Source organism: Cryptomeria japonica, chromosome 4 (assembly GCF_030272615.1).
Source record: "Cryptomeria japonica chromosome 4, Sugi_1.0, whole genome shotgun sequence".
Lineage (NCBI taxonomy): Eukaryota > Viridiplantae > Streptophyta > Pinopsida > Cupressales > Cupressaceae > Cryptomeria > Cryptomeria japonica.
Window position 1 is genome coordinate 393046234 of NC_081408.1, and position 288358 is coordinate 393334591.

Genomic DNA, 288358 nt, shown 5'->3' on the forward strand with positions numbered 1-288358 from the left:
TTGAAATCTCCTAGAAATAGCTCTTACGTGTCATAGGAATCCGTCATAATCGTTTCAGCCATGATCTCCTTACACACAATTCAAGATGTCGACACATCAAGTGGAGTGACACATCAACATGCCAACTAGACATGTACACTCACACTTAATTACATTATTTGCAAGAAATACATTTTACAAAACAAATAATAAGAATAGGAATTATCCAAGGTTGAGACACCTTATTCCTAACAGTATTTCCATTCATGTGTCACTTGGTCCTCCACCAATCCCCAGGTGCTCATAAATCCCACATTTCTTGTTGTCCTAACTCACCTACTCCCAGTGGTGAGCCTAGGGCTTCATTGTTTCTCCTCCTCAAGGACCTTAAAAACCATAAATCCTATCCTAAAGCTATGTATAGACCCTAAACTATCATTCTTAATTATTTCAACAAGTGCCATCAAAGAATGCTTAGGTTAGAGCCATTTTCTTTCTCTTAAACCCTAATTGCAAGAGTTTTGCACCTAGTTGCAAAGAATGGAAGAAATCTTTGCAACCTAGGACAATCAAACTTGAAAATAAAACTTAATGAAGAAAAATACAATGGACACTCATGCACTACAATTATTTTACCACATCTAGTCCATACTGGACCATACAAGCAATGAAAACAAGTAAAAATCTGTCAAAAACCGGTGAAAACAAGTTTGCTTCACAATCCAAAAACTTGCTCTTGCATTTCCAATCCTCCAACCTGTACAATGAAGTGAATTTTGGATTTTATGCTCTTGTTTCATTTGGTTCAACCAAATTTTCAACGCCTTCAACCAAAAAATGCAACTTTTGCAAGAAATTGCAAAATGTTGCTTAGCAACCTTAGACATCTTTTGACTCCAGGATGCACCTTTGCATTCTAATGCATTTTAAGACTCTTGAAGGTCTTCATACACCCTAGAAGATGTAAACACAATACAATTGACCCATAATACATGAATACATTCATCTGGAGTACTTCACTTGTGAACTACCGAAGCATCTCACTTCTCAGGTTGTCAGCATCCTGAACACAATTGACTCAAACCAAAACTTGGACAACTCAACCATGGCTCTACTGAGTCCTAAATGGTTGGTCCATTATTAAATCACAAATATAACTCACAAACTTGAGAGGAAACAAAAATTTCATACTTGCAGTGTTACGTGCCCATCACCATACTCCCTTGGGACAAAGAACTCAAGTCCATTGAGTTAAAAGGTCTGCAATCTCCACTCCATGCTGAAGTATATTTGCCTGTAACATCCACATGGCATTTGAATCAGGTAACCCTTCCCACTTGACAAGATATTTCTTGTAGACTCCTTTCCTTGTCTTCTTTACTATCTTGGTATCCAAGATACTCTCCAACTTAACCGGTTGACTAGGTGGCAAATCCTTTATCCAATATTCATGAATCGGTGATGGCATGTCCATCTGATTTGTTGGTGACTCTCCCTTGTATGGATAGAGATCACATACATTGAAAATAGGAGATATTCCCAAGGTAGGAGGAAGTTCAAATTCATATGCATTCTGCCCATACTTGTGCACCACCTTGAGAGGTCAAATTTTATTCATCATGAGCTTGATAGGCTGCCCTTTTGGAAGTCTCTCCTTCCTAATGTATGCTAACACTAAGTCTCCCACTTTAAATTGTACATTTATCCTTTTTTTATCAGCTTGAACCTTATACTGCTCATATTTTTGTTGTAAGGATTGTCTTACCTTATCATGCACTTCTTTAATACCTTCTCCAAAGTTCTCCCCTTGTGCACTCTTAGGTGCCATTGAACTGAGATCTCTAAGCTCCAAGATGCCCCTAGGATGGAATCCATACACTATCTCAAAAGGACTTTTACCTGTGTTGCGGTTTACTGAGTCATTATATGCATATTCTACATGTCCAAGTACTAGATCCGAAGTCTACCCATGACCGGTTGACTACTTATGTCTGACTATCTGATTGAGGATGATAGGAAGATGAAAAAGATAACTTGGTGCCCAACTACCTCCAAAGTGTCCTCCAAAAGTGGCTCAAAAACTTCACATCTCTATCACTAAAAATGTTGATTAGAAGACCATGAATATTGACTATCTCCTTGAAGAAGAGGCCTTCTATATAGGTGGCATCATTGGTGCTCTTGCAAGGTATGAAATGTGCCATTTTGCTGAACCTATCTACCACCACATACACACTATCAAATCCTCTTGGGGTCCTAGGAAAGCCTAACAAAATCCATGCTCAAACATTCCCAAGGCCTCTGAGGTATGACCAAGGGTTGATATACACCTACATTACTTGATGTTCCTTTTTCTCTTTGGCAAATGGTACATTGCTCTACAAACCTTCTCACTTCTGATTGTAACTTGGGCCAATAATAAAACCTACCAACCTGTTCCAAAGTCTTATCAATTCCAAAATGACCTCCTAGACCTCCTTGATGCTTCTCTTGGATAATATTTTGCCTCATAGAACATTGAGGTATGCAAAGAATATGACCTTTGAATAGCAAACCCTCATGTATTCTGAATAAGAGACATGTGAGGTGTTAGAAAAATCAGAACAACGTTATATATCTCCGCAAAATCTTTATCATCCTTGTAGAGGTCTTTTAACTCACTCAAACCCAAACTTTGCAATTGTATCTCTTGCATAGTCATGACTCTCCTACTTAGTGCATCAGCTACCTTGTTGGCTATCCCTTTTTTGGGTTTTATAGTGAATGTATAGCATTATAAGTACTCAACCCACTTTAGGTGTCTTTTCTTCAACTTCTCTTGCCCATTGAGGAAACTAAGGGCATGGTTGTCAATGAAGACTACAAATTGTTTGGGCAGCAAGTAATGACGCCAATTTTTCAATGCTTGAACCATTGCATACAACTCCAAGTCACATGTGGAGTACCTTTGCTTAGCTTCATTTAACTTTTTTGAGAAGAAAGCTATAGGATGACCCTCTTGACTTAAAAATGCCCCTATTGCCCTTTGGCTTGCATCACATTATATTGTAAACAACTGATTGAAATCAAGAAATCTAAGGGTTGGTAGCTCTTCTATCTTGGTTTTCAACATTTCAAACCCCTTATTGGCTTCCTCTATCCACTTAAAGTGACACTTAATCCCTCCTTATTGAGAATAGGAGCACAAACATGGGTAAAGTTTCTCACAAACTTCCTATAAAAAGATGCCATTCCATGAAAGCTTCTAACTTCACTTATGCCCCTAGGGATAGGCCAATTAAGTATTGCTTCTACATTACTTGGATCCATCTGTAAACATCCATGAGAAATAACAAAACCAAGGTATACAAGCTCTGTTTTCAAAAACTCACATTTTTCAAGGTTAATCTTAAGTTGAGCCTCCTTTAACTTTTTCAAGACCATCTCCATATGGTTGAGGTGTTCCTCATTGGACTTGCTGAAGATCAAAATGTCATCAAGATACACAATAACAAATCTACCAATAAACTCAACTAAGACTTCATTCATGAGCCTTTGGAAGGTACTAGGTGCATTGGTGAGGCTAAATGGCATCACCAACCACTCATATAGGCCTGCATTGGTTCTAAAGGTTGTCTTCCATTCATCTCCATGTCTGATTCAGATATGATGATAACTAGACTTCAAGTCCACCTTTGTGAAATAGCTTGCACCTCCTAGATTGTCCAATAGGTCCTCAATCCTTGGCATGGGAAACTGATACCTTATAGTAATCTTATTGATTGCTCTGGAGTCTGTGTACATTCTCCATTTGCCTCCCTTTTTAGGCAATAACATAGTATGAACAAAACATGGACTCAAACTCTTCTTGATAAACCCTTTGTCGAAGAGTTCTTGCACTTGTTTGGCGATCTCTTCATTTTGACTACGTGTCATTTTATAGGCAACTTTGTTTGACAAATTGGCCCCTGGTATTAAGTCTATTTGATGATTCACATCTCTCATTGTAGACAAAGAATTAGGCATGTCATCCCCTATCACTTATGCATATTGTTTGCATAGACCTTGCACCTTATGAGGCACTTCACTCATTGGATCTGCCTTAGCTTCATCTCTAGGCCTCAACACTATAGCACGGCCTTGATGACCTTCTTGCTTCAACACTTTCAGAAACTCTTTACCTCTCATCAGCATCATACTTGAGCCTATTTGTTTTTCTTCCTTTGGATCAGGTAGTGGATCCATTTGGTACTTCTTCCCATTCTTGGTGATAAGATAGGTGTTCTTTTCTCCATCATGAGTAACTCTCACATCATATTGCCATAGACATCCCAACAACAAATGACAAGTGTCCATAGGCAATATGTCACATAATAATCTATCCTTATACTCACCAATTTCAAAATCCACCCATGCTTGTTCATCAACCAAGACATGTTGACCCTGGTTGAGCCATGATACCTTGGAAGGAGTGAGATGAGGTAATATTTTCAGTTTGAGTTTGTCCATTATTTCAACTAAGACAATATTCTAAGTGGAACCTGAATCTACAATCACCTTACAAATCTTCCCATGTGACCTACAAGTGGTCCTAAACAAACTTTTCCTCTGTGGTGGCTCTTGAGCTTGGGGTATCTTGAGCATTGTTCTCCTCATCATCAAGTTTTCTCCATCTGTCACTGGCCCTGACTTGCTAATTGAAGAAGTTACACTCTGAGTGTCCTCCTCTTGAAACAATTGAGTTCTTCTTTCCCCCATGTATGAACTTTTGGAGCTTGAGGCTTTTCCTGGGCACTTACTCATGGTATGCCCAACTTGATTGCAATGATAACACCTACTAGTGAAGACTGTGTTTCCTCTTCCTGAGTTTCCAAACCTACCCCTAAAATTGCTCCTTCCTCTATAGGATCCTCTAAATTCTCCTCTCTAAGAGTCCCCACTACCTTCTTGGCCTTGTTGCTCTTCATTTCTTGGTGATTTCTGCCCTCTACTAAAGCTTTCTCTACCTCTGAAATTCTTACCTCCCCTATGTTTCTGATTTTGTTCACTCCTCCTTTTGATCTTCTCTTCTACCCTTAGGGCCAACTGAAAACACTTATGGACAGTGTCTAGTGTGAGGATACTTATCTCATCTTGTATATTATGTCTAAGGCCATTCATGTACCCGGCCAACTTCTCCACTTCATTCTCATGCTTCCTAGCCCTCAAACTGAGTTTGTGAAATTCCTCAGTGTATGCATTGACATCTAACTCCCTTTGTTTCAGATTTATCAATCTCTTATGGATTTGAACTTCATAGTCCCCTAGAAGGAATTGTGCCTTAAGTCCAATCTTCATACGCTCCCATGAAGTTATCTTCTTCTTGCCTTCTTGTATCCTTTCTTCTTGCATCATATTCCACCAAACTAATGTTGATCCTCTCAATCTTGATTTGGCCACATTTACTCTTTTCTCTTATGTTACCTCTTTGTAATCAAAGTGATTATTGAGAGCCTCAATCCAATCTAGCAACTTTTCTCCATTGAGGTTTCCTCCATAGGTGGGTAATCCATCCAAGTTGTCTTTGGAAATGGATTTGACTGCATCCAAGAATAGTTTTTGGTCTTGAGGCATGGCTACTGCTGATGGTTCCTCTCCATCTTCCACTTCTTCATTAGTCTCATCGCCCCATTCTGTCTTAACCTTCCCCTTATCCTTCTTAACCTCTCTGGTTCCTCTACTTCCTTCTGCATCCTGCAATCCTTCTATCATCTTTGCCACCAACTTTTGGATGGCTTATGGAGTCATTACCTTTGGAGGCATTGAACTTGCTTATGATTCTTCACAATCAGACATACACCAAATGTTTCAAAGAATGGCTCTGATACCACTCTGATGCAAAGAGTCTTGGAGCTTGATTCAATACACCTTCTTGAGTGACTTGTCCTACTCAACCCTTCAACTACTCAAGTCCATCCAATGGCACTTAGTAGGGGTTATGCTAATGAGACCTCCCAGGTCTGAACCTCTTTGGCTTGCCTCCTAGGTATAGCCAATGGTTTTTTTGGACAATCAACTCCACCTCTTAAGGTTGCCACCTCAATCACACACACCACTCCAAGGCTCCAGCCACTCGTGCAAGGATCTCAACACACAACCACTTCCAATGGGCTCCCAATGCATCTACCAGGTGTCTTTGAATTATTTTGAGGCTTTAGGATCACCAAAACCATCACTTTGGCTTCCTAACCTTTCTAGGTCTCTACCGGGCTCAAAATAGGCCTAATTGCATTAGCCCTCCCTTGGCGGTTTTAGGGTCTTAGTTTGTAAAATTACCAAACAAGGATGGAAATAAAGCATGGATTCGAGTACCCTTTTGGAAGTTATAGACAATACTGAAAAAGTGCATCTATTTTATCCGTACAAGTGGGGTTTCCAATGTTGCACTATTTTGGAGGGTTTAGACCTCACCAGGTGACTTGGCAAGATGGGTCTGAAACTCTTCACCAGTCAAAACTCATGCTCCAAAAAATGCAGGATTCTTCAAGGGACCTCAAAGGGATTTCCATTCATGTGTCACTTGGTCCTGCACCAATCCCCAGGTGCTCATAAATCACACTTTTCTTGTTGTCCTAACTCACCTACTCCTAGCGGTGAGCCTAGGGCTTCATTGTTTCTCCTCCTCAAGGACCTAGAAAACCATAAATCATATCCTAAATCTATGTATAGACCCTAACCTATTATTCTTAATGATTTCAATAGGTTCCATCAAATAATTCTTAGGTTAGAGCCATTTTCTTGCTCTTAAACCCTACTTGCAAGGGTTTTGCACCTAGTTGCAAGGGTTTTGCACCTAGTTGCAAAGAATGGAAGAAATCTCTGCAGCCTAGGACAATCAAACCTGAAAATCAAACTTAATGAAGAAAAATACAATGGACACTTATGCACTTCAATGAGTTTACCCCATCTAGTCTGTACTAGACCGTACAAGCAATGAAAACAAGTGAAAAACTGTCAAAAACCGGTAAAAACAAGTTTGCTTCACAATCCCAAAACTTTCTCTTGCATTTCCAATCATCCAACCCATAGAATGAAGTGAATTTTTTCTTTTATGCTCTTGTTTTAGTTGGTTCAAACAACTTTTCAATGCCTTCAGCCAAAAAATGCAACTTTTGCAAGAAATTGCAAAATGTTGCTCAGCAACTTTTTACATCTTTTGACTCCAGGATGCAACTTTGCATTCTAATGCATTTTAAGACTCCTGAAGGTCCTCATACACCCTACAAAACCTAAAAACAACACAATTGACCCCTAATACATGAATACATTCATCTGGATTACTTCACCTGTGAACTACCTAAGCATCTCACTTCTCAGGCTGTCAGCATCCTGAACACAATTGACTCAAACCAAAACTTGGACAACTCAACCATGGCTCTATTGAGTCCTAAATGGTTGGTCCATTATTACACCACAAATATAACTCACAAACTTGAAAGGAAACAAAAATTTCATACCTGGAGTGTTAGGTGCCCTGCACCAGATAGGATCCTCCTTCTAGTCGAAGGACTAAAAACTTGCCCTATCGTAAGTTGTTTAGGTTTCCACACCCTATTTACTCCATTCCTGAAGTTCACATTTTTATTGAAACCCTTGTTACTGGGAGGAACACCAAGATTTAGTCAGCCATTATTGAAAGATTATGACCCGGTATTCTGCTTATTTTTCCCCAACCAACCATTCCATTTGCGATCCTTACTGAAGGGGTTACCCACACCAGTCCATTTGAAATTTCCTAGAGGGATCACATTCGCCCCCGTAGTGATCTTTCCCTTAGGCAGAGCAAAATTCCTTCTGCTTGATCTCTACAACACTAGCCTCGCATGCCCTTGTTTGCCATTGTTCCCTGCTACCGTGCTCATTGTAGTGGCTTTATTTATTCATTATTATAGTAACAATAACTAGGATTGATGCAATTATTATTTATATATCCTTCATTTTTTTAATTTTAACAATATTTTCATTTGCATTTGATATTGACATAACTTTGACATTTTGTTTAAGGCATAAATTTAATTGTTCCTTATATATTGCATAGACTAACCTATGACAATCTAAGATCTGTAATTTGTTATCGAGTTCCTTACTCTCAAACATGCATTTTATTGAAATTCGTGTAGTTCAAACCAAGAACTTTCTTCCAAGTTCTCATCGTTGTCTTTTAGTAGAGAGGTGTTCATAATGTGTAGTTTGATTTTAATAGTCATTTTGTATCAAGGGTTTTAGCCGATTTTGTGATCAATTGAAGAGATTTATCCATCTTCAATTGAAGTGATTTATTCATCTTCATCTCAAAACAATTTTTTGTTTTTGTTAAAGTTTAAAAGTTTCATAGGATGCTTTATTTCTAGATTTTGAGGTTTTGGTTTTGGTTCATACAAAATTTTAGTCTATAGTGAAAACTCGAGCAAGGGACCATAGTTAGCTAGTGATTAGTATTTAGTTTTTTGACAAATCAAATTGTAGATATTTTTTTATTGAAAAAATTAATAATCTTCATTAAAGTATAGATGTGAAATTTTTAACAAAACATAATTAAAAAAATATTTTTTTACATTATTATTGGCTAACAAATTTCACCTGTGTTTTATAATAGATAAACATTACGTATTTGTAAACCATTTCTTCTATATTAAAAAATAATACAAAATATTCTTATTATTTGTAAAATCATTTTTATTTTTTTATTTTTATAATCATAATATAATATAAATTACAATATAATAAGATATATATCGACGTATTTCATATAGATTATCCTTAAGATACATATGCTAATATATAAACAAATAATATAATCTAAATAAATATTATAGTATCACTAAACCCAAAAAATAAAATGAAAAAATTGAAGGCCTTCAAGTTAAGTGTCAAACATAACACCTAACACCTAACCCATGTCCCATGCTACTGCTTAAGTCTATTTTCTAGCAGTGAAAGGGTCCCCTGTAATTTTTTAATTATGGAAAAAAAAAGGATAACTTAGAATCTTTTCCTACTTTTGTGGAGCACTCTACCTTCCCTCCCCCCACCTCTCTCTCTCTCTCTCTCTCTCTCTCTCTCTCTCTCTCTCTCTCTCTCTCTCTCTCTCTCTCTCTCTCTCTCTCTCTCTCTCTCTCTCTCTCTCTCTCCCCCCTACTCTCCCTCTCCCTTCCTCCATACCCCTTCTTCTCTCCCTCCCTCCCCCCTCTTCTCTCCTTCTCTCCCTCCCTCTACCTCTCTCCCTCTCTCTACCTTCCCTCCCCCCTCTCTCTCTCTCTCTCTCCCTCTCTCTCCCTCTCCCTCCTTCCCTCTCTCTCTCTTCCTCTCCCTCCTCCCCTCCTTTATCTCTCCATCTCCCTCCTTCCCTCTCTCTCTCTGTCTTCCTCTCCCTCCCTCCCCCCTCTCCTCTACCTCCCCCCCTCCTTCTTCTCTCCCTCTCTCCCTCCTTCCCTTCCACCCCCCCTCCACTCTCCCTCCCCCCCTAATCTCCCCCCTCTCCCTCTCTCTCTCTCTCCCTTCCTCCCTTTTCATTCACATTTTTTCTACTACCAACAGCACATACGAGGTACTGAACCTATTAGTTCACTGCCCTACCATAACTTTTTCAAGGCGTAGGAGTGCATACGCAGTACTTATTACTTGTAAGTGCATACGGGGTACTAAGCCCATTATTTACTACCCTGCGATAACATTTTTTAGGCTTAAGAGTGCGTACGCGCTACGTATTAGTAAAGAATGGGGGAAAAATACCGTTGGGCTTGCCAACATTTTATGGACTAACAGCGCGTACGTGGTTATTAATGTAGCACGTACGTGGTACATAGACACATTTTTATTTTCCCAACAGCCTCAACGGCCTCAAAAGAAGTTTTTGAGGTCGTTGAAGGCCCCACTGGAACTGTGTCTGCACTTCTATCAGTGTTTTATACATAGAAGTAAGTGAATTTTTTGTTTTTGCATGATTTCAAATAATTGAATTGTTGTTCTTATTAGTTTTGTCAATAGTATTGTGATTGTTTAATAGTTGGATTCCAAAAAATAGTGATAAGATGCATATTTAAGGTTATTTGTTTGTTTATGAACTTTTGTTTACATACATATGTAATATGATTCTATTTAGGACAACCAATAACAACCATGGGAAAGAACAAGCGAGGAACAATGGAACAATGAGAGGTTGAAAAGGAAAGACAAAGGCAACGTATGAATAAATTATGTTACATAAGAACAATGGGAGAAGAAGGTATGTCATCCTCAACATCTCAATTTGATTTACCAAACGAACATAATCTAATGCAATTGAAGAAGAGACATTTGATTTATCGTATGAACCTAATGCAATTGAAGAAGATACTGCATTGAATAATCAATTAAATGATGAACATACCAAGATGCGTACATTTGGAGAGCACACATTAAATTGGTACAAAACTAGTTTCTTTCAGAAAATACAAGACAATCACATATGGAGTTAAAGATGGAAAATATTTGAAGAGATGTGAGCTAGTGAAAAATGATATATGTGTAGCTGAATTTATGAAAATGTTTCAAGAGAAACTAGTTTATGAGTACATAATGCATACACATAGAGCTCGATGGTTAGATGAGTAATTCAAGTTATGTAAGGACACATTTCCTCTTGGCACCATTGTCTCTATCGTTGATTTCGCTGAAAATTATACACTACAACCTCAAAATGAAGTGCAATACAAGGATGCTTTAAAGTTTTTTATGATAGTTTAAGGGAAAGGAACATACGATACACCCAACACTTAATATGGTCAGATAATTGCACCGCATAATTCAAGAATGCAAGGATGTTTTATTGGTTGAAAAGGATGCATATGACAAGCGGTGTACAACATTTTTGGAATTTCACTGAGGTTGGACATGGTAAGGGAGAGTATGATGGTGCAGGAGCATGTGTGAAAAGAGCCCTAGCTAGAGAAGAATTGAAGTACAAAGGTGGTGCTGAGTTGATAGATGCAAAAACAATTGTGTGATGGTGTAAGTCTATGATGGGTCTAGGTAATCCAGGTACGTCAATGGTTCATAGATATTTTTGGTTGATCACTGAATCTAACTTTGAAAACTATCTAGATTGTTGTACAGTTGTAGGATCCAGTGACATGCACTCATTTATGAGTTCAAATTCAAGTTCACTGGTAATTTATACGAGACAGATGGTATGTTTTTGCTCTTCATGCATGTATTGTTTGTGGGAAGAATGTGAATCACAAGAGTGGGTTGACAAATGGTCTTGTAGACCGTTGGTTCCCATTGATTCATATCAAATTCCCAAAGCACTACAATTGAGCCAGATGGAGACATCAGTGGATTTTGACCATGTATCTGACCTAGTGGATTCAGGTGATTTTTTGAGTTAATTTTTTTGCAAGTATTATTTTTGGTTCATTTTGTTGTACATCATACTTTATTTTTGGTATTAATTAACACTTTATAAAATGCAAGTCATGTGTATGCAGTTGTTGTAGAAGAGAACAATAAAGAACGAACAGATTACTATTTGTGTCGTTGTGTTGAGCCAAAAAGAAAATTGACAACCACAATCATTGACGGAGAGGGTATTGAGTACCCAATAGGGTCTGTCGTCGTGACAGGAACATGGCTTCGGAGATACCCTATCAAGAATTATGATGTTTGGTTGTTCGAGGACTTTGAAACACACAGACATATTCTTCATTTCTCTAACCTTGTTGTTGCAACAAATATTCATTTTATGAAGTATCGTGGTAGACCTCATAACAAGATTTTATGGAAAGTTCGTGAATCTGACCACGAGGCAATACTTGACATAATATGAGTTAGAGTCGATCCTGAAGGCTCACTTGATTGATTCTATGGTTCAAAGTAGAATTATTTTGAAAATTTTGTATAAATCGTCGATGAATTGTTCTATATTTGTTTTTTGTATATATAAATGCCCATGAGCTGATTTTTACATGTTTAGGGGCATAATTTTGTATATTTAAATGGCAATGAGTTTATTTGTACATATGTACATGCCAAATTTTGTATATTAAAATGGCGATGAACTAAATCGCACATATTGTAATGTCAAATTTTGTATAAAATCCCATGAGATGACTTGTAAGACATTTTTTTGTATAATCCAATAGCCAAGAGCTGATTTGACCATATTTAGAGGCAAATTTTTGAATAATATGTGACAATGTTTTGTGACTATTTTGTGTGTCAATGGTTTGTGACTATGTTTTGAGTATATGTGATGTGTCCCTGGTCAATCATGAGCATTCTTGATTCTTGTATAATCATGGAGAATTATTTGAGTCATTATCGGGTCATAGGGGTCATAGATTGAGACTAGATATAATTTAAGCAAAAATTGTCATTGTTGTCAAAAAAATTGTCAAAAAAGTTGTCAAGTAACTTCTACATTGTGTTGGTAGGGTATGACTCTCGATGTTTCGGTGCTTTGGCATGCATGACAAGGGTAGGCCTAGTGTAAAACTGCCCACTGGGACGTGCTCGTGACGTCGGTTTTTGCGCATGACGAACCGAATCAATTCTAGCCAATCCTGCAACTTTGCATTGCATGCAACTGACGATTTTTGCAACAGGCAAAAAAATGCTACCAATTGAAAATGGCTCCAAGTCGTCAAAAATAAAGATAGGCCATTGTAGAGGAGCCTCACGCAACCCCACAGGTTCAAACGGATAGGATTTGAAAAAACAGTCCGTCAAATTTTCACAATTTTTTGGACTCAGGGCACTTGAGAGATCGCCTCGGTACGATATGACTCTCGATGTTCTAGCACTTTGGGATGCATGAGAGGAGAATGCATAGCATAAACCTACCCACTTGGATGCGCTCATTACGTCGGATTGTGCACATGATAAACCGAATCAATTCTAGCCAATCCTAAAACTTTGCATTGCATGCAACTAACAGTTTTTGCAGCAGGCAAAAAAATGCTACCAATTGAAAATGACTCTGAGTCATCAAAAATTGAGATAGGCCATTGTAGAGGAGCCTCGTGCAACCCCATAGGTTCAAACGGATCGACCATATGTGTCTTAGATTAGAAGAAATAGTCCGTCAAATTTTGACATTCTTTTGGACTCATGGCACTTGAGAGATCGCCCTGGTACGGTATAACTCTCGATGTTCTGACGCTTTGGGATGTATGATAGGGGCATTCCTAGCATAAAGCTGCCCACCCAATGTGTTCGTGACATCGTTTTGTGCACATGATGAACTGAATCAATTCTAGCCAATCTTGCAACTTTGCATTGCATGCAACTGACGATTTTTACAGCAGGCAAAAAAATACTACCAATTGAAAATGGCTCTAAGTCTTAAAAAAATGAGATATGCCATTGTAGAGGAGCCTCACGCAACCCCACAGATTCAAATGGATTGACCATATGTGTCTTGGATTGGAAGAAACAATCCGTCAAATTTTGACAATTTTTTGGACTCATGGCACTTGAGAGATTGCCCCGGTACGGTATGACTCTCGACGTTCTGGTGCTTTGCGATGCATGACAGGGGAGCGTAAACCTTCCCACCTAGATGCACTCATGATGTTGGTTTGTACACATGACAAACCGAATCAATTCTAGCCAATCTTGCAACTTTGCATTGCATACAACTGACGGTTTTTTTAGTAGGCGAAAAAATGCTACCAATTGAAAATGGCTCCAAGTCGTCAAAAATAGAGATAGGCCATTGTAGAGGAGCCTCACACGACCCCACGGGTTCAAATGGATTGACCATATGTGTCCTGGATTTGAAGAAACGGTCCATCAAATTTTGATAATTTTTTGGACTTAGGGCACTTGAGAGATCGCACGGGTACGGTATGACTCTCGACGTTCCAGCGCTTTGGGATGCACAAAAAGGGCATGCCTAGCATAAACCTTCCCACCTAGATGCACTCGCGATGTTGGTTTATGCACACAACGATTCGAATCAATTATAGCCAATCCTGCAACTTTGCATTGCATGCAACTGACGGTTTTTGCAGCAGGTGAAAAATGCTACCAATTGAAAATGGCTCCGAGTCGTCAAAAACCGAGATAGGCCACTGTAGAGGAGCCTCACACGACCCCGTGGGTTCAAACAGATCGACCATATGTGTCCTAAATTTGAAGAAACAGTTCGTCAAATTTTAACAATTTTTTGGACTCAGGGCACTTGAGAGATCGCACCGGTATGGTATGACTCTCAACGTTTCGGCACTTTGGGATGCATGATAGGGGCATGCCTAGCATAAACCTTCCCACCTGGACGTGCTCGCGATGTCAGTTTGTGCACACGATGAACAAAATTTGACCATTGCGAGCATGAGGGTGCTCTCGCACCAAACACATATTGTTGTTTATCTTCATATTGTCAATATTTGTTGTTTATATTCATATTGGTGATTACATATGCAAATATTCATTTAAATTTATAAAAGTGCAGCCACCAAATACAGCAAATACACAATAATGAACTGAATACAAGGAGTTTTGTAGGTTTAATTCAACATTTTAGAAATTCCACGTACGCACCACATGTTGTTGTAGGATGCATATTGAATTTTCCATGCATGCACCATGAGTTGTTGTAGGATGCATATTGAATTTTCCATGCACTGTGATATTTTTCGTCATATCTGTTCTACTTTGCACACTAATGATGTTTTGCAGGAATGCAATATACAAGCACCTCCTAAGTCGGTAAGAGAATTTATTTCAAGTGTGCTATGTAATAGACATGATGGTTGCATTTATTATAAGATGTCTTGTTTGGAAGGTTCTTGTGCTATATGTGGTGGTTTGCAACATTTACCAAGATGCGTACATTTGGAGAGCACACATGAAATTGGTACGAAACTAGTTTCTTTTAGAAAATACAAGACAGTCACATATGGAGTTAAAGATGGAAAAGATTTGAAGAGATGTGAGCTAGTGAAAAATGATATATGTGTAGCTGAATTTATGAAAATGTTTCAAGAGAAACTAGTTTATGAGTACATAATGCATACACATAGAGCTCGATGGTTAGATGAGCAATTAAAGTTATGTAAGGACACATTTCCTTTTGGCACCATTGTCACTATCATTGATTTCGCTGAAAATTATACACTACAACCTCAAAATGAAGTGCAATCTATGTATTATCACTCTACACAAGTTTCTATTTTTGTACACATAGCATTCATGCATGCAGATGATAGCACAAAGGAGGATAGAAAGGTTGTAAGAGAGTATCACTTCTACATAAGTGATGATTGTACTCATTCATCGGAGTTTGTACAAGGATGCTTTAAAATTTTCTATGATAGTTTAAGGGAAAGGAACATATAACGATACAACCGACACTTAATATGGTCAGATAATTGTACCACACAATTCAACAATGCAAAGATGTTTTATTGGTTGACAAGGATGCATATGACAAGCGGTGTACAACATTTTTGAAATCTCACTAAGGCTAGACATGGTAAGGGAGAGCACGATGGTGCAGGAGCATGTGTGAAAAGAGCCCTAGCTAGAGAAGAATTGATGTACGAAGGTGGTGTTGAGTTGATAGATGCAGAAACAATTGTGCGATGGTGTAAGTCTACGATGGGTCTAGGTAATCTAGGTACGTCAATGGTTCGTAGATATTTTTGGTTAATCACTAAATCTAACATTGAAAACTATCTGGATTGTTGTACAGTTGTAGGATCAAGTGACATGCATTTATTTGAGTTCAAATTCAAGTTCACTGGTAATTTATACAAGACAGATGGTATGTTTTTGCTCTTCATGCATGTATTGTTTGTGGGAAGAATGTGAATCACAAGAGTGGGTTGACAAATGGTCTTGTAGACCATTGGTTCCCATTGATTCATATCAAATTCCCAAAGCACTACAATTGAGCCAGATGGAGACATCAGTGGATTTTGACCATGTATCCAACCTAGTGGATTTGGGTGATTTTTTGAGTTAATTTTTTTGTAAGTATTCTTTTTGGTTCATTTTGTTGTACATCATACTTTATTTTTGGTATTAATTAACACTTTATAAAATGCAGGTCATGTGTATGCAGTTGTTGCATAAGAGAACAATGAAGAAGGAACAAATTATTATTTGTGTCGTTGTGATGAGCCAAAAAGAAAATTGACAACCACAATCATTGATGAAGAGGGTATTGAGTACCCAATAGGGTCTGTTGTCGTGACAAGAACATGGCTTCAGAGATACCCTATCAAGAATTATGATGTTTGGTTGTTCGAGGACTTTGAAACACACAGACATATTCTTCATTTCTCTAACCTTATTGTTGCAACAAATATTCATTTGATGAAGTATCGTGGTAGACCTCATAACAAGATTTTATGGAAAGTTCGTGAATCTGACCATGAGGCAATACTTGATACAATACAAGTTAGAGTCAATCCTAAAGGCTCACTTGATTGATTCTACAGTTCAGAGTAGAATGATTTTGAGAATTTTGTATAAATCGTCGATGAATTGTTCTATATTTGTTTTTTATATATATAAATGCCCATGAGCTAATTTTTACATGTTTAGGAGCATAATTTTGTATATCTAAATGGCAATGATCTGATTTGTACATATGTACATGCCAAATTTTGTATATTAAAATGGCGATGAACTGAATCGCACATATTGTAATGTCAAATTTTGTATAAAAGCCCATGAGATGCTTTGTATATTAAAATGGCGATGAGCTAAATCGCACATATTGTAATACCAAATTTTGTATAAAAGCCCATGCAATGATTTGTAAGACATTTTTTTGTATAATTAAATAGCCAAGAGCTGATTCGACCATATTTAGTGGCAAAATTTTGAATAATATGTGACAATGTTTTGTGACTATGTTTTGAGTATATGTGATGTGTCCCTAGTCAATCATGAGCATTCTTAATTCTTGTATAATCATGGAGAATTATTTGAGTCATTATCAGGTCATAGGGGTCATACATTGAGACTAGAGACAATTTGAGCAAAAATTATCATTGTTGTCAAAAAAATTATCAAAAAAGTTGTCAAGCAACTTCTACATATCATCGGTATGGTATGACTCTCAATGTTCCGGTTCTTTGGGATGCATGAGAGGGGCATGCCTAGCATAAAAATTTCCACCCAAGTGTGCTCATGACGTTGGTTTGTGCACACGACGAACCGGATCAATTCTAGCCAATCTTGCAACTTTGCAATGCATGCAACTGACGGTTTTTGCAACAAGTGAGAAAATGCTACCAATTGAAAATGGCTTTGAGTCATCAAAAACTGAGATAGGCCATTGTAGAGGAGTCTCACGCAACCCCACGGGTTCAAACGGATCGACCATATGTGTCCTAGATTTGAAGAAACAGCCCGTCAAATTTTGATAATTTTTTGGACTCATGGCACTTGAGAGATCACCCCGGTACGATATGACTCTTGATGTTTCGACGCTTTGGGATGCACAAGAGGGCCATGCCTAGCATAAAACTACCCACCCAAATTTGTTTGTGACATTGGTTTGTGCACATGACGAACCGAATCAATTCTAGCCAATCTTGCAACTTTGCATTGCATGCAACTGACAGTTTTTGCAGCAGGCGAAAAAATGCTACCAATTGAAAATGGATCCGAGTCGTCAAAAACTGAGATAGGACATTGTAGAGGATTCTCATGCGACCCCACGGGTTCAAACAGATCAACCATATGTGTCCTGGATTTGAAGAAATAGTCCGTCAAATTTTGACAATTTTTTGGACTCATGGCACTTGAGAGATCACCCTGGTACGGTAAGAATCTCCATGTTTTGGCACTTTGGGATGCATAAGAGGGGTATGCATAGCATAAAAATTCCCACCCAAACGTGCTCGTGATGTCATTTTGTGCACACAACGAATCGAATCAATTCTATCCAATCTTACAACTTTGCATTGCATGCAACTGACGGTTTTTGCAGCAAGCGAAAAAAATGCTACCAATTGAAAATGGATCCGAGTCATCAAAAACTAAGATAGGCCATTGTATAGGAGCCTCATGTGACCCCACAGGTTCAAACAAATTGACCATATGTGTCCTGGATTTGAAGAAACAGTCCATCAAATTTTGACAATTTTTTGGACTCAGGGCACTTGAGAGATCGTACCGGTATGGTATGACTCTCGACATTTCGACGCTTTGGGATGCATGATAGCGGCATGCCTAGCATAAACCTTCCCACCCAGACATGCTCGCAATGTCGGTTTGTGCACACGATGAACCGAATCAATTCTAGCCAATCTTGCAACTTTGCATTGCATGTAACTAACAGTTTTTGCAACAGGCGAAAAAATGCTACCAATTGAATATGGATCTGAGTCGTCAAAAATTGAGATAGGCCATTGTAAAATATTCTCACGCGACCCCACAAGTTCAAACGGATTGACCATATGTGTCCTGGATTTGAAGAAACAGTCCGTCAAATTTTGACAATTTTTTGGACTCATGGCACTTGAGAGATCGCCTCGGTACGGTAAGACTCTCCATGTTTTGGCACTTTGGGATGCATGAGAGGGGCATCCCTAGCATAAAAATTCCCACCCAGACACGCTCATGACATCGGTTTATGCACACAACGAACCGAATCAATTCTATCCAATCTTGCAACTTTGCATTGCATGCAACTGATGGTTTTTGCAACAGGCAAAAAAATGCTACCAGTTGAAAATGGATCCGGGTCATCAAAAACTGAGATAGGCCATTGTATAGGAGTCTCATGTGACCCCACAGGTTCAAACGGATTGACCATATGTGTCCTGGATTTTAAGAAACAATCCGTCAAATTTTGACAATTTTTTGGACTTAAGGCACTTGAGAGATCGCACCGGTATGGTATGACTCTCGATGTTCAAGCGCTTTGGGATGCACGAAAGTGGCATGCCTAGCGTAAACCTTCCCACCCAGATGCGCTCGCAACGTCGGTTTGTGCACACGACGAACCGAATCAATTCTAGCCAATCTTGCAACTTTGCATTGCATGCAACTTACGGTTTTTGCAGCAGGCGAAAAAATGCTACCAATTGAAAATGGCTTTGAGTCGTAAAAAACTAAGATAGGCCATTATAGAGGAGCCTCACACGACCCCACAGGTTTAAATGAATCGACCATATGTATCCTAGATTTTTAGAAACAGTCTGTCAAATTTTGATAATTTTTTGGACTCAGGGCACTTGAGAGATCGCCCCGGTATGGTATGACTCTCGACATTTCAACGCTTTGGGATGCATGAGAGGGGCATGCCTAGCATAAAACTACCCACCTAGATGCGCTCGTGATGTTGGTTTGTGTACACGATGAACCAAATCAATTCTAGTCAATCTTGCAACTTTGCATTGCATGCAACTGACGATTTTTGCAGTAGGCAAAAAAATGCTACCAATTGAAAATGGCTCCGAGTCGTCAAAAACTGAGATAGGCCATTATAGAGGAGCCTCACATGACCCCACGGGTTCAAACGGATTGAACATATGTGTCCTGGATATGAAGAAACAATCCATCAAATTTTGACAATTTTTTGGACTCAGGGCACTTGAGAGATCGCACCAGTATGGTATGACTCTCAACGTTCTGGCGCTTTGGGATGCATGACAGGGGCATGCCTAGCGTAAACCTTCCCACTTGGACGTGCTTGCGATGTTGGTTTGTGCACACGATGAACAAAATTTGACCATTGCGAGCGTGAGGGTACTCTCGCACCAAACACATATTGCTGTTTATATTCATATTATTGATTTTTGTTGTTTATATTCATATTGTTTACATATGCAAATATTCATTTAAATTTATAAAAGGGAAGCCACCAAATACAATGACTACACAATAATGAACTGAATACAAGGAGTTTTGTAGGGTTAATTAAACATTTTAGAAATTTTATCAAATCATATTCCACGATCGCAATGTTTTATATTATACATTTTTTTTGTTTATATTCATATTATTCTGATTGATTAAAAAACAGGTTTTAAGGACCCAAAACCTTTACATCATAGGAAGATAAAGAGCAGCAAAAGGATTAAAAGTCCACATACATAATTACTGGCCAGAAGACCAGCGAACAGAAAGAACAGCAAAGCAACAAAACAACAAAACACAGCAAAGAAACTAGGGAAATGCTACTCAGCAATTTTCTTTAGCAGGTCCTCTGCCTTTATCACCAACTCATCATAGGTAGCCCCTACAGCTTTCAGCTCTTCCAGGTCCTTGTTCATTTTCTTTTCCTTCCTCTTGCTTCTGGTGTGGGTTCTGGGACCCTGAGCTTCCCCTGTACCTTCAACATCCAGGTCAATTCCCTGGATTTCCTTGTCATCATCAAGCTTACTAATGAGGGTATGAGTATTGTTGGCCGAGACTTTCAGGATACTAAGGCTCTACTCCGTGATATTCTTAAGGCACTCCTCAACTTTTCCCACTTTAGTGATAGTATCCGAGAGTGTTTTTTCACTAGTTTCCGCAAGGCTTTTTCTGTCCAGCATCTCCTTTTCAATCTTCTCAAACCTGGGGTTGAAAGCATCTCTGATGTCTTCCGCTTTAACAATAGTGTTTTTCAGATCCTCAATGTAGTCAGCCATTGTATTCCCCTCCCCTATATTAATGGTCTCCAGAATCAGGACTTTGTTGCATAGTTTTTTATACTCATCCACAGCTTTCTTGTAACCATTAATGACCCATTCCATAGTTTTCGTAAAACCATGCAAGCCCTCGGGAGGGGGGCCTTTGGGGGGAGTCACTTTTCCAGGGGTTACCTATTCATCTTTAGGGATATGGAGGGCGGAGATAGTGTCAGCAGCCCTAAGAGTCTCTTCCATTGCCTCCTTTTCCAGGTTGTGCTCGGCTTCCAGGGTCCTAGCTTGCTTGTCTGCTTCTGGTTCCTTTCCAGTCTCCTCTTTTTTCTTATGCTTTTTCTAGGTCTGGGCTTGGTTTTTGATTTTCTTCTTTGGCAACCCTTTAGGGTTCTTCTTCTCCTCAGAATAATCTGAATCCTCTTCTTTCGAAGAGATGTTGATCAAGGGTTTGGGTTTTTTTCCCTTGGAAGATGAGGGTCTAGTTTTCCTCTTCTTACTACTCTCATACTCTGAATCATCAAAGCTATCCTCAGTATTAGACAAGGAATTGTTGTTGGATTCTTCCTCCTCCGAAAAAGCAGAATCAAACATCTCTTCCTCAGATTCCACAGAGGGTTGCATCCGGTTAATTTGACTGGCCTTTAAATGGTCATAAATTAAGACCATTAGGCCTTGGTGCATTGTTGTATCGCCCAAAGGATTCTCTTTGTAGGCTTTAAGGGAAGCATTCATAGAGCAAAGCAAGAAATAAGGAAAATTCACCTTATCATTATGCCTAAAATGGTTTAACAGAACAAAATGATACCCATAGACTTTCGTAAACCTACCATCTAGAGTTATATACTGCATTAAAACAAAAAGAATTTCCCGCCAGGGTTTGGCAAAAGCCTTGGGCGGGTAGTAGGTTTTGCTCAACTTTACCAGTCATTTTTTCTCTTTCTCAATAATCGGGTACCTTTCAATGGCTTCCCTACTGACCTTCCTGTCTCTGTAAAAGTTGCAGCCTTCCCTATTGAGACCCGTAGCTTTAGCAATTAAATCTTCATCAATTTCCACCATCTAGTCACCCATTTTTAACATGCCCTTCTTCCAGTTTTTGCAAAAAAAGCTAGTTACCATTCCATCATGGCCGTGGAGTCTCTCTATGAAGTTTGAGAGACCGCCCTTCTGCAAAATACCCCACACCTCTTCCTTCTGTTTCCACTCTTTGCAACTACTTCGCTCATAACATCTCCTATTTCCACCCATGATGTCGCTTTTCACAACCAAATTTTGAAACTTGTAGAGCTGGTTAAACAAAGAGCCTTTCGGAGCTAAAACAATTACCCAGCAAGCGTGGGAGTCGATGGCATTGATGTTATAATGAGTAATTTTCTCATTATAGAAGTAACTCGAAGTGCTCACATCAGTACTTTTCATTATTACCCTGTCAATCAAGAGTCTTTGGGGTACTCCTATATCGCTCATCACTTATGATTTATCTGACATCTTCGGGGAGTCCGCTCTCACCCATCCACGTGGTAATTATCTCACTTTTAACCACCACATTGGCAGCCCAATCAGCAGAACAGTAGGCCTCTCGATAGATATGGGAGATATGGCATTTTTTAAAGGTTCTAATAATATCAATAGTCGAAGTGATTATGTTGTGAATCGACCATGAAGGTTTTGAGGTCCCATTGAGGCACTTTATTATATTATTTGAGTCCCCTTCTATCTATAAATAGGGGCAATTCCATTTTTTAGCTAGGATTATGCCTTGAAGAGTTGCCATAGCTTCAGCTTTATGGTTTGTTTAGGTTCCAATAGGGACAACAGTCATCACTTTGCAAATTCCTCTATGATCTCTAAGAATAGCTCCACAACCTGAAGGACCTGGGTTACCTTTGGCTGCACCATCAAAATTGATTTTGAGCCAGCCTTGGGGAGGGGATTGCCATTTAGCTTCAAGCCTTTTATTGTAGTTGAGATTAGGACCATCGGTGATCTTCATATTCCAAGCCCTTAGGATATTTGACTCCAGGGAGTTATTTGAGTAACAAGGACCCTCCATGATTCCCATATTTTCCTGAATTGCCCTTTGAATTTTCTGGAATACAATATCTTGATTTAGGGAAACATCCCTGAAGATTCGGTTGTTTCTTTCTTTCCAAAGACCCCACAAGATCTGAGGAAGAGAGAGTTGCCACATACATCTCAAAAAAGAGTTATTCCATTGAATATTCCAGGAGGAGAACAAATCTCTGATGTTACTCGGAAACACCCAAGCTAAACTAAAGCTCTTGAGGAAATTTTCCCAAACTGAGGCTGAGAAGGAACAGTGGAGGGCAAGGTGGTCCATAGACTCTTCCTCTTGAAAGCACAATACACACCTGTTAGGAAGGGCAAAACCTCTGCCTTTTAGGTTGTCAACTGTAAGGATCTTATTTTGGAGGATAGTCCAGAAGAAAAAATTGATTTTGGGGGTGAGACCTTTTATCCAAGCTTTAGACCAGAAAGGATATGTTGGAGGGGGGGGGGGGGAGGACACAATACAGAGGAGACACAGTTAAAGTACCTTTGGGATCATGTTTCCAAATCAGGGAGTCCTCTTCATTATTCAACCATGTAGCAGACAGAAGGGTCTTAAGTTTAGAAAGGCTAGGATGGATACTATCAATGTTCTGCCAATTGTTCCCATCCTAGTATTCTGCCACTAAGGAGCCAAAAGAGCCAATACAGGAAGGGGAATGGGAGGCCCTTCAAGGAAGTCCATTAGGGATTTATCAAAAAGCTAAGGATCCTCCCAGAATCTGACTTTTCTGCCATTTCCAAGTTTCCATATCACTCCTTTAGCAATCACATCTTTACATTTAGAAACATGGTTCCAAATATGAGATCCATTTATACTGAGATCCGAATTAAGAAAAGAAGAGAGAGAAGAAGACAGAAGAGAGTACTTCTCCAAATTTTGCACAATTCAGAATCAGAATGAAACCATCTCCAAGCTTGTTTGGACAAGAGAGCTTCATTTAAAGTATGAATCCTCCTGAGACCCAGACCACCTTTGCTTTTCGGCCTACAGACCTAGTCCCAGGCCACCAAGGACATTCTTTGCTTTTCCTCAACCCTAGACCATAGGAATCTTCTTTGAATTTTCTCAATTGCTTTAGCATACTTGACTAGAATTATGAAGAGACTAAGAGAATAAATAGGAATACTTTGAAGAGTAGCCTTAAGGAGTTGGAGCTTACCAGTTTGACTTAAGAGGGCCCCTTTCCAACCGGCAAGTTTCTTATGAAATTTGTCAACTAGAGAACTCCAGAAGGAGTCAAGAGGGGCAATCCCCATGGGGAGTCCAAGGTAGGTAGCAGGAAGGTCGGCAATCTTACACTCCATAATTCTGTTGATCCTCTGTTGTCTTCTCTCTAGAGTGTTAATGAAAAAGACTTCACTTTTAGCCCAGTTGATAAGCTGCCCCGTAGCAGAGGCAAATTTACACAGGGTACTCTTCAATACTTTAGCTTCTGAGATACTTGATTCCCCCATAATAATAGTATCATCAACAAATTGCCGGTGGGAATAGATAAGGTCAGCAGAAGAAGGTTGGAGGCCCTTAAAGGATCCTTGCTGCACCAAATTTTCCATGGTCCAACCAAAGCATTCTACCAAAATTATGAAAAGGATGGGGGAGATAGGATCTCCTTGCCAAAGACCTCTCGAGGCTTTGAAGAAAGTAGAAGGAGAACCATTGACAAGAACAGCAAAAGACGCAGAGGTAGTTAGTTGGGAAAAAAGATCCACAACTCTAGAGGAAAACCCAAAAGAAGTGAGAACTTTCTGAAGAAGAGACCAGTCAACCCTGTCATAGGCTTTGGAGAGGTCAAGCTTAAGGATGAGACCCTGCTTCTTAGCTCTAACAAGAGAGTGAATGTTTTCATGAACTGTAATAATGGAGTCAAGAATTTGTCTTCGAGGAACGAACCCATTTTGCTGGTGTTTAATTAAGGCAGGAAGGATAGACAAAACTCTAGTAGTAAGGACCTTAGAAATAATCTTGTAAAAGGAGTTGCAGAGGCTAATAGGTCTGAATTTATCCAAAGAGTCAGCTCCTTGAGTCTTGGGGATAAGAGCAATAAAAGTACCATTAATTTCTTTCAAAAGTTTTCTAGCCCCAAAGAATTCCTTAACCCCATTGGCAACATCAGTACCAATAATATCCCAAAAATCTTGAAAAAAGAACATTGGGAATCCATCAGGTCCAAGTGCTTTGTTACCATCAAAGGAGAAAACAACATCTTTAATTTCTAAGATAGTGGGAATGGAAGAGAGGGAGGCATTATTATTAGCATCAATGAGACAAGGAATGTTCTGAAGAAAAGAGGATTGGGCTTCAACATCCAGACTGTGATCCCTCTTTAGGAGGTCTGAGAAATACCTCTTAGCTTCATTCCTTATTTCATCCTCCTTGACCAGCTCCCCACTTTCCACAACTAGCTTGTTCATTCTATTGACTGCTTTATGCTTGATAGTCAACATATGGAAGAATCTTGTATTCATGTCCCCTTCCTTAAGCCAGATGCATCTCGATCTCTACTTCCAGAACATTTCCTCTTTGGCAATAATGTCATGGTATTTTTTAAGGATCTCGTTTTCATCAGCAATAGACACAGTACTGAAACCATCCTTCTGGATCTGGTCCTGTATTTATTTAAGGTTTTCCTAAATTTTACTCTTAGCCTCAAATATATTCCCAAAACTGGTTTTATTCCAAAGTCGAATGTTGTCCTTCACACTTTTGAGCTTCTTAACAACTTTGAACATAGTCGTTCCCTCAACTTGGATACTCCACCATTTCTAAATATTTCTTTTGATGTCGGGGTGAAGGGTCCACATTTTTTCAAATCTAAAGGGAAATTTTCTCCTTCTATTGATCAAGTCAGCATTGAAGGTGATAGGAAAATGATCGGATCCAACCCGAATGTGGGCAGACAGAGAACAGAAGTACTGACTATACCAGTCATCAGAAATGAGAGTTCTGTCAAGATGCACTTGGATAAGGTCATTACCAGTTCCTCTGTTGGTCTAAGTGTAATTGCAACCCTGTATCTCCAAGTCATTAAGAGCTTGGGAGTTAATAAAATCCATGAGGGCCATCCTACTTTCCAACTAAGGAGGACTGCCTCCAAATTTTTCCTCCTCTTTCAAAGGCGTGTTAAAGTCTCCTATAACCATCCAACTAAGATTTTTGAAGTTGTCCCTAGCCTAGATGATCTTTTTCCAAAAAGAGTTTCTAGCCTTTAAGGTATTAGGAGCATAAATGTTAGTGAGAACCCATTAAGAACCATCTTTTAGGTGCTCAAATTTGATACAAGAAAAGTTATTTTCCTGGATAATGACCTGACCTTTAACAATGTTAAGATTCCAGATGGTAGCAATGCCTCCAAAAGCACCCTCAGAACTGCCTCCACTAACATTACCATTTTTTAAGAACTTCAAAGATTCAACTTTTTCTCTACTCATTTTGGTTTCTTGAATAAGAAAAATGTCTGGATTACTATCTCTTATCATATTCCTAATAATATCATGTTTATGGGGATTTTTGAGTCCCCTTATGTTCCAAGAAATAATCTTCATAGCTACTTACCAATTCCCAACTCCTTGAGAGTTTTTTTAGTTCCATCTGCTATGTTCTTGCTGGCCTCCTTGTCTCTAACTTTGTGGTTAGAAGGTTGTCCTGGGGAAGAGGAAATGTACCCCACATCAACTTGAGCTATTCTGTTGGATTTCCTTATTAGAGAAGTCGAGGGAGTTGCTGCTTTCTTGTTCCTGTATTTTGGTTGCTTCCATTCCGTTTCTATCACAGGAGCCGCTTCCGGGTTGATGAGGATTTTGGAAATTTCTTCTTCATTACCCCATTTAGGAGTTCTGGAATCAGTTGAAACATTGTTCACAGTTCTTGAGCTTTGATCCGAATCCGAAAGATTCATACCCAAAATTGCACATTTTTGGGCTTCTTGGATTTCAAAACTTGGCATGGCTAGAGAAGAGTCAGTCCTTTCAACTTGGGGATCAGGGATCTCTCCTTCCTCAGGTTGGTAATCTCTAGCTTCCATTGCCTTGCTTTCATAAGTGTCATCAATCACTTCAACTATCTCATTTGGAGGATCATTCTGATCTTTCATTTCCTTTTTTTGAGTTGTTCTTATGGGGCTGGCTTTGGTTGATTCATTTCTCTCTACTTCCTGTATTATGGGCCTGAAGTTTGAGTCTTCCTTCTATTCCCCCAAAGGAAAAAAATGATTGGAATTTTCTTCCTTATTTTCTGGGTTTTTAACTTGCCACACCCGTTTCTCTAGCAACTTTTGACTTTCAATCTGAGGTTTAAGCTGCTTGGGTTCCACCTTTTGCTTGTTTGGGCAGGATTTTGCCCAATGACCTACTTTTTTACATTGGAAGCATGCGAAGGGAATAGTTTCATATTCGATATGTTGTTTCCAGGTTCCCAGCTTTGAAACTAGGTCTATCTATTCTGGCATATCTGCCTCAGGGGCTACTCCTACACAGAACCTTGCATGAGTTAGTATTCTTTTGAAGCAGTGACTGGGTCTATAAAGAGCAGCTCGCCAAAAGAACTTGCTATTCCAGAGAAGATACTTTCTGCCCAGTATTCAAGAGGCAATTCTGGAAGCTTTATCCAAACTGGAACTTGGGCTAGGAGAGAATCATTCATGTTTAAATTCGGATGCCATTTTCTAAGGACCAGAGCTGTCTTTCCTACCATCCAGGGACTCCCGCACAAAATCTTAACCTTGTCTTCTTCACATGAAAAGGAAAAAGATAGAAGACCTTTGGGTAATGCCGAAATTTCAACATTTCCTTTAAGAGCTCATTTTCGTTTGACAAAGGCCCTGACAACTTCAATGTTAGGGTGTGAACCCATGAATTTCCCTACCAAGGAGTTCAACATACTATTGATATTATGGTCCAGAACCTGGTCAGGGATAGAGATAGCAAACTTACCACCAAAAGGGTCAGAAACATTCTTAACAGGAGGAAGGGAGGATTTACCAGTTGGTCTAGTTCCAAAAAGGGAAGACCATTTCTTTTTTTCCCTCCTACTATCCACGGAGTCATCTCGTGGGATGGGCCCCCCATTGGACCCTTCCCCCAGATGCCCAGATGAACCCATTGTCTCCTCAAGCAGAGTACCATCAGACTGTGAATCAGCAACAGCACCTGGGAAGTCTGGGGGCTTGTCCTTATCGCCAATAGGACCAGCGCCATTGATTTGGTCGATCCCACCATTGGAACCAGGGTTCCCGCCTTGCTGTGAATTTGAAATTTGAGCTCCCACTCCCGCTCCCGCTTCCACCATAGTTTTCTCAGAAATGCATAAATGTTAAAGTTAGATTGTGTTCTATTATATTCATATTGTTGATTACATAGGAAAATGATCAATTAAATTTATAAAAGGACAACCACAAAATACAACGAATACAAAATAATGAACTCAGTACACATTTATTGGATTGAATATCGACATTTATATATATATATAAAAGGCATGTCTGCCAGGTCAATACAAGTATTACAAAAATGTGGCATATTCCATGTCCAAATCGATATACAATAAAAATGTAGAATATATCTACATGTATTGGTCATTCTATGACAAAAAATAACACTATATGATCCTAAACTTGTGGTGGATCATCAAAATAAAGCCTCTTCGATGCAGTTTGCGACTGTTTAGATGGTTGCAAAACCACAATTCAAAAGCCAAGTTAGAAATCTTTTGTAGAAAATAATTCATAATTAACAACATAACTATGCATTTAACTATAATTCATTTGCAATTGAAATGTAGATTACCTCATCGGTTGACCTAGGAGCTAATGTCTTCGCTCTCCTCTCCTTGTCACTCTTAGGAGTTTTCTTGAAGACATACTTAAATGGATCCACGTTATGGACATACTACGAAGGGGTCTATAGTAGATTAAATGTACAATTAATACAATGTACGAAGTTACTAACATAAATATATCAAAAACACTTAAAAGCTATAATATAGATAATAGTGGCGTACCTGTGCCTGAGATGCTTCTCCAGTGGACTAAGGATGGCTCACCATCGATAAAGAAACTGTCGCTATTACCTATACAAAAATTGTTCAAAGATTAAATACAATTAATATAATGATAAGTAGTGTAGGTTAAAAACAATTAATTTTACATATCAAACAAAAGTGTACTGGATCCTGAGATGTTTCTCCAGTGCACGGAGGAGGGTTCGCCATTGATGAAATAGGTATGGATATTTCCTGTATGAAAAAAATATAAGATTATAATATATCACAAGTTCACATGTACGCGTGCATATAATCATGAAATCAAGAAAATAAAGTAGAGATACATACCTCCACCCTCTCTTGATCCACGAACGAATCAGGTGCATTCAACAAATCCACATAGCTCAATGGCCGCTGTACATATAAAATAGACAAAAAACAATAATCAATCTACAAACCCCAACTAATACTTGATTTCAACATTTTCAAACAATTGTACAACTAAAAATGTGTTCAATTACCTTCTTCCCACGTTTTGGCATCTTCGAGGAATTCTTTTTCTTAGGACGAGCCCTAGACACAGAGGGGTTACCCTAAAAAAACAAAATTAACATGAGATATTAGTACAGATAATAAATTAAACATAATTTTAAAAATCTAAAATGAAATGACTTGCATATTCCATCAAAACAATACATAAAAAGGGTTGTACAAAATATGATACCGTATAGCCTTGTAGGCCAAAATCGATCGCTGAGAGCGTGATGTCATCAATTTGAGACATTTGGTCCCTTGTCAACACCTACAAACCAAAAATTGGACCAAACATTAAAGATAGTTAGTATATCTTGTATATTTTTGAGTTCAAAGTGTACTATTCTATTTTAACATGTTACAAAATTTATACCTCAGGCATCGAAGTTGCAGCTGTAGTAACTGGGGGAGGAGTATGGGATACTGTTGCTACATCCTGAAATGCATATTATTTGTCTCAATTTAAATCGATGTATAAATGAAAATTCATTTATGTAATTACAAATTTAAAGTGACTAATAAATAAAATGCTATGAATTCTAATCAACACACCTGTGTCTGTCACTCATGGGCAAACACCATGTCCATAAACTCATCTGTCAGTGTGAAATCCTCAGTCGTGCGGGTCTGACATCTACTCCCGCAAATCGTGCACAGATACGATGTGGATCCATCTGCACCGGTTGCATCATCTATCCCCGAGCATATCTCCGAGCAACTGACACACATATGCTGGATGGGCTCTCTGTCGCCACTTGGGAGCAACTAATGGCTCATCATCCAATACAATAGGGTGTGCTAATGACGTCCCATGTTGGATGATGGCACTAGTCAATGTTGTGGCCATCTGAAGAGTCTGTAGCTCCATTCACTCTTTCATCTCTATTGGGACAGCCTGATGCACCTTGGGTTTGGGTGCTAGGGGGCGGCGACTCTCCGCGGGTAATCGCCTATGGGCTCCAGGTCTATCTTGGGTAGAGCAACCACCTCTACCATGGAACTCTCTCATGTCAAAATAGTTTGGACGCACATTGACCAAAAACTCACAATATACTTTTCTCAAAAAATATAATCGCACCTCATAATTATTACAAGGTGGATCATCAAAGACCATCCACCACCTCTGCCAAAAAAGATTCTTCATCTGCACATTGGTATGGGAAACCTCTTTTCATTAAGAGGTAATGACTGACCAGTTTTGGGATCAACGAAAAGGGCACATATTTGTTGTTTACTAATATTTTTGTTTTTTACTCCCTCGTATGATAGCCCATCGACATAGAATTGACGACACCTATCCCTAAAGCTTCCCCATTTGGTAATTTGTGTGGAAAAAACTATGGCGGCACTAGCTAATGTTTCTAGGCTAGTGGCGAGGGATTGATGATGCTCAAGTTCGGATGTTTTCAATTTAACAATCAGTCTATTGATTTTAGACGTATTTTGTCCTAACTAATTAATTAATTGCTCCTGTGTTTCAGGTGTGCGGTCAAAAGGAGGAATTGGGGGTGTATCTTGTGGGTTTTCAAGAGGTGTAGTTGGTTGTTCTTGCTGTGGATTAGAAGAATCTGGTTTTTGAAACAAAAAATGAAAAAACCTAATCAAAATTAATGAAATTAAATTCAAAATGTAAAACAAATTGAACAAATGGGAAAGAAAGACAAAAATAAACAAAAACTAACCTTGATCCATAGTGTCTACAGGAGAAATCTAGCACCCCATTCGCGGCTTAGGAGAGAAAATGAAGAAAAAACAAACTAAAAATGCGTTATTCACGAGAAAATAAGACCCAGTTTTTTTTAAAAAGATTTTTTTGACAGGCATCGCGTATGTGATTCTTTTGGGATTATTAGCGCGTACGTGCTCATTTTCCTATAAGTAGCACATACATGCTCATTTTCCTAGAGGTAGCGTGTACACACTACTTTCCCTAAAAGCAGCGTGTATGCACTACCTTCTCTAGGCTCGGGAACAACAAACCTAAGCGCGTACGCGGTCATTTCAAATTTTAGAACCGCGTACATGCTTCTTGTTTTTCCATGTTTTTTTTGGGTGATGTCCACTTTTTTTACCACCATCTTTGTGCACATACCCCAGTTTTTTTAAGCTATCTATCCAAACAAATCAAATCAATCTAGCAATCATTGAGTTCAATCAAAACTCTGTTATGCTCTTACATCAGAAACTAAATCGGTTTCTTAGAGATAATCTATCAAAATAAATCAAATCGATCTATCAAACAACATCAATCAATCAATCAAGTATATATTCATCATAATTGCACATCAGACACACTTAAATCTAATCAAAAAAGTGATTTTTGGCTATGAAATCTATCAAAAATATTCATCTAGAGCATATGCACTAATCTTTTTAACAAAAGTGCTATCTTATTGAACGCAGACGCTAACCAAAGCATATGCACTAACTGTTTTAACAAAAGTGCTATCCTATTGAACATATGCGTGAAACAAAGCAAATGCGCTAACTTTAGCTGTAAAAGCGCAAACGCATGATGCAGAAGTGCTAACCTACGCAAATGCACTAACATTCCTAACACATGTGCTACCAAAATGAGCACATGCGCTAACATGAGCAAATGCGCTAAACCTAGATGCATATGCGCTAAACCTAAATGCAAAAGCGCTAACCAAATACCGAAAATCGCAAAAAAAATCAAAAAACGCGTCAAAAACATGAAAAATTGAACGACAAGTTGAAAACAAAGCTTGGGATAAGATACATACCGGAAGCCCATACTCAGGAGGTCGTTGATATTGTTGAATGCACTCAAATCGATGGTTCTCCAAAGGAATCACCATTTCACCACCTCACCAAGACAATTTTCTTCACAAGATGACAAGGATAAAATGAAATTAAAATTAACCTTGGTTAATTTTATATTTACTATTTGAAAGAGTAATTAATGCTTTTCAATGGGGCAATTTTTTTACAAATGAATTTAATTGACGGAACTTTTCAATTATCATGAGATTAATCATTCAAACCAAAGTTTTCAACAATTTCACGATCAATCTCCCAAGGGGGCAAACAATCAGGATTTTTATCTCTATCAGGTGCGCTATCGAGACTTGATTTAATCTTTGAAACAATGTTGTCTCAACATCATTTCAAAAAGGGGCAAAATATATACACATAAAAATGGCTATGAGCGATTAAATAAATATTTTATATTTATTTAATATTTATTCTTCTATTAAATAGTTAATTTGAAAAGATTAATTTATTTAATTCATTTCGTGTCTTTCTATTAATTAATTTAATTGAAATATTTTATTAATTAAATCATCTATTTTATTCCTCTAATTAATTAAATATCTAATATTTAATTATCCTTCTAATCAATTAATTAAATATCTAATATTTAATTATCTCCTTCAATCAATTAAATATCTAATATTTAATGGTTATTCTCCTATCCTATAGTCTCAAATATTAAATAATTTCTTAAATTATTTAATCTCTCTTATCCAACTCACCTTCCATCTCCACTTCATCTTCCCTTTGCCAACTCATCCATCATGTGGCTAAGGAAATTAATATTTATTAAATATTAATTCATCATTTATCTTCAACCTCCAAATTTAATGAAATATTGTGTACGTACACATATTTCATAACCTTCTTCTAAATTCTCTCCAACATCCCTACATCTTAGGAAGGACTTGAGTCCACTTGTCCTCTCATGTCTAAATTTTCTCCAACCATCCCTAGATTCCCTCAATCAGCAACCCAGTCAAGGTGAGATGAGTGACACGTGTCTTCTCCTTCCCCCTTTCTCTCAACCTTCACCTTTGCTCACAACCATCCAAATCTGTAGATCTTATCATGACCGTTGATCCAGGCCACATCATCTTATCCTCTCAAAGTCTATAAAATCAAGAGTTTTACTTGAGAGAGAGTTATACTTCAAGTGAATTTGCAAGTTAATCATTTGTGAAACTTATGCATCCGTGAGTTTTAATCTTGAAGCAATTAGCATTTTAGCATAATCATTTTAGCATAGACATTTAGCATTGCATATCATAGCATTTGTGAACTATCAGTTATCAGTCCATTCTTCATATGTCATCTTGGAAGCTATCAGTGCTTGTCTAAGAGCACACCATTTGCAACCAGGAATAGTGGAGTTAGGACACAATGAGACATAAACCATGAAGGTAAAAATAGCATTTTTATTTTATATGTATTTAACGTAGTTTCATTGGTTGATTTTGGATTTCCTGTAGCATTTCCATTTATATTTTGTGAAACTAACTTGTTGTAGGTAGCATTCTGAGGATGAAATTCAAGTCTACACAATTAGTATTATTATTAATATAGTGGAAAGTTTATGGGGATTTTGATTAAAATAATTATTGAACTAATTATAAGTCCTAGACATATAATCAATTGTTAGTTACTTAGGTGGCACATTTTTTCATCAAGTTAGGCTTATAGTTGATCTTTATTAATATATCTCACTATTTACTTCAATATATATTAATTCTCATACATTTGTGATTCTCTCTCCTTTATGGTATCCTCATTTGCACTTACTTCCATTTATTTGTCCTTGACCTTTAGATTACCTCTCTATTGCCATAATACATTTATATGATATTTGAGATCAATAATGCAACACATAGGAATAAACATAAAAGTCATTCAAATTCTATTTCTAACATTTGCCTTTTCCTAATAGTCATTATGAGTCAAGTTTGCACATATATTTGTAACATGTTATGTCTCGGTATTTAAAGACATTCAATGTGCCATGAATTTATATGTGAAATAGACATGAAGAGAAAAATGTGAATACACTCAAATTTGTAAAAGGCAAATATTACATTTGTCACTCTAAAGGGGTAGAGGAACGAAAAATAATAATAATAAAGTTGAGAACGAGTTCACGTGACATGGGGTTCACTTGACATGACAAGAGGGAAATATGGTGATCCCCAATAATCTTTACTCAAATAAGGACAATAAGGAGATGGTGCTAGCATGAGCATCTTGATAGGTGGCATGAGCATCCATCTAAGTTGTGGTGATTTAAGCTTGTTGCAATATTCAAACTGTGGGTGAGTGTCACAATTCTGTGAATTAAAAAAAAACATAAAATCATCCTAAGAAGTTAAAATGAAGAAAAAAATTCCATCAATTGCCATTGCTAAGGTGGGTAGTATAATTAGGTAGGTCCTTGTGCATCCATCCAAACAATCACATTGTAAAGAGGAGACCTTGTGCTCTTTCTCCACATTATGATTGTCTCCCTTTGATTTGTAATTTCAATATCTTACAAGCCTTTCTCTACTTATCTACCAAGTGCTTTATCTTGCTCACATGCTACTTGCAATCATACCCTCACACCCTCCAAAATCTCCATAGGATCATGCTCCACCTGATTAAATATTCAATCTCCATAGGATCATGCTCCACCCACTTAAACATTCTTAGGCAACAAAAATGTCAAATGCATATTTAGCAACTCCATAGACAATCTATATCATTATAAACTTCATCATGAAAGCAAAAAAAAAAGATAATTTTGAGAAAACAATATTCAACAATCTCATAATATAACCAAAGAAGAAAAAAACACAATTCTATAATCACAATACATGATCTTATAATTTAACCAAAGAAGGAAAAAAATGCAATTATGTAATCACAATTCACAAACAAAAACCAATCACAACAACAACAAAGAAATCAACCTCAATTTTTTTTTGACATGAATAAAAATTAAAGTAATTAGTCAATACACAAATTGAAAGTCAATCACAAAAGAATATTAACAGATAAAAAAACCCACCAAGCTTCAGCATAGATCTTTCTGAATTCTATCCAATGAAAAGCCACCACTTATAATTTTCATATCGTTAAACCTCCTATAAGTACAAGTGCTAGTAATAAACCAATGAAAGAAACCAAAAGACACAATTTCAACACATTTCCAAAAGATGAATAGGGGAGAGGAGCCAGAACATGTGCACCCTAACATCGGGGGTCCACGTGGGACTCGGAGACCAACTTTGACTATTGGCCATGTGGACGTTGAGTTGGATACCCCAAATCAAAATCTTACGCGCTGACTTGGCATAATGCAACATGTGTTATACCCATTCATCAAAGTGGCTGACATTATGCCATTTCGGTCCATCAAACGGAACGTGTTTGGGCCCACACCGTTAACCAATTAATATTTTCGTCAGTTTCGAACGGGGTTGTCGCATGGCAATCTCGTACATGCCCACCCAATCCACCAACTCCTTCGTCTAAAGTTACCACCGCCACCTTCAAAGTTTCCTTTCCGTGGCATTAACTACGCATCACCTCACCTTTCATACACCTGGCTCATCTCACGTTTCAACCACAACAACATTCAATTCGACTACCTCCTTGAATTTTGAGCGAGCTGAAGTTGGTATGTTTGTCGCACTCTCTCCAGTCCTCGTTGTGGTTCGCTCCACATCCTTCTTGCGATGGCAATGAACATAATCAAAATACAATCAGAACATGCGCACCTTCATGCAGGTACATGGAAGACTTTCTCACCGCATTGTCTATTTTTTTGGTTTGTTTGGGGTTCCGTTTTTTGGTTTTTTGCTTTCTACTTTTATTTTTTTGGCATCTACAGGTATGGCAGGTGACAAGGACAGGATGCCATCAACATGGGACTGGAATTCGTCATCCCCATTCGACCCAGGTGAGGTTTTGTCCTCACTAAGGCCTACCAATTCCATTTTGCTTGTTTTTTTAATTTTCCTTTCCTCTTTTACTATTTTTTGGCATCATTTTTATGTCCTCCATTCTTTTATTTGTGTGTCCAGTGACGTTTGTGCAAGTCTTTGTGTTTTTTAACATGAAATAATGTGTTCATGAATACAAATACATGTAAAAATGGAATCATAATCCTCTATTCAAGCTCTACTGTAATTTTAATGGTGACTTCTCAATACAAATGGTTTTCATTTTGTGCATCAATATTTGTGTTGGTGGCTTGTTTTTTATTTCGAGCATCACATTGCTAAAAAATGGTTATAAATTTTGATTTTGAGCAGCACAATTAATGGGTTTTAAATTTCATCGTTAATGTTTGAGGGTTTGAATGGTTTCAATAATTGATTGGTTTGAATGGTTTCAATAATTGATTAGTTTGAATGGTTTCAATGTCTGAATGGTTTGAAGGGTTGAATGGTTGAGGGTTTCAGATTCACTATGCATATGGTTTGTTTTTATTATCAATGTGTATGGGTTTCATATTTTGGTTTCTTTCTTTACATGTCGACCATCACATTGCTTTAATGGTTTAAGGGTATTCAATTTTACATGCATTGTTTGAGGGTTTACAGGATTCATTGGTTTCAAACCCTTTCAATGTAATTGGTTGAGGGTTTCTTTTTCACTATGCGTATATTTTTTTACACTATTGATCTTTAATGGTTTCCACATCCACAATATATCTTTGCACATATTGTTTAAATTTGATTGTTCATTTAGGGTTTTTCTGTTCTCATCCTTGCATTTAAACATAAAACCACTACTAATTTTGGGGTTTCAAATTCAATGTATTCTTGTTCCCATACTACCTTCGGGGTTTCAAATTCAATGTATTTTATAAATGTATAATGGTTCACAACATTTTCCTCATATTTTGGTTTCTTGGTTTCCATTTCGACCATCACATTGCTTTAATGGTTTAAGGGTATTCAATTTCACCTGCATTTTTTGAGGGTTTAAAGGGTTCAATGGTTTCAAACCCTTTCAATGTAACTGGTTGAGGGTTTCTTTTTCACTCTTCCTATAGTTTTTTTACACCGTTCATGTTTAATGGTTTCCACATCCACAATATATCTACACCCATCGTTTAAAGTGGACTGTTCATTAAGGGTTTTCTTGTTCCCATCCTTGCATTTAAACATAAAACCCACCATGTAGAAGGCTTTCGAGGTTTCTATGTCGACTTGAATTTCATCCTCAGAATGCTACCTGCAACAAGTTAGTTTCACAAAATACCAATGGAAATGCTACAAGAAATCCAAACTCAACCAATGAAACTACATGAAATACATATGAAATAAAAATACTAATATTACCTCCATGGTTTATGTCTCATTGTGTCCTAACTCCACTATTCTTGGTTGTAGATGGTGTGCTCTCAGACAATGCACTGGTAGCTTCCAAGATGGCATGTTAAGAATGGACTGATAACTGGTAGTTAACTGATACTATGATATGAAATACTACATGATTATGCTAAAATGATTATGCTATATGATAATTGCTATTTGCTTCAAGATTAAAACTCACAGATGCATAAGTTTTACAAATGATTTACTTGAAAATGCACTTGAAGTCTATTGAAGTATAACTCTCTCTCAACTGAAGCTCTTGATTTTATAGACTTTGAGAGGATGAGATGATGTGGCTTAGATCAACGGTCATGATCAGATCTATAGATTTGGATGGTTGTGAGCAAAGGTGAAGGTTGAGAGAAAGGGGGAAGGAGAAGACAAGTGTCACTCATCTCACCTTGACTGGGTTGCTGACTGAGGGAATCTAGGGATGGTTGGAGAAGATTTAGGCATGATAGGACAAGTGAACTCAAGTCCTTCCTAAGATGTAGGGGGTGTTGGAGAGAAGATAGGAGATGGTTATGAAATATGTGTACGTACACAATATTCATTAAGTTTGGAGGTTGAAGATAAATGATGAATTAATATTTAAAAAATATTAATTTCCTTAGCCACATGTTTGATGAGTTGGCAAAGGGAAGATGAATTGGAGATGGAAGGTGGTAGGAAAAGGGATTTAAATAATTTAGAGATTATTTAATATTTGAGACTATAGGATAGGAGAATAACTATTAAATATTAGATATTTAATTGTTTGGAGAAGATAATTAAACAATAGATATTTAATTAACTTGGTTAAGATAATTAAATATTAGATATTTAATTAACTTGGTTAGAGGAATAATTAAATATTAGATATTTAATTAATTAGAAGAATATGATAAATGAATTAATTAATAAAATATTAATTAATAGAAAGACATGAAAATGAATTAAATAAATTAATCTTTTCAAATTAACTATTTAATAGAAGAATAAATATTAAATAAATATATAATATTTATTTAATCACTCATAGCCAATTTTATGTGTATACATTTTTCCCCTCTTTGAAATGATGTTGAGACAACATTGTTTCAAAGATTAAATCAAGTCTCGATAATGCGCCTGATAAAGATGAAAATCCTGATTGTGTGCCCCCTCAGGAGATTGATCGTAAAATTGTTGAAAACTTTGATTTGAACGATTAATCTCATGATAATTGATAAAAAATTTGTCAATTAAATTAATTTGTAAAAAACAAATTAAATTGCCCCATTGAGTAGCATTAATTACTCTTCAAATAGTAAATTTAAAATTAACCAAGGCTAATTTTAACTTCATTGTTATCCTTGTCAGCTTTGTGAAGAAAATATTCTTGGTGAGGTGGCGAAATGGTGATTCCTGTGGAGAACCATCATTTTGAGCGTGTTCGACGATATCAGATACCTCCCGAGTATGGGTATTCGGTATGTATCTTATCCCGAGCTTTGTTTTCAACTTGTCATGCAACTTTTCATGTTTTAGGCATGTTTTTGTGAATTTTAAAAAAAATTCACGATTTTCAGTATTAGGGTTAGCGCATATGCATAGATTAGCGCTTATGATCATTTTGTTAGCGCATATGTTAAGTATGATAGCGCATATGCTTAGGATAGCACTTCTGCTTTGTTTGTTTGCGCTTTTGCAGCTAAAGTTAGCGTTTTTTCTTTGTTTTGTGCATATGTTCGTAGGGTTAGTGCATTTGATCAAAAAGATAGCACATATGCTTTTGTTTAGCGCTTTTTCTCAATAGGATAGCGCAAATGTTGTAGTTTAGCGCTTTTGCTCAAAATTAATGTTTTTGATAAGTGAAAAAGCTAAAAATTACTTTGATGATTATATTTAACGTGTTTGATGTGCATGTATGATGAATAGGGACTTGATTGATCGATTGATGTTGTTGGATAGATCGATTTGATTTGTTTTGATAGAGTAGCTCTAAGAAACCAATTTAGTGTCTGATGTAAGAGCTTAGCAAAGTTTTGATTGAACTCAGTGATTGATAGAAAACCATGATTGATAGGTTTTAAAATGATTTGATAGCTTTAAGTTGCTTGAATTTGATTTGATAGATTGATAGCGTAAGTTGGCTTGAGTTTGATTTGATAGATTGATAGCATAAGTTGGCTTGAGTTTGATTTGATAGATTGATAGTTGATGATTGATTGAATTCTCTTGATAAATAGGAGAAACTTGATGTTCTCCAGTGTCGGGAGAAATTACCGGTAGTACGTCATTTAGTGTCAGAGCTAACACACACTGAGGTTAGACATATAGATGCATGTGATTTACGCCATCTATTGTATATGCCTGAGATTACGCATAATAGAGGATTGTTGACAGTGTTAGCTGAGAGATGTCACAACGAGCATAACACTTTCCACTTGCCCACTGGTGAGATTAGTGTGACGCTCGAGGATGTGTATAGGATTCTGCACATCCCAGTGAGTGGCGAGTTAGTGCAGTATGATTTTCAGGATCGTGTTGGGACAGAGGCTTGCAGAGCCATGTTTGTTGATGATAGCATCGCTAGAGGAGAGATCCGATGGGAGGATATGGTGATGTATTATGAGACTCTCCCTCTGATTCTTGCTAGTTTGATTGGAGGATTTATTTGTCCTAATAGGCGATCATGAGGTTTTGCTATTAGATGGGGTGAGATTCTCTTGAGTATGATGCAGCATCATACTCGATATGCTTGGGGTGTTTGTATGTTGGCACATTTATATCATGATCTTCATCAGGTGGTGTATGATGAGAGTGTTATTTTGTCTACATGATGCGCTTTATTGCAGATCTGGTACTGGGAGCATATTTCTATTACTCGGCCTATCCATCACAGAGTTCATGGAGAGAGGCAGCCATATGTGTATTTTTATGCAGGTATCCTTACTCAGCATAAGCTGGGTAAGATGGAGTATTGGCGTTGGGTGCTTGATTCATTGGATAGCATTACTTGGAGACCATATGTTGATTGTGAGCCATGGATGGATGATGCACGAACATTACCATTTATCATGCAGAGTAGATATCTCATTGGGCAGACTCCTTACATTGTTGAGCGACAGTTGATTAGTCGCATTCTTAGACAGTTTGGCATCATCCAACCTATGCCTACTAGTGTGATGATATATGCTCGGCAATACAGAGATAAACAAGATTGGGGACCTTCCTTGTCATTTAAGATTGCTCGCGCAGAGTTTCTTGCTCTCCGAGAGTGGCTTATGATATGAGATTACACATTCTTGATCCTGAGGTTACTGCAGATAATGCTCCGTACATACTAGCTCATCCATTTCCTCGTATTACTAATCTAGCTAATCCTCCTCCTTTCTCAGGAGATGAGGATGATGATTCAGATGATCTAGGTGTTAGGAGACGTAGATGGAGACGAGAGCTCAGAGCTGCTCAGGAGGCTGGGGGACGTGGAGATGAGGGTGGGGATGGAGGTGGTGGTGGTGGTGGTAGGAGACCTAGACGGAGGGGAGGTCGATTGAGAGTCTGTGGAGGACCGTTTGGACCGGTTGGCAGGATTGGGAGATCACGTCCTATGGGTGGGAGGGATGTTGGATAGATTGGGAGGGAGCATGGCAGGGCAGGTATGAGATCACCAAGAGGGTTGCCATTGACAGGAGGAGGCAAGGTGACTGGACTAGATGGGAGTTGCGGGAGAGGCATTGATTTTGGACAGATTTAGCCAGACCCTAGGGTTATTGCAGCTCATTGTGGAGATGATGAGGATCCAAAGGATCATGTTCCCCTTATTAGATGATGGATTACAAGAGCTACTCGGATGGAGATTCCAGCAGTTAGACAGAGTGGTGGTGGGGAGGGGATTGGGGTTCATGCACCATAGTAGGATTTTCCATTGCAGGACGCACCAGTGCATGATATGCCAGAGCAGGATGCACCAGAGCATGAAATGCCAGAGCAGGAGACCATTGATAATCTTAGAGCACAGATTGATTAGCTTCGAGCACAACTGCAAACTCTTATGGCTGAGAGGGATAGAGTTGTTAGGAGACAGTAGGATACTCAGGGCCTTCTTGATCATATTCAGCGGGTTGGATCAAGTACTCTCTCAGCTGAAACTATTAGAGCATTAGTTCGGGTTGAGAAGGAGACTTCCCACTAGTGACGACGATATGCGGAGGCAGTTGCAGAGAGCTAGAGAGTAGGTAGTTATCATACCACCGTGTTGATGGATACTAGCAATGGTGGGGTCATGGGACCTCCTCAGAGGAGTGGTGATCATGGGAGACAGGCATCTAGAGGATCTTCTTGCCCATAGCCACAGAGACAGACAGAGTCAAGTGGTAGTGGTACAGGACAGTCGTGACTTGATTTGGAGGCACTTGTATTGTTTATTTGATATCATTGTATACTTTGACTTTTATTGATTTTATGATGATCTATATGCAGACATGGATTCTATATGATGACAATCTTTATTATGCATGTTACTCTATTTGATGATGATGCTTTATATGATGATTATATGGATGCATCATTAGATGGATGATGATATTTATGCATGTTACTCTTTTTGATGATGATGCAATGATAAATGCTTTTGTTGATTTTTTTATTTTGATGATCTTGGATGCAAATGAAAATGATTACTAACTTAAATGATATGTAAATTATGCAAATACAATGATCTATATGGAAATGCAAATGAATGATTGCTTTAATGCTTATGATGATGCAAATGATCTATATGAAATTTTTTTTAATTTTATATGTAATGTTTATGAATCTAAGTGCAAAGATGAAACTAAATGATCGTTAATGGAATGATAATGGAATGATAATGGAATGATAATGAAAATAATAATGATGATACACTATATGATGAATGAAATACCCTTAATTGAATGCAAATTAATGCAATGATTTATATATACAACTAAATGAAAATGGATGATGATTAAAATGATTCTTAAAATGAATGCACCTACAATGATTAAATGTGAATTGCTTTTGTTTGTCCAAGTATACTCAATCTTTATTTATGACCGTTGATCTATTAATGAAATGAAATGCTTATAATGTAACTGACAATGAATGCTTATAATGCAGACGAATAATGAGCTAATGAAATGATCTAACTAAAAATGATACTTCCATTCTTCATATGCGATCTTTGTAACAGTGCTTTGATTTCATCATTGAGCTTTAAAATGTTGTAAGAAAATACAAGCGACTTGACATAATGATTCAAGATGACCTGAGTATTCCTTACATGGATTTTGATATAGCAAGTTAATACAAGCAACTTGATATAATAGATCAAGTTGACCTGAGTATTGCTTGCAGAACAGACAAGGAATATCTTCTTTCATGCATGACTTGGAACGTCCTCCTTGATCTTTTGTCGATCATATCCTGAGACAAGTTCATACCGTAGTAAGAGATAAACCACAGACAACAATCAAAGAAAATAATCATGCCCCATCATAGTTTCTCTAGTCATGGACATCCTTGAGTCGCATAGAGTACATAATTAGAAATAAAATCAAGATATAAACAATGAATCTTGCATGTCATTCACATGTTCTTATGGTCATTAACTGATATAATCATCTTGATGAATGATCTTTGATAATCCTTTATTACTTGTTGATTGATTCTTCATTTTCCTGAGTTTCACGATTCAGTTATTGATTAAACACCTTGATTGATTTGTTGCTCGTTATCTATTTCAAAATCCTAGGTGTTTTTGGTTTTTCTAAGTTTTTCGAATGTTTTGGGATTTTCAAAGATTCAAAAGATCACCTTAGCAAAAGGAATTAGGATTTTGCCCCTAGTGGAAACAAACATTAAAATGGATGTATGAATTGATCAAGAGCCAAACCATTGCGGGATAGAAATGCTGATATGATTGATTTTGATAAAATCTAAGACGGTGAGTACAACAAGTATGTCAAAGATTGATAATTGTTGGTAAGCTGTATATTTCTTGCTAAATGGTTTAGAGCAAATGGATGTGAAAGATGGAATGGATAAGCTAAGATATATGGAAGCGATAGATGCGATAGGATGGAGTAGATAGGTGCGCAAAGCGATCTCATAGATGGAGGAACTTACTTCTTAGATAGCACATGTTTACCAAGTTTTCACTATCTAAATTTATTGCATTTTTCCATATTTTGATTTTTAAGACTTTATATGCTTTTTCTTGATTTTTTCAGGACTTTATATGCTTTTTCTTGATTTTTTTTTCAGGACTTTATATCTCAAGCATAGAATTTCTTGAGATGGATAGAATTGATAGGTTCATCAAACCAATCACCTTCAGGGGTAGATAACTTGTATGCTCCTAATCCATATGTTGCTACTATGACAATAGGTCCTAACCAATTTGGTTCAAATTTTCCTTCTTTTCTCGATCTTGCTAATTTCTTGGATTCTCCCTTAGAACTATATCTCCAATCTGAAAAATGTGTGGCTTGACTCTATGGTTATAGCCTCTTGTCATTCTTTGTTGATATACTTTCAAATGATTTGTTGAATTTTGGTGACATTCCTGAATCAATTCTAGTTCCTAGAGTCGAGAGACTCGTTGTTCTTCTTCTGGTATAAGACCTTGCAAGGATACTCATAGAGAAGGTATATCTACTTCTATAGGTAATATGGCTTCTGATCCATAGATGAAACAATATGGAGTTTCCCCTGTTGGAGTGCGGATGCTAGTTCGGTATGCCCAAAGAGCGGGATTTAGCTGAATGTGCCAGTCTTTTCTAGCTTTATTGACTGTTTTCTTCAAGATTTTCAAGATAGTTTTGTTTGATACCTCAGCTTGACCATTTCCCTATGGATAATATGGAGTAGAAAACCTATGTTGGATATGAAATTATTCACATAGCTCCTTCACATCTTGGTTTTTGAATGGTCTTCCATTATCAGTAATAATGGTCATAGGAACTCCATAGCGACAGATTATATAATTCAAAATAAATGATGATATTTGTTTTCCTGTCACTGTTGTTAAAGGCACTGCTTCAATCCATTTAGTAAAATATTCAGTAGCTATCAAAATAAACTTATGTCCATTAGAAGATGAGGGATTTATCTTTCCTACCAAATCAAGGCCCCATTGTGAAAATGGACATGATCCTATCATAGGATATAACTCTTGTGCTGGCGCATGAATGAGATTCCCATGGATCTGACATTGTTTGCATTTTCTAGCATATGTGAATGAATCTCTCTCCATGGTAGGCCAAAAGTAACCCATACGAAGAAGTTTCTTAGCCAATGTTAAACCACTTGAGTGTGTGCCACAAATACCTGCATGAACTTCGTTAAGAACTTTTTTAGATTCTTCTTGTTCAAGGCATCTTAATAAAGTACCATCTAGACCATGCCTATATAGGATATCAGAAATTATAGTATACCGAGAGGACTAGCGAATAAAATTCCTTCTCTGATTGCGAGATAAGTCAAGAGGAAGGATATGTTCTTTTAAATACTGATAAGTTTGATCGTATGAGGATTGACCGGTTCCTGATATATGACAAATTCGGTAGGTATGTTGGGATTGAATGGTAGGGGTTAAGATATCTTCCATGAGAAATTTGTAATGTTGTTGATTCTCCTTACTTTGGAACAGAGATGTTATTGTAACCATTGCATCTATTGCTTTATTCTCATTTCTTCGAATCTGGGTGAATGATATTTCTTTAAAGTGTCCTTTAAACTCCTCCACTAGTTGTTTGTATGGCATAAGCTTATCATCCTTTGTTTGATATTCATCATTTACTTGGTTGATGATGAGTTGTGAATCACCATAGACATGTAGTATTCTCATTTCTTCGAATCTGGGTGAATGATATTTCTTTAAAGTGTCCTTTAAACTCCTCCACTAGTTGTTTGTATGGCATAAGCTTATCATCCTTTATTTGATATTCATCATTTACTTGGTTGATGATGAGTTGTGAATCACCATAGACATGTAGTTCTTTGACATTCCATTCAATAGCCATTTTAAGCCCAATAGCCAATGCTTCATACTCTGCAGTATTATTAGTGCATGGAAACCGTAGTCTATATGATTTGGGAATTGTGTGTCCTTAAGGTGTGATAAAAAATATGCATGCGCTTGATCCATATTGTGTATAAGAACCATCAAAGTACAATTCCCAAAAATTTGTACTTATTGTCAAGATATCTGCATCAAGAAATTTGATGTGCAAAGGCATGTTATTTTGTAAAGGTGCATCAGCCAATTGATCAGCGATAACTTGTCCCTTGATAGCTTTCCGGTCAACATACTCTATATCAAATTCACTCAGTATCATAACCCATTTGGCTAGTCTCCCTATCAATATTGACTTGCTCAACAAATATTTGAGAGGATCTATCTTTGCTATTAGTTTTACAGAATGAATCAACATATAATGTCGTAGCTTCTGAGTTGCAAATACAACTGCTAGACATGTCTTTTCTATTGAGGAATAATTTAATTCATAGCCAACAAGCGTTCTACTGATATAATAAATTGCTCTTTCTTTTCCTTCATCATCATTTTGGGCTAGGAGGGCTCCTAATGATACATTTATTGTTGAGATATAGAGCAACAATGGTTTCCCTTTGGTTGGTGATATCAGTACTAGAGGACTCATAAGATATTCTTTTATTTGCAAAAAATCTTCTTCACATTTTGGATCCCATTTGAATGGAATATTTTTATGTAGAAGATGGGTAAATGGAAGACATCTATCTGCTAACTGAGAAACAAATCTCCTGATTGATTGCAATCTTCCTTGTAAAGATCGCAATTGACTTATGTTCCTAGGTGACTCCATCTCCATGATAGCTTTGACTTTTTAAGGATCTACTTCAATTCCATGAGTTGATATAATGTAGCCAAGGAGTTTTCCAGAGCTTACCCCAAATGCACATTTCTTTGGATTTAATCTCAATTGATATCTTTCTAACTTGTCAAAAATCTTGCTTAAAATGTTCTTGTCTTGTATGAGATTATGCAAGTATGTCATCAACATAATCTTCCATAAATTTATACATCATATCATGGAAAATTGTTGTCATAGCCCTTGTCATAGCCCTTTGATAAGTCGCTCCTGCATTCTTAAGCCCTAATGGCATAACATTCCAACAATATGTTCCCCATGCACAGGTGAAAGTTGTCTTTTCTTGATCTTCAGGTGCAATTCTTATTTGATTATATCCTGATAAGCCATCCATTAATGAAAACATCTCATGCCCTGCTGATAAGTCCACTATGATATCAATGTTTGGTAGCGGGAAATCATCATGGACATGCTTTATTCAGATCTCTGAAATCTATACAGACCCGTATGCTTTTATCTGGTTTTGATACTGGTACAATACTTGAAACCCATTCTCGATAAGCATGACTGGTAAAGGTAGAAATATTATTCATATTGTTCATCATATTGTTATTGTTTTGAAACCCACTTCTAATAGTTTTTTCAGCTCAGTTTTTTACAAGAAGAGCAATGTGCGGATGCATCTTTCTTAGCTTCTTCTTAACTGGTTTTACTTTTAAATCAACATCAAGATGATGCATGATAAGATCTGGATTAAGTCCTGGCATATCTACATAGGACCAAGCAAAATTTATTTGTCTTTGCTTAAAGAATTCCATGTATTCATTCCTCTCTTTTTTCTGATAAGGCAACATAATGAAGTATTTTAGGATCCTTTGATGTACCAATATTTGTTGCTTCTGTTGGTTCTATCAGGATAGCAGATCTCTCCTAAAAATATGCAGGAAGAATGTCAAAATTTCCATCTTCTGGCACCTCAAAGAGGTTTTCACAATCAGATACGTCCTTTGTTTTCTCTTTTGATTGATCTAGTGTTGCCATGAAATGGTTTTCAAGAATAGGTCTCTTTCCTTGTTTTATTTCGCTTTTGCGACTAGAAAGTTTGGTATTCTCCTGAATATGAGAAACATCACTTGATTCTGCAATGTAAGATATCTTAGGTGGGATGGGTTCAACAGCGTTAAGGTACACAGCTAAGTCATGATCATTGGAAAAGACATTCAGTTCAGGGTTGTCTAAATTATCCCAATCAATTAGTTCAGATGAAGAAGGGGTAAACCATAATCACTGTCACCATTAGGTGTTTCAACATTCATGACATATTGATCATAACTTGGCATAGAATAGGTACTATCATAGATTAAATGTTTTCGAGAATTGTCTTTCTCAAGCGTCTCTGAATTAGTTCTAACAAAATCAATATTAGCATTTTGTAGTTCACACTCAAGTGGTTCTTCAACTAACGTTTGTCCTTTAAATGATTGGATTATATCAACACACATGTCTTTAATACTGTAAATTCCTTCTTGATTGACCTCATTTGCATTTTGGAGTTGACATACTTGTGTACATGATAAAGAGGATTCTTTTGCTAGATTTTGTTTCCTTTCAAACTCAACTTCTTCTGGACTAATAGTCAATCCAACTTGACTATCTCTTAATTCTTCTATGGTTATGCCATATCTGAATACATCTTGTTCCTCTTTTGATGAAAATCTTGTATTTTCATATGCTTGATCTATCCTTGTTTGTACTTCTTGTGGCATTACTTCTTTGTCTTTGGCATTCCCTTTCCTTTTTGCATATGCCTCTTTTCTCTGAATTCTGAGTTTTTCTTGTCTTGTTTCTAACTCCATCTTTTGTTTTACAATAGACAAGTCTTCTTTTGTTATAGCTTCTTGGTCTTCATTGTGTTCCTTACTTGATGTAGTAGATAAGACATCTAGACCCCATTCATACTCATTTGAATCTATCTCTAAATCATGATCTAGGACTACTCCACTATACCATACAGGAATGTTGTCTCGCGCAAAAAGTTCCCTGATTTTTGTCATCTCTATTTTTACTACTTCTGGAATATCTTGTTCAGATTTTGCATTTTTTTGTATTTATAGAACTTGTTGACAAGATTTTTCTTTACCCTTGATGGTAATCTCCTTGTCTTTCTTTTCATGTTCTTCTTGCTCCTTTTGTTTATTTGTTACTATTTATGTCGCTTGATGTAGCTTTTCTTGCCAATTTTCTTCTTTAGAAACTGATTTCTTTTTCCACTTTTGTTGTGGATGATTATGTTGTTTTTGATTGGATTTTAGATATCCAAGCCCAGATGTATCTTCTTTGGATTGCGAGTGTGGACAAATAGGTTCTGAAATACCTTGATGTCGCTTACCAATTGGTCCTTTTCCTTCATATCCCATTTTTTGCATGATTTCATAACTTTTGCCATATTGTTTTATGGGAATATTGACTTCTGCTGCTATTGCTATAGTTTTATCTTCATCCTTGTACAACCAACCAAGAATGTCTTTCTCTTCATTTTCTTCTTCAAGAGTTCCAACACTAACAAATGTCCATTTAAATATATGTTTTGATTTTTCAGATGTCTTTGATTGAATATCTGTAGACTTTCCATATGACTTAGGGGAAAGTGGAAAATTATGCAAACAATATTTTCCCATTCCTTCATCATTTAATTTGAGCTTTTCCTCAAAAGTTTCCCATAACTTTGCTTGAATTTCTTTGGTAGGATATACTGATTCTCTATTATGTGGAACTCTTGTATCTTGTGTTGGCTTCAAATTATTGCAATATTGACTAGGATCTGCAATTATAGTGATCTCTTGTCCTTCATAAGGAAATTTTACACATTGATGATATGTAGAAGTAACTTCTTGCATCTTGTGAATCCATGGTCGTCCTAGAAGAATGTTGTCAGAGAGGTTCAAATCTAAAACCTGACACAATGTATCCCTTTCCACAGGTCCTATTTTTATTGGTAGCACAATAGTTCCTTTAGAAGAACATTTTGCTTCATCATAAGCCTTTGATGGTTATTTTCTTTTTCGGTTCCACTGCATTTTCTGAATATTCCAAAGCTTTTATCAAACTTAATGCACAAATGTTTAAGTCGGCTCCTCCATCTATGAGTACACGTTTGACACAAGTTTTATTAATGGAGACTTCAACATGTAAGGGAGCACTGTGAGGATGTTGTAAGGATGCGTCATCATTTTCAGAAAATGATAAGCAATGAGGAGCTATAAGGTGTCCTACCATGTTTTGGAACTAATCTATATCCAAATCTTTTGAAACTGTTGTTTCCACTAAAGCTTTCTCCAAAATTTCCTTATGCATAGGTGAAACTTTGAGAAGTTCCAGAATTGATATTTGAGCGGGTATTCTTTGTAATTGCTCTACTAAATTGTATTGTTGTGAAGTGGATGTTGCATCTTTTGCTATACCTGGAAAGGTAACCTTTGCTTTAATTCTAGTAATAACTTTGATTGGCTCTGAAGATGGATTATCTTTAACAATGATCATATTTACCACATCATCATATATATAAGTGTAATTCACTTTGGCTTTCCTTTTGTCATCTTTTAATTGTGATGGTTCACCTTTGTCATAATTTGGAAGTGGAGTTTTGAAAGCTAGGTGTGATTCGTTGTCTTATGGCTATCCACTGTGATGGTTCCATTATTGATTAGATCTTGGATAAGGTGTTTCAATATTTGACAATCATTTGTTAGGTGTCCTTTATTCCGATGGTAATTGCAAAAATGATTGTCATTCCACCAATTTGGCTTGACTGGTGGTTCATAACTTCTTGCTTCTAGTAAAACAATCAATTTGTTGGCAAGCAGAGTTTTTAGAGCTGATTCCAAAGGTTCTCCAATGTTTGTGAATTTCCTCCGAGGATTGGAGAAAAAGGACTTGGCTTTATTGTTTTCTAGATTATTATTGCTTGGGATTTGACTTGATAGATTAAAAATTGGTTGTTGTTGTTTTGTAGTACTATTATCGTCATTTCCTTCATTGCTGACATTCCTATTCTTTGACCAGAACTTGGGTTTGTCATTGTTATTGTTGTTGTTGTTGGAATTGTTGTTGTATGAATTATTGTAAAGTTTTAGTTCTCCTTTCTTTACCATTCTGTTCTCTATTTTCAGACCATTTTCGATCATTTTGGCAAAAGAGGGAGGACATTGCATTCTTAGTCGATAACTCATTTCACTGATAAGATTATCAATGAATATGTTCATTTTTTCTTGATTAGGTACATCTCAGGGATACCTATTAAACATGAATTTCCATCATTGTAAGAAGATCATAAAAGATTCACCATTCTTTTGTTTAACATTGCAGAGATCCAGCATCGTTATCTCATTCCTTATATTATAGGAGTATTGTGAAATAAACCTATTCACAAGTTCTTCAAAAGATTTGATTCCAGATGGTAATCTTGAAAACCACTCCATTGATTGTCCTAGGAAAAAGACGCATAAGGTAAGTTTCATCATGAGAAAATTCCATGCTCATAGTACAAAACTCCCTAATGTGATCCTGAGGATCAGATTTTCCATCATATTTGTCATATTTAGGAATCGCGTAATGTTGCGGAAATGGTATCATATTCAAATTCTTATCGAAAGGATATGGGCATATATCTTCTAATGAATACTTCTTGGAGCTTGTTCTATTTTGCATGTCTTGTATCTGTTGTTGTAAAGTTTGCATTTGTTGAGTAAGGTTTGATAATGGATTATCCACATAGTTTCTCCTTGTTTCTTCGTGAGTTCTTTTATCACTACATTCTTTTCTTGTGTCATCCCTTTCTTTCCTTGTTTCTTCATGACTTTCTTTGTTCATATCTTTGTTATTTGGATCATCTGTGTTTTGGCTATTACTTGCCTCTACATCTTGTTACAAGCTTTCTATGTTAAATTCTTGTGGAAGTTTAGCTCCAAATTTTGCCAACATCAAGAGCTATTTCTCTTTTTGTTTTGCCAACAATTTTTCCATTAGCCTATCAAATTTTAAATCTTGCTCGAGGTCTCTAATGGTGCTATTGACTGCTTCTTCGTCAACAGCGGTAAACCCAAAAGTTTGGAATACATGATTATCTTCTTCCTCCATTTGTTGTTATTTTCTAAGTTATTCGTATTGGGCTCTAGTCCAAACTGGTATATGATTATTTCAAAGTTGTTGAAATTTCCAATGGACAAAGTCAATAGGTGATTATTGGTTTAAGAAGATATGCTTTGTTGATTTTACCGCTATTATTTGTTCGTTATGATAAAGAGTCTCTTTGTTGAAAAGCACGTCTTTGCAAAATTTCATCATCAAAATCTGTACCGCAGCCACATAAGTAGTGACGAAAATGGTGTAGGAATGTCCTATGTTTTAATAAGATTTTGCGATTGATATACAAGAATCTTATTCTTTTCTGAGTAGCTTTATAATTGGGTTTTCTTTTCTTAATGTGATACTTAAAAGTCATATAAGCATTTGACAATTTACAAGTTTATTTGATTCCAATGTTGGTGCAATTCTGATTTTGATATAACCTAGGTTCAAAATAGGAAAGATATATCCAAGATTATGAACCTAGTATAGATTGATCAAGCTTCGTGATAGAGGATTTGATTATCCTGATGAGAGACTTGATAATGATGTTGATTTTTTTGCACTTAAGATGTTTGAATCAATAGCTTGTTGAATGTTGATGTTTATAGAAACCTCTTGGGAATAACCTGTTGGATTAGTGACCTAGTTGTTGAGCTAGTTTGAAAATACGTGATGGTTTAGAGACAAACCTACTTCAAGAAGTATTTCGATACTGACGTTTTGACACTTTGGTTTTGATCTGGTGTTTCAAGTGTTGGAAAGCTTTCGTATTACCCTTTTGATCAAACTTTTTCAGCAATTTGTTGGATTTTTGCTCACTCATAGATGATAATTTTCTTCTATTTTTTTGACCATTTGGAACATGTAACAAACATAGAAGACACAATGTTTAATAAAAAAAATGCACAAGCAAGTACAAATCTTATGGCAGGCTGAGACAATAGTTGTTGAATCTCACATGGGGTTTCCCCCGAGGCTACGCTATTCAAAGTGGATATTTAGATGCTTGACCCCACTAGCTCCACCTTCGACACTCACTTCTCCGGGGTAGCCAAGCACCAGTTTCCATGAAAACTCCCCATGGCAAACTTTATATCTCTACTAGGAACCATATGTGTGTGAGCCACTTCAGAGGTCTGACCTCCTGCGCCAACAACTAGAAGGATTTTGGCAACTAGTACAAGTGGCTTTTAGTAAAGGCTTCCGGTCATGTGGCCATACATGCGGCACTTTCAGCTCTATAAATACAGAAGGTTCCCAGCCTATCGAGGTTACGCTCCATAGGGTTTATGGGGAAACATAGTGTCGATATGAACTTATCAGCACATGTTGTTTGAGAATTTCGTCACAAACACGATTTATTTATAGTGGATTGGAAGGACTCGGTATTAGCCTATTTCCACTTTACGTCATTCCCCTCTCATTGGCCCCCTCAAGACAGCTTGGGAAGGCAGACCCTCTGAAGGATTTAATTGCTTTGAAAGTAAAAAAAAAAAGAGTGGGTTTGGCTTTTTGGTCACCCAATTAAGGGGAGAGCATATACCTACCACTTTCGAGACACGGAATATAAGTGTTCTTTTTAACCTTTTCAACGCAAAAGTTGGCTAAGTCCTATTTGGGGAAGTTGCTCCAACAAGCATGGTGTTTATTTTAGCCTTTTTAGAAGTCTATGTGCAACTATTTTAGAGAAGTTACTAAAAATGCAATTTGCATGCTATCAATTTATCCTCTTAGTTAGACTAAATGAACAAGACATGATATATTACTTCCCAAAATAAGGCCTTTAATTAACTAGATGAGGAAATGTATAAAATTTGCCTTAAACACCATCCTGCACATGCATGTTAGTAGTTTGAAAATATCTAATTTCTTGGACACTCGGGCCTGCAAGAAAATTTTGTTAGTTGGAAACAAAAGCACTATTCTAACACATGCACTATCTTTCTCCTCAAAAGCGCTAACTTGTAGAGCAAAAGCGCTAACCTAGACTACAAAAGCGCTGCTCTACGGATACAAAATGTGATTTCTTTAATAAATGCGCTAATCTAGAGGATAAAAGTGCTAACCTAGAAGACAAAAGCGCTAACCAACGATGCTAATGCGCAGATTTTCAGACAAAAGCACTAACCTGCAACAAGTTAGTTTCACAAAATACCAATGGAAATGCTACAGGAAATCCAAACTCAACCAATGAAACTACATGAAATACACATGAAATAAAAATACTAATATTACCTTCATGGCTTATGTCTCATTATGTCCTAACTCCGTTGTTCCTGGTTGCAGATGGTATGCTCTCAAACAATGCATTGATAGCTTCCAAGATGACATATGAAGAATGAACTGATAATTGGTAGTTAACTAATACTATGATATGAAATACTACATGATTATGCTATATGATAATTGTTATTTGCTTCAAGATTAAAACTCACGAATGCATAAGTTGTATAAATGATTTACTTGAAAATGCACTTGAGTCTATTGAAGTATAGACTTTGAGAGGATGAGATGATGTGGCTTAGATCAACGGTCATGATCAGATCTGCAGATTTGGATGGTTGTGAGCAAAGGTGAAGGTTGAGAGAAAGGGGGAAGGAGAAGACAAGTGTCACTCATCTCACCTTGACTGGGTTGCTGACTAAGGGAATCTAGGGATGGTTGGAGAAGATTTAGGCATGATAGAACAAGTGGACTCAAGTCATTCCTAAGATGTAGGGGGTGTTGGAGAGAATATAGGAGATGGTTATGAAATATGTGTAAGTACACAATATTCATTAAGTTTGGAGGTTGAACATAAATGATGAATTAATATTTAAGAAATATTAATTTCCTTAGCCACATGTTTGATGAGTTGGCAAAGGGAAGATGAAGTGGAGATGGAAGGTGAGTAGGAAAAGGGATTTAAATAATTTAGAGATTATTTAATATTTGAGACTATAGGATAGGAGAATAACTATTAAATATTAGATATTTAATTGTTTGGAGAAGATAATTAAATATTAGATATTTAATTAACTTGGTTAAGATAATTAAATATTAGATATTTAATTAACTTGATTAGAGGAATAATTAAATATTAGATATTTAATTAATTAGAAGAATATGATAAATTAATTAATTAATAAAATATTAATTAATAGAAAGACACGAAAATGAATTAAATAAATTAATCTTTTCAAATTAACTATTTAATAGAAGAATAAACATTATTTAATCACTCATAGCCAATTTTATGTGTATACAGTTTCAAATGCACAGTATTTTGTAAATGTATAATGGTTCACAATTTCACCCTCATATTCATACATTCTTCGTTTCCATTTAGAGCATCACATTGCAATTGTAAATGTATAATGGTTTTCAATTTCACATGCATTGTTTGAGGGTTTAAAGGGTTCAATGGTTTCAAACCCTTTCAATGTAGCTTGTTTAGATTAATTGTATGTACTTATTTGTTTCTTTACTAAATAGTTTCCATGTTCCTTTATGTATTGTTAAGTCAATGAATGACCAATTTCCTTTAATGCCTTGAAAAATGGTATATATAATACTTGGTTTCATTGTTGAACTTGTTTCTTTCTTAGCTTTATAAATAGTGCCATGTTTCTTTAATACTTGAGAACTTCCATAGTTGTCATATTTCTTTATAAATAGTTGTCATGTTCCTTTATAAATAGTTCCCATGTTTCGTAGTACTTGTGAACTTCCATACTTAAATAATTGTCATGTTTCTTTGTAAATAGTTGCTAGCTTTTTTATATAAATAGTTACCATGTTCCTTTAAATAGTTGTCATGTATTGTGAAGGGTCTAATTCATATTTATTTCTCATTGTTGAACTTCTTTCTAAATAGAGTTATAAATAGTTGCCCACAAATGTCAAATGGATAATCTTCAAACGAAAGTAAATTGTTAAATTGAATACATTAACTATGAAATAGGAACCCTTAAACCCTTTAACATTATCAATGACATTGAAACCCTTTAACACATTTCAGTATGCCATAACAAGTATTGGTTTAAGGGTATACAGTGCACCGTTTCTTGTAGTGGAATTAACTACGGACCCTTTCTCTTTAACTATCACTCATCCATATATATATAAATTCATACATACATATTGTTACATTTATATGTATGTAGTCATATACATACATATATATGTATGTATGTATGTATGTATGTATGTATATGTATACATATATGTATGTATAAATTTGTGTCCATGTATTTATATGTATTTATATATATACATGTATGTATGTATGTATGTATGTGTATATGAATGAGATTGGGTCCCTTAAACTATGAAACTAAAACCCTTCAACCCAAGTTTGACATATCATGCATATATGTGTGGACACATATATGCATATATGTATGTACATGTATATGCATATATGTGCAGTGTCATAAATTGTACACCCTTGCTAGGGTGGTACAATTTCACACTTAGATAGCACCCGCCTTAGTGTGTTTTGCATCTTACATTTCTCATTCCCCTTCAAGAATTTAATTAATTAATTTAATTAAATCTAAGGTCATGTCTCATCACTTTACACATTATAAAGTTGGGCCCTTTACCCTAAGTGTGCCCCTTTTCATTTTATTCCTCAATGAATCATTTTAATCATAAACCCTAATTATGTCTTATTTCAACCGTTTAGGCCTAGTTTTGCCTATCAAAACACCTCAAAATTGGTTGTAACTTTGGGATGCACTCTAATATCATCATATCTAACAACCCTGAAAATTCGATGAAAAGTTGGTTGGACCGTGGCAGGAATGCACATGGTCCACAACTTTTTTCTCGAAATTTCAGGAGCACAATCCTATGATATGATAATGCTTAACCCCAAAATATCAACGGGAAATTCAAATCCTAGGTCGGCCTAAACATGAAATTAAGATCTAGGGTATCATACTTAAGAGCTCTCTTTCTTCATTTGAAGGGGTCTTCTGCTATGGATCTAAGAACAGGGTTTTGGAGTATTAGAGCCTTCTTTGCAGCGAAAGAGTAGATCTTTGGAGTCTTCAACAAAATTCAACATTCATCCATAAAAAATTCATCAAGCATCATTTTATCAATTGGGGGCTTTTGAAGATGTAGAAAAACAATAGGAGATCACCGACTAACGATTGGCTTGTACCCCCACCCTTGGGGTTGGGTATGGTTTCATGTTGTGTTTCAAATCTTTGTATAAGCTTCATTTTGATTCATATTCATGCTTTATATCACTTTGAATTATGGATTTAGAGAGTTTACTTTGTCAATTATAAGCAATTAAGGTTTACCCTTTAGGGTTGCTCTAGGTTGTTTACTTTCATTCTTAGGATCTTGCATATACACAAGGTTCTTGCACACATATTTTTAGTACATTATCAACTATTTGTGGAGGTGGAAATCACCAACACGGGGGTTTGATAACGGGATAACCCTATATAGCCACCCCAAACCTTCCCTTTTCAAATTGCAGGTACAGAAATAGGAATCTAGAAGCAGGTACAGGTCTGGAACATGCATCTACATCACCCAAAAACTTCAGAAGTGCAGAAATCTGTCAAGGATGGGGGCGTGGCACCCTGGTCGTACCCAGAATAGGGGTGTGGGACCCTAGTCCTACCCAGGATAGGGGCATGGCACCCATGTCCTGCCCTCTGTCAACAGGACTTGGCAGAACAACAACTCACAAATCTCAGAATCCTTCCTCTCAGTTGCAGCTCCAGAATTCCAGAATCAGGATAGTGGCATGGCACCCTGGTCCCAAACATTTCTACTCAAATTTTAGACATGGGTGCACCTCTAATTTTTCCTTCTAATCTGTACTTTTCAGTAGTGTATTAGGTGTTCTTTGATCTGCATTCTCAGATTAGGATTTGTTTGCTTACTTGTTTTCTAGATTAGATTGCATTTTGCATCATTCCTCTCTCTCATTTACAACAAAGGAATAGAAAACCTAAGAGATAATCCATGACTCTCTCTTTCTCATAAGAAGTAGTCGACATGCGTCACCTCCCTAGGCTCTTTTGTATTCCATGAGTGTGTATGAGAGTGGGATTAGGGTTTCCATACTTAATCTCACTTTTTCCCCTACACAATATGTATGTACAATTATGTATGTACATGTATATATGCACATGTCTATATGTACATGTATGTTTATACATAACTTACAATTGAAAACGAAACCGTTCACTATAAGTACATGTATATATATGTATGTATCTACATATATATACATATATATATATATACATACATATACATATATATATATATACATACATACATATACATACATACATACATACATATATATGTATATCTATGTATGTATGTATGTATGTATGTATGTATGTATACACATTTCTAGTGTACATGTGTATACACACATATATATACATATATGTATGTACATGTATACACATTTATGTGTACACGTGTATATATATATATATATATGTACATGTATTTCCATATATGTATGCACATGTATTTCGCTATGTGTATGTACATGTGTATAACTACATGTATGTATCTATATGTCTGAATGTATGTACATGTATGTGCATAGGGGGTAGGAGCCAGAACTTGCACACCCTAACTTTAGGGGACCACATGGTAGGCCAAGTGGACCGAGAGACCAATTTTTACCGCTAGCCATGTGGACTGTTGAGTTGGTTACCCCAAATCAAACTTTTGTATGTGTACATATATGAGGAGGGCAGAACTTGTAGAAATCAAATTACATTTAGAGGCAGGGGCCAAAAATTGAAAGGTCCACAAACTAATCTCTTAGAAAGTCCTTCTGTGCTATCCAATCCATTCACATGTAATGTGATGATTGGGCAATGATGTTAACAATTGGAACAAGAACCCACAAGTCTTGCACAAATTGAACAAGTACCCAGGCAAATTGAACAATAAAGTACAATCTGCACAATCAACCATGTGTTGCATGCACAATAGCTCCTTTGTCTTCTAATTGCAATTGTCAAAGTCCTAAACAATGAGGACACGTTGTCATTTGAAACCTTTGTACTTTTGAATTATGTTGCACTGAAACATTCAAATTGAACGATTTGTGCATCATAATTCACAAGCATTAAGGTCTTCAAATGGTTGTGTGTTCTTATTGTATTAGATCATTTACAAAAAATACTTGTAAGATGAAAACCATGTGTTTGAGGCAGTTGAATTGAATTCTACTATGGTTGAAACATGGGAGGAGCCAGGTGCATGAAAGGTGAGGTGGTGTATATTTAATGCCACTACAAGGAAACTTTGAAGGTGGCAAAAGGAATTTTGGACTCAGGAGTTGGTGGATTGGGTGGGCATGTACGGGAATGTGACGCGACAACCCTATTTGAAACTGATGGAAAAATTAAATGGTTAATGGTATGGGCCAAGCCATGTTCCAGTCAATGCACTGAAGTGGCATTATCTTGACTACTCCAATGAATGGGTATAGCACACGTGGCATTATGCCAAGTCAACATGCAAGATTTTAATTTGGGGTAGTCAAACCAATTGTGCAATCATCATAGCTGCAAAGCAATGAAAGCTTGAATCCTTCTAATTGATGAAAATTGAAGCATGTTGTTGTTGACATCTTTGCTCAAGTAGCCCATTACATGTTGTGAATTACAGCAACATATTAAACATATGAAATGCATATAATTGGAAACAAAAAAAAACCAAGCATTTGTTGACAAATTTCTCAATCATCCCATTACTTGTAAATCAGAAATCCATATTAAAAGATGGCAGAGTCCATGTCGAAACAATGTCTTAATTACATATATTTGTAGTTCTTATGTGTAACTATAAATCAGAAATCTAAAAAATAGTATGACACATGTCTTTTTAGAAGTCAATTGAAATAACGAGGCAAATAAGTTCTTGGCCCTGAAGGTGATGCCCTCGATGTTGCAATGGATACCATGTTCTCGTCACCTTTTGTTGCTTCACTAGAACTCAGTTCACTTGGCATTGGGTTGCAAAATCTAGGGATGACACCATATGCTAGCATTCTTGCAATACAATTTGATGGAGAAAAAAAGGTAGGGGATGGGGAAGTAGGTGAACAATTTAACCTGTTGGAAATTTCAGCAAGATTGTGTTCATCAGATCCTGCATTATGGGATGTCATTCAAGAAAAGGCATGGATAAAATGGATTCATTGTTTAACATCCTCCTTCTTTCCAAAATAGCCCTCTTCTACTCTATTTCCCTTTCCTCAAGCTTGTGTTCCATCCTTTCCTTCTCTCTGTTGTCTTTCATCCTTTTCCTTCTTCTCTAGTTCTTTCAGCCTCTCCTTTTCCTTACGCAAAATCGCCTTCTCCTTTGTCTCATGTGCCTTCTCTTCCTTTGCCAATAAACTTGTTACCTTGTTTGATTTTATCTGCTCCTTCTTTCTTTTGTCTCCAATGAATCTATCTTCTTTGTCTCCTACACCATGAAAGCTTCCATGTACTCATCAGAAGTCAACAACTACCCTTCCTAGCTCAAGCGGATGCCATTACCAGCCCCCCTGCCATGTTTCTTGTTCACAATGTGAACTAGCAGCTTTAAGAATCATGTGAATTATCCTGTTGAGAGTTAGGCATCTCACTTACTTGTGACAAAGGGATTTCGTCTTCCACATTACCAGCTTCTGATGTTTCTTATGTCAAACCTGCATCAGATCTGTTGTCAGATTGACCAGAATCTGCATAGTAGTGCACCACCTCCGGCATGACACTTGTTGGTGGTGAAGAGAAGGTGAATTTTGCTTGTTCTTCTTTCCCTTGCAAGTCAACACCTAGATCCATTGCCCCTTCCACCACCCATAATGGTGCAATTTTCTTAGATGGAAGGCCAACATTGTCATCCACATTGTCAATTGTAGCTGCATCAATATTGTCGATTGGCTATTCATTGTCCACTTGTGCATTTGAATTTGATTGACAGATAAGAGAAATATTTTTTGCAACCACTTCCGGTGATACATGAACACCCGAAAGGTTGAGCATGTTATGCACTGTAGATGCATCTTTTTTATCGTTAATCTCGAATTTTTTACTGGGATGCATGTCATCCATGAGGGCATCAGGATTGAGGGGCCATATATCGGTCCTTCTAAATCCAGCTACAATATTGGAAATAGTCAATGCCTTGGCCAAAGAATTGCTACCTATTTCAACTAGTTCTCCCTCCTGATTTCTACATTTGGGAACCTTACTATCCACATGACTCTTTCTGATTTGAAGTAGGTCTTGAATGGAGAGAACACACTCACATCGAGTGGTTACATCTTGCGAGAGGTGTGAGCCAACAATGTGAGCAAGTATATACCTAGCATCCTTGCCTCCTGGATGGTTGGCAATGCAACATGGCTGCCATGACTGTCAAATATCAGCAAGTGCATGTTGGTGGGTGATACACCACTCAAAATAGAGCGCTTGAAGTGGTGCAACCAATTAAAGGAATAATTCCTTGGTCATCCAGGCATGTTGTTATGCTTCCATGCAAGCACTTGGCTCGCAATTCGAGATACAATTTTGTAACTACCTCTTGCCTTTGAACAAATAGAAGCCTAGAATGCTTTTCCTAGAAGCGTTAATGCAACAAAGAATGATATTACATTCATGGCTCTTTAGAAGTATATAAGACACATTCTAGATTCCTTTCCTCGCAAGCACCCTCATAGCCCCATTTCTACCAGCCATCACACTAGTTTCGTCACAATTTCATATATGAGTAGGACCATATGGATTAACGGCATAGGCTTTTGACAAAATATCATAGAAAGCAGACACAATTGTTGGTCTCAGACTTAGTGCCCTGTCTTTGTCGAGGCCTTCAGCTATCCGCAAGCTGAGTTATGAATGTTTGGCCTTGAAACCAGACCACCATGACTTCCCAGGCATGCCATCTTTGAAAGGGGTTGGTCTACTCTCACAAATATGAGAGACAACTACCTTCAAGTTGATTATCTCGAGGCCATGGCCAACTACAACCATCTCTTGGCACCACTAAACAATCCCTTCTTCTTCTTCAGTGGTGAGGATTGTTGGTGGACCTTTCTTGGACGTGGTTGTGAGACCACCCAACCATTTCGACAGTGTTGTAGATGGGATGCCTCATTTCTTTGATGCACCCCGTATGGACATGTCATTGTCCTCAACATCGTGGAGTGCACCTTCCATGTCCGATGTCGGCCACAACTTCTGTTGCATTGTAACTTTTACTGAAGCTGAAGGTGGAGAACGATCATCCATCGTGGGGGGATAGGCTATTGATCAGGATCCTCTACTGTTGGGGGTATAGGGTCCAAATTATTCTCAACATGAGGTGGAACTTCTGCTTCTATAGGGAGCATGACCCCTCTTTTATGTGAACACACCCTCGTGCATGTACTCTTCTTTGTACCACGAGGATCCATCTTGTCTGCCTTCCACGTCTGCACACAACAACAAGAATATGTATGTTAGTTGTCCAAACATTTAAATTATGCAGATTAATAGAACCTATACACTATTATGATTGATATGTTTAAATTTAAATGTCACAAGACAATTGATAAATTGTTTGAAATTTGGTACTATGAGATGGAACCAACTAACTATGTGATGTTGTAGACCAATGCGTGTTGATCAATACTAATAGTGATTCGTGTTATGGAAGGGAGGTACATTTCCAGGTTGAATGACAACACACTGCAAGATGTCAGTGATGCTTGAATAGTAGGACTATGGCTCCCTTTTACGAAACGTAATATTTTGTTTAAAGTTAGGCCTAAACTGTTTATTTGTTTAGTATATTGGACACTTGTACAGTAGGGGTTTAAAACACTTACTGTTTTAAACCCCCAACACTTATTCTAGTAAGGATTCAAGGTTGAAACCTTTGAGATCCAGTAGATGTGGTGGTGAAGCTGGAATGGGTTCTTTCCAAATAATTACTTGATTGTATAGTCGGGAAGGGGTATTAGGCTTACAATTAGGTTGAATGTATAATTTGGTAAAAATCCACGATGGGATTTGTTCATTAACTACTATACGAAGAAACTGTTGCCATGACAGGTTTTTGGAGCATTTTCGAATTTCAGGATCATAGTATTCTAAGAAAAATCTATTGATATAATTGGTTTGTCATGATTGAAGCCTAAGCTTGATTTTTTTTTAATAGAAACAAGATCTTGTGGGAAGACAAGATCATCATAGGGGTATGGATAGACAAAGAGTTGGTGAACATGATGAGCATGCTTCACAATCCACTCTTGTTATGCTCGAATGCGTGGATATGGGATGTGAACAGGCCATTCTTTGGCTGGAATAGTTGAATCGGATGTGGGAAAAGATTCACAGATATATTTGAGGATTTCATAATCTACATCATTTGGAGGCAGGGTTGCAATAAGATCTTGACTTGTTAGTGTGTGATGGACCTTCAAATAGTTTTGCCTATCATTTTCATAATTTTTTACAATATGATAGTGTTGATTTGTGTTTAACATTTCCACGCTTTGCTATGTCCATGTGCGTTGTCTAGAATGTATCATTCTTACTTGTCCATAGTCATCTGCATCATGGTTTAGATAATATATATATATATATATATATATATATATATATATATATACATACATACATACATATATCATGTGACCCCAAAACATTAATTTACAGTACAGGAATGAGTGGTCATTTACAAACATGGACATGACAGTAAGCATGAGGGTGTTGATGAAAGGATAAAGAGGATTAAATTTTTTGAGTAATTCAAACATAAATGCACATGATCTATATATACATATATAATCATAAACAAAAAGAAATATACCATATGAAATTGTAAATTTACATACATGTGTATATACAGATATGCACATCTGTATGTACATACATGTACATGATTTTATATGCAATTATATTTCATCATTTTAAACTTATTCATTTCCATATATGTATATACAAAATAAAATGGCTTTTGGTTCACTATTTGTTTCACTGTGTGAATTGACCTGAAGGGTCTCATTGTAAACCACTTTAAGGGATTCAATTGAAGAGTTTCAATGTATATACATGTAGGTGTGTTTTGAGTCATGGTTTTTTGCACAATTTTCATGTCATTATTACAAATGCAGGTGTGTTTTGAATCATGTTTTTATACACAGTTTTCATGTCATTGTTACAAATGTAGGTGTGTTTTGAATCACAGTTTTAAGCACAATTTTTAATTGAAGAGTTTTAGTGTATATACATGTAGGTGTATATATAATACTTGGTTTCATTGCTAAATGTGTTCCTTTATTTAATACTTGTTTGGATTAGAAGACTGACTCGATGTTTGATTAAATGCTTCAAACTCCTTGGTGAATGCTTGAAGAATTAGTGTTAAAGGGATCATGAATTTTAGATTTAAAGTCACTATATAAGTTTATGTGAATCTATATGTACATATGTGTAAATAAGACATACATTTATGTAAATAAACATATATGTAAATATACATATATGTATAAATACATATAATACATATACATGTATGAATATATATACCCCAAATACATACATGTATATACAATTAAATGTAAAGAGAAGTATGTACTTATGTATGCACATACATATCTGTATATTGTATATTCATACATGTGAGTATATATATATATGTGTGTGTGTGTGTGTGTGTGTGTATTCATGCATGTGAATATATATATATATATATAGATATATATATGATGCATATAACATATATACACCCAATATTGATATGGGGTAGCCAACTCGGCGGTCTACCTGGCTGGCGATCAAATGTGGTAGCCACGTGGACCCCGAAGGTAGGGTGTGCATGTTTTGGCTCCTCTCCCCTACATGAAAGGAAAGTAGTGTGTTCACATGGGAATTAATTATGTGCATATGGGAATTGTAAAGGGACACACTATTAATTACTATTAATGACAAGATTGAGTGAGGGAATAATAATCCAATAAATGAAAATATTACAAAGTACTTTGTAGATTACAATGCATATGACATTTAATATGCCACGCGGTAGTGGGATGAGGTGGCATTTGGAAAAATGAAATGGGAAGTGTGCATTGAGTTGGAAGTGATATGGTATATTTTGGATGCCGCCATATGAGAAAAAGTAGTATATAATTGTGTCGATAGAGTTTAAAGGAGTGAAGAAGGCATTTCGTGGATAGTTTTGGAAAGGTTCTTCTTCTGTGTAGTGGACGGGTGGCTGTTGGGTAGTTGTAGAAAAAAATGGAAGCCACATTCACCCTTTACACAGGGAAGCAACAGCTGGCTTTTGTCAAAACATATCTAGGAAAAGGTTGAAATCCATATTCAAGTACAATGATGAGGAATTTGTGATTGCTTTGAAGATGTTTTTTGGGGATTGCTTCATGAAAACATGTCACAAGTATTGCATGAATGTGGATATCATTATCATGGTGGCTGCATGGGCATTGGAGATTGGGAAGAGCTTGGACAAGGTAAACTAGTTGATGAAGGCGTGCGCTGGGGAGGAATGGCTTAATGGCCTCAAGGGTTTGCTCCTCATGGAAATCCTAGGTATTGGTTTTGATCTTTAGAATGAGGCCAACAATGACAAAGTTACTAACATCTTCCCCTTTATTAAATGGAAAGTTGGGGAGGACCGACATGCAAGGAAGGCGAAAGTGACCTTGGGGTGGACATTGTTGGAGTTGTTTATGCTTGAGAAAGAGTTGAAGGGAGGTGCGGGTGTGGAGGGAGGTGTAGGTGAGGAGGGAGGTGCAAAGCATAACCCACCCCAGCCAAAAAATAGTATGTGAGACTCTTGGGTGAAGAAGAATTGAAGGTATTTTTAACGATTTTTTGGTAAGATTTGTAATAGTTTTTGTTTTAAAACTAAACGTAATAGTTCATACAAAAAAAAATATTGTCAATGGACAAAATGAGATAGTAAAGGATTGCCAAGTTGTTTCATTACACGATTAATACCACTGGCTTTTTTTTCAAGCTCCTCTGCTCGGTGTGCCTGTTCGGTCCTCTTTGATGCTTGTCTTGTCTTTCTCTTGTCGCAATGTGTGTTGTGTCTTTGTCAGTGACTTCAATGAGATGATATCTTGTGTCTTTTATAAAAATAGTTCGCGGTGTCCCCTTTCAATGTACTGTTTCGAATTTGAAATTTGAATGTCCAATGAATTTGCAGAGGCAATTCATTTAAGCTTGATTTGATTGATTTTGTATGGAATATGGTGGCCTTAAACGATTTTTGTTGTGGTTGCAGGTGGGAGTAGCTATGACATGACCATTAAGTGCGCGATGAAGAGACCACAAGTTGATTGTTCGAGCTAGATATATGGGACGAAGGGTTGGTGACTGTGTCAAGGTTGTCACGTTTCATGGTGCACACGTGGACATAAACGTTTGTTTAGGTGATATTTGATGGGTTTGTACGCAGGAAAATGTGGTGATCAAAACGAAAAAATTGAGATCAGATGACCTACATACCAATGAGACTCTTAGTGCAAATATAAACCAATTTAAACTATTTTAACACCCCAAGGGGTGTCCCATTGTTCTCTATCTCACAGGATCCCTAAAGTCAATGTTTTGCTCTCATATCATTGAGGAAATGACTTAGGAATGACAACTCCAAGAACGAGTGATATTGTGATCTATATGCATGAATGCATTCTAAGATCTATATGATATGTCAAAAGCTATGATGATTAAATTAAGATGAAGATAATGATATGATAATGAGATTAACAAATTATCCTAACATGATATACTAGCATGAATATTTTATGATATGAAATAAAATGCTTCTAAATGTTTATGATGATATTTTAACAAAGAGAGGCTAAAATGCTTAGTAAATTAGACTATAATGTAGATGCATGGAAACTTGGATATGGAGAATGAGGAATGAGAGCTCTATTTATAGGGAAAATAGGGCAATGGATGGTTAAGATTGAATAATATTAACAATGGTTGGGATTGAAAGTTACTAGATCCATGTTTACAATTTTCACCAATGAAATGGTGGCAATTGTCAACAAGAGGTGGCTTGAGAGGAGAAGAGGCATTAAATGCTTGAGAAAACATGAAGGTTACCTTAAGAGGTAAGGTTAAGGTTAGGTTAGAGTTATCCATTGGATAAAGCTTTTACCCAAGGGGTAAATTCTTGTTCAAGGGTTAATAAGGTAACCAAGGTTAAAGCCATGGGTGCTTGATAAGACCCTTGGGTTAGATGAGGGTTAAGTTAGAGAGAACGTCTCTAACCATGAGGGGAGGGTTGAGTTAACCATTAATGGTTTGGAAGACTTTGGGGATAAATTTGTAAGAGTCCTTCCAAATTTGGGGGAACTCAACAAGTTAGCTTGTTGAAGAAATATAGCCTTAAATGCATTTAGAAGACTTTCCTTCAAATTTGAGAAGTGACCTCCTCAAACTTAGGGAAAGGACATGTTTAGAGGGATTAAAGCTAATTAAGATAGTTTAGAAGAATCTAGAAGGCTCTAGAAGAGGTTTAGGAAACAAGTGGGAGATGTAGAGAAATGCAAGTGGGGGGATTTTTATAAATAAGTTAAATTTATTTATATGCAAGGGTCAATTTAATTAAAAGGAAGAAAGGGGAATTAATTAAATAAAGTGATTTATTTAATTAAAGGCTAGAAAAGGTTTAGGTGAATTTAATTAAATAAATTGATTAATTTATTTGATCAAATAAATGAAAATGAAGAAATTAATTAAATAATATTTAATTAATAGAGGGATAGGGTTAAAATAAATATTAAATATTTATTTAAGAAAGTGGTCAGATTTATACGTCTTCATTTTGTCCCTCTTTGAAGTGACATGTGTGCACATGTTGATTCAAAGAAAATTGTTGGATATGCTTGCCAAAATTTGATCGATATGATGTTTGATGAACGATATTGATGATTCCCCCTCGGGAGATGAATCAAGGGTCTGGGTAAAAAGTTGTCAATTTTATGATCATTTTGAATTGATTGCGATATGAGAATATTGACTACGTTGGATACACATTATTGATTCATCTCCCCCCAAAAAAGATGTTGATAAGGTTAATAATGAAAAAGTGGGAGTAAAATACATGCCCCACTTATTAACCCTTTGATTTACCCTATTAAAAGGTAAAAAGTGATTTTGAAAAATCATTTGTACACTTGTCTTCTTGTGATTGTGACATTTTGAGCTCTGACCACGATACTGATTCCATACTCCTCTCACCGTTTTGAGCGTGTCGGGTGATACCGGAGACCCACCACATATGGCCCACCAATAGGTGGCCAAAATCCCTTTTGTTTTTTATTAATTTCATTGATTTTTGTCACATTTTTCATTTTTTTGGGTCGAATTTTATCGTTTTAGCACGTAGGGTAGGTCTTTTAGCGCATATGAAATAGTCTTTTGTGTGTCCAAAACCCTAGGTATTTTTAGCGTCCAGCTGCCAAATGTTAGCACGGTCGGGGGGTAGGTTAGCACGTAGGGAACATTGTTTAGCGCAACCAATAGGTAAGTTAGTGCATAGTGTAGATTAGCGTGTTAGGTAAACAGTATAGTGTAATGGGGACCTGCGTTAGCACATGATAGCAGAATAACGCGTAGGGAGTGTTTGCTAGTGCATTCATGTGAAATATTAGCACGTAAGAGGTAGTTTAGCGCATTGGAGCCCTGTTTTAGCGCGTAGGACAAAAAAGTTGGAAAAATTTGTGTTTGAAAAATACGTCGTGAGTCAAATGGATTAGATAGCAGATGTAGATGTCAAAATGGGTTCGTCGGTTGTCTAATATGGATCGTGATCCGATGTGAGTCATGTTTTGTTATGATGTCTGGTTCTGATTTTGATATGTTGATGGATTGTGATATGATTATGTGGTCGATATGGGTCTTGTTTCGATATGAGTCGCTTTTCGATACGAGTTGTGATTTCATTATGAGTCTTGAGTCAATATGGGTCCTGATTTTGTTATGAGTCTTGATTCGTTATGGGTCTTGATTTCGTTATGAATCTTGATTCAATATGGGTCTTGATTTTGTTATGAGTCTTGATTGTGTTACATTGATATGATGTTGATATGGATTGCTTTGATATGGTACTTCGATTGATTTCGTTGATATGATGTGTTGGTTTGATATGGTTCTTAATGCCATGATATGGTTCACTGATTGACTGATGAGGCTTGATATGATGCACTGATATGGTTCACTCATTGATGTTGAGTTATTTTTGATAAATTTGATCGAATCGAGAACTAATGATGAATATGTGTTGATTTGTAGGCAGATCTTGGTGTGCTATAGTCTTGGGAGCGATTCCCAAAGTCATTGACACTTATCTCGTGCTTGTCATGGGCTGACAAAGATGTGATAGAGAGATGTAGCATAGCATATTTACTAGACATGCCCCGGTATACCATTAACCAAGGGTTATTGACAACATTGGCAGAGAGGTGGCACAGTGACACGAACACCTTTCATTTGGCGACCGATGAGATGATAGTTACACCAGAGGACTCTTATCGGATTTTGCGAATTCCTGTGGTTGGTGATTTTCTACCCCATGAGGAGACCGAGGAGGGTGGCACAGAGGCTCTTCGTTGTGTTTTCCAGGATGATCACATTAGTGGCTATGAGATCATATGGTAGGAGTTTTTGGATTTGGGTTACACTCCACTGTCGTCAGTACTAGAAATTTTTATTGGTGGTTTCCTTTGTCCCGACCATAGTTCGAAGGGATTGGTTGTTGGATGGGGATTGGTTCTAGAGGAGATGGTGATGCAGGGATGCAGGTTTGCATAGGGGTCTTGTATGTTAGCCCACCTATATAGCGAGCTCCACCAGGTAGTATATTTGGGATACACTAGTCTACCAATTGGGGTGACTTTATTATAGGTGTGGGCCTGGGAGCATATACCAATGTCAAGACCGCTTGCAAATAGAGATATGCCAGTTGGTCGTGCATATGCATAGGGTTATACAGGTGTAGTTGTCCAATGTAAGCTGGGCAAACTAGAGCACTGGCACAGGGCTTTAGGTGACATCGATACGGTCATCTGGAGATCGTATATGGATTGCAAGGTGTGGGCCGAGGATGGGCTAGAGATGCCCTATGTATATATGTCTAGGTACTTGATTGGATAGATGTCCTTTATTATCGAGAGATTCATGCACAACCGCATTCATCGACAGTATGGTAGAGAATAGGGGATGCCACATGGAGCCTGTTTGTATGCTCATCGGTGACAGGATGTGCCGGAGTAGGGGCCTACCCTAGATAGTGCAACAACCTTGGATGAGTACATGACCCTGGCAGGATAGATTTGGGATTATGGGGCTGGGGTAGTGGATGTTGGGATGACAGAGGAGTTCTCAGCTTACTTCATGGCACATGCAGTGGCTCGTATATCTAATCCGACAAAACTATTGCTAGCTTTTGATGATGAGGAGGAGGAGTGGTCATAGAGGCAAGGGGGTCCTAGGCAGAGAGAGGAGGATGAGGGAGAGGAGGGAGGAGATGGAGGTGGAGGGGGTAGTGGAGGTGGTGGCAAAGGTGGTCTTGTGCTTCGTGCGAGTGGGGGTGTGGGGATAGGTGCGGTGTTAGCTACTGTGGGAGGGATGGAGGGTGATATAAAGGGTGGTAGGCGACCCGCCCAGAGGAGGAGATCTGACATTCTACCTCCACCAGTGCCTCAGATAGGGACATATGTAGCTAGTACCATGACACATGTACCTGTTTAGATTAGGGTGTTGAGCCACCAACAGGATGCTCATATTAGGGCGCTATAGGTCTCGGTTCAGCAGCTGCAGGCATAGGTGCTAGCGCAATAGCGACAGATTGCACAGTTGCAAGTAGAGAGGGATACAGTAGTAGAGCGTCAGGGCCAAGAAAAGGCCCTTGCTGACATGTTAGATAGAGCCATTGCAGGCGCTTTACTCTGAGACACACTAAGGGAGATATAGTACTTGACCAAGGAGGTCAAGTATTATAAGAGTTTGTATGAGGATATGGTCCCTCAAGAGCATAGAACTCCTAGATACGTTGCAGTTGCATCCACTCAATCAGGATGTAGTCATTCAAGGACGGAGAGCAGAGGCATTACGGGGCCGACACAACGTGATCCATCTGGTGGAGATCTGAGAGTTGGGACATCTGCTACTAGACCTTCTGCCTCAGGAGTTAGTCACACCTTAGAGACCTGCTTTGTTTTATTGATCACCTTTGTTGTACTAATAGACATGATACTCATTGTACATTTTGACAGTTTTGCTAGATATATATGATATATGGTTGTGGGGGTGGGAAAAGCGAGATTGAGTGACTAGGACCTAATCCCACTTATGCCAACACATTGGGAATACGAAAGAGCCTAGGGAGATAGCTCACTTTGGCTACTTCTTATGAGAAAGAGAGAGCCAAGGATTATCTCTTAGGGTTTCTATTCCTCTTGTTGCAAATGATGAGAAAAGATAGGGTTTGAATGATCAACTAGACTAGGAGATAAAGAATGAAGCACGAATGAACTTGAAATTGAACAAACTTGCAGCTCTAAAACTGAGATACTGAAAGCATGAAAGGGGGAGGATTTTGGATGTGTACCTGATGTTGCAAACTGAGCCAAACTGATGAGGACCAGGGTGCCACGCCACTGTCCCTGATGATCTGACAGAAAGCTGCAACTAAGAGGATGCAATTCTGATGTTCCAAGCTTCCACCTTGCCAAATTTCACTTGAAATTGGGTGGACTAGGACGCAAGACCAGGGCGCCGAGAGAGGACCAGGGCACCTAGAGAGGACCAGGGCGCCCAAAAAGGACCAAGGTGCAGGACTAAGGCTCCCAGAGAGGTCCAGGGCACCACACCCCTGTCTTGGGCAGGACCAGGCTTACCACGCCCCTGTCCCAGTGATTTCTGCTCAAATTTGATCTTTGGGACTATGTCTGTGTACTTTGCCGAACCTAAAAATTGCAGTGACGATCGGATCTTGTACCTGTACCTGCAACTAAAAATAGGGTTTTGGGTTGCCATACAGGATTTTGCCTCAGCCAAACCCCTGTGTTGGTGATTTCCACCTCCACAAATAGTCGATAATGTCCTGAAAATGTGTGTGCTAGAACCTTGTGTGTATGCATCCTAAAGGAAAAGAAACTAGAGCTACCCTACGCATGGGAGTAAACCCTAAATGTAAATGTGAATGTAAATAACAATGCTTCAAAACCAAATATGCTAAGTGATCTAAAGCATGGATGTAAATATGCAAATTGACGTAAAGAAGCTCATACAAAGACATGAAAATAACATGAAATCATACCAATCCCCAAGGGAGAGATATTGCCACTAGATCTCCTATTATTCTTCAATATCTTCAAGGTTCCTAATTGATAATGAATGCTTGACAAATGTTTGATGAATATTGTTGAATTTTCTTTAAGACTCCACATAGGATTCTCTTTCACTACATAGAAGGTTCCTTGTGCTCCAAAAACCTGCTCTTAGATTCTCAAATCCGATAGATAGATAGTTCTTAGTTGCCTTCAAATGAAGAAAGAGAGCTCTTACGTATGAAACCCTAGATATTAATTTTGACTTAATTCCGCCTTTAGGCCGACCTAGGAATTGAATTTCCTGCCAATCTTTTTGGGTTAAGCATTATAATATCATAGAATTGTGCTCCCGAAATTTCAGGAAAAAAGTCAAGGACCATGTGCACTCCCGCCATGATCCGACCAAATTTTCACCAAATTTTTAGGGTTGTTAGATATGATGATATTAGAGTGAATCCCAAAGTTACAGCTGATTTCGAGGTGTTTTGATATGCGAAATCGGGCCTTAAAGGTCAAAATAGTGTTTAGGGTTTATGATTAAATGATTTATTGGAGGAATAAAATAAAAAGGAGCACACTTAGGGTAAAGGGCCCAATTTTACGATGTATGAAGTGATGAAATAGGACTTTAGATTTAATTAAATTAATTAATTAAATGCTTAAAAGGAAATTAGAAATGCAAGATGCAAGACATACTAAGGCGGGTGCTAACCTAAGTGTGAAATTGTACCACCCTAGCAAGGGTGTACAATTTACGACACTACAATGGCATTGAATTTCTTTGATCTACATGTGGTGTGTTATTGATGATGATTGATTTATGATGCACATTATTTGATATGATGATACTGTGAGGATGATTAGATGATTAGATAATAATGATGTTCTTGATCTCTTAATGTTGATAATTACATGATGATGTGAATGCATGGTTCGTGATGGATAGGTGTTTTTGATATGTATGGTGTTTACTTTGATATGAGATGTGATGTTATCTGAATGTTATGATGTGAGATGTATCTTGAAAATGAGATGTAGATGATAATGATAATGAAATGATATTAATGCAAGATTTAAAATGATATGCAACTTAATGCAAGTTTAAGATGATATGCAACCTACTGCAATTGTATGCAACTAATTTGATATAAATGAAACTAAATGATCACTTTAATTATGTCATTGTCATTCCTGTTAGTCACTTTTTTGTGCTCCTTTTGTCATAATTGAGCTTTTGATATGTTGAAAGTTAATACAAGCATCATGGTATAATTAAACCATGATGACCCGAGTATAACTTACATGATTTTTGATATTGCAAGACGACACAAGCATCGAGGTATAATTGAACCAAGACGACCTGAGTGTTGCTTGCATAAAACAGATAAGAGTTAACCATTTTTATGTGCAAAATGGAAAATATCCTCAATGATATGTTTCCAATTATGTCTTGAGACAAATTTACACCATACGAATGATCGCCTCACAGACAAAAAACCAAAGAAAATATCAAATTCCTTCGTTGCTTCTCTAGCTCAGTGCATCCTTGAGTAGCTCAGGAGATTTAATGATTCAAAAATCAAGATACAAATAGTTAAAACTTTATTCTAAATGTAAACAAATCATAATTTAGAATATATCATCCATCGCATGTGTGTTGCATTTGTAGTTGGATAATGATCCTGTTTTCTATTCTGATAAGCAGTTTTGACAATGGTTTCCTTAGTATGTTGCGATCCTTGTGTTGTTGTCTAAATGCTAAAGCGAGATGAATTTTGCCCCCAGTTATGGATACTTGTCGATGTGGAATATACATTGATCACCAAGCCATGGTGGGATATGATATGGATAACTTGTTTAGAGAATCAAGGACAATGACTACTCTAAGTATGTCTAGGATAATGTTGCGTGTATAAGTGTTATGTGATGGCTATGGGCTTTGGATCAAATGGGTTTAAAGATATAATACAAGTACCAATAAATGGAGGAGTCGTTCTCTCACAAATAGTGTCTGTTGCCAGGTTTTCACCACTTATTTTTATTGCACTTTTTTTTATTTATTTTTCATTTAAATAAAAAAAAAAAATTGTGTCACAAGGCGTTTGCCAGGTTTTCACCTCAGCGATGATTTTTGATACTTTTTTTTTATTTTTTTGCTTTTTTCCTTGATCCATGCATTGGACAACTCAAGTGTAGAATTTCTTCATATGGATGTTGTCGGTTGGTTCATCGAGCACGTCCCCTTTTGAAGTTGACAATTGATATGCTCTTGATCCATAGACTGATATGATGACAAATGGTCCCAACCAGTTGGGCTCAAACTTCCCTTTCTTCTCTTGGTCTTACTGATTTATGGGATTTTCTTTTAGGACTAGATCACCAATTTTGAAAGCCTTTGGGATGACTTTATGATTATAGCTTCTACACATTTGTTGCTGATATGCCTTGAGATGGTCATAGGCACAATGTTGTTTTTCATCAAGAAGTTCTAGTTCATGCAACCTGTTCACTCAATATTCCTCATCTGGTATGAGGCCCTTCAAAGATACTTGGAGAGATGGGATTTCTACCTCAAGAGGCAGAATTGCTTCTGACCCATACACCAATGAATATGGTGTAGCCTCTATGGGTGTGCGGATACTTGTTCTGTAGGCCCAAAGTGTCGGATTGAGTTGTACATGCCAATCCTTGCTAGCATAATTTACTCTTTTCTTGGGAATTTTTCAGGATTGTTTTGTTTGATGCTTCTACTTAGCCATTCCCTTGTGGGTAGTATGGTGTGGAAAAGCGATGTTGGATTTTGAATCGTTCACATAGCTCTTTCACATCTTGATTCTTGAAAGGACGTCCATTATCTGTTATGATGGAACTAGGAATGCCATATCTGCAAATGAGATAGTTGAGGATGAATGATGAGATCTGCTTTCCAGTCACGGTGGTCATTGGAACTGCTTCAATCCACTTGGTGAAGTACTCTGTGGTGGTGATAATGAACTTATGTCCGTTTGAAGAGGAAGGATGAATCTTTACCACTAGATCAAGTCCCCATTGACAAAAAGGCCAAGATATGGTGAATGGTTGTAGCTCTTTGTGCTGGTGCATGTATGAGGTTACTACGAATTTGGCATTTAGGACATTTCCTAGCAAATTGATAGGACTCTCTTTCCATTGTCGGCCAATAATATCCCATTCTCGGAAGTTTATTGGCGAGAGTAGGACTACTTGAATGTGTACCACAAATACCTTCATGAATCTCATGTAAGGCAGAGTCGGATTCGTTACGATCGAGGCATCGAAGAAGAGTACCATCTAGACCTCGGCCATAAAGTGTGTCAGCGGTTAAGGTATATAGCGGACTGCTTATCAGATGAAGCTTCATTTTTGGTTGTGAGATAGGTTAGGTGAGAGGGTATTGTGTTTGAGATAGTCATAGATCTTCCCGTATAGAGGGGAATCATAACCAGTTAGGGCACAAATGACTTGGGTTGCAGAATTGTCATAGGCTGGGGAAAATAATCGCTCCACCAGGAATTCATAACAATTCTATTTATCTGGAATTTGTAGAAGCGAGGCGACAATACCCATTGCTTATAGTGCCCAATCTCTCCACCAGGAATTCGTAACGATTCTATTTATCTTGGAATCTGCTCAAAGGTGATGTGCACAAAGTACTTTTTGAAGTCATCCACCATTCTCTTGCAAGGCATTAGCTTATCGTCTTTCATTTGATAGTCGTCATTGATTTGATTGATAACTAATTGAGAATCCCCATAGACTCTTAATTTTGTGATTCTCCATTTTATAGCTACTTTGATTCCTATTACCAGGGCTTCGTATATAGCAATGTTGTTGGTGCATGGAAACATTAGTCTGTAAGATCTCAAAATTGTGTGCCCTTCTGGAGTGATGAATAGGATGTCGGCACCCGATCCATTTTGTGTATAGGATCCATCAAAGTATAGGGTCCATTTCTTGGGTTTGATAGTGAGTACATCCATATCTGGAAATTCCACCTGTAGTGAGTGTTGGTCTAGTAGTGGTGCTTTTGCCAGTTGATCTGCAATTGCTTGTCCTTTGATAGACCGTCGTTCTGTGTATTGAATGTTGAACTCACTTAGGATCATGACCCATTTAGCTAATCTTCCTGTGAGAGCAGCCTTATTGAGTAGATACTTGAGAGGATCGATCTTTGCTACCAACTTGCTTGTGTGGGCTAACATATAGTGGTAGAACTATTGAGAAGCAAACACCACTGCTAAGAAAGCCTTTTCGATGAATGCATAATTAAGTTCATATCCATTCAAAGTCTTGCAAATGTAATAGATAGCCCCTTCTTTTCCTGCTGGATCTTCTAGTGCTAGAAGTTCCCCCAATGATACTTATGTTGTTGATATATAGAGGATGAGTGGCTTTCCTTCTATTGGTGGTACCAAAACTAGTGGATTCATCAGATATTGTTTGAGTTGGTGGAATGATTTTGCACATTTGTCTTCCCATCTGAAAGGTATATTCTTATGAAGCAGATGGTTGAATGGAAGACATTTATCTGTTAACTAAGCAATAAATCGTCTGATGGATTCTAGCCTACCTTACAGAGATCGTAGCTGGCTAATGTTTTTAGGAGGTGGCATATCCATTATAGCTTGAACCTTTGTTGGATCCACTTTGATGCCCTTTTCTGATACAATGTAGCCCAAAAGTTTGTCGGACGTGACCTCGAAGAAACACTTCTTAGGGTTTAATCTAACATGGAATTGTTCCAGTCGTTGAAAGATTTTATCTAGGATGTCCAAGTGTTCAGCTCTTGTGAATGATTTAGCTAGCAAATCATCTACACAATCCTCCATGAAAGTATGCATCATATAGTGGAAAATTGTTGTCATGGCTCTTTAATAAGTTGCACCAACATTTTTCAAGCCAAAAGGCATGATGTTCCAGCAATATGTTCCCCATGGATATGTGAATGCAGTCTTATCTTGATCCTCTAGAGTTATCTTAATTTGGTTGTAGCCCGAAAAACCGTCCACGAGTGATAGCATTTCGTGCCTTGCTGTTAGATCAACAATGGTGTCGATGCTTGGCAAATGAAAGTCATCTTTCGGGCAAGCTTTGTTGAGGTCTCCGAAGTCTGTAAAAATCCTTATGCTTTTATTTAGTTTAGAAACTGATACAATGTTTGAGATCCATTCGGCATAGTCTATAGGTCGGACGAATCTGACATCTAATAACTTCTTCAGTTCTGCTTTGACTAATAATGCCACATGTGGATTCATCTTCCTTAATTTTTGTTTGACAGGTTTAGCTCCAAGAGTGATGGACAAGTGATGCATGATAAGATTCGGATCTACTCCTGGCATGTCAACATAAGGCCAAGCAAAATTGATTTGCTTCTCCATGAAGAATTTAACAAAATTTGGTTTTTGTTTTTCTGTGAGTGATTCTGCTAGATGCATAGTTTTGGCTGTCTATTCAGTTTTGATATTTATTGATTGAGTTGGCTCAATCAAGATTGGTGATCTTTCCTGGTAATGTTCAGGAAGAGTGTCAAGTCTCCCATCTTTAGGTGCCTCAATTTTTTTTCACCTTCAGATACATCCTTTATTTTTATTTTTTTTGTTTTTGCGATCTAACACTGCCATTAAATGGTTTTCACTATTAGATCCATTTTTTATTTTGTTTTTGCGACTGAGAGACTTGGCACTCCCTTGATTATATATATTGTTATGTGGTTCACTGGTGGAGCATGTTTCCGGGTTGACTAAGCACAGGTATTGGACAATTGACTCATCGTTTGAGAATATTGGTATATCATGATGTTTGGGTTCTTCCCAGTCTATGAGGTCAATATATATGAGTAGTAAGGAGTCATTTGGTAATATTATGAAGCAAATGATTGAACATAAGCCCTACTTCTCAAAGGTTATTTGTCAAATTCATTGGTTTTTCCTTGGATATACAACCGCATATGACGTAAGAAAACGCGATGTGATTTAAAGAGTTGACGGTTGATATAGAGAAATTTACTCTTTTTGATAAGTGCCTTAGAACTAGGTTGTTTCTTCTTCAACTTAGTCTTTTGATGAAGATTTCTTCTTCTCAAAATATGGGGAGTGGTCATACACAAATGATCAATTTTGATTGTTGGCGTTGGATGGATACTTTGTTTTGGATACTCAAGTCTACTTGTCAAGTAAATGTTTAGTTTGATTCGCTCTTATGACAAAGTGTGCCAAATGATATGAGTCAAGTTTCACGATGTAAAAACTTAATTTGACAACTTGAGATCTTAAATAGGTATTTGTTTTGATAGGATTTGTTGGATGGTGGAACCTTTGATCACTGTTTTTGATACTCCTTAATCTTGTTGGATGAAATATGATTTTAAGATAGTTGAAGATTTGATATCCCTTTCTAAGGGTTCTTAGTTGGATTTGAAAATTTCTCTCACTTATGATCCTTCTTTGCAATTTTTCTTTTTTGTGTTGGATTTATCAAAGGACCTAAAAGGGTATCCAAAACTGCTGATGAAAATTTCACAAGTTGACTAGTTTGCTCTTTGTTTTTCGCCAATTTTGATCATGCGCTGGAACAGAGCCTTGATGCACTAAAGGATGACCTCAATGCACTACAAAATGATCTAGATGCGCTATGTTGCTTCTCAAATGCGCTATTTTCTACTATTTGATAACACAATTGTTGAATTGGTTATGCACTAATATATCCCTCTGAGGCGCTAATGTTTGGTGCAAATATGCTATAATATGATTTAGATGCTAGGCTGATGCTCCTATGCATTACAAAGATGTTGGCAAGCGCTATCTGAGTTTTAGCAATATTATACTTCTTATGCACTAATGTGAGTTGTGGAAGCACTAACTTTTGGTTGAAAAGTGCTATCTGATGGTTGATATGCGCTAGGATGTTGCTCCTACGTGCTAACTGTCCTGATAACTTTATTTTGATGATTTTGCTGAGATGTTGAGAAATGATTTTTGTGTTTTGACGGATGATTTTCTGAAAAATGACTTGAAAACACAGTAGACAAAGCAGTAACAATTTGCCTACGCTAATAAATAGTTTATGTTCTTTTGAGGATGTTTTCAAATCCCTGATGTTTTCACTGGCTTGGATTACAAAGAAGACATATCAAGCAGACTCTTTATTCAAAGGTTATTAACAATATCATAGCCCACTAGTCTCGATACTCCGTTAGCTCATACAACCTTGTCACCCTCTAGGGGGGCGCCCATTTTTTTGCCTTTGTCCAGAAATTAACCCAAAGTGAATTGCTTCACAATTGGGTAGTTATCTTGGGAGATATATGGTGAGTGATCTTAGGGGTAGATTCTTCCCCACCCTTGCACTATAATATTACCAATGTTTGGTAACTGACTCGACTCAAAGCTTCTACTTCCATGGTTTTTAATCAGGCTTTCATTCGATCTTCAGTGATAAACTTCATCAGGAGGCTTCCCAACCTTTAGAACAAAGGCTTTACGTATCTTAAAGATACTGGGGGAAGACTAATCGCTGAGCAAAACCATTGGAGGGGATTGTCAATAGCATTTACATTTGATTATAGTGGGTTGGAATACTTAGCGATAAAGTCATTTTCCACTTGGGTCGTACCCTTCACACTAGCCCTTTCGAGGCTTCGGGAAGGCAAACCCTCTAAAAGATGTAAGATACTTGAAGTAAAGAAAGCATCAAAGAGTGGGCTTGACTTTTTGATCACCCCGTTAAGGGGAGAGAATATGCCTACCACTTTTGAGACACATAGCACACACTTTCTTTATATCCCATATTGCAGTTGTTTTCTAAAATCTATTCAGAAGACATGTGTTTCTTTTTATCCTGATATAACAATGTGTAAAGATAGCCAAAATTTTAAAAAAGAGATCCTGGTCAACCAAAGTAAATTCGCCAAATGAATAACAACGGTTTTGTAATCTTGAAAGCTTAATGAAGTGAAGGTTCTTTTCAAATTCCCAAATGAAAAATGAGGTTCTTTTTAATCAACACTAAAGGAAAATGATGTTTAATTTTAACCTTTTGTAGAAATGGGAACATTTGTTTTGTTCTTTTTAGAGCCCAAAGAAAGATGATCCTATCTTGCATAAAATGAAAGATTTGATTTTCTTGTTCTTTTTAACCATGCCAGAAAGAAAGATGAAGTTTATAGGCACCAAAAGAAACCATGAAGTTCTTTTTAAGTATCCAAAAGGAAAAGTGAGATTCATTTTACTTTTGCAATAAAAGGAAAATTGAGTTCTTTTTACCAACTTATAAAAGAAAGTAAATAAAACTAATTAACTCCTCATTTTCCTGCACTTAAAAATGTTAGAACCTGCACACATTTAGTAAAAAATTAAATCCTGATGGTGGGCTTCACAAGCCTAAATTTTCTCTGTTACACATTTTCTCTCTGTCAGAGCTACACGCTAAACATTTGCATAGATGCGCTAAAGTATGGTGCAGAAGTGCTAAAAGAGAGCACCTATGCGCTATTTTGCTGCCTGAATGCGCTAAAACAATGCTCCTATGGGTTTGACAAGCAGAGAGGGGTATGTGCCAGAAAAGTAACAATATGCGCTAAATAATGGTCTCTACGCGCTAAAATGTGTCATGGATGCGCTAAAGTTTAGCACAGATGCGCTACATAAAGTCCCAGATGTGCTATTCTGGTATTTTGACATGATTGTTGTCTTCTATCTGCACACAAAATGATGTTATTTTTGGGGACGTGCCCCTTGGTGGGCACCAAAGATGTACGCAAGAAAATGTGGTGATCAAAATGAATAAATCAAGATCAGATAACCTACATACTAATGAGACTCTTAGTGCAAGTATAAACTAATTTAAACTAGTTTAACTTCTCAATGGGTGTCCCATTGTTTTCTATCTCACAGGATCCCTAAAGTCAATGTTTTGCTCTTAGATCATTGAGCAAATGACTTAGGAATGACAATTCCAAGAATGAGTGATATTGTGATCTATATGCATGAATGCATTCTAAGACCTATATGATATGTCAAAAGCTATGATGATTAAATTAAAATGAAGATAGTTATATGATAATGAGATTAACAAATTATCCTAACATTATATACTAGCATGAATATTTTATGATATGAAATGAAATGCTTCTAAATGTTTATGATGAAATTTTAACCAAGAGAGGCTAAAATGCTTAGTAAATTAGACTATGATGTAGATGCATGAAAACTTGGATATGGAGAATGAGGAATGAGAGCTCTATTTATAGGAAAAATAGGACAATGGATGGTTAAGATTGAATAATCTTAACAATGGTTATGATTGAAGGTTACTCAATCAATGTTTACAATTTTCACCAATGAAATGGTGACAATTGTCAACAAGAGGTGGCTTGAGAGGATATGCAAGAGACATTAAATACTTGAGAAGACATGAAGGTTACCTTAGGAGCTAAGGTTAAGGTTAGGTTAGAGTTATCCATTGGATAAAGCTTTTACCCAAGGGATAAACTCTCATGCAAGGGTTAATAGGATAACCAAGGTTAAAGCCATGGGTGCTTGAAGACCCTTGGGTTAGATGAGGGTTAAGTTAGAGAGAAAGTCTCTAACCATGAGGGGAGGGTTGAGTTAACCATTTATGGTTTGGAAGACTTTGGGGATAAATTTGTAAGAGTCTTTCCAAATTTGGGAAAACTAAACAAGTTAGCTTGTTGAAGAAATATAGCCTTAAATGCATTTAAAAGACTTTCTTTCAAATTTGAGAAGTGACCTCCTCAAACTTAGGGAAATGACATGTTTAGAGGGATTAAAGCTAGTTAAGATAGTTTAGAAGAATCTAGAAGGCTCTAAAAGAGATTTAGGAGGCAAGTGAGACATGTAGGAAAATGCAAGTGGGGGGATTATTTTAATTAAAATAAGTTAGCTTTATTTAAACTAAAATAGATGCAACTTGCATAAATACAAGTGGGGGGGATTTTTATAAATAAATTAGATTTATTTATATGCAAGGGTCAATTTAATTAAATGTAAATTTAATTAAAAGGAAGAAAGGGGAATTAATTAAATAAAATGATTTATTTAATTCAAGGCTAGAAAAGATTTAGGTTGAATAATTTATTTAATCAAATAGATGAAAATGAAAAAAAAATTAAATAATATTTAATTAATAGGGGGATAGAGTTAAAATAAATATTAAATATTTATTTAAGAAAGTGGTAAGATTTATGTCTACAGGATCAGTTTTGGGTCCACGTGTGCACAGGTGGCAATATGAAGTTGTTAGTTATGTTCATAATGTCGGTGTCAGAGTCTCTAAACTTGACTTATTTTCCTTGTTAATGCAACCTGACCAGACTTAACATGTTTTTTGTAGTTATACTTGTTTGATCGATCACATGTGACACACAATGAATATATATTTAAATATAATAGATACAATTTGTTACTAGTAATTAATTTTATTACATGTATATTTTCAAATTGAGATGCGCACAGGTTAAACGTCAACTATAGGACCCCACAACACACGAACTATATCACGTTCTGGACCCGCGCAACGTTCTGGGTCCTCTCCTAACCAATTAAACAATATGCAATTGCAGGGACATTCCTAACGGAGCTGCGACTCGTAAGAATTGAACATAAAGACGTGGCGGCAACACACCTGCAACTGTAAAGCAGCCATTCAATGCGGCCGTACAATTCTGTCCCAATTAAGAGGGAGTGTCGATTGTGGAACCAGTTGTTTGTTTGTATTGGGGTTTTATGACTTGAAAAATGGGTCGTCAGGCCAGGAGATACTTTGCTGACAGAGATTCAGATGCTTCCGTCTCAGAATCCGAACAAGAAGAGGAATTGGAATTCCAAGTGGAAGAAGAGGAGGAGCACGAAGACAATAGGGCTAAGGAGGAGAAGAAAACTCCCATTACAATCGTCCTCAAAAAAGTCTGCAAGGTATGACTGACCCACTCTATTGTGAATATTTTATCCTTCCCAAAGGAAATTCAATTTGGCTAAATTCCCGGGTAGCAATCTCTTTATTATTGAGTTCTGTTCAAGCTAATCTTTTCATAGCCCCGACTGACTTATTTCTTTTTCAGTATCATAATTTCTGGAAACCATTTTGAATGAAAGACTTGTTTAGTACCATCATAAAGAATATGAACTGCACTGCACTGATTTCAACCCCATTGTGAAACAAAATGCTGTTTCGATTATGTTTGAAATAACCTCTCGTTAATTGCACCACTAGTCGGTGCATTCCGTTAAAGAGTCCTCGTGTTTTATTTTATAAGCGGGGCTCATACTTTCTTGTGAATTATTTTTAGAATTTTCTAAACTTTTGAACTGTTATTTGTTCCATCTTTTTGGAGATGACAATGTAGTATTCAGTCATCGTATGATTTTGACACAGTTTGTTCTTGCTAATCCAAAGTCAGTGTTTTGGCCAAGCCTTTGCAAGCTATAGTTTTGACACTCTGCGAGCAAAGTCACTAGCCTAGCTAGCAACGCCTGCAACGCTGAGTTTTACCGGCTTTGTTGGCTTTGGTTTGATTGCTCTAAAATTTGCTTTCGTTGTAACTGATTACATGTTACTTGTATATACGAATACTTACTTGTTACCCAAGTGGTTGAGAAGATATGGCCTTTTAAGCCCGTGCTTGGAATTGAAAAAATCATTCGGGAGAAATTAATATAGAGATTTTCTCACTGTTGTTCAGGATTAAATTTTTTTTTACTCATGTTTGTGTTTTGGATACCAACAATTGGTTTCAGAGATGGGAGGCCTTGAAGGATGATGGGTACGTGCCTATTGTCATTTATTTTATCTGCATAATCATAAAAAGTTTTTACGATTACTATCAGCAAGAGTGGCTCTGTTTTCTGTGTTTGCCAGTGCATTCTGTCATCAAGCAGTCTGTGCTATTGTGGAGATGAAGTTGTCGTCTACAAATTTCTTTCCCATTCTATGTTGCTGAAGGTAAATTAAAGTTTCCTCAGGTTGTTGATGTTGTAGCATTGAAGGAAAATGTTTGTTGCTGCACCCAGATCTGTGCATAACAGCCACACAAGTTTGCATGTTCTCCCTACAACGTTTTTTGGAGATCTACACCCCCCTTGAATGCTTTCAGTGCATTGTGTTCTGCCCGCATGAAATTTTGCATATTGAGTCAAGTTTTAAGCTAAGATCTTGTCATTTGTAAGCCATACTTGAATCCTTGTTCCTATTGGTTGTCAATATTGTCATTGTTGCTTTTAGCTAATAACTATTCAGGGTCAATGAAAGGAATAGGCAGGGTGAAGATGGAAATTTTGGGTGATGAAGGAAAGGCAGATATGTTTCAAGGCGGGGGAATGTTCATTGGGGCTTTTGGAACATGTCTTAACAAAGGAATGACACTTTTTGATGTTTTCAAGTTACAAAAAGGTGCATAAGTGACAAGGAGGACTTATGGGAGAGAGAATGCCATTTTCAAGCATCAACACATTCGAAAAATGTGTTTTAAGTGTCTAGGAGTGCAACTTAAGCCACTTTAATGCAAAAGTGCATTAGCTTTTCAACGTCAATGAAATTTTTTTTTTTTTCACTCAAATGTCAAAACTCAACAACAAATTATTCGACCTTCTAAGGGCATGCCAAGAGAGAGGAAGTCACTTAAGTCAATGACAAAACATAATAAAAAGTGTAATACACTCTATGAGCGTGTCCAAACCACTTAAACCACATAATGTCGTGTTTGAAATGAAAAAGGTGATATGGACCCCTTGGGCACTCACTTTTTCACCTAAGTGCCTAAGTGACAAAAGTCAATCTCAAAACACAAGAAATGTGTCGTTTTAGGGCACAAGCATACACCTAGAGGGGTAAATGTCGAAACTCAATGACAAAACATAAAGAAATAATGTCTATGACCTCTCAAGTGCACACCGAATAAGCATAATATCAATTTTTGATCATAAGAAGTGTTATGCAAGTTATAAGGTGTTCCTAGAGTTGTTGAGTGCAAGTCAAAGTGAAAAATTTAAGAGAAAATTGTTTATTGGAGCTCAAAAAGTGTGCTTCAATCATTTAACCTACTTAAAAACATAAAAACTGTAACACCTAAACTTGAAAAGTGAACTTTTGCATGGAATGAGGCAAGTTTCACCTTCAAAACACAAAAGGATGTCATTGGGGCAAGTTTCTCAGCATCTCGTTGATTGTTAGTGGCAGACTCTCCAAGTTTCATTTCAATTGCCCAAGGATCAACACTTGTTGCCTTACTTCCAACATCAAGAGCAGCTATTGTGGGGAATCTTGTCATTTTCTTCACTCTTATTCAAGTCACTTCAAGATTGATGGTTTATTATGTATAAGGTCTTCATAATTGACAAGGTTGATCTAAAAATAGATCCAGTTTTGTACTTCATAGCATGTTGTTATATAGTGGCCAACTTCCTTGATGCTTGAGAAGGTTTGGGATGGTATGGGACATCTTGGAACATTCTTTGGTAGAAAATATCTTACCATTTCAGGTTTGATTTTGGTAATTGTGGGCCTCATAAACAAATTTTCGTTGTAGGGACAAAAAACTTACTTAGGTGGCATCAAAAGTGGAATTTTATTGTATATTTGAATTCCTCTTGAAAATCTATTAAATTTAGAAAAAGGCATCTCTTTTCCACTTTGTATGCAAAAGTTATGGCTTTTGAAAAGATGTATAGAAAAAACCACCTCTTTATTGAAATCAACGATTGTCTGTACATTAATAAAATGGCTGCTCAGATTAACTTGCTGGAAGAAGGGAAAGTGGCGATGAAAAAACTGCTGGGTATTATCCCGAATATCTTGTCTGCTGTCACTAAAAACCTTGAGGATATCTCGAAGGTCCTTGATAATTCCAATTCTCCCAAACCGGTGGTGGACCATGACATGGATGAAAATGCCATCGAGATTGGAAGTGGTGAAGCTAATTCGGGTGGAGTTGGAAAGAGAACCAGAGCGAGTGTTAAGAAAGCTGCTGCTGTGTCTGCTAAGGAGATCCCTAATCTTAGGGAAAATATCAAAGACCTGTATGGGATTAGCAATAACTTGGCTAATGCCCTGAAAAATATTAATTAGTTTCTTCTGTCGGGTCTGGCCAGATTTTGCTGGATTTTTGGGGCTTTTGCTGGTTTTCACTAGTTTTTTCGCTGGTTTTTCTTGGGTTTGTTCCTCCTGGTTGCTTAATGCTTTTATCTTGTAAGGTTCTTTTGTAAAGGGTTTCGGGGTCCCTTCAAAACTTGTTTTTACCTTAATCAAAAATGATTGTCTGTACGTAGAAGAACATCGTGAGATTTTCTATATTTTGATGTCCTTGATTTTTTAATTCCATTTGACTTGTAGGGGGTTTCTACAGCTTGGAAACTCTACATATGCATTGTATGCTCAATCTATATGTACAATGGAGCTTGTAGAGTCTTGTATTTCAATTGTTTGAAGGTATTTGTGAGTGTTCTCATATCTTGACTATATTGAGGTAGGGAATCATTGGAGAATCATAAATTGCTCTTGGTGTCAATTTTCAGTTGCTTTTGGGGACTCTTAGACAGCCCAAGGGTTGTGAGATCATTTTAATATTACCATTTTGGAGTACTTAAGTGAGTGTGACTCATGTTTTGGTGGATTTTTTACCCACAAGGGGTTTCTTTGTGTTAACTCCTTTGTGTCTTCATTTTAATGGTGTTTTATCCGCCTTTAAGTTATACTTGTTTAAATTAATCTTGTGCAAATAATTTAGTTGATTGTTGCTTTCATTAATCCATAAATTGGTGATTGATTTGAGGTATCAAACCTTGATTGTTAACGGATCAAGTGGTATAACGACAATTATTTGTGTTTGTGAGTATTTTGCTAGTTCATGGTCACAACTTGTTCAAGTCAAAATAAGTTATTGCTTGTTTTGAGAGACATTGAATCTTGTAAGTGGAAAACAAAGTTGAGAATTATGTCAAAGGAAGGAGAGAGTATGGTGATGTTGAAGGTTTGAAGCTAGGTTCTCTAGGAAGGAGGATGCTGTTGCAAGCTCATTGTAGTCTTTGGAGGCAATGAAGAGCCTCATGCAAATACTCTTGGAGAGATTGGACAAAGATAAAGAGATCCAATGAGGAAGTGTAAATACCCAAGGTGAGCTTTTGCATGATTTTAGATTGCATTTGGTTTCTTTGATGTTGGAGTATGTGTAGAGTGGAATGGGACACTAGTGTGTAGGATTTTGTTGACGAGAAATCAGTTCAAAAGGCATTTTTCTAGGCTTTATGGCGAGTTCACTAGTTCGTGTATGCTACAAATGTGTAATAGTTGCGACAAATGTGAAGGCCGCATTGGTTGACACATGATAGCCTTAATGAGTGTAAATATGAGCACAAATCTGTCACAAAATCTCCCAATACTTGAGTTACAAGACTCAATTGACTCTTTATTCCTTAATTTGGCTTCAAATTGTATATTTATAAAACCCCATGCCTTCTTTAAACTAAAGCAACTATTGAGAAGTAATTGGAAACTAAAAAATATGATGCATGTTTTGCAATGGATAAATAAGCAATCTCTTATGGAGCGGGCCCGCAATTGTTGAAAAATATTTTGGTCTAGAGAGAGGAATGCACATGTGGAGTCTTTGCAGGTGACTCTAGGAGAGCATTGTTAGCATCTAGTTAGCATTCAGGTGTTTGTTGATCAGCTCAAGGATGCTAGATAGGCAAAAGAGGTATCGATATCAACCCTTCATGGATTAAGTAAGCTTGTCGCTTGTGTTGCAATAGTGAGATAGTAATCATCATTGGGGTTTTCACACAAATTTAAGAAGTCCAACATGAGGAGCTAGCTTTTGGATCTATTGAGGACTTGATTGCACATCATGAACATAGTGTTTCTCTTGTGGAGATAGGAACATCTCAAACAGTCCAAGAAGGCTTGTGATAGGAGGAAATGTGAGAACAATGAGTAAACGCGAACAATTGTAATTTACTTGTATAATAATGGTCGAGTTAGTTATCAAAATATTCAAAGGCTCTCTACCATTAGATAGGTCTTAGATCTAAATCTCAGTTCATTTTTCATAAGAAACCAAATTTAAAGTGCAACTGTAGGGCATTTGGAAATTTATAGAATCAAATGGGCAATCAAAGGTGTTGGATATTATAAAAATGTTATAATCATCTAAGGGTGCATTTTGGGTGGAACTCGACACCTTCAAATTTGTGTTAATTGGGAGGGGATTATTAATTTACTTAGCCAGTATGGAGAAAAGCAACACATTAATTGACAAATTTGAAGGTAAAGACTTCCATACTTGGCAAGTCATGCACAAATTAATTCTTATTGAAAAACATTTATAGGATGTTGTGAATGAAACTACATCAAGCCAACCAATGTGATGGAATCACAAAATGGACTACAAAGGATCAAAGAGCAACGACTTTTATTGGTCTTGGACTTTCATATGCATACCTCTACCATGTTGACTTCTCAAAGACCTCAAAGATAATATGGGATGGTCTCAAAAATTATTTGGGCTAAAAATGATGGAATGTGACAATATTGTTGAACACACTAGTAAGTTTCATTTCGTGATGAATCAACTAGTTGGAATAGAAGCTTAGATAGATGATGATGATGATGATGCAAAAGCTCTTTCGTTGAATAGCATTCCTTGGCTTCTAGCTATAGTAATATTGTGTTGTTGAGAAGGTATAATCTCTACCTCGATTTTGATGAAGGAACCAAGAAAAATGAGTCAGTTATAGAGGAAATTGCAATGAATGTCAAAAACAAGATTAACTATCCCTCTATATCTAATTCTTCTACTTCAAAGGGAAATTAGTTCTCTTAAGACATAATTTGCTGCTATTATTATAAGAAAATGAAGAATACCTTTTTGAAGTGCCTATTGAAGCCTCTCCACACGAGAATAGCGAGGAGGAATATATTTTCTAAATAAAATGAAGAGTTTGTATTTGTGATTGGAAGTGTATGTCCCCAATCACAATTGTTGGTTGTTTGTGATTACATGAGTTTGTCCCCAATAACATTTGTTGAGTGATAGTAATTGAATTTGATTGTCCTCAATTGTAGAAGTTGGTAATTATGATTAGATCTGTGTGTCCCTAGTCATAATTCTTGCTAGTAGATGTGTGTCCTTGTTCATAATATTGATGTTGGATGGATGTGGCTGTCCCTATCCTTGGATAAAGTACAATATGATCAACCTTGCTGAAGAATTACTAAACGTGTTCCAATTTTGTTTGTGATGAATAGATGTGTATGTCCCTACTCATACATCGTGTTTTTGATGAACTATTGAACATGTTCATCCATTGTTGATATTCTACCTATCACCATTTGGAGAATCATGTTATAAAGGGGTGTTGGGAATATTACATCATTCACGTTGCTATGTTTGTTAGTTTGTTTTTGCGAGTACTTGTTATAGTTTGGTTACACTTGTAATTATTTGTTATTCCACGATTATCTATGTAAGGGAGTTATTGTAGGAGGTTCCCTACAATGTTACAATGTAGGATATGAAAATTCTATAAATATGTAATGTGTGTCCCTAGTTTTAAGTGCTGTTTGTAGATGTGCGTGTCCCTAGTCATAATTGTTGTTAGTAGTTGTGTGTGCCCTTGTTCATAACTTTGATGTTGGATGGATGTGTTTGTGCCTATCCTTGGATAAAGTCTAGTAAAGTTAATCCTACTGAAGAACTACTGAACGTGTTCCAATTTTATTTATATCGCGAGTAGATACATGTGTTTCCCTACTCATACATTGTGTGTTTGATGAACTACTGAACTTGTTCATCCATTGCTAATAGGCCTCCTATCCTCATTTGGAGAATGATGTAATAAAGGGGTGTTGAAATATTACATCATTCATTTGGCTAGGTTTGTTAGTTTTTTTATTTAAGTTGCCAGTTCGGGTTCTTGTTTGAAGAACTGGTATGCCGGTACGACAAACTTTTGAAAATGGGTTTGGGTTTGTTTGGGTTCTGTTGTGACGTATTCACACATCGCCCCATTGCAAATGGGGACCCTTACTTTTTTGCTTTCTGGGGTTTGTTTCTAGGTCTTTTAGAGTTTTGTCTTTTAGCCTTTGCATGCTGAGTGTTGCCAGAGGGATCACTAAGAGAGTAGGCTCTGTTTTAGCCAAAGGTGAGTCAGTGGATGCTCCGGGTTAGGGTCATCTTTGAAAGTCTTCCTTAGGACAAGGTTTTGCTCTTGTTGCTAATTGTGTCTTGTTTGAGTTTGAGGAGGTCAATGAAGCTTGGTGAGTGAATATCATCTTTGAAGGTCTGAGTTAGGTCAAGTTGGTGAGTGATGAAGTCTGGAATGTCATCCTGATCTTCAAATGTCCTGAAATTTGGCTAAGTCTGGAATGTCATCCTGATCCTAAAATTTGACTAAGTTTGGAAAATTGAAGAATCCTCCAAAAACTAAATTTTGCATTATAACTCCCGAAGGTCCGAAACCACTTTCAAACATCCTGACAGTATATATGGAATATAACTTAAAGTATAAGAAAGAAGAAAGATATAAGAAAATGTCACTTATACTTAAATGTTATAATCCATATATGAATCTTGACGGAGAGACCAAAATGTCAAATTTCGCTCCTGACCCTTCCAAAGGGTCCAAAGCGAATTTCAATTTTGCTCTTAACCCTTCCAAAGGGTCCAGAGCGAAATTCTCCATAAGACATTCTACTTTGACCCAAACTTAGAACTAACTCATTCCCAGGCATTATTGAGGGCAAAACACTTGTTTGGATGAAGAAATGTGAGAAATGAAGTCGAGATTTGAGCCTAAATGTGAATTTCGCTCCTGACCCTTCCAAAGAGCGAAATTCTCCCTAGACACTATTTTCTCCCTTGTTTGGGCTAACATCCTTGTTTCTTGGACATGGTGGGGGTAGATTGATATGTTCTTGCCTCAGGAAGTGATTGAAAGCATTGAGGAATGAAGATTTTGACCTAAGACATTGATTTCGCTCCTGACACTTCCAAAGGGTCCAAAGCGAAATTCATATTTCCTCTTTTTTGCTCTTTAACTTGACCAAGTTTGGAACTTCTAAGGCATGGTTTGAAAGACTTAGATGCATATTTGCATTGGAGAGGAGGTTTGAGGCGATGAAATGATGGAAATCAACCTGGAAGGAGAATTTCGCTCCTGACCCTTCCAAAGGGTCCAGAGCGAAATCCTCCATTTGACCTTCTTTTTTGCCTTAGGCCCTAGGTTAGCCTTGTCTGGAGCTAGTTTGATGGTGGATTGCCTTGATTATGATGAAAGGACCTTGAAATTGATCAAGTTTGAGAGAGAATTGGATAAATGAAGTGGAAAATCAAGAATGAGGATTTCTCTCCTGACCCTTCCAAAGGGTCCAGAGCGAAAATCCCCATACCTCTCATTTCCTTCCTAGTTTTGGCCAAGTGTTGGTTTCTAAGGCATGTTGGAAGGTGGATTGATGTGTTCTTGCCTCGAGAGGTGGTTGAAAGCATTGGAAGATGAAGATTTTTCCTAAAGGATGAAATTCGCTCCTAACCCTTCTAAAGGGTCCAAAGCGAAATTCATTATAAACCTCATTTGCTCCCTTGCTTAGGCTACAAACCTTGTTCCTTGGGTGGAGAGTGATTTATTTTTGCCTTCCAGAGAAGATTGGAGTTGAAGAGATGAAGAGTCAAGCCTAGAGTAGGAATTTCGCTCCCGACCCTTCCAAAGGGTCCAAAGCGAAATTCCACAAAACCACTCTTTTCTCCCAGTTTTGTGTCAAGTCAAGTGTGGGTCAGGGTGAGATAGGATTGGATATGTCCTTAGGAATGACTTTGAGTTGCTAGTGATCAATAAATTTGAAGGAATTGAGCAAAAACTAGGATTTCGTTCCTGACCCTTCCAAAGGGTCCAGAGCGAAATTCCTAAGATCACCTATTTCCCTTGCAAATCAAGTCAAACTTTTGGTTTTTATGGCTTAGGGAAGAATGCAACAACGTTTCCTTGACCTTTGAGGTGAGTTGAAGTGAGAGACATGATAGAATCTGTCCTCAAATGCAAATTTCGATCCTGACCCTTCCAAAGGGTCCAGAGCAAAATTCCCAAAATCTCTCTTTTCCTTCTATTTTGTGTCAATCTAAGTGTGGATCAAGGTAGATTGAGCTTGGAAGGACCCCTGGGCATGCCTTTGAATTGATTGTGGCCACCAATGATCAAGATTTTGAGCTTAAACTAGGATTTTGCTCCTGACCCTTCCAAAGGGTCTAGGGCGAAATCCTAAATAGGTCCTGTCCCTGGCTAGGATTCTTAGCGAAATTCTCCTTTCTAGCCATTTTGAGGGTCAAGCAAGTTTTGTCATGTTGAGAGAGGGATCCAAAAATGAAAGTCCAGGTATTAAAAGTGAAAAGAGTAGACTTAGGTGAAGGAAAACAAGCAAGTCAAGAATTTCGCTCCTGACCCTTCCAAAGGGTTCAGAGCGAAATTCTCAATTTCACCTAATTTGCTCATGATGAAGGTCAAGAGATGGATTCCCAGGCCTTGGTGGAGAGAAGACTAGTGTATGCTTGTGTCATGTCCCCTCTTTAGCTCTGTCTAGCAGAGACATGTGAGTTAGCCTATTATGGAGTCTTGTAGGTTGGCAATGGTGGATAGAGACTCAGTCAGGATATTCAGTGTTTGGATTTGGTGTTTCTGGCAGTAGTAGACCAGTTTGGAGCAGTTCCTTGATTTTAGGAGGCAGTTCCTACATTTTAGAAGGCAGATCCTACTTTTTAGGAGGTTGTAACAGCGTCCAGGGTTGGGGTTCCATGAGACCATTCCTTGGTTTCAGTTTCAGGAGATTTGGGTGGGTTTCCTAGTTTCTAGGAGCATCCCTAGATTTTAGGGATGAGACTGCCAGTTGATCCATGATTTCCGACATCAGTCACAGACAGGTGACAAGTTTCGTTTCAGACTTTTGGAGTCATTTGAGCCTTCTGCAGCTATTTGGGTTATATTTTTAATATATTTAAATATTTCCTAAGTTAGTGTTTAATTAATTAAATAAGGCTATGTTTATAGCCATTTTGGAGTAATAAGGGGTTTTTGGCTTCATCTGGATGCATATGCCCATGTGTTATAGCTCGTTGGAAAGGTCTTGAACTTTTCTAAATGTTTCCCATTTGTCAGGGACCCTTTTGATGAACGGAATTCTTTTATATTAAAAAAGTGGTGTTTTCTCTATACTTGGCGACTAAAAATGAGAAATAAGACTTTATAAGCCTAAGCGCACTTTTCATACACTTTTAGGGTTCGAGCTAGAGGGAAGGAGTTATAAGGAGATGGTAACCTAATTATCAAGTATCTTTTACACATTTCATCTTTGATTTGGAGAGTTTGCTCTAGAGAGCGATTCAACATCTGGGACGAAAACCCTAGAGTCTTGCCTGTCTGGGACGTAGCCCCCAGCACAGTGGTTATTTGGTTCTTGCATTCAGTTTTCAGTGCCTTAGAGTTGGTACATCTTTTCTGGAGGATTCAATGAACAGAGTTAGGGTTCAGCATGGAGATTGGGGTTTTTAGCTTGGCATCACCTAACAGTCGTACGGCTGTACTTTGCAGCCATTTCTATTCCCACGTGGAGCTATGTAAGAGCTTTGGATGTTTGCCGCAGCTTCCTTCTTGATTTCAGTATTCACTCTTCATTCAGGTTGGATTCATTGCTTATTGTAATCTTCCTGGAATTGTTTGGAATCACTATCTGGACAATTATTTGATTTAAATAAATCAGAAATCTGCTTGGTACGATTCTGATTTGGCTGTGTATGAACATTTATTTCCAGTACTGTTTTCATGCACTTGTTCTTCAATTATTACTTGCTGAAAAACTATCAAAAACACAAAAATAAACAAGCCTTCTGCAACTTCTGTCTATTCTCTAAAACCATCAAAGGAAACACAAGAAAATATAGTTTATTAATTTAAAAACTACAGCAGATCAGCAAGGGGATCCATCAGGGATCTTTCAGTGGTATCAGAGCCTGCATCCTGCCAGCCTGTAGGATTTATGAGAAATTGTCACATCTGGGTACTGGATAAAAAGTTTTGATAATTCATTTCAGCATCTGGATACTAGATAAAAGGTTTTGATAATTCATATCAGCAACTGGGTAGTTGTCAGCCTACACATTTATGCTTACAGTTGACAGTTGGTAAGACAATACGCTGGCCAAAGTCCCAAAATTGTTGAGAACAAACTTTTATTTCGACCTCCAGGATCCGTTGGGATATCGGTTTAGTTACAGGTAAATACCATGGCTAGAACTAAAATTGGGCACTCAAAAGTTTCATCTTCTCCAGCATGTAAAAGTAGGATGCCTCTTGCCAAGATATTTAATGATACAGTTATGAGCAGCTATCATCAGTATTGTTCTCTTCCTAAGATGATACGTGAGCTCCTTTCCTTCACACAATTTATGGGTGTACCCGGAGTAGACGAAGATAACTTGGTAGCTACAAGTTCAGATCAGTGGCAAAGAAGGAAAGAAGAATCAAGGGTGCAGGAATCAGGAATGGACAGAGAACTTTCATTTAGGGGTAATATACCTCTACATAAGAATGTTTTGGTGCCCTCAAGTTCCGATGAGTGGGACAAGAATTTATGTGATGGTTTTGTTAGACATGTGGATTCAACTCAAGGAGACATTAGGACAGCTTTGGATAATGAATTGTCCTCACCTTCCGTGCAGGGGATTTCCCAAGAGACAACTGATTTAGAGGTTAGCAATTCTGATTTTTATGACAGTAGTGAGGTACCTTTGCATCAGCTTGAGGTATCAATGTTTACACTTGTACAAGATGGTGCCAATGGGCTGTCACATGAAGGTATTCAAAATTCAGGTACCAATGATGCTTGGAATGTTGAGAACTCATATCATCATGATTCTGATTTTATAGATCAGACCTTAGAATCCAGCCCAGTATGTTCTCTTAGTAGCAGTGGACCCCAGGATCGTGAGCCAGTGGGTTGTGCGGACACATGGGATGTAGAAGAGAGTGATGACAGTGCATTTTCAGCAGTATCATCATTGACGGATGTGGTGTTCTCAGAGGCACAGAGCAGCAGTACTTTGGATGAGGTTGTATCCATGGCCGAGTGCATACACGATGTTGACTACAGAGAGGTACAGGATACAAATACAACTTCTTTCCACAATGTAGATTTTGAGTTTGTACAGGTACAGGAGAGCCAACATTCTCAGACTCCTCATCACCTGATTGGACAACTCAAGGTTGATGACAGGCGTATAGACACAGTTATTGAGCATTTCGATGTCGCTCGCCAGTTGTTGGCTACACATAGTTGGACCACCCTCATGATTGATGAGCAGGGCAGCAGTGATTTTTCCTTACCAAAGTTTCATGCTCTTTATGGAGCCATTGGGATATTGAAGCATGAGTATTTACAGTTAGTGGCTGACCGAGATTATCTCCTTCAAAGGGATTTTATTAGTTATGGTGCTTTGTTGAGGGAAGAGGAGGAAGTTGATATCCTCTCTCAAGAGCTTGAGGCGACTGTTGTTGCTTGGGAGGATACCCAGTTGTCCCTTCAGGAAGCGAACTCCAGATTGGAGGAGCTTTCTGATAGATTGAGAGTGGCACAGACATCATCAGTGACAGATATAGTACAGTGTTCTACTGTGACACTGCGAGATTCACCAAATAGTTGTGATTTGACTCACGATATTACTCCATCATTGTTTTCACAGGCGACTAGCAGTTTGTCAGCTAGTTGGGAGTATGATACTCCTGTTGACTTGTTTCGTTCTCTGGAAAGCAAATCTTCTTTTACACCTCTTACAGCTAACTAAGGAAACCAGTATGTTTCACCGCAGAGCCACAATGCTCAGTTGAGGTGTATTATGGATTTTGGATCTCAGACATATGAGTTGTCTTCGGATTCATGGTTTGAGAGCAGTGGGAGTGATGATGAGTTTGATGGACAAGATTATGACACAGAGCCATTGAGTGAGCCTACGAGAGTCCATTTAGATTACCTCGCGAGGAGTGCACTTCATTTCTCTTTTAGTACGATTGTAGATGATTGGATGGCTCGCAGATGTGAGTTGGTTCGGGACTTATACTATCCGTGTTGCGATAGTGCTCTCCCATCTTTAGAGGATAGAGTTATTGATTGCAGGCCCCTGATCCAGCAGTTTGGGATGGATTGTTTGCGGGATCAGCAAACAATCAACCGTTATGATGAGCAGCGACCGTTAGAGTTTTTCATCTCCTTGACATAGAGACTTCATCCAGGATCATGGGGGAACGATGATGCATGGATTAGCAGGTGTGTTGTTGTGGATGGTTATCACAGGTGTGAGAGTTTCACAGTGGCTGTAGAGAGACACGGTATCAAGGATGCCTCTTACTATCATTGTCTCTTCATGACAGATGGATGTGGATTTAGTTTTATTTGGGATCCAGGTGTTGATTCATTTGATACAACATCTTATAGGGATTATAGTATGTTGCTCCAGATATTAAGATTATATGGCACTTATATCAGAGGAGAGCAGCAGGAGCAGTTTATGTCCTACAGGTGGTTTGTGTGGGATCATGGTATGGACATGTGTAATACCTTTCTTTCGTGGATCCTACATGGGTTGCTTCACTTCAGATGTATAGATGTAGTCGTGGGTGTACAGTGGTTGTTGATACTTGGACGGTATGTTCGAAATTTCATGAGGATGGAGCTGGAGTTTACCCACTATCCATCTCAGTTTATCGAGCAGAGTGGGACGACAGTTGATCCACAGGTTGATTCTCATCAGATAGCTGACGTGGATGAGTTATGTGATGTTACTGCTAGTGAATACTTTGAGCCAGTTGATGTGGCAGTTTCACCTGATTCTCTAGACAGGGTGATTGTTTCATTGCTGGTTGGTGATTACATATTTTTAGATGCCAGCCTGGACAGTGATGATTTTAGTCAGTATTATATATTGTCTAGTGAGTTGGCATTAGATCTTCCGGCACATCAGCAGCAGTGTGTGGCAGTTGTGTGTCACTTGTGTCAGATGGGGTCAAACCACAGAGGGTCTTCCATGGATTGGCATTCATTGGATATTATGATGGATGTTATGCATGTTGGTGATCACCGACACACTAGTGATCTTGGCATTTATGGATATTTGATCTATGGAGATGATATAGTTTTCCATTGCTCACTTGAGCTATTCAGCGAGAGCTATGCTTCGCTCTGGGACCCCGGCAGTGTTGATTTGACAGCACAGGTGCTTCAGCGTTTTGAGGAGCCATTCCAGACTGAGGTATTGCATGTTGTTTATATCAAAGATGAGCAACAGTTACATGCAATGATTTGTTTACGTCTTATTTGGGATGGTGGAGGGTCGGTGTTTCAGTTGCTTGTGGGCAAGCATCTCCGAGAGGGGAGGACTGTCATGTCCCCTCTTTAGCTTTGTCTAGCAGAGACATGTGAGTTAGCCTATTATGGAGTCTTGTAGGTTGGCAATGGTGGATAGAGACTCAGTCAGGATATTCAGTGTTTGGATTTGGTGTTTCTGGCAGTAGTAGACCAGTTTGGAGCAGTTCCTTGATTTTAGGAGGCAGTTCCTACATTTTAGAAGGCAGATCCTACTTTTTAGGAGGTTGTAATAGCGTCCAGGGTTGGGGTTCCATGAGACCATTCCTTGGTTTCAGTTTCAGGAGATTTGGGTGGGTTTCCTAGTTTCTAGGAGCATCCCTAGATTTTAGGGATGAGACTGCCAGTTGATCCATGATTTCCGACATCAGTCACAGACAGGTGACAAGTTCCGTTTCAGACTTTTGGAGTCATTTGAGCCTTCTGCAGCTATTTGGGTTATATTTTTAATATATTTAAATATTTCCTAAGTTAGTGTTTAATTAATTAAATAAGGCTATGTTTATAGCCATTTTGGAGTAATAAGGGGTTTTTGGCTTCATCTGGATGCATATGCCCATGTGTTATAGCTCGTTGGAAAGGTCTTGAACTTTTCTAAATGTTTCCCATTTGTCAGGGACCTTTTTGATGAACGGAATTCTTTTATATTAAAAAAGTGGTGTTTTCTCTATACTTGGCGACTAAAAATGAGAAATAAGACTTTATAAGCCTAAGCGCATGTCATGTCCCCTCCTTGATCGTTATTTATAATCTAAATGAAACAATTATTATTATAAACTAATATAATCAACAAATGATTATTTGAAATTATTAATATTTAATTATTAAATATTATTATTAATATTTATTAATATTTAATTATTAAAAATTATTATTATTATTCACAAATTAATATTGGAAATTATTATACAAAAATTATTTAGTAATATGTGAATCACATTTTATTATTAATAGAATTTAATATTGTTAATACAATTAATATTACTAATGCCCTCACAATTAATTTTGACAATTCCTGGTGTTACGAGTATGACACTTTTTGGTATGGCCTCACAACCTCGGAATGTGTAATGTACCCAACTTAACCTTACACATTTGATAAATTAGTCAACCTTATTTAATCTATTAATCATATTGAATTTCCTATCATGTCATATTGAGTTATTTGATTATTTGATTATTGACTGATTATATTCGAATTAGTTCATGTACAATTAACTATGATTTGTTAATATCGATTATGAAACCGATTGCAATAATCATCAATTATTATTTCATGATCGATTTAGTTTAGTATCGGTTCTACATAACCGATCCTATTTGTCTTCGGTTTGTTTATAAAACAATGTGCTGTTAATCGGTTTGTAACCGATTAAGGTTATAGAAAGACACCTATTGTTTTCGCATAGAGACACGACTTTATGAAATGCTATCGGCTGTTGAATATTAGGAATATACATTCCCTTTGGAGAGGGGAAAAAAGGGGGATAGGCAGGAGTATAGACAAGTGTTGGAACATAGATAGCCATCTAAGGATTGCAATGAATAATCCATATTCAAAATCAGAAATATAATGTGTATTCAGGCCAACGTATCATTATAACCGGAAGTGGATTTTTATTATTTGAAGACAATTCATATGATCAAATAAAGTTATTGAAATCCTTATTTACACATCATACGTATAGCATTAGAGTTATATAAATATCAGACTTATCTCAAGATCACGATGGATCAGATCAGATCAGATCAGAACTGCTATTAAGTTACAGGCAGTAACATCTTTGTTTCTAGTGTGGCAGTGTTAATAATAGGTTCTTAGCAAATATATAAATTATGGGTAACATTATTTTATATAAATATATATATATATATAAATACTCAAATCACAATAAGGAAAACTGAGAACAGCAACATGGAACTGCAGATTGGGAGCCACTACTGCGGGTGCAGACAGGTAAGGGATGTCACAAATATATACGTAAATAGATATAGTTAATATTTTAATATATATATTAATGAATATTAATAATGGATATTTTAATACGTATATTAATGAATGAATATTAATGAGTATTAATCATGAATATTTTAATACGTCTATTAAATATTAATAATGGATATTTTAATACGTATATTAATGAATGAATATTAATGAGTATTAATAATGAATATTTTAATACGTATATTAATGAATATTGTAATACATATGTTGATAAATATAAGGAATGAACATTTTATCACATATGTAATGAAGGGTTCTTAAATGTTAATAAATACATCTCAATGCATAATTAGGAATATACGTTAATAGATAAATATGAATATTGGATAGTGGATATTTTCTGAATATATGTTAGAGAATACATGTTAAATTAGGAATATGTAAACATGGATTATGGAATGGAAAATAGTAATAAATTGTCAAATGCAATATAAATATGATTAAATAATAGAGGCCATAGGGGATGAACCCTAGTAAATCTATATTTGTAAACTGAAGGTCCGCAGTTCGATCCTGCGTGGAGGCACCCTAGTATAGGGGATGAACAATTTTATAATTGATAATCCGATTGAACTATGAAATATCCCTGATTTGGTTCATGGTTAAGATAGATTTACTTCCTAATCAATCTAGTTTAAGTCATAAGAATATGGAAATAGATTAATTATGGTTAAATCAGGGTTAAACCTAGTAGGGGACATTACAGCGCACTTTTCATACACTTTTAGGGTTCGAGCTAGAGGGAAGGAGTTATAAGGAGATGGTAACCTAATTATCAAGTATCTTTTACACATTTCATCTTTGATTTGGAGAGTTTGCTCTAGAGAGCGATTCAACATCTGGGACGAAAACCCTAGAGTCTTGCCTGTCTAGGACGTAGCCCCCAGCACAGTGGTTATTTGGTTCTTGCATTCAGTTTTCAGTGCCTTAGAGTTGGTACATCTTTTCTGGAGGATTCAATGAACAGAGTTAGGGTTCAGCATGGAGATTGGGGTTTTTAGCTTGGCATCACCTAACAGTCGTACGACTGTACTTTGCAGCCATTTCTATTCCCACGTGGAGCTATGTAAGAGCTTTGGATGTTTGCCGCAACTTCCTTCTTGATTTCAGTATTCACTCTTCATTCAGGTTGGACTCATTGCTTATTGTAATCTTCCTGGAATTGTTTGGAATCACTATCTAGACAATTATTTGATTTAAATAAATCAGAAATCTACTTGGTACGATTCTGATTTGGCTGTGTATGAACATTTATTTCCAGTATTGTTTTCATGCACTTGTTCTTCAATTATTACTTGCTGAAAAGCTATCAAAAACACAAAAATAAACAAGCCTTCTGCAACTTCTGTCTATTCTCTAAAACCATCAAAGGAAACACAAGAAAATATAGTTTATTAATTTAAAAACTACAGCAGATCAGCAAGGGGATCCATCAGGGATCTTTCAGCTTGCCTTGGAAGACATTTTGGAGTGGAGAAGTGATAGAACTTGAGCCTAAACAAGAATTACGCTCCTGACCCTTTCAGAGGGTCCAGAGCGAAATTCCTAAGTGGTCTAATATTTTGCCTGGGTCCTTGAGCAAAACCTATTCCTTGGCAATTTTGGAGGTGAATGACTTGATCTTGGTGAAATAATGTTGAAAATGAGGTCTGATTGAGCAACTTTGTCAAAATTCGCTCTTGACCCTTCCAAAGGGTCCAGAGCGAAATTTTTATAGGGCCTGTCCCTGGAGAGGATATTGAACGAAATTCCATTTTGATGTCTTCTCATTAATGATTTAAGGTGAATATGTCATATGTGCTTAATCATCCTTTGGTTTATTTTGCAGATGGGAGGAGACCAAGCCAGGACAAGGACGACCTATTCCAGTCCATCCTCATCAAGGACATTCCAAAGGCACAAAGATGGACTCAAGGTGTTTTGAACGTTGGAAAACTACATGTGTTCAAGAAGTTGCCAAAACCTTCACTTAGCCACGCTAAGGGACCACATGATGACAAAGAAAGGCTTTGCCAGCACTTCAGGGTGAGATATGCTACTGGAGAAGGAAGACTTGACAATAAGGAAGCCTCATCAAGCAAAGGAAGTACATCATTCATCACGTCAGAGACAGAAAAGAATCAACCAAGATGCAGACGTCAGACAAGGTGGCATCCCAGTTACTGCTCCTCCAATCGGATTGGTCCACCTCAACATGTCCAGATTCAATGTACCTGACTCATCAGAGGCGGCACAAACTTCAGTATACCTACCCCTGCTTCCTATTGGTCCTCGCTCTGGGAATGTAATTTTCTAATTGGCTAAGAAAGTTTGTTGTAGCAAACCCTAATTAGGGTTTCTATCTTGTAATCCTAGCCATTGGTTCTAAGTCAATCAGAGTCGTCTGTTTGTAAGGAGCTCTCTATATAAATCTCTGGCTCTTCATTTGTAAAGGTTAATAGTTAGTTTATAGTGAATAGTCAGAGAGTAGGAAATAGTTAGAGTAGAGTAGAAAGAGAAGGCAAAGATTGTTGCCAAGATATTGTTGCAAAAGACTTGTAAACTTCATTGAAGGAATGGTGAATTCTATGGGTCGATTCAACAATTTGCTTGGTCTCTATACTTCTCAAATTGATTTCATGTTATTAGGTGAATGGAAGAAATTTGTATGATCAACGGTGAAATTCGTATATCCATACTACTAGCGGTTTGTTGATTGCAAACTTGCCTTGCGTAGTCAACTGGAATCATTCAGCTTAAGCTTAACTTCAATTATCGCTTCTTATATGCATCAACCTGACGGTGTCCATGCTTGTAGCGGTGATCTAAACATCATGAAGCTTTCCTCAGAAGATCGCACTAATCTTGTGGAGATGATCCTAGGATGTCAAAGCAAGACTTAGCTAGAATTTCATCAAAGGTCATTCATTGCTCTTACGTTCTTAGTGTTAGAAATAGATCCCGTCCCAACCCTTATCCTTTTTCCTTTTTTCAAAATCAAGGGCCGGTGAAAGTCTCACATTCCAGTGATATCCAAAGCAAATCAGACGTTCAAGTCGTCGAAAGTAAGTCCCATTGTGATTCCAGCAAAATCACATCGTACCGCAAAGAGCTTATTCACACGTAGAGAACCTACATATCAGAACCTTGGAGTTACTCCGACTGATCCTTCGGCGAGATCTTCAGAAGTCGGGAAACTTTGTTCAAGAGAGGATAAGGTACCTTTAGGTATTTTATTCTGTGTTTGGTCGTGTACAAAAGACACATCAACAGGTTCGTTAGTACAAAAACATATATATATATATATATATATATATATATATGCAGCCTATAAGCATGAATTAAGATTAGCATGTCACATAGCATCATATAAACAACAAAACCAACATAAACTTGTAATCATAGCATCATGATCATACCATAATAGCATCATATACGTCAAGTTTAATATCAAAATGACAAAATATTCAAGTATCATTGTTTCAACTTTCAACAATTTAAAGTTTAATCATCAAATGGATTTTCTAATTCATCATCCTCATTCTCCTCCTCATCCTCATCATTGACATTGACATTAGATGAACCAATGCACTTGCCACTTGCACTTGCACTTGCACTATAAGTTTGCTCGCTATCCGAGTCATCAAATGCAACAAGCTGAGAAGCGGAAGTATCCAAATCAGTATGCTCTCACTCTATATCCCACATATTCATTTCTGCTTGGTTGTAGTCATGTTGCTTGTGTGAAAGAAGACGTAGGTTGGAATGCACATATACTAAATTCTCCGCTCTTTTTGATAGCAACCTATTGCGCTTTACTGAGTGGATGAAAGAGTATGTGCTCCAATTTCTTTCTGAAGTAGATGAACTAGCAACCTATGAAGACAAAGTAAACAATTAAAGTTATACATTTATAAAAATTAAAATAAAAAATTACTAGCAACCTATGAAGACAAAGTAAACTATAAATAAACTTGTGATAAATTTTAATTAATTAAACTTGTGATAAAACTTTGAGAGCGAAGGGTTTTAGGTTTTGGAAGCCTGTGCCATGGAAGTACCACCAACTATGAGCATCCTTCTTGGATCTATGATGAAGAGCATCAACACTTAGACTATTTCTATTTGCAAATTCTATGAACTCATTTGTAACAATATCTCGCAAATCGTCATCAAGATAGAGTCTAAGGAATGTTGCCTATACCCATCGGATACTTCTAGATCTCTTCATGGTGGAATCCTTCCTGGTTTATCAAGAAATTGATTGCTATAGTACTTTGGTGTCAAGGTATAGGCAAGAAGATGCAAAGGAGTGGTCATCTTATTCCACCTTTCTACAACAATTGCTTCCACTTCTTTGAAGAATTTCTCCTTGGGGTCATTCTCTCTTGCATTTATAATGTACTTCATTTTTTCAAGCATTGAGTCAATGCCATCATAAATCTCACCAATGCAAGGCCTATCCATGTCAGTATAGCGAATCATGCTCATGACGGGCTCAGTGAAACTAAGGAGATATGTCACAAGATCCCACCATGACTCATTCAATATCTATTCCCTAATTTTTGCTGCCCTCTCACTGCTACTCTGCTTCCATATAGTCCAATTTGTGCTGATCACCATATTGCAAAGTGCCACTTTAACTTTCAAAAGTCGTCTCAAGACGATTGTGTTTGATGCAAAATGGGTAAATGGGTCTCAGCAACCTATAACACAAATTAATGCCAAAATGATTAAAAAATAAAGCCAAACTTTAAAGAAGAGTACACAATATAGTTTACACAATGATATTATGAACATTGAAAATCTATAAAATCAGAAAATGTAAAATTAAATTACTATTTGACTTACCTTCAATAGCCCCAAATTCGAAAAGGATCTAAAAATCCCTTGAGACGCGGTGGTTTGTGATGAACATCTGGATGTCCTCAGCCTTTGCATACACATCTATGATCCATTTAATTTTATTCCCAATCTTTTGTAGCATAAGATTGAGTGACTGGACCGCATAAGGTGTCCAAAAGATGTGATCATAGCATTCCTCAACCAACAAACCAGCAGCTTTACAATTTTTTTGCTTTGTCCATTATGACTTGGACAACATTGTGGGGTTCCATTGACTCAATGGCGGAGATGAGAATATCTGCAATAAATTGGCCATCCTTTACTTGGCCCTCACAATCCATAGCTTTCAAAAACATTGACCCTTGAGGGGACATCGCTATGACATTGATCAAGGGATGATTTTTAGAATCTTTCCATCCATTTGAAACAATTGATACACTTGTCTCAGTCCATGAATCCCTTGTGGGTTTCAATGCATCTTCAACCTCCTTCACCTCTTTTTCCAATAAGGTTCCACGTACCTTCTCATAACCTGGACCCTTATACCCTCTTGGAGCTTCATTAACACTTCTCAACATTTGCTTCCAATATGGGGAGCGAACAACATTGAAAGCCAACCCATTTGCATATATGCACCTTGCTACATCTTGGTCGGCAATGTCTTGACTTTCATTTTGAAATGCAGTTTCTAAAGGCCCCTTTGTTCTTTTGCGTGTCAAGGATGCTTCACTTTGAGGTTCAGTTGTGGAAAAGAAGGGGTGGTTTTCTACCACGACATTGGGATTAGATGGGGGTTGCATTCCCTTTGTTTTTTTTGGTGCGGTTTGATTCAATCTGCAGGCTTCCCTCTCTTCTGTTGCCTCATGCTCCCTAATATATTTCATCACTGCCTCATTTGGTATGGGTTTACCTTCTTTTCCAGGTCATTTTTTGATGACTCTTCCTGGTATTCCACACAAATGGCCTGCCACCCGAAAATATGAATTATCACTTTCAACACCACATCCTTGGCATCTCCAACGGAATCCCCCACCTCCTGGAAGCGGTCTTATAAAGTCAACATACTTCCACAGGGGAGAATTTGGATCATTTCTTTGTTTTGAAATTCATTGTTCATTTGTGCCAATGGAGGAAGAGGTAGATGCCATTCTAGTTCCTATGGCAAGAAATAATATGAACAAATTCAAAACAAAAACAAAATAATGAAAAACAATTAATGTTTCATGCTTGACAATTTGTGAAACAAAAATAGTTGAAAAAAATGTTCAAAAACCTACCTCTTATAGCCAATGGGAGCTTGCAAATGTGTGGAAATGATGCTGCAACACTTGTTGAAGCTTCAAATATCAGTCTTCAACTCCTATTTGATTTTGGAAGCCAAACTTTGTTCACCCTTTCTTCAACCTGCTAGCAAAAATTTTTTGTTTTCAACACAAATGAGGAGAAATGAGCCAAGTTTATGTTTTTAAACTCACTTTTAGGGTTTTGTTTTCATTTTTTAAATGGCGGATTTAAAAAAAAGGCATGTTTTGGCCACTGCCCACCTAGGTTCGACTTGGGTCTGCCTTGGTATGCCCGGGTTCGACCTGAGTCCAGCCTAGCATGAACCATGCTTGTGGAACACGAACCCTGTCGAAACCACAGGCGGACCGGACCAGGGGGCCAGGAGGGCGAACCCGGTAACTTAGTAATAATAAATAAATTATTTTTGTGAGTATTTGTTATAGTTTGGTTACACTCGTGATTATATGTTATTCCATGATTGTCCATGTAAGGGAGTTATTATAGGAGGTTCCCAATAATATAAGATATGAAAATTCAATAAATATGTAATGTGTATGATGGTTGAATAAAGATTGAATAGTAGGAAGTATTATTTGGTGTGTAGAAATGTTTGTTTGGCTCTGCCCAAATTCTTTGATAGGGTGATCCAAACATGGATTTAGTTTTTGTACTTTTTGGTATGGCTTTGGATAGTTGTTGGGTTCTTTGATGTTGGAGTATGTGTCAGGTGGAATGGGACATCGATTGGTAGGCTTTGGTTGATGAGAAATTTGTTGAAAAGGCATTTTTCTAGGCTCTTTGGCAAGTTCACTAGTTTGTGTAGGCAAAAAATGTGCAGTTGTTTGTAATGTCCCCTACTAGGAGGCTGCCAATTTCCAAATAATCAACACCCATTACTTTATATTATCATGCCTTAAATTAATTTATTAAGCTAGATAACCATATTTATTCATAGTACAATTGGTAGTGGCTATATTCAAGCCCCAATTCTTACTTCCTTTCTAATCCTCAACCTTGGATGGGGATTTACTCGTCTAGGGCGCGATGACACAACCCCCATAATTGGGCCCAGGTTTCAAGAACATCCGTCCAGACCACCCTTGGAGCTCACCTAATTTGGGATCGATTTACTCCGCCTCTCCCTAACAATACTACGCCTCTCCTTATGGGGGGGCAATAGAAATGATGAGTACAGTAATTTCCAATGTATTATGAATATATATGAAATTAAGTAATGACTATCATACATATTGCAGTCTATATTAATATTACTACTAAATTCTGCATAAGAACATTAGCAGGCTTCATATATTAAGGGTATCCCCATGCATACCACCAAGAACAAGGATGTTACTGTTTGTAACTTAATAACAGTTCGGCAATAGAAATGATGATGTAATTGGGCTATGAGTATAGTAATTTTCAATGTATTATGAATATACATGAAATTAAGTAATGACTATCATACATATTGCAGTCTATATTAATATTACTACTAAATTCTGCATAAGAACATTAGCAGGCTTCATATATTAAGCGTATCCCCATGCATACCACCAAGAACAAGGATGTTACTGTTTGTAACTTAATAACAGTTCTGATCTGATCTGATTGATGGCGATGTCACTGGATGCTTTTGATTCCTTTCCTTTATATCTCTCAATGTGAGGGAGAGGTCACACCTCTCCATCATGTATGCCCTTTGGCAAGAGACATACCCTTTCACCATTAGCACCTTTTGAAAGAGTGCAACTCTTCATTATTTCTGCCCTTTGAACTGGACACGACCTTTCACAATCAGATCTGCACTTTTGATTACCAAACTACCCCCCCTTCAAATGAGTTCTCGTCTCCCTTTTATACCTCATATTTGGGGGAGTCACAACTTATCAGCAAATATAGAGATAAAAGAACAAAATAAATAACAATATTTAAGGGATTGAATGAGAGGAACAAAATCAATAACACAGCAAACCTTTGTGCAGTTGAATACTTCTAATAAACCCGCACACATGAGAGGAAAAATGTTTGGGGCTGTTTGTAGACTTGCCTCAGTCAAGTCTTTGTTTTGGTGTTTCCACCTCCATAGCAGCCAGATAGATAGATGGATAAATATGTAAATAGAAAAGATAATGATTTGACAGATAAGGGATGTGATAAATCCCAAGATGCTCAAAGACGTAAGAGAGATAGAAAGATATTACCATCAAGGCTTGAGAAAGCCAAGAAAGATATTACCGACAAGGCTTGAGAAAGCCAAGAAAGATACAAAGAGATTATTGTGAGAGCTTGAGAGTTCTGTAGCAAACTAGAGACTGCTATAGCAAGCAAGAGAGCAAGAGAAAGTTGTGAGAGCCAAGAGAACAAGAGAGATTGTGTCCAGAATCTAGAGAGATTGCTTGAAGAACTAAGAGAAGCTTGAATGGAGAGAAAAGATGAATTTAAAAGAGAGAAGAGGAGGGAAAAAGAGGGTTGGCAAGCCATCTAGAAGATTTTGAGCTGTTTCCATCGACCAAGATAGGTGACAAGTGTCGAAATTCGTAGAACCGACATTTGAACGTTAAGATGTTGTAGGACCAATGCGCGACGCGCTGACGTCCGTGCAGCGCACTAGTGTCCAGACGAATCACGCTAAAAAACAACAGGTGACAAGAGAAACATGTGACTAATGTAAAACGAAAGTTGAAGAATACCTACTGAAAAGGTGTCTTGAGCATCCTGAGAGGGAAAAGGCTGATGCAAGGGCTGAAATGAGTCTACTCAAATGCTAGGGGACACTATAGTGGCTACAAAAGTGTAGGTGGAATTGCAAAGGGTATGCAATTTTCGACTCTACAAATATAAGCCAAGCTAGAAGCCTTGTAGCTAAGGAATGAGATGGAGAGTGCAGATGGAGAATTGGATTGATTCAAGGCTACTTTCTAATGCTCGACAGATGCAATAACTTCACGAAATTCTAAACAATAGATTTGGAAGCCTTGTGGAAGGATATATAGTCAAGGAAGGCTTGGGAACTAAGTGGAAAGGCTTGTAGGAGATTGTTGTTGCTTTTGTTTCTCGATTTGAACCAAGATAAAAGTTATGAGTCTATGTATATCTCAACAAGAGGACATAATCTTTCGAAGTAAAGATAGGTTTTGTGGCGTTAGGATATTCTATTCAATTGGACAACCCATAAACTAAGAAGTGGTGGAATAAGATTTGGAGTAGAATATTAACCACTTTTGGTGGACTATTGGTCATGATAAGAATATTGCCTAGAGTAATTTACAAAGAAGGGGATTCTACTTCCCTAATAAATGTATTCTTTGCTCCTCCAATGAAGAAATGGTGGACCACCTCTTCTTCCATTGTGAGTATACCCAACAATTATGGGAATGCATTTTCAATAAAATTGGAGTCAATTGGGTTATGTCTTGCTCCATGAACACTTATGTTGAAAGTTGGTCCCCCCAATCTTTGTTGGGGGGTTTGGAAAGAGAGGAACAATAGATTCTGTAGGGATAAGATCCAAATGATGAATGTGACATTAAGTGGCATTATGGAGCCATTGTTGAAAATGTGGAAGTGATGGTATTAAAAAAACTTGCTTATCCTCCTAATGTTAAAGAATGTAAAATTGCTTGTGATTGGGGGATAATAGAGATTAAAAATGTTGGTTCCAATAGACAAAGACTAAGAAAGGCTGTGAAGTGGAAGCCCTTGTAGGTAGGATGGGTCAAATTCAACTTTGATGGGGCTTCAGAAGGAAATTTGGGTATGTTTGGTGGAGGGGAAATCTTAAGGAATGACAAAGGTGAGTTTGCAGTTGCTTATGCATGAAGCATTGGAATCAAAGCAAATAATGAATTTGAAGTGGCTACAACATGTGGTCTTCATCTTGCTCTCACTCTTGGAATTGGCAAAATTCAAATGAAAGGAGTGTGGAAAGTTATAATTGACATTTTAAATGGAAGGTGACTATAGTGGAAACTGGGAATTAATGCTAAGGACCCGTTGGTATGTGTTTTATTACCCACCGAACACAGAATAAAATGTCCAAAGACACTCTATCCTCTCTTGAACAAAATCACTGCATATACTAAGATTGCGAGAAGATCATATGGCGATTCTAGGGTTTCTTTTGTTAGGTCTTGATGCGTGGATAAGCTCAATGGGCGTTGTGATATGCTAGTAATACACAAAGGGATTTACACTTGGCTTGTTCAATTCACAATGATGGTTTAGACAATGAAGCTCTATCGTTTGGGTCTTGGATCATGGACTTAAAGAAAATTGAAAAGGAGATAAGGGTTTAGAAATTCTAATCTACTCCTAAGAATTCAAGACACAGTATTGACTAGGTGAAACCAATAACTACGCTTTGCTTCGCCACGCTAGGACAACTACACAAAGTGGGTGCAATCTTCAAGGGGTGTGCTTATGATTTTCACGTCGTGAATAACAACCATCAAATCGAACAATATTCGTCTAGACAAAAGTTAAGCATCCACAAAGTAGGCTTAGACTAACTTTACACAATGAACAAAAATCATCTATTCATCAAAAGTATGAGGGGAAGATTCACCATAAATCAATACTTATTAGATCTTGCATTTGTCTAACGTGCATGAAATAAAATCTAAACTATGATGAGGGATAAGAACCATGCGAACTCCAAAATAAGAGAAGTACTCACCAATTTGAACAATGCATTATTACTTTGGCATTTTGAAACAACAATTTACTTATCTCAACATGTTTTGCAACATGTTCCCATGCTTTACAAATGAGGGGCGAGCTCAATTTATAGGCTCTTCAATTACAATTCAGTGGCCAAGATTAATTTCAAATCAACGACCGAGATTACAAAATAAAACCCTAATTAGGGTTTGTTACAACTAACTACCTCTCGACCAATGAGAAAATTACATTTGAGGACACTTGTCCTTCTGCTAAATATAAACCAATAATAAAATAGAAAGTTGTTGCATTGTGGAGTGTGCCTTCTAGAAGCCTCTGCGGATAAGTCGGGTTCATTGAACTTGGACATGTTGACTTCGAACAATCCGATAGGTTGGAAGATGACGAGGTGCTACCTCAGTGTGTTGGATGCCTTGCTTGGTCACTTTGTTCTTCTTCCACGTACCTGCCTTAGAATATCATTCCTTGCCAACGACTCTGTCCTTTGCGCTTGCTTCTTCTTAGCTTTGATCTAGGATTCCTTTTGAGATTTTGATCTCTTCTTCTCACTTGCATTTGAATCTTTGAGGTCTGGAAGTCTCCACTTGGAGCAGATGTTTGGACTTGAAGTTATTAAAATCTTCTTTCCTGATTGCTTTGAAATTCCTTAAAGTGCCTTGAATTTGGAGAAGAATTCCTTTGTGCTTTTGCCACAATGGAGGAAATTGGAACTTTCTTTGTGAAGTATTTCCCATACCTAGCCAATTTTTGGCTATTCAATTTCATTTTGTAACACTTTCATGTAGACCTTTCAACACTTAGCCAAGATTTTGGCCATCTCTATGCTCGAATGAACTTTGCCTATGGATTCGCCTTCAATTCTGAATTTGGCTTGTGCTAAGTTTGGCAAACCCCATCCTTGGACAAGGATTTTATTCATTTTCTCTTTACTTTTCCTGTTTATTCTTCTTCATTCTTCCTATTTCCTTTCCAACACAACCATTTTTTTATATTTTTTCTTCCTTGTTTTCCCTTGGCAAATTCAAGTACTTGGGGTCTGTAATGTCCCCACTTTAGCAGTTGACCAAGTGTATGTGCGTTAGCCTATCTCTACATGGTCCCGAGGGCTAATGAAGGGTTTAAGGGGATCCTGGAGTGTTTTGGCCTAGTCATTTCCAGTTTGGGCCAAAACGGAGTTGATTTACTTAGTTTCAGGCATATTTACTATTTTTAGTAAGTCAGCAAGACACAACGGAGGCTAGTTTTGGTGATTGGATTCAATACTCCTCGGCGAGAGCTTTCCGACGAGCTATCACTCGCGCTATTCAGAGTCCGATTGCTAATATATTTTAATGCCTGAAGTGTTATTAAAGTAACATTTAATTTAATTGTAAAATATTAAAGTGTTACTTTAATATTTATTTTATGGGGATGTGTGCAAATCAAAGGGGCACCCAAGGGAGACATAAGTGAATATTTTAATATGTTTTATATTGCACATCTTTTATCCCACATTGCTCAAGTGAGTTGGGTCGACCCTTGGAGAAAGAATAAAAGGAAGCTTTTGTGGCTTCATTCGGCATGTTGAATATGAGAAGAAATTGATGTGTGAGTTGCAGATCCGTTCTTGGCATTAGAGGACGTCTATCCTCTCTTGTGACATTCTAGACGTCATTCCCTTGGGGTTTGGCCTTTGGAATCCATTGCTATCAGCTTCATTAACAGGCAGATTGGGTGCATCTCCAGCTACAGGCAGATTTGGTGTTTTGCTCATACCTTTTCCACTTCTTGACCAATGCTTATGCCATTCTGAAGGGATGATTTTATGAAGATATTGGACTGATTGAAGACTAATTAATACTGTAGCAGCACTGTAGCGCAGCACTATTCACGTTACTGTAGCACGACACTATTCACGTTACTGTAGCAGCAAGATGGGAAGTCATTGCTGGAATATTATGTCAAAAATGCTGTAGTATTTAGTGAGTTGAAAAATCTGCTATGTATTTGATTTTAATAATTCTGGAAATAATATCATATCAGCAGTAGTTCAATCTTCATGTTGCATATTATTGTAATTTCCTTCTAGTTCATGTTATGTGATTTCAAATCTATGCAAAGACTTAAAAACAAACAAACATTTCATTTCCGAAGCTATAAGCGGATTTAAACATTAAACGGAGAAATAAGGAGTTGGATGCAAATTGTTTAACTAAATTCCTATCAGCAGTTGGTTTAGTTTTTGGGCATTCTAGGGTGTCCATTACAGTGGTATTAGAGCTTGTTTTTCCTGCCATCCTGTTAGGGTTTCATGTGTCCAGCACATCAATATTACTTGAGGAGAAACAGGTCAAACACAAACCTACAGAATTCACCAGAGATTGAAGAGGAGGGTGACCCTTTTTCAGCACCAGCCATGGGTGACAGAGATGGGGAAAGGGGAGAACCTAGCACTAAGGAGATGCTCAGTGATCTTGCTAGGGGTCAGAGGGAGCTCCAGGCTACATTGCAGCAGATGGCTATAGCATTTACAAAACATTTGACGAGAGCAGATCAAGGCAATAATGGCAACCGAGGTAATAATGACAACCAAGGTAATAATACCAATCAGGGTAATAATGCTAACCAGGGAGGTGGACAGGGTAATGGAGGTAATGGAGACGCATCGATTAACAGGGGAACCAGGACATATGCTAGAGCAGGTTCTTCTACTACGAGACCACTTGTGCCACAGTTTCCTCCGAGACAGAATGACCAGAATAATGTCGGTCCTACACAACAAGAGATTCAAGATATGATTATGGATGATTGGAGGGACTCTAGCCCTGAGTTACAGGCTGAGATGACATTCAGGGAATATATGGATGTTAGACTTAAGAATATGCCCATGAGAGGAAATCGACAACAGAATTATGAGATGAGGAAGAAGTTGGGAAAGTTGTCTATTCCATACTATGATGGTACAGGGAAGGCTTCAGCACAGACATGGGTCCAGAAATTAGATACTTATTTCCAGCTTAATCCCATGCTTGAGGAGGATGCGATTAAGTATGCTGCATTGCACTTGGATGGGAGTGCACACGAGTGGTGGCACCATGGTATGGTCACATTGGGCCATAATTAGATAGACACATACGCAGAGATCATTGAGAGGTTGATTGACAGGTTTGATACGAAGGATCCAGAACTCCATTTCAAGGAGTTAGCTCAATTGAGACAGTGGGGTTCTATCAACAGTTACATCTCAGATTTCCAGAGACTATCAGTGTTGGTTATAGACATTTCGGAGAGGAGGTTGATTGTACTGTTTGTGGATGGATTGTCAGAGCCTCTTCGTGGTTGGATGAAGGGACATGATCCCCTCACATTGCAGGATGCCATTTGGAAGGCAAGAGATCTTGCACCTTCCGCTTCTAGGAGTAAGTTCACTCCTAAGGATCCACACTTCAAGAAGGATAAGGATAATAAACCTCTACATAGGGATTCTCAGCCTTAGAAAAAAGAATCAAAGAGGTTAGACAATGAGACACTGAACGAGTTGCGGCGGAAAAAATTATGTTTTCAGTGTAGGGAACCGTGGGATTTATCTCACAAGTGTCCTCTGAAGGCTGAGGCCAACCAGATGGAGTACTTCTCTGCTGAGGAGTCACAGTTAGAGGATGAGGAGCAACAATCAGAGTCTGATGGTGAGAGCAGTGCCATTGAGGAGGGTTCAGGGAATGAGAAGTCCCTAGCTAGATTGACAGGTGCTCAAAAGGCAATTACTTTTAAGGTGCGTGGCACCATACAGGGACAGAAGGTAGTTGCTTTGCTGGACACTGGGGCCACACATAATTTCATAGATTCACAGTTAGTGGCTAGGAGAGGGTGGCAAATTGAAGAACATTCAGGATTTCGAGTCATGGTAGCTAGTGGTCACAAGTTACTATGCACACAGAAGATTACAAATTTTCGCATCAGATTGGGAGATGGTTATGAGCTTCAGGATGAGTTCTATGTTGTGAACATGGGTGATTATGACGTTATCTTAGGGATGACTTGGATGGCATTGTTGAGAGAGTTTACTCTCAACATGGAGAGAGTAGAGATGAGGTTCCAGCATGAGGGCAGGACCGTGGTACTCAGAGGATTATCAGATGGCAGTTGTAGGGTAGTTTCTTTGAGGAGGATGGAGAGGTTGTTCAGACATGATGATGTTGAGTGGGCAGCAGAGTGCTTGATTATGCCAGCATCACCAGAGCCACAGGTTAAGAGTCATCTGCCTGATATGCAGGACATCCTTGATAGACATGCCAAGGTATTTGGCAGTATTCCACATGGCGTTCCTCCAAATAGGGGGATAGAGCACGTCATTGAGGTAGAAGAGGGGGCTAACCCCATTATGATCACGCCCTATCGTCATCCAAAAAAACACAAGGATGAGATAGAGAAAGCCATCAAGGAGTTGTTGGAGATGGGGCACATTAGGCCAAGCAAAAGCCCTTTTGCTTCAGCAGTTGTTTTGGTTAAGAAGAAGGATGGAACAATGCGCATGTGCATTGACTACAGGGCCTTGAACAAGAAAACCATTAAGAACAAGTATCCATTTCAAGGATAGATGAGCTGATAGATGAGCTACATGGGGCATGCTTCTTCACAAAGATAGATTTGAGATCAGGGTATCATCAGATCAGTATGAGGGCAGAGGACATTGAGAAGACAACTTTTCGGTGTCACTATGGTGATTTCGAGTTTCTGGTTATGCCATTTGGGCTAACCAATGCTCCTACTACTTTTTAGGGTTGCATGAATCAGGTGTTCAGGGGGCATTTGAGGAGATTTGTTTTCATTTTCTTTGACGATATTTTGGTCTTTAGCAGGACATGGGAGGAGCATTTGCAGCATCTTGAGGAGGTGCTATCTATCTTGGAGAGAGAGTCACTGTATGCCAAGGAGTCTAAGTGTGAGTTCGGGATGACAGAGCTTTTGTACCTTGGTCATATTATCAGTGCAAAGGGAGTTCGGATGGATTCTGAAAAGATTAGAACTATTGTTGATTGGCCCACGCCTACGAACCTTACTCAGCTTAAGGGGTTCTTTGGCTTATGTGGTTTTTATAGGAGGTTTGTTAAGGGGTTTTCTCAGATAGTTGCTCCTTTGACAGATCTTACTAAGAAGGGGGCCTTCATGTGGACAAGGGCAACATAGAGGTGTTTTGAGCATTTCAAGCAGGTGATGTCTTCATGTCCAGTCCTAGCTCTACCAGACTTCACGAAGCCTTTTGAGCTTCATTGTGATGCATCAGGTGATGGGATTGGAGCAGTATTGATGCAGGAGAAGCACCCCATCGCTTTTGAGAGTAGGAAGCTCCGAGGTGTGGAGAGGAGCTATTCTATTTATGATCGTGAGATGTTGGCCATCATGCATGCCTTGGCCAAATTCCGATCCCACTTGGTTGGAGGGAAGTTTGTGATCAAGATAGATCACAACAGCATAAAGTATTTCATGAGCCAGCGAGACTTGAATGACAGGCAGCAGAAGTGGGTCACTAAATTGCAGGCTTATGACTTTGACATTGAGTTTGTCAAAGGGAAGAAGAATGTAGTAGCTGATGCCTTATCCAGAAGACCTCACATTTGTGCTCTTGTAGAGATTACAGGAGATTGGAGGGATAAGATTATAGCAGAGTATGTTGGAGATACTTGGGCTTCTGGGTTGATTTCAGGTACTATACAGGATGACCGCTATGAGGTGATAGATGGATTGATCAGATTTCAGGACAGGGTTTATTTGATTCCGTCATCACAGTTGAGAGAGGCGATACTGAGGGTATTTCATGATGCGCCTACAGTTGGGCATCCAAGGGTCTTCAAGACCTACAGGCAGATCCGAGAGCGGTTCTCATGGAGGGGGCTCAAGGATGATGTTCAGAGGTATGTCAGGGAGTGTGCAGTTTGTCAACAGAATAAGGGAGAGCACATGTTTCCTGTAGGTTTACTACAACCCTTGCCCATTCTGGACAGGAAATGGGAAAGCATTTCTATGGACTTCTTCACTGGTTTACCACGAGTGCAGGGAAGAGATTGCATTTATGTGGTGGTAGACAGATTGACGAAGTTTGCTCACTTCTTTGCTATTCCTTCTTCTTACACAACAACTCAGGTGGCAGATTTGTTCTTCAGAGAGATTTTTAGGTTGCATGGGCTACCGAGATTTATTGTTAGTGACTGGGATAGCAAGTTCATGAGCGCCTTTTGGCAAGAGTTGTTCAGGCTGTGCGGTACAGATCTTACACCTAGTACGAGCTACCATCCTTAGACAGATGGGCAGACGGAGATAGTAAATAAATGGGTGGAAGGTTATTTACGGAACTATGTGACTGCACAACAGAGAGCTTGGGTCAGGTGGTTACACATGGGGAGTATTGTTACAACACCACATATCACATGACCATCAGGATGACTCCATTTATGGCATTTTATGGGTATGAAGCACCAAGCTTCATGGATTTGGCTTTGGGGGACAACAGAGTGCCCAAAGCCAAGGATCTGTTGCAGGATAGTCAGGATATCCTGAGAGCGCTCAAGGAGAATATACAGCAGGCTCAAAATCAGCAGAAGTTGTATGTTGACCAACATAGAGTAGAGCGTAGTTTCGAGGTGGGGGACATGGTGTATTTGAAGCTACAGCCATATAGGCAGTCATCGCTCAAGAGGAGCGGAGCAGAGAAGCTGAAGCCTAGATTTTATGGTCCCTACAGGGTGATTCGCAGAGTGGGCGGAGTCGCCTATGAGCTTGAGCTTCCAGAGGGCAGTCGGGTACACAATGTATTTCATGTGTCTAGGCTTAAGAAAGCCATTGGTCAGAGTGTAGTACCTTCTGTAGATTTACCCCCTTTGGATGAGGAGGGGAAGCTCGTGTTAGTACCTGAGGCTATTCTGGACACCAGAGAGAGGAAACTCAGAAACAGGATAGTGAAGGAGTATTTGGTCAGATGGAGAGACCTGCCAGAGGAAGATGCTACATGGGAGAATGAGCAGGTGATATAGCAGGCTAGACTGAGATTGCTTGAGGACAAGCAATTTCAAGGGGGGCGGACTGTAATGTCCCCACTTTAGCAGTTGACCAAGTGTATGTGCGTTAGCCTATCTCTACATGGTCCCGAGGGCTAACGAAGGGTTTAAGGGGATCCTGGAGTGTTTTGGCCTAGTCATTTCCAGTTTGGGCCAAAACGGAATTGATTTACTTAGTTTCAGGCATACTTACTATTTTTAGTAGGTCAATAAGACACAACGGAGGCTAGTTTTGGTGATTGGATTCGATACTCCTCGGCGAGAGCTTTTCGACGAGCTATCACTCGTGCTATTCGGAGTCCGATTGCTAATATATTTTAATGCCTGAAGTGTTATTAAAGTAGCATTTAATTTAATTGTAAAATATTAAAGTGTTACTTTAATATTTATTTTATGGGGATGTGTGCAAATCAAAGGGGCACCCAAGGGAGACATAAGTGAATATTTTAATATGTTTTATGTTGGACATCTTTTATCCCACATTGCTCAAGTGAGTTGGGTCGACCCTTGGAGAAAGAATAAAAGGAAGCTTTTGTGGCTTCATTCGGCATGTTGAATATGAGAAGAAATTGATGTGTGAGTTGCAGATCCGTTCTTGGCATTAGAGGACGTCTATCTTCTCTTGTGACATTCTTGACGTCATTCCCTTGGGGTTTGGCCTTTGGAATCCAGTGCTATCAGCTTCATTAACAGGCAGATTGGGTGCATCTCCAGCTACAGGCAGATTTGGTGTTTTGCTCATACCTTCTCCACTTCTTGACCAATGCTTATGCCATTCTGAAGGGATGATTTTATGAAGATATTGGACTGATTGAAGACTAATTAATACTGTAGCAGCACTGTAGCGTAGCACTATTCATGTTATTGTAGCATCTTCACATTTTTGGTAGATTCATCGAACCTAGTCTCTTCTCATCCTCCTTGAAATGGCAACTTAATCCTCTCAAAAGACCTTCAAAGAAAGTTTCTAATTTTGCTTTTGACGCCACTTCAGACTTAGCCAACTTGTCTTCATCTTGGTCATGTGTTGGCAAGGAATTTCTTAAAAATTCATGTGTTCAAAAATTTCCTAAGTGTCAAATTTCTCAAAAATTCTTCTTTGTGCTGAGTTTTTCGAAAATTTGTCCAAGTGTTGGACTTTGAAAATTTTCTTCCAAACTTGGTCATCTTCCAGTTATGGCGAACTTATCCATGTGTTAAGATACTTTCTCATGTTCTTGGCGGACTTGGCACATCATTATGCCAATTTGATCTAGGTGAACCTCATAATTTCCAAGCCATTGTCATTCGTTCAACTTCTTGACAAGGGTGGAGTTTACTTTCTCAAGCCATTTGCTAACTTGGCATGGCGGAGTTCAAGATTGTTAAGCCATTTTGTGGTGGATTTGAGCATTGTTTTGCCATCTTCACCTTTGGCATGGCGGACTTGGAGTGTTCTTTGTCATCCTTGGGCGGACTTGGCAGTCGACTTGTATTGATCTTGGGCAAACTTTGAGGTTTGCTTGCGTAGTGTGCTGGCCATCTTTCTTTCTAGTTGGGCGGATTTTGCATTCTTTATGCCATGTTTGTGCTAGGTCAGACTTTGGCAATGTCATGCCAAAGCATGGCGGACTTTGTACTTCCCTTGCCATCTACCCTCTTCCTTTCCTTGGCGGACTTGACTTCATGTTGGACATTCTTCACCAAGGGTCTAGGCGGAGTTGGCACTTGTTTTGCTACTTCTTGGCGGAGTTTACTCTTCATTTGCCATCCCTTTTGGGCGGACTTCAACATCAACATGCCAAAAGGTGGGCGTACTTCATGGTTTTCAAGCCAAGGTTGGGTGGACTTTGCACTTGGCTTGCCATCTCCTTCATTGCTAGGACGGACTTTGTAGCTTGCATAGGGAATTTCCTTGACACTTAACCAAATTTTGAAATTTTATTCTCCAAGGTATCAACACTTAGTCAATTTTCTGAATTCTTTCCTCCCCAAGGTATTGACACAACCAATTTTCTGAATTTTTTCCTTGGTGGACTTTGCACTTGTCCAAGATTTTGCCATCTCCATGATGGGAGGAGTTTACCATGTCTTGGACGTTGGAAACTCCTACCTTGAGCGGACTTCATGATGGCTTGGATGTTGGATACTCCTACCTTTGGGCGGACTTCATGATGGCTTGGACGTTTTCTTGGACATGGCCAACTCCATTGATGGCAGATTTTAAACCAGCTTGAGACATGGTCTTCTCAATTTTTTGCCATGAACACTTGGATGATTTTTTCATGTTTGTCTGGAACATCTGGAACAATACCCTGTCTGGAGATTTCACCTTTCTTTTTGTACTTGAAGACACAAATTTTTGATTCTGAAGTTAGGAATGCTGTTGCCATGACCCGAGGGATCGAATCCTAGGTCAACTTTAAAAAAGCTGAAAAAAGCAAAACAGCAGGCAAAAAAGCTGCTTCCCAGATTGGTCCCAAAGTGCCAAAAATAAAAAAAGCAAAAAAGCAAAAAAGCAAAAAAAGCAAAATCTCTCAAAAATAGGAAGGTGTCAGAATTGACCCTAAGCAATTGCGTTTTTCGTTCTTTGGGCCTTCTGAGCACTTTGATGATGTCTAGACATTGTTCCGAGCATGATTTCTCTACTTGACCTAGATGACCATCTAAAAACTCTAATTCCTCATTGCAAAAATACTGGTGACTAGCAGTTGCGACGCTAAGGCAAAACCCTAAAAAGAAAAAACAGGGGGTCCCCATTTGCAATGGGGTGATATGTGAAAAGGTCACAACGAGACCCGAAACTATTGTCATCCAATTTTTACTTCATTGCCTCTTATGTTTTAAGAGTAGGTAATGTTGTGGTAGATGGATTGGGTAAATGTTGGTATAGATGTTGAAGTTTGGCGATGTTGGAAATATATTGTTAATCTTCCACAAAATATTGTGGATTTTTATCAAAAAGAAGTTAATCATGATGATATAAAATAATATATCTTTGAAGAAATTTAACCCCCATTTTGATGTGATGGGCATTAAGATGTTTAAGAATGGATTTGCCAATGTTGGTATACATGTTGAAGGTCGGCAATGCTGGAAATATATTGTTAATCTTCCACAAAATATCTGGATATTTATGGAAAAGAAGTTAATAATGATGAGATATAAAATAGCCTATATTTGAAAAAATGGAACCCCCATTGTGATGCGATGGGGTTTAAGATGTTTAAGACTAGTTGTGAGTGTCATGTCATGATTATTTTAAAGGGCAGAGATTAAGTCATGTGAAGGGTTTGATTGACACAAAGTACGATCGGGGTAATCTATTTCTCTTGGTTTCTGAAGGACCCTCAAAGTAATGATGGCCCAAACGCAAAAAAACCATAATGAGAGGACAAAGATTTTTTTTTGGAGGCAAGGCCTTGCTTTTGTGGAAGAGGTGGCAACTTAAAGTTAATAATTGGCATAACCTCAGTGGTTTTGATATCTTCTCCTTCTGTTACAGTTTGGATACCCATTGCTCTTTGGTTATCTGACTCCCTATGGTTCTATTTAGGTGAAGATGGGTGAAGAGAGAGTGAATTGAATCACATTCTTGCTAGGAGGTGTGGAGTAATAATGTTTTATGGGAAATCTTTAAAAAAGGTGGTGTCAAGTCATATTTTGAAGCAATGAGAGGCTTTTACCCCTCGCATTGTTGAATTTGGCAAACCTTAGTATGAGGGAAAATTGAATGTCGGTGTTCATTTCAAGGTGATCAGGGAACTCATAATGGCGACCATTGGTCTTTCCACAGAAGGAAAGAAGATTAAACACCTAAAGACTAGTAGAGACAAAGATTGCATAAATGCTTAAGGGAGAAAAGGGAAGACCTTCCTAGCTTTTGGACGAGGTAAATTACCATATTATAAGATATTTTACTCTAAAGGGTAGATTTCATTGTATTTACATCAATCATTTCCCCCTTTTGGATCACTAGCAGCACAACTTGTTTTTAAGTTTACCCCACTTGTTGTGGTCTCTTGAGAATTCCATGAAGGACATTTTGTCCAATAGAGCTACTATCTCCACGCATTAGTGTTGTGATGTATTCACACATCGCCCCATTGCAAATGGGGACCCCTACTTTTTGCCTTCTAGGGTTTGTTTACTAGGTCTTTTAGGGTTTTGTTTGTTAGCCTTTGCATGATAAGTGCTGTTAGGGGAATCGCTGGATAATAGGTTCTGTTGGAGTTAGAGTGAGTCAGTGAGTCAGTGTCATCTCTCAGGCCCAGGGCAAATTCCTCCATTTGATCCTCAATTTTGGCCTTAGGCTTTGAGAATGAAGACTTTTGAGCTAAGTAAGAGGCAAGTTGGCCTGGAGATGAGGGGAGAAGTCTTGAAAAGTTATATCCAAGGCAAGGAAAGGAGGCTAGAGGTGTGAAATGAGCTTAAACTAGGAATTTCGCTCCTGACTCTTCCAAAGGGTCCAAAGCGAAATCCTCAATAAACACCTTTTTTCTTCCTTGTTTGCACTACGAACCTTGTTCCTTGGGCATAGTGGGGATAGATTGATGTACTCTTGCCAAGAGAAGTGAATGAAGGTACTGAGAGGTCAGGATTTTGTCCAAGAACATGATTTTCGCTCCTGACCGAAGGGGTCCAAAGCGAAAATCCTTATAAACCTCATTTTCTCCCTCAACATTCTAGTTTTGAAGTGATGGAATGTGAAAATGTGAAGGATTCTGGCCTAGAACATGATTTTCGCTCCTGACCCTTCCAAAGGGTCTAGAGCGAAAATCCTTGTAAACCTCATTTTCTTCCTTCGTTTGGTTAACTTTTGGTGTTCTTGCCTTGAAAGGTGGTTGGACGCATGAAAAAATGAAGATTTTTTGCCTAAAGGATGAATTTCGCTCCTGACCCTTCCAAAGGGTCCAGAGCGAAATCCTTATTTTGACCCTTTATTTTGCCTTGAGCACTAGAAGGACCTTGTTTTGAGCTTATTTGGTGGTGGATTGCCTTGATTATGGTGAAAGGAGGTTGGATAAATCAAGTTTGAAGGAGAATTGAGACAATGGAATGTGAAATCAACCTAAATTGGAAATTTCGCTCCTGACCCTTCCAAAGGGTCCAAAGCAAAATTCCTAGATGGTACCCATTTCTTCCTTGTTTAGACCAGGATCTTAGTTTCTAAGGCATATTGTGAAAGTTTGGACATGTTCTTGCCTAAGGAAGTGATTGAAAGCATTGAAATGTGAGGGTTTTTGTCCAAGAATGAAATTTCGCTCCTCACCCTTCCAAAGGGTCCAGAGCAAAATTCTTTATTAACCTTATTTTATACCTTGTTTGGGCTTAAAACCTTGTTCCTTGGTCTTGGAGGTGAATTGGAGTTGAAAAAATGAAGGAATATGCTAAAAACAAGAATTTCGCTCCTGACCCTTCCAGAGGGTCCAGGGCAAAATTCCTAAAATCCACCTTTTCCTTTCATTTTGTGTCAAGCTAAGCATGGATAAAGATGAATAGAGCTTAGAAGGATCCCTAGGCATGCTATGGAGTTGATTTTTTGCCATCAACAATGATGATTTTGAGCTAGGACATGAATTTCGTTCCTGACCCTCCCAAAGGGTCCAGAGCGAAATCCAAATGGGTCCTGTCCTTGGCCATGGCCTTGAGCGAATTTCTCCTTCCAGGCCTTCTTGGGGGTCAAACAAGTGTTGTCTTCATGAGGAAGGAGTCCAAAGGTGAAAATCATGGCATAGCAAGGGAAGAAGGAGATGGAATTGTGTCCTAATCTTGAATTTCGCTCCTGACCCTTCCAGAGGGTCTAGAGCAAAATTCCCCAAAACCACCCTTTTTTCTCAATTTTATGCTAAGTCATGTGTGGGTCAGCATGGGGTAATATTGGAGAAGTCCTTGAGCAAAACTTTGAGTTGCTAGGGATCCGTGAACATGAAGGAATTGAGCCAAATCAAGAATTTCGCTCCTGACCCTTCCAAAGGGTCCAGAGTGAAATTCCTAGGATCACATATTTTCCTTGCAAATCGAGTTAAGTTTTTGGTTTTTATGGCCTAGATAGGAGTGAGGCGATGTATCCTTGGTCTTGGAGGTGGATTGGAGTTGAGAGAATGAGAAAATAAGCTCAAATCATGAATTTCGCTCCTGACCCTTCCAAAGGGTCTTGAGCGAAATTCCTAAAAACCACCTATTCCTTTCATATTTGTGCCAAGCCAGGCCTAGACCAAGGTGATAGAAGCCCTTGAGATTGCCCTTGAATGGATTGTTGTCTCCAAAAATGATGATTTTGGGCTAGAGGAAGAAATTCGCTCCTGACCCTTCCAAAGGGTCCAGTTCGAAATCCATTATAGGTCATGTCCCTGGCCATGATTTCTAGCGAAATTCTCTTTTCTGGTCATTTTGAAGTCAAACAAAATGTTGCAAACATGGGAGAAGGATCCAAGGATAAGAGTCCAAGTATAGAAAGTGAAAAAGATAGACCTTGGTGAAGGAAAACAAGCAAATCATGAATTTCGCTCTTGACCCTTCCAAAGGGTCCAAGGCGAAATTCACCAAATGTCCTTTTTCTTCCAAATTTGTGCTAGACCAAGACAATGATCAAGGTAGATTGGGCTTAAAGATTACCACAAGCATGTCTTAGAAGGGGTTGTGAGTGAAAGAAGTGAGTGTTTTGTCCATGATCAAGAAATTCGCTCCTGACCCTTCCAGAGGGTCCAGGGCGAAATCCTCAATTTCACCTAACTTGCTCATGATAAAGGTCAAAGCATGAATCTCTAGGCTTTGGAGGAAGGAAAGCTATCATATGCTTGCCTTGGGAGGAATTTTGGAGTAAACAAGTGATAGAATTATCCTGGAATGCAAAATTCCCTCCTGACCCTTCCAGAGGGTCCAGGGCGAAATCTTTTGAAACTCTTATTTTTCACCTTGTTTGGGCTAGGCAAAGAGCTAATTGTGAGATAATGTTGAAAAGAGGTCTAAATTGGGCAAAATAGCAAATTTCGCTCCTGACCCTTCCAAAGGGTCCAGGGCAAAATTCTTATAGGGCCTGTCCTTGGGAAGGATTTTGAGCGAACTTTATTTTGAAGTCTTCTTGTTGATGATTTAAGGTGGGAAATGCTTTGTTGAAATGAACATGTCGTATGTACTTAATCACCTTTTGGTTTATTTTGCAGATGGAGAAAACCAGGGCAAGGACGACCTCTTCCAGTCCAACATCATCAAGGACGACCACTTCCAGTCCAGCATCATCAAGGACGACCAATTCCAATCCATCATCGTCAAGGACGTTCCACAAGCAAAAGGGAAGACTCAAGGTGTTCAAGGAATTGCCAGCTACCTCCAGAATCTTCACTTTGCCACGCTAAGGAACCACAAGATGACAATGAAAGGCGTTGCCAGCATTTCAAGGAAAGGTACACCACCCATCCATCACGTCAAAGATAGAGGAGAATCAAATAAGGTCAGGGCAAGGGTCCATTGAGGAAGTAGATAGTCTCAGAGGAGTTAATCAAAGTTAGCTTCTCAACCTCATCAAATTAAACATCAACCAAGTTACAAGTGTTAGACAAGGTGGCATCCCAGTCATCATTCCTCCCGTTGGATTGGTCCACCTCAGCGTGTCCAGATTCAATGTACCTGATTCATCGAGGACGACACGAACTTCGAGGCACCTACCCCTGCTTCTTATTGGTCCTCACTCTTGGAATGTAATTTTCTAATTGGCTAAGGATGTTTGTTGTAACAAACCTTAATTAGGGTTTCTATCTTGTAATCCTAGCCATTGATTCTAAGTCAATCAGAGTCGTCTATTTGTAAAGTGTTTCTCTATATAAGCCCTGGTTTCTCATTTGTAAAGGGGAATAGTTGGTTAATAGAGAATAGATAGTAGTGAATAGTTAGAGATTAGGAAATAGTTAGAGTAGAATAGAAAGAGAAGGCAAAGATTGTTGCCAAGATGTTGTTGTAAAGGACTTGTAAACTTCATTGAAGAAATGGTGAATTCTATGGGTCGATTCAACAATTTGCATGGTCTGTATACTTCTCAAATTTGATTTCATGTTATTAGATGAGTGGAAGAAATGTGTATGATCGATGGTGAAATTTGTATATCCATACTACTAGCAGTTTGTTGATTGCAGACTTGCCTTGTGTAGTCAACTGGAATCATTGAGCTTAAGCTTAACTTCAATTGTCGCTTCTTCATTGATATGCATCAACCTGATGGTGTCCATGCTTGTAGCGGTGATCTGAACATCATAAAGCTTTCCTCAGAAGATCGCACTAACCTTGTGGAGATGGTCCTGGGATGTCAAAGCAAGACTTAGTTAGAATTTCATCAAAGGTCATTGCTCTTACATTCTTAGTATTAGAAATAGATCTCGTTTCAACCCTTCTCTTTTTTCCTTTTTTTGCAAAATCTAGGACCAGTAAAATCTCACGTTCCAGCAATATCCAAAGCAAATTAGACGTTCAGGTCGTCGAATGTAAGTCCCCTCGTGATTCCATCAAAATCACATCGTACCGCAAAGAGCTTATCCAGATGTAGAGAACCTACATACGAGAACCTTGGAGTTGCCTCGATTGATCCTCCGGCGGGATCTTCAGCAGTCGGGAAACTTTGATCAAGAGAGGATAAGGTACCTTTAGGTATTTTATTTTGTGTTTGGTCGTGTACAAAAGACACATCAACAATTAGATGTTAATTATTTGCCTATATCACCATTACCTTGATAATTTGCTTGGAATGGCTAATAGACCATTGCAAGTGCACTAATGATTTCCCTAGTTATCCTATGGCTATATTGAAAACCAAGAAGCCTATCGAAGTGGCCAAAGGTCCCCAAGCCTCTACAATAGGGAAGAAACTTTTTCCTAGGAAGGCAAAAAATAATGGATAAGTGAGAAGGGAATGGAGCTGCTCCCACAAGCCCTAAAAAGAATCCAGGATCTGCTAGATTATACACCTTCAAACATAGATTGAAGGATAATCCTATGCTCTTGGTTTAGCCAAGGGAGGATAACCTATGTGTGCCTAGGGACATTGATAAGGATAACCCTAAAAGGAAGTGCTATGTGACTTTTTCCCCAAGAGAAGATAAAGTTATGAAATATCCCTTCAGAATTAAAAGGGAGATAAAAATAAAGGATATTATGATCCTTTTATTAAAAGAGGGATTAATAAAGAATAGTTATAAAAACCCCTTTAGAAAGGGAGAGGGATAATTATTTATCAAATAGTTATTAAAAGGAAACTTTGTGAAAGAGCGTGATTGTTTGGAAACCACCCCTTAAAATGTCATATAAAGCATTCATGTGAGACTTGAGAAGGGGGCATGAAGATCACTCAAGGAAGAAGTAGTTAGTTTGGTGATCTATGGGAATGGGAGAAGGGGGCACACATAGTGTCTCCAACTCAGGGTACAACGTACACATGGGATTGTCTTGGCTAGGGCTGTTCTGCATGTTGAGTAATTACTATAGAGCATGTTGTATGCATGTTGAGCAATTACTTTGGAGCACGCTGTGTTGATGCTTGGAAAGCATCTGTGTTGGTTTTGAATAAGAACTAGTTCCTCCTAGATGTGCCATAGCTATGAGGGCCAAGACCACTGGAATCTTCTTAGAGTGAGAATGACCATTCCAAGTGCTCAAGATTGAGTTAAGTATTGGAATCCCTTGATGATAATAGATATTGAGAATATACTATACGAGTTTGGTGATAATATGATTGATGTATGTGGTTGTGCTATTCAATTTGCCACGTTAGATACTTCCTTTAGAGTTATAAATTATCACATGTACAAAATGCATTGCTATTTATGTCTATTTTGGATAACATTATATATTGCAAATTATGTTAACTCTAGTATTAAACATTGTATTTATTCCACAACAAATACTCAACTCTAGGAGAAAAGGTTTACAAGAAGAATAATGTTTTTGATAATGAGGATAGTGACTTCCAAGAAAGCCAAAATGTGGATAGTTGGAGTTCAAGTTCTTTTCTCAATATACAATACTAAAAAAGCCTCGTAAGAGCTCTATTGTTGTTGAGAAAGCAAAATGGAAACCCTACCCAAAGGGTGATGACAGCTAGTGAAGAGAATCGCTACAAATAGGAACAATGTGGATAAATCTAGGAGGAGGATGTTAAAGAACATCAAAAGAAAACTAAAACACCTAAGGAAAAGGATCATTTGACTAGGAGAAGGGAAATCAAGGAAGTGATAAAGAAATATGGTGTTCAGTGCATTGTCTACCACATTAAGAAAATGAAAATGGACCTCTTCCAATAGAGAATGCTCAAGATCAAAAGAATATTCAAAGATTTGGAAGATTTTGTGAACAAAATATTAAAATAATAAAGCTAAGTAAGGAGAGCCTGAACTTCACTGCCAACAACTACAAGATTTTGCTGGCAGAGCACGAGGCTAGAATCAAAATAGGAAAGGCTACTAAAGGAGGTTCCCAGTGACGAGTTTGACCCATTGAGAGCCGAGCTACACATGATATCCAAGGAGCAGCTTCGAGCCTTCAGGATTTGATTGGTTACGTGTTTGTTGTTAGTCTAGTAGTGTTGTTATATTTCAATTTTTTGTGTGTTTTTTGTCATGTCCCTACTATGGTACATTATTCCATCCTAACTTAGCTTGGCGCCAACACAAAGAAAATGGACTTATTCATAAGACCTCGCCATTTTCTATTTGTCTCGACTGACTCATGTGACAACAACCTACGTTGATATGATAACTAATACAGTGATCAAAGCATAAACCTTTGTCATACGTCAAAGATTACATATATGACATATAATAGTGACTATATAAACATATCACAAGATACAATAGCAACTACAGATGATGCAGCGATATTACTGTTTTTAACAGTTAATTGACAAGTGAATAAACCTGCTCATAAGGTGATTAAAATATGCAGATTACATTAACAAGACAAAACAATTCATAATTATTCAGCAGCGATTCATCATCCCAGAACAAATGTGATTTATATTAACCCTTGTTAAGGTGGGATCCATTATGTCTACAGCAGTGATTAAGATCAGTGAAAGTTGAAAGGACAATTGGAAGAGTCACCACCCCACGAAGAATGATGTCCCTTGCTAAGAGAGATGACTCTACAACTCCCCTCCAAAGTTATAGAAGATGGTTCTGCATTTGAGGCATGGGGGGATAGGGAAAAAAGGAATAACATTTTTGGACAGGAAAATCAGAAGAGGAAAATATGGAAAAGAAAGGTCAGACTTTCACCAGCAACCATCACACTTAGCATGGAAGGAAAGAAAGAAAAGGAGAAGGGATCAAAGTAAGAAGCTGCTCCATCAGACTCGCGCACAGGACACTCAGCCAAGGTACGGGCTCTGCAAGGCCTTAGTTTTACCTAGAAATATATGAACACAACAACACAATAACTACAATCTGATGATGCAAACGATCATCTGGTGAACGATCGTTCACAATAAATATGGTTCAATAATGCAATCGATCATTTGATAAATGATCTGTAAATATAATTTAACACTGAAATCAGTTAATAAACATAATCAAATATAATGTCATAATAAGGAATAATAGTGTGATGAAGGTGAATTATATAACGCTGTCAACATTAAATATGGTAATATAATGTAATGGACTGAATCTAATTTATTATATAAAGCTGATAATAAGTGGAATCTAAAGACTATTACAAAATCTGACACAACACAGTAATCTAAGCTAACACTGACAATATAAAGGCTGTGATAAGTATGATGATACTAACAGTAAAATGATATAACTCTATAATGGAACTTATAATCTATATGAGATTGTTTAATTGATTAATCATATCAACTGCATATTACTGCTTAATATGGGACCCTCTCTTGGGTACGCCCCTCCATAGTGAATGCCTAATCCCTGCCATATGGAGCCAAGAGGGATGAGGCATCTGCTCTTGGGCTTAAGAGAGGAGGTGGTTGTGATGAGGGGTAACAGCGATAGGACACCTCACTGGGTGCGCCACTCCATGATGGATGCTTAACACCTGCCACATGGAGCCAAGAGGGATGTAGCATCTGCTCTTGGGCCTAGGGTGGGGGGTCTCTTGGACACCCTATCCAGCTAGCCTAGTGCACTAAGGATTGAATAATAAAAAATGACAACTAACCAACAACTTGATTTTATCTAGCAAATATAATATTAATGGTAATTAATACATCAAAGAACTGTATCACTCAATCTAATTCATCAGTATATGTTTCAGTTTGTAAGTATTACTTCATATGTGTTCTCTAATTTTGTGTTGCAGGAAAACAGTATACAAAGGTACTCCCATAAACTTAATTACCTATTTTAGATTTGGGCAAATTTAGGTTAATTTAAAAGTATAACTGATTAGGGGACATTACATTTTTGTTATGAACCAAATTGCCTTCAGTATTTGTAAGGGAAGGGGACCTTGATTATGCCCTTTTATCTAATAAAAAGCAAACTTTTATAATATCTTGGGAGCAGTTGAAGCAATTAATTAGGAAACAATTCTATCCAATTTATAAGGAAGAAAAGAGCATGTATTGACAATTTCATAAGCAAAACAGTGGTCAAGGAAGTACAAACTTGTGAATTTCATAGAAGAGCTATACAAATGGGTAAAGATGTGCTCAATGTTGAAATCTTAATGAAGTACATAAGAGGTTTATGTAGTCATCTTTGTTGGCCTGTTTTGCTCTCCAATTTTAGTTGACATGGATGAGGAATGTCTGTCTTGAGATAGGTGGTTGGCCTGCTTCTTCCAAGTCTAAAAATATTAAGGCACTACAAAGGACAAAAAGGTAACTAATTTCATTAGCACTAAAAAGATTTCTGCGCATTGTGACCATTGTAGGATGGATGGTCATTTATAGTCTTCATGTTGGAAACTTTATCTTGAAAATGCTCACACAGAAGGAAGGCTAAAAAGGATGCTAATCACACAATAGAAATTTTTGAGGATAAGGAGATATGTGGTGATTTGTTGGTGATGTTTAAGATTGATGCTTTACTTTATTCTTGCCACAAACTAGCTTGATTGCACATTGGTTGAGAAATTTGGTTTGAACGCATTTTAGTACTGTGAGCCCCATGGTTTGGGTTGGATTAAGGGAGGTAATCAAATTCTTATTGGTAGGCAATGCAAAATGAATTTTGTCATGGTAAGTTTGTAGATGAAGTTGTGGTAGATGTTGCCTTATGGATGTTTGTGGAGTTGTTGCTTGGCAGCCCCTATTGTATCATCTAGACTTATGGAGAAAGAGTCGTGGTAAGTTCTAGATTGCTTCCATTATTTGGTGTAAGATGAGTGGTGTATTTGTCATTTGTTGAAGGGTTATTCCACTTTCATTTGTTGGGCCTTAACTTTTATGGACCAAAAACTTGCTAATTTGGGAGCTGTGATCTGAAAATCAATTTGGTTTTGTAATTCATGGTATGTTTTTGGATGCACGCCTCCTTCTTTGATGCTGGAAAAGGTTTGAGATGGTATGGTACATCTTTGAACATTCGTTGGTAGAGGAAATTTCGTTGTAGGTTTGGTTTTGGTCACCATGGGCCTCATAAATGTAATTAACTTAGATGGCATTAAAAGTGGCATTTGATTGCATATTTGGATTCCTCTTGAAAATTTGTGCAATTTAGCAAAATGACAACTCTTTTTGAGTCCTTATTAAAAAATTATGACTTCCAGAAGGTTGGAGAGTGAAAATTGCCAACAAGGGTGGTTTCGCTACTGCTAGTGTCAATTTTGAAATTATTGAGGCAGTTTTGGAAGTGTTGGTCATGTCTTTGCAACTACTGTAGGACACTTTTGAAATTGCATGATTTGGAAAGTACTAGGTCAGTTTTAAAAGTGTCAGACATGGTTTAGAAAGTGCTTGGGAAGTTTTGAAAGCGTGTAAAAAAAAGGTTTTGATTCTACTCAGAAAAGTATCTTGATGCAATCTAGTTTTTGGTGTCTCCTCAATTTCTTCATTCCTTTCAACTTCTAAGGATTTTCTAAGGCTTTGAAGCTTTCAATTCATGTATTCGAAGCTCAAATTGAGCATAAATGGAGCTTTTCAAATATTGTAACTCAATTGTTGGGAGGTATTTGCGAGTGTTCTAATATTTATAGTGTATTGAGGCAAGGAGTTTATGGAGAGTTGCAAATTGGTCATGGGTAGATTTGTTAATTGCTCCCAAGGACTCTTAGAAAACCTAAGCCTTGAGATCATTTGTATATTTCCATTTTAATATTGATATTAAAATGGTATTGAGGCAAGGAGTTAATGGAGAGTTGCAAATTGGTCGTGGGTAGACTTGTTATTTGCTCCTGAGGACTCTTAGACAACCTAAGCCTTGACATCATTTGTATATTTCCATTTTGGAGTACTTAAGTGAGTGTGACTCACATTTTGGTAGAATTTTAATCCACATGTGGTTTCTCCATGTCAATTCCTTTTTGTCACCATTTTCATGGTGTTTTATCTCTATTTAGTTTTTGTTCCTTATTCAAATTAATCTTGTGCAAGTAATTTAGTCAATTATTGCCCTCAAGATTAACTCTATGTACATTTTGTATGTTGGTGACTGATTCAAGGTATAACCTTGATATATGAATCAAAGGTCTGCAACATTGAATACTGAATTTCACAAATTTATGAGGAAGGAGTTAGATTCAAGTCACCAAGATTGTTTGGTGAGTCATTAATGGATTTCATTGCTTTTTTAGAGGATTTGCCATAGTCCAAACGGGCATATTGTATTGGAATCATTGTGAGGAGCCAACTATCAAATTGACTACTTTTAGTTTGTGCTACTTTTAGCCAAGAATATTTTTAATTGTTGCTGTTTTTGGGAGACAACTATTTCAAGATGATCTTCTAGAAGATCTATTCAAAGAGAAACTATTTTTGGGTGATCTTCTAGGGAGTTTATTTTTAGTGATATATGTTCTCATATTTATTTTTTGGGGACAAATTTGTGCTTGCTTTGATTGCAAGCAAATTATTCTTAGCTTAGGATCTATAACTGCTTTTTATTTATTTTATAAATAAATGCAATTGGCACTTATATTTTTGCATTATGGTTTTTATGCCATTTTTTGCTGAGACTACTGCTCAAGATGTCTTGTGTAATCTTGTGTTTATTCATTTGTTTAAATCAAGTAGTGTTGATAAGCGTCATGTGTTGGCTGAGAACTAAAAAGAGAGGCCATTACTTTAGTTTGTTTGCAATGCATGCTTAACTTGTACTTATTGTAAAAAGCTAGAGGTCATTTCCTTGGCTTCTAGGGTTTTGTTTTCTATTATAGGTGAGCTTCCCCTTTTGATTTTGCTGTCCTAAAAGGGACAAATTAAAAAGGGGCTAAAGCTCAAATAAAATTGTGCAACCTAATTCTTTGTTTTTTTCCTCCAAACATGGTGCCTTATTGGAGTCCAACAAGGATTTACTATTGCCAAAGCATTCAATAGTTTTTAAGTTTACTTTCTTTGTTGATAGTGTTGTTTAGAAAAGAAGGCGAGTTTATATTTTCAAGAGGTTGCATGGGGAAGTTGGCAGTTCAATATGTTGTTAAACTTCAAATAATTTCTTAGACGTCAAGTGGTCAAACCCTCTAGAGCATGATATCTTTGTTGAAATTTGATGGCTGCATTATGTATCATGGAATTTGTTGTGTTTTGAAATTGAAGATACAATCTGTAACACAGGTGCATTTATGGTGGAAAATGACACCTTCATGCTTCTTGCTCTTAGCTTTGGTCATGACAAAGATTATTTAAACTTTGACACAAGTAAAATATTTTAAGGAAATTATAAAGAATGGAGTATAAACATGGAAAAACACTTTGATTTTAATTATCCATAGGAGATGGTTGAGACACAACTTACCCCCCTCGCTGACACTGTGAAGTTGGTATAATTCAGCAAAAAAGATAGATGGGCTTTGGATTTGATGAAATCTACGTGTTTATCCCCAATATTAATAGACATTGAAGCATTGAAAGTGGAATATTTAGAAAGTTTGTATATGCTTCTTGATCTCTATGATAAACAACCCACCTAGAAGAAAATTGACTTGCTTATGTAGGTTTAAATACAAAATTAGGACTTATTAAAAAAAATAAAAATTCAAAATTAGGTGCTGAGGAAGATGACATAGATTATGTGTCTAGGCTTGAAAACAATAAGAAAGCATACTGTCTAACTAATGTAAAAATTGAAAATGGCACGCTCATTTCTATTACCCTTAATAGCTTTAGTTCTATTATCCTCATTGGCCTTACTTTCAATTACACTAATTTCATGGAGATGCTCCAACTCAGACAAATTGAATCAAGCCAATATCAATAGAGTTTTGTGAACTTTTCATACAACATGAGCATTAGTTTGTAAAGAAGAAAAATGTTTTTACAATTTAAAGAAACTTTTGGCGTTGCCTCAAAAGAAAACATAAAATATTCTTCTATATCCACATTACCAAATCATAAGAAGTTTTCTTGCCAAGATTATCATGATGATTCTATTGTGATTCTATAGATTCTTTGTTGTTGTCCAATACTAATTGCACCAAACAAAGAAACTAAAAGATTTGTGAAATGTTAAATCGATTAAAAAAATCATCCATAATGCCCATTAGGTTGCAAGGTAAAGGTAATGGGATACTTTCAAAAGTGAGTGACTAAGGTTCAAATCCCATTTTGTGTTAAGACAAGCTACCGACCAGTGGACTCCTCACTAATGGGGCACCATGTTAATATGATTAAATTTGTGGGCATATTGGAATGCTTAAATGTCCATCTATAGAAGGGTGCCACAATTGAGCTAGGGCATGGTGATGTCCTTATTTACCTTAGCAAAAAAAAGTAAAATTGGCCATAACACAAATGATTATAATTTTAAGAAGAAAACATTTGTGCATTATGTCGTTTCTTGTCAGGAAGAGGAAACTTGTTTTGTAGAAGATCATTTATTCTAATTAGTTAAAGAGGAGGTAGGAGGGACCCACTAGGAGGATAGGGGTTCATTCTCATCTCTAGTTATCTTTTGATTTGGAGATTAGGTGTTGTGCTGGAGAGGTAGTTTTTGTAGTATGTTGTTTCCAATTTCATTTTTGTGTATTTGGATTTTCAATGGTATTAGCTATATTGTGTTCCATTTTGGTTTTTTAGCTTTTGAGCTTTAATGAGTAGTTATTTGGTGGAAATATGCCATTTTGTTTCCCACCTCTTGACTAAAAGTGGGATGGTACATCTTCATGACTAGTCAACAAGTGTAGCACCTGTAATAGTTATTCCCTATGTCAAAGATGGAAAGTAAATTTTGGTCAAGTTGTTGAGCATTAGTTTGTGGATGTAGTTAAGGGCTATAGGTACAGGGGAATCATTGGGATTTTGGTTTGTAGTTTGGCAATTATTGAATTGAATCCTTCCTTGCTTTATTCTAGTGCCTGACATTTGACTGTGGATGATAGATGGTATGTAAGGAGGTGGAAACAATTTGCTAATTGAATTCATCTCTTTCAATCAGGCAGATCAAATGCCATTTATCGATCGAGATCGCATTGTTGATTCCTAGCTTCGCATTCCAACTCGTTCGCATTCCAAAGTTTTCTCCTAGACCCCTACCAATAGCATTTAATCACCTCATTTACTCAACAACCGCTTCTAATTAGTTCTTTTTTTCATTCATGGACGCTTTCATAAATAGTTGGAAATAGAGCTAGCTTCCTCTTGGGCATTAACCTTTTATTGTTTATTAGGCAAGATTGATTATCTAGGGAAATATAATTCCTGCTCACTCGACCCTCTTTTCTATTGTTGCGCTTCTAGAGATTGCCATAAGAAACTATAGGGAGGGGTAGCTCAAGAATGTGAGATTGACCACCCACAACAGTTCCCCATTTCTTGGTTGAGGGAAGGAGGAATTCGACATCAAGATCGATTGCCACATGCGCATATTGTATGTGACACAAATGGTCAAAGGCATGTTGAATGATATACCTTGGCATGATTGTGTTAGAAAGAGGCAATGGATCTTTATTCTACATGAGGAAGTAGCTTGAAGCATTGGATCTACATGATTGGTTGGTGTTGCTCACAAAGGAATGTGGAATGAACACTCAAGCATTAGGAGGATGAACATAGTTGTTGGATAGCTTGATCAATACTTGTAGGTAATGTTAGTGGTGATAGAAAGTCATTCAAGAATCTGTTGCCTATATATTTATACGAGATGGATGGAAGCAGTAGTGCCATGCGCAATATTGTTTTTAAGAAATTTTCTTTTCTTTTGAATCTTGGATTAAATGGGAGAAGAGAAAAATGAGAGCAATTGTGCTACACTAAAGCATTTTAAGAAAGTTTTACATGTGTTGGAGTGTAAAAAATAAAGCTGATAAAGGTCATGTCCTCAAGCAAAATCCAACTCCTCAAGATCCGGTGAGCCAATGCCAGAAAATGCAGAATGAAATGTTGAAACTGCAAAACAGAAAGCAAAACAAAAAGGAAATATTTTTGGTTGATGTAAGATTGCCAAGAACCGGGGATGCTCCTGCATCAGCTTCTCTCCCTGTAGAGATCCAGAATATCCTCACCTTGGATCAGTTTACGAACCAAAAGAAGAAGAGAGGTGGAAGATATGATAATTGCCCTTATGATCCATGAGATTATCAACAAGCCCTTGGAAAGGTTACTCTGGCCCACTTTGACGGGAGTGATAAGAGTTCTGCTAGATCGTGGGTTTAGAAGTTGGTCAATTATTTGTCCTTGAGACCAATGTCGGAAGAAGACGAAAAAACAGTAATTGAGGTTATGCATGATGAATCTCTTAATGTTTCTTATGGAGCTAGTGACAGTGTTGAATGCACTCATGTGCTTCTAGAGGAAGAGTAGATGAAAATTGAAGATGTTAAACAAGAGGAAAAAGATAGAAATTCAGATTGCTTTTGGGATGTCTCCAATGAAGTTCATGTAACTTCATATGATGAGGAAATTGATACATTTAAGGATGCCTACATGGTAAATTTAAAAATGGAAAAGGTTAACAGGTTGTTGAATGGAGATTCATGTTATGAAGCTGAAAATATTGCAGTCAATGAAGAAGTTCCTAATGACCAAGAGGCTGTCCTATTTTGTGAGGTTAAAATATACCAAGATGATGACATTCAAGGGGCAGATTTAGAGGACCAATCAGAAATTGCATTTCAGAATAATGGTGTTGAGATTCATAGTTTGAAGAATGAGCTTGACCAAATTCTGAAAGTATTTGACTTGGAGCAGTGTCTTAAATTGGAATTTTTAGATTTAGGACAGCAGGATAGTTGGTCTCAGTTGGAAAAAGGAAATACTTTTCAGATTGTTTGATAAACTTCTTTTTGTGATGAGTGTTGATGTGACCTTAGATAATCCACTCTTTCAGTTGGATGATGAGATGGCTCTTAACCCTGATGACATGAATGAGATATGGGATCCAGGTGTGGTATGTAATTGTGAAGTAGAACAGGTTGAGTTGTCTATTGGGCCATCCAAGTTTGTTGGTGACTTACTCTCTACAGAGGATTGTTGTGACGTTTTCACACATCGACCCATTGCAAATGGAGACCCCCTACTTTTTAGGCCCTTCCGGTCTTTTGGCTTTGTTTTTGGGGTCTTTTCGCAGCAGTCTCGTCAGTTTCTCCACTTTGTAAGTGTTTGGGGGTCATATTGGTCAAATCTGCCTTTCGTTTGAGCAAATTCGGCTAAGTCTAGGACTCGTTTTGTGAATTTTAGGGTTTTTGCCTTCTGTCCTAGATTTTAGGGGTTTCTGTTAGGGTTTTGGGAAAAATGAACATACAACTGGAATCAAGACCTTTCAAGGAACCTCCCAGTAAAATTTGAGCCAAAACAGAGCAACTTTCTATTTTTAGAAAGTCCCTATTTTTTAGGGATTTTTCCGGGTCCCGGAATGTCGTCATTTTGCCAAAAATCAAACTTACTATTTTTAGTAATTTCTATTTTTAGTAAGTTTCTATTTATAGTAAGTCATTCTTGCACCCTGTCTAGGGGTCTAACGTTGACATTTTTGAAGGTTTCTATTTTTGGAAAGTCAGTATTGGCAAGGTCAGTTAGATAAGGCAACAATGATCAGACGTTCTTAGACATTTATAATTCCGGAAAGTCAGACAACAGACAGAGAAAGCCAGAAATCGATCAAGTGCTGGAAGCCTATGCCTAAAATGGAAAGCTCAAAAATTCACCAAGGTTCAGGAAATCATTCCAAAATTGCAAAGGGGTCAAATTGTCCCAGGTCTGGAAAATCGAACTACAAATTTCATGAATCCTCAGCCCAGGTGAAAATCTGCCTAGCTGTGGACTTGGGCGCCAAAATGAAGGAGGCAAGGATAAGCGGACAAATTTCATGAATCCTTGGCCCAGGTGAAAATCCGCCTAGCTATGGACTTGGGCGCCAAAATGAAGGAGGCAAGGATAAGCGGACAAATTTCATGAATCCTTGGCCCATGAGAAAATCCGTCTAGATGTGGACTTGGGTGCCAAAATGGAGGAGGCAAGGATAAGCAAACAAATTTCATGAATCCTTGGCCCATGAGAAAATCCGCCCAGATGAGGACTTGGGCGCCAAAATGGAGGAGGCAAGGATAAGCAGACAAATTTCATGAATCCTTGGCCCATGAGAAAATCCGCCCAGATGAGGACTTGGGCGCCAAAATGGAGGAGGCAAGGATATAAGCAGACAAATTTCATGAATCCTTGGCCCATGTGAAAATTCCGCCCAAGGGGGTGTGATTGGGCGCCAAAATGGGCATTCCATGGAAGGTGTAAAAAAGTGAAAATTCCAAGGCACGGTGAATTCAACGCCCAAGCTAAAAAGTTGAAATTTTGCCTAAGGCATGGAATCCAAGGGGTCAAGGAGGAATAGAAAGTAAAACTCCCCTAGGGCAAATTTTTGAATTTGCTATTTTTAGACACCGAATCTCACCGGAATGAGGAAATTGTTATAGATTCGGAATCGTGGCAGAATTCTCCATCCAATGAACCTGGCTCCTAAACTTTAGGAGGATCCCTAAAAAATAGGGATGTTGAAAAGAAGACATGGACAATTCACAAAACAATGAATTCCTTCCTCAGGAGGAATTTCCGCCCAAGCCTTGTGGAGGGCGCTAGAATGAAGAGTGCATGGAGAAACAAGCAAATTGCAAGAGTCCTTGACCAAGGCATTTTAGCGCCCAAGTGAGAGAAGGAGCGCTAGATAGAGGGATGCAAGGAATCCATGGAATTGAAAGAATTCCCCACCAAGTGTAAAATGCCGCCTAGGAACACAGGAGTGCGCTAAAATGATCTTCTCATGGACAGTGCACAAAGAGATGAATTCCTTCATCGGGGAAGAATTGCACCCAAGAAGAAGAAATTCCTTCAGGACATAGTTCTTGGAAATCATGAAAATTGGCTAAGGTATGAAGAATTTCCTTCCTCAGGGTAAGGAACAAATTTCTTTCCAAAGGAGAATTCCTCCACAATAAGAAATCACATCCAAGGATGAATTGAAAATAAAATTTCTAAGGCAAGGAAGGAATCAGGGATGAACTGAACAAGAAATTTCCCCACTAGGGAAAAATTTGAAAAATCCATTTTCAGGGCTCAAATGACCTCCGAATTTAGAAAGATTTACAGATTTTGATTCGTGGGAGAATTCTCTTCCTCCTGGGCTTGAAACCCTAATTTCTGCAAAATTCCTAAAAAATAGGAGATGATGGAGAATTGTTGAAAATCTCCTGCAGAGCAAGGAGAGTTCGAAAAACTTGAAGAAAAATTCTTCATGGATCAAATTCTTCTCTCTTGAAGTGTTCTCTCTCCAAGGTTTTCTCGCCAAGTGGCAGTCGAGTCAACATACGTTGAATTCATGAAGCATCTCTCTGCGCATGCAACCGTCACATTTATGGCATTATGATATATTCCTTTTGCATGCAGCCATCACATTTAGAAGATGATGGTGCATTTATGGCATCACGAGCGATTTTTGCATGAGGGTACATTCATTGCATAGTGGGCACTTTTGGAATGTAATTAATTGTAATGGGATGGAATTAATTGTATATGGGCATGATGGGCATTTATTGTTGATTCCCACCTTGTTGCATCTTGAGTGGAGAATCTTTTAGGGAAAACCCTAATTAGGGTTTTGCATGTAATCATGGCTTGAGGCCTATATAAAGGGGTGACCCCTCGTTATTTGGAAAGGGGGAGCTTTGTATGAAATTGTTGCGATAAGTTTTGAGATAATAACAGTGAAACATTGTTCTCTGATGGTGTCCACTTAAATTTTTTTTTCAAAGCTTGCATGGTTTCACCTTCCTCACTTAGATTAGAAATAGTAAAGTGCTTTGATTTCAATAGAGAATGTAATGGTGTTTGATGAATTTCCATGGTTCATACTTTTTGCATCTTGCTGATTGTAAGTTGCAGTGTAAAGTTAGTCTGAGCCCCCTAAATTTATGTTGAGTTCGATTGTGGATAGTTGTTTGGATTGCACTGTTTTTGGGTATCCAAATGTACTTTCTCGATTTGAAAATCCTCTACCATCCCCAGAAGATTGCACTGGTTCTTGCGGAGTTGTAGTTGATCTTGGCGAAGCAGAGCTTGGTTTATTTGGAATTTGTCCACCAAAGCACTATTCATTGTTATCACTGCCCTTAGGAGTAGATTTAGATCCTTCTAAACCCTTTCCCTTTTACTTTCAGTTCATGTTAGTCTGTTCGAAGCAGCAACATCGCATAATTGCCATATCCGATGATGGAGTCCCAACCACAACAAAGAAGTGAAAGAATGATGCAAACGTAAGGCCCCTTGGATTACCAGCAATCACATCAGCCAACTGAGTCACGTCCGTAGCATAAAGGAACCTTGGAGTCGATTGTCTGATCTTCCTGCAATCTTAGCACACAATCGTACTTTGATCAAGAGAGAGTGAAGTGACCATTAGGCAACTTTATTTTGTGTTCGACGCTGTCATAAAAAACACGTCAACAAGGACCATGATGGTGTGGATTGCCATGATTTGATGGTTGACATTGGAAGCCTATAGTTTGACGAGGAGTGTTGCATTGGTGATGAATCTACAAGCATCATTGAATGCATTTTCAGTGAGGGCCAAATGGGAATCTTAGGAGTGCAGCAACAACATGGCTGAGCCACTCTTGGGGTTGGTATCTATGCACCAAACCCTTTTCAAGGATTGTTGGTGACGAAAGACGATGGAAGAAGTATACCATGGAGTGTTGTGAATCTGAAAGGTGATTTTAGTGCTGCTGTTACCTCATATTTCTGTGACCAAATGAGCCTATTTGAGTTCTTGCAAATGGAATGGAAATAGATTATGAGTAAAACTTGGTTTCCCACCAAGTTGGTGATTCTTGGGAAGTCACTTCTAGCTCATGGTTTGAAAAGAAAATTGATTTTAGCTGAAGTTACTCAGTTTTGCAGTGATGGTTCTTTAATGCAAAGGTTATATATTGAAAAATCAGATTTTCTCAGCTATAGATTTGAACAATTTCAGTCCAATTAGCTCATTGTCAGGATTTATTTGGGGCTTCAGATAGATTGGATGTCTATTTGGGCTAACCAGTTTGGGTTTTGGTTGAACATTTGGGCACCAGAACATTGTTATTGCTTACACTCAACTTGTATTTGCATTTGGGACAACAGATTTGATCTTAGAGACAGTTTCTATGACGGAGTGCAAGGAGTGGGGAAGAACACCATTGTGGCTGATGCTTTGTTAAGATGGCCGCATTTGAGTTTGTTGGTTGAGATTATTGCTGATTGGAAACAAGAGATTATTATAGAGTATGCCAACAATCAGTTTGCTACTAGACTAGTGGATGGCACTTTGCATGATGGAAGGTATCAGATGGATGATGATTTGATAGACTATAAAGGTAGAATCTTCCTAGTACCTGATTCCAAGTTAAAGAAGAGGATTCTTCAATCATTTCATGACATCCCCTTGGCTGGTCATCAAGGGTATTTCAAGTCATATCGGCAAATCCAAGGAAGATTTTCTTGGAAGGGACTCAAGGATGAGGCCCTTCGCTACATTATAGTGTTCGGTTTGCCAACAGAACAAAGATACACGCACTTTCTCAGCTGGTTTGCTGCAGCCCTTACCTATTCCTAATCAGAAAGGGCCAAGCATTTCGATAACTTTCATCACTGGGCCCACCAAGGATGCAAGAGAAAGATTGCATATATGTTGTTGTGCACATATTGGCTAAGTTTGCACACTTCTTTGCCATTACCGGTTCATTTGCAGCGGCTCAGGTTGCTGATCTCTTCTTCAGAGAAGTGTTTAGATTGCATGGTTTGCCAAAAACCATTGCGAGTGATAGGGACAACAAGTTCCTAAGCATCTTTTGGCAGGAGATATTCGGATTGAGTGCCCCAGTACTCACTCCCAACACCAGTCATCACCTTCAGACTGATGGACAAACTGAGGTTGTGAATAAGTGGTTAGAAGGTTATCTAAAAAGTATGTGTCAGGGCAGCATAAGGCTTGGGTGAGATGGCTTCATTTGGGAGAGTATTGTTACAACTCTTCCTATTGCGTGTTGATTAGGATGTCTCCTTTCACAACCTTGTATGGATATGAGGCACCTAGCTTTGCTGATTTGACTTTTGGAGATAGTAGAGCCCCTTAAGCGAGGGATATGTTGCAGCAAAGTCAAGACATTCTGAGATCCTTGAAGAACAACCTTCAGCATGCACAGAATAAGCATAAGATGTATGCTGATTGTCAGCGAGTAGAGTGCTCTTTTGAGGTTGGAGATATGGTCTACTTGAGGCTCCAACCTTAGTAGTAGTCCACTCTCAAGAAGAGTGGAGCAGAGAAGCTCAAGCCTCGTTTTTATGGACCATTCGGAGTCACTAGGAAGGTTGGAGAAATGGCTTATCAGTTGGAGTTACCTGAAAACAACAAGATACATAATGTTTTCCATGTGACACGCCTCAAGAAGGCGCTTGGACACATTGTTGTGGTCTCTTCAGATTTACCTCACCTGGATGAGGAAGAACAGTTGGTATTGATTACAAAGGAGATCATTGATTCACGAGAACGCTCTTTGAGGAGAAGGACAATCAAAGAGTATTCGGTGAAGTGGAAGAACTTACATGTGGAGGATGCTACTTGGGAGAATGAGGAGATTTCGCAGCATCCCGACTTGTGGTTGCTTGAGGACAAGCAATCTTGGGGAGGGCGGACTGTAATGTCATCTTCTCAGTAGTAATCAGCTTAACTGACCGTTAGCCCATTCCAGAGACCCGCAGGCTAGTTGGAAGCAAAAATTAGGGTTTCCTACCTCTGGGAGGATGTTTCTGCAGTTTCGAAGGCTTGCATGTTGGAAATTGTCAGTTTGGATTCTGGATTCCTTCTAGGTTTTCAAAAAGCTTCGCAGTGTGGGTACATGCATAGCAAGTTATGGAGTTTGACCGACTTACTATTTTTAGTAAGTGGAGGCATAATAGTTGAGTTTTCTGTGTTTTTTTGGGTTTTTGAGAGCTCTGTGATGGTATAACATGCAAACCAATCCGAGGACCTTTTCGAGACGTACTATTTTTAGTAAGTTTGGCAGTTACTCAGAATGTGGTAAAAATCACTTTGGAAACACTTACTATTTCTAGCAGTATGCTATTTATAGTAAGTACTATTTTTGGTAGGGATTTTGCAGCTCAGCTCAGTGGCTATTTCTGGCAGTATTATTTTGGCAAGATCCTGTATTCACTCAGAGGACTATTTTTAGCAGTTCAGTTCAGAGCTCCAACTCAGTTCAGTTTTGGTAATTTCCAACACTTCAGTCTCCGGCTCAATTTGGCCATAATTAGTATTTGAGGAGAAGGTGTTTTTAATATATTAATACCTTAGGCATGAGGTATTAATATTTGATTATTTTATGGATGGATGACTTAGGAAGGGAGAAAATATTAATTTTATCCTAAGGAGATTTGAATGTGGATGTTTAATCCCATATTGGAGGGAAAGAAAGTTCGACTTGCGGAGAAAGTTATAAATATGCACCTTGGCTCTCATTTTTGCATCCATGAAAAATTATATAACGAAGTGCTACCGGAATGGTGCCAGATTTGTGCTTCAAAGTTGCGAGCTTCCAAGCCTATGTCAGTTTCGTGCTTGAGAAATAGCACCTAGCTGTGGAGAGACTATTTCTCACTCAAAGGAATAGATAGCGCTTATTGAGAATGGTTGCATCAGTTGGTTTTCTGTTTTGGTGTGAGTTTGTGTTTCCTGGTTGCTGGTTGGCGTCATGGCTGAAGCGTATTTTCATTCCTAGCTTTCTGTGCGGGCTCTTGTTGATTCTGGGTATTGGATCTAAAGATTTGTATGCATCCAGCGATGAGATTCGTAAGTTTTCAGCCCCCGGTGTTGAGTTTCCAAATTTTAAATGCAAATCGTACTTTCCAGCCTAGATGTACTTGTTAGGGAGGTGCATTGGGATGCGTGCTAAGTGTTTGGGTTCATATTGCTGCTGTTTTCTAGTTCGTACTTGGTTTCTTAATGCTTATGGTCGGTTTGGGTGTGTTGTTGGGTGATTTGAGTGGGTTTTGAGCAAGTTAGGAGCATTTTGGTGTGGTTTAGTGTTGCTGGTTATTCAATTCCAGCCTGCTGTCATATATATTAGATTTTCAAAAGTTGGATTTTGGGTGTGATTTTGAGAGTGAGTAGATTGGGTGGTTAGATGATGATTGGAGGTGTCGTTGCAGTTGTCAGCTCTTAATCAACACTTGGTTATCAAATTCTATATTCATTGTAATGCTGGTTAATAGTACTAACAACAACATTTTGGCAATCTGCTGTCCCACTGCATAAGTGGAAGAGGCTGGCTTAGCCGCTTACCTTAGATTAGCAATATTTATTATATTCTGAAATCTTGTAATGAATTGTAAAGCTGGTTAGTAGTACTAACAGCTACCTTTTAGATTTCTAATTTGGTTCCAATTGCATAAGTGGAAGAGGTTGGCTTGGCTGCCTATCTCGAGTTTGTAATGCTGTCCTCCCGGTGCATAAGCAGTTGAGTTGATTGTAATGTTGTCCTGCCGTTGAATAAGCAGTTGAGTTGATATTAATTTCCATTTCTGGTCCTCCCGCTGCTCAAGCGGTTGAGTCTCGCATTCTCAGTTCTTTGGCTTGTCCTTGGTTGGTTTACCGTCAGGTGATTGCATTGTTTTCAATATCCCGCTGTATAAGCGGAAGGGGCTGGCCTGCCGCCCAAGTATTGTAATCTGTATTTTCAGTGTTGCATCTAACGATCCCCTGTCACTGTATGCCCTCACCCTCCCATTTTGGGCCCTCGGTGATTAAAAGGTGGAAGGGTTCCTTTCAATTGATTTGGATTACATTATTGTAACCCTAAGGGGTGATTGGTGTGTGTAAATCTGTGGAAAAATTTTGGAAAAAATTTGTGGGGATATTACATGCAGCCCTGAAAAATGACGTGCAAGGGTATGATAAACCAAAGCCTTCCACTGAAACACACCCTTCTGACTAGGGGAGCCCACATGTCTCTCTGAAACCAAGGAGACTCAAGGGTTTCAGACCTTAAGCCAAAGATTGCAGCAACAATAGATAAAAGACTGATAATATAACATATAATTAGCTCCAAAATATCCCTAGAATGCTATATATTAGCTCCCGAAGAGATGAATTAACCTCAACTTTTGATCCAACACCTCTTAATTCAATGCTCCATGAGCCAATAGGCTCCTTGCAAACTCACAAACCCCTTGGCCTTTTTGTCACATGCTTTTTAAAATCACTTAACGTACATGAAAGGGGGACAACTTATGTCTTTTGGCTAGGAGCCACTTAATTTGCATAAAAAGACGTGTAGACAACTTAAAATCACTTAAGTTGCATAAAAAGATTTTCCCACAACTTAAGAATAGAATAGAATACAAGCCAAAGATTCCATACTTACCCAATAATGCTCTATGTCCTCTTCCTCTTTGGGTAATCCAAGGAAAAGAGAGCCAATGCACTATTAAGTCTTATGGCTTGAGTCGGGGACATCACAAATCATCATAATATCCAACTTGTGGGTGAACTGGACATGAGTATTTTTATTTAAACACTGAAATTCTGCTGTCTAGGATCAGGTAAACTGTAAATATTGTGGTGAAAGTTTTTTAGAAGTGCCTATGATGTATGTTTTTTTTTTATACACATTCTTGTAATTAATACGGCCATTTTCTAGTGGGTGCCATGTATTTTTTGTCACATAATGCAAGGTTTCACTGAAAAACATGTGAACAATTTAGAGGTATAGATATAATTCAGACATGATTTTGATTCTTTATGCTAGATGGGTTTTTTTGTGTATAAGAATCCTTAACATCTGTTGGTTGCAAACATGTTTGGTTGTTGTTCAGGTCTGCAAACAAGTTGGTCATGAAGCTGGGTTCAAAGGAGCTACTTATATTGACTGTCCTAAGAAGCCATGTTTTTTGTGTAAACAGCCTGGTATTATCTTATTTCTTTCTATGTTTGTTTGACTTTTGGATTGTTCTAGGACCTTTCTTATTGGCTGGAAAATACTTTGTCAAAAGATAAGGGTTACTCTTTTGTTAAATCTAATTGTTATTTAACTCTTGTGAATTTAAAGGACACACCACTATGACATGCCCACACCGCATAGCAACAGAACATGGGGTTGCTCCTGCCCCCCGCAGACACATACTGGGTCCCTTTGACTTTGTATATGAACGCCAGATCAAAAATCATATCAACATGGTATAGTACTCTCCTCTACGTTATATGTACTTTTGATCTCATTTTATGTTCTAGCGATTTTTGATTGCAATTTTCTGCTGGAAAAAGCCCTTGCATATACTAAATTAGAAAAATGAGGTTATTTGTATCCCAAATAATTAGTAGGCAAATGTATTTGTGTTTATTGTAAATTTAGTACGGAGTCTAACTTTTTATCAACCCTTGCTTGCATTTGTTTGTCTCTAAATGGGATGTTGCTTCTACTTTTGCAAAGTATTGGCATAATTGTGTGAGCAACTAAAGAGTGCTGTTTTGCAGGTGAGGGAAAAAGAGTTTATCATTTGCTATTCAGGAACTTAAATTTCTACCTTATCTTTACTCTTTGTATGCCTTAGGATTAGTGTCCCTTCTGTCCTCACAAGAAATTATTTAAGATGTTTTTGAACAATTCCTTTCTATATTTAGTGAGGGATTGATAATGACCTATCTCCTATGGGACCTTACAAGCCAATCTATAGGGATAGTGCTGCACTTATAATTCAACCTGCTGTAACATTGCTTCAACTATCACTCTACTTGTCGGGATACTGTTCTTACTGGTTCACTTACAGGATATTCTGCTGCACATATTGATTCAACTGTAGCTGCTCAAATTTCTCCTTCACCTGTAGAGATACCATACTCCACATATTGCTTTGCCTGCAGCTGCTCCGATTCCTTGACCTGCACACATACTGCTCAACACCTGCGTCATCTGTGCTGACACCACTCCAATTTCTGCAGGGATGCTGCTTCAGCATGCACATTGGTGCTAAGATGTAACTTGGGTTTTGAACCTGAGTCTCTATCATGAGAGCCCTGTGGCCATTTGACCACAACCCCTTTTAAATATGTTTTTGAAAAAATATTTTTTGCCTATGCTTCTTATTTTTATCTCGTCATGTTGTCATCTTTCCTAGTAGTTATCTAACAACTCTCTCTCTCTCTCTCTCCTCTCCACCAACCCCCCACCCCGCCCTCTTCTGTGAACAAACATTAATTTTATTTTTAGAATTAACTTGAATGTACATTATGATTTGGTCACAACCCTTCGAACAGATGTTTATGAACAAATATTTTTTTTGTCAATGCTTCATATTTTTATTTCATCATGTTGTCATTATTTCTTCTGGTCATCTAACAAGTGTCTGCCTTTCTCTCTCTCTTTCTCCCTCACTCCCTCTTCTTTGTTCACAAACATTAAAATTTATGTGAATTATGTTGAATGTACATAATGTTTATGCAAATGATTATTTTACATTTCTTAGGTCTTGTTTTCTATGAGTAGTTTACTATTTAAATTGTTCTTGAAACGAGTAGGTGATTTATCGAGACATTTGTTATATTTAGGAACACTGCTTCATGTGTAGCTGTATTAGAGCTGTTCTCTTCTATGTTACCCTGAGTTTCCGGGACAGGGATGGCAGGGGATGGGGGTACGTGTTTCCAGGATAGTGATTTTTTTTGCCAATTTTGGAGACCGATAGGGGACGGAAAAGGGGACGGTATATAAAAATAGGGAAATTTGAAATATATAGGGAAATTTAAAATATTCATATGAAAACATGGATAAAGCATGCACATATACATTATAGAACCTTAACATATAAGAACTAGCAGAGTCTTATGCCAAATTTTGTTAAATTGACAGTCAAAGTCAAATTGCTTATAGAATTCATTGCCAAAATTCACTGTCAATATGCAGAATTTATGGGGATGTCCCCTGTCCCCGGGACGGGGACGTCTGAAAAAATACTGGGGATGCGTCCCCGGGTAACATAGGTTCTTTTCTTCAACCGTAAAAGCAGATTTTCATTTGAATGGATGCCCTAACTTTGTAAATTGTGACACTTAAGATTTATTTTTCTATCTCAAAACAAAGGATGGATAACAATGTATAGAAAAAAGGTAACTTGACATACTGAAAATATGCTTTCAAGAATCTTAGATGGATCTGGACTAGTCCATTCTTGGTTTGAGTTTGGCTTAGGTATAACAAGTGCTTGGTCTCATGCATTGGGTGAAGCCAAGAAAAACCCACATGTTCCAAAAAAGCTAGTGTTCCACAAGGTTTTGGGATGGGGGAATGTGTTTTTGGAATGGGAATGTTTTTCCCAAAATGGGCTTTGACGAGGGGATTGCTAACAAAATAATATGTACAAGTTAATATTTGAAAAATTAATTACAACAAATAGCAAAAGAAGTCATAATCAAATATTTTACAAATAAGAGTAAAAGAAGTTACAATTGATAATTTATGTAAACAATATGAGTAAAAGAGACTGAAATCTATACAAAATTATACTAACAACTTTTTGCATCAAGAATGACAAATCTTATGACATCTTCACTCCTATCTTGGGTGGAAACTGTAGCATTGACCAAGATTGCATTTTTAGACTCTGTAGGATCATCTTTTGTAACATTTAATGTCTTAATATTAGCTTTGCAATAAACAATTTGAACAAATTGATATGAGCTTTGCAATAAACAATTTGAACAAATTGTGGCATTGCTTCTTCTAGTGCTCCACAAATTTTGGAAGGGGGGACGATGGGGACCATAGAACTAGATTTGAGGAGGGTAGTTGGTGCCACAAATATATCTATCCATATGCAATTTAGAGTAGGGGTTTGGAGATATAGCACCTAGTGGGGGTGAGGGGTAGTGCCCCTTGCAAGGTTTGGGATAGAGGGGTGGATGCTACCCTTGAGCCCAAATTAAGGCCTTTGAGACAACATGGACATACATTTTGCTTGCCATTTTTCATAATTTTATCATTGTTTGTTTTAATAGCAAATCCTCATTATTTTTAACCAAAGCTTTATTCTTCAGAGAACTAACCATGAAGTTGGGAATATGACTTGTCTAAATGACGATGGTTGTGCAATTAAAGACAATAATATTGTCATTCTTGAATCTTTTAATTTTTTTTTTCTCTATTTTTAGAAACTTCTTACACCAATCTATAGAAACTCAAAAATATTTTTCATTTATGAAAACTCGATAACTCCATTCTCTACTGAGATAAGAGAGTGTACATTTGAGTAAACAAAAACAATAAAAACTATTTAAATAGTCTATTTTGCCTCCAATATTGTGTAAATTTTCCTTCATCCAAGCTTGACCATTTGTACATGTTATCTTGTTTTCTATTTGTTTAAAGATTTAAGACAAACCAAAATTGTTATCATGATAGAGAAATTTTGTAATAGCACGTAAACTCCTTGATGTGCTTGATACATTCTAGGGACACCCTTTTAGAGAGGGATGAACTTGAAAATGTTTTATCCTCGTCCTTGAGTCCTCGAAATGTCTTGCATTTGGAGATGTTGGTTTTTTGGGGGGATAGGGGCCCATTGAACTATGGTTTTTTTTAATTGTTATTTACAAAGATGATTGAGCCAACCTCTTAAAATACACGGGATAAATCATGAAAGTCTTTTTAAGAGGAACACAAACTGCTTCAAGATGAAAACAAAATTTAGCTAGAACCTACATCATCAAGCAATGTAAGCATGAAAGTGCAAGAGCTTATAATTCAAGGAATTACTCATAAAACTACAATAAGAACCAGTAGATGGAACAAAGAAAAGATGATTCATTAAAGGCCTTATTCCTTCATTAAAGAAAAAGGTGAAAGTTGTACCACCTTCATCATACATGAAGTGTATAGTAGAGCGATGGAAATTGAAAGTGAGGACAAGATCTCTTTATGATCCAAATGAAAAATAGATGAAGATGATGGATTGGATGGAAGTAGTAACAGTGAATCTATAATAGTACAAGTATTATCAAAGACATGATTTGAACGATGAAGGAATTGAAGATGGAGAAGGAAACTAGCAAAGAACATAAGTAATTATGGTGTATAGATTGCAAAAGTGAAGGTCACACCAATGCCAAATGCCCCAAGAAAATGTTTTGTTATATTTTTCAAATTATGGGCTATTCAATAAAAGGCTACCCATACAACCTAAAGAATAAGAGTACTCAAGTTTCTTTACACAAGGAAAATAGTCCACTCTACCTTGTAATGTCCTCGTTTTTATGCCATCCCATTCTATGAGCATTAGCCAGTTTTTAGGGGTTTCTGTAGGTTTCCTAATGTGATGAAGGGTTACAGTGTTCTTGGTGAGCTTAGTTCTCAATTTTAGTGGGTTTCAATAGCAGTTGCTATTTATAGTAAGTGCTTGCATGGTACCAATATTTTTGGGTTTGTTCTATTTGGTTTCGGAGAACATTGCCATGTATGTTCTCATGTCGGCATCAGTTATCATTTGTCAACTTCAATTGGTTTTGGCATCTTTGATTTTCTATTTTCGATGCTTTGGCGAGTTTCCGTAAGGTGATGGAAATTATTTTAATATTTTCACAAAGTGTTTTAAAAGTGACAATTTAATATTTAATATTTCGAAAAGTGTCTCCAATTGGGACGCCTAGGCTATGGGAGACATAAGTTGTTTTTAAAAGTTATATGGAGGCCTTTTTCGAGGGAATATTATATTTGTTGCCATAATTTCTCCCTCCAAGGTTATATATTGGGATTTGGGCTCTCATTCTCTCATTTTGCTTGTGCACACATAACAAGATGCTATTGAAATGAACCTGGAGAGTTCTCCTTTGGGTTGTTGTGGACAAAAATCCTCGTCAATTAGCTTGGTTTTGGTGGTGCAAGATCTACCATAGGGATCTGTTGATTTTTAGATAGAGTTTTCAGTGTTTGCTTGAAATTTGTTGATAAGGGTTTGTTGTAAATGAATATTTATGAAGTTCTCTGATTTGGGTTTCCTGTTTTGGTGCGATTTATGGTTTTTTTGAGTGCTGTTTGAATTTCAAGAGTCTTGGAGATATTTTCCAAAGTTGGCTGTACCATTCCAGCTACCCTGACATTCACATTTTTGCTAATATCTCCGAAAATAATATATATATTATTCTGGGTATTGTCTCAAAGGTTTTCTTATGGCTAGGTGATGATGATGAATATATAATATGTGGGTTTTGGTTTGGCATTTAGTTTTCTAGCTCAAAAAGTTGCCCCTTGTAGGTAGCACCTAACCCTGGTTGGGCTTGTGTGGAGTTTTGGGGTGTTTAATCTTCTTTTTTAATGTTTGAATCTCTTCTTTCTAAGGTGTCTGGAGTAGGCGTGGTTGCAAACAATTCAGAGGCGTTTTAGGTGTTTGGAGTGGGTTTGAAGGTGATTTAAGCTAGCCGACCAAGTACCAAAGTGCAGCGATCAGCTACAACAGTGTGTCTTACAATAGTTCTGAGTTTTAGTCAATCAAAAAGAGAGAATTCCTTGCTGCTGAATATTTCTGAGTGGTTTTAGAGACCTATTTGCAATATTTAAGGTGAAGTTGGCACCATAGCAGCCTCCTGGAGCATTTATTTCAGTCACTTGAAGACCTTGGTAAGTCACTGTTGATGACTGTCCCAAAATCAGCCTTTATATCAGACCCATGATGATTGTTTGGGGCTACAAACAAGAGGTATTTAACTGATGTAATGACTGAAATATAATTAGTTTAGATGTTGGTATCGCATTTTCAGTTTGGGGCTAGGCTGCCGGTTCGGGTTCGGGCACGGGTTCGGGTTCGAAGGGCATGGTACGCCGGTACGGCAAAATTTTGAAAAGGGGTTTGGGTTCGTTTGGGTTCGTTAGTACAAAAACATGTAAATTCTTTATATATATATATATATATATATATATATATATATATATATATATATTTGTGAAGCCTATAAGCATGAATTAAAAATTTGCATGTCACATAGCATCATATAAACAACAAAACAAACATCAGTCTTCAACTCCTCTTTGATCTTGGAAGCCAAATTTTGTTCACCCTTTCTTCAACCTGCTCTCATAAAACATATGTTTGTAACACAAATGAGGTGAAATGAGTGAATATAATGTGTTAGAAGTCACTTTTAGGATATAAGTTTCACTTTTTAGTAGGCGGAATTCAAAAAAAATTTAAATTTTGCATATAATTTGCTTTTTTGGGCCGCCCAGCCGCCTGGGTTCGACCTGGGTCCACCTGGGTTCGACTGGGTTTGACTCGGGTTCGATTGGGTTCGACCAAGGACGAACCACCTCTGGGTTTTTCGAACCCTGGTTGAACCCAGTCCGAACCGGACCCGAACCATGAACCCATTCGAACCAGGACCGATACCAGGGGGTCCAAGGGCGAACCTGGTAACTTAGGTTTGGGGTGATAAATATTGGTGTTTTCATGACATGTACTTTGCTATGGATGAATTAAATAAATCGGATCAATTATTTTGCAAGCATTTACATTTGTATTGGCAAAAGCATTGAGTGTCAAAACATCTTCAACAAAAAAAAATAAAAATCAGGGGTATACATTACACACCGACTGACCACTCCAATGAAGTTGCAAAATACCATGAATGCATCTTTGTGAGGCTATCAAAATCAAATTGGGGGAGGTCGTTGTTGGATACACACCAACTCCAAAGGTTGTCTTATTATCCAATGTTGACAATCTGGTGAGTGAGACACTTTGTTAGGGATTTCCATAGAAACCAATATGAAATAGGACTCCTTTGTCAATGGTGACTTAGAGATCATGATGATGATAGATGTTTGAAGTAAAAGGCCAACATCAACGTGATTGATGTAGGAATAGACAATGAAGTATGGGCAATTACTTAAGCCCAAGCTAATAAGGTTGTGTACATAGACCCATTTATTGAATGAGAGAGACTTGCTAAAGCACAAGTAGAAGTTGGATGCGCCATGGCGAAGGGATGTTGTTGCTCCAAGAAATATGCAAGTATGACCATTGATAGGCTTGAGTTAGACAAATACATTGCATGACAAGTCCTACAAACTATGGTACTAGTCAAAATGTTGACCTACTACAAAGCATTTCGGAACTTAGGGCTGCTATTGCCACTACATAGAGAGTTGTAATATAGAACAACGAATTATTCATGAGGAGAATGAAGATTTAATACTATAATCTCCAGTATGTGGGGTTCAAGTGATAGATCTTATATTTTGATAGTCAACCTTGGAAAGAAGTAGTTGTGCATGTAGAAATAAATGGGAAGAGCCTCACTAACATGATCATTGATGGTGGATTGGGCATCAATGAGGTTTTGAAGAACCTCACTAACTTGAAAACTAGGCACATTGACCATTTGGCCTCCAACTTTTCAGCTGGTGGGTGTAGGTTAGTAATGAATCGAGGTACTAGGTGTTTAATATTGTAACTTAAAAACATTTTTTATTAAATTTTGTGGTCAGTCCTTTACATAAGAAAGCATATGATGCACTGCTAGGTTGCGGATGGATGATGGCAGCCAATGTTGACCACAATCTGAAAAAGAACACACTCCATTGAAAACAAGGGTTAAAAACATAGTTGAAAAAAATGAGTAAAGTTCATACTTTTTCTATATTGTACCACTGCCCGTGGTAAGAGAAATTAAAAAAATTGATATAAAGATCTCCCCTCCCACTATGTAACCAAGTACTTCGAAGTTGATTGAATGACCGCCAATGCTAAGGTAAATTATAATTAATAATCACATACTATATAATATTAATGCCCCTTTATTGGTTATTGTAGAACGAAAAAGGGAGAAGAATATTAAACATTATAAGAATAAAGTTTCTTGTTTCTCCACCATACAAATCAACTCTCTTGTAGGTTGACTATTGGGCCACAAACAAACAATCAAATTAAAGTTTATGCCTGAACAGTTATTTCCTTAGACATTGTCATATGATTTCAGTATGCTGCCTTCCTTTCCATTGTACAATCTTCCATTGGTCTTTTCCTTGCCATATGGTCTATACAATACTTACTCTCTACTACACAAGCATTTGTTGTATGGCCCTTGGTTGCATTTTCTCTTGCAGTATGGTTTGACAATTTGCACATCCCTCTTGATGTTGTACAATTTTTCTTGTGAAATAATGCAATTAAAGTTAAGTTACTGGTTTGGGGACGCAAACTCGGTTCGTGGGTTCGGGCAAATTTTTTTTGCCTTTTGGGTCCGTGGGTTGGGTTCGTTGCATATATGTATATATATGTATGTATACATATACATATATATACATATATATACATATATACACACATACATACACGCACACACATATATATACATACATATTATATGCAAAAATTTAAAGAAATATACAAAATTACAAATGTAAATACATTTAATTGTATGCTACTTCATCAATGATCAATACCAAATGCCAATTGATAGTTCAAAATTTCAATAATATCATATTGTCATATGCCATATAATATATATCAATGTATCATAGATTCATATATGTCTAGGTTCACGATTCAAATGAAAAATAATAATTGTCTTCTATCTTCATCAATCATCAAAAGGATCTAGATCAAGATCATCACCATTTTCTCCAAGTTCAAATTCAAAATCATTTGAACCCAAACTAGTGCCACTCCCACTCCCACTAGCTGTAGGTATCTCATCATCATCATCCAAAGTGACTCTAACCAGATCATCAACAGTTGCATCCAACTTGGTACACTCAGGGGTTACATCCCAATGCTTCATTGACCCTTATTTGTATTGTTGTTCCTTGTGTTAGAAGACACAAATTGGAATGAATATAAACCAAGTCTTCTGCTCTTTTTGAAGTCAACCGGTTATGCTTCACTGAGTGGATAAAGGAGTGTGTACTCCAATTCCATACAGCAGCGGAAGAACTCGCAACCTGTTGAAATTGGAGAGAAAACCAACAAAACGTTAAATAAAAAAAATGCAAAATAAATATAAGAATGTTAAATGCTTAAGTCTACAATACAAATGTATAAATTTAAAAGTAAAAAAACTTGTAATAGTATCTTGATTTCAAGAGGTTGGAGGAACATATAATCTTGACCATGGAGGTACCACCATGTAGTATCCATTTTGGATTGGTCATTAATGGCACAAGGACTATGATTTTCCCCTTGAGATAAACAAACCAAACTCTTTCCTAACACTTTCCACCACTTTAGGATTTGTGAAGAGTCTAGCAAATGCTCACTTGTACCCAGTAATAACTTCAGAATCTCTATATGGTTTAGTTCTTCCTGGTAAAGAAAATACTTCATTGCTATAGTGCATGGGAGATAAAGCATGTGCAAGGAGGTGCAATGGCATGGTCATCTTCTTCCACTGATGAAGAATGATTTGTTCCACCTTTTTAAAAAATGCTTCTCTGGGGTCATTCTTTCTTTTTGCTATTATGACTTTGATTTTTTCAATCATGGTGTCCATGCCATCATAGACTTCCACCAAAGATGTTGCATCTGCATCTGTATACTTGATCATACTCATGACAGGCTCGGTGAAATTCAATACACATTCCACATGATCCAACCAAGTGAGATCTAGGATCAATGATCTAACCTGTTGGGCCCTCACTGAATTTGACTGTTTCCAAATGCTCCATTGGTTACTGTTGACATTTTTGTGTCAACTTTAGCCATGCAGATAACCGATCCGAGATGATCTAATGGATAAACCTTGCTTACTTCCCCAAGGTCTAAAACCCTAAACCCTTAATGCTTCTTGCCTTAGCCATTTTTTGGCCTTGTTCTTTTCCTTTGTTGACTGACTCAGGTGGTCATTTCACTTAAATTCACTGGGTGGAGTGTCCCTTTTTCATCTCGAGACTGGGCCCTTTTTACCCGCTATCGGCAGGTGAGAGGCTTATTGCGATATTAGTTGTTTATTGCAATATCGCGGCGGTCTGGAAAGGAAGACGGGTCCCCTTTGCGATATTGCAATAACTGCAGTTGGTGGCCACGAAATGTTTATCGCGGTATCGCGATCGTTAGGGCTAACCGCCAAGTTCACCCTGTGGTATTGTGATGACTGGCAGTGGGGTTCTAGAGAGATGTTATCACAGGTTCGCAGTGGTTAAGGCTAACCACTGCTTGATCCCTGCGATATTGCAATAGCCTTGGTGGTGGCTGAGTGATGCCGCATTGCAACGGTTAAGGAGCAGGTACTATCTTTGGCTGCAATAAGTTTTGTTTAGCCGGTGGGCCCAATAGGAGATCGACGACTTGTTTTAATTTCTTTGGAGAATCTTTTGGGGGTCCTCTAGGCGCATCTCAGCCGTCCACTTGCATGCAAAGGGAGGATCTGGTGGCCCAATTTCAAACTTGGAGTGATCGCTGAATTTCAAATAGGTGCCCTGGGTGGTTGCCGACTTAATTGGTTGAAAATCAGTTTTTGACCTCTTCAGTGTCCCAAATTGGATTCGATCTCACTCCAACCACTTTCAGATGCCGAAGGACGATTGTCAATACTGCACTATGGCTTCTTCAGCCGCCCATATGCCCATTTATTGCATGCAAAAGACTTATGGGTTTGACAGAGTGCATTGAACACCATCCAAATGCAGGGGGCTTTCCTGATTTCAGGGATTGTTGCTCTTTCCAAGTTCTGCGAGATACTTTCAAACACACATCAGATCAATTAAGTCTGATTTGATTTCTCTTCCTCTGTTACCTAACCCTAGTTGGGTAGGATTTCTGAACCCAATGTTCCATCTGAGTTATGCCTGATCTATAAAGGCAAATTTGTAACATATTCTAAGGGTTCTTCTCCCTTTTCATTTTCAGAATTCTATGGTTTCTGCAATTGTAATTGCCTTGCCTTCATGTTAATAAATTTTTTGTTTTACCTTACCTCTGTTGTCAAATACACTGTGTTATTCACCTTTTTATTTGATAATCTTTCTTTTTCCGTCTCCAGATTTTAGTTTGTGTTAGATGTGTTTGTGTGTGTTGTTTGAGGATATCTCTCAATCCCTCTCAGTATCAAGTTAGGTTCTAACCTTTTTGTTTTTCTTTGGAGATAGTTGATAGATTGAGACTTGTGCATGTTCTTGGGTGGTTTATTGATATCTTGTGCATTCACATGCAGGGAAAGAAACATATTTGAATCTATGTGCATCACCCCTCATTTCCCTTTCAACATTCCCTCTCCCTTTTCCCCTCTAGATCAATAGAATAGGCTTTATAAGTGTTGGGTTGGTCCAACGTTACACCCTGATTGGAAAGGAAGATGGCCTTCTCCGGAGATTCGTCCTCACATGCACAAGGTCCCACACTTGGAGGTTGTTTCCATGTTTCGCAAGGTTGTTGAGCATTAGTGTTCAACAAGGGGTGCAAACTTTTGTGACAACAGTTTCTGGCATGCTTGGTGGGACTGATTTCTCAACTTATATGCTAAGGATTCAGTATTGTTCTTAGTATCTTAGCCTTTGGAGGCAGTTACTTTTTCAAGCACTTGGCGACTCTGATGGCAGATTGAGTGTCTAGTTCATGACCTATTGCTGATTTTATGCCAAGAATTCAAACAAGAGCATCTTCTAGAGGTATTTTTCAATATTGTGAACTTTCAATTTCAAGTTCTAAAAGAGGGAGGGGTAGACTTTCATTGTCACTAGTTAGGGGCACTGAAGCAATTACATCTACACCCCTTAGGTCTCATTGTACTCCCCCAACTCTAAGACCATCGCAGCCTAGAACTCCCACTTCCCATATCAATAGACCATTATTCCACATGGCTCTCCCTAGAAAACAAGCTTTCATTACCTTTAATGGAGGCAGTTCTCTGGTGAAAGCTCCGTTACCCCGGTTGAACATATCCAAGATTTTGTTGGCGTTTGCAGTGTATTTGATGTATCTGGAGATAATGTAGCAGTCAGGCTTCTTGCATCATCCTTCAAAGGTAAAGCCTTACAATGGTTTAGGGGATTACCCTCTAACTCCATCCACAATTGGGATGAGTTAGGAGAGAAATTATGTAAACACTTTGAAGACAAGAGGTGATCATTTATCTTGTAGAACAGTTAACCACTATCAAGAGGGCACCTCATGAATTCATGGGAGATTTCAATTATAGATTCCAAAAGACTTGGGATAGGATCCCTGCTTTGGTGAAGCCATCTTCCAATCATGCTTTCTTATATTTCCTTAGGGCTCTCAATAGTGATATCGCTACCATGATACAATCAATGGGAGGAGAGGACCTACCAGATGCATATGACATAGACATAAGGGCAGAGAATTGTCTAATACAAGCAGGAAAGATAGCTCCTAGACCCCTAATGCCTCTATTCTTAAAAGCTCCTACACAACAACCCATTTTGTCACCTCTCCCAGTAGTATCTTCGAGTCAGCAATTCATGCCTATGCTTACCCCGTCATCCACAGAAATACAGGAGCTCAAAGCCATGATGCAGAGGTTTGGTAATGAGTTGGTTACGATAAAGAGACAACAGTCTCAGAACAACAAACCCTACCTGTTGATGTGTTTTTAAGGCACAATCAAACACAGAATAAAATACCAAGGTATCTTATCCTCTCTTGAGCAAAGTCCTCCCAAATGCTAAACAATGTGATCAAGTGGAATCTTATTGTCGGGTCACGACTTGTGGATAAGCACAGTTGGCCATTGTGATTGTTGGCAATTGGGGACTTACATTGAATACTTGAATTGCTGGAACTTAGATTCTAATTACTTGTGTAGAGAATTAAAAGTGCAAAAGCGATGGGTTTAGGAAGACTACGCTACTCCTAAGAATGCAAGAGACAATGAACGATTAGATGAAACTCAACCAAGCTTTGCTTCGCCATCAACGAACAACTCTATAAAGCTAGTGCGATCTCCTAAGGTAGGCACGTGATGTTCAAATTACTATCAACAACAAAGACATCATCAAGGCAATGCATATCCAAGTGTGAATAGTAATTGAAGTTAAGCTCATTGAGAATTCTAGTTGACCACACAAGGCAAACTTACAATCAGCGAATTGCTAGTGGTGTGGATAAACGAATTTCATCATTAATCATCCACAACTCCTTTCATTCATTTAATTACTCATCATCTAACATGAAGATCCAACAAGAAACCATGCACTTGTAAAGAAACAACACATTCCACCATAACTTCAATGAAAAGGAAGTTTATTTACAACTTTGGCAACTATTTCTGCCTTATCCTCCTAGTCTACTCTAGCTGCTATCTTACCATCTATCAACTATTCACTATTTCTAAAACTATCGACCTTTACAAATGAGAAGAGTGAGCCTTTTATAATGCTCTCTTTACAATGGATGGGTCAGATTGATTCACAATCAATGGCCGAGATTGCAAGATAGAAACCCTAATTAGGGTTTGTTAAAACAACTCCCTCTGGCCAATGAAAAAATTACATTTGGGTTCATTGCTGAATGTGCACCAATAGAAAATGGGGGTAGGTGCATTGGAGTTTGTGCCCTCATGGACAAGTCATGCATTGCATCTGGACATGCTAATGTGGAACCCTTTGATTGGTTGAATGATGACTAAGATGCCACCTCAACTTGCACTGGTAGACCTGATTCATTACCATGAATGAGTATTGAGCAATGTCTCTTGATACTCAACATCTCAAGTTCGCTCAATGTGGTGATGATGATGGGAAGCATCGTTATGGTCAAGTCAATCCTCTATCTTTGCTTGTTTATCTTGCCTCGAGATGATTGTATGATCTCTCCTTTACACTTCAGGGTCTTGACCTCTTCATGTCATCACGATGCAATGAGAGTTCTTGAATACCTCAAAATCCTTCCTGTGAAGTCACCTTCCTTGATACCTTGGTGCTTGCCGATGAAATCTTTCCTCTTGAAGGCATCTTTCTTGTATCCTGGGACCTTGACCTTGATGTAGAAATTTCCTCCTTGGAGTACTGTGCTGATCTTCCTACAATCTGCCCCCTTTGATCTCCTCCTTCACTACCTGCAAAATAAACAAATAGGTATCAAACACACATAACATATACCTAATTTCATCCATCTTTCATTCCTTATGTGTTCTGATTTTGTCTGATTTGGACGATTTTAACCCTGAATTGATGCACCTGATCCAAAGATGTCTGATAGTGCTTAGGAATTTGCTGGTGCTGAAGGTGGATGACAGAACTTGCCTTATATCTGCTCCAGTTTGCTGCACCAATGATCAAATTCGCTGCCCTTATTAATAAATTCACCTTCCTTGTTATTGAATTCGCTTCTCTGCCTTTTGAATTCGCTGTTCTGCCTTTGTAGAGAAGAAATTTGCTTTGAAATAATGATTGAAATGAACATTTTGAATGCCCTTTTATAGGTGTCTAAGGGAAAGGGTGTGTCTTTTCCTTGGTAGGCCGGCTTCATAAGGTTTTGCAGAAAGATCATAATTGTTTATAGGGCTGACATTGATAATGTTTAAACCTTTCCCATTTGAATTTAAAACCTTGGCACCAAAACAAGTACTTGTTCAATTATACCTTTCAATGAGCAAAAGAGGAACTTCACTTCAATGTAAGAGCAATGGAAGTGCATTCAAAAAAGTTCGCTCCAAAATTAAAGCAATGGAAGTTCGCTCCATGACTAAGGCAATGGAAATTCGCTCCAAAGTGGGAGCAATGGAAGTACATTTCGCTTCAAGGCACGAGCAAAGGAAATCGCTCCAAATTGGGAGCAATGGAAGTGCAGTTGATTGCCATTTCTATCAAATTCTTTACCAATTTGATCTCTTGATTAGATTATGCCATGTTAACAAGCAAAGGGAAGTGTGATGTCCCCATCTAAAACATTCGAAACATGATAATGCTTAATGATAAACAAGATTTAATATATAATTTATATTTATATTAATATTAATTTCATATTCATCAAATAATAATATAAATTTTACAATATTACATTATTGACACAACACAAATAAAAAGTTTTCACCAGTCCCTTAAGCTTGATTGCTGTTGCTAGCTGGTAAACTTTGTGGCAGACCAGATCTGATGCATGTCAGAATAGTCTCCCTTGCAACAGTATATAATCCTTCCAAGTGAAATACGGACCATACAGTTATACTAATAATGACCTTTGGTAGTGATTCGTTAAAGTGTTTACGTTCCAAGTAATATGTAAGAGGATATAAGAGACTAAGTCGAAAGCCAGTTAAAATACCAAGAATCAGCACCTGGGATTAGTTAGTAATAATTAAGATAATATTAAACGATATTATTGGTCGGTTGTGAAGAGGTATAAGCCATGCCGGTTGGAGTGCAATCGTTCCTTTTGATATTGCAAGATATAAAAGGAGATTGGATTCATTCAAACAATCATCAGAGGAGAATGATTGGACATTCACGTCAGCAATAAGGAAGGAATAAGAAGACCACTTGTAATGTCCCCTACCTTCTCTGTGCCTTAAGTCTGCAACTGCTACTTGGATTACGGATAACCTGCGATCACACAGATAAACATACACTGCCTACACGCATATACATTTTGCAGATTAGCCACAAATATCAGTATTAACATACAGATTGGGAAAAGAAAGAATAGAAAACATCACAGGCTAGAAGGAGAGCATAGGGCTGTTAATCTACCAAATCCAAGGGTTGGTTGCTTCTAACCCGCTTGCTAGATGGGTAGTCTTCCTTTGCTTCCATTCTAAGCCTTAATATTTCATACATTCAAATGACTTTCACTGGCTTGAGAAGACTGGCAGGGAGTTGGTAACTGGCTACTTGACTCATGGGTCACTGACCATTTGAGCCCCTCGCTGCCACTGCTTACCTGCTCCAGTGCTCCTCTCAAACTAGTGTTAGACATCATTCTAATAGCACCGTGTGTTCAGATCATATAATAAATGTATAATTCCTATATTCTAAACACATGTTATACACAGTAGTCTTGGTTCAATTCTTAATATTTACAGTGGTGCAATTTCAATTCTAAATTCATTGTGATTAAAATGTAATCATTCCTTACCTTAGTTTTCCTGATGCTTATTTCCCAGCTTTCATGGCAATGTACTTTCTGTCTGCGTAATTGGTTTCATGTAATTTCCCTCCGTAACCATCCTTTTGCAGATATGCCCTTTAATGGATATGAAATTGAAATTACCGCTGCTCTAACAATCATTTTATTCGTCAAACATATTGATTATTATTTATTGCATCTTCTCCTTATAAAGTTGGTTGCATCTTCTAATCTCTTCTATTACTTCAGACACTGCATATAATTCCTTATAGGAAATCGCTGTATTGTCTTCTTTTTCCTTCCTTATTGCTGACGTGAATGTCCAATCATTCTCCTCTGATGATTGTTTGAATGAATCCAATCTCCTTTTATATCTTGCAATATCGAAAGGAACGATTGCACTCCAACTGGCATGGCTTATACCTCTTCACAACCGACCAATGATATCGTTTAATATTATTTTAACTATTACTAACTAATCCCAGGTGCTGATTCTTGGTATTTTAACTGGCTTTCGACTTCTCTTATATCCTCTTACATATTACTTGGAACGTAAACACTTTAATGAATCACTGCCAAAGGTCATTATTACTATAATTGTATGGTTCGTATTTCACTTGTAAGGATTTTATACTGTTGCAAGGGAGACCATTCTGACATGCGTCAGATCTGGTCTGCCACAAAGTTTACCAGCTAGCAACAGCAATCAAGCTTAAGGAACCGGTGAAAACTTTTTATTTGTGTTTTGTCAATAATATAATATTGTAAAATTTATATTATTATTGGATGGATATGAAATTAATATTAATATAAATATAAATTATATATTAAATCTTGTTTATCATTAAGCATTATCATGTTTCGAATGTTTTAGATGGGGACATCATAGGAAGGTGGTATTCAAGGTGAGGCACAAGGATCGCCATCTTAAGGAGCAATGAAAGCAAGATCGCTCCTCCCAAGGAGCAAAGAAAGTGGTCCAAAGGAAGTTCACTTTTGAGTAAGAGCAATGGAAGTGCACTTTGCTCCTATAAGGGAGCAAAGGAAGTGACTTCAAATCATCACTTCTAGCGATTCTTTATCAAATCTCCAAGAACTTGATCCTTTCAATGATCAAAGCGAGGGTGCATTAGTTGAAATTCATCAAATCATTCAAGCTTCATTTAAGCTGCACCAATGATGTGGCTGAGTATGAAGCATTGATCTTAGGTCTCTAAACAACCCAAAGGAGAGGGATCAAATCTTTACATGCACATGGGGACAGTGAGTTGGTCGTCAATCAAGTTAGAGCTCAAAGCATAACCAAGAACAACCTTAAATCTTACAAGCATAGAGTTTGGGACTTAATAGAAGGGTTTGAAGCCTTCAACATATCTAGTGTCCCTAGAAATTAGAACAAACATGTTGATAAGTTGGCAGCGGTTGGTGCTCGGCATGAAATACCAGCTCATGTTGCGAACAAGAAAGAGCAACAGGCCAGGCTTGTGGTTAGGCTTGCTATACCTGACAGTCGAGTTAATTGGCAGGTTTTTGATTTAGATCAGTAGATTGTCAACTTTTTACGAGAGGAGGCAGAGTTCTCAGTCAAGAATCAATTCCTATTGCAGAGCCAATATGGAGATTAGATCATGCAACTCAGTTCAAACAAGCTGCCCAAAGGATTAATCATCTTGGAGGGGATTTTCAATTCAGATGACCAAGTGAAAGGGAAGGCTATGAATCTGGCCACAAGAAAGGGGGATCGCAAACCAATTTCAGTGCTGATGGAAGAACTCTCAACTTTGGAAATGTATGTTCCAAAATAGACCAAGAGGTCTTCATTAACCTTTGTAAAGAGTATAATGATATATTTGCTTTTACATATGAAGATCTAAAAGGGTTTGACCCTAGTTGGGCCCGACATACCATAGAGCTAGATCCAAATGCAAGGCCTGTCAGACAAAAGAAAAGATCCATAAATCCCAAGGTTGAACCCTTAATGAGAAAGGAGTTGTCCAGGCTCATAGAATCAAATATAATTTTCCGATAAAACATTCTTCTTGGGTAGCTAATCTTGTTCCAGTTACGAAAAAGAATGGGGAAATCAGGTTATGCGCGGACATTAGGGATCTCAATAGGGCCTCCCTTAAAGACCATTATCCTTCCTTCCATGGAACAAATCTTAGCTAAAGTAAGTGGTTCAGAGAGATTTTCATTCTTGGATGAATATTCAGGATATAATCAGATCCTAGTCCAAGAATCAACCTGATTCAAGACTGCATTCACTACTAAATAGGGCACCTATGCCTATTGTAAGATGCCATTTGGACTAACCAATGCAGGTGCCACTTTTCAAAGAGCTATGGATATGGCCTTTAGGGGAGTATTAGCAGAATTTGTGTTGATATACTTAGATGATATAATTGTGTACTCCAGGCACACAACAGACCACTTCAGTCACCTTGAATAGGTATTCAAGAAATGCAGAGAATATGGTGTGTCTTTAAACCCTAGTAAGTGTGTATTTGCTATTGATCAGGGCAAGTTGTTAAGACACATCGTATCAAAGGATGGTTTGGCTATAGATCCAGAAAGGGTGGAGGCCATTCTGTCTCTTCCAATCCCAAATCGCAAAAAAGGTTTGCAAAGTTTCCTTGATAGGATCAACTTTGTAAGGATTTATTCAAAACTTGGCTGCCATGGTTAAACCTCTCACGACCATGTTGAAGAAGGATTTAGTTTTCAGATGGACTAGGGAGGGAAAAGATAGTTTTCAACAAATCAAACAAGCAATTGCTCAAGCCTCTACTGTGGTGAATTCCAATTATGACAAAGACTTCATCCTCTATACTTTAGGAGGGGAAGCAAGTATCTTAGTTGTCTTAACACAGCTAAATGAAGATGGGTTAGAGCAAACCATCGCCTTTTTTAGTGAGGGTCTAAAAGATTATGAACTTAAGTATAGCTATGTGGAGAAGCAGGTTATCACTATGGTCAGGGCATCGAAGAAGTTCAGACACATGTTATCTAACAATTGGATTCAGCTCTTAGTCCCACATGCAAGTGTGAAGGATTTCCTCCTAAACAAGGATATTAGTGAGAGGAGGGCTGGATGGATCACCAAGGTTATGGAATATGACCTCGATATCAAAATCACCAAGCTTGTAAGAGGCAAGGGCTTGTGTGAGCAGTTTGTTTCATCTTTTTAAAAAGACCCAGAGGTCGTCCTTGTGCTTCAAGAAAAATAACTACTAGTCAACAATGAGTATGGACAAACCAGTTGGTTTGAAGACATGACAACCTTCTTAAGGGATGGTAATTACCCTCCAAATTTTGATAGAGAAGACACTTTAGGCTTCAGTCTATCCCTTATGTATTAGTGGATGGCATTTTGTTCTTAAAGGATCTTAATGGAGTCTTACGGAGATGCATCAAAGAGGATTAGGTCAGCAAACTATTAGAAGAGTTTCATGACGGTCTCTCAGGTGGCCATTTCTTTGCAAGGACTACTGCCATGAAAATGATCAAGGTAGGCTACTATTGGCCTTCCCTATTCAAGGATTCCCACAAGTGGGTGAGGAAGTGTACTCAATGGGTCCTAGATTTCATTGGCCCAATTAATCCTCTGTCAAGTGCTGGCCATAAATGAATTTTGGCTGCCACAAATTACTTCACAAGGTGGATAGAGGCAGTTGCCTTGAAAGATGCTACTGAAAATTTAGTGGTTGAATTCTTGGAGGAAATTGTAACCAGATTTGGTGCCCCTTCCACCATTATATCTGACAACTCCAAGACTTTTGTCGAAGCTCAAATCAGTTTATGGGTAGTTAGGCATGACATATATTTGACGACATCATCAAATTATTACCCCCAGGGGAATGGCCTAGTTGAGTCCTCCAATAAGAACCTCATTGGAATCATCAAGAGGACTTTAGATGACAATCGGAGGTCTTGGGATTTGAGGTTAGGGACAGCCCTATGGGCTGACATGATCACACCTAAGAGAGCAATTGGTAATTCACCTTTTATGTTAGTGTATGGAAGAGAAGAAAGGCTTCCTTTATCTCTTGAATTACCCCCTTTTGACTTAGCGCAACAGCTGGAGCTCGTGGAGAATGATGCCATGACAGTCAGATATGCAGAGCTGATGGAGGTAGAAAAAATCAGATGTTAGGGCATGCAGACCCTCGATATCCATCAAGGATAGGTTAAAAGAAGTTTTGATAGAAAAGCCACTCATAGGACCTTCAGGGTTGGTGATCTTGTCCTAAAGTGGGATGGTGACTTAGCCAAACCAGGTAGGCACTCCAAATTTGATGTGATTTGGAGTGGCCCATATGTTATCACCAGCTGCAAGGAGGCCAATTCCTTCCACCTATCCAATCTTAGTGGTGAAGCCCTCCGCATTGCAGTCAATGGCATCCACCTTAAAGCTTGCTTTTGAGGTGTTTTTTGGCCCTTGTAAATAGTTGTCTTAGCTTTCAGCTTTCCAAGAAGTGCACGTGTGTAGGCTATTCTCCCCTGGAATGGCAAAGTTTTGATCTTTTGCAGGATTGCGGAGGCAGAGATTTTTCATCATGTTGTAGCCTTGACTCTGCGTCTAATGGATTTCACAGGGTATTGATCAATGTGCCAAGCAGGCTTGCCACCCTCTCCGAGTCACCAGAAATGTTGACATTTTTGTGTCAACTTTAGCCATGCAGATAACCAATCCGAGATGATCTAATGGATAAACCCTGCTACTTCCCCAAGGCCTAAAACTCTAAACCCTCAAGGCTTCTTTCTTTTGTTGACTGGTTTAGGCGGTCATTTCACTTAAAGTCACTGGTTGGAGTGCCCCTTTTTCATCCTAGGACTGGCTCCTTGTTACCCGCTACTGGTAGGTGAGGGGCTTATTGTGATATTAGTTGTTTATCGCAATGAAGCAATAGTCTGCAAAAAATCACGATTATACCCGATTAATCTTGAATCCTGGAGCTAGCCGATTTATTCGTCGAAAAAATCCTGATTCATGAAATAATCGTTGACCAAGCGTTGACCCAATTTTCAAAGATTTTTTGCATTTAAATCATGTTAAAAACCCCCAAAATGACAAAAAAGTGAAAAAAAACATTGTAAAACTTGCAAAACCCTAGAAAAATTTAAATCGGGTTGGTTTGCGACAAAATTAGAGTCAATGTGGAATCGATGTCAAAAAAGTTTGTTATTTTGGCCATTTTCGGGGGGTTCATCATTCCCCACACTTGTTCAAACCCATGAGCTCAACGACCCAACAAAGGTAGAAAGCCCATGAGCTCAATGACCCAATAGGGGTTTGAACCTTGGTGGCTACCTCACCAATGGAGTTTTTCTACCACAACACTAAACATTCAAAGACATATTTAATATATGATTTATAATTTATAATTGATATAGTTAATTTTTGCTCAAACAAAGACATACAATTCATTATGTGAGCAATATATCTAAAGTGCTCCATGAAATAAATCCGAATGACAACAAACAAGCTTACATAGTTGTAATAAAAGAGCTTCCAACACACAATCATTAAAATTTGTCTCTACCTAAAATAGTAGTCGCAAGCTAGGTATTGCCAAAACCAGTGGCTTGCTAATCTTTTACTTCAGCTAAACAAATGCCTTTTGTTGAATTCTACCCCATATAAAAGACTTACCAATTGCCATTAGGGAATATAAAGCATTACAACTATGGAATATGGTTTGATAAGCTTTCTCAAATATTGAACTACACCTAGAAAACTCCTTGCCTCAATCACAATGAAAGTCTTGGATCACTTCAAAATGGCTTCCACTTTTACTAAATTCCTAACGATTATTGGATCTTTGTCTAATAAATTTTGGTCTCAGCTACTTCATAGACTTAGCTAATCTTTGATCTCAGACTTAGACAACTATTTGGTGTATTTGGTGACTGCCCTTTTAAAAAGTTAAATGAATATTTGCCTATGTAATCAGCAATATGAATATAAACAACAAAAATCTATTTTCTACAATTCATGGGTTAAACTCCTTGTCTAAAACACAATGAAAGTCTTGGATCACTTCAAAATGGCTTCCAATTTTAGTAAATTCCTAACAATAGTTGGATCTCTGTCTGATAAATTTTGATCTCAGCTACTTCATAGACTTAGCTAATAGTCCTAGAAAACTCCTTGCCTCAATCACAATTAAATTCTTAGATCACTTCAAAATGGCTTCCACTTTTACTAAATTCCTAACAATAGTTGGATCTCAGTCTGATAAATTTTGATCTTAGCTATTTCATAGACTGAGCTAATCTTTGATCTCAGACTTAGACAACTATTTGGTGTATCTGGTGACTGCCCTTTTAAAAAGTTAAATGAATATTTGCCTATGTAATCAGCAATATGAATATAAACAACAAAATCTATTTCCTATAGTTCATGGGTTAAACTCTATTTTATTTAATCTCTATATCACTATGCTATGGAAATGCCTTTAAGTTAAAAAAAAAAGAAAAAGTAGTTTTGTGTCTTTTTCTACAAATTTTTACGACTTTTTAAAATCCAATTTCTTACCCATTTTATCAAAAATCTTATACTTTTTGGTTTGTCGATTTTTTCCCCAAATGATTTTTGTTTCTATGATATAAAGCATTGCAATTGTGGAATATGATTTGATAAGCTTTCTAAAATATTGAATTAACCCTACAAAACTCCTTGCCTCAATCACAATGAAATTCTTGGATCACTTCAAAATGGCTTTCACTTTTACTATTTGTCTGTTAACTTTGATCTATGTTACTTCATAGACTTAGTTAATATTTGATCTGACTTGGACAACTATTTGGTGACTGCCCTCTTAAAAAGTTAACTGATTATTTGCCTATGTAATCAGTAATATGAATATAAAACAACACAAAATTATTTTCTACAATTTACGGGTTAGACTCTATTTTATTTGCTCTTTATATCTCTATGCTATGTGATGCAGGGGCACCTCATGACTAAGACAATCAGGATCAAGACAATGAAGGCCTAAAGGTCACACATGCATAAGAATGTGATCTTTCTATCTTTGTAATAGGATAGTTTAGTTTGTTTGATCTTTGTAATAAACCCCACTTTGTCACCCAATGACATGGTTTTGGCAAGTTGATAAGCCACCATGGGCCTAGGGGTATTTAGTTGAGTATTTTTCTAGATGTTTTATGTGTCTTAGGAGGTTTAAGACATGTTGAACAACTCTAAGTCTGCGGGCTTAACATGAGTCTAAGTTGCTAATGCAAACCAAGACAACTTTTTCATGACAACTTTTGGTTACAAAGAGCAACTTCTTCCCAACGGTCACCTCAGTTCAAAAGGTGGTTGATAACTGTTGAGGAGGCATACAATACTGGATTCCAATCATCATTGAGGGTGTTGAAGCGTTTTGTAAGCATTTGGCATCATTGAAGCAATAAAATTTTGAGAATTTCCTACAATTTTGCTGTTCTGAACAGTGTACCGTACTGTACGGACATCTTGGGATTAGAAAACTGGTGGGATGTGGTAGAGTGACCAATCACCTTTCATATGCATCAATTCTGAGGTCTTAACTCGTCAGGACAAGGGAGAAACCTGCAATTTTCTGTCAGGTGTCTGGATTTGACAGTCCTACCTAGGGTTTCACAAAGAAATGGCCTAATTTTGCTGATCCTTCGTTGGTTGTCCACGGCCCTGGAGGAGATGCAAGTATGACCAATGTATTTTAAGATTTTGGAAGCCTTTTGCAGGTTTGGACTGGTTGGAGGCAAGGGTTTGATGCTTTAAGGTGGGCAACTCCATGTGGTCATCGTGCAAATTCAAGCAAATAGGTTCCACATCAGGTGTTAGGGGTTTGATCACTGTCTAAAACTTAGGGATTGATGGTTTTATCATGTCCTAAGAGTAGCCCTGGTGTTGGTTTGGCAAGATAGGGCTTGTACTTACCCTTCCCTTTGTAAATTAGGCCTAATTGGGGCTATTAGGTCTCCTAACCAAGATAGGGTTTGCATCCTTGTATTTCCGAACAGTTGGAACCCCTTGGATATGTTTTGTAACTCATTAAAGGGTATCCAAATCTGGGATTAGTTGTTTGAGTCCTTTGGAGGAATAAGGAGTTAACAGAGAGAAATTGGTCTGGCAGGGTTACTAGGATTAGTAGGCCTTCCTGCAGCAACTGTCACAAGCCACTGTAGGGGACCTAAATTGGTGAATGAATAGAGTCTTTCTGACCTAGGGGACTTCAAACCAAACCCTAGATAGGCACTGCTGACTTGAGAAGAGGACCAACCCTAGTGGGGCTATAGGGTCCTTAAGAATCACTAGAAATCCTTGTGAAGCATTCAAGGGAAATGGCCTTGTGAGGAAGCATATAGGGTGGAAATGATGTGGGATCTGTCAAACTAAGTCTTTCTTAACCCCATAAAATCTTTTGTGGTTGCTAGAGTCCTTGGTTTGTTTCTTTGACTAAAGGAACCTACCCTATACCTATACCAGGGCTCTGCATCACTATGGAAATGCCCTGAAGTTATTTAAAAAAATAGTTTTTGTCTCTTTTTCTTCAATTTTTATGTTTTTTTTAAATCTTATTTTTTCCTAATTTTTTCAAAAAATCGTATACTTTTGGTTTGCCGTTTTTTCCCCTAAACGATTTTTGCTACTATCGTTTATCGCAATATCGTGACAGTTAGGAAAGGAAGTTGGGTCCCCTTTGCGATAATGTGATAACCGCCGTTGGTGGTCGTGAAATGTTTACCGCGGTATCATGTTCGTTAGGGCTAACCGCCAAGTTCACCCTATGGTATTGTGATGACCGGCGGTGGGGTTCCAAAGAGATGTTATCGCGGGTTCGCATTGGTTAAGGCTAACCACCACTTGATCCTTGTGATATTGTGATAGCCTTGGCGGTGGCCGAGTGATGTCGCATTGCTGTAGTTAAGGAGTAGGTACTATCTTTTGCTGTGATACTGCGATAAGTTTTGTTAAGCCGGTGGGGCCAGCAGGAGAGCGACGACTCTGCTTTAATTTCTTTGGAGAACATTTTGGGGTTCCTCTAGGCGCATCTTAGCCGTCCATTTGCGTACGAAGGGAGGATCTGGTTGTCCTGTTTCAGACTTGTGATTGCTGAATTTCAAACAGGTGCCCTGGGTGTTTGCCGACTTAATTGGTCGAAAATCAGTTTTTGACCTCGTTGGTGACCAAAATCAGATTCAATCTCACTCCAACCACTTTCAGATGTGGAGGGACGATTGTCATTACTCCGCTATGGCTTCTGCAGACGTTTCTCTCAGTCGCCCATCCCCATTTATTGCATGTAGAAGACTTATGTGTTTGACAGAGTGCATCAAACACCATCCAAATGCAGGGGGCTTCCTCGATTTCAGGGATTGTTGCTCTCTCCCAATTCTGCGAGATACTTTCAGACACACACATCAGTTCAATTTGGTCTGATTTGATTTCTCTTCCTCTCTTACCTAACCCTAGTTGGGTAGGGTTTCTGAACCTAATGTTCCATTTGAGTTATGCTTGATCTATAAAGGCAAATTTGTAACATATTCTAAGGGTTCTTTTGCCTTTTCATTTACAGAATTCTATGATTTCTGCAACTTTAATTGTCTTGCCTTCATGTTAATAATTATTTGTTTTACCTTATCTTTGTTGTTGTATACACTGTGTTATTCACCTTTTTATTTGATAATCTTTCTTCTTCTGTCTCTTGATTTTAGTTTGTGTTAAATGTGTTTGCATGTGTTGTCCGAGGATATCTCTCAATCCCTCTTAGCATCAAGTTAGGTTCTAACCTGTAATGTTCCCATCCTAGTCAAGGACATTGGTTTGAGGAGTTAGCCTATTTTTGAACCCTTTAGGCTAATAGGGTATGGATAAGGGGGTCAGTAATGCAGTATCTTGAGGAGTGGTTTGTCTATTTGTTCTAGTTCAGTGTTGAGTTCAGTTCTGGTCTTCGTTTCATCAGTTTCTGACATTATATGAGGATTTCCTAATTTTTTAGGGAAAAACTGCTAAAAATAGACATGGTCCTATTTTCATTGGCGCGGCAAACTATGGCCCCAACTTGTGACAGATTCAGTTTCCGAGCAATAATGAGGGAGATATGAATTTTTAAGTGGTTCCCACAGGCAATTAATATTTTAATGAAATATTAATATAAAATCACAAAGTGCATCACTTAAATTTATATAAATGAAAAATTAATATCTCCTAAGTTAGGCGTTGCTTTTAGGGTTAAGTTGGGAACCCTAAAAGAAAGTTATGATTTTTAAAACCCTAATTACCAAAAATCGTACTTTTTGGGTATTTAGGCAGCCAAAATAGAAATTAAACCTCATTCATTGATATTGAGCATTTGACATTTCTTTTGAGCACTTGGCTATGGCGGCTAGGGTTTGGACCTGTTTTGGAGCGTGCATTCTTCGGAATTTAGTAGCTTTGAGATTGTGAAAGATCAATCGAATTGTTGCAGCTTGGTTGGCTTTATTATGAAGTCAAATTGAATTAAATTGGGGCAGATTTGGCTTCTTACAAGACAGATTTGTTGTAGGTTTCCTATTTACTGTTTTGTTGTTAATTCTTTTGTGGTTTGGAGGCTCCTTTTCCCAAACACACAACTTGCTCATTTATTGGCGCCATCTTCCACTGTTTGGGTGTCTTAGTATTAAATAAGAGCAGATCTGAATTGTTTCAGAATAAAATCAGAACTTTGTAAGTTGCTGATTGAATTCTTTTACTTCAATAAATTGGCTAAGGACCTACGGGTATGCTTCTAAATTCTCCAGTATATTGTTTCAGTTGATTAATATCATGTGTATTATTTCAATATGTGTTGCAAATTAAAGAAACCCCCTTCTGCAACTTCTGTCTATTTCTGAAAGACCATCTTAATAATCAAAATTACAAAGAAGATCTACAAATTACAATAGGTTGAAGAGTTGAACCAGCAAGGGTTCATCTCAGTGGTATCAGAGCTTTGATCCTGCCTTTCTGGAGGGTTAGAATTTTTAATGCATCAACAATAGACTGGGCCTCACAGGTTGTTGGCGGCAATATTGTACACGGAAATAAAACTAGTTAATTAAGTTGTAATTGTGTTGGTTAGTTGGCAACCGAGGGGTGGCAGTTGCGGTGCGACGGTTGGCGCTCGCACCCCCTCGGCATCTTTATATACTTCCGAATGTAACTTGTGGACAAGAGGAAGGATTATGAATGGAATAACATCTGATATATTGCATCTGATATCTATGGCATTATTATTCTGCATTATGTGTTGTATCTGTGTGCTTTAAGTTATTCACCCGAGAGGGCAAACATTTGGCGTCGCTGCCTAGACGTACTCGGGAACGGAAGACGCGGATGGCGTACGGACACGATGGGCCTACCCGTTGGTGAGGTAAACCCAGAGGCCGACGACGCCCGAACAGAACTTTACACAGGAGAAGACATCGCAACAAGAGAATTCTCAATTCTGCTCTGGTAGCCATCCAGACCTACGTCCGACGAGAGGCGATGGAGGCGGAAATCCCACCAAGTGCCGTGTGGACAGCGTTGGAGGTGCGGGATGGCGCCAAACCAAGAAGGAATTGGACCTTGAATCTTCTATATTCAAATAAACTGTCATTGAGACGAGTTGTATCAGAGGAAATGTATTGCGAATTATGGAAATGTACGGCAATTAATGCCCAATCAATTGAATAAAGATAGAAAAAAAAAAAATAGAAACGGACGAGTGGGAGGTCGCGCAGAGGGCCTTGATTCTGGAGTAGCAAGTAGAACGAAGGCGTAGGCTAAGGCAGCTTGTCGAGGGACGACCGGCCGAGGGGTTGCTCGAAGGGAACCTAGGAGGTGTCACGGAGGTTGCGGAGGCAGAGATAGATGGAGAGAAGTACATTCTCTACACTGTCGTAGGGTTGCCCGAAGGGAACCTAGGAGTCACGGAGGGTGCCGAAGGTGACCTCTACAGTTCGCCTGAATACCACCACCGTAGGGTAAGAAGTCGCGAAGAGTTGGTGGAACAAACAAGGCGAAATCTAAACTTGATTGACGCTACCAGAGACCTAAAGAATTTGTCCATTTCGGAGGACAACCGGGGGGAGACGACCGAAGGTGACGGTACGGCCGACGGTGCCGAGGGAGCACAAGGGTACCGTACGGGAGGCAATTTGTTCGGTTCGGGGTCAACGACCTTCTCCGGAGGACCCATGAGTGGAGGGTCAGGTGTAGGAGGTGGAGGCGGACCAGGTACAAGCACACAAGGCACTAGAGGAGCGAGATCGAGCGGTGGGATGGCCAATAAACAGAAGTTGCCGAAGTTCAACGGCGAGGGAAAGGAAGATCCCGTCCACCATTGTCGAACGTGTGAAACCACATGGTCAGCGAACGGTGTTACTGACCAAAATGAATGGGTAACGCAGTTCCCAGCCACGTTACGTGGAGTTGCCATAGATTGGTACTCCGATGTGAACAAGCAAAAAGTGGCCACGTGGGCCAACCTACAGAAGGAATTCACGGAGGAGTTTCGGTTGCTCCGTGATGACAATGAAATTGTAACGGAGATATACAGTACCAAACAAGGTACCAAGGAGATAGTACGGGCATACAGCAGGAGGCTGAAGGAATTGCTGGGTAAAATGGAAAGCCAACCAGCAGATGGATTGAAGAAACGATGGTTCGTTGAAGGATTGAAATCCTCTCTACGAAAAAAGATGAAAATTGTACCCCCGACGTCATATGACGACGCCTATAATAGGGCGATGGACCTAGAGAGCGAATACAAAACGTCAAAGAAGAAGAAAAGTAATAAATATTCATTTGACGATGATGAAGACTCTGATGGGGAAAGCAGCAGTAGTGGCGAATCGAGTAAAAAGGTGCACGCTCTCCAAAAGGACATGGAGTGAATGTTGAAAGAATTCAAAGCCATGAAGGGGAGTACAAGTAAGACTGAAGAAAACGACGTGTGGTGTACCGACTGTAGGAGTGACGGACACACCAAGGGGTCCTGCCCCAAGAAGGCTTTCTGCGACATTTGTCAGATTGCGGGACATTTGACAAAGGAATGTCCCTACAATATGAAAACCAGGAGCCAACAAGTTCTCTTCACACAAGAGTAGCCGGCCGTCGGAACTTCGCAAACCAACACAATGGCATCATCTGGAGGTTATCGGGACAACAGACGCGGCGGCGGAAGGAATAGCAACAATAACAATAACGGAAGCCGTATCCAGTATGACGCCAAGGGCCGGCCAATTATCCAATGTAGGGCCTGTAATCAGTGGGGGCACTTCGCCCGTGATTGCACGAAGGAAGCCACCCCTCAGCACCTCTGCCGATGGTGTGGGCCAGGCGACCATGAGGACGCAAATTGCCCACAGGTTGGGGTTAATCTCCTCAACATTGAGAAGACTGGTGAGAAAGAAGTACTAGCAATCACCCGCGCCCAAACGAAAAAGGCCACTTATCCCGACCCCCGTATGGAGAAGGAGAGATTACGGGAGGCAAAGGCCAATATTGAACGTGAGATGACGGCCGAACGACGGGACAACGAGGTGGCGAGTACATCATCCCGTACGGAAGCGGAAAATAACATCATTGGGCAAGTACTGCAGATGGAAGTACCTATAAGGGTAAAGGACCTTCTAGAAACAGTGCCACAGTTAAGAACCGCCATTTTTAATTCCATACAAACCACTGCACAGACACCTTTGCGTGCCACACGAGCGGAAGTTCCGGTCAGCCCCTCGGTTGACCCAATGTTGTTGGCCTTAAATAGTGGTCGACATCCTGCTGTAGTAGAGATGGGAATTCTCGGGGCTATCCTCAAAGACACCATCGTGGACGGAGGTTCGGGGGTGAATGTACTGCCAGAGGATACGTGGAAGAAGCTGGGGAAGCCAAAACTATGGCCACCCACGTTCAACTTGGTAGGTGCAGACCAACACGGCATCAAGCCACTCGGCACCCTGATGGCCCAGCTGGTCACCATTGGCACGCAACCTTTCATACTAGATTTTGTGGTAATCCCACTCAAGAAGAAGGGGTACGACGCTATCTTAGGCAGAGGGTGGCTGGTTACAGCAAAGGTGAACCATGACTGGAAAAAGAACACCCTTTCTATGGAGAAAGGGGGGCAGAAGTACACCATTGATCTGAGGACCCAGGTTGTTGACGAGGAACTGACATCATCTTCGGAATCGGAGGGTGAAGGAAAAGGCTACCCGAGGGACGAAGGACGAGGCTATAGGGAGGCCAACGACGAAGGGATTCTCAAACTAGGAGAATGCTCCGAGGATGAGACAGGGTCATTGAACGGGCTCTTCCACTGGCAGATGGAGGATTATGAAATGTTCCAGAGCTATAGGCTCGAAGTAGAGGAACCAGAGCAAGTAACAAAAGAGGTGTACTTGCCAGAATACATAGAATATTGGAAGGGAGACACCCCAAACCTCGGTGACGTAGATAATCCGAAGATCAATTGTGTCGGCAACGATTGGAACCTTGTGTGGAAGGCCGCAGCTTTCAAAATCTTTATTCTTCTTCTTCTTATGTACGGGAAGGAGATCGTGGTCCCTGTAGAATTTGTGGTTCCAGATCTTCGGATGGCCATTGAAAATAGATTGGCCACCAATGGGCCCAAATTGAAACCCTACCACGCGAAGCGCGCAGGGGACCCGAGGGGCCGGACAGACACCCGAGAGCCCGGAGGGGGACCCGAGAGGATGGAGGGGGACTCGAGAGGCTGGGCAGGCGACTTGAGAGGTAAGGGACCAACGCGGGAGACTCTTGGGAGAGGAAAACCGAGAAGGATGAAGGGCGATCCCAGCGGCATGGGACCCGAGCTGAAGACTCTCGACAATTAGATTATATATATTAAAAAAAAACAAAAAAAAAACCACCCTACGACAGTTGACCGTACGGCTGCAACAAAAAAAAAGAAGTCGTCGTGGGGCCACCGTACGGTGACCACCAGTGGTGGAACCACCGTGCGGTGGTCACACCGACAGTGGGGCCACCGACGGTGGAACCACCGTGCGGTGGACACCTGCACGCCGCACTTAAAACAAACCCCCGCACCACGTAGCCCACGCAAGGAAAAAGGAGAAGGAAACCCCGCGGAGGTGTCAGTGTTGTTGTTGACCGTACGGGGAGGTTGCATGGCCGGGGACATTACAGAGGAAACACACCAAAAAAAAACGACGACGACTAGATTGAAAAATGATTCGATGACATTTGGAGCCTGGACACTGAAAATATTGGAGTGTAGAAGAAGGGTTTTGACATCATAAAATATCACAGAAATGATGCGCGCCATGGACCCCGTGAGGGGCGCTGCCCCTCGACCAGCGCCCCTCGACCCTGTTGGGGCATTGCCCCAGACCTCGCGGGGGCGCTGCCCCTCGACCCCGCTGGGTGTGTTGCCCCCAGACCCCCAGTTTATTTTTGAGCTACAGAATACCATGGGAAGTGTGGCGGTTGTCCGTACTGTGAGAAAGAAGCCTGCAGTTAAGCGTTGGCGGGGAAGCCATAAGCCGTAGAGGGAGATGGATTTGGAGGTTGGGAACAAACAGAGTTATAGGGAAGGCATTGCAGGTTCGTGTAGTTGTATGACACCAGGGAGTTATTCAATTCAGTTATTAGCCTTTGGGGAGTGTGATGGAGGATTTGAGGTGTCTCCTAGCCTTTGTGCCAGCGGGTTGTGGCCACCTCCAGGCAGGAATGGTATGCTTTGAGGAACTTGGAGCAGGTCTCGGCTGGACGTGAGGTTGCCTTGGTGGATGCAGAGAGGGCTCGGGAGGAGCTGACCACCAGGTTGGAGGCAGTACTAGCGTGAGACTTAGCTCAGCGTACCCAGGAGTTGGATGCCGCGAGGGCAACGCGAGTGGCTATCGAGGACAAATTGGCTAGGGAGACAGTATCATTTGAGTGGCATTTGGTGGAGGCTGAGACTGAAAAGCGTGTTTTGCAGACAAGTTTGGTTTAGGCACAGGAGAACTGTGATGTCAAAGAGGCACTTGAGCATCGGATGGTAGCAGAAAAGGGTTTTTAGGCGAGGACGCAACCAGTGTATAAGTTCTGGGCTCGACTGGCGTCAGCAGTTCTGTTTAATGTCATCTCTATTTTGTATTAAGTCGTCCGGAGACGACTTCTTTTCTTTTGGGGGGGGATGATGTTGGCGGCAATATTGTACACGGAAATAAAACTAGTTAATTAAGTTGTAATTGTGTTGGTTAGTTGGCAACCGAGGGGTGGCAGTTGTGGTGCGACGGTTGGCGCTCGCACCCCCTCGGCATCTTTATATACTTCCGAATGTAACTTGTGGACAAGAGGAAGGATTATGAATGGAATAACATCTGATATCTATGGCATTATTATTCTGCATTATGTGTTGTATCTGTGTGCTTTAAGTTATTCACCCGAGAGGGCAAACACAGGTATTACACACGCAGGAGACCTGGTTTACAGGGTGATCCTGATCAAACTGAAGAGATACCCTTGGAAATTATGGGGGACGGGAATGATGGTGAGCCACATAGAGAGGCTGTTAATAATGAGGACCAGGATGTCGGAGTTATTATGAGGGGTTTAGTAACAGGTGGCAAACCTGTTGCAGAAGTTGACTACAACCATACAACAGATCATTGTGCCAAGGGGGCATAATCAGAACTAGGAGGAAAATGGTAGTGTTGCTGGTCGCCCAAGGGTAAGAGTGACTCCCACACACACCTATGATAAGCCTACACGCTTTGTTAGAAATGAACCTGAAGAAGAGGACGTGGCTGAGGAGGAAGATGAGGTGGCCTTTACGGTTAACGTGATCACACTTATGATGAATGGGATGCATTACCACCAAGAGTTAAGGAACATCTTAACTTTGATAGGTTTATGAGTCAAAAGAGGGAACACAACAAGAAGTGGAATTGGAATGACAGAAAACCTTGGAACAAAACTAATGATCTCAAATATGCAATCAACAAGCTCATACTTTCTACTTTTGATGGCAGCAGTAGAGTTACATCCAGAGCTTGGATTAGCAAGTTGGATACCTTCTCGAACCTACGTCCTATGTCAGAAGAAGATGCTATTAAGTTTGCAGCTTTACATTTGGATGGGGTAGCCCATGATTGGTGGCACCATGGGATGGTGACTTTGCATCATGACCTTATTACTACATACCAAGAATTCACTGACAGATTGGTTGAGCATTTTGATAAAAGAGATCCAGAGTGGTATTTCAAGGATTTAGCTCAGCTGAAACAAATGGGCAGCTTGGAATATTATATTAGTGAATTTCAGAAGCTTTCAGTTATGGTAACTGACATCTCAGAGAGAAGGCTGGTCATTATTTTTGTTGAAGGTCTTTATGAACCTATGAAAGGTTGGATTAAGGCTTTTGATCCCCCTACCTTGCAAGAAGCCATGAGGAAGGCACGCAACATGGAACTTACCGCTCCTCGTAGTAAGTTCACTCCAAACAACTCAAAACCGTCCTCATCATTTAATGACAAGTCGTCTGATGAAACGAAATCAGAAAATGTGGACCAAGGGAAGAAGTTTACAGCGCCTTTGGATAGGGAAACACTTAATGATTTGCGTAGAAGGAAGCTGTGTTTTCATGTAAGGGCCCTTATGATCAAAACCATGATTGTCCCCTCAAGCCTAAGCGTCAAATTAGGAATATGGAGTGGTTTTATGAGGGAGAAAACATGACTGATTGTTGTGGATTATATGGATCGAAGAATAATGACAGCAATTCTGGAAGACTGATTGTCGTGAGTTATTGATCGTCTCCATGATTGAATCCGGTTTAAATACAAGAGGAAAGGTTGCCTACGTAGGGACATGTCCATACGTGGCAATTGCCACGTATGGACATGTCCCTACGGAGGCAACCGTTCATAACAATTAGTTTGTTTATGTTTAATTTCCAAACTGTATGCTCTGTTAATATATCACTCTCCAGATAATAACCGATTTACCATCAGTTAGATTTACGAGGGCTATATCTTAACACTCCCTCTTAGCAGGAGTGGATCTAAGTAATTTTCTTGGGAGCATATTCTGTCATGACTTCCGACACAATTCGGGACAACATTTAATATAGTCTTGTCATGACAATAAACTCAATATCATGATATCCAGCTCAGTCCGGGACAATCACTTAAGAAGTCAATCATGAGATGATCACATACTTTAGGATCAAGATATCCGGCACAGTCCGGGACAACAACTTAATGTAGTCAATCTTGACACTTGGTCAACTATTGTCAAGATCGTCACCTTGAAATAGTAACCTTAAACATAAGAAGATTGTCATCTTCTTGAACACAGTTAGAATACTGCAATATACATTTTATTTATTTATTCATGAACAAATTACACATGGTAGAAATTTCATCCTAATAATCTCAATTATAATCTAGTCATACCAAGTTTACTTCTGAAGTATTCTATCTTCAATCTTGCAAGTGGCTTGGTGAAGATATCAGCATTTTGTTCTTCAGTACTGATGTACACTAGTTTTATGACGTTTCGATCTACCATATCTCTTATGTAGTGATAAGGGATCTCAATATGTTTGGATCGATTGTGAAAAACTGGATTTACTGAGAGTTTGATACAACTCTGATTATCACAGTGAATTATTGTTGAATTCAAAGTTTTTCCAAATAATCCAAATAATAACTTTCTTAGCCATACCGCTTCACGAGCTCCCATGGAGGCTGCCATATATTCTGCTTCGGTGGAGCTTTGTGCAACTGCTGATTGTTTTCTGCTGAACCAAGATATCATAGCAGAACCAAGACTGAAGCAACACCTTGTAGTACTTTTCCGGTCAGTGGTACTTCCGACGCAATCAGAATCAGAATATCCTTCAAGTTGAATCTCAACATTTTCATACTTTAAGCCAAGTCCGATTGTGCCTCGTAAATATCTTAGAATGTGTTTAGCAGCCATTAGATGTATCTTCTTAGGTTCACACATGAAGTGGCTTAATACATTTGTAGCATAGCAGATATCAGGACGAGTATTTACCAAATACATGAGTGAACCGACGATTTGTTTGTAGAGTGTGGGATCTGTAGGTTCTGAATCTTCTGCCTCAATTTTCAGCTTGTGCAAATTAGTTTCCATTGGTGTAGCTAATGGCTTACACTCCATCATCCCAAATCTAGTTAGAATATCTGTGGTGTACTTTCCTTGATTTAGGAAGATGTAGTTTTTCTTCTGCCATACTTCTAATCCCATAAAATGATGTAGAAGCCCTAGATCCTTCATATCGAATTCTGCTGCCAGATCTTGCTTACATTTCTCAATGAGATTATCCTCTCCTGTTATCAAAAGATCATCCACGTAAAGGACCAATATAATCATATTGCCATTTGAAGCCTTGAAGTAGATGTTGGGATCTGCTAGGTTCTTGGAGTACCCTAGTTTGGAGAGATAGTTGTCTATCCTTGCATACCAGGCCCTAGGTGCTTGTTTTAACCCATAGAGAGCTTTCTTTAGTTTACAAACATAGCAATTTTTATCACGTATGGTGAATCCTTCTGGTTGTTCTATATATACTTCTTCAATTGAACCATTTAGGAAGGCAGTCTTTACGTCCATTTGGTGAATTTTCCATCCTTTGGATGCTGCAATTGCAGTGATTGTTCTTACTGACTTATACCGGGCAACTGGGGCAAATGTCTCTTCATAATCAATTCTTGCTTTTTGAGAGAATCCCCTAGCCACAAAGTGAGCTTTATGTTTTTCAATGTTGCCATCAGATGCATATTTGATCTTGAATATCCACTTGGATGAGACAACTGATTTGTCTTTTGGTCTAGGCACTATATCCCAAACATCATTCTTTAGTATAGATTGATATTCTTCAACCATAGCATCTTTCCAAGCTTGTTTTGATAAGGCTTCTATGAAATTGGTAATCCTCTTAGGGCTATGAGAGAGATTTCTTGATCATCTACCTCATTTCCAATAGTTTGTAATTGGTCTTTTACTTCAGATATCCTTGAAAAGTATGTAGATATTGTATCATCTTTATGTTTTAAAGTTGTTGTTTCAAGGTTAACATTTTGCTCGCATTGTTAACTTCATATGTATTTTTTAATGGTTTTAAAAACTTCATATGCTTTAGGCAGTTTGGCTATAGATGGAAGAATATGATCTTTGACTGAGTCAATAATTATTTTCTTTGCTTTATTATTACGCCTTTTCCAGGTAGATTTCTCTGGTTCATCATTTGGCATGTCTAGATTTTCTTCTATGTAAGACTCTAATTCTAGTTCTTCAAGAATGGCAATGATTCGTATCTTCCAGGAAACGAAGTTGGAGGCTCCGTCGAGTCTATCTTCCACTCTCATATTACTTGACATTTTGAATATTTTCTTAGTCGGATATATCCTCTGCGTATATAGCCTCTGCGTTGATTTGTTATTTACTTCCGATAAATGCTTATGAGTAATATGGCTGTCTAATTTATTCTCTTAATATGCTGGCTCTGATACCATGTTGTGGATTATATGGATCGAAGAATAATGACAACGATTCTGGAAGACTGATTGTCGTGAGTTATTGATCGTCTCCATCATTGAATCCGGTTTAAATACAAGAGGAAAGGTTGCCTATGTAGGGACATGTCCATACATGGCAATCGTAGGGACATGTCCATACGTGACAATTGCCACGTATGGACATGTCCCTATGGAGGCAACTGTTCATAACAATTAGTTTGTTTATGTTTAATTTCCAAACTATATGCTTTGTTAATATATCACTCTCCAGATAATAACCGATTTACCATCAGTTAGATTCACGAGGGCTATATCTTGACACTGATAACACAGACCAGCAAGCTGATCAAAATGATTCCGAGATTGAAAATTCAGAAAATGAAGTTGAAAATGAAAGAGAATTTGATCTACGGGAAGCTCATATGTCTAGCATGCAAGGAGAAGGTTCTTTTAGGTTGCGTGGACTCTTGGCTGGTCAAAGAGTCATTTCTCTACTTGATACAAGTGCAACTCATAATTTCATAGATGCACGGTTGGTGGAGAAGCATGGGATTCAAACTCAAGAGTTTGAAGGCATAAGGGTGAAAGTTGCTGATGGTAATGTGCTGACTTGTGATAGAATGATTTCATACTTACCCATGAAACTCAATAATTATGAATTGAAAGCTGACTTTTATGTGGTTAACATGGGAAACATGGACATGGTCCTTGGCATGGCGTGGCTTCATGCCATAGGTGAATTTACACTCAACCTCAGAGATATGGAGATGAAATTAAGGGTTGATGGGTCTAATCATGTTCTTAAAGCTATCAAGGCCAGCAACTTGAAATTAATCACTCTTAAAAGAATGGAGAGACTTATCAGGCATGACATGGTGGATTAGATAGTAGAGTGTGTTGTCCTCATTTTTGTTTCCAAAAATGAAGGACCACTACATAAAAATTTTGTGAAAAAATTAAAAAAATTACTCTATGGCATGCTTCCCGAGGCAGAATTTTGACTAATCCTTGGACTGGCTTAATCCTCAGTCCATCCTCGAACTACGTTTCGAATTTCGTCGAATTCTGGGTTCGTTTTCTATGTCTTTCCTTCAATCGGGTTTTAAAATCCCGACTGCAGGTGGAGAATTTTCTTCAAATTGCAAGTTTTAATGATATTCATTGTTTTGGTCTTTGTAGGGGAATTTTTGACTTATTACATGTGCACTTTTATTTAAAAGATGTTACTTGTAATTTGTTTTAAATTTCCCCTTTGTTGTTTTTATCTTTTTTATTGTTTTGGTCTTGTTTAGTTAAAATAGGAATTTTTTGGCTAAATTACAAGTAAACTTGTAGTTCTCTCCAAAAACCCCTACTTTAATGGTTTTTACATGTAATAGGGATTTTAAACCCCTATTACATATGTGCAAGTAAGTTATAACTTGTTGTAGGGGTTTTATTTCCCTTTTACAAGTGCATAAAACTTGCATCTCTCTCCAAAAATCCCGATTTTGCCTTGTTAGTGAAAAAGTGACAATTTAAAACTTGCACTTTGGTTTAAAAACCCCGATTTTGCTTATAAAGTGCATTTTTGACATTCTAAACTTGCGCTTGGTCTAAAAAACCCGATTTTGCTCATAAAGTGCATTTTTGACATTTTAAACTTGCTATTTGTTCCAAAAAACCCGAATTGCAAGGAAAAACGTTTTTTTTGAGGATTTTTAGCAAATTTTTGTGTAGATTTTTTGGGAGATAGAAGGCGTTTTGGATTCCTCCCTATTTTTATGCATTTTCAAACACCTTTCACACCACATGGAGGTTAAGATTGCTGTTTTTTAGCTTTATAACAGCAGCCACGTTTTTTCAAAAAACCACGTTTTTTCAAAAAACCACGTTTTTTTGCCATTTGGAATGCCACGAATCAGTAATGTTATGAATTGTTTTGGCTTGGTATGCTAAGGTATTGAGGTTAGAAAGAGTCTTGGCCATTTTCCATGCCATTTCTCATGCATTTGCTGCCACGTTTTCTAGTTTCGGGCATTTTTTCAAAAACGTGGCTAGGGTTTTGGAATACGGTTAATTTCTTTTTAAGAGATATTCTTCTTTATTTCAAAGATTAATCATCTTTTTGAAGAAGGCATTTTCAGTTTGGAGCAAGGTAAGATTTCTTTTCTTCTTGTTTCATTTTTCTTGTCTTTTTTGTTTTCTTATTTTCTTCTTGTTTCATTTTTCTTGTTTTCAAATATGTTGGTTTTTCCCCAAAAATCAGATTTTGTGAGAGAGATTTTCCCCTTTGTAAAGCAATTTTAGAATTGCATTGTTCTTCCCCATTTTCCCTCTTTACTTGTATTCGGGATTTTAAATCCCGATTACAAGTTGGATGAAAATAATTGTTCTTCCCTTACGGATAAAAGATTTAACCATCTTTCGTTTAAATTCCAAGTTTCAAAGATGAGAAATACCCATTCTTTCAAAATGGGGTTTTTAAAACCGGATTACATGTTGAAAGTTCTTCCCATTTTCTTGAAGATGATCTTCCCAAAATCTTTTCATATTCATTCCCATCATTTGTACATACCATTTCATCCACTCATTTCACACCTTCATTCATTTTCCCCATTAAAAGTCTACCTGCGGCCAGCCATCCAGAACCCAAAATTGGTCCAAAAAAAACACTTGTAAATGAGTTCTAAGGGTCCAATTACAAGTGCAAACTTGTAGCTACCCATTACACATATGAAGTTGCATGTTTGTTCCCCGCAATTGCAAGTTAATGCTCTTGTTTTCCCCACACATGTAATGCAACTTCCAAAACCCGAAATGCACTTGTGAGCCCATTTTTGCATCAATTTCTCTCTTCCCTTGTCAGTCCGGTTTGCACACACGATCTACCAAATCAATGGATTAAGGCATGGGCCTTATTTTGCAAGCAAATTTCAAGAATGAAGGATGACAGAAAGAAGAAATACAACAACAATTCATGGTTGAGAGCATAAAATGCTTTCAAGACAAAGATGGTCATGACATGAAAAGAGGAAGGCAGCCCGTTCCCTCTTGAAAAGCTAGTACTACCCCAAGCAAGAAGACAAGGATGCAAGTTCCCCTTCCGGTTCAAGATGTCTTTACCAACCCAGAATACTTCAAGTTCTAGCATCCTGAAGCGACATGAAGATCATCACAGACAAAGGATGATGCAGTTAGAGTCGTGTCTTTAGACACATGGAATAGTTTTAGTCTAAGTCACAGGGTTCGCCGATTTTTTTGTTTGAGGTTCGAAATTCGGCGAACTCATTAAAACGGTATTAAATTCGTCAAAGTTCGCCACTAATTCGTATGACAAAATGTTGACTTTTTTATTTTTTAAAATATATTTTTGTCGGGTTTATTTTAGGGTTTTCGGTATTTTTTTTAATAAATACTCCGCTATTTGGCATAATAAGCAGCCGACTTCGCTACTCTTCGACTTTGCCGTGTTCGTAGTGTTTTGTGCCTGCCGACGTTGACATCGCCGTGTTTGCAAGTGTCATGCTTGCAAGTTTTTACCCGCGGATTTTGTCGTGTTTGCAAGTCTCGGGTTTGCAAGTGTCGTGCTTCCAGTGTTTTTACCCGTTGTTTGTGCTCGTCGTGCTTGCCCGTCGTGTTGTTTGCTCGCCTCGCCTTATTTTGCCACGATTGGAGTGTGCTCGCAGTGTCGCCATTGGACTGTTCTGCCGCCATTGAAGCTCATAGGTAGGCCGTGAAACCCTTTTTTTTATTTGATTATGTATTTTTTATTTGTTTTTCTATTTTATGATTTCTTTTTTGCAAATTCATTTTAATATCGTTTTTAATTTTAAATGTGGATTTTTTTTCATTTTTACTATTTTTTATTTCGTTTTGTAAAATAAAAATAAAAATTAATATGATTTGAATTTTGAAATATACTTATTTTATATATTCAGGTTTTTTATCTGTCAAATAAAATAGAGTGTTTTATTTTTATATTATATATTTTTTTTTAAATATCTTTTTAATTGTCAAATACGGACAGATAAAAAAGTTGAATGTATATATAAATAAAAATTAATATATTTATGTTTTATGTTTTAAAAGATATATTATAAAAAAGTTGAATGTATATATAAATAAAAATTAATATATTTATGTTTTATGTTTTAAAAGATATATTATAATATATCTTTTAAAACATAAAACATAAATATATTAATTTTTATTTATATATACATTCAACTTTTTTATCTGTCCGTATTTGACAATTAAAAAGATATTTTAAAAAAAAAATATAATATAAAAATAAAACACTCTATTTTATTTGACAGATAAAAAACCTGAATATATAAAATAAGTATATTTCAAAATTCAAATCATATTAATTTTAATTTTAAAATTCAAATCATATTAATATAATTTCGTTCTATGTTTTACAAGATATATATATTTAGTGTTATGTTTATGTTTATTGAAAGAATATTCATTTTCTTTTTAAGAGTCAAAAGTAAAAAAATCATATATTTTGTTTTGTTGTTTTTTAAATAGAATTAGTTAACAATTTAAATACTAAATATTGTATTTTTTTTTGAAATATTCAGATTGTACCAAAATGCCTCCTAAAAAATCAGATTCTATAGTATGGAAATATGTGACACGTGATGGTAATGAACTCTTTTGTAAGGAATGTAAGAAACCTTTCAAAGGAAGTTAAACAAGGGCAAGAGACCACTTACTTGGAATCAGTGGAATCAGTGGGGGTGCAGGAGGAGGTGTTACTGCATGTCCAAAAGTGACTGCAGAAATGAGAGCTGCTTTAGAAAGAGAACAATCCTCTTCGATTGCAGGAATGATCAAGAATACACCAAAAAAACAAAGAATTCAAGAGGATGTGTCCAGGTTCACATCTATCTCTTCATCTTCCAGTTTACCCAAGGCCACAGGTGCATCAGAAGGAAGTGGAACACTGAAAAGCTTTTGGAAACCGGTAGAGAAACAACAAGTGGATGATGCATTGGCTGATTTGTTTTATACAAGTGCTATTTCATTCAATGTGGCAAGAAATCCTCATTTCCGTAATGCAATTCAGAAAGTTGCAGAGTTTGGCAAAGGATACACACCTCCAACTTCAGAGGCTTTCAGAACAACTCTTTTAGAGAGGTCAAAAGATAGAGTGACAGAAAAATTAGCTGAGGTCAAAGCTTCTTGGAAAGTAACAGGTTGCACCATATTGAGTGATGGGTGGTCAGATATATGTCAAAGGCCATTGATTAATGTTTTAGTAGCTTGCCCTGAAGGTGTTGTCTTCTTGAAAGTGATTGACACCATGAACCAGAAGAAAACTTCAGAATATATTTTTCAGATACTAGATGAAGCCATTCTTGAAGTAGGGGTGGAAAATGTGGTTCAAGTGGTTACTGATAGTGCAGCGAATTGTGTGGGTGCTGGGAAGCTGATTGTAGAGAAGTACCCACAGATATATTGGAGCCCATGTGTAGCCCATTGTCTAGATTTGTTGCTTCATGACTTGGCAAAATTCCCATGGATACATGAAGCAATCCATAGAGGGAGAGCAGTGGCAAATTTCATTAGAAATCACCGTCTCACATTGAGTCTATACAGGCAACATGCATCTAGGGAGTTGTTGAGGCCTTGTGAGACAAGGTTTGCTTCATTTTATATCACTTTGAAAAGAGTGATTGAAGAGAAAGCAGCTTTGAGATTGCTTGTTTGTTCCAATGAGTGGGAAAGTTCAGCACTTTCTAAAAGTGCTAAGGGGAAGAACATAGAGCAAATCATTTTGAGCAGCAACTTTTGGGAAAGTGGAGCAAAAGTTTTGAATATATGTGGACCAATTGTTGATGTTCTTCGTATGGTGGATGGTGACACTCCTTGCCTTGGCATGCTTTATGAAAGCATGGACCGTTGTAAGGAATCTATTCAGCGAGCACTAAATAATGTAGAAGCAGAGTACATGGAGATTTGGGAGACAGTTGATTCCAGATGGAAGATGATGCACACACCTTTGCATGCAGCAGCATGCTATTTGGAGCCTAAGTTATTTCATATTGATAGACAAGCTGATCCTGAAATCATGTCAGGGTTTTATGAAGCCATTAGCAGGTTTGAACAAGATAGAACAATTGCAGGTCTAATTAGAGACCAAAGTTGGAAATACAAGAGAGCAGAAGGGTTGTTTGGAGTAGAAGTAGCTCGAGATGATATGACACGAGATGAGGTACCTAGCTATAGATGGTGGATGAGCTATGGAGCACAAAATCCTGAACTACAACGCTTTGCCATTCGAATATTGAGTCAGGGAGCGAGTTCATCAGCTTGTGAGAGGAACTGGAGTTGCTTTGACCACATCCATTCCAAAAAGAGGAACAAGTTGCTGTCCGGAAAGTTGGGAGATCTTGTCTACATTAGGAGCAATTTAAAATTGTTCATGAATAGATCGGCAAATGACTCCACATCTTCTTCACAACAACGAATTTCAGAAGACATGGTAACTGGAGTTGTAGATGAGCCTGAGGATGACTTTATGGATGATGAATTGGACAGTGATACTGATGATGATGATGATGCTACAGCAGCAACTCAGCCATGTGCTCTTGATGACCTGGACCTTTTTTGAAGCTCTATAGTCTTGAATTTTGATTATACCTTTTTGACTAAAAACATCTTCGCAGTCTTGATGACTTGTAGCTTTTTTGAAGTTCTAAAGTCTCGACATTTGATTGTATCTTTTTGATAAAAAAAAACTTGACAATCATGATATCACATGTTTCCTATGGTTTATATTAAGAATGTTGCATCTTTCTATAATGATTTTGAATCTATTCTGCAATCTTAAGTATATTGATAATTTGTTGGATATATTACTAATTTTTTTTTTTGAAATTATATAAGGCGAATTTGATGCCGAATTTTTTTTTCGAACTTTTTGCCCTTGCCGAACTTCATCCGAACTCCATAGCTGCCGAACTCGAACCTTGTGACTTAGGTTTTAGTTATGCATTTGTAATTTTGTTTTGACAAGTTACATGTAAAAGTATTTCTTGTAAAATGCAAGTTACACATTACTTGCACTTTTGTAATTACATGTAACGCAACTACAAGTTGTGTCCGATTAGGACTGTAGTTGGAATAAGTCTTAGTTAGTTATTGAATAAGTCTTGGTGGTTGAGAGAATCTCTCAAGTTAGTTAGGATCCTCCCACCTTTTTCTCAAGGCTCCTCTTCTATAAATACTTGAGGGGTCTATTGTAATTGATATCTTTTGGAAAGCAAGCAAAAACTTTGCCAAATTTACAGCAAGAAGTCTTTGAGCTTATGTATGTGGATTGAAAGTTTTTGAAGAATAATAAAGAAGGATTACTCAAGTTTTGAGTCTTTGAGCTACATTTTTGAGTTTGAATCTTTTATTTCTTCTATGCCAAGTGTTTCTAAAGGAGCTTAGTCCAATTTGATTTGAAGTCTTTGAGCTGCAAGTAGAGAAGATTAATTAAAATAGGAAACTCTCTTGAAGGAGCAGCAAGTCTTTGAGCTTGCGTCTATTCTTGAGGAAAAATTACTGTTTGATAAGAAATAGCAGCAAGTCTTTGAGCTTGCATTAGTTCTTGTCTTTGTGTTGAAAGAATAGATTATTCTAGTCTTTGAGCTGTTATCTTTTATTCGTTGTAAAATTTAGTATAGCAAAGGGTAGATAGGACTTCCAATAGTCAAGTCTTTGAGCTTGATATTGTTGTCCCGTCTCGAAGGAAGTGACGGGAGTCTTTGAGCTTTCAGGAAACTTCATTTCCTTTCTCTCATTTTACTTGAAAGTTGTTACTGTTGTTCATATTCAATCGCTATTGTCTTTCTTGAAGAAAGAAGGAAGACTGTTGTCCCATCCTGTTTTTATTTCAGTTTTAGTTAGATAGGGGGAGCCTTCCCTTAATTAGGAGAGTTTTTATTCGTGTGCTGTGGTTGAAACCACAATTTTGTATATGTCCCCAAGTGTACAAAATTTTCAACCAACAAAGTGTAAACTAATGCCTACTCCTCACAATCAACTGCTTGAAAAATATTGCCCCTTTGGGGGACACTGCAATAACATTTATCAATGGACGGTTTTGGTAATCTTTCCATCCATAGCAATAAATACACCTGATTCAACCCAAGAATCTCTAATCAATTTCAATGATGTCTCTACAAAATTCTTCTCTCTTGCCAATAAGGTGGTTCACACCTTTTCATACTTAGGACTTGTTAAACTAGTAGGTGGATTATTGATTGGCGTCACCATCTCCCACCAATATGGTGATCTTACCAAGTTGAAAGGAAGACCATTGGCATAGAGGCAACATGCAATCTTGCTTCCATTTTGAATGCTTTGTCCAATGAGCCTCTTTTGTGGGAAAGAAAGGGATTTTCTACTTGAACTTCATCTTGCATAGTGGGTATCTACAAGGAAGGATGATGGGGGACTTTTTTTGGTAGTATATGATCTTTAGGTAAAGTCATTGGTGTTTTACTTGTAGATGGATTAGCTCTTAGTTTTTCTCTTGCTATAGCTTGATCAACATCTTCTTGTTGTCTACCGAATGCTGCTATTTGTGTTGCAGACAACCCTTTCTTATTTGGCCGTACGCACATTTTAATCCCTTTCCCAGCAGGGCCATAAAAGTGGCATCTCCTTCGATAATACAAGCACCTATAATTGGTTTTACAAAAAATACAAGTCCATTCATATCGCCCACCTCGTGGAAGGTGTTGATGCATTGTAGTATAATTCCATAAAGGAGATCCTCTATCAACTTCAAATTTTAGTTTTGAGTCTTGTAACCCCCCACCCATTGAACTCTTTCGCTGCCAAAATTGTGTTTTTTGCTATTTTAAAAAATTAAACATTTTTAGATTAGAAAAAAAATGCAAGATTACACAATGTAAAAGCTAATGGAAGTATGAAAAAACATAAAAAAAAATAGAACTTGTTTTTATCTTTTTCTTATAAAAAAAAAAACCTTCAAAAACTTGAAAAAATTCGTTTAAAGATCAAAGAATAGGGATAAATGCTTACTTTAAGTGCTTGAATGTCCTTTGTGCAAGCTCTCCACCTTCGTGAAGCACTCCACGAACAATCTCCTTCGAAAATAATCACTTGCCCTTCAAAATGCCAAAATGAAACCAAGAGAGAATAAATGAGCAAATGAAGTTGTTTTAGGTTTGAAATGTGTTTAGCAAGGGGTGGATTAGGGTTTTTTGGCTGAAATTAGGCAAAAAATATATTTTTGTATTGTTTTAAAGTCACTTTTTATGACTTAACCTAGTCGAGGAACTTGGGTTTGCCCCAAGGGCCTTGGGTTTGCCGTGTGTCTATGAACACGGACCCATAGCGAACCCAAGGCCCCTGGAGTGCACTTGTTGCGAACCTAGGTGTGAACTCGGACCTAGGCGGACCTGATCCAGGCTCGTGCACCAAGGTCCACAAACCTGGTAACACAAAATAATAGACTTTGCTCTATCACATGTTGTATGACCTTTGTTGGGTTATCTTGTTGAATTAATCAACGAATCTTCTATTGCATATGTTTAGCCATTTGCAATTGGCTCTTCCTCCAAATATGACTTTGGCAATAATTGAGAATACTCTCTGTAGGTTGGTGAATTGAGAGAAGGCACATCTTGGGCCTTTGTGAGAACTAAATAGGATTTTCATGATGAGAATATTATGAAGTGTGTGAACTATCGTTTGGGTTGAATGATAACCTTGTAGAAGTATTTTTAGAGTCCACTACACATCTTGAGTTGGCTATTCTTTTGTTTGGTCCTTTGATGTAGTTAATTAAATTGTATGGCCATTGGCAAGTGCATTCTTTGCACGATGGGCCGTGTGTTGGATATGCTAGCTTTGGTAATGCTTTGCATACATTTCAATTTACTAAGGAGCAAAGTTTCCTTAGTTTTCCTTTCCATTTCCAACTAAAACAATCACTACAGATCTTTGTCCCCATTTTGTTGTGGGACATTCACTAGTTGTGGAATGATGACGTTATGATCAAGCTGTTTTGGCTGCATGAGGGAAGCATCGGCTTGAACTAGAAGACCCTCCCTTTCCAATGTCATCATAAGTTTGTGGAAAACTTTACCTGATGTTACATGATTGATTGCTTTTCATTGTTTTTTGGAATCAACTTTTTTTGTAGGGAAGATGATGCACTTAGTGTAACACGCTTTTGTTATGTTTCATACTTGACTATGTATTATTCACTTGTTGGCCTTGAGTAATTAGCTGTTATGTTGAATTTTGTAGTTTTCTTGGCAACTGTTAGTGCTTTATATAGGCTTTCTATAGTTAGGGAATGTAGTCTGGTCCTTGGTTGATCATCTCTAGTCTACTTCTTTGTAAGAACTTAATATGAATAAAATATATACTTCTGTTATTCTATTCGGCGTGCATTGTTATTTTTGTTTATTATTGCAAGTACTAATCTTATCAAAGAAAGGAGTAAATACAATTAGAAAACATGATTATTTCTGCCAAGGGTTTGGCCTCCCACATTTGCGTGGCTTTCAGGTGTTTTGATGGGAAAAATGAATGGCAAAACCATAGAAAATGTGTGCTTGTATCTAAAGAAATTTCCTGATTTAGCCTGATCACTCACGTCTCAGTCACATTCTTTATTAAAAATGGTAAGTCCTTATTTCTACAAATATTAGGGTGAACTAAAATGAATTTATAGATTTATTTGAAGTTCACTAAACTTCGAACTTCACAGATGAAATTTGCCGAATCCTGTGACTTAGTATATATAATCCAGTTGTACTGTACCTAAGAATTTTTTTTTTGCTGTACTGGTATGCCCAAACGCTGTAATATTTTTGTTTTATATTCAGGACATTTGTTTGTTTAGGGTTTGTGGGAATGAAATTTGGAGAATTCTAATATTTGTAAAAATCTTGTTTTTGTTGAAATGTAAATTTGAAAATTCCTTTTAGGGTGAGCCATCTTAAGTTGAGAATCAAGAGACATTGATTTATAAGCAACAAATCTAGTTACTCATGTTCTAAGTTATGTATAGAAATGAAGTCAACTCTTGGAATCACAAATGCTTTTGGATGCAACTGCGTTAGAGGTTTTTCTGTAACGTTTTGGATCATACTCCATGATCTATCATTAGGATGATGACAGGAGAAAAAGTTGACAGTACTAGCTCTTTTCAAGTAAGAAGAAGAACTGGTAATGCTAAATCCTTTAGTGGTTGCTAGAAGAGTTCTGCTAGTCAGATAGCTTTTCATTTCAACTATTTTGTTCTATATGATAAAAATGCATGATTTCAAAACAAAGAACAAGATCATTTACAGTTTACTGTTGACAGTTGTAGTTCTTATATAATCATGACTCTTGATTTATACATGTAGTTATAAGTATTTTGCCAATATTTGTTGACTGTTTTATCATTACAATCTAAGTCACAAGGTTCGAATTCGAATTCGAAATCGACAGCCATGAAATTCGGATGAAATTCGACAAGGGAAAAATTCAAAATAAAAAATTCGGATAAAATTCGCCTTATATAATTTTGTTTATTTTTAAATATATGTATACTTCTAATAAATTATCAAAATAGCATATGCATACTTCTAATAAATTATCAAAATAGCTTAACATTGCTAAAATCAATGTAATAAAATATATAATAAAATACATTATAATAAGAATCATTAAATCATCATAATAAAATATATACAAGTATTATAAGCTTTATTATAATGCTTGCATATATTTTTTTATAATAATGAAAAAATCACTGTAATAAAATATTAAATTATATAATTTTTAATTTTTTTTCTTAAAAACAATTATTACACTAAAAATAAATTATAAAACTAAAAAAATAAATCATGCTGAGTCGGGCAAAATAAATCACACAGAGTCGGAATTATAAAACTATAAAATATTTCTTGTATCTATGGACTATGACTATCGAATGCAGCCAAAAAAGGCGCCTTCCTGAACGCACTGTCATTGGAGCTTGGTAAAGTGGAGTCGTGGCGACGTGGACTGTAGTGCAGGGCCCAGGCTGCAGCTATGGCCGTCGACGGCAGCGACAGCAGTGTTCAGAACAGGCTCTGAGAATGACGGGAAGCCTTGCAGCGACAGGAACCCACAACGCACTGCAATTCTTCCAGCGACAGCGACCCAGCAGACAACGCACTGCAACTTCTTGCAGCGACGGCGACCCACGCACTGCAACTTAAAAATCCACCGAATTTATGGCCGAATTTGAACGTATTTTTTTAAAAAGTTTGAAATTCGAAAAAATTCGAACTTCATGCTTGAAAATCGCCGATTTCTGTGACTTTGGTTACAATATATCTACACATATCATAACTTTTCACTTGGGTCAAAATGATCATTGAGTATTGCTTTAGTATTGTTGTTTCTGTTAAATTTGCATTTTGTCATAAGCAATGATTGAGTCAATCAGATTTCATATATTGTTGACAGTCGTAAGGAGGCAATGTTTTTGAAGCTTATTTTTCTTCATTATTATCTCTTTGTTGAAAATGCGGATACCAATTCTACCATGTACATAGCATAGCTGATTTGGTTTGGCTACAAACAGGGTCTGTGTTTGGCAGAACAAATTTTTTTGTTGTTGTTGTGGACAGCAACCATTAATTAAAAAAATAAATCTAATTTTTTAAGAAGGTTATGCAAAAGTTTTTATTGAGTAATTTAACTAAATAAATTTCATTTGGATTGTGTGTCATACTGTATGCTAATTTACATTGAAATTCACATGCTGCAGATCAAGCCAACTTATGTGATTCCTACCCAGGTGGACTGTGCAATCAAGTTACATAGCAGACGTGTAACCTGTTTAGAATTTCACCCCACAAAGAACAATATTCTTATATCAGGAGACAAGGTATTTGCAAGCTCTTATATAAATGATAATTTAATTTCCACTAATGTGGAACTTGTTACACTTAAGATTACTGATAAGAATGCTTGAGCAATATTTCACATTAAGCAGGATTTAACTAGATTAAAGTTGATTCCTAAAAGTTACATCAGCAATTTTTTTTCTAACTTTTAATCATCAGACCTTTCTTATGTTTTTTGGAAATAGAAAGGTGAAATTGGCATCTGGGATTATGAGAAGGTGCTTGACACGATATTGTATGATTCAGTCCATAGTTGCATTGTGAACAATATCAAGTAAGTAAATTTGGGCTCTATTCATGTTCTTTGTTTATTTTTCAATGTCAGTTCCTCTAGTTGAAAGCTAAAATGAAAGTTAAAATAGTTGCCATGAAGTTTACAGATTCAGTGACAAGTCACTCTTGATTTCAGGTTTCATCCTGTGAATAGTGAATTTATATATACATCAGGATCAGATGGAACTATTAGCTGCACTGATATTGAAACAGGACTTCCAGTAATCCTGATGGACCTCAATCCAGATGGTTGGAATGTAATTCATTCACATGCCTTTGGTTTTCTTGTTTGCTTGTGAACTTTCACAATTCATCCTATACTTCCATTTTGATAACATTTGTTTATCTGAGCATTCTATGCAGGGATGGGCAACACATTGATCAAGTTTTTAGGAGATTTCATTTTGACAACTTAGATGTTTTTCTTTTCTTTTTCTGATCATTCTTCCCAGGGACCAGCAACATGGAGAATGCTGTATGGAATGGATATCAATCCAGAAAAAGATCTTTTGCTGGTGGCAGATAACTTTGGACTCGTTTACCAGTAAGTCGAAGTTTTACTCCCTTCGTAATAACCCCTACCAAGAAATTTTGTTCCAAATTTGCAATAATTCTGATTTTTAACAGGCTGGCCTTTAGTCAAACACTTCACATAAAACCAAATATGAAGTATCCTTGAATGCAAACACTCAGGCTGCTGCAACTAAAATTTTAGATCCCAAATTCATCATATTTTCATGCCATGGTTCATAGACTTCACAAGGCCATTTTGTCTATTCTTGTCTATATTTTCTGATTCTTTGGCATTGATATTTTGTCAAACAATTATCATATGGCTTCACTGTTAGGCATTTCTGAATTTATTTGCTTCTAGTGTGTTTGTTTGCAGAGTTCAGGTTTGTACGTGATTGCATTTAATTCACAGCATCTTTTAAAAAGGTAAACTTTGTATGATTTATAAAGGGAACTCATGAAACTTTTATGAACAAACTTGACATTTTATGCAACTTGCAAATATATCAAACCGAAATAGTAATATGCACCAGTAGAACAACAGGAAAGTATTACAGACTTGACCATAAGATTTCTGACCTTTATTGTAGCCAAAGACAGCTTATTTTAGCTCTTTCCTGGAACATTAAGAAAAGCAACTAATAAAGGAGCAGCCGGATTGAAGGCACTCCTGATTATAGATACCCATGAACCTGGAATCTGGATTATATTCCGCCTGGAATATATTTTGCCTAGAAATACAACAAAATGCCTCAAATGCCCCTGTTGGAAATCCTGGCCAATTAGAAAGGGCTCACGCCTGAGATGCAAGTGTCAATGGTGAAATGTAATATAGGAGTTCGTTTCCTTAGGACCCCCGACTTGCTGCTGGAGGACCACGCATAGCCAAGGATGAGTTCACTCTCAAGGAATGCACTGTCCAAGTTTGCAGTAAGCAAAGTATTAAAGGCAATAATAAATTCCTCAATTTCACAATGGCCAGCCCACGTGTATACCTGGAATGTTCAACACCAAGATGAAGTCATATATCAGTCAAGTCTTACCTGCAAGAAGCTTAAGAGAATCTGCTGCAATAAAGAATGCATAAATATATGACTCCGATGATGTTCAGAATAACTGCCCCAGATAATGATTTTATCAAATGATTATTTTACCCAGCTTCAGAATAAATCTTTCAGTGATAATAAATTCCCAAAACTCGCCAAGATGATGTGGCTATTAAACTTAATTCAAATTGTATTAAAATTCCTTAGCTCTTCCAAACTTCTTCACATTCCAAACCAATTAATAATTAAGCTGCACTTAAAGCCGAATTATAAATTATCTTGCCTTACTACTTAGAAAGGAATTCCACAATCTGCTTATAACACTTTCCCATCATCAAGTAATAAAAAGACCACACCCAGGATGAATTAAGAATATTAAAATATACCTCTGAAAGCAAACATATTTCTGAAAATCAATATTAATTCACCTGGCTGGATAACCTTTTTCTCAACGTTAAGAATGGTTTGTAGCTTTCATTTCCAGCAATTAAACTTATTTCTGGAAACTGAATAACTTGCAACTTGCAACAAACATAATTCTGAATATCTGAATATTTGATCAATATGCCTGAAATTTGAGTTTTCAAGACTTTACAATCTCTGCAATCTGACTGCTAATCCCAACTGAGAAGCCTGAGTGACTCCTCCAAGATCACCTAGAACAGATTAGTCCCACTGCTGAAGCTGATGTTCTCAGGGTTTCTGTCCCAAGCCTGCAAATCTGAGAATCTTCTCAGAACTATAATATAAGAAATAATTAATCGTTCCACATTCAACATCAATCTCAAAGCCACTGTAATATTCCCAACAATTTTTTTTGGTTTTTTAAACAGTTTAACAACAAACCAATCACCCGTTAGGGTTAGAAAAAATGCAATCCAAACCAACTGAAAGGAACCCTTCCACCTTTTGATCACCGGGAGCCCAAGCTGGGAGGGTGAGAGCATACAGTAATAGGGGATTGTTAGATGCAAAATCTGAAATGCTGATTACAATACTAGGCGGCAAGCCAGCCCCTTCCACTTTTCAGTGGGATGGAAACAAGAAACTTGGCGGTAAACCAGCTAAGGAAACAAGAACACAATCAAGCACAAATCACTCTACTGCTATATTTCAGCGGAAGGACTTATCACTAAACGAACTCAACTCAACCGCTTATGCAGCAGGAGGACAATTACAAACAGAAATCACTCAACCGCTTATGTAGTGGGAGGACAAATACAAACAAGGATCACCCAACCGCTTATGCAGCGGGGGGACTGAACTACAAACTAAATTACAAACAATGAAGGCGGCCAAGTCAGCCTCTTCCAATTGTGCAGTGGGAATTACAATGAGTACTTCAAATACAATAGAGGTTAGTACTACTAACCAACAATTACAATGATGAATATAATGAAGTACTAAGATCACAACATTGAAAACTGAAAACACACTCACAAATGACACCAACAACACACTGAAATCAGCTAGGTACTGCTGTATTTCAAGTACGAAACTGAGCAAGCTAGGAAGACACAACTTCGAAGCTCAAGTTCAATAACCATTTCGGCAGCATAACGATATAATTTCTCCAAGATATCCAAATGAGGCGCCCGACCCTGTATTTATAGATTTCTGAATCTGAAATTCAAATGCAAATGGTGCCAAACTCACTTGAAATTCATTTCATTTCATTACATGTCCCCCTCAAGAAATGGCATCCCTTTTCAGGCCTCCCTAGTCGAACTTTACCAAGGTACACAAGTTCGAGCTTGAGAAAATATTATAAAGTGTAAAGTGACTTCATTTGGGCGTTGTTGATGTGTTTTTATGCACATGTGAACACAAAATAAAATACCAAGGTATCTTATCCTCTCTTGAACAAAGTTATCCGAATGCTGAAGATTTGCCTAAGGATCAATCAAAATAACTCCAAGGTTCTTAATATGTAGGGTCTCTACGTGTGGATAAGCTCTGTTGGTGTGATGTGATTTTGCTGAAATCACAAGGGGACTTACGTTTGAATGCTTGAGCGTTTAATTTATTGGAACTCAAGTCCTATCCACTCACCGGGATAATAAAGAAATAACAAAAAGGCGCAGGGTTTAGAGAGTCTAATCTAAGACCTAAAATGCAAGAAGATAGATGAACGACTAGGTGGAGTCCTACTGGGCTAGGTCTCACCATCAACTAGAACAATCTGACACTAGCTCAGTGCAATTTTCTAAGGGACGCTTCGAATATGTTCAAATCGTTACACCATCAGACACTGATCACCATTCAAGTTAATGCATGAACAATAGATGCATAACAATTCGAGATTAAGCTCATTCAATGCCAGTTGACCACGCAGGGCGCCCTTACAATCAGTAAGAGGCTAGTGGTTTGGACTAGGCGGATTCCATGCGAGTGCATTCAGTAACTTCCTTCATTCAATCTAATCATTTACTATCTAAAATGAAGATTCAACAAGAAACCATGCATATTGCAAAGAAACAACACACTTCACCATAACTTCAATGAAAATGGAGTTCATTTACAATCAAGGCAACAATTTCTTGCCTTCTCCTCCTACTCTATTCTAATTGCTACTTTATTCAATATTCTTCTGCTACTGTCTATTCTACTGACTATTAACTATCAACTGAAGAGCCGGAGCTTTATATAGAGAGCTCTTTACAATTCAATGGCTCTGATTGATTTACAATCAATGGCTAGGATTACAAGATGAAAACCCGAATTAGGGTTTTGTTGTGACGTATTCACACATCGCCCCATTGTAAATGGGGACCCCTACTTTTTGCTTTTTGGGGTTTGCTTTCTAGGTTTTTTAGGGTTTGCCTGTTAGCCTTTGCATGCTGAGTGTTGCCAGAGGGATCACTAGGATGGCAGGCTCTGCTTGAGCCAGGGTGAGTCCCCAAGGCCCCAGAATTAGGGTTTCTTTGAGAGTCTTCCTTAGGGCCTGGTTCTGCTCTTGTTGCTAATTGTGTCTTGCTTGGTGAGTAAATATCATCTTTGAAGGTTTGAGCCTGACATTCCAGATAGCCAAATTTCAGGACATTTGAAGATTAGGATGATATTCGAGACTTCATCACTCACCAACTCGACCTAGTGATCCCTGAAGTCTAGAGGGATCACTAGGATGGCAGGCTCTGCTTGAGCCAGGGTGAGTCCCCAGGGCCCCAGAATTAGGGTTTCTTTGAGAGTCTTCCTTAGGGCCTGGTTCTGCTCTTGTTGCTAATTGTGTCTTGCTTGGTGAGTAAATATCATCTTTGAAGGTTTGAGTTAGGTCGAGTTGGTGAGTGATGAAGTCTCGAATATCATCCTAATCTTCAAATGTCCTGAAATTTGGCTATCTGGAATGTCATCCTGATCCTGAAATTTGACGAAGTCTGGAAAATTGAAGAATCCTCCAAAAACTAGTTTTTGCATTATAACTCCCGGAGGTTCGAAACCACTCTCAAACATCCTGACAGTATATATGGAATATAACGTAAAGTATAAGTGACATTTATATTCCATACATGAATCTTGATGGAGAGACCAAAATGTCAAATTTCGCTCCTGACCCTTCCAAAGGGTCCAGAGCGAAATTCTCCATAAGACATTCTAGTTTGACCTAAACTTAGAACTAACTCATTCCCAAGCATTATTGAGGGCAAAACACTTGTTTGGATGAAGAAAAGTGAGAAATGAAATCAAGATTTGAGCCTAAATGTGAATTTCGCTCCTGACCCTTCCAAAGGGTCCAGAGCGAAATTCTCCCTAGACACCTTTTTTCTCCTTGTTTGCACTGGAAACCTTGATTCCTTGGGCATGGTAAGGGCAAATTGACATATTCTTGCCTTAGGAAGTGATTTGAGGTGTTTGAAAGTGTGGATTTTGTCTAAAGCATGAATTTCGCTCCTGACCCTTCCAAAGGGTCCAGAGCGAAATTCACCTTTTCCTCTATTTTGCTCTTTCATATGGCCAAGTTTTGGATTTTGAGGCATAGCTGAGGAGACTTGGATGCATGTTTGCCTTGGAGAGAAGGTTTAAGACACTACAAAATGGTGAAAATCAACCTAGAATGGAAATTTCACTCCCGCCCCTTCCAAAGAGTCCAGAGCGAAATCTTCCATTTGACCTTCTATCTTGCCTAAAATGATGAATAAAGTTTGAAAGGACCTTGAAATTGATCAAGTTTGAGAGAGAATTGGATAAATCAATATTTTCGCTCCTGACCCTTCCAAAGGGTCCAGAGCGAAAATCCTCATAACCCTCATTTCCCTCCTAATTTTGGCTAAGTGTTGGTCTCTAAGGCATGTATGGAAGTGTTTGACATGTTTTTTGCCTAAGGGAATGACTAGAGGTGGAAAGATGAAGGATTCTAGCCTAAAAGGTGAATTTCGCTCCGGACCCTTCCAAAGGGTCTAGAGCGAAATTCTTGAAAAAACTCATTTTTCCCTTAGCCAAAGTCAGGATCTTGGTGGAGATGCAAGAAGAATGATTTATGTTTGCCTCCCAAAGAGGATTGGAGTTGGAAAAATCAAGAATCAAGCTCAAAACATGATTTTCGCTCCTGACCCTTCCAAAGGGTCCAGAGCGAAAATCCTTGTAGCTCTTATTTTCTTCCTTGTTTTGGCTAGGCGTTGGCATGTTGGAGGGTGAATTGGTATGTTCTTGCCTTGAGAGGGAGTTGGACGCTTTGAAAGATGAAGATTTTGCCCAAAGTATGAATTTCACTCCTAAACCTTCCAAAGGGTCCAGAGCGAAATTCATTATAAACCTCATTTGCTCCCTTGTTTGGGCTTCAAACCTTGTTCCTTAGGTGGAGAATGATCTATGTTTGCCTCCCAGAGAAGATTGAAGTTGGAAAAATGAACAATCAAGCCTAGAACATGATTTTCGCTCCTAACCCTTCCAAAGGGTCCAAAGCGAAAATCTACCTATAACTCATTTCCTTCTTTGTTTGACCAAATTTTGATATCCAAGGCATGTTGAAATGAAGAATGGACATGTTGCCTTTGGGAATGTTTGAAAGCGATGAAAGGTAGAGATTTTGTCCTAGAAATGGAAATTCGCTCCTGACCCTTCCAAAGGGTCCAGGGCGAAATTTCACTAAAACCACCTTTTTCCCAATTTTATGCCAAGGCAATTGCAGACTAAAGTGAATTGAGATGGGAGGGGTCCTTAGGAGGGACTTCAAGTTGCTAGTGATCCATGAATTTTAAGGAATTGAGCAAAACCAAGAATTTCGCTCCTGACCCTTCCAAAGGGTCTAGAGTGAAAATTCTACAATCACCTACTTTCCTTGCAAGACAAGTCAAACTTTGTGTTTTTATAGCTTGGATGAGTGTGAAGAAGTGTTTTCTTGCCTTTTGAGGTTGATTCAAGTTGAAAAAGGTGGAGGAAGAAGCCTCAAACAAGATTTTCGCTCCTGACCCTTCCAAAGGGTCTAGAGCGAAAACCCTAAAAACCATCTTTTTCTCCAAAATTTGGCCTAGGTGAGAAAAGCTCTTTGGATTGCCTTGGAAAGACTCTTGATCACCAAAAATGCAAATTTTGAGCTTAAACATGAAATTCGCTCTTGACCCTTCCAAAGGGTCCAGAGCAAAATTCTGGATAGGTCCTGTCCCTGGCTAGGTTTTTGAGCGATTTTCCTTTTTAGGCCTTGTGAGGATCAAGCAAATGTTGTCAAGTTGAGAAGCGGATTCAAGATGAGGGAGTCTAGGTGAGTTGAAGTAAAGAAAATGAAATTGAGTGTGGATAAGCAAGCAAAAGGTGAATTTCGCTCTTGACCCTTCCAAAGGGTCCAGAGCGAAATTCTTCAAATCCACCATTTTCTCCTTGGGTGAAGCCAAAACATTGATTCTTGTGGCATGGTTGAAGGTGGAGTGAGGTATTCTTGCCTTGCAAGATGATTTGAGGTAAAGGAAGTGTAAGATCAAGCCTAAAACTAGAAATTCGCTCCTGACCCTTCCAGAGGGTCCAGGGCGAAATTCTCAATTTTACCTAACTTGCTCATGATGAAGGTCAAGACATGGATTCCTAGGCTTTGGACAAGAGAAAGATAGCATATGCTTGTCTTGGAGGCATCTTGAACCAATAAAATGATGGAATTTGAGCTTAAACAAGAATTTCGCTCCTGACCCTTCTAGAGGGTCCAGGGCGAAAATCCCAAATTCACTCATGACCCTTCCAAAGGGTCCAGGGCGAAAATCCCAAATTCACTCATGACCCTTCCAAAGGGTCCAGGGCGAAATTCTTATAGGGCTTGTCCCTGGGAAGGATTTTGAGCGAACTTTATTTTGAAGTCTTCTTGTTGATGATTTAAGCTGGAAAATGCTATGATGAAATGAACATGTCATATGTACTTAATCACCTTTTGGTTTATTTTGTAGATGGAGAAAACCAGATCAAGGACAACCTCTTCCAGTCCAGCATCATCAAGGAAGACCAATTCCAGTCCATCATCATCAAGGACGGTCCACAGGCAAAAGGGAAGACTCAAGGTGTTCAAGGAATTGCCAGCTACCTCCAGAACCTTCGCTTTGCCACACTAAGGAACCACAAGATGACAATGAAAGGCATATCCAGCACATCAAAGACAAAGGAGGTCAAAGCAAGGGTCCGTTGAAGAAGTAGATAGTTTCAAAAGAGTTAATTAAAGTTAGCTTCTCAGCATCATCAAATTCAACATCAAACAAGTTACAAGTCTCAGGCAAGGTGGCATCCCAATCATCATTCCTTTAGTTGGATTGGTCCACCTCAGCGTGTCCAGATTCAATGTACCTGACTCATTGGGGACGACACAAACTTCGAGGCACCTACCCTTGCTTCCTATTGGTCCTCACCCTTGGAATGTAATTTTCTAATTGGCTAAAGAAGTTTGTTGTAACAAACCCTAATTAGGGTTTCTATCTTGTAATCCTAGCCATTGATTCTAAATCAATCAGAGCCGTCTATTTGTAAAGGGTTTCTCTATATAAGCCCTGGCTCCTCATTTGTGAAGGTTAATAGGAGGTTAATAGTTGATAGTGGGTGAATAGTTGGTTAATAGAGAATAGGTAGTAGTGAATAGTCAGAGAGTAGGAAATAGTTAGAGTAGAATAGAAAGAGAAGGCAAAGATTGTTGCCAAGATGTTGTTGTAAAGGACTTGTAAACTTCATTGAAGGAATGGTGAATTCTATGGGTCGATTCAACAATTTGCATGGTTTGTATACTTCTCAAATTTGATTTCATGTTATTAGATGAGTGGAAGAAATGTGTATGATCGATGGTGAAATTTGTATATCCATACTACGAGTAGTTTGTTGATTGCAGACTTGCCTTGTGTAGTCAACTGGAATCATTCAGCTTAAGCTTAACTTCAATTGTCGCTTCTTCATTGATATGCATCAGCCTGATGGTGTCCATGCCTATAGCGGTGATCTGAACATCATAAAGCTTTCCTTAGAAGATCGCACTAACCTTGTGGAGATGGTCCTGGGATGTCAAAACAAGATAGTTAGAATTTCATCAAAGGTCATTCATTGCTCTTACATTCTTAGTATTAGAAATAGATCCCGTTTCAACCCTTCTTCTTTTTTCCTTTTTTTCAAAATCTAGGACCAGTAAAATCTCACGTTCCAGCAATATCCAAAGCAAATCAGACGTTCAGGCAATCAGACGTAAGTCCCCTTGTGATTCCAGCAAAATCACATCATACCACGAGAAGCTTATCCACACGTAGAGAACCTACATACAAGAACCTTGGAGTTGCCTCGATTGATCCTTCGGCAAAATCTTCAGCAGTCGGGAAACTTTGTTTAAGAGAGGATAAGGTACCTTTAGGTATTTTATTCTGTGTTCGTATGTGTACAAAAGACACATCAATAGGTTTGTTGCAACAAACTTCCCTTAGCCAATGAGAAAATTACATTCAATGCTTGTGAACCAATAGGAAATCGGGGTAGGTGCCTCGAAGTGTGTGCCATCACTGGTGAGTTAGGTACATTGAATACGGACATGCTGATGTGGACCTATTTGACTGGAGGAATAGTGACTGGGATGCCACCTTGTCTTGCGTTTGTGCTTGGTTAATCAAGGAACATTGTATTTCTTGATATTCAATGTGATGATGATGAGAAGCTAACTTTGATTAACTCTTCTGAAACTATCTGCTTCTTCAACGTACCCTTGCACTGACCTTGGTTGATCTTCCTTCGTCCTCGATGTACTCGATGAATGATGTACCTCTCCTTGACTCTTTTGTGCTTGATGAAGCCTCTTCACGGTCGAGTCACTCCTCTAGTAGCTCACTTCTCCTTGAAGTGTTTGTACGATCCTTCTTTTTGACATCTCGTGGTTTCTCCATGTGGTAGAATGAGGTCCTTGAGGGTGGTCAGCTCCATTGCTTGCAATTCCTTGAACACTTGAAGTCCTTCAACTTAGTAGCACCTTGAGTCCTCTCTCACGCATTTGATGTGTCCTTGATGATGATGAAACTTGAAGAGGTCGCCCTTGTCCTGGCCTGATCTTCCTCCATCTTGATTTTGTTGATCTGCAAAACAAACAAAAATGGTGTCACTTATGATATATTCATCCTAACATGGTATTTCTCACTTCAAACCATCAACAAGAAGGCATTAAGATCAATTTCACTTTAGACCCTCTGGAAGGACATGCCCTATAATGAAATTCGCTTTGGACCCTCTCCAAGGACAGGACCTATATTGAGATTTTCGCTCTGGACCCTCTCTAGGGACAGGACCTATAATGAGATTTTCTCTTTGGACGCTCTCCAGGGACCTATAATGAGATTTTCACTGTGGACCCTTTGGAAGGGTCAGGAGCGAATTTTGCATTTTGCATAAATTCTTCACTTTCTCATCATTTTTCTTTACTTCAATTGTCTCCAAGGCATGATAACGTCCTAGTTGAGGTTCCAAGGCATGAAATTAGTTCATATTTGAAGCAAAAAGGAGGGTCTTAGGAAAATTCGCTTTGGAACCTTTGGAAGGGTCAGGAGCGAAATTTGTCATTTAGCCTCAAATTCATCATTTCCTTTGCTTCAATTCACTTCTCAAGAAAAGTACACATCAATCTTCCCTCGATCTATGCCATAGGAACAAAGATCTTGGTCTCAAACAAGGAGTAAATAGGCGTTTAGGAAAATTTGCTCTGGACCCTTTGGAAGGGTCAAGAGCGAAATTCTTCCTTTAATGCTATTCATCTTCCATTCATCATTTCTTTGCCTTGAACCTAACTTTTCAAACCTCCTCCTATCATGATCAAGTCAATTTGCCATCAATTTAGCTTAAAACAAGGTTCTTTTAGTGCATTAGGCGAAATAGGGAGTCCTTCTAGGGATTTCGCTCTGGACCCTTTGGAAGGGTCAGGAGCTTGGCTAAATTTCGCTCTGGACCCTTTGGAAGGGTCAGGAGCGAAATTTGACAATTATGCTCAAATCCCTCACATTTAGTGATCATGACCTACTCAAATGCATGCCTAAGGGTGCCTCTAAATTCAGTCAACCTCAATTAAAGCTTTGGAACCTAAGCTTGATGCAAAGAAGGGAGAGATCTAAGGAAATTCACTCTGGACCCTTTGGAAGGGCCAGGAGCGAATTTGAGGAATTAGCCTTAGATATCATTCAAACATTCAATACTTCACCCTCATTCACATTGCTCTCACCTTAGGACATGTTAACAAATCATCTTAAGGAGGCGCCTAGTTCAAAATGTTGGATCAAAAGCACATCTTAACAATTTCGCCCAGGTACCCTTGGAAGGACAAGACCTAAAGAGGAATTTCGCTCTGGACCCTTTGGAAGGGTCAGGTGCAAAATTCATGTTTTAGGCTCAATTTCCTCATCCCATCTCGTTCCAACTTGCTCACAAGGTAAAGATAGGTCATTCCTCACTCAGTCAAGGCGTAGGAGCAAGCTTTGAGGTCTAAACTGGGAGCAAGAGAAGAGTCTATGGAACTTCGCTCTGGACCCTTTGGAAGGGTCAGGAGCGAATTTTGCAATAATGTTCAAATTCTTGAATTTTTCTCCAAATTTCCAAGTCTAAGTTTGTCCAAGGCGTCTCCAAGGGTGAATTCAAGCTAATTTCCTCCCAATCCATGCCTTAAGTGAAGTTTTTATCCAAAAGAGGAGGGCAAAGAGAGCTAAGGAAGATTTCGCTCCTGTCCCTTTGGAAAGGTCAGGAGTGAATTTTGCATTTGTGCTCAAATTCTTATTCAACTCTCAAGTTTTCAAGTCTAGGCTTGGTCGTTAGGCCTTTTCCAAGGATAAATAGGTCAATTTCGCATCAATCAATGCCTAGAAGTAAAAGAACTTCATCATTCATCAACTGGACCAATCTCAAACCCTCAAAGGGAAGAATCCTTGAGAACACCTGCTCACATACCTCCATTCACTTCCTTAAGTCAATGACATAGGCCTCAAAAGGCAAGATTCCTAGCATGATACAAAGACTTCCTTAAACTCAATCAAGACTCAACCCTAGAAGCAAGACCCAGGCCTAACTAAGAGGAAACTTTCAACAGAGACCCTGACCTGACCACCTACTGACCCATTTGAGCCTAAGCAGACCATCCTATCCTAACGAGCTCACTGGCAACTCTCCAATGCAAAGATTAATAGCCAAGAACCTAAAAGACCAAGAAAACTAACCCTAGAAAGCAAAAAGCAGGGGTCCCCAGATGTGTGAATATGTCACAACAGGCGCCCACCTGACTTAGGAAATAAAATGTGACTTAGGATAATGATATAATTTTTCCTTCCTAAGTCATACCTCCAAAAATAATCAGTGAAATAATTAAATATCAAACTTTAGGATAAAGTAATAATATTTAATTAGCAATTATAAATCAACCACTGATTACTGCCAAATCAACTATGTGAGTTGAAGTGCAGAAAACACTAATCTGAACTGGATTGGAGCTCTGCTCAAGACTGCCAAAAATAGCACTGCCTGAACTGACACTTACTAAAAATAGTAAGTCATGAAAACAACTCTAAAAAACATGCTCGTCGAACCCTGAGAATGAGCTCGGAAAACCCAAAAAAACCTCAAAATCCAGTCATCTGATATCAACTTACTAAAAATAGTAAGTTCTGCAAACTCCCCTGAACTGATTGCATGTCATACCACTGCGAAGCTTACAAAAAACCCAAAAGGAAACCTCAATTCTTTCTGCCAAACTCCAACCAGAACATCCCTGAAAACTGCGAGGAATCCTCCTAGAAACTTCTAGAAAATAGGAAACCCCAATTCCTCATTCCAGTCAGCCTACAAGGCTACAGGTATGCAGAATAGGCTAATGGACCACTGATTACCTCCTATTGAGAAGGGGACATTACAATCACTTAAGTATTTTTCATTCAGTTCTTATATGGTTTCTCCAATTAGGTAACTTTAATTAATTGTTTGTCTAAACCTTTAATTAATTATTTAATATTACCTTTTGAGTAAACTTCAAGGTTACTTTGGCAGGAAGTACTAATACCACTAAAGCACATGACACCTATTGGTGGGCTCCAATGCACCAAACAGAGTGCTTCACAAGCTCAATTTTTTTATCTGAGACTTTACAGGAAAACAGGAGTCTTTCTCAGACTCGCCTTGACTGAAGTGCTTAGGAAAATTTTGGACTGGTTTTAATTCTTTTCCTTCTAGAGGTCCATATTGTTAAACTTCCAGATTGTAAAATGGAATTTTGTTTGGATGTGTAGGCTTAGGTTTTTGATTCCGTACCATGTTCCTATATCACGATTTTATGTTATACTCTTTTCTGCCTCTTGAACTTTGTTTTGTAAGCTGTTAGGCTCGCTCATATTTTTGTCACTCATGCTGCTGGCATTCTTTGTGACCTTTCATCTCTATTGGATGTATGGTGTTTAAACTCGTTTAAAAATAAAAATTTAAAATGCTATTCATGCTAATTTTAACTAGAGAGATTCCCTTGGTTGGGTGACCTTCAGCTTAGATGACATGACTGAGGGGTTTCTTTTCCATCAAATTCATCTAGAACTTGAATTTGGTTTCATCCATTGGGGTACACCACACCCAGTGAGTTGAAAATAATGTGATTTTACCCAATTTCAACACTATCACGTCTCTTGGAGATTTCAATGTGGGGCTTCTCAGTGGATGTGCAATGCTTTGACTTGGACGCATACCATTCTACAATACCATTTGTATCTTTAATAATACTGTAAATTGGCTTGTTACATGGTAATAGCTTTATGTATCTTTGCAGTGTAATTAATCTGCATGTTGACATTTTATTATCTTGTTTTGCAGGATAGACATGCGTTCAAACAAAAAAACAGGGGAACCTGTTCTAATCCATAAAAAGGGTTCTAAAGTGGTGGGACTTCATTTCAATCCGGTACATCCAGATCTTTTGATCAGCTGTGGCAATGATCATTTTGTAAGTACCTTTTCGTCATGAAAGCCATTTCTAGATGTGATTAATTTTGACAGAAAACTGCGTCTTTTTTTTCCTTGGAATTAAAGATGAACATTATGTTATTTGGCTTTTATATACTGATTTTTAAGCTAAGCAAATAAATGCTTTCTGTAGTCAATATACTTACTCTCAACATCAATTGCCATTATTTTGTTCCTGTTGGTCTCAGATGGAAATCATTTTGTTTTATAGCTTATATTTGCTCTGTTTAGGTTCGTCTTTGGGATATTCGCCAGTTGAAAGCAGGAGCTTGCTTGGCAGAGCTGGCACACCCACGAGTAGTGAACTCAGCTTATTTTTCACCAAGGACTGGCACTAAAATAATGACAACTTGCCAAGATAATCGCATACGTGTGTGGGACTCCATCTTTGGTGATTTGAACTTCCCAAGCCGTGAAATTGTCCATAGTCATGATTTTAATCGTCACCTGACATGTTTTCGTGCAGAGTGGGATCCAAAGGTTCTCCTTTTTGCTAAAATAATTTCATCTTCTTGACTTTTATGAATACATTGATGAATTTTCTCTAACTTTTGTTGTTACTGTAAAACTTTCTGAGTTTCTATAATCTCCAGGATCCCTCTGAGTGTCTTGCGGTTATTGGTCGCTACATAAGCAATAACTTCAATGGTGTAGCTTTACATCCCATTGATTTTATTGACACAAGTAATGGACAGCTTGTTGCTGAAGTTGCTGATCCAGATATAGCTACCATAACTCCCGTCAATAAATTTCACCCTCGGAAAGATCTTTTGGCATCAGGCAGCTCCAGGTTCACTTCCTGGAATTCTCAATATCGTTTTCTGCAATGCATTTTAGTTTTTCCCAACTTAAGGAAAATGATAGAATTTGAATGTCTTTGTTCTTGCAATGCATGTAAGGTTTTAGCTGGTTTGAGCTACTTCTTATCCACAATACTGTTTCTTAGTAAGAATATCTTCCAGCCATGTATGCCAGCTGCAGAAAACCTTAATTTGCACTTTTCTGATTTGATGTTAGGTCACTGCTTATTTGGTGTCCAAAAGAGGAGATTGATTCTGATGAAATGATTGAAGAAAGAAAGCACAAAGTTTCCCCATACACAGTACTAAAGGGAAAAAGGCCGAAAGGCAAGTTGGAAGATGATGATGAAGATGACAACTTCACTTCGAAGAAAAAGAGCAAATTGAATTACCCATCCTTCAAAACAGGAACATGTTCAATTGCAAAAAGATCAAAATAAAGCTTTCATCTCTTTCTTGAGAGAGTCAATTTTGCTTTTCATAGGGCTGATGGCAACATATGTATGCTTGTACTATTTTGAAATGAGCAAGAGGAAGTCAGGTTTGGTCAGAAGATTTAATGTCAGGTCTGAAGGTTTAAGTTGAATTTTCATAATTTTGCTTGGAATATGCAATCAGTTGTATCCTTTACTAGATATTTTTGGTTTTCTACCTTTCTGCGCATATTGTGTAAGGTTTGTAGTTGGAACCTCTCAGCCTTTTGTGGGAATTTATTTAGGTCATTTACCATGCACAATGAAATATTTCTTGCTTAGTACTCAGTAATATAGTTCATGAGACATTTTCATAATGGTACTTACATTTGTGAAGGGGGATATCAGAGTTTAGCACACTGCAACTACTTTTTTGTTTTCTTAGCAAACAGTGTTTTCTCTCTTTTGCATACCTGATAGTCTACTGTGCATCTTTAGATTTGTTTTGTGGCAGTCTTGTCATTGCATAGTAAATCTTTTCACAACTCCTCTATGAGATTCTATTAATGGTTTGCAGTGAAACTAAAGCATCAATGTCTCATTCTTATTACATTTATGTCAAGGTAAAAATTGTTCTTTCAGGTCACTGCCAAGCAACACACTAATTTGATGTACAAGACCCCCTTTATGCGAGCATTCCACAAGGGAATTTCTTTTTTCTTTTCCATTTACCTTAAATGATTCAAAGGAGTGTACAACCCTAAATCCCTCTGGGTTTGATCCTTGGACCTCCACTTCAGAGTACACATGCCACGCATGCCTTATTATTAAGACAACTCAAGCTGTTTCAAATTGCAAGTTTCTTTTGATTATAGTGGCTGGCACCGAACAGTTATGCTGTCACATTTTGTGCTCATGGATTCTGTTAAATAGAATGCGAAGGAAAGCTTAATGCTCTGTGAGTTGTTTCCAATGAATGTCATATATTCTCTCCTGTTTATGATCTCCCCGTATAATTCTTTGGTACAAAAAATTAAGGCATAGATCATTAGCAGACAAGATGCATGCGCCATAAACAAATGGACGTACCTATTATAAGAACGGGCGAATACAAGAGAGGGAAATCACAAATATATCACCAACATGCATAGGCATCATATAATTATTTAGAATATGGATGATGAAAATTGAGAGATTGAAAAACAAGAATAACACAATGAAACTACCCAAAATCTCACAATTCAATCAATCACCTTACAATAAAGCTTAAGATCAATGTATGAAATCAAAATAATAAACAATTATGCTCTCACAGAAAAACCTTAGTATTTTTCCATTGCTCCTTTGAATGTGCTTTGATATTTGATATGTTGGTTTGCTTTATTCGTCAGCATGATGTAGCATTCTATGGATATGAAACTGATAGGATCTGGATACTCAATAGATGCTTTGATATTCTGTTTTGAGGCGATAACTTACTATTGTAGTTCACTTACGTATTTAAAGTTTGGGTCCCTTTACACAATAACATAACTACTAATGTTTTTAATGGATAGACTGAGTTGTCAGTTGCTGAATATGGTAATTTAAAATCATTAAGCTTGACAACTTTCCAAAAATACAATTTTTTTAATAGTTTACTTATGGTTGTAAATTGTTTTATTGGGGCCCTTTGATATACAAATATAGCTACTTTTGTTTTAATGTATAATCTGTGATGTCCATGTTCCTAAATCTTATCCTAAAATTACAAGTTCAATTGAATAAGAAATATAGTCTATTAAAATTCAACTTACTAATTAAAAATTTCCTTTTCAACATAAACTTTGGTTTAAACCTTTCAAAAATTTAGTCAACATTTGAAATATAATTCATACGACCAATTATTTCCAAAAGGGTGAGGGATCCCACAACATATAAGTGCATATTTTTCAATAATAATCTCAATCAGTTTAAATAAGATTCTATAATAAATCATGTAATGGCTATTCGAACTTTAGAAACCAAAAAGCATCTATAGTTTCATTTCACATAATTATAACCATAATAGGGGTTGGAGAAGAAGTACGATAAGGGACCCAAAACGTTTTCCACAACTTAGACCAAGGGTGTGGAGCAACCAGCCAATACAACTTGACCTTTTGGCCCACAATCAAGTACTTAGAAGGGGAATGTGTATTTGCTCTCCCAAATGTGGCTCCACAATAGGGCGCTTAGAACATTCACCACAACTAAGCCCAAGGGTGCAAAGCATCCAACCAAGATGACCTCTTGGCCCACAAGTGGTAGGACATCTAGTCTATTCACTTGGAGTGGCCTCTTGATTCATGTGAACCGGTTTGTTGCCTCCCTAAAATGTTTCCTTATTCATTCTTGCAATGATTGCTTGAAGGAGAGAAATAAAAGATTAAATCAATAACATAAGAGTCTATTACAAATTATATCTATGATACATGAGGAATTATTTAGACAGTGTACTTAATCATCTTGCATACCAATTACCTATTAATTCTACAACTATCTTTTGTTGAGTGCTATTTATGTTTCTCAAGGTTTGATTTTGTTTGATAAGTACAGGTTATGTTAAACTAGTTTGTCATTGATGTCAAATCAAATCATTAGTTTTAATTACTGTTATGATTAACAAGATTATGTCATTCATAGAAATTATATGCTCAATTGAAGTTGATGGATACTTGATATATCTTGTATTCCTCCAAGCACGAATGGTTGTTTTGCAGATTGTGGCAGTTTGATTCCGAACAAGATTTCTTTAGTCTAAGATACACAAATGTTTGTTTGAATATAAGATAGACATTGAGATTCTTTCAGATTAGAGTGAGTTTTATCAAGAACTTGTTTCAAGATCAAATATAAAGTATTTTGTAGAAATATATCATGCATGGTTGGCATCGGATCTTGTTTGAAATATAGGTAGCACGAAATGGCAAGGGTTTGATTGTTTTTCCTTTTCAGCATATACAAGAAAAATAACATCTTAATCTCCATCATGCTTTATCACTATTGGATTTCTTGGTTGATAAGATAAATGTCGAAACTTTTGGTTCAAAATCATGATTATATCATTGTCATGGTGTTTTACTTCTTCAAACTGTATTCATTAATATATAAATGACAAGTATGAGTTGGTTGAACATTAGTTGAAACTAATACCTAATCGCAATTAAGTTGTGAGTTTTGCTCACATTATTATCGAAGATAAAGTGACATCTCTCAACAAAACAAAACGTTTATTGAAGAGAAACTAATCATATTGGTTATAACTTCTAATCACATCGACTCTAACCACTCTTCATTCAATTGAAACTAATTTTCTTATATGATTTGATAGAGAAGTAAGAGATGAAATGACTTTTGTTGTGTTCGATGATGATTGAGTTGTTGAAGATGGAAACTTTGAATGTAGAACTTTAAGTGTGCTGGTGTGTGTGTGAAAAGTGGATAAAGTCTGTAAGTTGTAAGACATGACACTTCAATTAAGTCATTGCATGCATGGTTAGACAAATATAATCATGAATATAAAAACCATAACAAATCGACTTATTACCTTCTAAAAGATGTGAGTATAGACTTGCTTTCAGATTTGTCTAAGCAATACCAGTGACTACACTACACCAAGACGAAAGATTTGATCTATATGAGCACAAAATTTAAGCTAAATGGATGCAAGATAATTTAGATGAATGAATATTAAGCTAGATGAATGCAAGCAATAACAATTAAACTAAGTATGCAAAAAGCTAAGCTAAGATGCAATAATCTCAAATCACAATATTTTCAATGACTCCAGAGCAAAAAATGCACAATAACAATAAATCTCTAGGGTGTTTTGACAGAGAGATGAAGATTGAATTTATAGACTCAAAAGAGAAACCAACGGTCAAGATCAATTAACAATGAGCAGTTGAGATTCTTTAATAAAAAGCACAATTCAGGATAATTGAAATAATTGAGAGATCAAATTAAGTTAATCTCGAGATAGATTCCAATTATAGCTTGATTGAATGTATTCAAATTATAAGTTTGAGTTTGCATTGGAGATAAATTTAGTTAATTCCATGCACTTGAGATAAAAATAGGTGATTCCATGCACATTTCTTTTATTTGCTCAAGATTTTTATTTAGAAAATGCCTTTTCAATGCAACTGAACCTCTTTCCTCAAGAAATGCTTTGAGTTTTAATTTTAGAGAAAATGATTAATTCAATTTAATTGCTTTTTCTGATTTCTCAAGCTATCTCAATTTCAGAAAAAGAAATATCTTAAGTTTGATTTCTTCTCTCAATTTAATTATTTTCTTTTGTTTTCAATTTAACTCTTTCTTTTGCAAATTAATTCCTCTTTTTGTGATTAATCTCTTTTTGTAAATTAATTCATTTTTTGTAAATTCTCTTTTTGTAAATTAATTCCTTTTTGTAAATTGATTCCTTTTTTTATAATTAAATGATAAATTTATTTATTAATTAAATATGCTAGGATATTTAATTAAATAGATAGGATAATTGATCAAAATGATTTATTTGGAATGATTAATTAATTAAATAAATATTTAATTAATATTGAGTGATTTATTGCCATGTAACATTAATGATTGAAGAATTAATTAATCAGGTGCTCAAGGTTGATTAATTGTCTTTGGTTTAGACCTTGGTGATGTTGTCGAGATTAGGGGCCTATGGTTTAGGTGACCATTTTTAGGGTATTACCTTGCCCCTCTTTGAATTAATGTGCGAGTAGCGCGTTGGTTCAAAGAATAGTTGATGTCAAATCGATGAAGAGCAAGATGTTTAGCTTGATTTGAAGCGATGAAATTGGACAGAGTTGATTAAAGCGATACCGATCCTGAACTTGAAACTAGGACTGACAAAGAGCGAGATACCGTTCTTGAACTTGATTGAACTAGATTGAGCGAGAGACGCAACTGATTCCTAACTTGATTGAACAAGAATCGACTGAGCAAAGTGATAAAACCGATTCCGAACTTGATTGAACAAGAATCGACTAAGCGAGAGATAAAACCGATTCCGAACTTGATTGAACAAGAATCGTCTGAGCAAGAGAAAGAACTGATTCCGAACTTGATTGAACAAGAATCAATTAGCAAGAGAGAATGTCCAGCTTGATTTGATGTGATGAAACTAAACACCAATTTGAAGATTGATTCAGATAAGGACAAAAATTGATATGCCCCTAGAGATTGCTATATTTGACATTGAAGAATCTCAACTTAATAGGACGTGATTTAGTTAAGATGCCCCTAGTAACAAGGTTTAGTTGATTTTCTTTGTTTGAAAAGATTTCTGCTCGACTTTAGATGAAGATTTGAAAAATTTCTTGACTTTTGATGATGATAATCACTGAAAAGATGTAATGAGTATGTCCCCTCGAGAGCAAAATTGAAAGATAGCGAGGGTACAACGATTTTAGGCAATTTTGAGAAGATGAAAAGATTTAGCGATGATGATTATTTGAGCACGAAGATTGATGTTGAAGAATTAATTTTGAGATCAGAGATGATTTGAGAACTAGAATTGAATTGAGCGCAAAATGATTTGAAAATGGACTTGAGGATGAAAGTGCTAAGTGGTCAACGTTGTGAAATTTCAACTAGAAAATTGACGTCAAATTTCAATTTCGATCCCGAAAATGGACTCAGGATAGTCGATTTAGCTTAGGGTACAAGTTTTACGTCCATCAGAACAAGTTTAAAAATGAGGGTTGGGGCTATGTAAGCGGTTCAATGTGTCATTGTCAATTCATTTTTACCTCTCAAAGTTTAAAATTTGAAAAACCTCCTACGAAGAAAAATGGCAATTTCGATTCAAGAGCATCGATTCGAGCTCCAAAGACGTCATAATCGACTGCAGAACTACGCCTTAGCAGTAAGTGATCAATCTTAAGTCTTTGCATTTCTCAAATTTTGAATTTTTGTTGAATTTTTTGCATTTTAATTCCATTTGAAGTCGCGGTGAGTCGTTTTATCGTGCGGGATGTTACTATTTCTCGAACGAGTTTTTGTCGCTTTGTGTTTCGTCGTATGTGATTGTAGGGTTTATCGTCTGGTAGTCACCCTGGTATCGTACAAAAATGTTTTTATGAGACCATTTAGTCATGCGACCTTTAGTAAATTGTCGTATTGGTATGTTTACTCGTGTGGGTCATATTTTTTGCTCGTACGAGTTGTTGCTTGTTTGTGAAATCTCGTATAAAAAACAAGTAGTTTTGAAGGTTCAAAGAGCAATTTTTAATTTTGAATGTTGTTTATTTGGATTCTTTAGCATGTTTAACACATTCTTAGCACAAATGTGATCACGTATTGATGATTTGTATGTTCGATTTTGCATATTCAATTTCAGTGTACCTTTCCGTCGACGATGAGGCTAATGCGTGATTTATCAGACGCAGAGAAGGTCATATTGGTTTGTGTGGATTCGGATACCTGTTACAGATGCCTGATATCCGTGTGAATCACGATATGTTGATCGCTTTAGTTGAGCGCTTTCATTTTGAGCATAACACCTTTCATTTACCGGTTTGAGAGATGACCATCACGTCGAGGATATATACAGAATATTGAGGATTTCGTTTGCTGGAGAGAAGGTGGATTGTGATTCTACTCCACGACCAGGTGTTTTGGCATTGAGATGGATATTCATGACGAGACTATCCTTGATCGCGCTATTATTGGGATGATTTGATGAGTAGATATGGTGCACAATACCCTCTGGCTTGCGTTTTGGTTGGTATGATTGGTTGTTTTGTGATGCCTGATAGAGGACAACATGGATTTCTATGTGGTTGGGGCAGGATGCTTGAGAGGTTATTGACTCATCCAATTAGATTGGGGTGGGGATCATGCTTACTTGCTTATATGTATCATGAGATGCATGAGATTGTGTATCGGGAGAGGAAGAGCATGGGAGCAGGTGTGTTAGTTTCACAGATATGGGCATGGTAGCATATCTTGGTGTGCAGACCTATTATAGATGATTCGCGGGAGGCGCACCAACCTATTGTATGTTGTTATTCAAGTTATGTTACACAACCCCACTTGGGCAAGACTGATTATTGGAGGAGGTAGTTGGATGATTTGATCGCTGTAGTATGGAGACTGTATAGGGGTCTAGAGCTATGGGACGATTGGAGAGCATGAAGGAAGGATATGTTTATGACTCGACCTCTCATTGATAGATTGGTGTCTATTATTGGGCGATTTGTAGTATCTAGGGTGATGAGACAATATGGGAGACCGCAGAGTATATCCCAGGTTTTCACAACATATGCTAGATATGGGGAGGAGGAGAGACGAGGATGGGCACCGAGACTATCATATGCTCTAAACATGCAGGAATTAGCGGGTTTATAGCCGCAGAGATGGGATTACCTAGAAGATGTGGCAGGGGCGGGGGTATTGCCCTAATATAGATATTGGTTTCAGAGACATCCTTTTCTTCGGTTTACAGATCCGGGAGAGCATGTGCTTCTTATAGAGGAGATTGAGGAGGATGCACTAGCACGGGAACAGGTACCAGGTCAGGTACATGGACAAGGGCAGGTATAGGGACAGAGAGCAGATGTACCTAGACAAACAAGAGGTGATCCTGGTGCTAGTAGCAACAGGGCATCAGCGGGAGGTCGACAACGACAGAGAGGGGAGGGTGGATCCTTAGGAGTTGTTGGGGTTGAGGCTGGCAGTTCTAGGGCAGTAGAGGTTGGAGGTGAGGAGGAGAAAGAGGCTCCTAGGCAGGTTAGGCAGCGGAGAGATGAGTAGGGAGGCAGAGAGGGGGATGTTGGGAGAGAGAAAGCAGTACCAGACATTAAATGGTCTTTGAGGACGAGGGTGACATGTTTGCAATCATAGTTGACAGTGGCGCAAACGCAACTGGCAGAGCGAGACCGACAAATTGTTGATCAGAGCAGAGCATGATCGATAGCTTGCAGAGGTGAGAGTAGAGCGAGATCAACAACTTGCAAAGGTGAGAGCAGAGCGAGATTGCCCTTCAACAAGAGGTTTTGCATCAAACGAGATGTGCAAGTTATTATGTTGCGGCTTATAGTGTAGCGGTCCCAGTAGCGCAGCAGGTTGTTCTGTATTCTTAGTATATGGCTTGATCTAAGGGAGCTAGGGCACCTAGACAGGACGTCGGTCAGCAGGCACCTCCTCCTCCACCCGACGATGAGGGAGAGACAGAGAGCTAGATTTTTTTATATTTTAGATGTTGTTATATACCCCATTTTTGTAGCCTATACGATTCTTGCTCCGATGAGACATTGTATTTGACAGTTGATATCATTTGTACTCTTGGACACTGAGATTATGACAAGATATACGAGCTCTTGATTTGATTTCATTGTACTTATGTTGATTGATTATGAGATCTCTTTCTATATGCTTTATTCTATATGTATGCATATCTTTTCAGTATGGATGAATGTAATGGAGATGAATATGGATGTTTTTCTTTTTTTATTTCTTTTTCATATGCAAATAAATGATGAAAATGAGTAACTAGTAATGCAAATGTTTATTTTTCATGCAATAATATGAATGCAAATAAATATATAATGAAATGTATGGATCTATATAAGATGCTCATGTATGCAGCTAACATCTCAATACACAAGTACTCGATCAGAGAAATGATGATGAAAAAGGTTTATAACTTAGCTGAGAAATGACGATTGCTTCAGACTCTCATTCAAAAGATAAAGAGATCATTGTTATCTTGCCAAAGTCAGTTGAAATGCATAAAATTTAGAATGAATGCAACCTAGACCTAGTCACTAGATTTGGTATGCTTAATTTTCATCACTAAGCGTTTTACAAACACAACAGGAAAAATAGAGTTCCTTTCTTTTCATATGCAATATTAATTATCTTGTCCGCAATGACCCTTTTATCATTCATATCCTTGGACAGATTACGCATGCATCCGGATTGCACATTAAAGAAATTTCCTCAAAACAGACAAAGAAATGACTCCAACATCCCTGTAGCATACAAATAAGCGGAGTCGAGGTATGTGTGGCGATTTCATCTTGATGTGAAGGCACTTATCAAAAACACCTAGCCGATTAGATGTTTCCATATCATTAGAATCATTCCTAGAAGCAGAAAACAAAGAAAAATATTATGCCCCCAATCCTTGGTCCTCTTAGTCAAGATAGACTTCCTTGAGTTACTCAGACGGAATAATAATCGAAAACCAATGTAAAAGACAACATACAAAGAAAATTTCAATCATATCTCAAACAATTTAGTGATTGTTTTCAGTAGTCTTGTTTTTCTTGTTTACTCAATGATAAAACTCTTCAGTAGTTTGGAGACAGGTGACTGACTCGGATTGGATGACTTGGTTGATACTGCTTAGGACATGTAAATTGATCAGTCGATTACCCTAAGACTATGACATTGATTGGTTTCAAGCCATGAGGGTTCCAAAAGAACCAGATGTCACAAAAGCGACTAAAAGCTATGTACAAGCGAAAGCAAAGATGGAGAACTTCAGTACCCGTATAAGACCGATCTGTCTAGCTTCGAGTGTACCCCTCCTTGTATAAGACATGTTGATGTTTGATAGAGTTTGATAGATTGATTAACAAGACATGCGATAAGTTTGATTGCAGACTTTGAGAGTTTGTATGTTGTTGATTTGGTTTGAAGGATAGTCTATGCTTTCTTGCTTTGATTTTGTCAGTTTTTGATTTAGTGAGTTTTTTATTTTATTTTTCGGATTTATTTTAGGATATTTTATGATTTTTAGTTTTTTTTTCGAGCTATGCCCTCAGTATGAAGACCTATATAACATGATGATCTATAGAATCCCTGTGGAGACAATGAATTTTTGATATGACCTATGTTAATGCAATATGCATGATGAAGATGCATTTCCTATTTGAACAAGGATAACCGTGTTTGTTTAGCATTTCATAATACACCAATTGAATTGGAGGTACAAAACATTTCATAGATAAGCGGTCAATCGATTCTTAAGGTCCTTTGGAACATCCAAATTAACACACTTAGTGACTAGGATTTACAAATGGAGACGCAGAGAACTTCCCTATTGATTCTTGAAACTTTGATCTTCTTTTGCCCATGTGAGTGCAAATGAGTTAATTCCTGCTCTTGTGTTCACTAAAGATCCTTAGCATCCTATATGACTAGCTACATGGATTATTCTAACTTCAAAAGCATCCCGAATAGAGCCTCGATGCCAGCAATCTTTTAGAGCTCTGACGAGGGTATAGACTGTAATTTCTCAAATATTGCTCCATTGCCAACATGCATTCATAGCCCTGATGAAGTTACTTGCATGTTCACATAGTCAAGTTTTTTTGTCGCATCCGAATGCGTGATATTTTAGTTATATATCATTGCTCTTTTGCCTTGAGATGAATATTTGGCATAGCACTTTTTCTTTTTTATTTTTCTTGCCTTGACTTGTAAGTAATGAAACCTACTTGGGTGTGACAATTACAACGACGCTGAAGTAGAATTTTTGATTTTTCACTAGTCATATGATCAACTAGGTGTCTTAAATGAATTAGAGATTTTGTTAATGTGTTTGAGATATAGCAATTGACAGATTTTGGGTTAACAAGTCTCAAATAGTGAAATCACTACCCAACCTTAAGTAAAGCGTCGTCATAGGGTAATGTTGAAAATGAATGACCTTAGGACCTCAACGATTTCATGTCCGAATATCTAAGAAAGGAGATGACCCTCGTTCTCCTCGTTCTCTTAAATGCAAACAAATGATAAACTTGGACATTTGCCTTGTTTTATTAATGCTATTATATGCTAATGTAGAAATTTTGCAAATGTGATGCATTTTAAAAAGAAACTATATGTGATGCAGTGCTTTGAATAAAATGAGATGCAATGCGGAAAGAAAAACCTAAACTAACCCAACCCTTAGATATAGTATCATTTAAGGTGTATGTTATTCATAGGGTCAGAAAATTTTGTGTAGGTAGTTCATCTGTCTTTGTTTGAAAAGTTAGATAAAGATGTCTTTTCCCATAGGATATAAGGACTCAACTAAGTATACATGTTCAACATCTCCAATGTTGATTTCCTTAGTTTTTTGGATTTTGCGATGAAACTAGGGTAAAGTCTTATGCAAAGGATTGAATAAGGGGTATGGAAGGATGAAAAAGAGATGTTGGATAATGGACGAGATATTGAAAGTTTGGTGCATGAGCGAATGGAAATGTTTGTGGGATCACCATTGGCACACATCTTGAGGGATGGTGGATTGATGGAGGAAAAGTGGATCTCAGATTTTAAGATTTGGATGGAGGAACAACCAGGGATTTTGGGACATAAGGATCCAAAATGGATGAAGGAGGTGATGGAAAAATAGATTTGGAAGGTTTGGATGGAGGAACAATAATCTTGGTTGTTGATTTGGATTTTTCTTTAAACTGTTGTGCTTCAAGGAGATGCTTAGGGATCCACATGGTTTTTTATTTTTCATGCTTTTGTAGTTCCTTGATTTTGTTTTCTTTTGCTCAGTGAGCCTTTGTGTCCTTTTAGATGGATGGAAGGTACATGAATATGTACACCAATCCTGCACAAGGGATGGAGGGATATAGGGTCCTAAAATGGATGGAAGAGATGAAGGGGAAGGCGTGCATTTGGATTTTGGTTTAGTAGGGATACCAACATCTCGAGGAATGTTATTGAGGCCATGACCCTTACTATTTTCTTTAATATGGAGGGGTTCTTGCTTTTGAAGGTCTACCCCTTTGCGTTTATAAATATTTTGACTTGTAGGATCATGAGAGGGCTTTGTAGGCATGGCGAATCCTTGAGGTGAACATGGAGGATTATGACAAGGAGATGAAGGTATACTTTTATCTTGACATGGAAGAGGATCATTGGATAGAGTAGGAAGGGTGTTTGACTCTTCATTTTGAATAGGATCGTTTGAAAAGGTGGAAGGGGCATCATTCTTGCTTAGGAAGGGTGATTTTCTCTTGAGATGGGAGGGGATCATCTTGGAAGAAATGGAAAGGTATAATGGGATCATCAGGGGATTCTAGGGAGGTAAGATCCTTTTCAACCATTGGATGGGATGGCCCTTGAGATAGCCCTTGAGGGTCAACATGAAAAGTTTTATCATTAGGTTCACCATTTGACGGATATGGTATGGATTGTTGTTGAGAAGTCTTAGAAGATGGAAGCATCATGGAAGAGATGGAGGCTACATGTGGGCCAATGCTATACATAGGTTCATCATTTTGATCATTCTTGGTAATGACATCTGGTTTCTCTTGAGGTGAATTATTATGATCTTCAATTTCAATAACACCATCATCAAGGAGGTCTTTAATTTTATGTTTTAATTTCATGAACATTGAAGTCTTATGTTTGTTATGCCTATGATATGCACAGTAATTACTCAAAATTTCACATCCCCATGTGGTCTTTTTAGGCAATATGATAAGATTGTGCTTAAGAATCTCTTCCAAATCTGACTCGATAGATTGCCCTAAAGCTGTAAACTGTCTATCTAGTGGATAGATGTCTTTTTGTCTTGGTGAAGGTGTCTTGTGATCGTGTATAAGATTTGTCTTTTGATTTTCAATTACTTTTTGTTCCACCTTATGTAATTGGTTTAGCATTTCTTGAAGTCTAGTGTTCTGGATATCATGAAATTTTATCTCAAGAGGGGTCATTGAATCTTGTTGTTGGGTTTGAATGTGATATATTTCTCTCTTGAGATTTTGAATTTGTTGAGCCAAGGTAGCCATGGGCTTCCTTACTTTTGTCAGAATTTTTAGAAGAGCTTCTGGTTTGAACAGGCATTTACAACTGACGGGACCGAGAGCTAGATGTGATGCAGAAGTCAAGATTAAATCAGAGTTAGTTACACGTTTAACGTAGTGATTGAGAAAGGTGACTAAGACCTAGTGTGGTTTCAGGAATGATCTATCTTGTATAAGATGTAATCTAAGCAACCTAGGTTGATAAAGTTTGATAAGCGATTGATAAGCAATTTGATAAGTTTGATAATTGATTGATTTGAACTAGCTGGGAGATAATAGACAAAGTCATGCAACACAACGACATGGGTACACTATCGAGGTTGATTATGCTCAAGATGAAAACGACCAGATATACGCTCACTGTAGACCGATTAGGCAAGTATGATAGTTTTGGAAAAGTGTGCAAACAAACAAGTTTCTAGACTGACAAAATCAGAAATTCGTACAACAAAATATTTAGATTCAGACGACAATTTAGCAAGTCTCAGACAACATAGATAGGTTCTCGTACGAGTTGCTTCCTATACTCACACGATAGTTTAAGGTTCTCCAGATGAAAATTTGATGAGGATTATGTTTACTCGTACGATAGTGTATTAAAGGTCAGAAGACAATTCTCTAGGACCAGAATGACAATTCTGAAGACTAGGATGACAATTCTGACAGGACTAGACGATAAACTGACAGGACCAATTAAGACTTGTACGACAACATGTATATAGCCAGACGATAATTCAATAGAATCATACAAACAATGTACTAGACAAAGACAAGATTCTAACATAGACAAAGTTTTGATCACTAAGTTTTTGACATTTTTGATTGTTTTCTCTAGTTTCAGTTTCAGGGATGAAAACACAGTAAACACACAATATGTATAATGACTTCAAGCACAACACGCTAACCCTACGGAAGTTGTCTAAGAGAATAAAACCTTTTCTTGTAGACTCAGGTACACACCCAATAGCTAATCAGAATTCGGCCGTTGAGTCTCACACAATAGATTCTCAATGTCATATTAGCCGACTCCAAACACTAATGGGGGAACAAAATGACAAGTATCTTGGGGAGAGTTACTATCTCTCTTGCACAAAGATTATCTCCCTTTCGAAGGTGAATCAGGTAGCCTCTATCTTATAGTTCTTAGTTAGGAATTTCATTCGAAATTACCCCTTGAAGTCACACAAGCATGATTGAGGCCTATAGCCCAACAAGGTACCGAAACAAGTTGTAGTCAAGTAAACGTGATTGGGACCGCGAGGCCCTACAAAATGCCCGATATGAGAGATCTCAAAGAGAAAATTCAAATAATCTTGTCCTATGAGACTTTAATCACTAGAGGCCTATTAATTATAGTGAGTTGGAATGCTCAGATCCAACTGTACTCACTTGGGTCGTTCTCACAGGGTGATTACTTTTTCCCATTGTGATAGGCCTACTAAAGGTACACAAATCTCAAACTTAAAAAAGCTTCAAGGGTCTAGATTTCTGATTGTCTGTGCAGACAAGAGCATACTCTCCTACCTCTTAGATTTTTCTTAAAACACAAAAGACAGATTTGTTCATTAACCAAATAGCAATTTAAGTGCCTAAAAAAAATGAATTTAAAGAATAAACGAAGTTCACTTGAATCTCCTTAGGCAACCAACAAAAACAACGAATCAATAGTCATATTGTTTTTGTGCGACAGGCGTGTTCTTCGACAAACGTTCTGTAAAAACTGGTTAGGCTGTCAAAATCTCTCAGGCAGATAGAAAACAAGCCAGGGTCAACATTAGTACCATAAAAATTCAATAAGAAAAACCCTAAAATTGTAGTTTGTTTTAATACCAAAAACCAAAATATCGTACGAGTATTCTCGCCCAATCGTACGATAATTCACGACGGACTGTACGAGATCTGCAGATTATCATTCGGGCCTCTGTGAAAACTCATATGAGTTTTTGCAGTAACTGTACGAAAAAAATTCCAAAAAATAAATATGAAAAATAGAAGTTGATCTGCAAGGCCGAAAAATGTAATCTTCTGCCCCATGGTGGGTGCCAAAAATATGTGTGTGAAAAGTGGATAAAGTCTATAAGTTGTAAGTCACAACACTTCAATTAAGTCATTGCATGCATGGTTAGACATATATAATCATGAATATAAAAAACATAACAAATAGACCTATTACCTTCTAAAAGATGCGAGTATAGACTTGCTCTCAGATTTGTCTAAGCAATACCAGTGACTAGACTACACCAAGATGAAGGATTTAATGTAGATGAGCACAAGATTTAAGCTAAATGGATGCAAGATAAGCTAGATGAATGCAAGCCAGAACAATTAAACTAAGTATGCAAAAAGCTAAACTAAGATGCAATAACCTCAAAGCACAATATTTTCAATGACTCCAGAGCAAAAACTGCACAATAACAATAATCTCCAAGGTGTTTTGAGTGAGAGATGAAGGTTGAATTTATAGAGACTCAAAAGAGAGACCAATGGTCAAGATCGATTAACAATGAGCGGCTGAGATTCCTCAAGAAAAAGCACAATTCAGGATAATTGAAATAATTGAGAGATCAAATTAAGTTAATCTAGAGAGATTCCATAGCTTGATTGAATGCATTCAGATTATAAGTTCGAGTTTGCATTGGAGATAAATTTAGTTAATTCCATGCACTTGAGATAAAAAAAAGGTGATTCCATGCACATTTTTTTTTATTTTCTCAAGATTTTTATTTAGAAAAAGGCTTTTCAATGCAACTGAACCTCTTTCCTCAAGAAAAACTTTGAGTTTTAATTTTAGAGAAAATGATTAATTCAATTTAATTGCATTTCTTATTTCTCAAGTTATCTCAATTTTAGAAAAAGAAATATCTCAAGTTTGATTTCTTCTCTCAATTTAACTATTTTCTTTTCTTTTTAATTTAACTCTTTCTTTTGCATATTAATTCCTCTTTTTGTAATTAATCTCTTTTTGTAATTAATCTCTTTTTGTAAATTAATTTTCTTTTTGTAAATTAATTCCTTTTTGTAAATTAATTCTCTTTTTGTAAATTAATTCTCTTTTTATAAATTAATTCCTTTTTGTAAATTGATTCCTTTTTTTATGATTAAATGAAAATTTTATTTATTAATTAAATATGCTAGGATATTTAATTAAATAAATAGGACAATTGATCAAAATGATTTACTTGGAATGATTAATTAATTAAATAAATATTTAATTAATGTTGAGTGATTTATTACCATGTAACATTAATGATTGAAGAATTAATTAATTAGGTGCTCAAGGTTGATTAATTGCCTTTGGTTAGGACCTTGGTGATGTTGTCGAGATTAGGGGCCGATGGTTTAGGTGACCATTTTTAGGGTATTACAGCTGGTAATCAGATTGCAACGATTTTTGAGAATGCTAAAACTTTGTAATATCTGAGAAAATAATGATGTTTGGAAGAATGACTTGGAACGAATGCAAAGTATTGAAGGTATTTGGGTTCTGAAGACAAAGAGAGGTATATTGTATTTGTTTAGTTCTTTGACATGTTAAATAGCAAACAAGTTCATCATTAGCAACTATACATATTCTGTTTTATTATTGAAGATCAGATTCCAGAATGCTATATAATTTTTTGTAGATTTAGATTGAGAACGAAATCAGTAGTAGCACATATCTTTTGTATTGATTTGTTGAAGTTATGATCAAGTTATGTGAACAGGATTATTTAGAGTTTGAAGACAGAAAACAAAGTTCTATTTGTAGATTGCTTTCATGTTATACAAGACCAATTTCTATATCGAAAGTCTTCTGATATTTAGTTTATATTTCATTCAACATTATAGTCTTTTAGACTTAAAATCTGTAATTGATTTGAGAGAGTTGGTGCTTTTATAAGGAATTTGATGATTCCTTGGGGTTGGTGTCTTAAAATCTTTGTAAAATATTTTAACTGAGGCTGGATTAGGATAGTAGATTCTAGCAACAAATTTTAGCAATGTTTCTTACTATGATTGTTTTCATCTTGGGTTTCTACGTATTCACTTGTGCATTGTCTTCTTGGTGTGGTGTTTTTCTTTTCAGATTTTCAGTTGGTGTTTTTATTTTAGGTTTCAGATTGAAAGCAGGTTAACAAAAAAAGTTAATTGGATTAAAGTTTTAAGATTTATTTACCTACTGATTCACACCCCCTCTCAGTAGTAAATTAATTAAATTAATTGTGTTAGTCCTCTTGCTCTTAAAATTGATTATCTTATTTAATTAATTTTATCATTGCAACATTATAGTTAATTTATCAAAATTAATTATTCCCCATTCTTCTAAAGTCATTCCAATTATCATTTATTTCTTCTAAACCTCCATCAGTTAATTAATTTTAATTAATTAATCTAACTATGTGATTCGTACAAATCACTTTTTCTAATCTTCATCCAGCCTAATAATTCTTCCATAATCATGCTTATCATTATTCCTCAATTTTAAATTCTTCCACTCACTCTCTCTCCTCTTGTTACATCCTCCTAACTTGCTCACTTGCACTCTAATCACTCATTAAGCCATCTAATCAATCTCCTTAATCATTTGCACATCCCTAATCACCTCTTTGCCATAAATGGCTTTCCCATCTCATCCTCTAATCTTAAATGCACCCACTTTGATCCTTTCAAGGAAATTCAATTTTTTTGAATCTCCCCATGCCTCCTCTTCCCAAGGAATTTTTAATTCCTTTATCCATTTAGTCTTCCTAATCCTCCTATTTTAGAATTTTCAATTCCTCCTCCCTTCCCCAAAGGAATTTTATATTATTTTTCTTTTCCCAATGTACTTAAGGAACTCTTCCCCATGTACCTTGAAAGGTGTGGAGACAAGAGATTCCTTTATGGCATATCTCTTGGATTCCACACCTTGTCCTCTCAATCATCTTCCACTCTTAATTTCAATAGTTTTTGTTATATTGTTGGCATTTGGCATTATAACAGACAATGGAAGATTGTTGGCATTTCAATAAGGATATTGAGAAGGTTGTTGATGATTATGGATATAATTGATTAAGGATGTTTACTATCTTAATATTATTATTTTGTCATTGATGTCAAGAAATTGATTTTCTAAATTTAGTATGATGTTGCCATATCTTGAGAAGTATGATTTGATGAGTATAAAGATGTCAGTAAAAGACACAGAAAGAATATGATGGATAAGGGGAGAAATAAGTTATTCAATGGGCAACTATTATCGAGTTAGACAATGATGAGATCATGATGTTTAGATTGTTTTGATATCATATATATGCTATTGATTGTAAAGTTAATACTATACTATGTTACCGAGCAAAGAACCTAGTCGGTAAACCCTAAGGTTATCGCTATCGGTTAATGAAGGCAAAATGTCTACCGAGTAAAGTTTAGTATTCACCGAGTTGTAACCGAGATGTAACAGAATGCATTAAATGATTACAAGCGTTATTTAATGAAGGAAGCTGATGAGCTGGACATGATTAAATGATTGGTATGCCATGAATGAAGTTTGTTAAAGAATCTATGGCAAAGGAAAATCGACAGGAAGTTCTACATCTTAGATTGAACCGCAATACCCTAGCACAAGTTCCAAGAAATTTATGCAAGTTCCAAGGCAGGGTAAAACGTTTTCAGATCGAAGGATATATTGAACCTGGTCAAGGTTTGAAGATCTGATGGCTATGATTGATCATGAGAAATATGATCAAGGATATTAAGCGGTTGGTGAATTGTTTATAAATAGGGAACTATTGATAAACAATGTATGCGGACAAGTGTATGCACAAGGATGCTACATAGTGATTACCAAGCATAGAAGCTTGAAGACTTGTTTTGAATAAACAGAGTATAGAGCCCAGCAGATGGACAAGATTAGTTCTATGTCTATATTGTATTGAGCAAATAAGAATCTGCTTTAGCATTTTAGATGTGAAGTTGTAGATAGATTTTTATTACTGTTATTTTGTGAAAGTGACAGAAAATCTCTTAACCGAGTGGACTTAACAGTCTTATTTGTAAAACCCTCTAGCAAGGTGACATTCTGATTGAGTGTTTGAAATGCTTTAACAAGGTCACTTCTAACAAGGTGAAGATCCTAACAGATCTGAGGGAAATCCCTTAACCGGGTCACATCTAGCAATGTGTTTGTAATCTTTAACAGGATTTGCTTTTAACCGAGCATACTCTAGAAGAGTATATTTCTTAGTGGGTCCGAAATCCCACAGTGGTTTTTCCCTATTTGGGTTTCCACGTTAAATCTGGTGTTATGAGTGATATGATGTTTATATGCTTTTGAGTTTGCATGTTTAGCAGTTTTTGTTATATTACTGAAGTATATGTTACCGAGGTTGAATTTGATGTTTTTATGGAAGATTAAGTTTGTATGATTCACCCCCCCCCCCCCCCCCCCCTCTCATCTTATTAGCTTGGCATTTTTACTTATCTTTAAGTATCAGAACTATCAATTGGTATCAGAGCTTTGGGCTCTGGAAGAAAAAGTTTAAAGGTACTTGAGGCAAAGTTCCAAAAATGTATAAGAGGGATGCACCGAAGCTGAACAAGTCAAGTTTCTCTACATGGCAGAAAAGGATGAAGATGCACCTATCAGGAATTGGAGAATATGCTGTATATTATCTGGAGAATGATTTCATCACACCGAGCACCTATCCATTGACAATGGAAGAGATAAAAGCAAAGCAAGAACATATCCAAGCAATGATTGAAATAACATCTGCATTGACCGATTTTGAGTTTAATGATCTAGAAGGCTGCAATGATGCAAAGGCTATGTGGGACAAGCTCATATCAGTGTATGGAGGAGATGAACATGTTCAAAGAGAAAAAGTGGATAGTCTAAGAGGACAACTTGAATCTATGAGGATGAATGAAGGTGAGAACATAACCCAGTACAGTACAAGACTAAAGGAGATTGTCAATCAAATCAAAGGAGCAGGTGGAACTATTGAAGAAAAGGACATAACAAGTAAGTTGTTAAGAACCCTTCTACCGGCTTATGCAATCCGAGTCTCTGCAATCAATGAATTGAGGTCTGTACTTAATATGCCAGTTTCTTTAGATGCTACTATTGGTAAACTAGATGCATTTGAGTTAAGTAACTTTGATAACAGTGGGTCATCAGTAAATAAAGTTGAATCTGCATTCAGTTCTTTTCATCTTGATGAATCTAATGATTACAATGAAAGAAAGTATAAGTACTCCGAAGGAGATCACAGTGGAGCAAGTGAAAGATTTCGCAAGAACATGGTGGAAGTACACAAACTGTATGAGGAAATCAAGAAGCAAGAAGAGTTTGAAGAACTATTAGCCAGAAGGTTACCGAGAGGCAAAGGTAAGTATAAAGGAAGACTACCTTTGAAATGTTTTAATTGTGATAAGATAGGACATATGGCTTCTAACTGTCCTGACAAAGATTCTACTGAAAAGAGAGATTACCTAGATGATCGACAGAAAGATAATCATTACAGAAGACACCGAGACTTCAGAAGAAGAGATAGAAAGTCATGCTTAATAGCCGATGAGGAATCCAATGATGATAAATCAGATGAAACTGATTCAGAGGAAGTAGTTTATGTGGCTATCAAAGATGGATCAGATGAAGAAAGGTATGAAGAAAAAGCCTTAATATCTCACATAAATACTAATGATTCTTGGATCATAGATAGTGGATGCTCACATCACATGACAGGTGATAAACACAAGTTTGTTATGTTAGAAGACTATGATGGAGGCTATGTAAGATTTGGTAATGATGCACCATGTCCGGTAAGAGGTAAAGGATCCATAACACTTCTTGACAATGCAAGATGCAATGATGTTTATTGGGTTGAAGGTTTGAAATACAATTTGTTGATTGTAGCACAACTAAACAATACAAGATACCGAATAGAATTTCAGAAAGGAATTGTCAAAGTACATGACAAGCATGGAAAGTTAGCTGCTATCGAGACACAAACAAAAGGTAACACATTTCACCTTGACTCAACTCAGAATAAATGTTTGTATGTAAAGATAGATGATACCTGGTTATGGCATAAAAGGTTTTGTCATGTAAATTTTGATAATCTGATCAAAATAAGCAAGAAGCACCGAGTAAGAGGTCTACCGAGTCTTGAAAAACCTGAGAATGCTATGTGCCGAGGATGCCAGATGGGTAAAATGACAAGATCAAGCTTTACAAGTAAGTCTTACACCTCTAAGGGAATTTTAGATCTTGTGCATACTGATCTTTGTGGTCCTATGAAAGTTCAAAGTTATTATGGTGACAAATATTTCATATTATTTGTGGATGATTACTCAAGGATGATGTCAGTAATGTTTTTAAAAGAAAAATCAGAAGCTTTTCAAATGTTTAAATGGTACAAGGCAAGAGTTGAAAATGAAACAGGAAGACAACTAAAATGTCTTAGATCAGATAGAGGAGGAGAGTTCACATCTGATGAGTTCAACTTATTCTGCAATGATCATGGTATTAAAAGACAAGTCTCTGCACTGAGAACTCCACAACAAAATGGAATTGCTGAGAGAAGAAATAGATCTATTGTGGATTGTGCCAGAACTCTGATGATTGAAAAGAAAGTGCCACAAACATTTTGGAGAGAAGCAATAAGCACGATAGTTTACACCCTGAATCGAGTACAACTGAAGAAAGGTACTTTGAAGACACCATATGAAATCTGGTATGACAAGAAACCTAATGTAAGTTATTTTAAAATCTTTGGAAGTAGATACTATGTACACAACGATGATAGAAATGGCAAGTTTGATTAGAAAAGTGAAGAAGGAACATTTCTTGGTTATTCTTCTAGAAGTAAAGCATTCAAATGTCTGATCAAATCATCTAATAAAATAGTAGAAAGTGCAAATGTGAAAATTGATGAATTTGCAGAAAGAAATGATGAAGGAAATTCCAAGGAACCAAAAGATTATGATGAATTTGTCTATGTTTAACCGACAAGTCCTATCGAGAAAACTACAGAAGGAAATGAAGAGAATATCCAGTTACCGAGTGATGAAGAAGATCATATAGAGCCTACCGAGCCTGTATTAGCCAAGTATGTCAGAAGACATCATACACCAAGTCAGATTATAGGAGATAAGGATGATCTAGTGATGACAAGGAACAAACTGAGACAGAACACATGTCTGATATCTGAATTTGAACCAAGAATAGTGAAAGAGACATTTAACAGTGAAGATTGGATAAATGCTATGAAAGAAGAGATTGATCAAATCAAGAAGAATGACACATGGACACTGGTCCCAAGACCGAAAGACAAAAATGTAATCGGTACAAAATGGATTTTTAGAAACAAGCTGAATGAAAAAGGAGAGGTCATTTGAAATAAAGAAAGACTAGTTTGCAAAGGTTATGCCCAAGAAGAAGGAATTGATTATGGTGAGACTTATGCACCTGTAGCTAGACTTGAAGGAGTAAGAACATTGTTGGCATATGCTGCTTATAAGAATTTCAAGGTATATCAAATGGATGTCAAATCTGCATTTCTGAATGGAGTATTAGAAGAAGAAGTTTTTATTGAACAACCTGAAGGATTTGCTGAAGACAATAATAAAGATCGGGTATGTAAATTGAACAAAGCTTTATATGGTTTGAAGCAAGCACCTAGAGCATGGTATGAAAGATTGCACTCTTATTTAATCAAGATTGGTTTTATAAGGACAAGTGAGAACAACAATATTTACATGAAGAATGATGAAAATGGAATACTGATCTCAGCCATATTTGTTGATGATATTATATTTTGTGGAAATGACTCTCTATGTAAGAACTTTGGAAATGAAATGAGCAAAGAATTTGAGATGTCATTAATTGGTGAGATAAAGTATTTTATAGGTTTACAGATACTGCAAATGAAAGATGAAATATTCATTACTCAATCCATGTACATAAAGGAAATCTTGAAGAAATTTGGAATGGAGGATTCAAAACCAGTAAGTACTCCTATGACTACCAACTGCAAATTATCAAAGAATGATGATTCTGCATCTGTTGATGAGACAGTTTACCGATCCATGATTGGAAAGTTGCAATATGTTGTTCACAGTAGGCCAGACATAGCACATGCAGTAGGTATAGTTGCAAGATTCTCTGCAGATCTTAAGGAAACACACATGACAACAATCAAGAGAATTTTTAGATACTTGAAAGGCACTGAAGATTATGGCTTAGTATATCAGAAAAGAAATGATTTTGATTTAAAAGTTTATACTGATGCTGATTGGGCAGGCAACATTGATGACAGGAAAAGCACAAGTGGAGGAGCTTTCTTTTTAGGAGAAAGACTAGTGAGTTGGCTTAGCAAGAAACAAGGATGTGTTTCACAGTCAACAATAGAAGTTGAATACGTTGCTGCAACATTGAATTGTACCAACATAGCATGGATCAAACAACTGTTGGATGGTATACATGAGAAAGTTACCGAGCCAGTAACTATATTCTGTGACAATACTAGTGCCATTATCATTTCAAAGAATCATGTTATGCACTCTAAGACAAAGGACATCTCTATCAAATATCATTATCTTAGAGAAGAAGCTCAAGAGAAGAAAGTGGTGTTGGAGTATGTTAGTACAAAGGAACAAATAGCAGACATCTTCACCAAGCCAATGCCAAGGGACACTTTTGAGTATCTCAGAAGTAAGTTAGGGGTCCTACCCCTATCTTCTACTCACTGGCCGAGTTTGGTGAAAGCATTAATTCGATGACTCTATCGAATATCTTTTAAGAGTTGATGTTGCTTTACACACTTTAGGATGTTTTCTAAAGGTGTGCAGGAAACAATACAAGAAATAATACAGGGAACGGGAATTGAAAACAAAATGCTCTGACCAAGACTAAAGTTGACACATAACAACAGGAAATCACTTCATACAGGAAGAAATTATCTCTTAATTCTTTACTTTTTGGCATTGTTGTCAAAGGGGGAGAAGACTGGAGAAGAAGACTGGAAAAGGCTGGAGAAGATTGGAGAAAAGCAAAAAAGACAGACTGAGAAAAGAGGAGAAGACTAATGTATGGGGGAGAATTTTGATGACAAAAGGAGAGCATTTCAACACAACAATCCGAATCAATTAGGTCAAATCAATTGGTTTTGCTATCAATGCCAAAGGGGGAGATTGTTGGCATTTGGCATTATAACAGACAATGGGAGATTGTTGGCATTTCAATAAGGATATTGAGAAGGTTGTTGATGATTATGGATATAACTGATTAAGGATGTTTACTATCTTAATATTATTATTTTGTCATTGATGTCAAGAAATTGATTTTCTAAATTCAGTATGATGTTGCCATATCTTGAGAAGTATGATTTGATGAGTATAAAGATGTCGGTAAAAGACATAGAAAGAATATGATGGATAAGGGGAGAAATAAGTTATTCAATGGGCAACTATTACTGAGTTAGACAATGATGAGATCATGATGTTTAGATTGTTTTGATATCATACATATGCTATTGATTGTAAGGTTAATACGATACTATGTTACCGAGCAAAGAACCTAGTCGGTAAACCCTAAGGTTATCGCTATCGGTTAATGAAGGCGGAATGTCTACCGAGTAAAGTTTAGTATTCATTGAGTTGTAACCGAGTTGTAATAGAATGCATTAAATGATTACAAGCGTTATTTATTGAAGGAAGCTGATGAGATGGACATGATTAAATGATTGGTATGCCGTGAATGAAGTTTGTTAAAGAATCTATGGCAAAGGAAAATCGACAGGAAGATCTACAACTTAGATTGAACCGCAATACCCTAGCACAAGTTCCAAGAAATGTATGCAAGTTCCAAGGCAAGGTAAAATATTTTCAGATCGAAGGATACATTGAACCTGGTCAAAGTTTGAAGATCTGATGGCTATGATTGATCATGGGAAATGTGATCAAGGAGATTAAGTGGTTGGTGAATTGTTTATAAATAGGGAACTATTGATAAACAATGTATGCGGGTAAGTGTATGCACAGGGATGCTACATAGTGATTACTGAGCACAGAAGCTTGAAGACCTGTTTTGAATAAACAGAGTATAGAGCCCAGCAGATGGACAAGATTAGTTCTATGTCTATATTGTATTGAGCAAATAAGAATATGCTTTAGCATTTTAGATGTGAAGTTGCAGATAGATTTTTATTACTGTTATTTTGTGAAAGTGACAGAAAATCTCTTAACCGAGTGTACTTAACAGTCTTATTTGTAAAACCCTCTAGCAAGGTGACATTCTGATTGAGTGTTTGAAATCCTTTAACAAGGTCACTTCTAACAAGGTGAAGATCCTAACAGATTTGAGGGAAATCCCTTAACCGGGTCACATCTAGCAATGTGTTTGTAATCTTTAACAGGATTTGCTTTTAACCGAGCATACTCTAGAAGAGTATATTTCTTAGTGGGTCCAAAATCCCACAATGGTTTTTCCCTATTTGGGTTTCCACGTTAAATCTGGTGTTATGAGTGATATGATGTTTATATGCTTTTGAGTTTGCATGTTTAGTAGTTTTTGTTATATTACTGAAGTATATGTTACCGAGGTTGAATCTGATGTTTTTATGAAAGATTAAGTTTGTATGATTCACCCCCCCTCTCATCTTATTAGCTTGGCATTTGTACTTATCTTTAAGTATCATAACTATCAATTTTATATTATTTTTCTTTTCCCAATGTACTTAGGGAACTCTTTCCCATGTACCTTGAGAGGTGTGGAGACAAGAGATTCCTTTATGGCATATCTCTTGGATTCCACACCTTATCCTCTCAATCATCTTCCACTCTTAATTTCAATCCTAACCTTTCATTATCAAATTAATCTTGGACCTCCATTTTGACCTCCTCCAATCTATAAATTAGAGTCTCCTCTCCTCACAAATCACCCACTCTCTTCATATTCTTATGTTGTTCATTTCGTCCCTGAATCCATCTTTTGTGCAATCATATGTTGTCCATTTGAGCTTGGAATCACTATCATAGCATCCATATTATAGCCATTTTTCTCCATAGTTAGCTACTTCATCCATTCACCCATCAAAACAAGAATTATTGTTATTGTGTAGTGGAGAGCAATCAACATCCAAACTTGGAGCTAATCCAATCAAGTGGAGAAGGGGCGCATTCTGCACTTCACCTAAGGCTTAATCTGAGGAATAAGAGAAGGTTTTGAAGGTATAATGGTTTATTTTATGCATGTTTGAATGATTTTATGTTTATTTAGATTAAAAATAACAATTAGCATTCCCAAAATTTTTCCCTTGGTTCATTTTGGCACGCCCGATGGGACCCACGTCCCTTTCTACTAATCATTTTTGTGGTTTTTTAGCAGTTTTCTTGAAGGTTTAATGGATCAGCGTCTGAGATTGCACTTCGACGTCTCTGAATCTCTATTTCGGTGTCTCCACATCCTCAAATTGACATCTCCATTCAAATACATTTTTATCGCCCAACATTTTGTGTAGAAGCTGCAGATTGATGTCTTTGTCTACAGATCGACGTCTCTGCCTATAGATCGACATCTCCACATCTTTGTTTCGACATCTTCGCAACCCTAAATCAACGTCTCCATTCAAAAAAAACTCCGCCTAACTTTTTCTTTTATTTTTTCATGAAAAACTGTGGATTGACATCTACACAGGTCTGAATCAGTGTCTGCGCAAACGTTTGCACTTAGTAAAAAAGTAGTTTTCATAAAATAGAAATAACTTTTTGTTTGGGTGTCGGATTTTCAAAATTCAAAATGTGTTGGAAAGAGGACTCGAAGATCTAAAATGGGTTGTCAATATATTTTTTATATCATGCTTCAAAAATTAGTTTAAAATGTTCAAAGTCAACCCTTCTTTTTGAACTTTAAATGCACAAAACTTTAACATATGAAATCATTTTTCGTTAATTTTTTTTTGAAATTACCTAGAAAATCATAAGAAATCCAATTTTATAACCTTTATATAGTTTTTTTGGGGATAATCATCTTGTGTTTGCAGCCTTTTTCGATTGTCCAAGATCAATTATCATAGACTACTAATTATCTTTTGCAGGATGTTTGTCAAAGGCTTTTGGTTTTCCACTAAAGTAGATTTCCTTCATGTATTAGATTAGAAAACACATCTTTTTGGGGTTAAAAAGAATGATTGTTTTTCGTTTCTTGTGCGTTTGTATGCATGTAGGGTGGACCCACTGTTACACTGAGTATCCTCTCCCCTCGCCTTCGTGGATCTTGGGTGTAAGAGAAAGGTGATTAACAACACCTGTCTTTTATTTTACTAGTTGAGGGGTATCTTTTATTGGGGATTTCATCACCCCACAAGGGTATCTTGAATTGGGATACATCGGGGATATCGATTGTCCCAGCATGTGTTTTTGAGCTGTTATATAAAAACCTAGTCAAACGACCGAAGTGTTGAGTGAATTCAACGTAGGTTTAGGCCTTATTTTCACCGATAAGCTCAGTTAGAGCCTTATGTGGCTTGCTTCATGGATTCGTTGTTGGACTGGACCCGTCAGAAAATTACTAAGAACCTTGTTGTAGTGGTCAAAATCCCACAATTGATGGTGTAGGGGGTTTCGATCGTACCCCAAAGTAAACTCTCATGTACCCACTAAAGATGAGATAGGAATCCCTCAGTTAAAAGAGATTTAGATCTTCAGGGTAAGAGAATCTGGTATGCTCGAGAAGTGAGTGTCGTGGAGTGGAGCCAGTGCTACCAAAATCTCTATTTGTCCTCTTGTTTGAGGTATCGCTATGTGTGAGAGGCCCCATTGAATGGTTTCCAATTTCCAGCCTAAGTTGTATGTCTTCAAGTGTCTTCATTGTGTAAACTAGTGAAATTTTGTTACATTGGGCTAATTTAGGCCCCCTCACTTTCACGCTTGTCATAAAGTGTTACCTTGGCCAACATGTATTCATTGTTTGATGTCTCTTGCCAAGTCAAAAAGTCCAAAAATTCCCAAATTTGATCGAACATTTGACCAAACTCTTCAATTTTCACTTTTTCACTATCAAATCCCTATTTCACCATCTCCCTTCGAGCTAAATCCCTAATCAGTTTTCATCCATTCAAACAATCATCAATCCCCAACTGATATCTCTGGCCAACCATCAAACCAGTCCAGGGTAACCTTTCCCTTCTACCTTTCATCAATCTATTCTCCCATAATCATTTTCATTCCATCCTCAAGGACTCAGTACATCAACTTAATCAACTTTCCAATCCAAAATCCCAATCAATCAATCAATCAACCAACCAATCAACCAATCGCCAATCCTAATCCAAGGGCAGCACTTTGTAAAAGTATGACTTAGACCTTTTATCATTAATCAAATCCACTATTATCCTTGTGCTTGAGAAAGAATTTATCTCAAGCATATTTCCTAATTGATCCTAATCATTTGGGTTGATCAAAACCCTAATTCTTTGCTCTGTTTTGCTTTGGAAGGAAGTCTATCCTAAGTAGAAAAAGGCTTAATCAAATCTAAATCCAAGGTCTAATTTTGGTTTGTCTTGGTTGTTACCTCGCTTTGTGGCTCGCATCCTATCTATGTCCTAATCCAAGGGCTAAGATATCATCCAATCCATTTCGTCCTAATCCAGGGACCATCCAAATCAAATCAAAATTTACTATCCTTTTCATCCCTTTCTTTCTCATCAAGTCCAATCTATTTCATAGCCCTTTCAATTTCATCTTTGAGGTCTATATGCACTCACAAAAGAAAATGTTGGCTATTCAAAATCCACATTCAAGCATCATGGGTTGGTTCAAAGAAATGGTTGTGGAAGTTCAACAATCACTCTATCAATCATAACCATCTAGCTCATGCATACCTCAATGCTATCCATCTTCCACCTATCCATGTCTCCCATCCCAACCCATTTAACAAGTCAATCCCAATTCATCTCACATCCCTTATCCTTCCCCTAACTTTGACAAGGGAAATCCATCTTATTCCCCATCCATGTCTTCATATTATCCCTCATGCACATGCCCCTTCGATTCATTATGTATATACCCTCCATCTCCCCCCCATCCACATCCCAATCCTCATCCTTTTACATCACCTTCATCACCTTCACTACCCATACAATTCATTTACACCATAGTCCTCCAAGCCTTAATTATAATCCTCCAATCCATAATCCCAATCCTCCATCTAATTTTAAACATTCACATTCACATAATCCTTCAAAATCCACATCATCCCCATCCTCCAAGTCCTTTCTTCATAATCTTATCCTAGAAATACTAGCAAAGGAGACAAAATCTCCACCTCCAAACAAAGTTTCTCAATCTCCCCAAGTCCTCCATCCACCTCCATCCCTTCCAAATCAAGACAAGCTCTAATTCCCTAAGCCTCATGATACCACCATCGTTATATCTACCCAAGTTTAAGAATCCATAGCCTCCAACATCACACCATCCCTACAACCCCAAACATGTCAAGAGATTGTTCCAAATCATGCTAGCATAGATTCCTCTCCACCTCAAGATCAAGGCATCCCTCCATCTCATGATACCTCTCCATCTCAAAATCAATGTCTACCCTCCACCCCATCTCAAAATCTATGTATAACCTCCTCTCCATCTCATGATCCCATCCCCTCCACTCCATCCTATGACCCCAATCCATACCATGATCCTCTTACTCCTCCTCATTCCCCTCGTAATCTCATTCCATCTCAAAATCCAAGCATCCCCTCCACCCCATTGCATGATCCCCTTCCGCCTCAAGATCCATTGATCCCTCCCACTCCACCACATGTTCCCATCCCAAGTCAAGATCAAGGTATTCATCCATCTCCATGTCATGATCCCAATCCATCTCACGATCCTAATATTCATCCTAATCTCACACATGATCCTAATCCTCCATATGAGCCTAGTCCTCCACAAGATCCCATCACCCCTATCCAATCCATCCATAGATCCCATACCTATCAACTTGGCTCTTCCACCTTCATCCATTCAGGTTTCCTCCAAGAGCTTACAATTCCTTCCATATCCTATCCCGTTCAAAATGGACTTGAATCTTGTTTCCAAACTAATAAGTATCCTATTGGAAAAAGAATTTGTTAAAAAATGAATTATCAAGGAAAAGGGTTAGGCCTCCATGAACAGGCATATTGGAACCTCTCCAAGTCAAAGGAAATGAATGTTCATATGGTCTTGGCTACAAAGATCACAATCAAGATGTTGGTATATCTTTCATTCCTCGTAAATCCAAAATCCCTTCATATAAATGAAATCACACCATCCCCCATCTTCCAAACCCCTTTTGGATCCTCATGTCCTAAATTCCATTCTTTCCTCATCCACATCTTGTTTGGGTCCTTAGGTTCCAAAGATAGACCCTTCATCCCTTCCATCCATCTTGGGCCCTTACATCCCTCCATCCACCACTCCACTTCAAATGATACCTAAGCAAGATCAACAAAGGCATGCATCTTTGAATTCCTTCCAGCATTCTCCCTCCATCATCCCATCCATAAAATATTCGCCATCCATCCTCATGCACCCAAACCATTTCTATTGCAAGCAATTTGGAGGCCAAATCTAAAATGCATAAAGCTAGAAATCCACAAAAATACAAGGATCAACATGTCCCAGAAAAAAGACATGCTCAAGAAAAGAAAAATATGATCCAAAAGAAATAAAAATCCAAAATGCCACAAAGGCCCAAAAAGAAAAAATAAAAAACTATGTGGATTCCCAAACTACTTATAGAAGAAATGCATCTCAAAGTAGAACCTAAATTGGCATCCAAACTTGTTAATCCAAAATCTCTCTCCCATCATAAGTGCTCTAATCCCCCATCTTCAAAATCCATTTTGGGTCCTTAATCCCAAAATGCACTATCTTAATTCCATCATCCCCTTCATCTATTTTTGGTCCTCATGTCCCAAAATCTACATTTGATCCTCCATCTAATTTAAAATCCTCTCCTCCACAAGACCACCACCCTTCAAGGTGTGTGCCAATGTTGATCTTCCTAGCATCCCCATCCATTTATCCACAAGTCTTTCACAACTCCATCCATTGTCCAACATCCATTTTCCATAATCCCATCCCTTTAATTCAAGCTTTTGTGTAAATCCTTATCTCCCTCCATCTTCCATCCATTCCATCTCCCCATCTATTTCTACCAACATTTATGAGCATGCCTCTAATTATCTTGGTTCAATATAGCACATCTTTAAGGGACACCTTCCATGGAACAAGATGCTTGAGTCCTTCCTCCATCTCACTATCTTACACATCCACTTATCCTCATTCTTATCCATCCAAACTATTCCCAAAAAAATCAAAAAAAAAAAGAAAAAAAAAAGAGAAGAAAAAAGAAAAGAAAAGAAAAAGAAAGAAGAAAAAAAATCCATCCAATGGTGAAAACCACTTCTTATGGCGCCTTGAGTAAGTACTATGATGAAAATCTGGTAAATAAGCGTCATGTGTAATCCCCTTATCCTCTTGCACTCTACACTTGGGGGCAAGCTTCATCTATATCATCCTACCATCCACATCTTCCATATTCCTTATCCACTATCCACATCCTATCTACGTCCATCCTCATTTCATATCTTTGATCTTGACTATCCTATCTATATTATCCATCTCATATCCCTCATCCTATCCAAATTCATCCTTCATTCCTACCTCTCATCTTGACAAAGATAGAGGAAAAATAATATCCATGCATGCTTTGGAACACACAAGCCTACATTTTTCCTCCATCCATATCCATTCCACATTATTCTTCCATCTCATACATCATTATCGACCATCTATCTATCCTTAATTGCACTACCTTTAGTGGGGCACTTTTCTCCTTTACAAAATAGTTATTGGATCCCCATTCCACCTATCTTTCATGTTTTACTCCTCCATATCCTATCACTACCCATCTACTTAATCCGTCCATCTCCTATTCAAGCAATATATTCCTCCATTCCATCCTTTTACCAAGCCTTGGTTCTCCCTTGTCATTGGTTCCAATCCATTTATCCTATATCTATAATCCAATCCTATTGTATTCAATCATATTCCCCATCTCATCCAATCCAATCCTATCATATTACCCCTTCCATCCAATCCTATTCAATCATTAATCCCCCTCCCATATTATCTAATACATTTATGATCCCCATCACATTGAGCTTTACCTAATCAAACTGAGCTTTATCCCATTTACATTAAGCTTTCTCCATTACACTAAGCTTTTCCCATCTATCTGAGCTTATATTGACTTGCACGTAATCCAAACACCCATCCATACTGTGCTAATCAAATCTTAGTGGAGATCCTCCCATTTGCAAACCTCACACTAACCAGCTTATATGTTGCCTTCCATCAATCTATCCAAATCTTGCCCATCAGGATGCACCCTTCCCATGTCTGGAAGTTTTTCCAAATCCATCACTTGCCCATTGGGATGTATCCTTCCCATGTTCGACAATCTATCCAGATCCATGTCCTACTCTTGGCAAGAGATGTCAGTTGGTAATGTGCATGTTGTTTGCATGATTGAGCTTTTCACTTTGATTTTTATCTTGTGTCCCAAGACTATACCTGTTTAGGGTTGCCTTGATCATCCTATATCTGGGTATGTCTTGGTTGGTGTATAATGGGGCAGAGTTTTTTTTGGTATGGCGTGTTTGATGGTTTCTCGTGTACAATCCTATAGTCTCGCATCTACACCATCATCATTGTTTGTGAGCTTGTGTGTATTGAGACACGTATTGTCTAAGAGTTTAGTCCACACATTAGATATTCATAATATCCTGACTTCTATAGTTAGTGGTGTAGATAGTCTATTGCAAAATAAAAATTAGGTTTGCTCTCCACATCTACACAACAAGAAATCTCATCCACTTGCTTCATCTCGCTCATTCATCTCATTTGATCCATTTGTCTTGGAGACTCCAATGCATTCACTCTCCCTTCATCATCGTTATCCTTTTTACATCCTAAATCCTAAATCCTCTAGTCCTCTAATCCATTTCGATAACACACCTGTTTTCTTGGAATCCGCATGTCCTCTCGAGGGGGCATACCACTTCCTCCTCATCATCCTTCCTCATCTCACCTATGACTGGGGCATCATGCTACCAGTCAATCCTTTCCATCCACTATGTTTTATTCTTCTTTGATATAACATCACTTAATGACACTATATCAAAGAGGGGCAAAATGTAGACACCTAAAATTAATTAAATTAATATTTAATTAATTTAAGCCTTTCCACATAATTAATTCAATTAATCATGTTAGTCCTCTTCCTCTTAAAATTAATTAAATCTTATTTAATTAATTTTATCGTTGCAACATTATAGTTATTTTATCAAGTTTAATTATTCCCCATTCTTCTAAAGTCATTTCAAATATCATTTGTTTCTTCTAAACCTCCACTAACCTATGTGATTCCTACAAATCACTTTCTCTAATCTTGATCTAGCCCAATTAATTCTTCCATAATCATGCTTATCATTATTCCTCAATTTTAAATTCTTCCACTCACTCTCTCTCCTCTTGTAACATCCTCCTAACTTTCCCACTTGCACTCTAATCACTCATTAAGACACCTAATCAATCTCCTTAATCATTTGCACATCTATTAGGGATGAGTCAACTCTTTGTCATAAATGACTTTCCAACCCACTTTGATCCTTTCAAGGAAATTCAAATTCTTTGAATCTCCCTGTGCCTACTCTTCCCAAGGAATTTTTAATTAGTTTTATCATTTAGTCTTCCCACACATATCTTATTTTGGAATTTTTCATTCCTCCTCCCTTCCCCCAGGGAATTTTATATTCATTTTTCTCTTCCCAATGTCTTGGGAGCTCTTCCCCATGAGTCTTGAGAAATGTGGAGACAAGAAATGCCTTGGTTCTCCCACTTTGTCCTCTCAATCCTCTCCCACTCTTTTTTCTCAATCCTAGCCCTCCATTTCCAAATCAATCTTGGGCCTCCATTTTGCCCTCCAATCTATAAATTGGTGTCTCCTCATCTTACAAATCATCGACATTTCATCTAATCTTATGTTGTCCATTTGAGATCCAAAATCATCCATCAGGCCATAATAATGCCAAAATCTTGCCTCATAATCCAATCCATTTTCCGTTGGGTGTAAAGTGTGCTTCATTTTATATTACCTTTTCTTTTGTTTTACCTTTATTTCCTTGTCCCTAAGTCCTCCTTTAGTCATTTAATTATTAGGAAAAGTGAAAGATATTCGACATGTTTCTAAAGATGAAAGAATAGTTTCTAAATGCCAAAATCGTTCGAGGAAGTAACAAATTTTGTTTGGATTTGCTACAGGAACTACATGTGAAGGAGGAGCTAGCCATCTAGACAAAGTCGTGGATGCACAATTAGACTGACTGTTGCTGGATTAATACTTGTTTTTGTTTCTCTATTTTATTTTAAGTTAGTTGTTTAGAACTTCTAGGGTTTGTAGCCTGCAACCAAACCAGAAACCATGTTTAGTATGTTAGCCAATGACCATAACAAACCTCTATTTTATTTTGATGGTACTCGATGAACTAAGATATATATATGTGTGTGTGATATCAAGACATACAATAAAGAGACTTTAGCAAATCATTTTTATTTGTGGTTCATGGATGTTTTGTTGATTAAGTTAGAGTAAATCATTTTTATTCTTTGCTCACCACGAGAACCAGAGTAAGGGCCCCCTCTTGGAGCCCTGGTGAGATTGTTTATATTTATGTTATATATTTTGTGTGGTTTTTATTTTCATTTAGTGGATGTTTCTTTATGTGTTTATTTATGTTTAGCATATGTTTTATTGTGTGTTACAATTTAAATATCAGTTGTGAAGTGCGATAATAATTTTGTTGGCATAATTCGTTCAATGATAAAAGATCTGTGAAGTATACCTTGTGGAAACATATCTGTGACTTGAGGAACAGGGTGCACATAACCATTATTGTACTCACTACACCAGGCCTTGTTCTATTATGCTTCATTATATTATGTGCTAAATTCATTCCCATATGCTTCATCTGCAATCTGCTACATTCTGATATACTCCACCAACATCTGTTTTCCTGTCGCATTTTGCCTTTTCTATTGTCTTCCATTAAATCGAACTTTCTGTCACATCTCAACTTCTTGTCGTAGATGGAATCTCCTATTGCTTGCATTGTCTCAATTCAATTATGGCGACTACAATTTCTCTTATCTAGCTTAATGATTGTTAGCATGACATTAATTTCATCTGTTTGATCTAAAGGAGTAACTTTATTTGCTTTGAATTTAGAAGAGTGTATCATTTGCTTTAAAAAGTGTGTTTTCATTTAATTAGAGAGTGTAGTTTGATTTAATCCTTAGGTTTAAGAGGTGTGTTTTAGTTCAATTTATAAAGTGTTCCTTAGAGAGTATATTTCAGTTCTTAGGTGCATTCATCCCACTTAATTCATTATCTTCATCCCTTAGGCAAATAGCCACAATATCCTTCACAAGTCTACGGATCTCGGATTGACATAGTTAGGAGGAAACTAAAGGAACCAACATTCAAGACAAACATAAGGTAGAATTCTCTCACATTTAAAACCCTCAGTTTACCCAACATTTTTGGTGTCGTTGTCGAGGAAAGGTATTAAAGGCGTGAAGCCGTAGTGATTTAAGTTAGGACCAGTATGTCTTGAGAAAATTTTGTACAATTGTCAACCTTGTTTAGGGGAATACTCTTGATTTGTGTTGTTATAAGTCATATAGGTGCACACATCGACCTAGGGATAGTAAAGGAAGATTTGTTAAGGTTCACAAACTCAAAAAAAAAAAAAAAAAATCACAAAAACATCCATTGGTGGTTGAGCTTGATTTGGAAAGGTGTGTGGTAGAACCTTCTATTATCTCTCCACCTAGCGTATCACAAACAATCCCCAATTTTCCTCAAGAGCCATTAGTTACCCTAGAATTTGCCCAATAATTTGTTGATTCATTTGAATTATGTTGTGGGAAGATTGTAGAAAAGCCATTCATAGTGTTTATACCCCGTGGGCATTTGAAGGAAATATGGGTGACAACACCAACAACAACAATAACAATAGGGGGGCACTTGCCAATAATAATCTAATAACTTTTGAGTTCCCCATTGTTGACCCTACCGAAGATGCTCCAATGAAAAATATCCCTGATCACTCTGTTTTACCTTTATTTAGGGGATTAACAGTAGAAGATCCTGATGTGTTCTTATTTGAATTTGAAGTCTTGTGTAACATCTATGACTATTGAAATGATGCACATAAGCTCAAATTGTTTCCAGCTACCTTAAAAGACGCAACACTCAGGTGGTTCATGAGTTTGGGATCATAGTTTGTCCACACTTGGGACAATATGAAAGAAAAGTTCTTGGCTAAGTATCAGGAATATTGCAAGACCAAAGAGGTACGCGATGAAATATTCCGCATGACAGAACGTGAAGACGAAACACTAGAGGATTATTTGGAATGGTTTTTGTTTAGTCTCTAGCGTGCCCGACAAAATGGTTTAAATAATGATACAGTCAAAATGTTATTCCTTAGGGAAGTTTGGGATGATTGCATGGAGATATTAAATCTTATGGTGGGGGAGATATTTCTAAAGATCGTTTTGATGACATTTGGGAAGCATGCAGGAACTATTCATGGTCTGCTCAAACAATGTGAGGTTCTATAGGGAGGCACAATGTGGTAAGAGGAAGTATATTAGGTATCACCAAAAGGGAGCTCGGTATGTTGCTTGAAGAATTAAAGACTGATTTGTTGAGCCATATGGGTAAACAAATAGATACATTGTTGTAAAGCGGAAAAATCGAACCCTAGTCGTTCTCCCCTCCCCAACTCCGAGGAGAGAGAAGGGAGAGTCACTAGGGTTGATGGTTTTCACTTAGGGGAGACTTTACATTCAAAAGAGGGGTTGAAACCCACAAGATCCAATCCCGCGCAATGCAAGATTGGATTCTAAATGAGTTTCAAGGGTTCAGACATCAAGGATACCCTCTTTTGTAAAGAAATGTAGATAGAAAGATTAAGCTAGGAATACATAGAAAGTGAGAAAGATTTGCTTATAAACTGAGATAGGGATATGATATGAAGTTGCAGACCTGGAATTAGCAGTAAAATGTCGAGACGGTGCTGTTCTGCAAATTTGAGCGAAAGTTGACGGGACGATGGCGCCCGACGTGCACACGGTCCTCCGAAAAATCCGCGAAACGAAGGGGGATCTGTTCGTCTCTGCACAAGGATTCCAGATCTTCAATTTCAGCCGCGTACCTGCAACCTACACACAGAAAAGAGAGGACGATTGGGGGGTTAGGGATGAGGGGTTTGCCTTTAGGTCAAACCCCAGTTTTGGAATTAACCAAGAAATGAGAAATGCTGTAAATGTAATGTAAAATAAGTACTAATACCTTGTTGTAAGGATGTTTGTATCCTTATATGCGAAGGTATAGATGTTGTTGTATGTTGTATGTTGTGATCTCCTCTTCAATGGTTGAATCCTTGTCTTGAATGCAACACCTAGCCTTGAATGGAGACTTAGAATGATCAATTGCTTGAAGGAATGCTTGAATACTTGAATGCTTGAATGTTTGAATAGAGTTTCCACGTCTTGTACACATATGTCCTTCCTTTTTTTCCACCTCCTCAAATGGGAGAGGAAATGTAGTTTATATACTTGTCAATTAGGGCTGATAGACTGATTTTCCCGACCTTAGGCCGACCAGGAAATGTTATTTTCCAATTTGCAAACAAAAAGGCCCGAAGTCCCATAGGAGACCGGGCCCAAAATAGGGCCAGGGACCAGGGCGCTGGGCGCCATGGTCCTGGGGGACCAGGGTGCTGGGTGCCCTAGTCCTGAAGGACCAGGGCGCTGGGCGCTCTGGTCCCACCTCCCGGGACAGCAGGGTGCAAGGAGGATCAGGCCAGGGTGCTTGAAAAATGCAGTTTTTGGTGTCATGAGCAAGTTTCGGGGTCTCCATTCAGGTTTAGTGTTGCGTCGCCATCGTGAAGACCCAAATGCGGTTGAAATTGCAAGTGTCACAATTTTAGGATGCTACATTTAGCCCCCACTTTAGCGGGAGTATAAGTGTACGCTCATACTTCCGGTAAAGTGCAAGGAAACAACATTGAAAAACTTTCACCACGTCAAGGAGGCAAGATACACCAAGCCCCCAGTGGATTAAGGATCTTACGAATCCGATTGACAAAGTAAAAGGGAAGATCACGAGGGAGAACCATGACTGTCAGTAGTAAGGTTCCCTCACTATGAGTCATGCAAGAAAGATATAAAAAATTTTCAAGGCAAAGCTAAATTTGTCAAGAAATTTTCAAGTATCTTGAAAAGATATGAACGGGATGTATGCCCCCCTACGTTAAAGCGATCGCACACGCCTCATCGGGGGTGATTGCTTTAAGGTAGTGATACATATAAGAAATGAGAAAGGAGCATGTTATCACAAGGATTTAGCCCCCAAGTGTGAGATAAGCCCAAGGATAATAGACACAAAACACAAAGCACAAGGTGACTTCACTTTCCTCGGGGTCAGTATGTTGTATGATAATTCATGTATATCATATGTATGTATGCATAATTGTTCTTCATTCCCCAATCAAGGAAGGTCACCTAGAAGAAGGGAACACATGTGTCTTTTGAGTCAACATGAGAGAGACCAAAAGAGATCTCAATGTTTTGCATCGTCCTCAAGTAGACAACACTAAGGACAACAAATAGAAGAATGAGAATAACATATAGAAGAAGTAGCAAAAGAAATAGAGGAGGAGAGAATCTGCTATGCTAATGAAACTAGTCTAGCACGTCATCTACCCCCCGATCTTGCTGATCAATGTTTCGGGAAGGTAGGGAACACGCTAGAGGAGGAACATCCAACACAACAGATGGAGCTATCACAAGATCCAAACAAGGGCTATGTTCATATCCCAAGCCACGGTGTTCTTGTCTAGGAGCTAGGATAAGTGCTTTAGAAAATTCATTAGATAAATGGTTATCAATATCAACAAGTTCATATTCACTATCAGAATGAACAGGAGAAGTAGCATTTTCATCTATATCATCATCAAGATTTATAAAAATAGGATCTTTAACTCGCACAGGATCAAGACCATCATGCATCTTATGTTTAGGAGATTTCGGCTCAATCGTCGGCTGAGGAGAAAATGGAATAATGCTTGTTGAAGTTGTTTTTGGGGATTGCAAAGTTTGAGAGGCAGCTGCCTGAGCTCTAAGACGACGCTTTCGTCGACGTTCACGTGCAGAACGATTCTGTCTAGTCTTAGTAGGAAGTGGAGAAGATTGAGGAGGAATGTTCTCATCCTTATCACTTGGGTGTTTAGGTTGTGGTCTCTTAGGTTGAATAATAGGAGAAGAGGAAGGTCTCTTCTCTCTATAAAAGGAAGGAGGAGGAACTGCTCCATACAAAGGAGGAATATTTGGTTTAGGAAGGAGACCAAGTCCATCATGACGAGGAGGTAAAGGTCTACCTTTAGGAAGTTTATTAAATATAGGCATAGTCACATCCATAGGGATGGGTTGGGAATCTTCTTGAGGAAAGACATTAGTTTTATCTTTCAAAGGAAGAACTTCCTTCTCAAGAACGATAGGAATATCAAGTTTGGGTGTTCTAGGTTCACTTAGAGATAGGATCATATCTTTTTTCCACTTTTGATAAGATTTGAAAAGATGATCACTTCGCGGAGGAAGAGATTGGAATTGTTTAGGCCAAAAGTAATCAATAGGAATGCTAGAAGTTCTTTCAGCTGGTTTAAAGAGACTATGATTGATAGTAACAACTTCACCATTATGGGGAAATTTCAAGCACTTATGAATAGGAGAAGCAATAGCTTTCATGGAAGATAGCCAAGGATAGCCTAGCTTCACACGAAATTGTTCGGATGATGGAATAATAGCAAAGTCCACATCAAGGGATTTGTTATGGACCTCAATAGGTAATGTAATAGAACCAATTGCAGGAGAAGAAAATGCATCAAATAGTTTCACAACCACATTTATTTCATCATAAATTACTTGATTCAATTGCAAAGTAAAAAGAAATTCTTCAGTAATGACATTAACCATACAAGAAGGATCAATAAGCACTCCACGGCAAGGTGTGTTCTTGACCTTTGCAACTATATATAAAGGACCATCAGGTGCCCTGATAGTTTCACTAGAATCAAATGTGATGGAAAGTTCTTTAGGGATTTTCTGTTGCTCCACAAAGTTAATCACATTCGGAGTCATAGACACAAGATCATCGGGTGAGACAGAGGAATCAGTAGTATCAATCGCATTAGAGGTATGAGAAGGCAATGGATAAGTAAAAATCTGAAGATTTTGGTTAGGAGGAGCTACAGATGTGTTGCCTTTATCATTCACTCCAGAAACAGAGATAGTATTATTATCAATCAAATCTTGAATTTTACCTTTTAAAGCAAAACATTTTTCAGTATCATGCCCAGGTTGACGATGAAATTGACAAAAAGATTTGTTATCAAAATAAGGTGAATTAATCTTTGCAGGATCAATTTGCCTTATAGGAGGAAGTGTAAGCACATTTTGTTCCAATAACTTATTCATAATACTATGCAATGATTCATTCAAAGGAGTAAACTTTCTTTCTTTCTTGAAAAACTTAGAAATAGGAGACACACCTGATGCTGCATTCACATTGTTGTTGATGATGTTTTCATTGAATTTAATGGACTCTTTGTTCAGTTTAAACTTCCCAAATGGTTGTTGACTACTATCACCCTTATCACTCGGAGCCATAGGATGTGATTGTTCCATTTGACTCACAGTCAGTTGATAATTGTGAAGAGTTGCGCACAACTGTTGGAAAGAAGTAAACTCAGAAAACAGGAGTTTTTCTCTAATGTCTTTTTGCAAATTAGAAATAAAGATTCTTTGAATATCATTGTCAGGCATTGGAAAGGAAATTTGAGCATACAAATGCTTATATCTACCAATGAAATCAGTCACTTTTTCTTTAACACCTTGTTTACAATGCATTAAATCAATCAAAGTAACTTTAGGACTTATATTGTTTTGAAATTGTTGAATGAAAGCATTTGCAAGTTGTTCGAAAGAAGTAATAGAATAGGAAGGCAACGAGCAATACCATTGTAGGGCTTTGTCTCTTAATGTTCTAGTAAACAGTTTTGCAAGCAACCTTTGGTCGTAAGCAAAATCGGTACATATTGTTTGAAAGGTCTTAACATGTGTTAGAGGGTCACCCTTACCATTATAAAGCTCCAAATGCGGAATTTCAACATGTTTAGGGGGAATAGCTCGAACAATGTCAAAAGAAAGTGGACTCGCAACATCAAATGTGGGCACACTAAACTTAGATTGATTCATAGAGGCAATTTGTTGTTGTAAAGAAGAGACAGTTTGTGCAAGATTGTTAATGGTCGCTTCAGTCGACGAGTTCATATTAGACGTGTTAGATTGTGATGGAGGTGTTATGTTATTGAAAGAAGGTAGAGAGTAAGGTGGTGGGACACTATGATAGTTAGTCATAGGAGATGATTGGACAGGTGGAACACTACAAGGAGGAATGGAATGGTTAAATGAATTGCCCCCTTGCGTCATGTTCATTTGTGGAGATATAAGAGGAACACTCACTGAAGGAATGAATGAAGAAGTTGGATTGAATGAAGGAAGAGGGTTGATTGAAGAAGAAGGATTGCCCCCATGATTAGTGATCATAGGAGGAATGTCGTGTGTTGAAGTAGTCATTATGTTTGATGTAAAAGTAGGTATACTAGCAATAGGAGTCATCAAAGGAATATAATGGTTGTCTTGAGTAGGAGGTTGTGTATAACCTAAGGTTTCGGCACAACTCTTCATAGGCATCACATTTGAATCCACAATGTGTGCAATACCACGCAAAATATCAATTCCATTCTTATCACTTTGAAGCATACGTTTTAGACCCTCAATTAAAGGAAGAGCTTGACTATCAGGGTATTCTTGAGACATCCATTGTCGAAAATCATCAAATTGGTTATCCAATTTTGAAAGTTGTTCTACAGAAACCTCATGGAGAGCTTCTTCATCATTAAGAGGATTAGAGGAATTACCCATGTCCTCGTTAAAAAGACCATTCAAATTAGGTTCCATCTCCTCAGTAATTAAACCTTGGAAGGACTTAATTCTAAGGCTTCGTCTAACGGGAATAGTGTAAGTAGGGCTTATTGTTGTAAAACTCATGCACTAAAGAAAGAGAGAAGATTTTGAATTTTAGAGGTAGCAAATTTCAGTAAAACCAGCCAATCTTCTAGATTTAAGCTGTTAAATACAATCAGGACAATCTCCCGAAATTTCGGAAAAAATGTCCGGGACCGTGGCGCTCGGGGTGCACACGGTCCTCGCAACTTTTTTCGAAATTTGCAGGGATGAAAGTTATGATGATTTTACAGCTAACTTGAAAAAATTGAGTGATTTTACGATCTGTAGATAGGCCAAATTAAAGTTGCAATCTCAAAAATTGAACCCTACCAAGATTGTCGAAAAATGCAAAATTTGAATTTTGAAAAAGAGAGGGAAACTGAAATTTTGAATTTTATGATTTTAGAGGGAATACCAAAAGCAATGTAAGTTTTGAAATTTGAAAGTTGACTCAATTTCACGCAAAATTCAATTTTGAAAGCAGAAATCAAAGTTGTTGTAATTAAGCACTTAATTTCAAAAGTCACAAATTGCAAAAAAATTGAATAAATCACTGAAATTTCGAATGAATGATAACACACTTTTCAGATTTAGGACTGTAAGAAACACAATTTTGACACAAATTTCAATTTCAACAATTTTTGAATGATTAGAAGCCTCAATCCAAGCAATCGCTAGACCAACTTTGACTGTAATTTTGAAGGTGTTAAAATTGATAAAATCAGCCAAAATTCTGGATTTTAGCAGAAAAATACAGTAAGATCTAGCTCCCGAAATTTCGGAAAAAATGTCGGGGACGATGGCGCTCGGGGTGCACACGGTCCTCGCAACTTTTTTCCAAATTTTCAGGGATGAAAGATATTGTGATTTTATTGCGGAATCCAAAGTTACAGCTGATTTGGAGATGTTTTGATCAGTGAAATTGTCGGACAAAGGTTGAATCAAGAGGGTTTCAAAAATTAGGGTTTTGACACTTAACCACTTAATTTTCAAAATTAAAGCACAAATATGAATTGATAATTTGTAATAGAAGGGCAGATCTGAAACAAGCATCAACAATTAAACATTTCACAAGTTTAATTACTTAAAAAGAAAATTTAGGGTTTTTATGCAATTAACCTCTAAAATTTTGCAAAAGATCAAACATGGAAATGTAATCAAGGAATCCAATTTTCAGATCTAACTATGAATAATCAGAAAGGATGTTCACGTCGGGTTCACCAAAATGTAAAGCGGAAAAATCGAACCCTAGTCGTTCTCCCCTCCCCAACTCCGAGGAGAGAGAAGGGAGAGTCACTAGGGTTGATGGTTTTCACTTAGGGGAGACTTTACATTCAAAAGAGGGGTTGAAACCCAGAAGATCCAATCCCACGCAATGCAAGATTGGATTCTCAATGAGTTTCAAGGGTTCAGACATCAAGGATACCCTCTTTTGTAAAGAAATGTAGATAGAAAGATTAAGCTAGGAATACATAGAAAGTGAGAAAGATTTGCTTATAAACTGAGATAGGGATATGATATGAACCTGCGGACCTGGAATTAGCAATAAAATGTTGAGACGGTGCTGTTCTGCAAATTTGAGCGAAAGTTGACAGGACGATGGCGCCCGACGTGCACACGGTCCTCCGAAAAATCCGTGAAACGAAGGGGGATCTGTTCGTCTCTGCACAAGGATTCTAGATCTTCAATTTCAGCCACGTACCTGCAACCTACACACAGAAAAGAGAGGACGATTGGGGGGTTAGGGATGAGGGGTTTGCCTTTAGATCAAACCCCGATTTTGGAATTAACCAAGAAATGAGAAATGCTGTAAATGTAATGTAAAACAAGTACTAATACCTTGTTGTAAGGATGTTTGTATCCTTATATGCGAAGGTATAGATGTTGTTGTATGTTGTATGTTGTATGTTGTATGTTGTAATATGTGATCTCCTCTTCAATGGTTGAATCCTTGTCTTGAATGCAACACCTAGCCTTGAATGGAGACTTAGAATGATCAATTGCTTGAAGGAATGCTTGAATACTTGAATGCTTGAATGTTTGAATAGAGTTTCCACGTCTTGTACACATATGTCCTTCCTTTTTTTCCACCTCCTCAAATGGGAGAGGAAATGTAGTTTATATACTTGTCAATTAGGGCTGATAGACTGATTTTCCCGACCTTAGGCCAACCAGGAAATGTTATTTTCCAATTTGCAAACAAAAAGGCCCGAAGTCCCATAGGAGACCGGGCCCAAAATAGGGCCAGGGACCAGGGCACTGGGCGCCATGGTCCTGGGGGACCAGGGCGCTGGGCGCCCTAGTCCTGAAGGACCAGGGCGCTGGGCGCTCTGGTCCCACCTCCCGGGACAGCAGGGTGCAAGGAGGATCAGGCCAGGGTGCTTGAAAAATGCAGTTTTTGGTGTCGTGAGCAAGTTTCGGGGTCTCCATTCAGGTTTAGTGTTGCGTCGCCATCGTGAAGACCCAAATGCGGTCGAAATTGCAAGTGTCGCAATTTTAGGACGCTACAATTGTATACTCGTAAAAAGCAGGAAGAGGTTGAAAAGGCTTTAGCTATCTTTTGTTCAATCTACAGGAAGAAGCATGGTGATGAAGAATGCCCTTACAATAGGACTAAATTTGCATCTCTAGAGGAAGCTAGCAGGCATACAACCCTTAGGCCCCTTCGCATGGATATGACAAAAGTGGAGTATATAGAAGAACCAATCTATTTTATGGATCCTAGACGTCCTTGGCGACCTCGGCCTATGCCCTCTGGGATGACTAATCCTTATTCTATGGTTGGGCCTAGCCAGTCATCCTACTTCATTAACCAATCTGGATGGTATGATGGTTGGTCACAACCTAGTCCTTATCAAACAGATTAATCAGTATGTTCCACAACCTTGGTAACAACCTAGGAGGTCTCAACCATAGTTTCCAGTTAGCCAATACCCACCACAATTTCCACCTTATCCACCACCCTCCATTGTAAACCCATATCAATCACCACCCCAACAGCTCCTTCTACCTCCACAAATAGGTAATCAGTTTCCTCAACCAACACAACCCCCAAAAGCTACACCTATGCTAGCTCAACTAGCTCCAAATCCTAATAATAAGCCCACAATCCCCGTATATAATAATGAGGCAACTAGATATCAACCTTATCCTGGCAACTCTATTGAAATTGATGGAGTTCAATTATGGTTAGGAAAATTTCTTCAAGGGCCCACCATTACTGAAATTGATGATTCACCTAAGGAACCAAAAATTGAACAAGTAAAAGAATCTCCATACCCTGATCGCTTACAAACTGAGAAGATACAAAAGGAAGTTCCAAAACCTGCATTTGATTTTGTAAGTGAATTACATAATGATAATATCAAAATTCCTCTATTGTAGGCTATCACAGACATTCCTGTATACACGAAGACAATTCGAGAGTTGTGTACTCGCAAGCAGAAGAAGAAGAAGAATCCCAAGACTATTCAAGTCATTGGACAACTTACTGACCTTATGCTCGGGAACCTAACAGTTCCTAAGTATGCCGATCCAAGAAGTCCTATGATAAAGGTACACATTAGTAATATAGTTATTCCTAATGCACTTGTTGGTTTGGGAGCTGCAATTAATGTTATGACAAATGAAACAAAGGAAAAATTATCACTCAGAGGACTTAGACCCACTCCTACAATTCTCCAAATGGAAAACCATTCTTTGGTCAAAATCGAAGGTATGATAGAAGATGTAATTCTTTCTATTGATTCATGGGAATACCCAACTGAATTCATGATTTTGTAGCCAAAGATTAAGCTAAGGGATATCCCCTGATCTTGGGGCGACCTTGGTTAGCTGTTGCAGACACATTCATCAATTGCATGTCAGGCAATATGGTGATTTCTAATGGGGAACAAACTAAGAAATTAACACTATATCTTCCTGCACAACCTTTGTTGGAAACATATGATCGAGTATGGGTTGACAGTGATTCTGAGGAATCATTGCCAATCCTCACTATTGGCCAAACATTCGAGACAAGGGAATGTACTGAAGAGGATATACTTGTTAATTTTCTCCAAAATAGATATGGTTCTAATGAAATCTTGGAAAGGATGTCACTTTCATATGGGATGGGTGATAATTGCCCTTTTGGTAATTTTTCGATGGTAGGTAGTTCACAATCAGTTCAAAATTTTATTATGTTGCATCAACTAGTACCTCATGAGTGCTTGTATAGTTCATTCTTGTCCTTTGAAAATTCTACTGATGCATCACAAGCCCTCGCTCTTAATTCACCTACACAATTCGAGGCTATGGAAATTTTACCAAGCTGCACACTTAATCTTAATCCACATTTAAGCACTGAACAAATTCAAGACCTAATTTTTATACTTCAAATTCATAAAGATGCATTTGCTTGGGAATATCAAGACATGCGTCGCATTCACCCTAATACTTGCACACACCACATCTATATTGAAGAAGGTAGCCGCCCAGTTAGGCAACCATGGAGAAGACTTAACCCTATCTTGCGTGAAATAGTTAAAGAGGAGTTACAAAAGTTATTAAATGTAGGGTTTATATACCCAATTTTTGACAGTCAATGGGTCTCTCCTCTTGTTGTGGGTCCAAAGAAAAATGGTAAGTGGAGAATTTGTGTTGATTACAGAGCACTTAATAAAGCTACTAAAAAGGATCATTTTTTGCTGCCATTTATTGATCAAGTATTGGATACTCTTGCAGGTAAAAAGTTATTTTCTCCACCTCCATACCGCTTCATTATCTCCACACAGGATCTTCTCCAACTTCAGTGATGTTACCTCCAGCTTGTGTTCTACGGTTTTGTTACTCCAATTGTCGCATCACCAATGCCTCGTGATTTTTGGTTCAGGGGAGTATTCTTTCCTTCTTTTTAAACGTGTTTGTTGTTTTTCTTTTTCCTTAATGATTACTTGGCGAAACCGAGACGTTTTCACCATAAAGCTAGGGGGGTATGGGTCACGTCACATAATCATATGCTGAGTTGGCTGATCCTAACCTATTTATCATTTCTTGTCACTTTCCACAACAGATTGGTCATTATTACATGTTGCCATTTACCATTACAACCTCTTTATTACCTATTTATTATTAACCACTTACTTGCCAATTACAACTTGCATTTAACCCTGTAGCCATTTTCATTACCTAGTTTGTTAAACCACTCTAGAAGCTCCTGTTGCAACTCAACCTTATGGTAGGCTAGCATAAATGATATGAGCCCTTATCTATGGAAGAGCTGGTGGCTAGTACATAAGCGTATAAAATTTATGCTCAAGCTAGTTGGACGCATTATTTTGAACTCTGTGGTTTTGATGAAATGGTAGCTATGGAGTTCGCCGCAGGGTTTCGTAAAGATAGAGTCTTTGTAAAGGGTTTGGAGTTTCCAGTGACAGTGCAAATGGTTGCGATGGTGACTAGTCTTCCTCAGACAAGGGATTTGTTCTTTCCTAGTGCCTCTTCAAGGGTTACAAACCTAAAGTACACCCACAAACAATTTCTGTAGCAGAATGAGTCTATTAAAATAGTGCAAGGTCAAGGTACTCGATGGAAATCATTTCCACCCCCATGGCCAGAGGTAGCTAAATTTTTGATTCAGTACATCACTTGTGAAGGTAGATATAACTATATTTATGCACACCATTTTCGCCTTATGTTAAATTTGCAAAATACTCAACTTGTTAACCTTCCTTAGTACCTGCATTGTTCCCTCAAGCGCTCATGTAGCCAATTCCACAAAGAACATAAAATTCCCTTGCCCACCATGGTTTAATTAAGATCCTCATCATACATGGTCTTCGCACTACAAAATCCCATCTTGAATGGAACTCCTTTGTGAATTCTGGAACTGAAAGTGAAGAACCTGCCAAAAGCCCTCCTTAGAATGAAGAACTTGCCGAAAGCCCCCTACTCAGAATGAAGAAACTGAAACCCTAGCAAGAGAGTCTTCTAAGAAGAAGAATTCAACCACCCCTGATAAACCTTTTAAAATACAAAAAACTAGTCCCATTATTACCAAAACCCTAGCTAGTGAATCTTCTGGGAAGAAGAAATAAAAAATAGACCTTGTTGATAAATCCCCTAAAGCTAGACCTGCTGCTAGAATCCTAATCAATTGGATAAGCTTTTCGATGCAACTTATTGTGCTACAAAAGTTGTGCTACAAAAGAAGTGGAGGTGCTGATATTATCCAACCAGAGAATATCACACCCTCTCTCGGAAAAAAAATGACTTCTAGCCAATTGGATAAGCTTTTCGATGCAACTTATTGTGCTACAAAAAAAGTGGAGGTGGTAGCTAATAAACCACCAGATAAAAGAAAAGAGAAAATTGACAGGGAACTCAGGAACCAGATACGGAATAAAAAGAAGCAACAAGAAGCACAAACATAAAATAGCCCTAATGAAAACACATAAACACTTGCGCAATCAAATGAGTTATATGGCCAACAAGTACAACATGAAGAAGAAAATATTGAAATAGGGCAGGACCTAGGGGTTGACGAAATATGGTGAGATAAAAACCTAATGGCTAGTATAGAAAGGGCTTATGAAGAAAATAGAAATCCTCTTCTTGATGAAGAAGCGAACAAACCCATAGAGGAAATCCCCAGTGTCAATGAAGCACCTTTCAATTATGTTGAGAACCCTTTGGCAGAGGAAGAATATAGAGATAAAATGAAAGGCCCATGTTGTCCAGAAACAACTCTAGATATTGTTGCCATTTCTACTTCACCTTTCATAGCAGCTGAAGGCCCTACAGGTGAAAATGTTTCACAAGCCATTATTGTTTCCCAGGATGACACCTCAATGAGGAATTACGATCAGTCGGTTGTTTCCTTTGCCTGTTTGCTCTAGATTATTGCTTAGTTACAATAGGAAAATCAACAACACGTGGCACAATTACAAGGTCCACCACAGGGGGAAGGAATGAATAAGGAAAGAACAAAGATAATTGAGGCTACCATGGAGAAACCCCAATGTAGCCTGGATACAGCTAACCTCTCACCTGGTTTGTATTCATTTTATTTGCATGAGGACATGCAAAGTCTTAAAGTTGGCGGGAGAATGTTGCATATAAAGTGTGCTCCATTTTTTATTACCTTTTCTTATGTTTTACCTCTGTTTCCTTGTCCCTAAGTCCCTCTTTTGTCATTTATTTATTAGGAAAAGTGAAAGATATTCAACATGTTTCTAAAGATGAAAGAATAGTTCCTAAAGGCCAAAATCGTTTGAGGAAGTAACAAATATTGGTTGGCTTTGCTACAGGAACTACACATGTGAAGGAGGTGTCGACCATATGGACAAAGCCCTGGACACACAATTGGACTGATCGTTGCTGGGATTAATACTTGTTTTTTTGTTTCTTTGTTTTATTTTAAGCTAGTTGTTTAAAACTTTTATGGTTTGTGGCTTGCGGCCAAACCAGAAACCATGTTTAGTATGTTTGTTGGCCAGCGACCATAACAAACCTCTATTTTATTTTGATGGCACTCGATAAACTAAGATATATGTGTGTGTGTGTGATCTCGAGACAAGGATATACAATACATAAACTTTAGCAGATCGTTTTTATTCTTGGTTCATGAATGTTTTGATCAATATGGCATGTTGATTAAGTTAGAATAAATTGTTTTTATTCGTTGCTCACCACGAGAACCAGAGGAAGGGTGCCCTCTTGGAACCCTAGTGAGATTGTTTATATTTATGTTATATATTTTGCGTGATTTTTATTTTCATTCAGTGGATGTTTATTTGTTTATTTCTGTTTAGTGTATGTTTTATTGTGTGTTACAGTTTAAATATCAGTTGTGAAGTGCGATAATAATTTTGCTAGCATAATCCGTTCAATGATAAAAGATCTGTGACTTGAGGAACAGGGTGCACATAACCATTATTGTACTTACTAAACCAGGCCTTGTTCTATTCCGCTTCATTATATTTCGTGTTGAATTCGTTCCCATATACTTCATCTGCAATCCGCTACATTTTGATATACTCCACCAACATTTGTTTTCCTGTCGCATTTCACCTTTTCTATTGTCTTCCATTAAACCAAACTTTTTGTCGCATTTCAACCTCCTGTCGCAGACTGAACCTCCTATTGTAAACTAAATCTCCTATTGCTTGCATTGTCTCAATTCAATTCTGATGACTACAATTTCTCTTATCTAGCTTAATGATTGCTGATGTGACATTAATTTCATTTGTTTGATATAAAGGAGTAACTTTATTTGCTTTGAATTTAGAGGAGTGTATCATTTGCTTTACAAAGTGTGTTTCAATTTAATGAGAGAGTGTAGTTTGATTTAATCCTTAGGTTTGAGAGGTGTGTTTTAGTTCAATTTATAAAGTTTGCCTTAGAGAGTACATTTCAATTCTTAGGTGAATTCATCCCACTTAATTCATTATCTTCATCCCTTAGGCAAATAGCCACAATATCCTTCACAAGTCTACAAATCCCGGATTGACATAGTTAGGAGAAAACTGAAGGAACCAACATTCAAGAGAAACATAAGATAGAATTTGCTCACATTTAAAACCTCAGTTTTACCCAACATTTTCCATCATGCTTAGTCTTTGAACCATATCCTATTTTGTTGTGTAGTGGAAAGCAATCCACAATCCTATCAAAGAGCCAATCCAATCAAGTGGAGAAGGGGCACATTCTTCACTTCACCTAAGGCTCAATCAGAGGGAGGAGAAGAAGGTATAAAGTATCATTTGCATATTTATGATTTTATTTGCATTTTTATGATTAATACATGCATGTGAGCACTCTAACTATTTTCTCATCTTCACATAGAGGACTGGATCAAATAAATTCCTTCCAGCTCAACCTTTATACCATTGATAACTCAAAGAGACAAATTGAAATAACTTAAATAAAAAGAAAGAAAGAGCAGGGAAAGAAAGATGATTTTGATTATAAATGGTATCTAAAAATACATTGGACAACACAATAGATCAGTGCCTATTCCTTGGTTAAGGAGTCAAATAAGAAATCATGAATAAGTTCCTTCAATTTATTTAAATCTAATCAGTAGGTCCTTCTGTGTTAATGCATTACATTAACAGACCCTCTTATGTAATCACAAAGTTCTGCTTACTAATCCAAAGCTATTCACTCAAAATCTGTTATCTAATTAAAGCAAATTAACTTTTCCTTGAAAAGAGCAATGAGGAAGATAATACAATCACTAAAAAACCGCGATGAATATGTTAAATACTTGAATTCATATGATTGGAAGTACATAGCCTAGAGACAACCCTATGATATTATCAAAACAACCTTGAATCTGATTGACATTTGTCTCAAAAAGCATTTAGAATTTATAGATCTTTTTCAGAACCATTTTTCAACATTTTCTATTCAATCTGATGCAAAATTTCAGATGCTACAGAAAAGAGAAAGAAGAAGAATCATAGAAAAAAAAGAAGCTCCAGATTAAATCTAATGTTGCCACATGCCTTCTTCCCAAATCTGATCTGCATCTTCCATCTGTCCTTCCTCTTTCCTCTCTTCTGCAACTGAAAAACATTGTGCCTTTCTAATCTGCATTTTTCCCTTTTTCCTCAACCTAAAATATTCTCTATTTGCTTTATTTTCCCAGGTAGTCACTCCCTGTAGTTTTGTCAACAAGTTTGTTCCCCTATAAGCATTTTCACTTGATAAAAATAATAAAAATAATTTCCCCCTCACAATTGTTCTGGTGAATATGCTTTCACACAAGTGAAAACATCTATCTTAAACATTTGTACTCTTCTGCTTTTACTTTCACCCTACCCTGAGTGAAATTACTTTACTCACACTTTTACTTTTGATTTCAAAATTGATGCCCATCTGTGCATATTTTATCTCCTTCTGTGAATACCTTTTTTGTCTCTGGCACTCTTATGAAAAATGCCTCTTAATGTAAAAGATATGCATACCCTGGATAAAAACTTTTCACACTCTGAAAATTTTAATTTGCAGTTGGTCTAACTTTACCCACATACCATTTGTATTTCATGTGAAACTATATATTCCTTATTTCCTTTTTAATACATCCCACTGACAAAATAATCTCCCCCTCTAAGTGCTCATTTCATAGCCAACACTAATCATCATATTGAAATGTTGAATTTGTAAAGTACTGATTCACTGCACCCACTGTAGATATATGTCTGCAAAATATTTCTACCCATAATATTCACTGAAACTCCTCCTTTCTCTGATAAAGGCGCACACCCTAATCCAATGCTTCTCATTATGGCACGACCAGAGAGGGTAAGTATTGGGACATGGCGTGGGGTTAGGCTATACGCCCACCATCTGCATTTCTTAAAGGCTTCAGAAGCCTCTTCAAAAGATCTATTTTGTGTGCATATCATGCACTCGATGCATTCCATAAGATTGCATCGCTTTTTAAGCATCCTTGAAAACAGTTCACGCCTCCCATACTTCCATGTTTTGCATACAATTTCAATTAAGGCATTGATACTACTACATCTAACAAAAACCCCAATCATAAATGCTTCGATGGGCATCAATTTCTGTTACAAACCTTTCACATTCTACATTCATCACATTCTATGAAGTGGCAATTCTTTGAGGCACTTGTGAAATAGTTTTCGTGTGCCCTATGCTTCCAAATTTGGCATTTATGATGGTCAAAGAAGCTGCAACTACAATATTCAGCAAAATTTCCTCTATCACTTTCTTTGATGAAAATTTCTCCACGCCTTGATGAAAGTCACGTACTGTTCTGAGCCCTCATTTTGTGTTGAGAAAAGATACTGCTTTCGGTTTTACGCTTGCCAAATTACACTTGCCTAAGAATTTATAAAACCACAAACCCATCCTATGCATATTCTGCAATAATGGTGCTTCTAAGAGCAAATTTCTTTGAGGCATTTTTTAAAACTATTACCAGCTCTGTGCCTGCTTCCACATTATGTCTTCATATCTGCCAGGGCATTCCCAGCCTTAGCGTTTAATAAAATCCTTATTCTATATGCATTAAAGGGCATTGATCCATTGTTTACTGCTCCCATATTGGCATAAGAAAGGGGTTTGCTGAGAGAGATGTGGAAGAAATCATCTATGGATGTGTAATCTGGAGATAAATCCGCCAAACACATTAGATTGGAAATTTCTAAAGCCGCATCAACAAATACACTTCGTGCTTATCCTGCTAATTATCATTTGCCTGAAAGCTTTTCAAGCTTTACCAACAAATACTCTTCGCACATACGCTGCAATCATGGCGTATCAAGGGGCCATACCTTGTGTTGTGCTTCCATCTTTTACACTCATCTCTGCTTGCGCTAGGGTAGCCATGATCTCAGCATTTGACAAAATTATTTTATGCATTGGTGAATGTCAACACAATATCCCAAAGCTCCCATAAGGGCGCAAGCAAGGGAGGCGTGAAGTTTGTCTTCAACCCGCCTCTTACATTAGCTAGAAAAATCAACAGCTTTTCATCGAACTCCTACTATTCAAACTTCTGCAATCATTGCCTCCCATGAGAGAATATCTTTCTGAGGCACCAAGAACATTTCTCGGGCCATATCTGCGGCTTCACATCCTGCATTCATGCCACCACAGATTCACATAGAATGAAAACCCTAAGTTTCCTCACAAATACAAATTAGGGTCTCAAGACTCGTTGAAGCTATCTTTTTAGTTTTGCCGAGTTCCGAGAACAATTATTTTATTAATATAACTTTCTCTCTTTATCCCTCAAACACCTGCTTGGCACTCGCTGAAGCATCATTTGGTATTTCGGCGAGCTCCGAGCACTTCTCCTTTTATGAAAGCAAGGTGGGCCCTTTTTTTTGCAATGTTTTAATAATGTTATAAAATGTTATTAAACAATGATTTAGAATGAAATTCATTTTAAATCTCTTTTCTTCTTTTACTGGCCAACATAGGTATACATCACCCGCGCACAAGAATCGGTGAATTTTGCATTTACCACATGCCTCCATCTTTGGCATATATACATTGCTATTTAAATCATAAGGATGATTCAAATAATAAAATATTATTATCAACCCTGCAAATACAACCAAAAATTGATGAGGCAAGTGGGGTCCCTTGTGGTGCCGGTTTAATTTTTTTTCATTTGCATACACCTAGCTTTGGAACTAACATGAAATCATTGAAAAATTCATCTAGAGCAAAAAACAGCAAAACACAATCACTCGAATTTAACTTTTCAACCTTCTACAAAATGGTCAAACCAAGCTCACAGCCTCTAGAAATCACCCTAAAAAAACTGATCAAAGGATTCCATGAGGCAATGGCATCTAGCAAAGACTGATATATTGCAAATCATATTACAAAATGGATTCTCTTGACGCTTCTCTTTCTACACTGTAACCTATCAAAACCCTCTTAAAACCCTGTTTCAAATCCATTTTGAAAAAAATAGCAAATGACATCATGAGAACCTGGAACCTTGCACAGTGAACTATTGAACTACCAATAATTCAAGGAACCAATTGGTTTAGTGTGCAGGTCAATAGGTTGAAAGATAAAAAATAAAATGTAGGGCAACTTTAATCGGTTTAACATTGATTTTGCCAGTAAAACTGAACAATTTGCATTTCATTTTGACCAAGGAAAGACATCAAATGGAATCCAGAGGTTCTATAAACTAGCATGCAAGCTCATCTAGATGTAGGGAATCACAAAAAAATATGCGCTTGATGAAACAATCATCTGGATGTAAGATATGGATGCTCAAAGTGAGCTCGCTTGAAAAACTTTTACTATGCAATCTGCAAAACACAACAAATTGCAAATGGTTTAGGCTTGGCAAACATATCAAATGAAGTCCTAAGGGTTTGAGATCAGATAGAGGGGTACACAAAAATGCAGGAAACACAGGGAAAAATATTTTTATCATAAAAAATCAACGGGGTGCAAAATGCAAGCTTCTAAAGTAGGCTACTCAGACTTTTTCTGAAAATGTGCGCACAATGAACCTTTGTTAACCCCTCAAATCAAGTGCTTCAATAATGTGTCCAATCTGAATATGGGATGTTGTAACTTGATCAATATACTTACTGATAACTGGTGAACACATTCCGAAATCCATTTCTCATAGTATTCACCGAGCTTCAAAATATAGCTCTCCAAATTGAGCTACTGGGGCAAATTTTACAAGTGCATCTCTGAGTGCTACAACTGATTTTCATTCATAGGAACTTTGAATTTCTCTTTAGATTTGAAGGTGCCAACAACCAACATACTCCCATCATATATTAAAATGGATGCTCTAGAATATGGCGTGGCCATCAATCAAAGCATAACATATAGAAGAATTGTTTCAGATGTTTGAGTTGCAATCTTGGTAAATTATGCATAAATGTGAAAGCATAGACAAGGTGCAGGGCTGTTTCAAAAAAATGATTCAACAAAGATATGATCTCATGGTTGTCGTGATCACAAAATGCGAAAAAAGGATTTGATGAAAATACTTTAGAAATTATCAATCATTGTCAATTTCCTCTATGTTGGTTCCAAAAGAAGATTCAAAAAATTATTGAGAACATTTTAGGCTCATTATCAAAGCTAGTTCGCTACCAAAGGATGAAGTCATAAAATCCAAGCTCCTCTTGCACACTAGGACACTATAGGAATTTTGGGAATTTATTCATTGGTTATCATAGTAACCCATTTGCAAAGTTCAATATATTGGTGATCAATTTGTTGCATTCCAAGTTAATTGTATTTGCATTATCACACATAATAGTAACTGCCTCACAATATATCACCTTGATATCTCTAAGAGTTTGCTTTGTCCACATATCCTGAATGCAACAAGATGTGACTGCAATATATTCCACCTCTACAATAGATAATGCTACTGAATCCCGCTTTTGTCTTAACCAAGAGACTATTGCACATATGGATGTCATTATTGTCATTGATGTCAAACCTTTGTTGTTGGTGATTCGAATATATATATATATATATATATATATATATATATATATATATATATATATATATATATATATATATTCAACTATTGCATGATGTATCAAGTTATTGGTCTAGAAGTTTTTTTTTATATTTTTATATTACGTAACTGATTATGGATTCATGTTATATTATTGAAATGAAGTGTGGTGATGATTTAATGTGTTTCCAAAATTTTGGCGTTCCTTATGTGGTCTACAAATAATTCTATTCTCTTTTTTTGTTTGCTTTGGTGAAACTTATTGTGGTCTAGAATGAATGTTTGTACTAGATATATCTCTAATGACCATTTTGTTCATTTACATCACTTTTCTCATCGTGAATACGTTGTCGATCAAGATGTTGTGGTTCTCTTGGGGTGAAATATTTTCCTTAGGGTCTAGAATAAGACATTATGTGTTTATCATATCAAGTATTGTATTGGTTTGAGTGGTTGTGCTTAAAGATTTTTGGTGTTATTTGGAAGGTGTGTCGACTTGGTGTGGACCCTCACATGTTTCCTATACGTTCCAGATGATGTATCTTTGGGTTGATGTCAGTATTGGTAAAGTTTTTCTTTATCAATTGAACAAATAGAGTTAAAAATAAATTGATTTTTATAAAGATAAATCTGAGATGATATGTTCATTTGAAAGCTACAACACTACATGTATTATTCCCATTGAAATTGTTTGCATAAGATAGTAGTGTCACGAGAGATATCACAAAATTAAGAACTTTCATCTTATGAAAGGAAGTGGTTACGACAAGTGCACCAAGTTAATTTATTGAAAAGGATTTATAAACTTCCAATTAGATGCAATTAGCAGATGTAAAAACTGCATATGACCTTTACCAACATACTCCCACCGTATATTAAAATGGATGCTTTGGAATATGGCATGGCTATCCATCAAAGTATAGCATATAGAAGCATTTTTTCAGATGTTGGAGTTGCAATCTTGGTAAAATGTGCATAAATGTGAAAGCATAGACAAGGTGCAGGACTGTTTCAAAAAATACTTCAACAAAGAAATGATCTCATGGCTATCATGATCAGAAAATGTAGAAAATGGATTTTTTAAAAATGCTTTAGAAATTATCAAGCACATGTGTTTAGCCAAAATTTTAGTCATTGCCAATTTCCTCTATATTGGTTCCAAAAGAAGATTCAAGAAATTATCAAGAATATTTTGGTCTCATTATCAAAGACATTTCATTGCCAAAGGATCAAGTCATAAAATGCAAGCTCCCCTTTCACACCAAAACACTATAGGAATTTTGGTAATTTATTCATTGGTTATCATAGTAACCCATTTACAAAGTTCAATATATTGGTGATCCATTTGTTGCATTCTAGGTTATTCTTTTAGGTCTTCCTATCACACTTATTTCGTTGGGTGCAACAAACACAATTCTTATAAAATGAGGAGTTTTTCACAAAATCCAAAGAAATCCAACATACATACGAAGTTCAACATTATTTTGAATCATTAAATTTTGTCCATGATACTTGGTTTGATAATGTTTTACACAAGCTACTTCATGTGGGACTCATTTACTTCAAGTGTTGTCACCTTGAGAATTCTTAATGGATATATCAATATTAAGGAAAATAAATTTACTGAGCTAGAAAATATAAATAGTACTATAGTTACTTAAAACAAGCCACATGGAGTTCAAGATAGCTCCTATCCCTTCTTCAATGATTAGGTTTTGCTGAAATTTCATCTTAACAAAGGAGTACATAGTGGTCATCTTCATACATGTCTTGTTGATCCATTTTGTTTTGTTCCAAATGGAAGGGGAAGCTACTAGGTAAACCCACAATTTTCGACATGGATACTCTTTTCTACCTCCTCAAGTTGCATGTGGAGTTGATTGATATCAAGGGAATAATTGTTAATGGTAACAATAATAGATAATGTGACAACCATCATCTACTAATCAAATTTATGTTGGGGTATATTGTTTCGTTATAATGTTTGCACCCATAATGTTTTAATTCAAGTAATGAAATAAACATTATGTTTAGGAGAGTAAAAGACTCTTTGTTTTATTTTCTCAAGGATTCTTTGTTTAAAGAAATCAGTTACAAAAATTGAAAAATCCTGTAATGCTATTTATTGCAAGTTACCTATGAAAAGGGGGAAGTTCAAAAAAGGGGAGAAGAGAGGAGAGTATTTTATTTTGATATACAATCTTTTATGTAGAGACATGGGAGTTTGGTACCTCTTTGTTTAATCAAAGAAAAAAAGGAATAAAATAAACCTGTGTTTTCTTATTATTGTTATTAATTTTACGCCTTTTTGTGTGAATCCAATCATTATTTGATTTTCCCTTTGATATTTTGTTGAAAAGATCACATGACTAAGAGGGGGTGGGGGAGGGGGATGAATTAGTTCGGACCTTAAACCAACCAACTTATAATATTTCAAACATAAAATAACAATAAACTTATCTTTGCAAATATTAAACATGAAATCATAAAGCACAACACACACAAGAACACTAGATTTACGTGGAAAACCCAAGAAGGGAAAAAACACATTGAGAATCACATTCACAATGTGAATAACTAATTACAAATTTTTAGGCTTGAGGCCAAGGAACTCACTACACCTGATAAGAATTACAAGACTAAGGCACGCAACCTTAGGGAAAGGCATGAAGGACTTGCATCACTAAGATGCACAATCTTAGGGTAAGATACACACAACTATGCAAGCTACCAAAGGACTCACTGTCTTCCAACAAGTATAGGGAAATACTGAAATGAAATGAACAAGATCTCTTGATCATTAAACTATCCTAGAACCACTATGTCAAGCGGATAATATTGTGGAAAAATTATCACACATTACTCATTGTCTCAAAACACTGTCATACTAAAGTATGACCATTAAAGCTCATCATGGATTAAAACTCACAATTCTACTTCTTCACTTGCACTTGCATATCATTCACATCCAATTCAAAACAATACACTCACCAATTTGCATATTTTCACTTCCATTTATAAAAGGTTATTCGTTGAAACCCTCAACTAGGCCAACCACAAACATAGTAAACATAAATTACATAAAGTCAGCCACCCAAAACCAAATCATACAATGGAGTCCACTCCAAGAGATAAAGAGGACACAAACATATGACAACACATCATTTTAAGTTGGATCCAATTATTTACACACAATAGTACTTCCTTAAAAGACGGCTTCAAATGTAATGTGTAGAAAAAGAAAGAAGCATGTTAACCAGTCAACCCAAAAACATCACCCCATGCAAATTACACAATGAAAATCTGCACATGCCATGGTGAGACCCATATGATATTGCAACTAAAGACCTAAAAACATGATAGTGGAACATCCATAGAACACAAACATTATATCGAGAACTGCAAACCATCATCATAATAAGCCAAAGGAATGTAGAGCACTATTCCATAAAGACATTAAATACTCTTTACTGTATATTGTAGCTTCTACAACAGTAGCCTAGAAATAACTCATAATTACTCAATAGCACAACTAGATAGTATACGAACATTTGAACCACCCATTTACAAACCATCTTCTACATCCACACAACTACAACTTCCTCTTCATTAACACATACAATTACATCAATGACAACGCCAATGATAATACCAGATAGGTTGACACAAACAACAACAAGTTTGACTTTAATGATAGCACAACTCAAGTTTCTAACAATCTCTCCCTTTGTCATTGATGGCAACACTTGTACCACTAATTAAAAAAATATTCTTTTCATTTGTATCTCTTTTGTATCTCTCTCCCCCTTTAACATCGAGGACAAAGGGCACATTATTAGAAACATTAACACTTTCTCCAACTGTAAAATTCTCTCTCCCCCTTCTTGGTATATATATGATAATTGCAACTCTCACTAAAACCAGGAAACTACAACCTTCACTACTCCTTCTAAGAGCAACCACCACATCAATCTAGGAGACAAGATAAACTTTGATAATCCCCCTGGAAAGATGCAACACCTCTATTCATCTAGTTTGAAGGAGGGGCAATAACCCCTAACTTCTATAAAAGATACTCAAAGGTATACTTCATCAATGCCTTGCTGAAGATGTATGCAATCTAATCCTCTATAGGCACATACTCCAATCTATCTTCCTTCTCTGCAACCTTCTCTCCTAAGAAATGATACTAGATAAAAATGTGTTTAGTTCTTCAATGCATTACTAGATTCTTTAAAATGTTAATTATATTTTCATTGTCACACATAATAGTATTTACCTCATAGTACATCACCTTGATATCTCTAAGAGTTTTCTCGTCCACATATCCTGAATGCAAAAAGATGTCACTGCAATATTTTTCGCCTTTACAGTAGATAATGCTACTGAATCTTACTTTTTTCTTAACAAGAGATTGTTTTACATATGGATGTCATTATTGTCATTGATATCAAACCTTTGTTGTTGGTGATCCGGATGCACGTATATACATTTAGCTACTACATGATGTATTAGGTTATTAGTTTAGATATTTATTTTTATGTTTTTATGTTACAAAACTAATTATGCATTCATATTATACCATTGAACTGAAGTATGGTGATGATTTAATGTTGTTCATTTAGATCACTTTTCTCACTGTGACTATCTTGTTGATCAAGATGTTGTGGTTCTCTTGGGGTGAACCATTTTCTTTTAGATTTGGAATAAGACAATATGTGTTTATTAGATCAATTGTTGTACTGGTTTATGCATATTGGTCTGAGCGGTTGTGCTTAAATATTTATGGTGTTATTTGGAAGGTGTTTTGACTTGGTGTGAACTCTCTCACATTTCATATACCTTCTAGATGATGTATCTTTGGCTTGATGTTATGTGTACATTTTATATTCTTTTGGCTGACCTAGTAGAGTTTATTTCTTGATCTGATTGAGATATATTGAGTGAATTTATTGAGTTAGTGCTACATGTATGCATGTAGATGGATGATGAGTACAATATGGATTGGAGATGATGTGGTGGATGTGAAAGTTGTGTGAAGATGTATTGAGCAGATAGATTAGCATTCACTGTGAATTGTAATTTGCATTCTAATAGATGATATTGGTATATAGTTTGACCTACTATTTCTATTATTGTGAAAGTAGTTTTGTATCTTGCCCTAAAGAAGTGATCTTCAACTATACAAGTCCTCTTTTGTATCTTGCCTAAGGTTTTGTACCTCAGTCTACAAGTCTGGAAAAGTAAACTCTTTTTGGCAGGAAGCCTTGTTCATTGTAAAACAACTATTATATATAATAAGTTTAATCTCACTGTTGGTTTTCCCAGTTTGGGTTTTCCATATAAAAATCTTGGTGTTCTTGAGAGAGTGTTTAAATTCTTATGTTGTTTACTTTCATGCACATGTATTGGGATAATTGCAATTGTTCAAATAACTTAATATGTTTAAAGTTTTGTGAATTTTGATTCACGCCCCGCCCCCCCCCCCCCCCCCCCCCCCTTAGCTTTTGGAAGTGTTCAAACAATTGGTATCAAAGATTTGGTTCGTGAAGAATTAGCTTAACTACTGAGGTGGATCTTGGATTTTGAACACTATGTTTGAAGAAGAGTTGAATGACATGGATGGTATGGCTTGGAATAGATGCAATGATGTGGATGGTATAGTTGACATGGAGGATGAATTAAGATCTTCTTTGGTAGACCTAGATGTTAGAAGAGACTAAGAAGGTAGTTGAGAAGATTTATTTTTTAAGAATCTTGCTGGATAAAGGAAATAAGGTTATTGTTGAATTTGAAGCAAAGCTTTATGAGAATACTAGAGAATGTGCAAATCTTGAAGAAGTTGTCAAACTTAAGGAGGAACTAAAAACCGCAAGAGAATAGATTGATAATGGACTAAAACTCAAAGGTGGAAGTGAAGTGCTAGATGTTCTGAATTCTTAGAGATAGATTAGAAACAAGAGTGCACTTGACTTTGAAGAAGGTGAATGTTCAAAAAATGAAAATGAAAAATACAAGGTTAAAGATAGCAAGGATGAAAAAACCAAAGTTTCAAAAACACAAGAGATGTCTGGAGAACTCCTTTTTCTCCTATTAGGTATTCCTCTTTTAATTGTAACTATTTACATAGTGCTAGAAAATGCAAAAGTTAAAATAGAAATCGATGTATTAGCATCAGATGCTATCTTGTAAAAAGTTTGGGCATAAGACTATTGAATATAGAAGTAGGATGATGAGAAATGGATACATGAATTTAAGTTATGTTCATTCTTTTAATGGAGTATGCTATCCTTGCAATACATATGGACACAAAGCTTTCAAATGCAGAAGATTTAGAAACAACAAGATGAATGGAAGAAAACCTCAGAAAGGTCTAGTATGTCATAATTGTAACAAGATGGGCCACATTGTGAGGCATTGTAGAAGCAAAACTGAAAAATCAAATGGTCTAGAAAGGAAAATTGATATCAATAAGAAAAAAAGTAGATAAAGATGAAATGGGTGAATAAATATGATGATATGACTGAAGAATTTTTTTTGGATGGATCTACACCTTTTGTGGGTGCAGACCCTTCTTTTGCTAATTAACTTAAACAACTATGTCTGAGGGAAAGATCTTGAAAGAATAACTTTCATCCCCTGTTGGCTTGGTATTGCATTTAACACTGTAAAAGTATGGAAGTGATTTCTGGTAGATTCTAAGCGAGTTTAATGGCTCAAAACTTTTTCAATGACTTTGGGTATATAGTTCTTTTACCTAGTTTTGCTTACAAGCCAAAAATAGCCTTACACCAAGTTTTGGGTCCAATTTAAAAGTTTTAAATTTACTTTTTGGGAGGTATATTTTAAGAAGAAATAAAATAAAAAGGGTTACTCCAATTATTTCATTAATATTTGTCAAAGTGTTAAAAGTTGAATACTATAAAGACTCTAACCATGAATGTAAAAAATAGATCTTTATTATACATAGTTTTGCCAAGAGAGCTTTGAGAGGGAAAGTAAAATTGTCTAAAATCTTGAAAAGCCCTAGAATCACAACTCTAACCCATGGTTAAGAGTGAAGGCCTAGCTTTTGCATGAGAAGGTAACTACACTTAGGGAAAGAGTCCTAATTCCATAACTAACACATGGTTGCTATAGTTTCTCAGACTTGCAAAGTTGTTCAAAGAAGTAGATTAATGCCTAGATCACAAGACATCTTCAGTTGTAAGAGGAAGAGAGGGGTGCTTGAATGAATTTTCAGTCCATGCACGTATCTACCTTATTTTCAAAGTTTGGATGTGGAAAAAGATCATGACATCAAATAGCACATGGGGAAATGCTTCTTCAACCCATATCAAGTACATGCAAAGCTTCATGCGTAGAAATAGTAGACAACAAGCCTCATAGATCAGTTGAAGAACAAGCAAAGAGAATATCAAAAAAGAGGTAGAGTTTTTGAAACCTTATTTTTGCAAATATTGCTCAACCTTGAAGTAATAGTGCAGACCTATAAAAGAATCCTAAGGTAGATTCTAAGTGTTGGAATTACTTATCTGAGTTGTCAGTGATGTCAAATCTAGTGATCCAGATTTGTATGCGAGATTTCATAAATGCTATATTGTATATGTTGAGTTGTAGAATAGTGGAAGATAGGTATGTATGTTATAGATTACATATCCTTGTTGTTGTTGTAGTTTTTGATATGATTATTGCTCTAAAATTATGAGGACATGAGTATCTGGATGTGAGAGTTTTTGGTGTTGGTTGTGACTATATACACCTAAAAATGGTCTGAAGATAATTAATTAAATAAGCAATTATTTAATTAATCCCCCTTCCTAATTCAATTGAATTCATTAAACAATTTGATTAAATTCCCCCTTTCATCTACTTATTAATAAATCTAAGGATTTATTTAATAGATTCATTTCAATAGTTCCCTTTGATTAATTAATTCAAATTAATTAACCCCCCCCCCCCCCACTTCAATCAATTCTTCTAATCCCCTAGTTAATATGAGTTGTTGAGAATTAATTAGTCTTTACCTATTATTTGAATTTTTAAATTCAAATTACCCACATGCCTCCTAACTTCTAACCACCTAACCTAACCATCCCTCTTGTTACTACTTATCAAGTTGCCACTAGTTTTATGTTCAAAGTTATTCTATATACTCTAGTCCGTTACTACTACCGAAATATTCAGTCGGTATGTACAGTCTAGTCGGTTATTGAAGAAAGTAGTCTCAGAACGTAGTATACATCGAGCTGTCTACCGAGTATCATTTCATGTCTACCGAATAGCAAAGATGACACATTGAGTTGTTATACATCGAGTGAAACGTGTTACTAGATTCATTGAACCTAGACATACATATGAAAATGTGTTATAAGATCGAGGAACATCTAACCGTTATCACATTGGAAATTGCACTTAAAGATTGTGTATGATTTTGAGGTCATCTAACCAATGAAATATTTTTCATGGTTATTCATTCGATAAAACATGTTTGTAAGATCAAAGCAATGAATGGATCACTGACATAAGAGATCTATTAATACAACATGAGTTAAGAATTAAAAAGGTGTGTGCATGAGTGTAAGAAGACTGTTACAGAGACACATAGGTCACCGAGAAGGTTTTCAGAGAACAGTCAAAGAACAGAGTAAACAGAAGGGTTTACCGAGTTACTATATGGGTTACCGAGGTATGCTATAAGCAAGGTAATCTTATTCTAAGCATATAGAATTTGCTATAACATTCTAGATGTAAAGTTGCAGATATTTGCAATGATTTATTGTAATATTTTGAAGTTGTAAGAAAACCTTTAACAGGGTAAAAGACTCTAATCAAGTCTATAAATTGTAAAGCCTCTAACCAGGTGCATCATTTAGTTTAAGTGTTGTAAAATCCTTTAGCAAGGTAGATCTAACAAATCTTGTTACTCCTAACAGGGTAAGCTATCAGAAATAGCTAAACATGTAGCTCTAACCGAGCACTCTTTATTATTGCAGTAGTGAAGTTGTGGGTGCCATCCCCACCATAGTTTTTCTCTCTAACCAAGAGTTTCTGCATAACCAAAATATGTGTGTTATGGAGTGAATCATGTATGATTGTTATCTATTTGTTTTAGCTTTATATTATGTTACTGCACTATTTGGTTTATGCATAACAGTAAAGTTATTATTGAAGAAAAGTTTTGAAGTACTGATTCATCCCTCCCCTCTCAGCACATTAGCTTTCCATATTGGGCCTAACAATTGGTATCAGAGCTTGAATCTTGGAAAAGGGTTTAACTACCTAAAGAGAAAGATCTTATCAATGGAAGGCTATAAACAATCTCGGAGGATTGTGTATCTGCAAGAAGAGTTGGATCATGCTAATCAAGTGATTGTAGACATGTAAAGGCAAATGCAAAAATCTCTGAAAGTAAGAAGAAGATTATCTGATGATTTGTAGGACTCTCAAGAGTTAGTGGAACAAATTGAGACATCATCTGAGAACAGTATATCTGAAGAAACTGAAGAAATAATTGGAGTATTGAGAGAAAAGAACAAAGCACTGGTTGATCAACTAAAAGCGATGAAAAGAGAACATGAACATTTCAGCACACAGATGACTGAAAATCTTGATGCATTAACGATAGCCGAGGATAAAGTAAGAGATCTACAAAGAGAGAAACAACAACTTGAAGTCTTAGTAGAATGATGAAATCACAAGGTTGACTGGAATTCAACAAAATCTGTCAGATCAACTAGGTTATGCACATCATGAAGCAAATATGAAGGATGATGAGAATCAAGCATTGAAACTTGAAGTATCAAGGTTGACTGATGAACTTGAAACGGAGAAGAAATCCAAAGAAACACTAAAGAAGAGTTATGAAGCATCAAAGATGTTGGATGAGCAATTGAATACAAGAAGACCCAACAAAGATGCATGAATCGGTTACAAAGGGAAAGACTCTACCAAGAAGGGAATTCATACTACCGAGAGAGGGGAATCATCAAAGCAAGCTAGAAACAAGAATAACATCAAAAGAAAGAAACCTATTTGGAACTACTGTGGAAATCAAGGTCATACTGCCAACATGTGCCAAATCAGAAAAGGTAAGCAACCAAATGTCACTAAGTCCAATAGTTATTGTTACAATTGCAATAAATATGGTCACACCTCTAAACAATGTAGGACAAAGTCTGTAAACAATTATCAGAAGGCAAAATTCAAAGGGTTTTGTAAAAACTGCAATAGATATGGACATAGTACCGAGAAGTGTTGGCTTAAGCAAAAGAACTATATGTGGTATGCACACCAAGCAAATGATAGAGGTTACCGAACCCACACACATCCTTACCGACAATATTTTGTAGTACCATGGGATTACAATACAAGGATATGGTGTGAATGCTGTGGAAGATATGGACATATAAGTGCTAACTGATTTATAAGGTTTGGGATGTACAATCGAAGATCATGGAGAAATCCTGGTATGACATGTTTTCATTGTCACAAAGTTGGACACTTAGCTAGAGATTGCAAAGATCAACTTAGACAAGACACTGAGGAAATAAAAGACAAGTTAAAGATGATTTAGAAAAAGAAGGAAATTGTGTCAAATGAAGAAAGCACCTTACCTACCGAGTTAGGTGTACCTATTCCAAATTAATCGGTAAAGGTATGAAGGGACTGCATTATCTCAAAGTTAAATCTTAACAATTCCTATTTTATAATGTACTTAATTCAAATTTGCATAATTAAGATGTATTAGTAAGTTTGAAATTCTATCAAAGTCTTTTGAAGCACTTTACAGGAAACCTGTCTAGTCTGTAAATGAAGGAATTTTGGTTACTTGGTTAAAGAAAAAAAGGAAAGAAGGTTTTAGTGGAACCGAGTGCATTTAGTGTTTTTGACCTAACCTGCACGGAGCCCGATAAGGCATATTGTGTACTTAAAAGCATTTTTGTGATCATTTTCAACTCACCAAGTTTTTGAGAGAGCAGAGCAAAGCGAATCTAAGGCGATCAAACCTCCTACAAAGCAAATTCAAGGTATTTACATCAATCTCAACGCATTGTTAAGCTGGTTTACCGATCTTATCAAGTTGCTACTATTTGCTAAGTGTGGAACGTCAGTCATTTGAAATACTGAAACCCTAAGGATCCTTTGTTAGCTTTTATCTGAAATCTAAAATGGCGCCTAAGATCCAAGATCCCATTGTTGTCAAGAATGTAGAGAAGCCCTCACTAAAATACTCTTTGACTCCCAAAGTTGCATCTGAACCGGATGACAAAACCACTTTTTCACTCATTCTGGATAGAGTGTTATTAGTCGAGGATGTGAGATTCTTCACCAAATGTCGTGTTGAAGAACTCGGTCATGTTGAAATCAAAGACACCTATGATGAGCTGTGTACCGATGGTAAATTGAATAGCAAGTATGAGCACATCAAGATCAAGGGATTGACTGAAGCCCTAACCTATCCCCATGTGTTCAAACCCCAGTGGGTCAAGTTTGTTCTGAGCAGAGTTCACGATGATTTCATGTGGCTAGAAGAGCAACCATTTAAGATTACCAAGGAAATCATTCATCTGATTACCGGTTATCCCATTTATGATCATGCCCGAGCCCAAAAGATGATATCACAGAAGGAATTGATCAGTTTAACCAGAGTGGAATCAGATTGCAGAGGATTGAAATTGAACAATGTCACAGATGAATAACTAAAATTTGCCATAAGAGTAATAGGTTATTGTTTCTTCCAATCAGCAAGGGAAAACAGTGTACCCTGTGCAGCAGTAGACCTAACATACAAAATTGTGAAAAAGGGAATGAAAATTGATCTATGTGAGGTGTTGTTGAAGAACCTATTTGAGAATCTGAACACCATCAGGAAGCCAAAGAAAAATAACTTGGCTAATACACTAAAGTTTGGATCATTACTTGTATGCATGTTTTTCTTTTTTGATAAATTCTTTCCATTAGTCGGTAAAGTTGTTTGGGAACTACACCAACCAATCACCCATCAGATTAATGACTTCATCAAGAAGTTAGGTGATAATTTCAATGATATTATGGATGATTACTTCAGTAAATTTCAAGAAAAAATGCATAATAGGTATAGGATTCCACCCCAGCTAGTGGAGAAATACAAAATTGACATATGTTTTGAAGTAGACACTGATTACTGTTATGTGAATGTTGTGGAACCGAGAACTCAATCTTTGTCACCTATGGGATACAAGATTGATTTTGACATCACACAACAACAAATTGATGCATTTCTTACATTGCCAAGACATGCTATCGAGCTGAGGTATGGAACCTATGAAGAAGTGAAGGAAAAAGTAAAAATGAGCATTGTAGTACCCAAAGCTACAAGAAAGGCAACAAAGATGATAAAGGCATTATCAGAGAAATTCAGAGAAGACTCTTCCTCTACACCTGTCAAAAGCACCATTGTCATTACAGAAGAGGAATTTGAAGCCCAAGAGGCAGCTATAACATTGAGCACCGAATTGCCTAAGGGAAAAGTGTTGAAGAGAAAGAAACAAGACACATTAAAGGCCTCACCGACTCCACCTCCAAAGCAACCTAACACAAGAGCATCAACAGCTTCATCGAGTAAGAAAACAAAGAGTGTTACTATTCCCAAGGTAACCAAGACGTAAGAAATCTACTCGGAGACTCATTCTGGCAAAAGAGTCTAGTGATACCGAATCAGAGGATGCAAGCAAATTTCAGATTGTCAAAAGCAAGAAGGTAAATGTACATAATGTTGAAAAATTATGTGCTAATCTGAAAGAATATGGATGATTTGGATCATTCAGATATGTAAAGTATGAAACCAGAAATAATGATGAGAAGAGACAAATTGAAGAAGTTGTCATCTGCACACTTCTAAAATTTTGGTTGGCTCCATTGGAACTAGCTAAGTCACTTCCGAATGAACTTTATTTGCATATTGATAATAGGTGGAAGTATGCAATGGACTCGGAGAAACAGATTAGAGAAAGAAGTCTGGTACATCTCTTTCCTAACATGTCAGTAGCTGAAATAAAAGAACATCTGACAACCTACAACTCAAAGTTTCTTGTCAAACAAAGAGCCTTAAAACTGATGAATGGGCTGTATATTGAAGTTGAAAATGAGACAAAAGCAAAGTGACAGGAAATCTTTAAAATCAAGGATTTCGGTGAGCAAGCTACAGTTGAAATTGTTGATGTCACCGAGCAAGATCCTGATGTTACCGAGCAAGACCCTGCTGACACCATTCAAATAGATGAAGATGTCATGGATACAGAGGCACAGGAACAGGAAATGATAGAAGGCAATGCATATGCAAAACTTGTATCTAGTGAATCAATCTTGGAACAAGTTCAACCTTATCCACCAGTCAAACAACCTGTGTCAACCAACACCCCTCAAGATACAAATCAAGGTACTGAAGGTCACAAGTCTACAACAGGAGAAGGTACTACTCAAGGACAGACATCTCAAGAACCTTCTAGCGCTGAGAATGTTGCAACTGAGACACCAAGTACCGAGACACCAAAGGACTCTACAGAGGCTAAAGAAACCGAGCAAAGTGTTGCCTCTATCGAGCAACCTACTGAGGGTCATCAAGTCTCACAAGCCATTGTCTTAGTTCCATCAGTGAAAGGTAAAGAAAAGAAGATGAAAAAGCATACTTTTAAAGTTGATTTGTCAAAACCAATAGTGTTGCCCAATATAGATATATCAAAATTAAAGGGGCAAGCACTCATTGATTTTGGTGAACTATGCAAAGCAAAGGCCGAACAAGAAAAGCAAATGGCAATTCAAAAGAAAAATAAGGTACTTCAGAAGGTGAAAGCACTCTTAATAGATATGCTACTTGAAGCTATAGTGTCAATAGATGCAGCCATCCACATTCAACTGGATGAACTCCTAACAAAGATAGAGACATCTGGAGTAGATGCATCGGAGTATTTGAGCAAGCTAAAAGACAAAGAGCTCACTGCAAAAATGATAGAAGAGGTACAGAAAGCTATAGCTATTGGCAAAGTTAAACTTGTCAAATTTATTGTTGAGTTGACTCCTCAACTCAAGCACATTCTTTATTTATTTCAGAAACTCTGCACATTTTCTTTATTCATTAAAGACATTACAATAAAACAGAGGCAATTGAGAAAGAGATCATCGATCTCTCAAATAAGTTGACCACAGAGCCAAATTCAGTTCAAAATTTCTATACAAGGTTACAATAGCTCATGGCTCAACAATTGGACCTAAGAAATGAAGAACACAAGATCAGGATGGACATAATGACACTTCAGACATTATTCCTTCCTCATCTTTCATCCGTTCAAGAACAGATTAACCGAGCCACCTCCTTATCTACTACACAAGAGGGAAGCACTCTAGATGGCTTAATATCATTATTGGCTGATATTCAAGCACAAAATTCTTTAATGGACAGTGTAAAGATTGTACTCTCTGTTGCTCTCACCGAAACACGAACCAAGTACAAATCCATTTTTGACCAGTTACCACCCCCGAATGGTAACTAAGTTTTGATGTTTGTCAAAAAGGGGGAGTGCTACAGTATTGGGGGAGTGTAGTATCCAAGAGTATCAAACAAAAGGAGTATAGTATACAGGGGGACTATACCGAGTAGAGCAAGCAGAGTATCCAAGAGCAGTGAATTGAGCAGTGAACAAGACAGTAAGCAAAGATCAAGAGCACAACATACAGAACATTGATCACCAAGCATGCAAAATCAGAGTTTTGTATAGTATATCGATAAGGGGAGTATATCTGGATATATTATTTTATTGATTATTATATATACTGTCAGTATAGTCAAATTTTGCAAGTATATAGATTATTGAGTTATAACTTTGAAAGTAGTTTTTGTCAAACATCTCAACTAATGTCAAAAAGGGAGATTATTACTACTTATCAAGTTGCCATTAGTTTTATGTTCAAAGTTATTCTATATACTCTAGTCGGCTACTACTACCGAAATATTTAGTCGGTATGTACAGTCTAGTCGATTATTGAAGAAAGTAGTCTCAGAATGTAGTATACACCGAGTTGTCTACCGAGTATCATTTCATGTTTACCGAGCAGCAAAGATGACACACCGAGTTGTTATACACCGAGTGAAATGTGTTACCAGATTCATTGAACCCGGACATACATATGAAAACGTGTTATAAGATCGAGGAACATCTAACCGTTATCACATTGGAAATTGCACTTAAAGATTGTGTATGATTTTGAGGTCATCTAACCAATGAAATATTTTGCATGGTTATTCATTCGATAAAACATGTTTGTAAGATCAAAGCAATGAATGGATCACCGACATAAGAGATCTATTTATACAACATGAGTTAAGAATTAAAAAGGTGTGTGCATGAGTGTAAGAAGACTATTACAGAGACACAGAGGTCACCGAGAAGGTTTTCAGAGAACAGTCAAAGAACAGAGTAAACAAAAGGGTTTATCGAGTTACTATATGGGTTACCGAGGTATGCTATAAGAAAGGTAATCTTATTCTGAGCATATAGAATCTGCTATAACATTCCAGATGTAAAGTTGCAGATATTTGTAATGATTTATTGTAATATTTTGAAGTTGTAAGAGAAACCTTTAACAGGGTAAAAGACTCTAATCAAGTCTATAAATTATAAAGCCTCTAACCAGGTGCAACATTTAGTTTAAGTGTTGTAAAATCCTTTAGCAAGGTAGATCTAATAGATCTTGTTACTCCTAACAGGGTAAGCTATCAGAAATAGCTAAACATGTAGCTCTAACCGAGCACTCTTTATTATTGCAGTAGTGAAGTTGTGGGTGCCATCCCCACCGCAGTTTTTCTCTCTAACCAAGATTTTCTGCGTAACCAAAATATATGTGTTATGGAGTGAATCATGTATGATTGTTATCTATTTGTTTTAGCTTTATATTATGTTACTGCACTATTCAGTTTATGCATAACAGTAAAGTTATTATTGAAGAAAAGTTTTGAAGTACTGATTCACCCCTCCCCTCTCAGTACATTAGCTTTCCATATTGGGCCTAACACCTCTAACCTAACTCATTCCACCTAATCTTGGGTTTTCCTAACCCTATCCTATCTTGCACATTATAACCTCCTATGGTGTGGATATTTTACTTCTTGAGACACATGGCACTTTGGCCACATGTCTCATGTCTTGGACACTTTCCCTTTTATGAGAAAATCTCCTTAACACTTGTCACCACAGAGATCACAAGTGTCTCTTCCTCCAACCTCTTCTCCAACCTCCTCCAATTTCACCCTTGATATCTTCAGACTCAATCTTGATCGTTGATTCCTGCCACCTCACCCCTGGCCTTGGAAATCCTATAAATATCCCCAATTTTGGAGCAATAAGGATCCCATCTCATTTTCATCTTATGCATTATTACTATAGGCATATCATTTGAGCATTGTTATTATAGGCAATTTCATCTTAGATTTAGTTTAATTTGATCATTTTCTAGCATAATTGTTGAATCATGTAGCTTAATCAATCTCTTTTCTAGCTTAAATTGCATCATCATCATAGCTTAATAATGCATATCATTAGCTTAATTAGTCTCTTGGATCAATCTAGCATAATCAATCTCATCTTTGCATATCATTCTCATTTCAAATCCTCCATCTAGGTGTAGTCAAGTCACTAGGATTGCTTATACAGATCTGAGAGCAAATCCATACTCGCTTCTCTTAGGAGGCGATAGGTCACTTTGTCATGGTTTTACCTTTGCTTGCTTATTATTTTCTAACCATGCTTGTAATGATCTATTGAGTGTTTTGTGTTGTAGCTGTAGGTATCGCACATCACAAAGCACGACATTTTGGCACCCACCGTGGGGCCAGAAATATGATTTTTGGCCTCTTAAACATCATCAAATATTCATTTATGGCTGGGTTGGAATCAGAATATCGTACAAGTCCTTTTTCAGTGTCTTACAAGCTCCTTTATGAACTGATACGATAATTCTTTTTGACTCGTACGAGCTTTTAAGGAGATTGAATTATCGTACGAGCTCTGTTTTGCACTCGTACGATCTCGGGGGGGGTACTTGTACGGCTAGGTAAATTGTGTCGTATGAAATTTTGTTTCTGTCTTTTCAAAGCAGTTTGCATTTTAAGGGTTTTGTGCTTCAATTTGGTTATTACTAATGCTAACCTTGATCTATTTGTGAGTTTTTCGACAGCCTAACTGGTTTTTGTAGGACGATTGTCAAAGATTACGCTTGTCAAAGCTTCGTTTCAACAAAACACATCATGACTACTAATGTATCTATTTTCTAGGTCAACTAAAGTCTATGTCTTCTTTAAGTTTTCTAGGCACACTTGTTTTTTTGCTAATGGAAATGAACAATCATGTTTTATGTGTTTTGATGATAGGCGAGTATGCTCTCACCTTTCTTAGGTGATCAGAAAGCTAGACTCATCCTTTGCTTTCATTAGTGCATCTCTTTAGCGGGCTTGCCCTCCCGAGGAGATAATAACTCTTAGCCATTAAGGCCGGTGAGAGGGGAACGACCCAAGTGGGAATGGTTAACGGAAAGTAATCCAACCCACTATAAAATAAATGTGATTTGATGAAAATCAATTCAGCAGTAGTGCTCGGGAAGAGCTCTCCTCCGTACCTTTGGGTATATCAAACCTTGGTTTTCAAGGTTGGGAGACCTCTTAATTGAGTATTATACCCGATGCGCCGAACGTATCCCTTACTAGTTCCAGTTAAATTAGAAGCTACCCGATTCACCTCCGAAAGGGTGATAATCTTTGTGCAAGAGAGATAGTAACTCTCCCAAGACACTTTCCATATCGTGCCCCCATTAGCATTTAGAGTCGGATAATACGACATTGAGAATCCATTGCGTGAGACTCAACAACCATATTCTGATTAGCTATTGGGTATGTACCTAAGCTTGGAAGGAAAGGTTTTCTCTCTTAGCCAACTTCCATAGGTAGCCTAATGTGCTTGAAGGTCACTTATCATATCGTGTGTTTGTTGTGTATTCATTCCTTAAGCAGAAAATCAGACATTTAAAACTGGAAAACATAAGCAAAACATCAAACTTCAATGATCAAAATCTGCCCAAACAACATTTTTTACCTTTGTTTTGTCTTGAGTCATATGAGCTTGTGTTTTATCATACGAGCCTTCTGGTTTATTGTTTTGGTCAGTAAGTTTTGTCGTACGACCATTCTGGTTTATCATTTTGCTCAGTAAGTATAGTTGTACGAGTTCTCTGGTTTATCGTTTTGATCAGTAAGGGTTGTCATACGAGGCCTCTGGTTTATCGTTTTGCTTAGTGGAAATTGTCGTACGAGCTTCTAATTTATGAAATTCCTGATTTTTCGTATGGGCCTGTATGTATTGTCGTCTGAAGCTTCTTAAACTGTCGTATGAATTTTTGTCTCTGTTGATCCAGAGTTGTCTTCTTGCACATCTTTTTTAGGTCTGTCATATTTGCTTGGTTAGTTAGCAGTGATCATAAGCACTTGTTATCTATCACTTTATGCTTGGATTGTCTTCTTTGTTAGGCTGGTCAAGTTATCATCTGTCAAATCAGACTTTAGAAATAAACACCTCAATATTTTCAAGTACTCACCCTCAACAAGTTCAAGGTGTTGGAACCCTAAAATTTTCAAATTTTAGAGTTCCAGATTCATGCCAAAAATCAGATTTCTATGTTCAATCATGTGTAACATAGAATCAAGTAGGTTTGTTCAATTCTAACTTTCAGAGACCAGGTTTGATGCATCCATCAAGAGGTCAGCTCGAGGTATGTATATGTTTCACAAATTCCGGAATCAAGCCAAGTATACTTTTTTGAACCATAATTCTTTTTCATCTTAACACTATCAGGTCAGATTAATTGTTCCTTTGTATTTCATGTATATCTGAGGACCTACGTTTCAAATTTTGGATTCATATGAGGTTATTTGATACTCTAAAGGCATATCTAAATACGACTTATCCGAATTTACAATATGCGATTCTAAACTCAGATCTTTCCAGTCGGATATTAGTAAATCATTTTGCAAGAGCATTACTGAAGAAAATGGAGCTGTCCAAAAGAGGGAAAGCCTTTATCTCACATTGTTTGTGGGATAGGCTCTTTTAACGTTTAAGTCCAAAGCGACTCGCATGAAAACTGTTGAAAGACAAATGGATTTTGGCATGAAGAAGGCTCCCAGTGGACCCCAGGCATGTGGACATGCATCTCGAGGCAACCAAAGTTTTACGACAGACTAGCAAGGATGGAGGCTAAAGATCGAGCAAGTCAAGCAGTTTTGACGGTCGGGCGGATGATCCAACAGTGCTCGCTATACCGCAATAGGAAAGTGCACGACAGATACCTATCGCGGATCAACAACAAAGCACATGCAGAAAAGATGAGTTAACGATCGAGCAGGTTGAAGGTGGATCAATGATCATTGCTATACCACAAGATGAAGATGCTCACTAGTTACCCATCGCGACTTGGCAACAAGGCAGGCCCAGGTCAAATGGTAGGTCCAAATGGCAAGTCTAGGTGGTGAACATGTGGATCTGTGAGCAAACCGGAGGCTGACACATGGCACAGATGGATGAAGAGATAAAGAGTGAGAAATTTGAAAGAGATCCAACGACTGTCACTATTCCGCTATGGAAAGTTGCATGATCAATACCTATCGCGGATCAACGACAAAGAGGAAACAAAGTGAAATGGTGGGTCCGACGGTGCTGAGGTGGTAGACCGATGGTGATGAGCTGGTACTCAGGTGGCATGTCATCAAATTCACAAAGTGACTTATCAAACAAACCTTGGCCGTGTTAGATCTCTAAAAAGATTCACCGAAAGCATCAGTTTCAGTGTCATTGAAGAATTTGAGTTTCCTCATGAGGATGTATTCATGAAATTGTTTGTTCAATCTTTGATAAAAGATGCAGGAGAATGGTATAGAAGCCTTCTTGATGGATGTATCGACAGTTGGGATGAATTTGTAACGTTGTTCTTGGAAGAATTTGGAGATCACAATGATCCTTCATTTGCATCCCATGAATTAACAAGTATAAAGAAAAATAAGAATGAATCAGTTGCTGAGTTTAATAAAAGATTTAATAAAGTATTAAATAGAATACCCAGAGATGTCAAACATGTTGATTCATTTCTGATTAACTTTTATTTGAGTTCTTTTAACAACAAAACCCATTATGAGATTTTGTCTCATAGACCTGATACTCTACAACAAGCATTCAAGATTGCTGCTACCATTGAGAACAATAGGAAGGTTGTTGGGAAAATTGCTAAAATTGATGATCCAAAGTTATACAATCCTAAGGTTCCCAAGAAAGATGACCTTACTCAGATCATGGACATGCTTAAGGACATAAAAGTAAACAAAATCTTAATGAAAAGCCAACATATAGAAATAATAAGAAAATGAATTTCAATAGACCCAGACTCCATGATATGCCTTATAACACCAACTAGAAGGATGGGAAGCCAGTAAAACCAAATCCAAGTAAAGAAACTCCAAATCCACTGAAGAGAACAAATAACTTTGTGGGAGATTTCCCATGTTGTGAGGTCTGCAATCTTCCCCATGATGAAGATCAATGCATGATTGCATAGGGCCTGATGGAGGGTTGGCATCAAGAAGAGGAATATGAGCCTACAGTTAATGTTCTATCATCAGATCCTATGTGGGGTAGAGATGAGGATTCATCTAAGGAAGAGCAACATTTAGATATGCAAAGGATGAGAGACCATCAGCAGTATAGCATACAACATGTTTTTTCTGATGATGATGATGAAGATATCCCTGCCTTGAGAAATTTGTTTCGAGAGGAAGCAGTGCCTTTTTTGAGAAACTTGACTGAAGAGGAGAAGAGAGAATTCATAGTGGCTGTTGTTGCCCAGGCCAAGAGTAATTACCACCTGAGAAATAAAACAGTGAATCCTAAACAGGGGAGGCCCACGAGAATATTCACAAAAGTCTCAAAACAAAATGTGAACAAAGAGGCAAATGACAAGAAAGGAAAAGAGGCTCCAAGTGAACCAACAAAGCAGATTGTAGCCCCGAAGTTGGTCAAGCCTATGGAGAAAAAACAAATCAGTAAGCCTCTTTCAAACCGTGGAACTTTTATGTCTCAAGCGTTGTCTCAGGTAAAAATTTCTATGGCTTTGCTTGAAGTGATGAAATTTCCAGATTACAAGAATGAGACTTTGAAAATCATATCAAATGTGGGTGATGCCAATAAAGAAAATCCAAAATCAAAAGAAGATCCTCCTGTGGTATATCTAGGCATGTCCATTACCCAAAACTTTGCACAAGTGGATCCTTTTTATTTAACACTTCTTATAAACAATAAGATGGTAAGAAACTGCATGATAGACTTAGGAGCAACAATAAATATTATGCCAGAGGATGTCATGAAAGAGATGAGAATGAAGGTAGATACCCCTTATGGAAAATATTAAGCAATGGATAATAGGTTAGTCCCAGTGGTTGGGATCATGAAGGATATTGAGTTTAGGTTTCCAACTTGTCCATACACTACCTATAAAATGGATGTAACAGTTGTGCAAGTGCCTACGAACTATGGAATGCTGCTATCCAGACAGTGGTCGAACTTGGTAGGTGGATATGTGCAATTAGATCTATCATATGCTACCTTCTTGGTCAAAGAAGCAGAGGTAAGAATCAACAGAGAACCAAGATCTCCCTACCTCATAGAGGAAGTGGATCTGGATCAAGTAACTTGCTTTTGCCATTCCGATATGGACAACTTTCAGGTAAGTATTTCAAAACCTTTAGAAGTTGAAAAAATTGTAGAGGCTGTTAAACACAATGAAAGTTTAATTTGGAAATTGTATTTTGATGGTGCCTGCAGTAAGGATGGAAATGCAGCAAGAGTTGTGTTTATTTCACCTAATGGAAAATCTTTTAAATACTCTTCCTCATTGGCTTTTGAATGTACTAATAATATTGCTGAATATGAAGCTCTCTTATTAGGACTTAAATTAGCAAACATACATGGAATTAGGTTACTAACAGTTTATGGTGA

General features: G+C 37.5%; 1 protein-coding gene across 1 annotated transcript; it reads left to right on the forward strand.

Annotated features, from left to right (window-relative positions):
- Positions 1 to 82083: 82083 nt before the first annotated feature.
- On the forward strand, positions 82084 to 210662 carry LOC131074662 (protein DAMAGED DNA-BINDING 2). Its single transcript, XM_058011327.2, has 11 exons — positions 82084 to 82543; positions 145264 to 145354; positions 145497 to 145624; positions 194723 to 194842; positions 195047 to 195135; positions 195271 to 195391; positions 195587 to 195678; positions 208952 to 209081; positions 209333 to 209581; positions 209695 to 209891; positions 210119 to 210662. The coding sequence occupies exons 1-11, from the start codon at positions 82367 to 82369 to the stop codon at positions 210339 to 210341; spliced, it is 1617 nt and encodes a 538-aa protein (XP_057867310.2). The 5' UTR covers positions 82084 to 82366; the 3' UTR covers positions 210342 to 210662.
- Positions 210663 to 288358: the final 77696 nt, after the last annotated feature.

Excerpts from the sequence above, each read along its gene's own strand:
- LOC131074662 (XM_058011327.2), top strand. The coding sequence starts at position 82,367 with ATGGGTCGTCAGGCCAGGAGATACTTTGCTGACAGAGATTCAGATGCT. Across the intron at positions 209,582-209,694 it reads GTGCAGAGTGGGATCCAAAG|GATCCCTCTGAGTGTCTTGC; the intron begins GTTCTCCTTTTT and ends TATAATCTCCAG. Across the intron at positions 209,892-210,118 it reads TTGGCATCAGGCAGCTCCAG|GTCACTGCTTATTTGGTGTC; the intron begins GTTCACTTCCTG and ends ATTTGATGTTAG.